The 288,358-nt window shown below is 37.8% G+C and overlaps 3 protein-coding genes across 8 annotated transcripts in view; 2 read left to right on the forward strand and 1 right to left on the reverse strand.

Annotated features, from left to right (window-relative positions):
* The first annotated feature begins 28,709 nt into the window (after positions 1–28,709).
* Positions 28,710–55,973, forward strand: METTL14 (methyltransferase 14, N6-adenosine-methyltransferase subunit). Its single transcript, XM_004748009.3, has 11 exons — positions 28,710–28,840; positions 33,955–34,043; positions 34,923–35,010; positions 36,655–36,735; positions 37,097–37,184; positions 41,079–41,169; positions 42,372–42,513; positions 47,878–47,970; positions 50,314–50,430; positions 51,534–51,744; positions 54,409–55,973. The coding sequence occupies exons 1-11, from the start codon at positions 28,775–28,777 to the stop codon at positions 54,711–54,713; spliced, it is 1,371 nt and encodes a 456-aa protein (XP_004748066.1). The 5' UTR covers positions 28,710–28,774; the 3' UTR covers positions 54,714–55,973.
* A 9,490-nt stretch (positions 55,974–65,463) lies between these two features.
* SEC24D (SEC24 homolog D, COPII coat complex component) lies at positions 65,464–171,392 on the reverse strand. Of its 4 annotated transcripts, none has more exons than XM_004748006.3 (23): positions 171,296–171,392; positions 166,578–166,736; positions 158,184–158,313; positions 151,998–152,146; positions 150,304–150,579; positions 149,729–149,859; positions 140,997–141,108; positions 135,345–135,472; positions 111,100–111,238; positions 107,677–107,792; positions 100,360–100,484; positions 95,258–95,449; positions 94,369–94,462; positions 86,755–86,871; positions 85,789–85,959; positions 84,468–84,564; positions 84,218–84,363; positions 82,824–82,962; positions 81,892–82,010; positions 76,813–76,992; positions 74,362–74,553; positions 71,956–72,045; positions 65,464–66,581 (listed from the first exon to the last, which is right to left on the reverse strand). In XM_004748006.3, exons 2-23 carry the CDS (start codon positions 166,693–166,695, stop codon positions 66,441–66,443), a joined length of 3,102 nt encoding a protein of 1,033 aa, XP_004748063.1. In that variant the 5' UTR covers positions 166,696–166,736; positions 171,296–171,392; the 3' UTR covers positions 65,464–66,440. The 4 variants fall into 4 exon arrangements, with proteins under 4 accessions (XP_004748063.1, XP_004748065.1, XP_004748064.1 ...); XM_004748008.3 differs by lacking the exon at positions 171,296–171,392 and adding an exon at positions 168,924–169,063 and having other exon boundaries at positions 152,004–152,146; XM_004748007.3 differs by lacking the exon at positions 171,296–171,392 and adding an exon at positions 168,924–169,063 and having other exon boundaries at positions 149,729–149,856.
* A 48,667-nt stretch (positions 171,393–220,059) lies between these two features.
* Positions 220,060–288,358, forward strand: part of SYNPO2 (synaptopodin 2) — a 176,651-nt gene continuing 108,352 nt past the window's right edge. The window contains exon 1 of one of the 3 annotated variants that reach the window (XM_013053939.2): positions 220,060–220,348. In XM_013053939.2, the coding sequence (XP_012909393.1) occupies positions 220,244–220,348 (105 nt within the window). In that variant the 5' untranslated portion in view covers positions 220,060–220,243. Of the gene's footprint in view, positions 220,349–267,567; positions 267,812–288,358 lie in introns of those variants that run through there. The other 2 variants (XM_004748000.3, XM_004748002.3) reach the window with 2 other exon arrangements.

Here is a 288,358-nt window from a genome sequence, read left to right on the forward strand (position 1 = left end):
TTTACAGCATTCTCCTTCATTTTGTTCCACCAGTACACAGAGTACTCAATGTTTCATTTGGTGGACTAGTATAAGAGAGGGGGGTTCAAAAGCCACTCTTGCATTTAAAATATTGCTGCCTCAAGGCTATAGACTTCCTTTCATGCCACTGGTGGTGGAATTTGAACAATTACACCAACATTAAAATGGTGTAGAACCTGAAAGAATGATTTCTAGAACCAAACCGAAAAAGAAGCATGCTTCTTTTGGTGGGCTTGCGTCATTGAACTGAAGTGGGACAACTGTAGGCCTTACCTTTGTGGACACAAACAGTAGAACCTACACCATCAGACTGTTGATCTACGTCAAATACAGGCAGACTTCAGAGAGAGACTGGACATCCATCATTTCACCAGAGCTGCTACAGATTATTAGGATTTTCACTCTTTAAACTTCTCTTGAAGTTTCCCAAACTTTCATTCACTGAAGATTGATCGATCAGTTGTGTCATTGCTTTTATTTGTATAATTACATTATCATAGTTTTGGAAGTTTTCAAAGAACTTCCGTTTTTGTGTAGAAAGTCACATTTTGAAATAGCCACCCAGAAAGCAGCCTTTCCCTGTTTTAAATTCCTGTGATGTAGGCACATTCCTATTCTAATTTTACAGAAGGTTGGAGTGGGCCAGTATTCATATCCCATGGTGAGGTGATAAAGACAGGATCTGGCCTAGAAATGGCTCCAGGATCCTTGGAATCTATAATTTGCTGCCTCACTCTAGATGCTTACAACTTTTCACAATATAATCCAGATTGTAATAAAAATCTTTTTAGGGGCATCTGGATGTCTCAGTCGGGTCTGCCTTTGGTACAGGTCATGCTCTTGGGGTCCTGGGGTTAAGCACCACGTCAGGCTCTCTGCTTAGCAAAGAGTTTGCTTTTCCCTCTCCCTCCATGCCTTCTCTTTCTCTCTGTTCTCTCTCACACACTCTCACACTCTCTCTCAAGTAAATAAGTACACTCTTCAAAAAAAAAATCTTAAAAACACAAATATGATTCAGAGGACTCTCTGTGTACAGCCATACTACCCTGAATAAGCCCAATTTCATCAGAGAGCTCTTAATACACACAGAGACAAATCAGTGTAGGGGTTGAAAGCTTGACTTCCAAAGCTTAGCTACCTGCATTTAAAGACTGCCCTGCTATTCACTGGCTGTATGTGCTTAGATGAGCTACTTCATCTCAATAGTCCCCATCTATATGATAAGCTAAAATTAGTACCTAATTCAGGACCATGAGAGAAGCAAAGGAATTAATTCATTTAAATCTTGGCACATTGTTTGTTATTAGCACATTACCAAATTACTCTTGAAACCGTGTATAGGAATTAACACTCCTTAGCAGCAAGTATTTTTATCATATTAAAGCCCCTAAACCTTTGGGTTTGAATTTAGTTCCCTGACTTATATATAACTTCATGGGTGTATACCTAATTCCTGACCCATTTCTGGTTCTCAAATTTCTAATTGTCCCAAAGAGCCCCCTCCTTTTAATGTTTTCAGAGCAAATCACCACCTACCTTTCCAAAACTGCCACCTTCACCACAGCATTTTTTAAGACTTTTTTTTCATTAAATTACTCAATTTATTGTTATTATTTATCTAAATAACTTTATAATAAATCCCCCAACAGACTTTTTTTTTTTAAAGATCTTATTTTATTTATTTGACAGAAAGAGAGAGAGAGAGCACACATGTAGGCAGAGAGGCAGGCAGGGGGGGGGGAGCAGGCTCCCTGCTGAGCAGAGAGCTGGATGCGGGGCTTGATACAAGGACCCTGAGATCATGACCTGAGCTGAAGGCAGAGGCTTGACCCACTGAGCCACCCAGGCGCCCTAGCATTTTTTTTTTTTTAAGATTTTATTCATCTATCTTAAAGAGAGAGAGAGAGGGAGAAAGAGAGAGAAGACCTGAGAGAGAGAGAAAGAGCTTAAGCAGTGGAAGGGAAAGGGACAAGAAAACTCTGAGCTGAGCTCAGAGCCTTATGTGGGTTCTACCCCATGACCCAAGACAAGGACCAGAGCCAAAATCATCAGTTAGATGCCCAATCAACTGAGCCATCCAAGTGCCCCCAACCAAAGCATTCTACTATAATTGTACAGATTGTTTGTACGAAGGAAAAATGATTTGCAAGCTTTGGATCAGTTCCCACCCTCAGAAGACAGCTCAAAGCAGTCCAGGATCTCTTCAGTTTTAGCCTTGTCACAGATAATTCACTGATTTCCCCAAATCAGCAATGCCTTCTGAATGATCCACATGTGACAGCATGTTCCAGGCTTCATTTGGCATTTATCTAGCATGTGCTTACTAAGCACCTTTTGTATGCAGCATTATGCTAAATGTTGGGGATAGAAAATGAGGCAGGTATTGCCCTAGCCTTCCAGAAGTTTGCAGTGCAGACTTCTAATCATGTCCCCAACACTGTCTTAAATTTATCAATTAATTCTAGGAGGGAAGTTGTTTTTGGAGCGCATAACAATGCACTAGGATATTCTGCTCCTTAATGAGTCTCCAAAATGGACCTGAATTCTTTCAAGCCATTCCAGTCTGGAGGTAAAATGGCAGGTTCACAGTATTTTCTGTCCTTAAATGTCAGAAGCCCCTAAACTCTTCTGCACATTCCCAGAGGTCATCTTGTGTGTGCTCAAGAACTTAATCATCACATACCTGGAAACTAATAATACACTATATGTTAACTAATTGAATGTAAATTAAATTAAATTAAAAAGAAAAAATGCTCTATTTCATGAAGAAAAATTTAATCATCACACTGACCATTTCATGCCTTCTACTGTTATTTCTTCCCTGTGTTACAGCCCTAGGAGGCTGTCCCCAAGCCAAATGTAGGGATCCCACTGCATTCACTGCTGAAGTTGTTGAGAATCATTCTGATACCTAGGTCTAAAACAGTAACGAAACTGGGTTTTTATATGCTTTTTTTGTTGGTTGGTTGGTAAGAAAGGTTTTTGATATCTATTTACTGTCCTCGCTCCCTAAAACTCATCTGTGGGTCAGTGGGGCTGGAGGGAACCCCACCTGAGAGTCCCACTTTATGATTCTCTTCCTGGTAGCTTCTGCAGGACCTAGAGATGTGCCCTGACATTTATAAGTTCTGTTGTAAGCACAGTTTACTCTGAAATTGGAAATTTTGCTCTACATGCTTATAAAAACAACTACACATACAAAACTTTACAGGAATAATTATACCACACTCCTTAAGAAGATTAAATTGGGGCAGTGGTATTGTGTATAAAATGTCATTATTTCCAAAATTTTCTAATGGTCCACCATGTAATTATAGAGCTTTTATAATAGGGGGGAAATATATAGCTATACTGAGAAAAGGCATGGTGGTTCTAGAAAAATCATACTCTGGGGGTACCTGGGTGGCTCAATCCGTTAAGTGACTGTCTTTGGCTTGGGTCATGATTCCAGGGTGCTGGGATCAAGTCTCGCATTGGGCTCCCCGCTCAGTGGGGAACTTGCTTCTCCCTTTGCCTTCTGCATCCCCTGTCTGTGCTCTCTCTTGCTCTCTGACAAATAAATAAATAAAATCTTAAGAAAAAAAAAAAGAAATAAAATCATACCCTTGATTGCATAGCTTCGGCTGTCCGGGACATATCTGAATTAGTGTTCTAAGGTTGGTGCTGCCATAGTGTTGTTGATGCAGCCCATCTGTGACAGGTTGAGATTCTGGTTAGAACTGATTATAGTTGGACAAGGAGTGCTAAACAGGAAAAACTGAGGCAGAAGAGCAGTTGTCCAAGTGCCAGGCATGCCAAGTACTGGACCAGTCCTCAAAAGAACTAATCCAAGTCTCATCAGCCAGTGAGGTACATTTCTTGCTTGGTCAGGAATGACTCAGGGCTTGTAAGTGGGGGCTTTCAGTGACCTTAGCCCATAGGCAGAATCAGAGTGGGGAATCTTGAGAAGCTTTGCTTGGCTCCCATCTCAACCTGGTACAGAGAGAGGACACAAGGAAGTTTGGTATTTGCGGAGTTTATCCCTGTCCTCTGAATGTATGCTAAGCCATTCTTTTCATCAATTTCTTTATCAGAAGAATAAGTCTTATTTACTTGGTCTATTTTTTTAAACCTATTTTGATGTCTCTTTATGACACATTAACCTGTACTAGAAATTCAGAAAAGAAGTAGGCTTGTACGAATAATTTGTGCCAAGTGTAATAGGATGACTAGTTAATTTTCCATATTTTAAAATGTGATCCAGAGTTAGGTGTTGTTAGTGTATTCATTAGTTCACTTATGTTGAGGTTGTGCATTATGTAGGTTTATAGCCTTTGTCGTTTATTTGAAAGTTGTATGTGTCATTTTACTTATTTCTTTTCTGTCTGCAACTTTCACAATCTATGGAGATTCTTTGGAAATTCTGAAAAATTAATTATTTTATTATAAAATCAAAATCTGTTTATCAAATAAGTGTAACTTAGGAAGTTAGTACAACGTGAAGAAGACAATTTAAATAATTCACAGTCCTACCACAGGGGATAATTATAGTAATATATTCATACATCTATCAGTTTAGTGGTATTTTTTTATTATTTTTTTAAGATTTTATTTATTTATTTGACAGACAGAGATCACAAGCAGGCAGAGAGAGAGGAGGAAACAGGCTCCCTGCTGAGCAGAGAGCCCGATGTGGGGCTCAATCCCAGGATCATGACCTGACCTGAAGGCAGAGGCTTTAACCCACTGAGCCACCCAGGCGCCCCAATTTAGTGGTATTTTTTAATATCACAATGCAATTACTAAGTTTACTGGATAAGCGAGACTCAGCATGCCTGCTGTGTTTGTAATATCCTTCTAAGTGATTTCTTTCACCTAAATTATTCTGGTGCTACCACGTGACTTTGCCCCCTAGCTAGGTCTTACTGGTCAGAATGGGCACTGCACTGAAGGGTGGTATGCTATGCATAACAAGGCCCCCCTCAAATATGTCCACATCCTAATCTCTGGAACCTGCTGGTACATGTTGCACAGCAAGTGGGAATTAAGGCTGCAGACCGAATTAGGTTTGCAATCAGCTGACTGATTACATTATCCAGATGGGCCAGATTTCATGATTTCAAATATAAATCACACATGCTGCCGCTGCTGCTGCTGCTACTGTTACTGTTACTAGTAAGTTATGCAAAAGTCCCCAGAGCTCTTCCCTGAGTCATCCCTACTCTCTGAAGGGCCATTCTCCTTTAACAATTTTTAAAAAAAAAATTTTTGAGAGGGAAAGGAGCATACACATAATACACATAAATGGGGAAGGGGACAGAGAGAGTGTGTGTGTGAGAGAGAATCTCAAGCTAGTTTCATACCCAGCACAGAGCCTGATTCAGAGCTTCATCCCACAACCCTAAGATCATGAACTAAGCTGAAATCAAGAGTTGGTTGCTTAACTGACTGAGCCACCCAGGTGCCCCCTACTTTACCATCTTTTATTGTTTCTGTATCTTTTATAAAAGAGAAGGTTGCACTATGTTCTAGACCCAATCTTACTCTAGAGTCTAGAAAAGTTCTGTCTTTCAAAAAATTCCCAAGCATTAATTCAGAGCTTCCCAACTGGGTTGCTGGGCATTTAGTTGTCAAAAGTGTGTAGGAGGTAGCACCCTTTTCAGCTGCAGAGTGCTGGGCCAGCTGCCTTTGCTATAGCATTTTCACAGTGTTTTCCCTGGGTGCCTTACAATATTACCACATTTGGGGGCACCTGGGTGGCTCAATTGTTGAGTGGTTACCTTTGGCTCAGGTCCTGGGGTCCTGGGACTGATCCCCACATTGGGCTCCCTGTTCAGCAGGAGGGCTGCTTCTCCCTCTCCGACTTACCCTGCTTGTGTTCCCTCTCTTGCTGTGTCTCTCTCTGTCAAATAAATACATAAAATCTTTAAACAACAACAACAACAGTATTACCATCTTTTATATTGCTAGGACATGAAAAATGTTGGAAAGAAGAACATTAATATTCTCAAAATATTTGTATACTGACCCACTTTTTCATGAGATAGAAATGAACATGTACCTTGAGTAATCACAAAATTCAGAAACAATAAGAAACATATCTACATAACATTTTTAGAAACATTTTTGACAAGCTTTAAGACACATTAGTAGAACTATTTAACTATGATTAAAAAATATTTTTTTAAATATTCAAATTGAAAAAGCATATTATTCCTAAAATATTAATGGGTCATAGAAAAAGGTGATTGAACATTTTCTTTTTAAACCAAGATAACCTTCCATGAAAACTTCTAAATGAGACTGGGCTATTGAAAAGTAATGCCCTTTGAATATTATAGTCCATCGAATTCAATCTCCAGTTGACTATGAAGTTCACATTGCTATAATTTATTAAGTACAGGATGGATGGGAATTACATAATACCTAGGAGACATTATTAAAGAGCCTAAGATTAATACCAAGAACACCAAAGCTATTGAATAATGCAGTATGTAAAGCATGACAGAGGAGCATCTACAAGCTATAATTTGTAGTATATTGTTCATACAAGAATTAATGATGGGGAAAATTTTATTGATGAATAAAAGGTTTAGTCAGAGGGCATGTGCAATGAGGTCATACTGTAAGAACAAAACAAACTGATTTTAAACTACTGCCTGACAGATTACATGAAAACTCAACAAGAGGCAACCTTTTGACAGAATATCTTTATATTTTCCAGATTTACAGAGCAATTCTCTTTGAATATTAAATAACCACATTTTTAAAAAAATATTTTATTTATTTATTTGACACAGAGAGAGAGAGAAAGAGAGAGAGAGATAGATCACAAGTAGGCAGAGACAGGTAGTATGTGTGGGGGGAGGGAAGCAGGCTCCCTGCTGAGCAGAGAAGCCGATGTGGGGCTTGATCCCAGGACCCTGAGATCATGACCTGAGCTGAAGGCAGAGTCTTAACCCACTGAGCCACCCAGGTGCCCCTAAATAACCACATTTTCAAAATTTCCACTCCTTTCTTAGACTGATTACTGGAGGCAAATTTCAAATTAATTTCTAACACTTCTGGTAGAGGAATGTATTTAAAGCAAGAATTTATATTAACCAAATATCCATCTGTCTTCTATAAGGCCATCCAAATCCTGCAGAATCTGTTTTAAAACATGTGCATCCTTTTGCTGGGAACATTAATTATTCTTCCTTCAAATTAGGACAAACATACTAGTTATCCAGGAGTCATATGGCTCTCAGATACACAGATTTCATATTCATTATAAGTCCATACAATGTCCCTTTCATTTTCTTTTAGTATTTCCCCTCTGTCTCATTCTCATTTACATTGTCCTTCCCATCAAAGATGTTCACACTAGCATATTCAATATATGTCCTTAGGCATCTGAAAATACAGTCATGAGAAATAATAGATTGTTTTCTGTGTGTGTTTGAAGGTACATAAATTGTTTTTCCTGATAGAATTCATTCTGTATTTCTAAGATCTACCCACTTTGCTATATATAAAAATGGTTAATTACTTTTAATTGCCTTACTGTATTGCATTGCTTGTCCACACAACACATTCTGATTATCCATTTCTCTAGGGACAGAGAGCAAGGCTTCCTGTAACCTCTCGCTAATATAAATAATGTTCTGATATTATCCTCATAAATACCCCATTAACTACTTGTACATAGTATAAACCCAGATGTGGGAATAACACATATATAGAATATACAGGTAATTAATTTCATTAAAATTAAGAGTTTATTCTCTCACCAATGTACGTGAGGTTTCTCATTTCTTTTTTTTTTTTTTAAAGATTTTACTTATTTATTTGACAGAGAGAGATCACAAGTAGGCAGAGAGGCAGGCAGAGAGAGAGAGAGGAGAGAGAGAGAGAGGGAAGCAGGCTCCCTGCTGAGCAAAGAGCTCGATGCGGGACTTGATCCCAGGACCCTGAGATCATGACCTGAGCCAAAGGCAATGGCTTAACCCATTGAGCCACCCAGGCGCCCAGGTTTCTCATTTCTACTCATTCCACTGAGCACTTGGTATTAGCTTTTTAATTTTTACTAATTCTATGTTAGTTTAATTTGAATTTCTCTGATTTCAAGTGAAGTTAAGCATCTCTTCACATACATATTGGCTATTTAGGATTCCTCTTCCATGAATTGTCTATTTCTTTCCCTTGTCCAATTTTTGTTTCCTTGCAGATTTTAATAGCTCCTAATATATTCTACATGTTAATCATTTTTTAGTTTCACATTTTGAAGACATCTTCTAATTTGCCACCAGTCTTTTAAATCTATCTGTATATCACATATTTTTTATATAGAGGAAATTAATTTGAATATATTTACATCCATTGATCTCCACCACCTACCTTCAATTTTGTATTTTTTTTTTAATTTGACAGCGATCACAAGTAGGCAGAGAGACAGGCAGAGAGAGAGGAGGAAGCAGACTCCCCGCTAAGCAGAGAGCCCGATGTGGGGCTCGATCCCAGGACCCTGGGATCATGAACTGAGCTGAAGGCAGAGGCTTTAACCCATGAGCCACCCAGGCACCCCAATTTTTCACTTTTAAAATCTTGTTTAAACATCCTTTCCCACTTCAAGTTCACAAAGATAGCCTCATATATTTTATTAACTTTATATGTTGCCTTTTATAGTTAGGTTTTTAATCCATTTGTGGTTTATTTTGTATTTGGAGTGATGTAAAAATATACATTTACTTTCCCTATCTACTAAATATCTACCATATACTAAATAATCACTCTTTCACCCTGTGATTTGTGATGCTAATTTCTACTACATTCTACCTGCTCATATATAACATGGGCTTTGTTTATTTTTTTTACTATTGTTGCATCAATTTTTTTATCTGTTCTTTTTATTGCTGTGGTTTTATACAATGTCTTAATATATCCAGTAAGACAAATTCTCTCTCTTTGGTACATTATTCTTCCATGCACATTTTAAAAACTATCTGTCTAGTTCCTCAAAAACAGAAAACTCTGCTGAATTTATAGATTTTATGGAAAATTATATTTTTAGTGTCAATTTTTCCCATCCTTGAACTTGGTACTTTTCTCTTTTTGCCTAGATCTTGTTTTATGACACTTAACACAATCTGAAAAGTTCTTTGCAAAGGTACATTGGGTTATATCCTATGTAATTGGCAGTTCTTGTTGGTATTGTGAGTAAAATCACATTTTCCACTAATTTCTAGGTGGTTACTGCTGACATTGAAGAACGTCTGGACACTTACGTGAAACAAGTGAATATTTATAAAATATAGGATGGAAGAGTCAAGATGGCGGAGGAGTAGCAGGCTGAGATGACATCAGGTAGCAGGAGATCAGCTAGATAGTTTATCAAACCATTCCGAATACCTACAAATCCAACAGGAGATTGAAGAGAAGAGCAGCAATTCTAGAAACAGAAAATCAACCACTTTCTGAAAGTAGGATCTGCAGAGAAGTGAATCCGAAGTAAGGGAAGGTTAGACCTCGGGGGGGAGGGACCCGCTTGTGGCAAGGGGCTGACCAACGGAGCACAAAATGAGAACTTTAAAAAAAAATTGTTTTTTATTAACATATAATGTAGTATTAGCCCCAGGGGTACAGGTCTGTGAATCGCCAGGTTTACACACTTCACAGCACTCACCACAGCACATACCTTCTCCAATGTCCATAATCCTACCGCAGTCTCCCTACACCCCTCCCCCCAGCAACCCTCAGTTTGTTTTGTGAGATTAAGAGTCTTTTATGGTTTGTCACCCTCCTGATCCCATCTTGTTTCATTTATTCTTTTCCTACCCTCCAAACCCCCCACGTTGCATCTTCACTTCCTTATATCAGGGAAATCATACGATAGTTGTCTTTCTCCAATTGACTTATTTCACTAAGCATTAATACCCTCTAGTTCCATCCACATCGTTGCAAACAGCAAGATTTCATTTCTTTTGATGGCTGCATAGTATTCCATTTATATGTATATACAAATGGAATAATATATGTTATACATATAATATATATGTTATATATACACCACATATATATAACCACATGTATGTAACATATATATGTTTTATATATACACACACACACACCACATCTTCTTTATCCATTCATCTGTTGATGGAAATCTAGGTTTTTTCCATAGTTTGGCTATTGTGGACATTGCTGCTATAAACATTTGGGTGCACGTGCCCCTTCGGAGCACCATGTTTGTATCTTTAGGGTAAATACCCAGTAGTGCAATTACTGGGTCGTAGGGTAGCTCTATTTTCAACTTTTTGAGGAAGCTCCCTGCTGTTTTCCGGAGTGGCTGCACCAGCTTGCATTCCCACCAACAGTCCATATCCTTGCCAACATCTTTCATTTCCCGACTTGTTAATTTTAGCCATTCTGACTGGTGTGAGGTGGTATCTCATTGTGGTTTTGATTTGTATTCTTACCAAACAATCTAGCATTCATTTTCCTTGGTGTTTATCCAAAGGAGTTGAAAACTCATATCTAGGGGCGCCTGGGTGGCTCAATGGGTTAAAGCCTCTGCCTTCGGCTCAGATCATGATCCCAGGGTCCCAGGATCGAGCCCCGCATCGGGCTCTCTGCTCAGCGGGGAGCCTGCTTCCCCCTCTCTCTCTGTCTGCCTCTCTGCCTACTTGAGATCATTCTGTCATGTAAATAAAATCTTAAAAAAAAATTTCCATGGTATCAAAGTAGAATTTAAAGTTAAAAATAATTTGTAAATAGTAATATACCAATAAACTAGAATGATACAAATATATTAGCAACAAACAATAAAATCACTCAGTTACTGATCTGGTTCACAGTGAGCAGATGGTGATGGCAACGATTTCTAATCACAGTTTTGCTTAGGGTTGGTCCCTGTGAAATCAGTTCCCACCACCTGGAAAACTATACCTTGGGGAACTTCTTTCAAATTTCCCAGTCACCTTCATCAAAAGAATGTTAAACAGACAACACCGCTACACTACTGAGTCACCCTTAATGGAAAACTTAAGCAGGTCAGAAAGCTAGTCAGATGTGATATATCAACTGGAGTTAATAGGAGACTTGAAATCCAGGTCATATGTCCAACATGGGAAGAATTAGGTAGAAGTACTTTCATCTATGTCAGTAATGTTACCCGTGTACACAGTCTTTCTAATGATATTCTTCAGCAGCTCCAAGGATTCATTATTCCCTAGGATGTTCAGGGGAAAACTCCTTATGCCCCATATTGGTAGCATCTTTCCTTATTCCTCTTGATAACATTCTTTCAATTTTGTTACACCTTGGCTCAAGTGCATGTAGCTTCCTTGAAGTTTACAGCACTGATAGGGAAAAATTATGAAATGCTGCATAGTGAGCTTGTTGTTAGTGAGGCTGATCCTTGATCATACGGAAAACTGGAACTGGCTAGGTAACAACTGAATGGCCAGATTAGTCAGTTATGAGATGGGAGAAGATGCTAGCTTCCTTTTTAGCAGTTTCAGCTTTGACAGTCATGGACATACCTTATCTGACAATTATTCTGTTTAAATTCCTGCCCAGTGCCAATTTGTCATCAGTTAATCTCCTATTCATAACACTGTCTCTTGTTTATCAGGCAGTCCCATAGTTTTACTGATATGTTCAACAGACCTTAAGGCACTTTTCCCCACGTAAACCATTTTTTCCCAGAGTTTGAGGGCCTTATATAAAAGGACTGAGATGCTTCTAGGAGCTCTGAAGAGGGCTTTTCTGACACAGCTCAACCTTAATACTGAGGTTTCTAGAAAGCCTTGACAACAGATACAGTGACAGGGTGTAGGTTCTGGATGCTCAGTAAAGGTACAGAGCAATGCTACAGATAGAAAGTGCTATCCCTTGGGGATACAGAGCTTACCCATGTATCTGAGGAAAAAAAAAAAAAATCTCTTTCAGGAAATATATTTCAGAAATTAATCCAGTCTGAAAATTCCTGTTTTATAAGCTGTGAAATTAACCACTAATTGGATGAAACCACTAACTGAAATTATAGTATTTTGAATCCTTTCTGACACACTTTGAGTTTTGCAATTGCCATATTCTTCCTTTTCTACTTCCCATAAGATAATGCAAATTATCTTCTGCTGATCTGAAAGTTACATGTTATTTTTGTTTTTTTATCTCTTCCTAAAACCCATATGGTTAGACTCAATTTTCTCCATTAATTAATTAAGCTTATCGATAAATATGTCTTGTCCTAAACAAGATAAGGGCCTTAATTAGAATCTGCCTATTTCTTTCTGTTCTGCCTCAGTCCTTCACCTGGCCATGTTGGTGTCATGTGGCATTTTTCTTCAAAACTGATACAAATATATTTTTTATTTTTCTTTCCTGTTCTTTTCCTTGAGTCAATGCTTAATTAATTGCTCACCTTTTAAAAAAATATTTTGATGTTTTTTCTAGGGTTTCTCTCTTGGTTGAATACTTCTCTCAGGAATACTTTCATAAAAGGTTTTAGAGTGATGAACTTTTTATATCCTATTATTGTCAAGTTCTCGCATGTAAATGTACTTTATTTAGATGTAAAAATCTAGGTTACCGGTTATTTTGCTAAAATCTTTTGAAATTAGTACTCCTTGCATCAAGGTCCTGGGCACTACTCTTTCCTGTAGCTGTTTCCTTCAGCTTTAATTATCTGGCCAAAAAGATGGGTGAAGGCAATGGAGGGGAAGAATGAATGCTCAGAGCATGGCCATCTTGCCTGCATTTGTTGTTCTATGCTACCATGTCATTACCCTGACTGGCACTGAGCTGATGCCATTGTTTTTCTGTGCTGCAGAGGCAATGGGATGGGAAATGATGGGCCAGAACAACGTGGGAGAGAGAAGAGGGAAACTCTTGCTCCAACCAAACCTAAATTCCTGATGCTTAGTGCTCTTCATCTGTAGGCTGTCATTACCTGCCTTCCTTACCTCATTCCCTTTCATTTCTTCCTTTCACTCCCTTCTCCCTTCTCCTAGACATACACATAGCTTTTGTATGTCAAAATAGGTATATACAGACTTAGAATAAAACTTCTGTAAATATTCTCAGATGTTTCTGAGACACTGAGAGGTATTTAAATCCTTGGAACATAGATCCAATTTATTTGCTCATGATTGAGAGGCAATAATTGGATAAGAAAATGAAGGAAAGCAGGTATAGGGATATCTGAAGCTGAGGAAGAATAAAATCAAGAGAGAGAGCAAGGCAGACCAAAAATCTGAGTAGGAAGTTTCCCAGAATGAGGTCCAAAGCATGTAGCTGTTGTGCATTCACCACTTACCTTTATTATGAAAGCAGGTGGACTTGCTGGGTCTATTTCCATGAAGAACTGTAAAGTTAATTGGAAGGTCTAGCTACTTTTGATAGCTGTTCCCAGTTCAAGTGTAAGGTCCCTAAATCATCAGAGTACAAGATCCAATCTTTAACCTTTAAAGTAGAGTGTCAGATTGAAAAGAAAATCTCAAAATAAAATGGAGAATGGAACAGAGGCCATTTTGAAGAGTATGTCTGCCCTAATGGCATAGAAAGATGAGGAGCAAGGTGTGTCTTTAATTCTGGAAAGAAAAGACAATGTGAGGTCTGGTGATACAAGATCCAGGAGGTCATTATTTTCAGCAGAGGAGGGTGACTACTAAAAAGGAAGCTAAGAAGACTTAGATGGTTAACAGATCTACAAGGCATCTTGGGTATTTCTTGATCTTGAAAGAAAGATATGGAAGCTGTCCCATAACTATGCTCATAGAATTGAATCAGAACATTATTCTATTATTACTATTACTGTGGCTGCATCTAACCACTGTCATTGCTCTACCCTCTCCCCTCCTCCACCATTCTACTTATGTATTTCAGTTTGGAGATACTTACAGAATTTCAGACTAAACTAATTATATTAGGTATTCATCATTTTACTGTGATATCTATCTATCCAACTATCTACATAGAAATCATATTATTTTTCTAGTCTTGTGAAAACTCACCAAAAATAAATATTTTTAAAGATTTATTTATTTGAGAGAAAGTGAGAGGGAAAGAGACACCGAGTATGTGTGTATGCACATTGGGGAGGGACAGAGGGAAAGGGAGAGAGAGAATCTCAAGCAAACTTCCTTCTGAGTACGGAGCTTGACTTGGGGCTTAATGTCATGACCTTGAGATCATGACCTGAGCCAAAACCAAGAGTTGGACACTTAACCAAACTGAGCCACCCAACTGTCCCAAATATAATTTTTTTAAATAAAAGAATATTCATTGATAAAAAATAGCTAAATAAAGATAAAGGAAAAAAATCTTATCGCAAAACACTGCAGTTGAATATTGAAGGTGGCACAATCTAAGTTGTTTTAAGCCACTCCCCATTTTCTTTAATGTGAAAAATTCATTACTATGGTTTTGGATTTCGCATAGAAGCTAAGCTTTAAGAAATTACAACATGTCAAGTTTCCATGTAATATAAAGAAGAACATCTATAATTATCTCAAAAGAACATTAAGGTTTCAAAGACTTAAATCCCTTTCTAAATATCTGCATGAGGCCAGATTTTCTTCATTTAATTCAACCAAAACAAACATTATTACAGCAAAATGAATACAGAAAAAATATATGAGAATCCAGCCAACCTTTATGCCAGACATAAAGCAGATTTTAAATGTAAACAATGTCACTCTATCCAAAAATTTTTTTTTTGTTGTGGAAAATATAGCTATTTTTAGTAAAATACATTATTTATGCTAACAATAAAATGGGATATAGCTATTTTGGATGAATAGATAACTTAAATTTTTCTAATCTTCTTAATAATGATTGACATAATCCTCACAAACACAAATTGAGCACTTTGAGGTCCCCAGTTTTAAGAATGTAAAGGGGTCCTTGACCAAAAGGTTGAGAAAAACTTAATTATTTCATTGCTTTTGAATTGCAATTCAGGAACCTGTGATACAAAATAGGTAGATGACTTGATCCAAGTCACAGAGCTAGTCATTTTAAATATTTTGGGAATTTTAAATATTTTTTATTTTATATTTTTATTTTGATATTTTTATAACTATTTCATAAAATAAATTACATTTATTTAAGTATAAGGATTTTTTGGTATTTTAAAATCCTTTCAAAAGACCCATATGCTTCACCTTATGAAACTATATATTTTAAGTTCTAATTTCTTTGAGAAAGATTAATAGTATCATCCTTTCAGAATCAGAGTTACACCTTACATAAGTTGGCAATTCTTTTCCCAGTTCTATTATTCTGTTGAGTTCCACAGGATCTCAAGCAAATGAGTACTAATAATATCACAAAGTTTTTTTCATTTCAAAGGAATGTGTCTGCAAAGTTCTATTTATAGATTACTATACACACATAAACTTTATAAGTTTATAAGGTATAGTTCATTGATTTTCTACTAAAGTTTTGAGGCTATCCTGAGATATCTAAGAGTCTTATTCTAGAAACACAATTATAAATTATCTGAGACAATTTTTCAGTCTAGCTAAATTCCAAATTTATCTTTATTTTAACTCTGACACAATCCCCCAAATTAATTTGTCACAAGCAGTATAATCCCTCCAGTATCTCCAAGAATGTGGCATCCTTCATGGCATGAAGTCTTTTGAAACCATAATATAATAAATGTGTGCTCCACACTAATATAGACACAAAAATCACACAGTACTTATAATAAATAGAAACTGTTTAACATAGCATCTTGATGAGGTAAGCTTGTGTTATATTATTTTAATAGAACAAGAAACTAAGCTGTAAGGGCCTGTTCAGACTTGCCTAGGGTTAATCATGAATTACTGGTAAAGCCCAAGGATAGGAATTTCTAGTTTTTGAAGCTTATAACAACACAATACCAGGTATTCTCTCTTAAGCTTAGGATCAAGATATATTTGAGATTTGTTTTGTTCTATGTTATGTCTGAGCATTTTATGCAACTTGAATAAAGGACATACTATGAGGTGGATTGATCAGAAATCATAACTCACTCTTCTTTGTTCTCCTAAATAATTAGCAATAGTATATACAGTCCCTTTTGAGGACATTTTGAATTTACCAGCAGTTGAAAACTCAAAAAGAAATGTACTTTTTGAAAAAGAAATGGAAGCATTCAATAGTTAATAAATATTATCTGAGTGATCCCATGTCCTAGGTATTTGAGATGTGATGGATAGGCAAGGACACTGCTCTGGTAGATTACCTTTGTGTGGGGGCAAATTAAACATGTAACTCCAGCCTGTTGTTACACAGCCTGTAACAAACAGATAATACAACAGAGTGATGACATAAAATGGCACGAGAAAAGCAAGCTTCCTTAAATAGGGCCATCAGTGAAGGCATCTTGTAGCAGTTAACCTCTGAACCGTGGAGTGACCTGAATGAGGAGAAGTTAGGCCTACAAACAGTGGGGGGCAAACACAAGGGCCAAAAGTGTGAAGAAGCTTGCTGTGTTTGAGGGACAAACAGCAGGGGGCATGGCTATAGTTTAGTGCAGCAACATGAGATGAAGAGAGGTCAGGGGTTAGTGCATCTGGGTGAGGTCAGAGAAGCTAGGTAAGTCAGATGTGGCAGGTTCTCACAGGTTGCTGTAGAGTTTAGATTTTGTTCTAAGCCTAATGGAAAACTGCAGGATCTTAAGTTAGAGACAGGTAATATACCTTACAGTTTTAAATTAAGGGGAGGAAGGAGGAGGGAAACCAGTTAAGTGAATGATGATGGTAATTTGAACCGGGGAGATAGCTGTAAAAATGGAGAAAAGTAAACATTTTAAAAATCTGTTTTGAAAGTTTTTTTTTTTTTAAGATTTTTTTATTTATTTACTTGAGAGAGAAAGAGTGAGAGAGAGCATGAACGAGGAGAAGGTCAGAGAGAGAAGCAGACTCCCCATGGAGCTGGGAGCCCGATGCGGGACTCGATCCCGGGACTCCAGGATCATGACCTGAGCCGAAGGCAGTCGTCCAACCAACTGAGCCACCCAGGTGTCCCTGAAAGTTTTTCTCATAGGAACTACTGATGGTTTGGATGTGGGAGGTAAAGGAAAGAGAGGATGCATTTATTTCTACACAGAAAATGTTAGCTACTACTTATATCAAAAGCATAATCCATAAAAATAAAACTTCATCAAAATTAAAACCTTCATTCTGTAAAAGATTCTGGTAAGAGGGGAAAAAAAGGCAAGTATAGATTGGAAAAAAGTATTTGAAAATCACATATCTAACAAAAGACTAATGCCTAGAATATATAAAGAATTCTCAAAACCCAATAATATAAAACAAACAATCCAGTTAATACATGAGTAAGAGACATGAAGAAACATTTCACCAAAAAAGATACAGAGATGGCAAATAAACTCATGAAATGATGTTCAACATCATTATAAGGAAATACAAATAAAAACTACAATGAGATGGTTTTAGTAATTTAGAAAGCTTCTTCATTTCAAAATAAAGAATGTGTCTGTAGTGTTCTATACCTCATCAGGATGCTATATAAGCTGCACACACAATATGTATCAGAATGGGTAAAATAATAAATAGTGACACTGTCAAATGCCAGCAAGTATGTGTGAGAAAGTGAATTACTCATACACTTCTGGTGGGAATATAAAATGATATAGATGCTCTGGCAAACATTTTGGCAGTTTCTGTAAAAACTAAATACGCAACACAGTAATTGTACTCTAGGCATTTATCCCAAAGGAATGAGACTTACATTCACACAAAAACCTCATATGAATGTTTGCAGCAGCTTTAATGCATAGCAACAAAAATGGGAAACAAACTACATGTCCTTCAACAATCATATTGTCAGACATGTTCCTGCACAGGAATGACTATATAAATTATGGTACATCCACATCGTGGAATACTGCTCAGCAATAAAAATGGAATAAACTACTGATAAACAATCTGGATGAATCTCCAGAGAATTATGCTGAATATAAAAAGATAATCTCAAAAGGTCACATACTGTATTATTCCATTTAAATATTCTTGACATGACAAAATTATAGAAATGGAGAACAGATTAGTGGTTTCCAGGGGTTGAGGAGGAGGTGGGAATGGGAGAGAAGTGGGTATTGCTATAAATATAATTTATTAATCCAATATAATTTAATAATCATAATAATTAATAAATTAATATAAATATATAAAAATACAAAGAGGGACCTCATGGAGATGGAAATGCTCTATCAATGTCAACACCCTGGTTGTGATGTTGTATTGTAGTTTTGCAAAATGTTACCACTGGGGGAAATCATTAAAGGATCACTGGATCTCTTTGTATTATTTCCTCCAACTGCACGAGAATCTATAATTATCTCAAAATAAAATGTTTACTATATATATAGAAATTTTAATTTACATACATAAAATGACATTGAAATGTCATGTTAATGTAAAACAGGACTTGTGAAGTTTTGGCTAGGACCCCAAAAGAGTAAATTCAACATTCCAAAGTGAAGATCATAACCATCCTGTAAGGACTTATATGAAAAAGTTGAGGGTAATTGGCTGTCATGCTCTGAACAACTTTAATAACTTTAATAGACTCAAATCATTGAGAATTAGAGATTGGAGGAGAAAGTTTATGGGCATCGTTGTTATGTTGTAATAGCACCCTTCCCCTTGAGGAACAGAAGTAGAGAATAGGCCCTCTTCACCCTAAGTCACAAGAGGAGACTTTAGGAAGACCATTGGGAGAACTTAAGGTCTAGGGAACATGGGAGTCTTTACTTTCCTTTTGGAAAATCCAAAAAGCTCAGAGGGCAGAAGTAAGAAGGGGTAACGTGGCTGTGTAGAGTGGTCACTATGTAACAGGATTTCTGCTTTTCAGAATTCTGGCAGTAAAACACTGCTCCCCAAGTCTCTTGGGGGCAAACAAAATGGTTTTCCCATGAACCAAATGTGAACCACTCACTTAAGAAAGCCAGCATAGGGTATTTTTTTAGGTTATGCCCAAAAGCATGACCAAGACTGGTGAACAGTCCTCTGCAGAAAGAAGCTAACTAACTAAATAAAGCCAAGGACCAGCAGGATGAGATGCATTAGCTCTTATAATGGAACCCATATGGAGAGTGGAGTGGTCTTAGAAAAACCCATGAAAATGCTTACGAGAAAGAGTCCATTTTAAACATCTACCAAGTCCAGAAAGTGCCAATGCTAGATCATGAAGATAGTACTAGTTTAGCCGTAAATTTTCTTGTAAGCCACTTCCATTAAACCCCTCTGTCCCCGCATTCTAACCTTGGGAGGGACCACAGGCCTAACCAAGACAGAGTTGGGAGTATCCTTGTGGAGAAAGAGAGAAGCAGCAGACTGCAGTTTCCTTTCTCTACCTCTTCTCCTGGACTCGTAGCTTTGTCTGCTACGGTCAAGGAGACAAGCCTTTAAACTTGAAAGCCAGATTTAAACTTTGACCTCATATTGTGATGGTTAAACTGAGACTGAAGTTTAAACACATAACTCTTTCTGATATCTATGAATGACCAGAAAAAACATGAAGACTGCTTGAATTTTCACCCAGAAATCAGGGAAGAAGCAGCCTCACAGAAAGGGTAATGGAAAAAAATACTTTGGTGAATTTTACACTACAAATCCTATTTATTCAGTATGCTAAATATAAGGTAATCTTCCTGTATATTTTAAGCAAACTTCTCCAAACTATACTATTGCATATATACATATATACATATATGTATATACACATGTATACAGAACTATGTACTTTTCCCTCCTACTATGAATATCTGCTTTCAGCAAAAACCAATCTAGTCTTAGCTATAGATGTGCGACAGTTGCTTCTTCATAATATGATTTCCAGTTTTTCTGAATTATTTTACTTACTGAGCACGAATATAGTACTACAAATGTGAAATTACAGTTTGGCTTGAGAGAAATGTTTTGCCATATGCAACATTGAGCCTTTAGTAGAATAGCAAAACCATTACAGTTGGAAATTTCAGTTAGAATCTAGCTCCTATCCAGGATGAGAAAGTATCCAGTTTTTTCCCCTGAGTAAAGATTTTCAAATTTGTGTGGCCAATGGCCACAGCTGTTTTCTCTGCTAAATTTCACTGGTATCAACGTGATTTGATTTATTGTATAGAAGACCCATAAGTGAATGGAAGAAAAAAAAGCAATAGAGCTAATTCAAATCAGAAAGAATTCTGAATAACCAATGACTGGTGAGGAACTACTAATTCTGCACATTCCTAAGTCATCTGACATAAATGCCCAGAGGAGAATGCTGGGAATGGAGAATAAAGGGCAACTCCAGTGATTTCTTTTGGATGCACCCAATTATAGTATGAAGCAGATTTAGCATGTTAGCCATAATTTGATTTTAGTATCTTTATTAGGATTGCCTTTTCATATTCACTTGAAATTAATTTTTCGGAATTCAGAAATTTAGGGGCATCTGGGTAGCTCAGTCAGTTAAGTGTCTGCCTTCAGCTCAGGTCATGATCTCAGGGTCTTGGGGTGGAGCCCTTCATTGGGCTCCATGCTTGGTGGGGGGCCTCTCTCTCGGCTCCTTCCCCCTGCTGTATGCTCTCTCTCTCTCTTACTAAAAAGAAAAAAAAAAATGGAATTCAGAAATTTAATTCCAAATATTGTAAAAATTACAATACTTGCATTGGTAGCAAAAATGTCACACGCTTTAAAGAATGTATGCAGCTAAATCAATCTTCATGGTAGTTTGGTATAAAGTTAGAAAAATAATTTTTAGTGTTTTTCTTTTTTTTTTTAAGATTTTATTTATTTATTTGACAGATAGAGATCACAAGTAGGCAGAGGGTCAGGCAGAGAGAGAGGAGGAAGCAGGCTCCCTGCCGAGCAGAGAGCGCAATGCCAGGCTTGATCCCAGGACCCCGGGATCATGACCTGAGCCGAAGGCAGAGGCTTTAACCCACTGAGCCACCCAGGTGCCCCTTTAGTGTTTTTCTTATCCAAATTCTACAATAGTGCCTTTCTTTATGATAATAATTTTTTTAAATAGTATAAAGTTCAGAGGTACTTTGTAAATTCTGAGAACAGATCTTCTACCTTTTATTTTTTTGGTTATAAAATGATATATTTAAAATCCCAAATTTTAAAAAATCATGACTTAATGATGATATTATACCATTAGTCTCTCTTTAAATGTAGGTTTTATTTTATATTCATCACAGAATGCACTTTCTTTCCCTAATTATTTTGACCATTTCAAATTCTGGAGAGAGAGAATATCCAATTACAAAGTAAGAATTAAGTTTTAAAAACAAACACATAAAAAAAACAGCATAAAGCATTGAGGCTATTAGTTTGAATAAGCTACATCCCAAAATTTCATATTCTTTTAAAAACCACAGAATACGCTCCACGAAATGTTTGCTTCAGAAACAATTTCATCTATGTAAGTAATTTTATGGTAATCTTCTTAGAGAGAATCCTACATACTCTTATATATATTTCACTTAGGTAAGTTTTTAACTCAACATTTTCTGTAATACATATAGACACAGTGACTTGCTAAAGAAAATAAATTATAAAAGAGATAAATTAGGGATAAATTACTTTCCTTTCAAAGGGATATTTTACTTAGTAAGTCTTTTATCTCAAAGGTCTTTAAAATAGTTGTAATTTTAGTGTTTTTAAATGGGAGTTGATTTACTGGAAATATGTGAGAAATTGTACAGAAATTATAAAACCTTTTCTAGAGAGTAGTATAATATATGCATTTCCTCCTAATTGTATTTATAAAGCCTCTTTAATGCTTTAAAATGTTTAAAATTTAAGTGCTTTAAAATGTGACAAGCATTTAGAAGAAAAAAAACAAACTACTGCAATACCATGTAGAGTAAATTAAAAAGAATTTCTGGGGTACCTAAGTGGCTCAGTCAGTTAAGCATCAGACTCTTGATCTCAGCCCAGGTCTTGATCTCAAGGTCATGAGTTCAAGTCCCACACTGGGTTTGGAGCCTACTTAAAAAACAAACAGAATTTCCGGGTAGTCCACTTGTTGAAAGTTCATTTCCTGGGGCATCCGGGTGGCTCAGTTATTTAAACGTCTGCCTTCAGCTCAGGTCATGATCCCAGGGACCTGGGATTGAGTCCCACATTGGGCTCTCAGCTCAGTGAGGAGCCTGCTTCTCCCTCTACCTCTGCCTGCTGCTCTACCTGCTTGTGCTCTCTCTCTCTGGCAAATAAATAAATAAAATCAAAAAGAAAGTTCATTTCCCTCCATTTGACCTTTACTTCGGCAGTTATTTTGGTCGCAGTGATAAAGTATAATTGGTTATCAATGGTCTATATACTATGCTGTCAAAACCTTAAATTTTTCCTTTTCTTGTCATCTCTTTTCCATTAATCAATTAAGAAAAAAAGAAATAATTCCCACATTTTATCTTTTGATTTGCCTTTTACTTGCCTATTTTTGTCTTTTCATATATAATGGATACAATTTGTGACTGCCTTCCTTCCCCCTTATTATACTACTTTAGCTTATGCTCTGTAACTCCACGTTGTTATTTTTCGGTTTCCTCTAGATGTCATGGGAAATTACCTTGATGTAATTGTAGCCTCCAAGTACACTACAAGCCAAGCTACCCCAGGGGTCATGGAATAGAAGGTTCATAGATCAGAGATTCTCAAATCACATATCCCTTAAAATCAAGAAGTAAGAGGTAGGGTAAGTTACCACACTTAGGATAGGGTAGAAATGGGAAGGACCACACTCCATGAATCCCAAGTTATGCAATGTTCATATGTGTGCACTCTCTTTCTCACTCTGTGTGTGTCTGCTGCATTAGTCTTCCTCACTGATGACCTTGGGACAGACTGACATTCAGGCAGGGAGGTCAACAGAGAGAAGGTACCTGGGGCCAATGATAGACACACAATTAAAAAGAGAAGCAGTGTCAAATATTCTTTATTTTATTTTATTTTATTTATTTATTTGAGAGAGAGAGAGAGATTACAAGTAGGCAGAGAGGCAGGCAGAGAGTGAGGGGAAAGCAGGCTCCCCACTGAGCAGAAAGCCCGATGTGGGGCTTGATCCCAGGACCCTGAGATCATGACCTGGGCTGAAGGCAGAGTCTTAACCCACTGAGCCACACAGGCGCCCCCAGTGTCAAATATTCTTGGCCATAGCTTTAGTTTGCCAAATAGACAATAGGCAATACCTGTAGTTATTATTAGCAATTCTTAGAGTACATTTGGGTCCAGAATATGACCATGGTGGCCCATGTAAGGGTGACATTGATGAGAGACAGAAGTAGAAAAATCTTCACCTTTGGCCCAGGAGGCTGACCTACAGCCTGCAGTTTCAGTAAGGATCAAATACATGCTATATTATTTAAGGGTCTCATGACTGTCTGTAAATCTTGCCAATAGTTAACACTGAACTGAATTATAAGTACTAGGAAAATCTTGAGGTGTAATTTTACGAGTAGAAATTCGAAGAAGACATTTATGATCTAATATGCCCTGCACATCCCCTCCCTGTTGAACACTAAGCATATAACCACTAGCTTTATACAGCAGAAGCACAGCTCCTTCTGCCCACAGTTCCTGTCCCAGTGCTACTTAAATAAGAGACCGAAGATGTCTCAAGACTTCTTTCTGGATTGTTGTGTTCAACAATTCCACAACAACATGGTTGTCAGCCTAGATGTGGTATGATCATGATTTGGTGTTCCCATCACTTTCTATCTATAAACAACATTCTTTCTTGCTCCATCATAAATTTCACTTAGCCTATCTTGCTTTACATCTTTCAGGTTACTTAGTATCTATTTTTAGCACATCTTATAAGCTCTGCCTACTTCTCACAATCTACTTGCTTTCTCATTATTTGTACTTTACCATATCCTATAGGATTCATCCGTCCCATTCTCTTCTCTCTAGCAGAACTGATTTTCTGTAAGAACACAGCAAATTAGCCATTACTTTAACAAACATTTAAATAGCTTTCTTCGGGTCACCTGGGTGGCTCAGTGGGTTAAAGCCTCTGCTTAGGTCATGATCCCAGAGTCTTGGGATTGGGCCACATCCTGCTCTCTGCTCTGCGGGGAGCCTGCTGCCTCCTCTCTCTCTCTCTGCCTGCCTCTCTGCCTACTTGTGATCTCTGTCTATCAAATAAATAAAATCTTAAAAAAAATAAATAGTTTTCTTCATCTATTCAGTGAAATGTATTAATATTAGGAAATCTGTATTATTTTACTCTTTTCACCTTGCCTTTTCTTACTTTCCTCTCAGTTTTGATCATTTTGAAAAGACAAAAGGGATGTTTAAGCAAATTCCCCAAATAAATCACACTTATTCAATTTTCTATGCATTTCCATTTGATAATGACATATAGGCTATGAAATATATCTCTTCTTATTTTATATTCTAGGAAACCAATGCTTTAAGATATTTTAATGTAATCACAATACCCTTCAAAAAATCTATTGAAAAGTGATAAGAAAAACAATCTTCATCTCTGTTTCTTATGTAGTCCATGTATTTGACACACAGGCTTATTAAATATTCTCTTGTGCCATAGCTATACCACATCTTAGTAACTGAGCGCGCACACACAAAAAATACAGACTGGGAAACTTTCTGCACCTAATAACCATAAATGAATTTCTAACAACAATGTAGATTCAGAATTCTAACTGGCACTCTACTTCTCCCCAACACAGCTACCTACAACCAATCTTTCCAAGAAAGCTCAGATAAATTAGAGAGAGTTAGCCCTAATCAGTAGGTTCACCAATAAACATCTACTGAGTGTGTTCTTTACAAGGCACTGGCAGACAGCAGAAGTTATCAGCAGATTCTGACATTCATTTTACCTTTAGAGCTTTTCTAAAAAGTTCTACTAACCAAATGTATTTTTTAAAAAGTCATTTGGAGCCTTTTCATCTTAGGAGAATTTTTCTCTTACTTAATTATAAATTCATAAATTCATGTACAAGAAAGGAGGCATGTTTGGAGAAAAGAGACAAAAACATCAATATGGGGGTGCCTGGGTGGCTCAGTGGGTTAAAGCCTCTGCCTTCGGCTCAGGTCATGATCCCGGTGTCCTGGGATCGAGCCCCACATTGGGCTCTCTGCTCAGCGGGGAGCCTGCTTCCTCCTCCCTGCCTACTTGTAATCTCCGTCTGTCAAATAAATAAATAAAATCTTTAAAAAACCAACCAAACAGAAAAAAAAAAAACACATCAATATGCCTGGACATATTTATATGTTTATAAAGGAGAGCAGAATGAAGCTGAGCAGGGTGGCAGAGTATTGCTCAGCATATAATGCTAAGTGGTGTAGATTTTTATCCTCTTGAACCTAGTGCTATCCGGTATGGTAGACACTAGCCAAATATGATTAATTAAATTCAATTAACTAAATCAAATAAAAATTCAGTTTCTTGGGCATATCAGCCAGGTTTCAAATCCTCAGTGGATACATAATGGCCAGTGGCAACTATATTGGTTAGTGGAGGAGCACATTTCCATTATTCTAGAAAGTTCTGTTGGATGGTGCTGCCCTATAGACATTGAGGAAATGTAAAAATTTTGAAAAGAGTTGGAAATGATAAAATTATAATTTTCCAAGGATCTCTAAGAAGAAATGAATAAACTGGAAAATGGTAGCACAATTAGGATATGAACCAGAATGCACATCATACTCAGACTGGGGTTGCAGAAATGAAGACTAGTATGTGTGTTTGTGTTACGGTTGGGGTCAGGGAAAGAACTATAGTAACGAAGTAGATATGGAGGGTGAGGGAAATATAGAGTGCTTCTTATTTAGGAAAATGGGTGGGTATTAATCCTATTCTCTGAAATAGGAAAACTGTAAAGGAGTGGAATACATATTTTTGAGAGGACAGGGGTGGATGATAAATCTAGATTATATCCCTGTTAAGTGTGAGATTGTAAAGGGGCATTTTTGTAAGATATACAATAGGCAGTTAGATATATAAATTTTGGTCATTCTCAAGGAGCTTAGGAGGAGAAACATAAAACGTTACATGGATTTCTCATTACTTCCTTAAAATCAGTATCTAGAAGTGAAAAATTTTTTCAAACAGTATGAATTACATGTGGAGGCTTTCCAGATTTCTTCTTACTCCTTTCCCCACAACACACACTCCTGGTGACTCTTACATTGCCATGATGAACAGATGTTATGCACAGGCATGTACATACTCTACTGATGAACTGATGGGGTCTGGTGTTTTATAATGCATTGGTTGGGAGACAGATTTCAGAGTTATAACACTTTCTTTGTAAAAACAACATCCTTCCTCCAGATTCCAATGATTTTGTAAATACTATAAAGTAGAACACATTTGCATCTTTATTAGTTTGGTTGCCAGGCAAGAAAACAGAAATCACTAAAAAAGTTCTAAACAGCATTTGCTATGGGGAAATGTTGACATAGGCGTCGAAGGCTAGAAGAACAAAACAGGAAGGTGAGATTAAATTAGAAATTCCTAATGCTGGAAGTGGCTACCAGTTCCTAGAGCTGGTAGAACAGAGGGTGCGGACGGTATTATCAAAATCTGAGAGCAAACTCACAACTGGGGATGCTACATAAGGATAGGAAAAGGGAAGGCAGGACCACTGGAGGGGCCGCTGCAATTGGCTCTGAGACTTTTAAAGGGCACAGATGTCTCCCTGGATACCAGATGCAGAGAGAGAGAAAAGAACAACAGCTTTCCCGTGTTCCACCTTACGATTTTCTGCTTGTGTTTCTTCCTGGGAGAATCATACAGAAAGCCATTTGAGGGGCGCCTGGGTGGCTCAGTGGGTTAAAGCCTCTGCCTTCGGCTCTGGTCATGATCCCAGGGTCCTGGGATAGAGCCCCACATTGGGCTCTCTGCTCAGCGGGGAGCCTACTTCCCCCTCTCTCTTTGCTTGCCTCTCTGCCTATTGGTGACTTCTGTCTGTCAAATAAATAAATAAAATCTTAAAAAAAAAAAAAGAAAGAAAGCCATTTGACAAGGAAGGCTGAGAAATGTAGTCTATAGACTCTCAGGCCAACTATGATCACAGAGCAGAGTTTAGGAGAGTGTGGGGGTCAAAGACCACAGGCAAATAACCTACACCATGCTTTGTAAACTACAAAAAAACAAAAACAAAAAAAATCTTATTTGGTTTCTAGTCTTTGACAGACTTGATAAACTCTAAGGGTCTATCACAGCATTTATTAAAATGCTCAATAAATATCCATAAATATTTGAATGAACAAATGCCTATCCCTATCCTGATAAATAGTTCAGCTCAGTACACAACTTACATGATTGGCAGGACATGCAATTGATTTTTAATGGAACACCTGAATTCATAAGTACAAGTTAGTATTATCTTTTAAAATATTGGCCCTTTGAAAGTTAGCATACTTCCAAACAGTACTGTCATTACTCAAGGGATATTTAGAACTGCTCTGAAATTGCCTTTCAGAGCTAGTTCTTGAGAAATACATGATAATTAGGAGAATGTATCCCTGCCCACTCCTGGCCTAGTCTGAGTCACCTGGTTTTGATCTGGAAGATTTATTTGGTTTCAAAAATGAAATCCACTCTCAAAGAATAAAGACTTGTTACTAATGTTGGTAAGTACTTGCCACAATTTCCAATTAAACTTGAGGCAACATGATGTCTGAGCCTACTTCTGATACTTTGAATTTGGAATAAGACAACAAATGTGGTGGATAATAATAGTAGTAACTTAAAATTGGTCTTTATTGCCTTTCTATGAAGAGAGGAGAATCATCATTGTGCCCTGCTCACCCACACCCTCCCTAATTTCAGTAAGCTCTTTCCATATCCCAGGGCGATTTCCAGCCAAGACAAATGTATAAGCATAAATGTATAAAAACAAAAAGCGCCGCTAGGCTCTGACGTCTAGGACATGAACCAAGACCACGTTTTACTATCACCCCCTTCCCTAAAGGGAAAAATCCATATACTTTTCCGCTTGCCGCACCCATACCGCATTCTGGTAAAACAGGAAACTTCTCAAGGGTTAGTCAAGTGTGGAGCACAGGCAGATGCAATGTACCCTCCCTGAAGGGAAACGTTAAGTCATAATAAGAATCTCAAAATGCACCTCCATGACACTACGTGCCGGGCTCCGTTTATTCCTGGTCTTCACAGTTCTGTGAGGTAGGCACGTCTAGAACCCCCATTTTACAAATGAGAAACCCGGGGCTCACGGAGGTCATTAACTAGCCAAGACTACTCATTCTTGAAGGACAGTCCAGGGTTCAAACCTGACACTCTGGTTCGCGTTTGTGCTTTCCGTGAAGAACTGCTATCTGGCCAATTTTAAACCGTCAGTACCGGCAACTGGGGAACTAATGGAAAAGGGAATCAACAAAACGGTCCACACCTCGTAAACAGGGCTGATACACCCGAGAAGCCTGATGTCCCAAGGGAGGGCAAACGAGACACCCGGAGGTGGACCCACCCCGGAGCCGCTCTGACAGACGCAGCCGCAGGCGGCAGAAGCGCTTCCGAGACCAATCCGCCGCCACAACATCCTTCATTGGGTCCCTTCCTGATAGCGTCAAATCGCGGGCGTCCAGAAGGAGGTGGGACTTCCGGGCTCGGTGGAGCCAATACCGGCCGCGCCGGAAGTACCTATTGAGGAAAGGGGGAGAGATACCGGGTGGTAGAAGACCCCGTTGAATCTTGTGTTCCACAGACTCCAGAAGAAAAATCGGGTGGTTTTTCATCCGCTAATTGTCAGGCTTTGTGGGCAGTGGGAAGCAGGAGTTGGGACATGGACAGCCGCTTGCAGGAGATCCGGGAGCGGCAGAAGTTACGGCGACAGCTCCTTGCACAGCAGGTCCGCGGCCCAGGGAGGAATCGAGAATGCGCGTGCGCGGTTCCCTTCTCTTCCTCCTCCCCCTCGTTCTTTTCTGTCTTTGCCTACGCGTTGCGGTGCTTACTTCCCTGCTTCCGCAACCCTGATCCCTAGGCCTACCTGCCTTTCTTGCTCTTAAGTGCCGCAGTACCTTGAATATTCTTCATCTGTGCCGCGGCCATTATGTTGCTAAACCGAACGCCACGATTGGTCCTCAGCAGCCATTAGGGAATGCGCGCCGAGTGTCCGGCGCCGGGCTCAAGGATGGGGAGACAAAGCTTTGGTCTTTGTAAATAAATTACCGTCGTTCGCGCCAGGGAAAGTGATTTGTTATCCCTTAAGTTTCTCTAAACTATTTAAATGGTCGTCCGTGTCAGGCCTTTCTTCTTAGTACCTAGTTCTTGAGATTGTGGCTTCCTTGTGAAATAGATTTATAGTGTTTTCTTTGGGATCATATCTAAAGACTGCATTAGAAGTAGCCCGAGTGTAAAATTTTAGTTTGCCCATCTTGTGTGTTGCTAAGTACTGTGTCTTCGTCATCACCCACTGCTAATACTTGAATTCTCTCTCTGTTTAAGCCACAGTAAACATTTGGAGTAGATATCATTGACGTCCCTTACCAAGTAATGAAACAGGCTAGAGAGGTTAGGTAGTTTTTGCCCCGTGTCACTCATCGCTAGGCCAGAAAATTGAATCCAGGTGAGTCTCTCCAAAGCTCGTGTGTGAATTAACACTTGATCAGGAGAGTACACATGCAGAAAATGCAGATGCACACCTTTACTTAGAGTCAGAGTTTGTGTTTCCCATTTCTACCGTTCATATCACTAAAAGTGATGGAGGAAATACTACGAGGTTTTAATGAGGCATCTTACTGTTATTTTTCAGTAATGAATCTTGGTTTTAGTAAATGAAAATTTGAAACTTATACTCTTATGATCTCATGAAAAGGTTTATGGTGTATATATATATGTATTAAATATATATGGTTATGGTGTATATAACCATATATGGTGTATATAACCATATATGGTTACGGTATTTATAGTCATATATGGTTATGGTATATATAGTGTTAAAAATGTGGGAATTGGAATCAGACCTGTTCTGTCCCTCTAGCTTTATGATCTGGGACAAATCAGGTATCTTTTCCAAGCCTTCTTTCTTGTACCTTCTTTTATTGTGTTGGCTTTAGAATATTCAGTAGCTTTGTTACCACCAAGTAAGGTTCTTATTTTTTAGTTTTTTTAGATTTTAGTTTTAGTTTAATTTTCTTTGACTCAAAATGCATTCATAAATGGTTACTTCTGTGTCTTATTATACACGAGGGGATCTAGTAAGCCCCTGGCAATTCAACTATGAATAAAAAATGGTCCATACCCTAAAAGAGCTTGCATAGTGCAAAAAATTTAATGATGGGTGCCTTTATTAAGTACCTTTAATGAATCAAGACTCTGCTAAGTTTTTATATACATTATCTTCAGTCCTGCAAGTCAGATGCTATTTGCATCTTATAGATGAAGAAAATAGAGCTCAAAGAGTTTAAGTTACATGCTGAAGTCCACAAAGTTTATAAAGTTGCAAGCTTGTAGTTTTAGGCTTTTCCATGCTCTTTCCAGTACACTAGTTGCTCCCTAGTCCTCTAGTTGGTTAGGAACTATTTCCACATAAGAAAGAATGTCTGATATAATCAATGACAGACCTCCACTTTTGCAACTAATTTCAGCCTTTCTTTCAATTGTTTTCTCTATTTGAACAACACAGATTACTCTCCAGAATGTGGTTTGTGCAATTTATACAATTTTTTTAAAATTGTACTTCTTTTTTTTTTGCCTTTATCATTTATTTTTTTATTTTTTATTTTTTTAAGATTTTATTTATTTATTTGACAGACAGAGAACACAAGTAGGCAGAGAGGCAGGCAGAGAGAAAGGGGGAAGCAGGCTACCTGCGAAGCAGAGAGCCTGATGCGGGGCTCGGTCCCAGGACCCCAGGATCATGACCTGAGCCCGAAGGCAGAGGCTTTAACCCACTGAGGACCCAGGCGCCCCTTGTTTATTTTTTAAAGAAAATTTATTTTTTTTCAGTGTTCCAAAATTCATTGTTTATGCACCACACTCAGTGCTCCATGCAATACGTGACCTTCATAATATCCACCACCAGGCTAACCCAACCCTCCACCTCTCCCCTCTAAAACCCTCAGTTTGTTTCTCAAGAGTCCACAGTCTCTCGTGGTTTGTCTCCCCCTTCGATTTCTCCCAACTCACTTCTCTCCATCTCCCATGTCCTCCATGTTATTCCTTATGCTCCACAAGTAAGTGAAAACATACGATAATTGACTCTGTCTGACTTATTTCACTCAGCATAATCTCTTCCAGTCTCTTCCATGTTGATACAAAAGTTGGGTATTCATCCTTTTTGATGGAGCCATAATACTCCATTGTATATATGGATCATATCTTCTTTATCCATTGGTCTGTTGAAGGGCATCTTGGTTCTTTCCACAGTTTGGCTGCTGTGGCCGTTGCTGCTATGAACATTGGGATACATATGGCTCTTCTTTTTACTACATCTGTATCTTTGGGGTAAATACCCAGTAGTGCAATTGCAGGGTCATAGGGTAGCTCTATTTTTAATTAAGGAATCTCCACACTGTTTTCCAAAGTGGCTACACCAACTTGCATTCTGTCCTCCTTCCTTTCTGATTTCTGTGCATCTCCTGTAGCACAGCTCAGGTCAGAACATTGTAATGAAAACTGTCTTGATCTCTCTGGCTAAGGGTCTTCTTCCAGCTGGTGTTCGTTGTCCTTACTGTTGAGTACACTACTTAACATTACTTATTGTTACACAGAATATAAATGTCAGCAACTTACACCTACTTTTTACTTAGCTATAGCTATGTTCCCAAAAAAATCGTATATGCTTTTAAATGATACCAAATTGTCGAAATTGTTAAAAGAACATATTTAGTGCTTCCATAACAGAAAATCTGTGATTTACATATTCCAGTCATTCCACAGATTTGTTTTTTGTTTTTGGAGCATGTGAGGACAATTATATATGTTAGCAGAATTTTAACTTAAAGCATTTCTAATGTAATACATTGTATTCTAATGTAGTAGGAAATCTAATTGGTTCATTAAAATATTGAGCATCTACTCTGAGTCAGGCATTATACAAGCTGTGAACATACAGATACCAAGAGGACAGCATTCATCTGCTTAGAGAACTTAGATGTAACTTGTGGAGCAGTAAACAAAAGTAAAGATAAAATAATTTAAGTGTAAAATAATCAGAAGTCATGTTAAAGGCCTTGAAACAATATGAACAGGAAGAAAGCAAAAGTAAGACCTAAAATAATTGAAAGTTGTGTTAAGTACTAAGACCCAAATAAGGAAATAAAAAGGAGAAAAGTGGAAGGAGGCTACCTATTCTATGCACTCCTTAAGGAAATCACTTGTCCTCATCTGAGACCTCAAGAGAGAGGAGTCAGTCATGGGAAGATTAGAAATCATTTTAACTATGGGAAGTAGATGTGTCTTTTAACTAATGAGAATAGGGTTCAGGAAGATTTTATGGGAGAGTTAAAAAGTCAGGAACATTTGATACATAGTAAGAGATCTGTCATTGAGAAACCTTAGGGGAGTCATGAAGTAGGCAGACTAAAAAGGCAGTGGTGATTGCTTAAGATCAAGCAAGGGACTTGTAGCTCTGATATTTTAGTATATTCCCTTTCCTGAGCTAAAGAGACTATTTAATGCAGATTTCCTCATGCCTTGCTTAAGAATATAAAATTGTCCCTTTATATAAAATATAAAATTGTCCCTCATGGCCTCATGTCCCTCAGTTCATTTGGCTTTTATTTAATCATTTATTTATTTATTTAAAAAATTTTTAAGGTTTTTTATTTATTTATTTGACAGACAGAGATTGCAAGTAGGCAGAGAGGCAGACAGAGAGAAAAAGGGAAGCAGGCTCCCTGCCAAGCAGAGAGCCGGATGCGGGGCTTGATCCCAGGACCCTGAGATCATGACCGGAGCCAAAGGCAGAGGCTTTAACCCACTGAGCCACCCATGCGCCCCCTGATTATTTATTTGACAGAGATCACAAGTAGGCAGAAAGATAGGCAGAGAAAGAGGCGGAAGCAGGCTCCTTGCTGAGCAGAGAGGCAGATGTGGGGCTGGATCCCAGGACCCTGAGACCATGACCCAAGTCAAAGGCAGTGGCTTAACCCACTGAGCCACCCAGGTGCCCCTTCATTTGGCTTTTAAAGATGTCCATGAACTGGGTGCCTGGGTTGTTCCGATGGTTAAGCATCTGTCTTTGGCTCAGGTCATGATCCCGGGGTCCTGGGATTGAATACCACATCAGGCTCCCTGCTCAGTGGGGATCCTGCTTCCCCCTCCCCATTTATCTCCCCTTCCTTGTGCTCTTTCTCTCACTCTCAAATAAATAAATAAAATCTTAAAAAAAAAAAAAAGATGTCTATAAACTGATCCCATTTTTTGCAGCCAGCTTATCTCAACTAGTTATTTGTTGTATTTTGCAGAACTTTCCTGACTGCCAAACAATTTGCATTACCATTTTTTAGGTATTATTAAAATTCAGTGTTGTGCCTATAAATCATTGTATAAAGACTTGGCTTGAATAAAACTGGATAAATATTTATTACAGCACAAGATAAATAAGGTATAATATAGGAGCTGATGGATACAAAGTGTTAATGCCTACCACTCTGTATATATGAGTATATATATATATATATATATATATATATGAGCTGCTTTTTTTGTTTTTGCTACTACTACTAAATTGTGTTTTTTTATTTACTTGAAAAGTAGAGGATGGCTAAAATTGTCTTAATTTCAAATACAACTGAAGGTATAAAATGCTTGCTAGCTCTCAGATTTGTTCCTAATTAACATGGTTTTGTTCCAAGGTATTTACTGTTTTTCCTGCAAGGTAATTAATCCACTTGCCTGCTGAAGGAGTTAGAGTTTGTTTGTTTTCAAATACCTGATATATTCAGTGTTGCTACTCAGGCAGGAAAGGCTATCCGGTGCTTTATGATCTAATTTTTGGTTTTTGTCCTTTCTCAGTTGGGAGCAGAAAGTGCCGATAGCATTGGTGCTGTGTTAAATAGCAAAGATGAGCAGAGAGAAATTGCTGAAACAAGAGAAACTTGCAGGTCAGTTGAATTTTTTTTTTTTTTTTTTTTTTTTTTTAGCGACATGTTAATATTGTGAAAGGGTTATTGTTTGCTTTTTAAAAAAATTTTATTAGAGGGCGAGCATTAGTGAGCTGGGGGGCAGAGGGAAAGGGACAAGCAGACTGCCCGCTGAGCAGGGGACCCCCCCCCCCATTATGGGGCTTACTCCCAAAACCCCAGATCATGACCTGAGCCAAAGGCAGACGTTTAACTGGTTGAGCCACCAAGGTGCCCCTGGTTATTGTTTTGACAAACAGATAATCCTAGGTATGAAGTGTGTTATGACAAGCATCAAAGTAAAGATTTCAGAAATACTGATTTTTGGTTTTTAGTATTCATGAACTATGAAACACTTTCTGAATATAGTATGTTCTCATTCATAAAGTATTTAGAATGGAATTTTAGACTAAGAATTAGCTTACACACCATGGATTAAATTGTTATATTTACAAATTCTTATAAAGAAAAACATACTTTACCCTAAAAGTGGTATTCATTTGGTAGTTCATAAAGCACTTCAGAATTTTTCAGGTTATTAATTTGAATATCAATTTTGCTCAAGGCAATTCAGAATGATATATAATATAGAAGTTTCTTTTTGCCATACATCCATTATAAAAGCTTATTTTCCTGTTTGGTTGCTTTCTCATAAAAGTAAAATACAGAATTGACAATCAGGTTGTGTGTTTTTTTTTTTGTTTTTTTTTTAATTTATAAACTAGATGAATGAATAAATACTGTTTAATCAGAAAAAATGTGCCTTGTTCTGTTTTTGTAAACTGTTATTTAATATTATTAATAGCTGCCATTTATACATCTTTCTATATATGTGTGTGACACTTCAGTTTTAATTTTCAGGGCTTCCTATGATACCTCTGCTCCAAATGCAAAACGTAAGTATCAGGATGAAGGAGAGACAGATGAAGACAAAATGGAAGAATATAAGGCAAGTAGAGAACAGGGCAATTTTCTGGTCAAGAAAAATATAAATCCTAACAATAATAGATTCTTTTTCTTTTAAATTTACTTTTATTATTTTTTTAAGATTTTATTTATTTATTTGAAAGAGAGAAAGTGCACAGAGGGAGAGTGCAGACTCCCCGCTGTGCAGGGAGCCCAACATAGGGCTCAATCCCAGGGGGTCATGACCTAAGCCAAAGGCAGACACTGAGCCACCCAGGCGCCCCACAGTAGATTCTTATCCAGGAAAATAAATTTAATGAAAGCTCAATTTTAAGCTTTGTAAAGTAAATGTCAGTAGCCTATGTATACAGGCATACCTTGGAGATACTATAGGTTTGGTTCCAGACCATCACAAAGAAGTGAATATCGCAGTAAAGCAAGTCAAGTGAAATTTTTGGTCTCCCACTGCATATAAAAGTTATGTCTACACTATCTTATAGTCTGTTAAATGTGCCGTAGCATTAACATCTAATAAAGCAAGATATATACCTTAATTTAAAAATACTTTATTGCCGGGATGCCTGCGTGGCTTAGTCAGTTAAGGATCTGCCTTTGGCTCTGTTCATAATCCCAGGGTCCTGGGGTTGAGTGCCACATCAGGTTTCTTGCTCAGCTAGGGGCCTGCTTCTCCTTCTGCGTGCTGCTCCCCCTGCTTGTGTTCTCTCTTTCTCTGACAAATAAATAAAAAAATCTTTTTAAAAAATGCTTTATTGCTAGCCATCTTTTGAGCTTTTCAGTGAGTTTTAATCTTTTTCTTTTTGCTGGTAGAGGGTCTTGCTTCAGGGTTGCTACAGTTTCCACATCAGTGTTTGCTGCTTCACCTTACACTTTTATGTTATGGAGATGGTTTCTTTCCTTAAACCTCATGAACTGACCTTTATTAGCTTCCAGCTTTCCTTCTGTGGCGTCCTTAGCTCTCTCAGGCCTCATAGAATTGAAAAGAGTGAGGGCCTTGCTCTAGATTAGGTTTTGGCCAAAGGGAATGCTATGGCTGGTTTGATTTTCTCTCCAGACCAATAAGCTTTTTCCGTATCAGAAATAAGGCTGTTTACTTTCTTACCATCTGATAAAAATAGTTTCATATGGTTTTTAAGAGAAATAAAATTGTCCCATTGGTGGTCATGTCTTTCATGATTTGAGCTAAATCCCAGTATTTACAGTATAATGAGATAAATAATATTAGACAATTCAGTCAACAAAATCAGTAGTTATAGACAGGTATTCATTGATGAGAATGAAAAGGAAATTTTTATTATAAAAATAACTAGGTAATGAAAAGCATGCAATGACTTCAGTGTTTGACTTTAATGATAATTTGAAAAATTATATCTTAGGGAAATGAAATATTTATATTGAGTCTTGGGGTGCTTGGGTGACTCACTTGGTTAAGCATCTGCCTTTGGCTTAGGTCATGATCTCAGGGTCCTGGGATTGAGCCCCACATCAGGCTCCTTGCTCAGCGGGGAGCCTGTTCCTTCTCCCTCTGCCTGCTGCTCCTCCTGCTGATGTTCTCTATCAAATAAATAAAATCTTAAAAAAAAAAGTTATATTGAGTCTTACTACTCAAGATATCATAAATACATAAAATATTCCTTATATACATAAAATGTCTTTAATCTTTTCCAAGGATGAATTAGAAATGCAACAAGAAGAAGAGAATTTGCCTTATGAAGAAGAGATTTATAAAGATTCTAGTACTTTTCTTAAGGTAAATAAATTTTCATATTATAAGTCTTCACATTTCAGCTCTATGCATGAAAAAATTTTAAATACTATTTTCAATATTTTTCAGTTTTTGAGGAATTATCATTATAAAATAAAAATTTTAAAATTATTCTTGAAATAATCTTCTGATACTTGGCTATTTAGGATGAGATAATGCTAAATCAATGTTTGTAGCCACTAAGGAGTATTACTGTCATTTTAGTTGTGTTTCCAAATATTACTAATTTTTAAAAAATGTATCAACTTCTATTTTATATGGCCTCATAATAAAAAATAAAGTACAGAGTTAGTGTATCTGCCATTAGAGTAAAATGCTCTTAATTTAATTTTGACTTTTTCTTTAGGGAACGCAGAGTTTAAATCCCCATAATGATTACTGCCAACATTTTGTAGACACTGGACATAGACCTCAAAATTTCATCAGGGATGTAGGTATGTTAGATTTGTTGGGAATATGCTATTGCTAATTCTTGATTACATGCATGTACTTTATCCATTTTGTGGATTATTTCTAACAAAATCATTTTTCCTGGCTTGGCTTTTCTAATTCCAGAATTATTTTTCCTGGCTTCCTATTTTCATTCTCCATACTTCTAGTATACCCTCCTTTCCTTCCAGCAGTGTTACTCACTCCCTTCCTTCCTTCCTTCTTCAGTTTGGTTCTGTGACTATCCTTGCATTTTTATTTTACCTTCATTTATTCCCTCTTTGGTGCTTTGCTTTTGTTTGTAGGCCTGATTTTCTCACCTATAATATTTTTTCCCTTGTCTCTAAAGAATTTAACATTTCATGCAAGCCGACTCTGTTGGCAACAAATTTCCTCAAATTTTTTTTTCTAGGAAAGTATTTCTCTTTCACTTTTGAAGAATAATTTCACAGAGGTTAGGATTCTTGGCTGGTGGTTTATTCCTTTCAACACTTTAAATATTTCACTCCAATCTTTTCTTGCTTGCATGTTTCTAAGATACTGGATATAACTGTTGTCTTTTTGTTTATCTTTCTATTTGTTCTTCTGTAGGCATGGTGTTTTTTCCCTCTGGTTTCTTTAGGATTTTTTCTTTATCTTTAACATTCTGTAGTTTGAAAATGATATGCCATAAATTTAGGGTTTTTGGCATTATACTGTTTGATAGACTCTCTGCTTTCTGGATTTGGTTTGTTGTCTGATATTAATTTGGAGAAATTCTCAGTCATTTTTATTTTAGAAATTTCTTCTCTTCTCTCTCTCGTTCTTCTGGTATTTCCCTTACACATATTATATCTTTTGTAATTGTCCCATGGTTCTTGTATTTTCTAGCGCTTTTTTTGTTGCTTTTTTGTTTTTTTCAGATTTTGTTCTCTTTGCTTTTCAATTTTTGAGATATCCTCAAGCTCAGAGGTTCTTTCCTCGGCCCCAGTTTACTAAGTCTCTCAAATGTATTACCCCTGCATTTTTAAAAAGCTTTATTGAGATAATTCATGTACCATATAGGTCACCCATTTTTAAAGGGTATAATTCTGGTTTGTTTTGTTTTGTTTTTAGTAAATCCAGTTTGTGCAGTCACTACCACAATCTAATTTTCATCTCCACTAAAGAAACTCAGTACCCATTACTAGTTAGTTCCCATGACCTCCTCCTCATCTGCCCCCAACCTTAAGTAAACATTAATTAACTTTCTATTTCTAGCCATTTGCCTATTCTAAACATTTCACATAAGTGGAATTGTACAATATGTGGTATTTTGTGACTGACTTCTTTCACTTGGCACAATATTTTCAAGGGTTGTTGATGTTGTGGCATAAACCAGTACTTCATTTATTTTGACTGCCAAATAATATTCCATTGTATGTATATACCACATTTTGTTTATCCATTCATTTGGGTTGTTTCCACTTTTTGACTGTTATAAATTGCTGCATGAATATTCATGTAAAATTCTTGTGTAAACATATGCTTTCATTTCTCCTAGGCATATAGCTAAGAGTAGAATTGTTGGGTCATGTGTTAATTCTCTGTTTAGCTTTTGGGGGAACTGCACAATTACTTTTCAAAGCAACTGTACCATTTGACATTCTTCCCAATAGTTTATCAGGGTTCCAGTTTCTTCCCATTTACTGTTATCTATCTTTTTAATTATAGCCATCCTAGTGGGTATGAAGGGATTTTGACTTGCATTTTCCTAGTGATGACTAATGATGTTCGGCATCTTTTCATATTTGTTGGCTATTTAAATACTTGGGAAAAATATCCAAACTCTTTGCCTATTTTTTAAGTGGTTATTTGCCTTTTTATTATTACATTATAAGAGTTTATATTCTCAATCCAAGTCTCTTTTTAGACATATGATTTGCAGGTATTTTCTCCCATTCTGTGGGTTGCCTTTTTACTTTCTTGATGGCATCATTTGCCATACACAAAAAATTTAATTTTGGTACCATCTGATTTATTATTTCTGTGTTGCTCACAAGCAACTCTTGAAGTAACTCTTGAAGTAGAAACTAATTTTAGTGTTTTCATGAGCAAAATTTAGCTGTAGCATAAAAAGTTATGATACTGTGAAGTGAAATAAGCCAGTCACAGAACAAATATGCAAATACTTAAGTACCTAATAGGGTATATGTAATATAAATACAATAAAGTAGTCAAACTCATGGAATCAGCGAACAGTGATTATCAGGGACTAGAAGAATGGGAAAATAGGGAATTGTTACTGAATTGATAAAAACTTTCAGTTATGCAAGATGAATGAGTTCTAGAGATCTGCTGTGTAGCATTGTGTTTGTAGTCAGCAATGCTGTTGACTGTAGTCAATAAAACTTTAAAAATTTGTTAAGGGTAGATCACATCTTAAGCGTTCTTATCAAACATGCACAGACACACACACACACACACACCCAGAGGAACACAAGAAAACTTCTAGAGGTGATAGATGTGTCTGTTGCCTTGGTTGTGATGATTTCACGGATGGATGCATATGTCTAAATTCATCAAATTGTGTATATTAAATATGTGTGTTTTTCTATGTTGGTTATACTTCAGTAAAGCTGTTTTTTATGATAGCTGTATAACTGAATTTCAGAATCCACCTTTATGTTTTTAAGATACGTATTTCCCCACAGCAAAGATAAAAGTACTTAGGAAACTATTACGGATTGAGAAGAACTTACATTTTCTGTTATAGAAGAGTGAGATCCGATTCTACTGTGATTAAAACCTGATTATAATAAAATCTTTAAACTTGTTTTATTTGCAGTTTGTTTTATAAGCACTGATTGAAGAGGCTTTAGGAAATCTTTCACTTTTACTCTTTGATATTAAGGTTATTAATGTCTGTACTTTTCATTTTTAAATTGAGATGCTTATATGATTTATATTGTTAGGAATATGTTTCTTGGGGTGAGGGGGGAGAAAAACCAAATAAAAGATTTTAGGAATCTTTGATATTCAAAGCCCTACTTATCCCTGTAGTTGCTAAAACAGGCATTATGCTGCTTTACCTAAAATCTCTTCTGAGCTCAAAGATGTAAAACATTTTTGAGGACATGGGAACAGTGAGTCTTGTGTCTTTAAGTACACTTTGTAGGACTTATATATGTTTTTTAAGATCTTAAGCCTCAAAATATATATGGGGATTTGGTTCATAATGACGGGGAGATGTGAAATCTTTAAAATTATAAATATTGATATAAGAAATACTCATAGTGAAAACAAGTTGTCTGGGAGGTGAGAGGTAGTCTACTATTAGGGACTCATTATCTTCTTTACTAGATTTGTTCTAGGGTTGTGTCCATGAGCCATAGCCAGTTAATTTAAGGTCATCGGCTGTGTTTCTCTCATCTCTAACTGTTCTTTGTTTCTTCCTATATGTAATCATAAGAAAGAAAATAAATACTCATTTTCTCTGCCTTTGATAACTACTTAAGAAGCTAAATAAAAACTTCAGTAATCACTAGCTTCTTAAGGAGAAAGAATTCTTTTAGCTAATAGAAAGGGGGAAGACCTGGTAGAAGGCAGTTGTTCTTTTCTTTCCCTTAAAACAGACAGAATGGCTTAACTTAATGCTATGAGCAGATTTAACTTAAATATGAGAGATTAAATGGTTTATTAATTTGGACTGAGCTTTAAAACATCTGGGTTTTTGCTTCCATGTGGGATTAGGGTCATTAGATATTAAATATATATGTGAAATATTTAAAAAATACTCAATTAACTTTTTTAAAAGGACACAAGAATAAAGTGGTGATTGTGTATTTTTGTGTTTTCCTGAGAGGGCTCATAACCTTTGAATTCACTGATACTAATTTCCATCGTATTGAAATTTAGTATTTACTATTTTTTGTCCTCAGGTTTGGCTGACAGATTTGAGGAATATCCCAAACTGAGGGAGCTCATCAGGCTGAAGGATGAGTTAATAGCTAAATCGAACACTCCTCCTATGTAAGTGTTTTTTTTCAGTTTTCATTCCCAACTTGGGCTTAAAATAGCAGTTCTTTTATCTTGTGGCCTTTCTGTTTGAAAAAAACTCAGCACCTATAATGTTAACAAACTTTCCCTGTGTATGGTAAAATAGATTCATTTGACATTCCAGTGCTGAGTACTCTCATTTTATTTTATTTTTTTATTTCCTAGATAATTTCTTTAAAGTGTTTCTAAATGTTTTCTTAGAAAAATAATTCATGTTTGTTGTATCTTGAGTTTCTTAAAATGTTTTTGAATGACTTTTCCTTTCAAAAAGCAGTTTATTTGTTGAAGGAATTTTAGAAAACTTAGATGAAGGAAAAGAAAAAGTAAAGGTTAATTATAACAGCATTCAGGGATACTAGTCTTAACATACTGAATTATGAAAGTTCATTTTAACCTTTACTAAACAGAATAATATTTTCCTCAAAAATGTGTAAAAAGTCTTTGAAATTGGAAAATCTACTTAATTCACATTTAGCTTACTTTGAACATTTTATACATTTAACAATTTGCTAAAATATATTTTTTTAGTGATTAGAAGAACCACAAAGAAGTCCGAGTGTGTGGAGAAAAATATTAGCAGATTCTAACATTCATCCAATTTAAAAACCTGTTAAAGTGTTTTGTATTTAAATTATTTTAACACTATGTATAAAAAAAAAACTTTCAGTAAAGGCTAGTCGTAATTTATACTGTGTGGCCAGAAAAGGCTATTAATATAAACAATTCTACTAACAGATTGATAAAAGCAAATTATACCCATCTTTAGAAACAATTTTTTAGAAGGAGGCTTTTAAAGCTAACAAATAGTTTTTCTAACTTAACAATTAAGAAAAAATAATGTGGTAGTCCTTAGGAGATTCAGATGATAACGAAATGGGGCTCAGAGACTTACACTCATATGGAAGTATAAAAATGAGAGAAGTACACTCTTGATGTACATAAGGGAATTTGATTTTATTTTGTAGTGTGATTGTAGACATCTTGTAGAGAAGAGTGTTGGTAGATGGTTTACTGTCTATACTGAGGAAAGATACTCCTGCATAAAAAAGGTATTCAGTAATTAGTTTATGATTACTTTGTACATAGTGTTTAGTAATATTTAAGAAATTCCTTTCATTCTTATCTGTAAGGTATTTGAAAATCTCTTAGTCACTTTTTATGCCTTAATCAAATAGGTACTTACAAGCAGATATAGAAGCCTTTGACATCAGAGAACTGACACCTAAATTTGATGTGATTCTTCTGGAACCCCCTTTAGAAGAATATTACAGAGAAACTGGCATCACTGCTAATGAAAAATGCTGGACTTGGGATGATGTATGATGAAACTTTCTACATTGTAATTATTTCTTTTTCAATGAATATTTATTTGAGAAGATTATAAATATTCCCCTATTTTTAGGAATCATAAATATATAATATATAATGTGGCAGAAGATCCAGGGTACATTGACAGTTTTACACTATCTTTGGTCTGATTATTCTTTTTGGGGCAGAAGTTGAAGAGGTAGTGAGTAAATAGTCTGTGGAAGACTTACAGTTCCAGTCTTAAGAGTCCTTGGATGTATAAGTAGGAGAGTGTAAAGCCAGAATGACTGGTAATTCTTTCTGCATTTGCTTAGTTTTAGTAAACATTAGAGTATTTTTTATATATATACACACACACAGATACATGTAAAACATGATTTCTTTTTAAGGAACTTACAGTATAATAGATAAAAAAGATACATAATTTCAGTATAATATAATTGTCATAAAATCACATTTTCCTAAATAAAATTAGGCAAGCTGGTAACTTCAGTCAGTTACATAAAGTTATCTGTTTTTACTGATCAATAACAAAAATAAATACTTACTGAGCACTGCTCTGTGCTTGGCAATGTGGTAGGTAACTGGAGATTCAAAGGTGAATAAACCCTGGTTCTTGGACTTAAGGAGAATGTAGTTTAATGGGATAAATATTGACCTAAACAGATAATTGCATTATTATTTTGTTAGTTCTATAACAGAGGACTGCACAAGATGATCTGAAAAAAACTAACCAAGCCTTGGAGGAGAGAGTACATGAACAAAGAGGAGGTGACACATTAACAGTATAAATACTAGTTGTAATTGGCCAGATAAAGAAAGGAATAGGATGGTGATTCCAGATGGAAAGAACAGTAAGAGCAGAAGGGATGGAGACAAAGAATATCTGGTTTGTAGGTTGATGTTAGAACATAGATTGGTCCTTTCTTGAGATGATGTCTTCTTAGAAGCTTAAACTTTTATCCTGAAGAGGGACGCCTGGGTGGCTCAGTGGGTTAAGCCACTGCCTTCGGCTCAGGTCATGATCTCAGGGTCCTGGGATCGAGTCCCGCATTGGGCTCTCTGCTCAGCAGGGAGCCTGCTTCCTCCTCTCTCTCTGCCTGCCTCTCTGCCTACTTGTGATCTCTCTCTGTCAAATAAATAAATAAATCTTTAAAAAAAAAAAAAACTTTTATCCTGAAGACATTAAGGAGTCTTTGAAGGGCTTTAACCGGTTTAGTTCAGTGGTCAGATTAGTGTGTGGAGTATGGACTAGAGGAAAAGTCTGGAAAGGGGAGAGCAGATAGAAGACCGTTGCAGTAGCCTAGTTAGGAGATGAAGGGACCATAAATAGGGGTAATGGTAGTAAGAATAGAAAGGTGATAAATTCAGTAATGTGTAATAGGTACTGTGGTGAGCTCTCATGATTGGAATGAGGGGGGAGAGTTAAGGATGATATGAAGGTTTAAGTCTTGGGATAGGTGGGTTGATTCTTCACCAGTTGAGAAAGAGTGAATTTCAGAAGAGCTGGATTGGAGGGATTAGATCGTATTGAACGTGTTGATTTTGAGGTATATGTGAGACATCGATGTGGAGGTTGTAATAGGAATATATCATTCAAAGGACAGATCTGTGGCTCAAAATATAGATTCAGAAGATGAGTGCATCAAGCCTATGAGAATAGACGAATTTGTCCTAAAATAGTGTCTTAACTAAGATAATATGTGGATTGACAGTAAAGCCTCAGGAAACTTTTACGTTTAAGAGGCACATGTAAGGGCGCCTGGGTGGCTCAGTGGGTTAAGCCGCTGCCTTCGGCTCAGGTCATGATCTCGGAGTCCTGGGATTGAGTCCCGCATCGGGCTCTCTGCTCAGCAGAGAGCCTGCTTCCCTCTCTCTCTCTCTGCCTGCCTCTCCATCTACTTGTGATTTCTCTCTGTCAAATAAATAAATAAAATCTTTAAAAAAAAAGGCACATGTAAAAGAGTATTAATGTCATAGGGGCCATGGGAATAGGGAATTTTAAGGAAAGAGTAGGCAGGAGTGTTGAGCACAGAAGGAAGGTTGGGAAAGGAAAGGACTGACATCTGTCAAGACTGGTGTTTCGTAGGAAACGGTGCTGCATCCTTGCAAGTCCTCCTGGGTTAATGATAGTTAACATCTATTATTTAATCTTCAGGATATACCTATGGTTTTTCCTCCTTGAAGCTTTTCCTTTCATCTCAATCCCTCAGACATTTTTATTTACATATTTATAGATATTACCACTTTGAAAAGGTTTTTCCCACCCTCTGATAATAAATGTAATTTGTACTTACTGAAATTCAGAAAGGTAACAGTATATAGTATTCTAAAGGCGACGCAAAAGACATAATACTCTCGATATTTATTGCTGGGAATTTTCCAGATAGGTTGCACAAATTTACGTTCCTTCCAGTTGTGTTTAAGAAACATCTATGTAGCCATATATTCATCAAAATTGACTAGTAATATAAAAACAATCTTTGTGACCTTAATCAAAGGAAAGAAAATTGAAAAAAAATCTCATTATGTCTGATTATTATAGTTGATCCTTGAACAATGTGGATTTGAACTGCATGATTTCAGTTATACATGGATTTTTTTACAGAAAAGTGTAAATATATTTTCTCTTCCTTAGGATTTTCTTAGTAACATTTTCTTTTCTCTAGCTTACTTTAAGTATAGAGTGTAAATACATATAACATAAAATGTGTTAATTGTTTATGTTATCGGTAGGGCTTCTAGTCAACAGTAGGTGTAAGTAGTTAAGCTTTGGGGAGTCAGAAGTTATAGTCGCATTTTTATGGGGGGTATGACTTGCTGCCACTAACCCCTGCATTGTTCATGCGTCACCTGAAACTAGGCTGAACTTTATTTTCTCTGGCCAGTCTCTAAGGTTTGGTGAGTAAAGGCACAATAGCTTCAATTATTTGTGACAGACTAATAGAGTTTTTGAAATAAAGGAACTCTTTTATATGTATATTCTTGATTTCAGTTTAATTTTACTGAACAGCTCTGGCTGGCATAGTTGAAATGTTTTGTCTGGCCCTTGAGCCCTAAGTTCTTAACCTTTATGTGATAATATACTAAAGAAAGTGCCAATAGTTAAACCAATATATAAAATGTAAATAAGAAAGAGGATTTCACAGGTATTCTCTTTTACATTAGAGAGTCAGTAGTGGTCAGCACATTTTGGCAAAGAACATAAGGACCTATTTAAAATACCAACAATTAGCATTTAGAACTGCAGTGTCAAGAGAATAATTTGCTTAATGTTCTTCACTAATGTGTGACATCACTTATTTTTATCTATTTCATCTATAAACATGTAGGAATATGTGTGTGTGTTACATAATTACTTATTCATATTCTTAATGAGAGTATTAGATGAGAGATTTCAAGATTTTAAAAAGTCAGAATATAAAACTCATTAGGTTTATACATATTGTCACTTATATCCATTATTACTGTCAAATAATATTTTTCTTTTTAGATTAAGTTAGAGATGGTAAGCTTATAACTTAAATGGATCTGTTACTAAAGTTAATATTTTTTAGGGACACCTGGGTGGCTCAGTGGGGTAAAGCCTCTGCCATCAGCTCAGGTCATGATCTCAGGGTCCTGAGATTAAGCCCCACATCAGGCTCTCTGGTTGGTAGGGAGTCTGCTTCCCCTTCTCTCTCTGCCTACCTCTCTGCCTACTTGTGATCTCTGCCTGTCAAATAAATAAATAAATATTAAAAAAAAATAAGTTAAGATTTTTTAAATAAATGAAACATAAATATTTGCTTAAACTATGGTCTCTGAAACTTAACTGTGGCGGAAAACTGGAAGAAAAAGAATATCATATAAAATGGTTGGTTTTACAGTTTTTTATGTGACTGGAAATTTACAGATTTAATTATTTGAACTTTTTTTCAGTGTGACACAAAAGGGAAACACATATACAAGGGAACCACATATAAGGGAACAACACATACAAAGGAAACAACACATACAAAGGAAACAAAATTATACATTAATTTTTGTTGCAAGTTTTTATTTAAATTCCGCTTAGTGTACATATAGTATAATATTAGTTTCAAGTGTAGAATTTAGTGATTCATCATTTACATACAGTACTCAGTGCTCATCACAACAAGTGCCCTCCTTAATGCTCATCATCCATTTAGCTTATCCCCTGCCCACCTCCCGTCGTCAACCCTGTTTGTTCTCTATAGTTGAGTCTATTTTATTTTTGCCTTTGTTTGCCTTTCTCAGTTTTTCCCCTCCTATGTTATTTGTTTTGTTTCCTAAATTCCACATATGAGTAAAATCATATATTTGTCTTTCTCTGACTCATTTTGCTTAGCATATTCTGTAGCTCCATCTGTGTCATTGCAAATGGTAAGATTTCATTCTTCTTTTTAATGGCTGATTAATATTCCATTGTAAATATATCTCACATCCATATCTCTTCATCAGTTGATGGACATTTGGGCTGTTTACATAGTTTGGCTATTGCTGATAATGATGCTAGAAACTTTGGGTGCATGTGTCCCTTCAAATCAGTATTTTTATATCCTTTGGGTAAATACCCAGTAGTGCAATTGCTGGATCGTAGGGTAGGGTAGTTCTAGGTTTAACTTTTTAAGGAAACTCCGTACTGTTTTCCAGAGTGTCTGCACCAGTTTGCACTCTCACCAACAGTTAATAAGGGTTCCCCTTTACCTGCATCCTTGCCAACACCTGTTTCTTCTTCTGTTGTTAATATTAGCCATTCTGACAGGTGTGAGGTGGCATCTTATTGTAGTTTTGATTTGTATTTCCCTGATGATGAGTGACTTTGAGCATCTTTTCATGTGGCTTTTGGCCATCTGTATGTCTTCCTTGGAAAAATTAGACTATTTTTTGGCATTTCAGACTTAATGTATACATTATAATGAGATGTGCATATTGGTTTATTTTATATAGAACTTATGTAAATACTGGAAACCAAATCTTCCCCAAACATTTGTTATATTTCATTTTAATTTTGCTCCTAATTTGGGAGTAATTTAACCTCTTCCTATTTCAGTTCCTTTTTCTATAAATCATGAAGGGCTGCTCTCAAGCTACATCTTATAGAATTCCTTTAGTCTATGAATATGGTCCCCCCCGTAACCTTTTTCTGTAGAAATCGTGTGTGTGTGTGTGTGTGTGTATGTGTGTGTTTGTTTGTTTTCTTAATATAGAATAAGAAAATAGAATAATTTGTAAGGATAAAATTTATTTGCTAATGAAAATTAGTACATTTAAAGAACACATCTGCTTAAAGTCCTGATAAATCTCAATGGTTGTTTTTTCGGATTTAGGATGATTGGGTAAATGTAGTATTGTTTTGGTTTTCCACAGATTATGAAGTTAGAGATTGATGAGATTGCAGCCCCTCGATCATTTATCTTTCTCTGGTGTGGTTCCGGGGAGGGATTGGACCTTGGAAGAGTGGTAAGATGGTTTTCTTTAAATTGGATTTTTAATTCATAAGAAAAAATATAAAAAGTTTGAAGATAGATGTTATTCTGTCCTTTGTTTCTTGAACAGTTGCTAAAATACTCAGAAGGAAAAAATATGTTCAGAAAAGAATGCATGAAAGGCAGTACTCTTCAGTTAATTAGCACTAGGGTTCAATAAGTCCCAATATAATTTGTTACAACTTCAGAACGGTTTAGGCATTTGAAACTGCAGCTCAAAAACAGGGTGCTTAGTATCATTTGCTACTCATTATGAGTAGCTAGAAGGTACTCTTCTGAATAATATTAACTTCTGAATTCCACATAAAAACCAAAACAAATTGGAAAAATAACATGGCATCTGGAACGCATGGTTTGAATGATCAAATGAGAGTGAGAAAGAAGTTACATAACACCTGTATTTATTTTAAGCATCTTGTATTTCCTGTATTTCAGGACTTTATTTTTCTTATTGCACTTATTTTGGATTTCTAAATGGAAATAAAGTAGCATATGCCTTTTTATCTAAGAATCATGGGAGCATGTGGCTACGTATTAGAAGGCTTCATTCAGTTTTAGTCTCAGTTCTGCTGTCTAGCAATGAAACTTTTGGCAAAGAGATTTTTACTGTGGTAGGTTTCAGTTTCTTCACTTGTTACTAGATGACACCTTCCATTTTTAGGATATATTTTGTTAGACAGCAGATAATCTCACTTAAGGCTAGTAATTTTCGGAAGTGTCCATTTGACAGGTGAAGAATTTAAGTAGGATTATTTTGAGATAAATTTATGCTAAAATCCTGAAATTCTGCAGTTACTTTGTATTCTTTATATAAATAACAAGTTTGAGACTGTTAGATACATCCTTGCTTGTGTTGTTTATTAATTCCAATGTAAGACTATAACTGCATTCCAATTCGGTATCTATTTTTTGCTGGCACCTCTCCAAGAAGCTCTGGAAAAACTAAGAAAATAGAAATATACTATATGTTTTTATAGGTATGTTGGTATTTACCTTTTATAGCTGCTAATGTCTGGCTTTGGGCTTGCCTTCCACCTCCCAAATTAGGTTGAAAATGATTGGGAGGTTTTATTGTATTTGTTTATGTCATATTGGTGAAAGCAGATTTTGGCCAAAAATTACTGCAAAAATAATTTAGCATTAGAAATACTTAACAGGCTTTTTGTTAAATTGATTAGGGCATGAGGTTTTAGACCCTTGTGGTTTATAATGAATATCCAGTGCAAAACAAATAATTGGTGACAGGAACAGATACTGATCTTGATATTTGAGATTTTAAAATAAAAATCCAAGTTTCATTTTGAGGTGTTTCTCACTTTACACAGCAAGGGCATTCCTGAAATGACCAGTACCAACAATATTCTACTGCACAGTTTAGTTATTTTCCCCCTACTTTCCTTTTAGATCATTTGGGGAGGGGGTATATCTTATGTTTTTATTCCCACCAGCTATGCAGCACATGTATTGGGTAGTGGGCCCTCATTATGCCACTCTAAGCAGTGTATTAGCAAGTATTTGTTACATATTCTTATATAACAGATTCTAGGACACTAAGGGTCAGATCTCTATTTTCTAGATTGTATAAAGATGAAAGTACAGTTTTATCCAGTAATGAGCTATACACTGAAGCTGAAGTTGTTAATGTTAAATATATAAAGATAACGCAAGACTCTCATTTGAAAAGAGGCTATCAATTAAAATACTTTCCGTAGTTTTTAGCTTTGTCAGAGGATAGAAAATTGAGGTGCTAGGAATCAAATTATCTGTTGAATTTTATGATTAAAGAGGGGGCTGAGTGTTTTATGATTTAAAACCCCCTTTCGGGGCACCTGGGTGGTTCAGTGGGTTAAAGTCTCTGCCTTTGGCTCAGGTCATGATCCCGGGGTCCTGGGATCGAGCCCCACATCGGGCTCTCTGCTCGGCAGGGAGCCTGCTTCCCCCTCTCTCTCTGCCTGCCTCTCTGCCTACTTGTGATCTCTGTCTGTGAAATAAATAAAATCTTAAAAAAAAAAAACCCAAAACCCTTTCTATTGATTCCTGTGGAAGGTAGTATTAAAGAATTGGAATATTAGTAAAATTATGTGTTTTCATATTTAACTTTATATATTATACTAATTTCCAGAATATGTCTATGCATTCTATATATTGGCTGCTTAAAGACTGGTTTTTCATTTTTCTATTTCTGAATTAAAAATTACTGTCACATCTTGGAATTTAGTGTCTCAAACCTCTAGGAAGTTTTTTTAGTGCTGGTTGGTTATTTTAACTTTTGTTTATTTCTTTTAACTAAGGCTTTCTTTTTTTAAATTCTTTCTAGTGTTTACGCAAATGGGGTTACAGAAGATGTGAAGATATTTGTTGGATTAAAACCAATAAAAACAATCCTGGAAAGACTAAGACTTTAGATCCAAAGGCTGTCTTCCAGAGAACAAAGGTATTGCCTTTACTGTTTTGTTATTTTTATTTTCATTATTTTCCTTCAGGCTTTTCCAAATGACTGTATACTATTTAATTTTGGTAGAAAGGTTCTTTTCTTAGATTTGTACAAATGGCATTGAATGTTATAATAGTACATCCAGCTTAATTTTAAAATATTCACCTTGTTATCTCAACCTTCACTGTGTTAGAGAAGGTAATATGTATTCTTGTGTGTTCCAAACTGTTGTAATTCTAAGTCATTATGGACTTTTGGTGCCTCTGACCCCCCCAGATTTTTTCCCTTTCCCTGGGCCCAGAAAAAAGAGATGGCAGCAAGACTCTCACAGCTGGTTGGCTTAGAGGGATATTTTTATCCTCCCAAAAGAATCCTAAGAACCTACACAAGAACCCCTGAGAACATCTGCTCCATAAAACTGCCCTGTTACTTTAAAAGTTTGTCCTCCATTCTTTCACTCTTTAGGGAGCAACTGGTAGGAGAGTCTTACTTATTAAATCTTTCCTAGACTGGAAAGTTCTTTTCAAGGAACCTAAGTTACCCTTGCCATAGTTCATGGAGTCAAGTGAGAGATTAAATTTATTTAACCCATATGCCTGCCATTTAGATTAGAGGAGGTCAAAAAAACAAAAAAGTAAATTGATTTTCTCATTTTTTTATGTTGAGTCATTAGAAGTCTGTATACATAATTAAAGTCCCCTTTCCATATAAAAAGACCCATATCTTATATATCATTTTGATCTTGAATCATATATGAAGCCCATTATAACATCATCTCAAGATTCTAAGGTCAAGTGTCATGCTTCCGTAACTGGAGAAAACAAGTTAATTATTTAGTGTTGCAGAGGAAAAGACTCTGTGGTCATTGACACAGTTCTAAAACATCATGGCCCCCAATTTGATACTGTCATGTCTAGCTTCCCTGGCAGTCTTCTCACATCTGGAAGTCCAGTTTTCCTATTGTGTTTTTGCCGATAGAACTCTTTCCCACAGATTTGGAGAAATGAAGTTTGTTTTGGAATTTGGGACATTGGAAATGTATAATGTTAGGAAATAAGACTGCTGATGAAGAGAATAATTGGTCTGCTCTTGATTTTATTTAGGAACACTGCCTTATGGGGATCAAAGGAACTGTTAAGCGTAGCACAGATGGGGACTTCATTCATGCTAATGTTGACATTGACTTGATTATCACAGAAGAACCTGAAATTGGTAATATAGAAAAGCCTGTTGAAATTTTTCATATAATTGAACATTTTTGCCTTGGTAGAAGACGCCTTCATCTATTTGGAAGAGATAGTACAATTCGACCAGGTAGGACCTTAGAAAATCTTTTAAAAACTTTATCACCCCTGGTGATATAGGTGTCAAGAAATAGTATACAGTGCTGTGTTAAATAAAATTCTTGTGATGTGTTTGATTCCTCTTGCTGTACTTCAGATATGCCAAACTCATTCTTACCTCTTCATGGTCCTCTACTTTCATTCATACACCTGACAACCTTTTCTCACAACTCTTGTCTAAACTGGCCACCTTCCCCTTAGACGCCTCCCCCACAACTTTTCCTCCTTCCAACACGTTCTTTCCCCTTACTCTGTTTTCTTTTTCTTCTTAACACTTATCATTAGATGAACTGCAAGTTCATTTGAGCATATGTTTTAGTCAGTTTCTTCAGCGTACAGTCTCATGGAAGGCAAATAATGTCTTACTTACTTATTTCTACCCAACATTCAGATGATTCAGTAAATAACATGTTGAAGAAATGCGTAAGTGAATAGTTAAATAATCCCACAGAAAATAACCATACATTTGTGAAGTACAGATCTTGGCTTAATTAGAAACTAAAATACCTAAGCTTGTTTGCTTACACGTATAGTGGTGTTGTCTTTTCAAAGTTTTAACTTTTTATGAAACCAATATAATGTGAATTTACTACTTTGAAAAAAAAATGAGTAGAAAATAATTAGACTATTATGGACAAATTTTTTCTTAAAAGGACAGTTTTTATGTACAGAGTGTTATTGAAATATTAGTATATTCTGTTTTATTGATTTCTCAGAAAATATAAAAGTAGCATTGCTTTATTCATAATATATAAAATCAGTCTCTTTGCCTCAGCATGTTAGAAATCCAGTTTAAAGGTGAAAAGAGCCAGAATCTTGTTTTGAATAGCCTACATTTTATAAAAAGTAAAAAGTTAAAGAACTTAGAATAATTGGCCATAAAAGTACCTAAGAATTTAGAAGAAACTCGGATTTTCATTCTAAAAAAAGTAATCCTTGGGGCACCTGGGTGGCTCAGTTGTTAAGCATCTGCCTTCGGCTCAGGTCTTGATTCCAGGGTCCTGGGATCGAGCCCCATATCAAGCCCCACATCGGGCTCCCTGCTCAGCAGGAAGCCTGCTTCTTCCTTTCCCACTCCCCCTGCTTGTGCTCCCTCTCTTGCTATGTCTCTCTCTATCAAATAAAATCTTTTTTTAAAAAAGCTATATCCTTTAAAAATGTTAAAAAAAAATCCTCAAAGTTGCCTTAACTTATGTGTATGACATAATCCATCCCTCTTCTCTCTCCCTGCCCATCAGCTACCTCTGTGTGCTCTGATGAGCAGAGTAACTTGAAGATATTTCAGTTGTAGAAACTCATGGCCTCAACTTTCATGAAATTATGTAAAATAGTAAACAAAGTAAATAGTTGAAAGATCAGTCTTTATTGAACATTTATAGTTAATATGTGGTTTTTCCCATTCCAGATGCAATTTAATCAGAAATCACCCTTCTTATAAGCTAATTTGTATAGCAATGTAGCTGACAAAATTACTTTTGAATACCTATAGAGGTACAACATGTAATGCAAATTCTGAGAAATTGTTTTTATATACTTCATTTAAGATGTATATTTGAATTGATGTTGAACAATGTAATTTTTAGCAGGTTGAAAGGATAGAATGGGCACAGAGGTGGGGTTTTATGTTTTGTTTTCTTTTACATTATGATGTGTTTTGTTATTTTTTAAGATTTTATTTATTATTTGAGAGAGAGAGAATGAGAGGACGAGAGAGGGAGAGGATCCGAGGGAGAAGCAGACTCCCTGCAGAGCAGGGAGCCTGATGCGAGAGAAAGTCCTGGGACTCCAGGGTCATGACCCAAGCTGAAGGCAGTCAGTTGCTCAACCAGCTGAGCTACCCAGGCGCCTCACATTATGATGTGTTTTTATTTATATTTTCAGAGGTGGAGATTTGTATGGAAACAGTTATATCTATAGTGATTTTTTTACTCAAATGAAGTAATGGAAAGCATTAATGAAAAATGTGACTGGAAATTTAGTTCAGGTTTCATCCTAAAAGACATTAGATACCATATATATGAATCTGTGTTTTGTGGAGAGTCCTAAAAGATTAGGCAGAGAAGTGACCTATTTTAGTTTGTTTTAGGCTTTCAGAGGGAGGAGAGGCAGGGAGAGCATTACAAGACTGACATTTGAGGGTGACAGTAGGCATGGAAAATGGAAATGAACAGGAGCAACATGGTAGTGGTTGCGTTTCAGTTACCTGTCAGCTGGATTAGTCTTGTGGTTGGGAAGAGTAGAGGCAAAAGTTGATTCCAGGATTTTAATCAGAAAACAGTGGTATCATTTCACAAGTAGGAAGGTTAATAAAATTTATTAAATTTTCACTGAACCCAAACTCAGTGTAGTGTGTAATTTTTTTTCTAAGTGCTGCTCTCACAGAATGTGAAATGTGGATGGAGATAGTAAGGAAGATATTTTACAGAAGTTAACAGTCATGAAGATGAAATAAGATGAAATCTGTATAATGACTAAATGTTGTGTGTTCTGTTAAAAAAATACTGGATGAGTGATAGGGGCATCTTTATTTTTAATTTTAATGCATTTTTAAAAATGCATTTGAAGATTTGAAGTAGCTCCTAAAGAATTAGTAAGAGAAATGGGAAAAAAAAATCTTTCTTTCCCTCTATTTCAGGCTGGCTTACAGTTGGACCAACTCTTACAAATAGCAACTATAATGCAGAAACCTATGCATCCTACTTTAGTGCTCCTAATTCCTACTTGACTGGATGTACAGAGGAAATTGAGAGACTTCGACCAAAATCACCTCCTCCCAAATCAAAGTCTGATCGGGGAGGCGGAGCTCCCAGGGGTGGAGGAAGAGGTGGAACTTCTGCTGGCCGTGGCCGAGAAAGGAATCGATCTAACTTCCGAGGCGAAAGAGGTGGTTTTAGGGGGGGCCGTGGAGGAGCACACAGAGGTGGCTTTCCACCTCGGTGACTTTTTAAGACACTGATCTGTTAATGCCTCTATATCTTCTTCACTGTAGTTTGATTTCCAACTGGGGGACTTTTTTAGCATTCAGTTCCGGCTTGCACTTTGCTTTAATTTCTCTAAGCTGCAGGAATATCTTAGCCAATCTCCCTCGCAGTTGTTACACATATTGTGTAGTTTTATCCAGGAAAAACAGGTCATCCTGCCTTCAGTCATGTGCATGTAACTTAACAGTGCAACAAACACCTTCCTTTCAGAGACTAATTTATTCTGATAGATTCCAACTAATTACAGAGGCTTTTGCCTTTTAGAAATAGTTTAAGTGAACAGTGAAAAAGACCCAATCTGTAGTGTCATACTAGTGCCAAGAGCAGTTGATAATAGGCATCCTACCACTGCTGTCGTGGCAAATGGAAAGCTGTTTGGGAGCCTTGATAGAACGGAGTTGGAACAGATGGTTAACTTCTGTCAAAGTTTTAACATTTTCCTGATGAAACAAAGACTTTTTTTTTTCTTTTAAAAAAATCTTATACTCAGATATAATTTGAATACTACTGAAAAATTGAGAGAATTTGAACAAAATCAGCTCCTCCTAAATCCAAATCTGATAGGGGAGGTTGGTGCTCCCAGCGGTGGGCAGAGGAAGAGGTAGAATTTAGTAGGCAGACTTAAAAAGAGAGAAAAAGTTCATCATAATTTCAGTTGCAGGTGACTGTTAATCACACTTCTTAAGAGGCGAAGGAGGACAAATATCCAAGTGCTAGAACTTTGGTGTAGACTTGGATTGACCTTCAAAGCAGCTTCATATATTCCTTAGCAAAGTAAAAGAAACAAGGCAACAACAGAGAGAACTGGTTAATCAGGTGTTTTGAGAATAAAGTATTTGGTGATGAGGAAATGACATCTTTAAACTTGTTATGGAGAAAACAGTATTAAAAACCAATTACAGAAGACCCTCAACTTAAAACAGCTTAGAAAATGGAATTGCAGTTGCCTTTTATTAAAACCATATGGTGTGTTGTTTTTAAGAGCCTGGTTTTGCAGATCGGTTGTTGTATAAAGCTTTCTTCTGTCATTTCTCTTCCTATACTGTAACTCATGTTTTAAATGAATTTGATGAATGAAATAACCATTATTGTTCTTGAAAAATATATTTTTTATTTTGTGTATGATTTTTCTAATGAAACTTTAAACCCTTGAAATGTGGGAGTCTGTTTTCTGTAAGTGGATTTGCCTTTGTTACCAAATGAAAAAGGACTGACTTAAGATCAGACTTTTGTTTTGGTCTTTGATGCATTTTAGTAGCCATTCTCAGGTTTTCATTGGCTCATGTTATACCTAAAGTGAGGTTATATTACACACACTAAAGACTCAGTTTGAAGATAAGGGCTGAATTATAGAAATAGGGTTGAGATTCTTAAAAGCCTGGTAAATTGAATGTACTCAACCTGTTGGTACTTTGTATTTGACTAATGCCTTTTCTGATGTAGATACGTAGATGTGAATCACAGTTGGTTAGAATTTTTACTGAAATGATCCTTTATTTTCAACTTCAGTAATTATAAAGTATCTAGGTAGAACTGCATTTGTCAAAGTTGACATGAGAATAAAGAAGATAGATGTTCTAATTGCCCAGTGTGGGTCTTTAGAAATTCCAGTTAGGAAGTGACCCCATCTTATAAACAAGACTCTCTAGTTTGGTTCATACCTGGGCCTAGCCAAGAGAAGGCAGCGTTCTTAGTGCTTACCTGGCCTAGTTACCTGTGAGATGTACATCATATTGTCATCTTACAGAGAATTGGGAATGGCGTTTTCGTAGGTTGAAAGTTAAATATGCCCACCATATTTAGAATACAGCAAATAAGAGAGGAGGAGGTCGTGGGGGAAATGCAAGGCCTAGAATTATCTCTTTGACAATGTAATGTGGAATTTTTATAGCACAGGATGGCATTGACTCACTAGTTTTGCTATCCTTCACTTTCAATAAAGGTTGGGGTTATCATTTCTATGATAATCTGTATTCATTGAGGAAACATTTCCAATGAAAACTCAATAATCTGACCTCTTCTGGCTTTTGATCATCTTTATATTCATTTACATGCTTTCCATTTTTAAAAAATTATCTAGGAATTACCCAAAATAAGTAGTAGTTGTTTCACTTACAGATTCCTTATTGGGTAGAAGCTAGTAATTGTGAAATAACCTTAGATTTTTCAGTCTAAAAGTTCTAAGATCAGCATATCTGTTATACATAATTACAGTCTTAAGTATTCCAGTACAAATGTTGATGTTTATTTTCATTGGTAATAGTTCTTTCCCTGATACGTATTTCCCTTCAAAGGATGGAGATTAGGAGGCCTTAAAGGACTACAGTTCTTTTGTGGAGGAGTTGATGATGTCATGTAGAACAAATTTTGTGGTGGGGAATATCATACCCAAATACAACTGACCCAGATTAGACCAAGGGATTATGGAGATATCAATCCAAGATTAAAATGGCACCATGACACAGCACAATGTGAGAGATGGCAAACTGGGAAGTGGGGATCAAGGGCGGAGAGTCTCGTTATGGCAGCCGGTCACATGTCCAAAGTTGGAATGGATCAGCATGCAGCAGCAGTATACTGTCCTGATGCTCAGGTAAGTCAAAGAGCCACCTGAGTCCTTAGCCCACAAATCTGGAAGCTTAAACTATGTGTCTGTCTCTGTTCTGAAGCTGTGTAAGAGTCATGCCATAGTTTGATTTTAAGTTGATGGAGTTTTAATGGCGAGATGCCTGAGTTGTAGGGTGTTATCCAAAGCTGAGATCCTGTGTCATGGCTGTTAACTAGGAATGATTCCTTTTTATGTCTTACAGAATACTTCCTGCTCATTTTAATTGTTCAATTACAACTTTCTGATTAGTTTCAGCAGCTTATTTTAAAACCTGTGCTGCTTTCATCCTGAATTCAACTACAGAAGATTTGGTCTTTGAAGTATAGTTCCAATTTTTTTTCTGATTTGTTTAATCTTTATTACTTTGACAGAATTATGGCCTAGTGGGACTCATTCGAAATAGTAGTTTTTGATCTTAAAGTGTCTTATATTTTTGTGAGTTATTAAAAACAAATTTTTGCTTGTAAGAAGGGCCTTTCTTAGAACAATCCTTGTGGTCCACATAAGATTTTTAGCATTATTCTGTCTTTGATATTTGGTGATAGGGACTGAACTTTGACTTGGGGCTCATATGGAGTCTGTCAGTTCTAAAGCTGTAAATATAGCACTTCATAGCCATGGAAGACTCCAATTCTGGAAAAGCCACATTATTCCTGCTCACAAGGCCTCTACTCAAATAGAAATAGTGCTAGCTGTAGTTCACAGAGAAAAGTACCTCATTTAATCTAGAAAATTATTTTCCAGCAAACCCTCTTTCCAGTATTAGGCAAAATGTTAAAATGATCAGTTTGTGTGTGTATGTTACACTTCAGGTCTCCGTGACTGGAGGTGCTAATAAAGAGTGAAATTGTTAAGGTAGGTTTTTTCCAAAAATAATTCTAACTGATGGAGAATCTAGAGGTCAACAGTATAAAATGCATACAGGAACCAAGTATATAATACAAATTGGTGAAACAAGCCATGAATTTGTTTTATAGTGGAGTAAGTATCTTTTTTGACATATTTTGTTTGCATATTAAACATGGGAATATTTACTTTCATTTATCTCGCCTGTTTTCCCAGTTCGGTGGGTTTTTTTCGAGTCCTAAGAAAAGCAGAGCAGCACAGAGCACTTAATCTCAGGCCCATGGAGACTAGAGAGAAACGTAGGGGGACGGGAGAGCTCACACCCCGGGTAAGGTGGACATCACCACTCAGCTCCACCTCGTCGTCACCACACAGGGAAGACAGTAAGTTTGAGCTATTCATGTGAAATCTCCCTGATTTTTAGATGTTGGCAATTAAATTTGTGTCCTTTGCTACATTTTGTTTTGTTAAAATTAGTTTCGCTAGCTAAATCCTGCATGCATATTTTAAATTCTGGTCTCTCACCACCAGTGACCAAATTTATTTAAATAGAAGATCAAAAAAGGTTACTCAATTGGAGCAGGAAGCCATCAGCTTTGGAAGCGTGTGATGTAGTTGATGTACTTTGGAACATTCATAGAAGATCGCGGATGTAGACTAATACTTTCAAGTGGCAAAAAGCGGCACCTTGGTGGCTTAGTCGTTAAGCGGCTGCCTTCGGCTCAGATCATGATCCCAGCATCCTGGGATTGAGCCCCACATCAGGTTCCCTGCTCCACAGGAAGCCTGCTTCTCCCTCTCCTGCTACCCCTGCTTGTGTTCCCAAACTCTCTCTCTCTCTCTCTCTCTCTCTCTGTAAAATAAGTAAATAAAATCTTTAAAAAAAAAAAAAGTGGCATACAGTGACGGGACTGCAAGCCATTTGTCCAGTGGGAGAATATGTAGAGGTCTAGGCCTGTGTTGTCACAAGACATACCTCTTATAGAATCCCATAACTATATTTACAGTTAATATCATAAAAGAGTAACTAATTTTTTTTTAATAAGTAAAGCTTTTCTTTTATTTTTTTAAAGATTTTTTTATTTATTTGACAGAGAGATGACAATAGGCAGAGAGGCAGGCAGAGAGAGCTGGGGAAGCAGGCTCCCTGCTGAGCAGACAGACATGCGGGGCTCTATCCCAGGACCTCGATCCCAGGATCATGACCTGAGCTGAAGGCAGAGGCTTTAACCCATTGAGCCACCCAGGTGCCCCAAAGAGTAGCTACATTATTCTGTTTTGTCTTCTTAAAGCAGAGGACAAAAAATCAGTTTTGTTCAGAGATAGTCTAGTAGTTTATGCTGGTTAAGTTACTAAGGTTATTGCCTAAATGTCTTACAGAATTTGCTGTCATTTTACAGTTTAAGGCTTCTCAAGACAACTTCTGGATAGACATATACTTTAATATTTAGTAAAGGAGAGGCTTTTAATGTAAAAATATTGGTTATAATTCATATGAACTACACTGGTGGTTGGATTATTTGGCCTTGTACAAAAAGCTAGGCTTATAAGCATGGGAAATAGGAGTTCCATATTATAGCATACTTTTCTACTGTTATATCTTACTGAAAAAAAATTTTTTAAGCATATAAGTACTCCCTTATCCATGGGGGATATGTCCCAAGACCTCACTGGATGCTGGAAACCAGGGATAGTACCAAACCATATATATATATATATACATATATATATATATATATATATACATATATATATATATATATATATACATACAAAGTTTTTTCCTGTACATACATAAATATGATAAAGTTCAGTTTATAAATTCGTTCTACTAAGAGATGAGCAATAATAATAGAATTGTAATATACTTTAATAAAAGTTACGTGAATGTGATCTTCCTCAAAATGTCTTATTGAACCATACTGCTCCTTTTCGTGATGATGTGAATGTTAAAGTGCCTATGTGATGAGATGAAGTGGGGTGAGGGATACAGGCGTCGTGGTGTAAGTTAGGCTACTCCTGACCTGACAGTATGTCAGAGGAGGATCATCTGCTTCTGGACCATGACTGACCTCAAGTAACTGAAACCATGGAAGGCAAAACCACAGATAAAGGGGGACTGCAGGATCATTATAATTAAGAGTATCCTGTCTATAAAAATTCCAAAGCAAAATTTAAGCAAATATAATCACAAATGTGAGTTTATCAGCCAACTAAGTTCCTGAATCTTAAATCCCATCTCCTCCATGAGATGAGGCTAACAAGATACTGGATCGAGATGGCATTAGAACCTCTTTGGGGAACATTCCTGTTTCTGATTGCTTTCACTTGTCCCAACGCAAGTGTAAGACTGCCGGAGGTACCAGTCTTTGTCTACTCATTTCGTCCTGACTTATAACTCTGCTGCTTGTGCTCTCAGAAATGAGTCTTTGTCATTTATAAAAAGGCAGCGATGTGCTTTCTCAGCTTTTCATGTACAGCACATAGTAAGGGGCTAATAAATAGTCCCTTACTCCTTTGCTTGCTTAGTAATTGGAAAAAATGCCAGAGGATTTTTAATATCCTTCTCTGTCCATTTCTTTTCCCTTCTACTTTCTTGGCTACATAAGAGGACTGCTTTTCTAATAAGGATTTTTTTTCCTCTCAAGAGAACATTATTTTTGAGGCTGAGGCAACAAAGTAATTTCCACTGACTTACCACCTATCAGCAGATTTATAGAATGAATTTTCTTTCATTTGAGTTCAAAGACAGACCTGATTCTTTCCTCAGGTTATAAATTTTCTTTCTACCAAATGTAACCTGTAAAGTAAGGAAAACAGTTTAACTACATCTGTATCACTTTGTTAGTAACAGGTTAAGTATAAAGACTACATCCCTCCTATAAGGAATAATGGACCTAGTAACAGGTTGCTTGAGAGGACAGGGTAGCTGAGGATTGGCTTAGGGGGGCACTTGGGAATTCTGGGACACTGCTGCTGAGTAGTAACACTGTCAGGGAGAGGTGGCCTCATTCAGAAATAGCTGCATGGCTAGGAAAGTGTCCCCAGACATTCATCTATGCTAGGAATGTCCCTAGACATTCATCTCCCACAAGCGCACTGTGGAAGCAGAGAAGCACTGGAATTCAGGAGACTGCAGGTGGGCCTTGACGCTAGTCATCAGTGTAAGCCAAAGAGAGTAGAGTTTCCTTGCCAGTCCTGGGAAATAGACATTCACATTCAATTAGTCTGATTTTTAAATTTTTTTTCCTTTCTCACTAGAGGTTGTACATTCATATCTGCTAAATGTGCTTTGCCCTAATTCATAATGTAATAACCTTTTTCCCAAATAGCATATTGGGCCCTTAAAACATTAATTGAGTAACATTAATCTAAACCCCATGGTATATCCAAAAACTATTTTTCAAACAAGAATAATATATAAAGAGTTTTTCATGACTCAAGAAATAACCTGTTCGAAAAATAGGGACTTAGGAAACTAGTCTTCTATAAAATATCTTAAAATTGAAAATCCTTATTGCAAAAGAGTTTTAGATGTAGGACAGGTAACAATCTTTTAATATTATTAAAAAAAGTACACCCTGAAAGATTTTGCAAAACTCATGTACTCTTGAAACCTATAGTCACTATTGTTGTAATGATTATTTCCTTAACTAGACACTAGTCCTTTTGCTTCCCTAAATTTATTTTGTTCTTTATGTGAGTTAAAACTGGATTTTCAGGGGCACCTAGGTGGCTCCGTCTATTGAGTCTGCCTTCGGCTCAGGTCGTGATCTCGGTCTTGGGATTGATTCCCCTGTTGGGCTCCCTACTCAGAAGGGAGTCTGCTTCTCCCTCTCCGTCTGCCCCTTCCCCTGCTTGTGCTCTCTCTCTCTCTCAAATAAACAAAATCTTACAAAACCCCCTGGATATTGATGTATTAAGTCTGGATAACAGTAGCTCTGGAAATCATGTTTACAAGGACATGCTTTGGGAATTGGAAGGGTTTGGCCTGGAAGGGACACAATAGCAGTATGTGGTAGCTTTAAACTCTGAAAACTGCTATCCAATGAATGAAGACTTCACCTATGGCCTCAAGAGAGAGAGAGTCAGCTGGCAGCAAAAGGGAAACATTTCAGGAAAACAATGTGCTAAATACAATTTTCTCTCAGACAGAACTGTTCTTAAGTGGCTGCTTAGGGAAGGAACAAGCTTCTTATCCGTGTCTCAAGAAGAGGCCAAGAAATAGCCATAAGAGATGATGATGACTAAGGGATTTTTACTGCCTTTTCCCACTGAGATTGTTTTTCTTTTTACCCAGTTTAGTCAGGATTACACCTGTGTTTTCAGCAGTTAAAATTTACAAAGTCAGTTCTCCCCAGAGAATTGCCTTTTCTGAAAGATTGACCAACCATTCTGAAAGGTTTCGGACACTTTAGAGTATAATGCCTCCTAGTGGAGCAGAAGTTCAATTTCATGTATCTTTCCATATTCCAAAACATGATCTGAAAATTTGGTTCTTACTCTTATTGTTTTATTAAGAAGCATGTTCCCATCTGACTGAACATTTAAAAAAAAAATTAACATACCATTCCTAGTTATTCTCAGTCTCCTGTCATTAGGTTAGATTTGTAGAAGTGAAGGTAGAGCCATTTAGTAACTTCCTCAAAGATGTGTATTCTTTTGAGTAAATACTTACTTCTTCATAATGGCTCCTCCAAATGCAAAATATAAATTCTTGTCTTTGGCTTATATTTTACTGGAGTTTTGGTTTTTAACACTTTAAAGTAGTTTAGGCTATAGTTTCCTCATATTGATATATTTATTTTAATATCTGAAACCATCTTTTAATTGGACATTTCTATAGCATTGAAAGATAGCTTGGTTTTGAGGCTATTGGTTAAGATACGGCATAAAAGCAAATACAACTAGGAGCCAGATTAGTCCTAGTTTTCATGATCTTTTGCATGTTTAATAAAAAAAAAACCAATAAAATAACAGCGATGAACACTTAAATAGCACTATGTGTCAGGGACTAGTCTAAGCCCTTTACACTTATTAACCTAATATTTCAAACAAATGAGTAGGAAACCAAGGAACAGAAAGGTTTCTAACTTGCCCCGAAGTTCCATTTCACATGGAGCTGGTATAGAAATCCATCTCAGTGGTTCCATAGCCCATGAGGATCTATTGTTCTCAAGGTTTAGGAAAGGGAATGTACTATTTCCAAACACCGTGGAATAGCACTCACCATTTTTGGTGGAAAGTGGTCCTTCAGGATTCATTGGAGCATTTCCATTATGTATTGGATTTCTTTTCCCATTGAAAGCTAATCTCCATTTGTACTCCGTATTATATTACCTTCTATCTTCCAAGAATCTTACTCTTCCAAATATTTTTTCTCTGTTCAGTTTTCAACATTTTTTTTTTTTGAGTTGATGTAACTACTGCTACTATTTATTCTTCCAATATAATACTGGCTTCTTTCCATCAGTGTTTAAATGTCAAATCCCTGACAGTCTTAAAATAAATCCTATCCTTCCTCTGTGACTCTCTGATCCCCTTCTTGAGTTGCCTCCCCTCTGACTCCTGTTGCTCAACTTATTCCAATCTAGCATTCAAGTTCATTGAGCCTGTAAAAGGGTTGTCACCAAACTCACCCATGACCTTTTTACTAATTCCAACATACCTTTTAGTCTTTAACTTCCTTTTCCCAAAGGGAAAGGCTGTAACTTGGTTGCCCACTCTTTCCATGCCCCCCTCTTACCTTGGTTTTATGATGTCCTATTGCCAGGTTTTCCTTCTTAACCTCTCTGGCCCTTCTCCCAGTCTTCTCAGGTTTCCACTTCATTATCTGTCTCAGGGATTTGCTGCCCTCTCACAACAGAATTGCCCTGGGTTTTTTCATCTATTTTGTACTATTTCTTTTTCTCTGTATGTAGATGACTTGCAAATTTCCAGCCCAGAGCTCACTCCTGAGCCTCAGGCCCATATTTTTAGGTGCTGTAATATATCTCACTTGCATAGTTTACAAGCTACCTTGCAAATTCTTTCAATTACCTGGCTCATGTCTACTAATTCTTTCAAATCTCAGCTTCAGTATAATTAATGGGAAATCTTTATGGACTAGACCTTGCCCCCTAGCTAGACTAGGTCACATATCCCTGACATATAGATATATCAGGAATCTATATATCATATATATATATAATATAATGTTATATAAATTATATATTATATATATAAATATATAAATGTATATATAATACATAAATATTTATAAATGTATACATATAAAATTTATATATACAAAAAAATAAAATGTAATGGCTTGTTACATCATTTATGAAAACCACTTTAACTGTCAAGATGGCAGGGGTTTTGTTTGTGCTGCTCACTGTTTGTCTCTCCAGTAAAGGGCAGAGTGCTTGGCACATAGAAGAAGTATGATATTTAAGTTAGACCATACTACTTTATAGAATGGCACATTCTTTGAGCACCTAATTACTTAGTAGGTTCTTCATTCAACTGAGCTGTACCTTGTCACTTCTTTGTATTGGTTCTGTTTTTCTACTGTAGGCAAATACAGAACAATCCTTAGACTACCTTCAAGTGAATAAAGGAATGTGTTCTGGCCTTCTAGTTTACATAGAGCATGGTACCTTGAACTGAACACGTATGTAGGTGTGGTCTGGTCTCATCTCAGAGGAGGGCCATTGCTATACTCATCTGACAGCCTATCCCTGTAAGAGAGTAACTTGATTACATCTGCTTTTCTCCCACTGTAGATTCATGCTGACAAACTCCCTCAGTTCTTTTTTAAGTACTGTTGTTTCCAAGGAGCATCTGCATGTGCATTTTTTTTTGGACACTGGTTCAGGATTATACATTTCTTCTTAAACTCATCCAAGTCAATATGAAACATCATGCCAGTTGTCTAACGTGGGAATAGAGTTTAATCTTGTTAGTGTATTTGTTGTTCTACTCAATTTCATGACATCTATTAATTTATGAATAAACCTTATTAGCTGCGTAATCGTAGACAGGTCCTGATTTAATCACTTCAAGTCTATTTCTTCACCTGTGAATGGGACTGGTAATAAAAGTGGAGTTACCATGAGGAATAAATGTTTGCAAAACACCCAGTGCGGTTCTTAGGACATTGTAGGTACTCAATATACTTAACTCTTCTTATTTATTCATATCACTGATACCAAAGTTGAACAGGGCAGATACAGTTCAGACGTTTGTGTCAGACCACTCAAAACCACTCTCCTAGGTTTATATATATTCTTTAATAATGGTCTCATATAGGCCATTTCTATTAATCTGTCCACAAGGACATATCAGAGAATTTTTAAAAATGCATTTCTCAAGTACACTGTCTGATATTTCTTAGGTTGATTTATTCACCTAACACTTCCCAACCCTCAAAAAAAAAACTTTAGTTTTCCAAATTTTTTCTTAGTAAGCCATTTAAACAACTTTTCCAAGACATGAATACCACCCTTATTTCTTTTTAAAATCTCAAAAGACCTAAAAAAATCTCTACCTGTTGAGTAAGAGCATATGAAGTGATTTATTGGTACCAGTTAATATCCATTATATACAGGTAGAAACCCTCAAAATTGTACAGAGAACCATTAAGAATATAGATAAAGACAGTTTTATAGACAACAACTGGAAAACAGTTTTAACATACACAACATATAATTATGAAAAAAAAAAAGTAGAACATAAATTGTTCTACCAAATAGATTCCAAGGTTATTAAAAGTCTGCTATGCAAACCTTAAGTTGAAAAACATGTTCAATGGGTGTTACATGGTTTAAAAAAATTAAGTATAATGTAAAAATTGTATTTTTTCCCTCACTGCAAATGGGAGAGCCAAGACAACTTTTTACCTCAAATCTATACATTTTGAAAAATAATTTATATGTCTAGCACAAAGAAAGAAAATTGAGAATGTTTACAGTTCTGTAAACTAAGCCTTTCATGAAATGCAAACTGTATCACTTTTAACAGTTAGAAATTGTGCAATCAGAAATAGACTGTTCCCTTTATAAAGGTACAATTGTACCTTCATTGACTTTTATACCTGAGCACCAAAGCTTAAGTCCTAAATGTCGTCCTGGAAAGCTATTTTGAAAATGAGCAAGAAATCAAAACTAGCCTGTTATCATCTGGAGAATTAGGCACCAAGAAGGAGATTATCTCCTTAGAAATGCAACATCAACAATAGAGAAGATTCAATTAATTAAGCAGCTGGCAGATCTCTTTGTGAACACAACAAAGGAAATCCACATAAGATGATCCTCCATAAAGTCCTTTGTCTTCTACCAGGAACTGTCGAAAAACCATTTCTGGCTGCTCCCGCTGCTTTACTATTGTCAGCTAGGAAAAAAATAATAAGGCTGGTGGTTATAAACATTCTCTGAATGTGGCTCAATTTTATATGCCTATATTTCACCAAAATTATTTAACGTACATTGTGTATGAGGCCTTGGAGGATGATGGGAAAGTGTTCATTATCCAGAGTGGAGGGAGTCACTGACCCCAAAACCATAAAAACCCAAGACATACAACACTAAGTGGCAACGATGAAACATAAGCAAAGCACCATGGGAAAGGCTTCATAGTGGTAATAATGATCACTTGAGCCTTAAAGGATCATGTAAGATTTCCTTAAGGATAGGGGTGGGGTGGGCTTAGAGGGCATTCCATAATGGGGTGCCATGCACCATGTACCAAAGACAGACATGGATAGCAAAATGAATTAATAGTCTTTTTTTTTTTTAAGATATTTTTTATTTATTTGACGGGGGTGGGGGAGGTCACACATAGTCAGAGAGGCAGGCAGAGAGAGGAGGAAGCAGACTCTCTGCTGAGCGGAGAGCCTGATGCGGGGCTCGATCCCAGGAACCTGAGATCATGACCTGAGCCGTAGGCAGAGGCCTTAACCCACTGAGCCACCCAGGTGCCCCATGAATTAATAGTCTTAAAGTCAGAGAAAAGTTAGGGACAAACCACCTCAAGGTTAGGGAAAACTATTTAAATGAGTCTGAGCTTTTGTAGGAATTGTGATCTAGTGAAAGTGCTTCAGGACAAAATGAGTTAACTAGTAGCGCTACGAGATGAGGGAAACTCATCAGGAAGCAGTTGGAGGCACTGAGGTGGGAGGCAATTGGGATTTGAAGTACAGGGCAGTGAAGATGGGAAGGGAAGAGATTTGAGAGGTGCTACATGGGTAGAGAATGTGACCCTTGATCTCAGTGTCCTGAGTTCAAGCCCCACATTAGGCATGGAACCTACTGAAAAAAAAAGGAAGAAAAAGAAACAACTGAGAGGCACTACAGAGGTGGACTGTACAGGGGACCCTTGTTCCCTGCACATAACAATGATCTAGGGCTGTGCAGTCCAGTACTGTAGCCACCAGCAACACGTGATTATCAATCACTTGAAACATGGCTAGTCTGAATTGGGTTGTGTTGTAAATGTAAAATTAACACAATGGATTTCTAAGATTTTGAGAAAAAGAAAACGTAAAACTCACTAACTGCATATCCATATGGAAATGCTATTTTGGATATACTGGGTTAATAATAGATTACTAAAATGACTCTTGTACATTTCTAACATGACTACTAAGAAATGCAGAATTACATATGCAGTTTGCATTATTGGACAATGCTGCCCTAGGGGAAGAGGTGCATGGGAAAAAAGCCCAGAAGGGGGCAGCCTTGGCAGAACACTTGGAGCCCTGGTCCTTACTCACTCACTCACTCCTGTTTTCAGGTAGTCACAGATGACAATCTGAATGGTCAGAATTTGTTATCTACTGAGCTATGAGTGGAGTTAACGGAGCACACACACAAAACAAGGTCTCCCTGCCTGCTTCATGGCATTCCCCTCACTTGCTCTCACCTAGTGAAACCACCAGAAAGGTCTGCAGTTACTGGCTGCAGGGAGGAAGGTACATTGCATTTCGGCCGGGAGGGACTGGCCCTCCCTAGTTTTGCTTTAGTTACCAAGTAGAATGATACTGTCAACACAATTTGCTTTCTTTCCTTTATGCTATTTTGGCCTGGCCCCTAAGCTGATAAGCTTTAAACCACCCCTGGCCTGATAAAAATACAACAGCTGCTGCCACCACTACTGCTCAGCGAACTTATATGGGTACAGAAAAGGTGTGGTGTCTTGGCTTTCAGGTGTCATTGCCAGGCATGGGGATGCTGCACTGGAACAGCAGTGTGGATGGGCGCACCTCCACCCCAACACAGGGAAGCACAACTAACCTTCAACGGAAACTTCTCCAAAGGAGATTAAAACTTGCAGCCTGGTGAGCCTGAAGCCAAGGCCATTTTCTTTTTACTGGTTATGACTGTCCCTGACAGGCAAGAGCAATGTGGGTCTGGCCTCAGTGAAACAGCCCAGGCTGACACTGGGCAGAATGAGACATTGTGAAGGGAAGGATTTGAGACTCTAATCTTTTTAGAATTTAATTTGTCTATGGGAATTAATGGGAGGAAGTCCATATCACTTGGGTTATTTATTTTCCAGTGGTGATCACTGTAAAACCTCCTTCGATGAAGGGTGTCTGGCTATGATCTGAGGTGGAAATAGAATAGGAAATGAATTTCACCTTAGGGAGAAACTTAGCTTTAAGGTAAAAAAACAAATACCCTGATTCAGGACACGTGGGTGGTTCTGTTGCTTAAACATCTGACTTCAACTCAAGTCATGATCTCGGGGTCCTGGGATGGAGCCCCACATTAGGCTCCCCTCCTCAGCAGGGAGTCTGTTTCTGCCTCCCCCTCTACCCTTCCCTCTGCTCATGCTGTTTCTGTCTCTCAAATAAATCAATAAATTCTTAAAAAAAAAAAAAATTCTGGCTCTACCATTTGAGTTTCTATAGACAAAGTTGAACATCCCACTACTAGTTCCAGAATGACACAGAAAGTATGGTGGAAGGTCTCAGGAAGCAGATTCATGGAAGTGGTGGCAAGCCATCTTAGTTGTCTCGACATGCTGGTGATCTTCTTAAGGAGTAAACCATACAACTAAGAGGAAAAAATACTGGGATGCACTGGGGAATCCGTATTTTATCAGCCCCCTTCCTTTACCATGCTATAGGGAGGGAACTAGCCTTGTAGAGTGGGAAGAAGATATGAAAATGATCATTGCTGGTGTCCCTCCCAGCCTCATGTGTACCCTCTTCACGGAAGAACCGACTATCTCGGGTAGTCCCCGTTTATCTTCTTTAGGTCACGGTACCAGGCACCTTAAAGAATCATAGCACTTCAAGAGCCATTCTCATTTCTCATGGCCTGCCTCCTATGAAACAGTATTAAATAATGAGAGTGATTAGGATCACCCCAAAGAACGAGCTGAATGAGAAGAGAGCAGCAGACACAACTCCGGGGAATGCCAACTCTTCTTAAGGGGCAGATAAACGAAAGAATCTAAAGAAAAAGGTCAGTTGAGAAAGAAGCATCATGAGAATATGACATTTTGAAAACTGACAGAAGAGAAAATTGGAGGAAAACGGTAATATTCAATTTTGCAATTGTTGTCAAGGGACTGAGAATCAATTTCTTTAGCTGTTTGGCCATTTCAGATAGCTGGAGACATGGGAATAAGGGAATATATGCAGTTAACAGATAGCTTTTTCAAGAAGCATGGTGATAAAACGCCCGGTACCTTGCTAGTACTTAATACAAGTTTGTAGAATGAAATCAAAGAAAAGGGAAGCAGAATCTTGGAGAATCAGGAGCTTCGATAAAGGGAGATTCGAACGGCTTATAAACTGAAAGGAGCCAATGGGAAGGGACTAATCTAGAAAACACACAGGGAAGAAGAGAATGGCAAACACTGGGAACACAGAGAACTTGGAGCAGGGCAGGACTAGAATTTATCAGTGAGACGTCTCATTTCGGTAGTCTTCCCAGATATCGCGTGATACCAATCTTTCTTTTTGTCCCCCACGAATGCAAGACCACGAAGGCATGATAAGAGGATTGTTTAAAAAGCTAATGAGCATACCCCAGAAGGCAGCAGGGCCTTCTGGATTTGATTTTGCTGTTCTTGACCCTTTCATTCCAGTTTTTTAATTCTCCTCTTCAATCCTGACTCTTTAAAAAAGATCTAAAGACTCTATAAATGTGTTTTTATTTCCTTTGTGTGGTCTATTTTCCAAAAGTGAGGACCAAAGGTATAATGCTATGTGCATTGGACTAAGCACCGGGGGCTAGACTTCATCTGTCCTGATCCAGCTGTGAGACAGAAACCCAGAAACTTCCATATCTGTTAGTTGGTGCTGGAGCATGCTGAAAGGCAGCAGTTAGACCAGGTGTCTTCTAGAGTCCTTTCAACTCTAACCACTACAGATTTTAAATTTTCAAATTTGTAATACAGATAGTACCCTGAAAAGGCCAAAGAAGTCTTATTAACAACAGATATATTTGCAAGTGGCACATAAGAAAATTTGACTTTAGTCAAGCCAAAATTATTTAACATGGAACTGCTTGTATCTTATTCACATGTGTCCAGAGCTTATCCCAGATATTTTTATAATTAAAGCCAACATGACTTATTAAAGCTAACATGCACTATTAGAGCAGGTGGGAGAAAGCAGAGAGACAGGTTTTATTTTCCCTGGAAGGAGAGGCTCCTGAGCACAAGGATGGTCTCCACGTTTAGCCTCTTCTCTGCAAACGGGGCAGGTGGTGGGGATCCCGCTCCCACAACTGGGATGAAGGTCGATGGATCGTCACTGCTCTGCACTCAATACCACTGGTTCTCTTTTTTTGTTTCATGAAACCATAGATTTAATTACATGCCTCCAAGGCCTTCAGAGAGTGTCCTATGAAAAATGTTTTTACTGTGAGCCTTCTCTGCCATGTCTAGGTCCTACCCTAAAACTGAAGCCAAGTAGATGCCATATGGTATGAGAACAGTTCTAGAAATGTTCTGTGTTCACCCAGTCATCCTCGAGATTACAAAGCTCTGCACTAATTTGGTTTACCTCAGTACTGCCTAAAGTTGATGTGTGCATGCATGAATATCTTTCACGGCTAAGGATGTTGATTTACATTAATATCGTGTATATTTCAGGGAAAAATGACCCCTAAGTCCCTGGCTATTGCAGAGGCCTGCCTCCAGGTGAGTGTCCTATACCACTGCAGGGAGTAGTACAGTAATAAACCATCACCATTTGTACATCTCAAACTCCAGGAGACTTTCACCTTGAGCTTGAGAAGGAAGATAGGTGAGTAGCTGGGACTCAGTAACAAGGCATAATCTTCCCGAGTTATAGACAGTTTATATTCTTTTATTAAACTTAAAGGCTTGAAGGGCTTAGAAGGGCTAGGATAACAAACTTCTCAGAGATCACAAATCTAAAGTTGTAAAAATAAAATTTTAAAGGTGTCCTGAATGATAGTTCTATATAACTAAGTAATTTTAAGCCCCGAAGGCAGTCATTTCATAGTCTGTTAATGATATCAGCTGTTACTAAGCCATAAAGAAGTTCTTGATTACTAAGTTAATAATTACTAAAATAACCCATGGGCAACCTGTGGTGATACCTATTTACTTATTATTATTATTATTTTTATGTTTGCATCTGTTGAACAGGTAGATATATTAGAGGTTAGTGTGAGTTTTCTACCAAAGACCATGTTATAAAAATATAGGACATGCATTTACAAAGTCTGTAATGAAATACAAATAAACACTTAAAGAAAGGGAAAAAAAATCTCATTCTTACCTTCATTGAATATGGTCTCTTTTGTTGGATAATACTGATTATCATTCTGAGTGTTTGAGAGTATGGGTTTCCAACTTCAGGCAGTGTTGTCTAAATTTAAGAAAACCAAAGTTAAAGTTTCAATGTAATTGACAGCATTTAGACAGAAGCAGCAATGAAATTATTAGCATGTTGAAGTTAGAAAACACCCTTCTACACCATATCTTTGATTATTAGCTTAGTTCCTTTACCTAAAAACCAAAAATGTGAAAAAAATGCACTAAAAATTATTCATTCTTATTGGGATACATTTCCACCAACTAACTCTCTATTGAAAATAAACTCCCTTCTCTAGAATTTGACACATGTACACCACTGAAATGACACAACAGGTATATACAAAGGATATCTTTGGATCTTTGGATCATTCACCATGATGTTTAATCCCTTTGTAAGATGGCTACTTCAGGGCTTTGTCATGGGAGAAAAGATGAACTTTATTCCTTCAGTGGATCCACTTCAGGACCATGAATTGTTACCATATTTAGAAAATGCCATCCAAATACCACTGTTTCAAAATTAAGACAAACCATCAAATGCTGATTTCTCAAGAGGAATATGGCCCCTGAGATACCCTTGAAATTCGGCTAATGGTCTATAAGAGATAACCATCCCACTGCCCCTGGCCTCTGGGGGACATGAAGGATCTGGACTTCACTTCTTCCAATAAGACAAGAGTAAAATGCTTATGATTACTTATCCAAAAAAAAAAAAAGTATCAAGAGCTAATATATCATCTGTGACTTAGCTACTGAAAAGGCGAGGTAGAACATTTTACCACAAAGTCACAAGTCTCAGGAAAAGATTAGGGCCAATATTTTTCACAGAAGTTTTGGGAAAAAAAAAAAGGCAGAAAATTCATTATTTATATTCACGTTTTTGGTGGGTATTTTTTGACACTAAGACAGATCTTTTTCTGTAACAAATAACATATACACTTCACATACATGTTTTGAAGTGCCAACTGTCTCTAAAATGAAAGTGACATTTGGTTTTTTCTTTATCTTTTTTGAAGAAGGCTTAGAGGAGGCACATGATATAAGCACAAACCTACCACTGTGCTGCTCTGTGGCGATTTCATATGTAACATTCAATTCAGCAAATATGCATTTAACATTTACTCCAACAATATACTGTGACAGATGAGGAGGCTTCCTTAAATTTTATATAAACATTCTTGAGATTCATAGCTCTTTCCCTACTGAATTTTCATTTTTTTTATTTTTAAAAATTAATTCTAATTTTTAAATTTTATTTCTATTTTTTTATTTTTAATTGTAATTTTCTAATCATGCCCTAATTTTAACCTGTGCAAACATCTTGCTATTTCTGAATCTTCATCTTAAAACTATTTTCTTAATGGGGTATGGACACCTTTAATTCTTTTAAAAATATTTTCTTAACATTCATAATGGATATGCATCTCTCTAAACTGATCACCTACCTAGGCTGGAATTTTGACCCTGTCCCTTCTTCCAAGATATTACGTCTCTACCTTCATAACAGAAATTGGGGAATTCATCTTACCATCATACAAGTGAGGTCTTGGGGAAAAAACTATCTGCTGAGTTCTACATGTGCATTCATACGAAATCCACCACCAAGCAGAGTAAGACAATAACCATCATAGTAATGATGCTCATGCAAAAATGGTCTATAATTAATTTGCAATTAATGTTGATTTTTAAACAAATGATAATTGCTGGTTTTTCCTAAAGTACTTTAAAAATAAAATCATTTGTATTCATTTTATATCAAATCCACATCTCTTTTGTAATGAGGAGAGTATATAACTTATTTATAACAGAGGCGTATATAACCTGTTTTCGTAAGATTATTACTTTGCAACCCATTAATCTGACACAGTCTTGGACTACAGCTGAACATGTAGGGAAGATTTCTGCATTCCTTTGAATATGCAGTTCCACACCAGGAAGAGCAGTACAGAGTATGAGAACTGGATTCACTTTCCATCTCTGCTACTGACTACCCGAAAGAACTTGTCTCCAAACCTCAATTGATTCATCTATACAATGTTGACAATAATATCCGTCTCATTGATTTGTTGTGACAGTTAAATGGGATGATGTGTTTAAAGTATTTAGAGCACAGTGATTAACACACAGTAAATGCTTTGGAAGTGCTGGGCAATCTCTTTTTAAAGTCTATGTTTTGGTTGTTTCATAATACTTTATACAAATAACTTTATACCAGCTAATTGTTATTCATTAACACATACAATTCTCTTTCTTATAAAGAACTATATCCTTATTGTTTTTTCTACTTTGTAATATGTGGTTGCACATGAACACAAAACATTTATGAATTTGTACATTACCACAAAAACAATGAAAAAAAAATACTCACCATATCTGTGTTGATATGCGCAAAAGATGGCACATTAAATATTCCTTGGATCAGTTCTGGTGGGCTACTAACTCCTAACCATAAGAACATGTTGAGACCATTAGCCAATAAGAATATTCCTTCTTCTGAAAGACGGGACTCAGAGCAACGAATAGCGGTGGGTAGGGCTGTACTTTTGACATCTAACGTGTGCTGTGCAGGCAAAGGCAGGAGAGTTGGTAAGTTTGCCATCCTTCCTGTCCCTTCTTCCTCCCTCCTCCCTTCTTTCCTTCTAATGAATATTTAATGAGTGGCCACTATGTGCCAGGCATTCTTCTAGTCATTAGACAGTAACTATTCAAGCACACTAACCATTTTTTGGAAGGAATAAGAGGCAACAAATAAAATAAGTAAAATACATTGAATTTTAAATGGTGTCAGTGCTATGAAGAAAAGCAGCAGGAAAGTGGGATAGGGCATGTCAGTGCTGGTAGTACAACTTCAAATAGCCTAGTCTAAGAAGGCTAGTTGGGAAGGTAATTTTGCCCAAAGAGATGAGAGACAGGGCCATGGGGATATCTGTGGAAGAGCATTCAGGATGGAGGGAATAGTTGGTGCAAAGATCCTAAGGCAAGAGTCTGTCTCAGATGTTTCAGGATCAGCAAGGAGGCCGGGGTGCCTGGGGTAGAGTGAGGAAGTTGACGAGGTCCGACAGAAAAGGAGAGAGGTTAGTATAGATGGCACTGGGCCAAGGCAGTAAAAAGTTTGGTGTTTCCTGAAATGGGAAATCCTAGAGTGTTCTGAGTAGTGTAAGGACATGAGCTCATAATTTTAACAGGACTACTCTAACTTTTATGCCGAACACAGACCAGAGAGGCGAATGTGCAAGCTTCAAGGGTTGTTAAGAGGGCTCTGCCATAGTCCACGGGAGAGATGATTATGCTCAAATCTGAGCTGTGACAGATGAGGAGAGAAAGTGGTCAGAACCCAGATATTCTTGGAAAGGAGAGCTGGGATGTTTACTGGTGGATGAGATGTGATGGTTAAGAGAGCAAGCTTTGGCCTAAAGAACTGGCAAGGGAGAGCAGAGGTAAATGGGGACAGAGAAGACTGTAGGAGAGCAGGTGTGGAGACGAGCTCAGGGCTTGGTTTAAGGTGCCCAGTACACATCCACAGAGAGATGCTCAGGAGGCTACAGGATAGACACATCTAGAGCTCTGCACAGTGGTCCGGCTGGAGATACAAACATGGTAATCAGTACATAAATGGATCTGAAAAGAGAGATAAGCCCTCAGCAGGGTTGAGCGCAGATAGACAAGAGAAGCTTCCCAAGGACTGAGCCCCAGGGGTACTCTGACAGGAAGAAGAGGATAAGCTAGCAAAGGCAGTAGGAGAAGTGGCCAGGGAAGCAGAGAAACTAGAAGTCAAGTGAAGAAGGTGCTCCAGAGGGAGAAATAAACTGTGTCAGATGCTGGTGATGGTAAGAGGAGGACCAAGAACTGCCCTTTGCATTCAGCAGCATGCTGGCCACTGGTGACCTTGGCAAGAGGATTTTAGTGGAGTGGTGATGCTCTTATCCGTTAGAGTTCTAGTTTGTCTGGCATATAGATTCTTGCTAATTCATTTTTATCTGAAAATCAATCATTTCATAAGAATTCTAGTGTTCATAGTGATTGAAAGAATTGATAGCTTTTAATTTCCAACCTAATTTAACTCTAATACTGACTGAACTGTTCCTGAGAGCCGGAGTATGACTTTCAATATAGGGACTAGAAATAAGTCACCAGCCTTCCCCTCTTTTATCCCTCAATTGTAACTTGAACTTGTTAGGTCTCAGGGGAAAAGAGCTTAGTTGCAGAGCACAGGGGCATACAAGACATTAAGGACTGACTTCAAATAAATGAAATACATGCAAAGTAAATTCTCCAAGGCAAGGGCAAGTGAAGTTGGCCTCTTGTACAGTGTAGACGGCCTCAAATATATCTGATTTGTAAATCCTTGATTGTATTTAGTCAAGGGAATCATAGTTAAATGCGGTGACTTTTAGACATTCATACATTGTACAGAAACAAATACATGTGTGCACATAAGATCCCATACACATATATATCAGTTGCCTTTGATGCTATAAGGTAGATTTCTTAAGCAACTGAAGGTTGGCTGGCTCCAACTTGATAACTAACTCTTCAATCTGCCAATTTGGGCATGAGGAAAGAAAAGCAATTATCTGAGCAATTCCCTGGAATAGGAACATCCCAAACTCCCACCATCAACATCACCACACTGAACACTTGTTGATGCAAAATACTTGCTTAAAGAGCCTCTGCTGTTGGTCCCACATGACACACTCAAAAGTCATTGGTGCCTTTAAATTTCTTAAGAACAAAATGTTCCAGATAGAACATATGGAAAAGGACAAAATAGATTCCCTTCCAGACTCGTCTAGAAAATGCACCACTGCCTTGTACTCACTATTGGCAGAAGCTGTGGGTAGAAGAAAAGCTGAGAGTCGGCCACACCCATGGTCATGACCAGCTGTCTCTGGTACGCCCGCTCATCTGTTGAGATCTCTGGTCTGCTAAGCAGCACACAGTTTTTTAACAAACAATTCATGTACACTGGTAATACTTTCATGGAATCTGGTAATATAAGCTGAAAGGAGAAAGACATTTGTTTCATATGCTTGACCTTTATGAGAAAGAACCCCTGAGCTTTACCTCTAAGACAAAAACATCATTTGTTTTTGAGGTAATTGTGAAGATTAAATGATAACACACACAAGCACACAGAGTACAGAAATTGACACCCATGAGGTATTCAAACAACGGCAGTTGGGTTTCTCTAGGTGCTTCGGCAGAACCCGATTCCGTCTGCCTCTTAACAGGTGTGTGGCCTTGGGCAAACCATTCTCTCTTGTCCTACATTTTCTCATTTAAAACTGGAACAGCCCATCTCCTGCATGATTATGAAATTGTTAGGAGGATTAAATGATTATTAATCTGTGAAGCACTTACAAGGGTACCTAGCACACAGTATTACAAAAGTTTATTAATAAATGATTTCCTGGGGCACCTGGGATGCTCAGTTGTTAAGCATCTGCCTTTGGTTCGGGTCATGATCCCAGGGTCCTGGGATCAAGCCCCACATCAGCCTCCCTGCTCAGCGGGAGGCTGGCTTCTCTCTCTCACACTCCCCCTGTTTGTGTTCCCTCTCTCACTAACTTGTCAAATAAATAAAATCTTTCACAAGATTTTTAATCTTTAAAGAGATCCTAATCTGTGTCACCAATCTCTACCTCTTGAGTTCAAGAAGAGTGTCTTTTTCAACTGTCCATGAGGTATCTCTTCCTTTACGTGCTTCATGTACCTCAAACTCACACAGTTAGCCAAAAACTCATCAAACATGTATTAAATGCCACCGTGTCATGGGTTCTGTGCAAACTGTCAATGATAGGTCAGGGGAATAAGGGACAGTCGATGTCCCAAGATGCCAAAGTCCATCAGAGATGGCAGACACATCACTCAATAAAACATAATAAGGAGGTTGTGACACTATAAACTAAAAAAGGAAATACTTCCTGGATTTAGGTGTGTCACTACCTAATGGTAGTCACTACCAAATGGTAACAGGCAAAATCAAACTCCTACAGTTCCAAAAACATATTGTATTATCATGCTGCAAATAACAACAGAATGCAGCACTTCTGGATATCTGGTCTACAAATTCACGTTTGCTTTCTTAGTGTTCCCACTTAATGAGGAAAAAGAATATATACTTATTAGAATCCACACTGAAAAGAAACTTTCCCTCAAGGATCTTTAGGATTTATTCCTCCATTTAAATCCTTACATATTGCAAGTTTCTTCTCATGGTCTACTAAGTAAAGAATGTGTAAGACAGTTTTCTAACTGGTTCAGGCAAACATATTTCAGGACAATTCTATTTTGTGGTTTATTTCCTCTCTCCTTCTATAATCCCCTTTCAGAGAATCAAAGACCGTCAAATGCATGTATCCTCATCAGAGTAGAATACTCTTCTTTTTTTCCTCTAGCATAAAACCTTTTTATTTGACAACATATGCTACTGCATTACTTTTTCAACCAAGGAAAAATATGATCAAAAGATGTAAGAACCATATCATAATCCGATTCCAGAGCCATGTGGTCTTAAAGCTGTTTCTGGACCAGTTACCAGTTAGGAGTCTTACAAATTATGAATGAAGAATATTCTTAGATTCTCATACTGAAGCATGTACACACAGTTTTTCAAATATTATCTTGTAATTTCACTGGTTGCTTCTCATTAATCAGGTTACATTAAGACAGTTTAGAAATATGTCCTAAAAGCCACCAAGGGGTGAGCCTCCTGACCTACAATGACCCTACAAGACTAAAAGCCCAATCAGAGGAGACTGGATGAGCGGCGGCAGACAGAAGAAAACAGAGGAGGTAAATAAGGAGGAAAACTGACGACGAAGAAGAAAAATGGAGTTAGGGTGAAAAGAACCAAGGAGACATTCTTTGCCCATGTTTTTGTGGTGGGGAAGAAAATGTGGCAACAGATGGACCCTATAAACCTTTCCCCACATCCTTGGATCTCCTCCATGAGTAACAGTCATTCTTGGGGATAAAAGGTACAGGTGAGGAAGGTGTATAAATTCACATGAGTCAAGTTTGATTGAATTTAGAGAATTTTTCTCTGAGTTTTGAAATGACAGATTGACAATGACTTAAAAAAAACAATTACTTTGCAGTTAAGGGCATTTGACTTGCCTTTTGAAGTCATTGTACTCCCATACGATGTAATGCATTTAAGTTCGGAAGAGTGAGTTACTAGATTCAATAAAAAAAAAATCTACCTTGCTCATGTAAGCTTAACAAATTGATTTCATGTTGTTTGCAGTTTTAGGTCTTAACCCGGCATTAAAATATGACCTCCACAATAGATGCCTCCTTAAATTTTGCATCCTAAATGCCTCGCTTGCTTCAAGCTAGTCCTGGCCCTGGGAGTCAATAAAAGTAGATCTTCTGAGGTCCAGTGTCATATAATCCAAGTATACAGCAACTTAAGTCCTACTTAGATCAAGGAAACTTTGGGCTCTACAGTAAAAGAGGGAATTCCGTTAGGAATTATGGTATTGTTTCTTAAAAGTGAACGATGAGGGGCGCCTGGGTGGCTCAGTGGGTTAAGCCGCTGCCTTCGGCTCAGGTCATGATCTCAGGGTCCTGGGATCGAGTCCCGCATCGGGCTCTCTGCTCAGCAGGGAGCCTGCTTCCTCCTCTCTCTCTCTGCCTCTCTGCCCACTTGTGATTTCTCTCTGTCAAATAAATAAATAAAAAATCTTTAAAAAAAAAAAAAAAAAAAAAAAAAAAAAAAAAAAAAAGTGAACGATGAGGGGCGCCTGGGTTGCTTAGTAGGTTAAAGCCTCTGCCTTCAGCTCAGGTCATGATCTCAGGGTCCTGGCATCAAGCCCTGCATCAGGCTCTCTGCTTGGTGGGGAGCCTGCTTCCCCCTGTCTCTGTCTGCCTCTCTGCCTACTTGTGATCTCTGTCAAATAAATAAATAAAATCTTAAAAAAAAAAGTGAACGATGAGAGGGCAGCACATCTGAAGTTATATTCTCTGAAGACAACCCCAGGTTCAGCCATTTCACGTGTCTAAGTAATGGTGTATTTTAATATACTACTGTCACTAAGTCTTATGAGCCCTACATTTTCCCCACTCCATGCTGGATAATCACAAGGTATCTAAATTATGTCATTTCTTAAAGCGCATCAATAGTTGAAATGCACACTTGAAATGTGTTCATGGAGAAAGTAAAATCTCATCATAAGAACAGGAATAATCTCTATCAACTTTTTCAGAGAAAATGTGGATCATCATGTTTTTCCTCCAGAAATAATTAAACTGCATAACCAGATGATCTAGTAGTAGAGACAAAGCTTTTAACTTTTAAACCAGAAGGAACGAACAGATTTGATTTCTTTCCTTAAATAGGCAACAGATTTGTTTTTAACTTAAGGTCTTTGAATCCAATTGCTTTAACATTAGCAAATAAACTTTCTGAGAGGACACTAACCGTACCTGCTCTCCTTCAACCTCCTTCTGAAATATGAGATACTCCAGAGACAGAATAATGTTTCCAGAGCTTTAAAACAAACAGTAAAACTGGGGTATAAAATGCTCATGGTTGGACTTGATCCAGGTGCACCTGATAGGCTTTGTAGAAATTAAAGAAATACACTGTGAAATCATACTTATATTGGAATTCAGTTACTGAAGTGTCACATCTTCTGGCTAATAAAGAGGACAGACACTTACACAGAGATTCAAGAGCTGCTTATGTGATTGTCAACACAGGAGACAGAAGAATTGGTGGCTAATTTAATCAGAACAGCAGAGAAAGGAATTTTTGTGAAAAGTCCAAGCTAATAACTGTATTTCATTTTCCTTTACCCAGATTATGAAATTTGGTCCCCTGATTTTATCTGCATTATCTCTGCTGCTAAAGGCTTTTTAAAAAAAGATTTTATTTATTTGAGAGACAGAAAGCTCAAGCAAGTGTATGTGCAGGGTGGGGAGGCAGAGGGAGAGGGAGAAGCCACCTCCCTGCTGAGCAGGGAGTCCAATGCAGGGCTTGATCCTAGGACCCTGAAGTCATGACTTGAGCCAAAGTTAGGCGCAAAGGTTCAACCAAGTGAACCACCCAGGTACCCAAGGCTTATTTCTGAGTGAGGTTTCAGACATCCTCACAGCACCCACTAACTTTTGACAATGAATTAACTAGAAAAATTTCCCATCTGTTGCTGTTTTCCCTTTCAATCCAAATTCTATATTCAGATATTCAACACAAAACTACAAAAAGTTGCATCTAGCTTTGACTGACATAGGGAAAAATGTGAATAAGAGAACAGATATAAAAATAAATGTGAACATGAGGTTCTACTTTTTCTTTTACCCGAGAGAGTCTAAATGAGATTTATTTAAAGGATCTAAAATTTTCATCTTAGTAGATGATACACAGAAACATTTCCTTCAAAATCCCTTATACCTATTAACTTCTAAATATAAAGAATTCCAATATTTAGAAATTATATTTATGTTTATAAAATATAAAGAAATCATTCTTGCCATTGGTGCTTTTATCAACTGTGATTATTGATGTGCCTGAAAAGATATTTAAGCACACACAATTTTCAACCACATACTCATCTTTATAAGCAAAAGAGAATCCCATTTATATTATGACATTTCTTACATATAACATTCTGTTATTTATACATAATGTATACATAATGTAGTGACTGCCAACCCAATGTGCACACACATTTTTTTGGTTCAAGCATCTTGTAACGCCACTAAGTTTTTTAATGTTGGCTGTAAAAAGACCATAGCCTCCCCAAATGGCATTCTCAGTCTTGGTTGTATAGCTTATTATGCACAGCATCTAAGTGATTGGAACATCATGAGCCTTCCATAGCCAAATGCTGAAAGAATGCACATTTAGTATCACTTGTAACGCTTTAGGATCTAACTAGAGTAGGTGGCTCACCTGGCTTGCTGCAGATGGACTTGCGCAATTCTTTCGGTAACATGCCAACATATGGGCAGTCTGATTAACCAGGATTTCCCGGATGACCTTCAAGGGCTGGTGAAGAACTGCTTTAAATGCTAGTTGCACAAAACAGTGAAAATTGCATCAAAGCCTTAGCTCAGGAATCAATCTCTTCAAATGATAATAGTAATAAACAACAAACTGCTATTATCTTCAGACCACCCAGCAAGGAGTAACAGTGTTAAAATGTTACAGTCATTTTTTAATGTTCTCCATTTTACTAAGTATGCCAACATACCCAACGGAAACAACGGCCTACTCTAACAAAAGACAGGTAATTGGTCCAGATTTTTCCACAGAATATTATAAACAGACTCTACACACAGAGAAAGGAAAGACCAATTTGCCATCTTCTGGTGTTCTGAATTCCTATGGGCTGGATTACTCTTTCCTCTAAACCTCCGTATAGAATCTCAAATGGAGGTTGTGGAGGGGAGAAGGAACCAAAGAAAATTCCAACTCTGGCCCCTCCCATTTCATAATTATCATGGTATGGATAGGCAAGTTCAGCCCAACATTAGGGAGAGTCCCTTTCCATTATCCCCAGGTGCTAGAGGACATCCTCGCATACCATAATGACAATCTAAGTATTACCTTCCTAAATTTCAACTCAGAGCCCACCCCCACCCCACGAAAGAAACTTTGAATAAAACTGTATAGAGTGGGCCTGAATTAAGTTATTTCATTCTTAATCTGGAATTAGAGATGCTGACTATTGTCCCTGGCACTCTGCTTTTATAAATTCTGAATCTGCCCACCAAAAGGCTGTGCTACCACAGTAGTTGTCAGTTACTAATTCAATTAACCAACAAGTCTTGACTGACTTACTAGGCAAGACACACAGCACTACAGGATTAGCAGAGTGTTACCTGACTTGGCGAAGAAGTTGATAAGAGCATCTGTCTCACAGCTCTTATAGAGATCAGCCAACTGGGAGCTGCAGTTCAAGCTCAGATTATGAATCCGAAGTCTTCTCTGACCTCCAATGGTCGTGTAAAGCACAGCACACTGCAGAGGCAATACCAAGGACACATGTTTTCCTGATCAACATGTCCACCCAATCTAGCCTAATCTTATTTACACTTAGAGAACAGTGTGTACATCTCAGGGACCTCTAAATTCTTCCACGGATCTTTTTTTATTATTGTTAATGGCTGAACAGTAACAAATAAGGGAGGTATAATAACAATTCATACATTGGGTTTCTATGTAACTCTCCACTGGGTTAAATTTAAATTTTATCCGGGCTTTCACACATAAGTACCTATTTGCATCTACTGCTATTCTACTTTCACTTATCTCAGATTTCAGTACCAGGGATTCAGGTCCAGAAACAAGACTTTCATGTTGATGATTATAGCCCGATTCAAGCTTCACTGCCCTTAAAAACATGCGGCTAACTTTGATGATATACTTAAGTTTCACACTAATGATATATGCATTTCAAGAATGAAAATAAGTATACACTTTTTCAAATATCTGTGATCAAAAAATAAACATTAGAGTTCTTCCTCAACTTAACTGTCAACACCCCTCTCCATTCTTTTTTTTTTTTTTAAAGATTTTATTTTATTTTATTTATTTATTTATTTATTTATTTGTCAGAGAGATAGAGTACAGGCAGGCAGAGTGGCAGGTAGAGGCAGAGGGAGAAGCAGATTCCCTGCAGAGCAAGGAGCCCGATGTGGGACTCGATCCCAAGACCTGAATGGAAGGCAGCCGCTTAACGGACTGAGCCACCCAGGCATCCCCACCCCTCTCCATTCTTTAAGGATGATGCTAGTATCTGAAAACTATGCCCATTAGATATAATTGTTCTTATTTTAATTCAAGACCTCCATGGTGTCTATGTAAATTTATTTACTACAAAACCAAATTCTATTTATATTTGCATGTAACATAATAATGCACTTAACATGGTATCTACCATATTGTAGAAATGCAACAAATGAATGAATGGGTGCTAAAGCCTAAAAGAATTGAATATGGCTGGCAGCCAGGTTGCTAATGCCTACCACACTGGTCACAGTTTGCTGGGTTCTCACGTCATGACATATGATTGTGACTTCATACAAATAGCATGCGTAAATGAGGGTGTAGAGACTACACAACTGAGTGCTGTAATCTAATGATTTTTGCTTTCGGAAAAACAGAGCTGAATTTCTTTACAGAGAGATGACTCAGTTGATGGTATTTTAGTCTCCCCACTGACTGTTGTCAGTAACAAACTAAAACACCGAAAAGGGAATATGTTTTGAATCACCTGGATTAAGGCTCCACTGTCTTCAGCAAGTTTGTCATCATGCTTGAACTCCACAGTCACTGCCTTGTCACAATCAATGGCCGCCATTTCTACATCAGTGGTGTTGTTCATAAAAATTCCACCAAAGAAATCAGTGGCTCTGAAACCTAATGATGAGGAAAAAGGGAAATTTTGTTCCTGGTCCGTTATTACTTTGAAAAGAAAACAATCACACAGCAGAGACATGAAAAACAGTATAACTGAAAATTACCTGTGCTGGTACGAATCCTCATAATAGCATCGAATCCTATTTTCTTTTCAATATCATTTCTGAGATCATTCAAAAATTGTTGGCTATCCATGTGCATCTAAAAAATAAAGTAGGATCAGTGTCCACCAGATGGCAGTAAAATACTTAAAATAATAATTCTTATTTTTTAAAATCTTGATTAAAACCCACTTTATCCAGACATCTTAGAAAGGATTCTTAAAGCTTTTTCAATTTTACTTCATTTGCTATCTTTGGTTTTACCAAATCCCTTAAGTAGTTTGCAATATAAATATGTAGCTAGGTGATTAAAAATAATTTTACTGATACTAAATAAAAATAGATGATTAACATTTGTCATTTATGTGGGAAAACACTCATTCGCACTCCATGTTGCCATGTATAGATATGTAAGTCAGAGGCACTCCCCTAACGCCTTCCTCTCAGGTGAGAGCAGGTGACGTATCTGGTTAGTAAGTCTGAGTAAAGGAATTGTGCAGGCCTAGCTTACTCTATTTTGGACCTTCTTTCTGGGGAGGCAGCCTGCCTGTAGGAGGCACACATTTCTTGCCCCTCAATATGTTAAGTTTTAAAGGTATAGTTGTCCACAAGGAAGCTTGTAACTGTGCCTACCCTGGGCCTTGCTTTAATTAAGTTACACCGAAAGGTAAAGCATTAGCAAGCCCACTTGCCCACAGACCTGAGTCTGTGTGCTCCTCACATTTTTACTATCTCGTGACTCTGTCTCTTAATTGAGGCTTGGAAGAGAGCGGCATCATGAATTGATCCCCCAAATCCCAACAATTTAAAACAAATACATAGTCACTTTTAAAAACAGTATCTTAAATATATTTAAAATACTAAAATTTTATAAAGAATATACTTTTCCCCATCAAGGAAGGTTACTTTGAAACTCACCTCTGAGGATAAATGAGCTCAATCTGTTGTCAAACACTAAGGGAGTGGAAAAGCAATTGCTTTATCACATATACACCATAGAAAGTACAAAATACTTTCTTGTTTAGCCTACAGAACACTCTTTCAGGACCAAGTGAATCCCATGATGCAGAAGTAAATAGAAGTCTGAGAATCGTGGTGCAACAGAAGCTCCTCTTTGAAAACTTTAGTAAACATAGATTATACCAAACATGGTATTTCAAGGAAGAATGCACAAGAATGTAGCAGTGCTAGGGCGCCTGGGTGGCTCAGTGGGTTACATTTGTCAGTTGCCCACAAGGGGGCATAGGTTTCTTAACCAATGATTGAAGCACCTAAAGTCAAACAGCAGTAGAAAACCTGAGGTGAACAAGTTGCTGTTTTTTACCTGGAAATTGTTGTATTTGTAAAGGGTTCCTCCGGTGAGCTGAGGCACGAGACCCAAAGAGGCCACATCCACATACTGGCTGGGAAAAAGGAAGAGGGTCACACAGCACCCGTGAGCCACACAGTCTTTGGCCAGAGAGTCGTAGACATTGGTTTGGGGCTGGAAAAGTATCTGAAGGAAAAGATGCACAAAGGGAAAAAGAAAACCACAAAATGTTTTTGGTTTCAATTTTTAATTTCTGTTGAATTCTTTTAAAATGAAAGAGAAATTGTTTCCAGTTAAGTGAACTGGCCTGAAGGAATGAATTCTGGTCATCATTAGAGCAGCAGCCATTCACTGAGCACTCACAGTGTGCTGGGCTCCTGCTGTATGAAACGTGTGTGCAGGCAATGTTATCTGATCCTCCAACAATGCGAATGAGACGGACACTCCTGTCTTACCTTTAGAGACCTACATGGGGCAACTTGTCTGGTGTCATGTGGTTAGTATGCCTACATCATGGTCTTAACCTTCCCACTGACCTAAACCCCCCAGCAATGGCTATACTTCAGAGGATTTGAGCAAAGCACACTCTGAGCACTGGGTACCTCTACTTCCTATCTCAGCGATGTTGTTATATGGTGCAGTCTACATTTTCCTTTTACCTTTATCATCTTCCTGCATCTCCTCCCATTTCTCACATTTCTATAATGGTCTTATCAACTAGTCTCTTACACAGATTACACATGAAAAAAGTTTGAGGCCTTATTTTATTTTAGGAATATTTCAGAAATCAGCCTTTCTAAGAATATAAATTTTCTTTAATTATGTGCAATTCAAAATATTCCTATAATATACAATGTCCTGGATTTATGCATTACATTTAGCTACTCTCCCTTTCTTACACAAAGGAAACCTTCACTCTTTCTTTACTCCCCTTTAAAAACTGACACAGAGATACTTCAAAGGGCCATTGTTTACAAATACCTTCTCTTTGTCTGTATTAATCAGCTTTTTGTCATCTCTGTTTTTGAGCTTCCCTGGTGCTTCTGCAGTCGGCAAGGAGGAATGGAAGATGAACAGCTTCCCCGGACAGTCTGCTGCCTGAAAGAAAAAAAAAAAATGATAGAAAATATCTTGGGTGGGGAAGTTTTATTTTAAGGGAATCAGAAAAGAAATCAAATTAATTTTATTAATATTAATACTTAATAAATATTAATATTTAATAAATTAAAATATAGGTATTTTCTATGAGCCAAGCAGTATAATTTAATCCTCTTAATAACTTTTGTGTCCTTGGGCAAGTACTATTCTCTCCATTTTATAGACTGGGAAACTGAGGCTTAGATTTGTCCAAAGTCATACAAGTTGTAAATGAAATAGTCAATATTTGAACGTAGGTCCCTATACCACAATGCTTTGAAAAACTAGTAAGAGGATGTATTACAGGGAAAATACTTTCTTGTTTAGCCTACAGAAAGAACACTCTTTCAAGACCAAGTGAATCCCATGATGCAGAAGTAAATAGAAGTCTGAGAATCGTGGTGCAACAGAAGCTCCTCTTTGAAAACTTTAGTAAACATAGATTATACCAAACATGGTATTTCAAGGAAGAATGCACAAGAATGTAGCAGTGCTAGGGCGCCTGGGTGGCTCAGTGGGTTAAGCCTCTGCCTTCAGCTCGGGTCATGATCTCAGGTCCTGGGATCAAGCCCTGCATTGGGCTCCTTGCTCAGCGGGAAGCCTGCTTCCCCCCTCTCTGCCCATCTCTTTGCCTACTTGTGATCTCTGTCTGTCAAATAAATAAACAGAATCTTAAAAAAAAAATAAAAGAAAAGAATGTAGCAGTGTTGTGGAGACAATAGACACACGACGCCAGTTATCAGGCAAGATGACAAAAGGAAAAATACATGATCAAGATTATATATCTGTAGACCCTGGGAAGCAATAAAAAGATGACTTAGGCTCCACAAAAGTCTATTCAGCATTAAAAATATTTAAAATCGTATTTAAGGACCTAAGAAGTAATCTACTAAGCAACATTTACTGAAATTAAATGATTCAGTATATTGAGCCCCGCAATCCCGTCTTTCTCCAAACGATGCCGGCTACTGCTGCCAGAGCACTCCCTTCACTAAAGGTAACTGCTTGGATCCTGCACGGGGCATTTCTCCTGAAGGATCCTGGAGACTTTCTACTACACGATAAAGTCTGTATTCCTTTACCTTGTGGGAGCAGTGAGGGTAACAATGTGATGAGTTGCTGCCAACAGTCGCTGTGTGCAGCTCCCTGCCGGGTCCTTCACACACATGACTTATTTAATACAACCTCATGGAGAAGATAATGTTGTCTGCATTTTAAGGTTCGGAAAACTGAGGCTCATCCAGTTTGCCTCAAGTCATAGAGTCAGTGACCCTCTGGTCCTTCAAGGCCCTCTGCAGTTCGACGACTATCTTTCCAGTCGAATCTCCACCATTTCCTAACCCCTGCCATCCTTTGTATTGGAAGTTTCCACCCTACAAGCTTTGCTTTCCTAGAATACACCACGTATTTCACACACCTATATCTTTATACATTTTGTTCCTTTACCCTGGAATCCGTTTCTCCCTCTTCTTGGTCTGGAGCTGTCGTTCGCGAAGACTGGGTTAGTGGCACACTTTGGTATGCCCAGGTCAGCTGGTAAGAGGCGTTTAAAATTATCTGCTACGACTATTAAGGTACGTGGGTTTGTGAATAACACTAAAGAGCAAATGGAGAGGCGTGCCTGGGTGGCTCAGTCCTTAAGCGTCTCCCTTTGGCTCAGGTCATGATCCCAGGGTCCTGGGATTGAGCCCTGTGTCAGGCTCCCTGCTCAGCGGAAACCCTGCTTCTACCTCTCCCACTCCCCCTGCTTGTATTCCCTCTCTCATTATCTCTCTGTCAAATAGATAAATAAATAAATAAAATCTAAAAAAGAAAAAACCAAACACAAATGGAGAGAATTCCGGTTAGCCTTGTCCTAATGTGTCTCCCTAAATGACACTGGGGAGGGGTGCATAACCTGTGTCCTGTCTCATCTTTGTTGTGGTCAGCAGTGAGCAGTGATCTTACTGCTGCACTAGCCTCCCACCCAAAATTATTGATATAGCCTAAGTAAGAAAGAAGGCAAGGATGAGTGAAGAAGCACAGGTACACAAACACTGCACAGGAAAAAGACACTGTCAACACTTGGGCCAATTAAGACACACGAGTTCCTATGATTAAATCTGAGTAAAATTTATAGTAATACTGATAATGACATGTTAATAATTTTGAAATTCTATGACTGACTTTTTATTTCTATCACTTTCATCGTTATAAAAGTACTTTTTGTTTATTTTAATTCGAGTAGCAGAAAAGGTATGAAACCTTTTTTAGAGGTCCATCTTCTCCCCAACTTTTCTTGCCTGGCCTACCCAGTTCCCCTAAATAATTCACTGTCAATATTCATTCACCTCCATCCACCTAGATTCTCTGCTCATTCAAGTACAGTTATTGTATACCACAGTACGTAAGAGCATGGGTCCCAATTCCTATCTGCATGGATAAGAGTCCAAGCCATTTCTTAGCTGAGTGATACTGGGCAAATTATTTAACTTCTCTAAGCTTTAGTTACCTAATACGTGATACAGGAAAAACAGCAGCTACATGAAAATATTGTTGAGAGAATTCAATGAACCAGTATATGGTGTTAATCATAAACAAACATACACGATTGCCTTGTTACTATTACCCATAGAGCAAAGCTCTAAAGGAAAAAATCAGGACCTATTGGAAAAATAAAGTTCACTATTGAGAAAAACAAAATAGTCATATTTCTTTCTAATTCATTAGCAATTAAAATGGCACAATTTTAGATTTATAATTTCATTAGGCATATACTTATAAAATCTTTTGTAAGAAGCAATAAAAGAAAAAGCTCCTAGGGCATTCTATGCTCTAAATCCTGATAAATCTCTGATGTTTTTACCAAAACCTGACTGTGTCCACATTAATGTACCATATAGAATTGATAAATGACAATGACATACGTCATTTTTATTATGATGGAAAACAGGTTGAGAAAGGCTGGCCTAGAGAACCCATTACCCAAAATTTAATTCCAATGTCTATTCCTCTGAGATACATGTTAATTTCACCCTTGACAGCACTGGTTGCCTTCCACCTCCCTCTATCTCCATTCTACTTTGCAGATCAAATTTAATGATAATGAATCACAATTTTATATATCCTATGGTCTTCTACAGGTTGCAGGCTTATGAAGAAAGAAGGTCCCTGATTTCTCTACAGTGTGTTTCTCTAAGCCCTACTGGGTCTAGACAGTGCTTTCACTCTATAGGTGCTCCATAAATTTTAGAAGGAATGTTGTAATGTATCACACCTTGAAATCAAATGTAGAAATACATTAAGATAACTTAAAGATAAATTTCCCCAACTTGTGATATGTTTGAAGCATAACCATTAAAGACCACTTCTTTCTAATTTGTTGCCTAATTCTGCTTATCTAGTTTTCTGGTGGAAGTTAATAGCTAACTCAGAAAACTATTGTTCAGCCAAGTTAATACAACACCAGAAATTCACATGCAGTTGAGTTATGAGTGTCAGATTTTGAGAAGAGATGCAGACTTTGAAAGACTACATGGAAAAAAAGGCACTAAGAGAACAAGAAAAGTGTACTGAAGCCTGCAGTTGAATAGTTCAGAGACTTTTAAGAAAATATGTATAAGAACTTTCCAAACTTTCCCTTCTTTATCTTTGTGACAAATTAGCACGTGTTGTTAGTTTTTGTTGTCTCTCTGTGCTTCAAGAGGTTTATTACAACTAATTATACACAGATTTTCCTTGGCGTCTAGCTATAAAGCTATAATTCAAATGGAGGAGTCCAGTTTTCAAATGTCTTCACGTGGATACACAAAAAACACTGCACTTCGATGTTCTTTCAGTTTTTAGGCCCTGTCCACAGAAGATGAGACTCTCATCTCTGGCCTCTTGTCATAATCCCCTGAGCACTCCAGCTGGCCAGCCACAGTCCTGGTCTTTCCAAAGTTACTCTTTGCTCTCCCCCACTCCTCCTCTTTTGGGCAATACAAGCAATAAATATGCCTTGTATTACAGAGTTAATGTTTTTTCTACCACATTGTAAGCAACTTAGAACTAGAAACAGTAGTCTTCACATTGCCTAACAAAACATTGAATAGATCTTTCTTGATTGAAAGAACAAGAGAATGAATGATGTGGTCTCGGTATTTAGGTACTATCCTGCAAATTCTCAAAAATGTTAGCTCTTTGCCTAATAATGACTTCAGGCAAGCAGCGTAGGGCCCGTGTATGCAAGTTACCCACATGTAAGCCTGACTGCTTTTTAGCCACAGGAGGCCTGAAGAGATGATGAGATACTCTCAGTGTGAGAGGCAGAGAACACACACACACACACATTTTTATCCTATTTGGAAAAATTGTTTTCTTCATTGAAACCTAATCAGGTTTCTCTAAGGCAGAAAGCATAAACTGCACATGAGTTCCAACTGTACTACAGTGGTCTCTGCTCTCATACAGTGAATTATAACCACCCAGAATCTTTCTGGAAAATGAAGGAGAAGCTTCTCATTAAGTTGGGTTTTTTTTTTTTTTGGTATCAACTACCTACTTATAAATACGTTGGGAAGAAATTGACAGCTAAAGATATACATACAAAAGAATCACCAAGGTAAATGTAAAGAACTAGAAAATAGCAAGAAGGTCATGGAAAGGAAGTAATTAAAATGGAAAATCTACCCCAAGTATTATTGGTATCTTTCTTGGTAGTTAAGGCTAGAAGGAATATTAGGAGTTATAATGCTTGTAAAAACTGACTCTAGGGAACTAGCTAGTAAATCTTTCTACACGTAAGAAATTGATTAATATGCAATAAAATCTTCATTTAATGTTGCACACAAGAAAGAAACTTTCCTCACAGTGTTTTCTCTTAATCTAATCGCTAATGAAAAGCTTAGGGCAAGATTTTAATCATGGTTAAGTGAAAGCATTCCTAGTGCAAAAGTAACATGCGAAGTCGTACAGGTCAGGTACTGAATTTCCTGGTGAGATACCATAATGTAAGGCTGTTCTCAGGGATTGCACAATGAATAATAATTGCTTTTGCTGGTGGTTCCCAAATATGGGTGATCAAATGGGGAGCTGTCCAGCTGTCCAGGACACTGTCCAGCAGTGTCACTTGATAAAAGGCAGTTCCCTATCTTTGTTAAAAGACAATTCTTCCCCTTCTATAAAGGTAGTTCTTTTACTTTTAAAATATTTTATTTTTAAGGAATCTCCACACTCAACTTGGTGCTCAAACTCAAAATCCTGAGATCAAGGGTCACATGTTCCACCAACCAAGCCAGCCAGGCAACCTGACAGTTCTTAACATTTTGTAAGAATTCCACAATTTACTAACTTTGATATTTGTGAAGTTATTCTGAGTTGTTATATTTAGATATTGGTTCTCATTTTTAAACTTCAGTATGAAAGAGTACATTAATTACTCTAAAAATAAAATTGCAAATATAACAAAAAATAATATGCAAAAGATACAAAAATACACTGGATGAAATGAACTGGCCTCTGGTAAATGAGCACAGAGGATGCTGACTGCTCTAGCTATTAGTGCATGAGTAACTATGAAGAGCATTACAGTTATTACCAAACACAGTGGTTTCCCAGTAATGTATCCTAGGTAACACCACATTTCAGACACATGGAATGCATGTGGACAAATCTCATTTATCGATTTTGTCTTTCAAAGCTGCTAAAAAGCCTCTAGATCTCTCGTGGACTGGCAGTAGGAACCCATCATTGCTCCCTTTCAGAAATGAAATTAGGTGGGGCACCTGGGTGGCTCAGTGGGTTAAGCCGCTGCCTTCGGCTCAGGTCATGATCTCAGAGTCCTGGGATCGAGTCCCGCATCGGGCTCTCTGCTCAGCAGAGAGCCTGCTTCCCTCTCTCTCTCTCTGCCTGCCTCTCCATCTACTTGTGATTTCTCTCTGTCAAATAAATAAATAAAATCTTAATAAAAAAAAAAAAAAGAAATGAAATTAGGGCTGGGCTGGGATGCTGTAGAAACCATGCCCGCACTCCTCTTACCACTCTACTGTCTTAACTGATGATGTGCTGGCTTACGAATATCCACTCATCTTTCTTCTCAGGCAAGAGCACATGAATACAGTCCTATACCCAATACTAATTTCTTATAGTAGAAAGACTCATAGATTCATATATTGATGGCCATATATCAGGAAATTTACCTAGCATTTCTAGACACCTTACTGGAAGAGAGAACAATAATATAACTCTTCCAAATAGAAATGGAAAATATTTTTTTCTTCAATGTGGAATAAAATAGGAATTTCCATGTCGTTCTGTAGCCCAACCAATGATTAGTATTGGTTTCCACTAGATGGACCCTAACTTGTCCATATCACTTTATGATGTAAAATTTATTTTTAATTTTATGTTAAATTGACAGTATTCTGAAGATTTTTAAGGGACATCTGTAATTTTTTATTCAGTGAGTACTCTGAAGATCAGAAAACCCAAGCAAGACTCACTGTACTAAAACCAAACTACAGGGGCACCTGGGTGGCTCAGTCGATTAAGCATCTGCCTTTGGCTTAGGTCATGATCCCAGGTTCCTGGGATCAGGCCCCACATGGGGCTCCCTCCTCAGCAGGGGAGTCTGATTCTCCCTCTGCCCCTCCCTCTGTCAAATAAATAAATGAAATCCTGAAACAAAACAAAATTACAATGTTTAGACACAAAATTTCTGTAGAATATTTCATAAATTTGGTTCTTTAGCAATATTCTTGCTGTTTGTTATTATCACTACTGTTATTGTTATTATTACCAGTCATTTTATTTTAAAAGTTAATTTCAATTTAACTTTAATAATCAAACTTGAAAATCAATTTTTTAGGCACTAAGCTGTGCAGGTCGAAGTGGTTTGACTCTTGGTGCTAAGGTAACAATGATCAACAGTCAGAACTTTTCAATCATTTTGTCTTTTTCAGAGTTCTGTCTTTATTACTATGAAAATGACCGGAGTCATTAGGGCTCAGCTTCCCAACTGAAGCCATGGCCAACCTTGCATCTGCTCTGGGCATTCAGCAAGGCCCTGTGTGGCATGCACATCTGTCACTGCCTGTCACAGGCCTTGCCCTTGAATGTTTGAAAACCCCAAGGAAGGAGAGGGTGATATGGGTATTGTTCCCTCCCTATCTGGTTTGGATATTGTTGAAGTAATTTAAAAATAGATCATATAAAGTTCATATAAAAGCCAAAGGGAGGAGTTAAACTGGAAACCCTGACAAAATCAGTTGTTCAGATGCTAATAGTTCTGGAATGTAAACGCTGGGAGCAATCCATGATTTAGGCCATTTCCTTCTAAGATTTGTAGGGAAGTTTGGAACAACCTCTAGCAAACTACATGTTTTAAAGAAGGCTGTATTTTCTTTCATAGATGAAACTTCCTGTGTGTGCGTATGCGTGTGTGTGTGTGTGTGTGTGTTTTAAAATTTATTTACTAGCAATTAAAAAAAGACTTCTCACCTTTAGTGCTTCCATGCCAGCCTGGATGACAGGAGCAAAGACAGTCTCATTTTCATTAGAGTCTGCAAACATCTCTGGAATCTGGTCCAATAAACTATAAGACATGAATGAGTAAAAGTTTTTAAATGTTTGGCATATTTGTAATAAACTTCAAAAAATAAATCACTAGCATTGCAAGCCTAAACACATCTGGTATTTATTTCACACTAAACACCTATGGGTGACTTTCATAGGCTATTCCATAGGGAATGATATCCTGGCATGTTTTGGAACCAAAATTTATGATTTGTTTGGAACATTTACAAAAGCGTACCTTTTGTAAATATTTTTTCACCATTTACATTTTTTATTTCTTCAACTATAAATTCTTGGAACAGTGGCTATACCTTCAGTTATTACCATCATCATTGAATACACTCATTTATATGCAGGAAATATCTCTCTCCAGCAAAGAGAAGGGACCAGTCTGGTTGAGTATGAGTATTGGAAAAAAAAAAAAAAAAAGTCCTCCTTGGGGCACCTGGGGGGCTTAGTTAGTTAAGTATCTGACTTTTGATTTCGGCTCAAGTCATGATCTCAGGGTCATGAGATCAAGCCCCACACTGGGCTCCATGCTGGGCATGGAGCCTGCTTAAGACTCTCTCTCTCCCACTCTGCCCCTCCCCATTGCTGTCTCTCTCTCTCTCTCTCTCTAAAAAACAAAACAAAACAGAACAAAACGCCTACTTTTAGATATTGGTATACATTTAAAATAGAACATAAACAATGGAGTTTTATAACCCATGTGTTAAAAGCCCCTTGTCAATGACAAAACAAAACAATGCTTGAGTCAAAACAATTAAAAACGATACCTCATTCGTATCTAAATTATAAAACACTTGATATTTACTTGTGAATCACAGATTGGGATTCTTGATAGTTGACAAGGAAACCATCCAACAGAGGAACAAAGACTTCTCCAACGTCAGTTACCACCATCATCTGAGGCTGGGCCAAGTTACTCTTTACATTAAAGAAATGCAGCACTTTGTTATATGTGATAAAACCAACTCGGATTGCAGAAGTTTCTTCTTGCTCTTCCCTATGAGGAAAATACCATGTTTGAAGTTCTTTCACATATTTATGAGAGATTTCTATCAGAAATTCAGTAAGTATACCTTCTATTAAATATATGAAAGACATGTTAAAAGTTTTGCTCTTAATTATTGTTTACTGGTATAAAAAATACTGAGTCACAGTAAGTGATAGGGAATATTACAAAAATAAGGAGGTTGATAAAAAATTATCAAAATTCTAGGTTAAAAAAGTCAAACAGATGTAAAAATATATTTCTTTAATATATGTATTCTCAGTCCACAGCAATTACAAGGTATGGTTTTTCTTTTCCCAAAAAAGGTAGGCATATTATATTCTTTATAAACAAAGCTCTCTCAGAAGTCACCAGAAGGTCAGAAGAACAAATGGAACATCTGAACCAAGACAAAGGCACACTCAGATTACAGACAGCTATTTTTATCAAGAAAGGACTTGCTCCTTCTGTGTGATCCTTTTCTTACAGAGTCTAGAGAATCTCAATGGAAATTGAGAGATTTTTGAAAGCCATACACTATATAAATACATAAAATAAACCATATATACGAATTGATGATGTAATTCTTATTAGATAGTCATTGGTGAGGTCATGGCAAGACAATAAAAGTAATAAAAGCTCTAAAACCATGACAAAAAATAAATTTTTTTTGAGAAATCCAAGATAAGGCCTTAATCTTCCTGAAAGGAGTAAAGGCATAAATGCTCTTATTCAAGTATATGTATATGAAGTATACTCAGAGTTGAATGGTCTAAATCCCAGTTAATATTGACCCAAGTTTCTCTCTCTCGGTCTCCCTTTCTCTCCCCTCTCCCTCCTAAAATACTACTGAAGCTCTTACTAATTTTCATTAGTGGATAGAACAGTGCTCAATGGTTACATGACAGCCACAAAAGATTTTTGCCATTTTCTTTGATCCTTAGATGGCAGTAAAACTTACTTTGCTTAGGAACAACTTTTTAAAAAAGGAACCTAGTATGCTCAGTTTCTAAACTTTGCACATAGCATAACAAGTTACTTGAGTACAAAAGAAAGGAAAATAAAATATATAGATGAACGTATCCTAAGTTCAAATTGTTGATCCCACTGCAGACTTCCCAATTTCTTTGATGTTTCAGCAGAGTACAGGCTGACAAACTACTGACTTTAAGCTCTATTTCTTCTTTATTTCCTTTGCTAATTGAGGATATTTATTCTTCACTGTGGCCTTCACAAATGGGTGGGCAAGTTTAAATAGATCCTCACAATCCCTTCCAAAAGCACTTGGTAAATGTTTATATTCTGGACTCTTGCAAAAATTTTAAGAAATGGTATCCTTATTCTTTCTACTGCACATACACTTAACCCCCCCCACACATCCCCCCTCAATATCCTAAACTGTATGATTTTATGCAACTAACCTTTATACTATACTGTACCCATGTTCTCCTTCCCCTCACCCCCAACCCACTATTTATTAGAATTTTACTCTTTAAGACCAAGCACTCTTCCTCTCTCAAAGCCCCTGGATGCTACCAACGAGACGTCATTTCTTCTTCTAAATTCCTATAAATCATTCTCATAAGGCTCTTAGTATATAGTGCCTTATAGTTAATGTATCATGAATCCTTGACTATAAACCAATAAAGACCCAAAGTTTATGCCCTCTGCTCTTGACAGGGTCCAGTCTAACATAGGGAGGTAGAGGTATATTCAGGAGGATTATCATGATGGTGAAAGGCTGTATTTAGGATGAATGGCAAGCTAGAGCCCAAATTGAGTAACTGATTGTATCCATCTCTTCTAAAGTCCTGTTTAGCGATGTCGCCTTCCTAGTTTAAAATCGGACTGGCTGTAAGTATTTTACACCACAGGAATGAGAAAACATTACAATTAAGGCTTTATTTATTTGAGATGCAGTTTACCAACACACCACTGGCTAAGTTCCCATTTCCGAGTAAATCTTTTATTACATAAGGTGATAAATGTCTGGCAAACCCTGAGAGCATTTATTCTCTTTTTAAGAGTTAATTTAGAGTCAATTAAGGAAAAAGACACAAAAGAAAAATTGCAGACAAGAATCTAGATTGCTATTCCCCATTGGATTTGGACATTTTCAAGAGATAGGAAAGGCATATCCTGGGATTCACAGGGTTCACTTAAAATCTAAATTAGCATTTTAAAAAACATCTAATCAGAACATCTCACATTATTGCAAAATATTAGTATATGTTTTCATAGGAACATATGTTTTTTGAAAATTTGTTTGAGAAACAAAGAAATATCTTAACATTTTCTTGTTCAACAGTATAACTGCTTTGTTAAATCATAGCCAGAAGGAAATGCAATCTCAACCTTTCCTTCATATTAATTCCATATAAATTTAATAAAGTTACATAAGGGATATCACACAGAACAATATGTCTTTCTTCTTCTGCTTTTCAATTACCACTTCCCTCAACACATATCCCTATTATTTTAATGGAATGAATCTGACAGAGCAAAACTGAAGATATTAGTAACTAGATGAATCAGGGTATTCCACAATAAAGCATTTTGAACATTTTAGCTACAGCAGCATTAAAAACAACCAGAAAAAACTCAACTGCTTGATCTGAACAACAGATGAAATATTTCAAATCTTTTCTTTCCTGTTCCAGAGAAACCAGACAGAAATGTCATCTAGCAAAATCAAAGATGTAAATTCAAAGTTAAATGGTAAAGAACGGGGCCTTTACTTTTCAAAAGATTAGCGAAGAGATGAACATACCTTAGACATTAATCAAGACAACATATTCTGTGCTTAAAAAGGGCTATTTGGCATATTACCTGGTTCAAAGAAGTAAATCAGACTGTTGGCAATCTTAATAAAAATATAAAGTTACACACATACAGAGCCCAAAACAAACTTCAGGGAAGAAGAAAAAGAGCAACTGGATTTGCTTTAAAATATAAAAGAAGAAAAGGCATTTTGGCTTCAATTAAAACTTTTCAGGTGCGCCTGGGTGGCTCAGTGGGTTAAGCCGCTGCCTTCGGCTCAGGTCATGATCTCAGAGTCCTGGGATCGAGCCCCGCATCGGGCTCTCTGCTCAGCAGGGAGCCTGCTTCCCTCTCTCTCTCTCTGCCTGCCTCTCCATCTACTTGTGATTTCTCTCTGTCAAATAAATAAATAAAATCTTTAAAAAAAAAAAAACTTTTCAGATAGATACTTAAATAGTAGCAGGGAATAACTAGCAGCATCCTTTTTTTTCTCCTATCTTTTGCTAAAGTCACAATCTGCTCCAATGGGATATAAAAGTCATGATGACATCTAAGGAAGGAGTGTGGTTTCATGACTTATATCAACAGGCTATACACTTCATATCACCGCTGTGCTGGAAAGGAACATGGGGTTGGTGAAGTAACTATGAGAAGAGGAGAGCCTAATCTAACCAGTCTGAGAGAAGGTAAAAGAGAGAGACATTACTTCCAGAAATTAGAGTAGTTTTCTTTCATATTATTCAAGCTCCAAGTTCAGATTTAGAATTAAAACAGCCCTGTGAGAGAAGTCTACAAGATATATGATACTCAGGGACACATGGGTGGCTCATCGGTTAAGCGCCTGCCTTTGGCCATGATCCCAGGATCCTGGGATGGAGCCCATCAGGCTCTTTGCTCAGCGTGGAGCCTGCTTCTCCCTCTGCCCCATCCCCCACCCATGCTCACACACACTCTCTCTCTCTGACTAATAAATAAAGAACATCTTAAAAAAAAAAAGATGACTCCTTTAAAAAAGAAAAAAAAGATACACGATATTCATCAGAAAGTCCACACTTCTCAAGTATTGCTAAGAATGAGGTAACAGAAGCTATAGTCACAGTTAGCAGGCATCACATGCCTTTCTTATGCCCCATCCTTGAATTGCTCCCATTTCATTCTTCATTTTAGAATTCAGTTTGAAATCACCTCAATGTTTTTTAAACATCCCCATGGCTTTTCCAAACCATCCTTGAGAATATTATGACTTGGGCTTCGTAGATACAAACAAAGCGACTCCTGGGAGGTCCAGAGTTCATTCTTTGAGGCTCACATGCACCAATGCAGCAGCCACATGCAGCATGAATATAGAGGAATGGGCGCCCGAGGGCTCAGGAAGCCCTAAGGGATACAGACAACCCATCCCTCAAAGCATCGCTTTCCAGAACAGAGATTGCTTGTGTTCGGGAGACAGGGAGGGGTGGGAGATGTTGAGCCTGGTGCAGACACTAGGTTTCTGACACTATTCCTTAGCCTTTTTCTTAACCACATTTCCTCTCATAAAGGACCTTCTTACTAGATGTTACTTCCCACCCTAAACAACTAGTTTGCACACTATACAAAGTAGCCATGTTTGCTAAAATACCTTTCCACCTTTCCTTTTGTGCATTGCCCCCTGCAGTGGCAAGGAAAGTGATTTGCCTTGTGCTAGTAACTGGAGGCAGTAAAGCGGCAAAGGGGGTCTGACAGTGTAGAAGGGCAAAGGGACTGTGGCTAAAAAGCACCATCTCTGCCCTAAGACAATAGTTCCATCTCCTGGCATCCCTTAGAACTCTACCACAACCCACAGTTTCCACTGGAAAATCAACCTCTTTGAAAGTGAATACCAGATTTCCAAAGGTCTTTCCCATAGCAGTGTTGGGATCCTCCTTATAACTTAGAATGCATTTTGAATATTGTTCACCATAGCGTTAATTTTTATCAGTTTGTTTCTTTTGCTTTGTACAAAAGATAACTATGGACTTTTTAAGGACGCAAGAAAAAAATAGTGCTGTTTGATTTATAAATAATTGTTCGATGTCCTCATTAGCAAAAGATACCCATGGGTCATTCAGCACTTGTTTTCTGGCCAGTAAACTAAGTCAGTAATACTGTACAAATTCTGGAAATAATGGGAGTTCCCTTACTTTGGAAGGTTTTCCAGCACAGTCTTCAGTTCTTCACATATGAGCTTCACGAGTCCATTCTTGATGTTACTATATGAAACATCAATCATGAAGATAAAAGCTGGTGGGTTGGGAGGCTTATTCTTCTACAGGGAAGCAAACAGATCACACAAATGTAATTATAAAGTATATGCACTACATAATCAAGTCAAAACATTCAGAAACTCCTGAAGATCATCAAACTTTTCGTTTAATATTTTAGGATATAACATCTGTGGAATTAAATCATTTTCTAGAACACAGCCTCTAACGCTATAAAAAAGATAAAAGCTGTTTGCTTTCCAGGCTATGACCTATGGCACACTCATGAGTTAGACAGGATTATGATAGCTATCGGAGAAGCTGCACTTTTGTAGCACTCCAAAGACCTTATCACTACAATTATCCAAGTGTGAGTATGGTCTGGTGGCCAGCCTTGCTTATAACCTTCTGTCTTCTTGGAAGAAATGTGTCTGGTACCCTTGACAAATTCTGCCCCCAAGGAGTACATACAATAATTAGCATTTGCCTTGAAACTAGTAAAGCTGCATTAACTTGATAACACTATTTTCAGATCTTTTCCTTTATAAGTTCTTTCAGTTTTAAAGATATGAAATTATATACTAAAATATAATTATAGTGTTGCCTGGGTGGCTCAGTCAGTTAAACACCCGACTTTGGCTCAGGTCATTTTTCTCAGGGACCTAGGATCAAGCCCCAGTCAGGCTCCCCGCTCAGGAGGGAATCTGCTTGTCCCTCTGCTCCTCCCCCTGTTGATGCGCTCTCTCACTCTCTCTCAAATAAATAAAATATTTTAAAAAATAGTAAAATATAATTGTATACCTTAAAATTATACTGTATTGTCAAATACTTACCTATACCTTACATATTTATGGTTAAAAATGGAATATTGTATCTTTTCTCTGTTTAAAAAAATCACCATAACATAAGGCAGCTGTTATATAAATGTTTTGTATCTGTTGGTCCCTTCACTGGCTGGGGTTCAAAGAGCTCTTAGGAAGTGAATCTTCAGTTGGGTCTTACAAAATATTTAGAAAAAAGAACCTCAGGCAAACTCAGTGACTCAAACTAAAACAAGAGTTCAGGTTAATTCAATTTTTAACTTCACGATTAATCACAAAAATATTCTAGAATAAAATTGTATTTTATTTACAAAATTAGATGATAATGTCTCCAAATTATCTTACTAATTCATTCTATATCCACTATAAGGCTAGATATACACTGTTCTAAAAAAGTCTGTCATTTGAAATAAAAGAACTGCAGGACTTAAAAATCTTCAACGTAAATGCTTCATTGCTTTGCTACATTCAAGATCAGACCAACAGAGAAAAGAAGGAACTCTACTGCCGTCCATCTAGCTTCATCTTCTTCTTCTTCTTTTTTTTCCTTTTTTTTGCAAATCATTCCTGATTCCCACCTAATTTATAACATAGACTTGCATTGATTTATAGCAAATAAAAATAACTATCATTTTCATTAGTTAAGCCAAAGCCTCTTTTTGACCAACCCAAATGTGCCTTATTATTCTTGTGTTCTCTCTCAAGTTCAGCATTACCAGTTCCCCCAGTGAATAGTTTCCATAAATCCAACACGCACATCTCCATGGAATGCTTCCTTCACTGTAACTAGTTTCCTATGCACAGAAACCAATTCCTCATTCCTCTAAATGACATTCTCTTCCAACATCCCTATCAATAACATCACTACACACCAACTCAAAGGCTTAAAAACATGAAATTAGATCTGACTATTCCTTTTCTTTCTATCACTGAGTCCCATTGATTATCCTTTTGAAATGATTCTTTCACATGTTTTATCTGGTTCCTATTCTTAACCATCCAGAAGTTTGTCATCTCATGCCTAGAAGAATCTAATGACTTCATTACTGGCTGCTTGAATTAATTACTCCACTCTTTCAACCCAACTTGCTTTGTCCAGCCAAGCCTAACAGGTATGAATTTTACGAAAACCTGGTTTTCCATGACACCTTACCAAAACCACTCTGTTAAGGGTCACAGACCTCCTGACTGCAAATGAGGGACTTTAAGTAAAATCCAGCCCTCATCCTAAATCTTTTTTATCTCTCCAATTTTAGGCATGGCAGACCACCTTCACTTTTTTAGTTGTCAAGGCACTGTGGTGTCATTTCCTCTCCCACTTTTCTGACTGCTGCTTCTGTTTTCATTTTCTTATCTTTCTCCAAAGGACATCCTCTTCTCTTTTCTTACCACATGGTCCATCACAGAAACCTCATTTACACATTTTTAACCAGTGCCTCTTTAGAGGTGACTCCTCACATTCTTTCTCATCCTGGTGTCTTTTCTGAGCTCCCGACCAGCATTCTATTTAACTATAGCACACCTCCACATAAAGGGCCTGCCAGGATCTTCACTCCAAATTTTAGCAGATAAGACAAGATTTATCCCACTGTACTGGCCTTCTCTATAAGGAACTTAGAGAAAGCATGATCCTCAAAAATAATCTGAGTTTCAAATCTCATTTTCTCCATGGAATTGTCCACCTTTCTTAACCATCCACCAGCAGTTAACTGTGAAGCCCTTATGGTTCCAGCACCCAAATTTAGAAACTCATTTCCAAAATCATTTCTAACTGTGGTAAAATAGACATAAAACTTAACACCTTAACTATTTTTAAGTGCATAGTTCAGTGGTATTAAGTACATTCACACTGTTGGGCAACCATCACCAATATCCATCTCCAGAACACCTTCTCTTTTAAGACTGAAAATTTGGGGGTGCCTGGGTGACTCAGTGGGTTAAGCCTCTGCCTTTGGCTCAGGTCATGGTCTCAGGGTCCTGGGATCAAGCCCCGCATCCGGATCTCTGCTTAGCAGGGAGCCTGCTTCCCCCCCTCTCTCTGGCTGCCTCTCTGCCTACTTGTGATCTCCCTGTGACAAATAAATAAATAAAATCTTTAAATGTGACAAATAGATAAATAAAATCTTTAAAAAGAAAGAAAGAAAGAAAGAAAGAAAGAAAGAAAGAAAAGAAAAGACTGAAACTTTGTGACCATTAAACAATGACTTGCCATTCCTCTCTTTCTCCCGAGTCTGGCAACCACCATTCCCCATTTCTACATTCTTATCTCCATGAATTCGACAACTCTAGGTACTTCAGAAAAGTAGAATCATTGTATTTGTCTTTTATGCGACTGGCTTATTTCACTTAGCATAAGTTCTATCATGTTTAACATTGTCTAAATTTCTTTCCTCTTAAGGCTGAATAATATTCCACGTATGTATATACCACATTTTGTTTATCCATTTATCCATGTGTGGACTCTTGTGTTACTTCCACCTTTTGGCTATTTTGAATAACGCTGCTATGAACATGAGTGTGCAAATACCTCTCTGAGACTCTGCTTTGAATTATTTTGGGTATATTTATTTTGGGTCATTCTATTTCTAAATTTTTGAGGAATTGCTATACTCCCTTCAGTTTCTCTTGTTGGACTAGTGCATTAACTTCTAATATCCCCCTGCCTCCAACCTCTTTCTTCTCATTACACAGACTGCTGTCAGAATAAACGGTCCAAAGACACAATACAGATCACAATGCTAATGCTGCTGAAGACAGAATGTTTACTGAGAGTCCTCAGAGTCAAGCACAGAGTGCTCAGTTCTGCTGACACAAAAGAGTGCTCAGTTCTGCTGACTGAGTGAATAAATGTGTGGTTGGATGGATGACTGGATTAAGGAAACAACTCCCTCTTTACCTTTAATGGTCCTCATCACCTACTGAATTAACAAATTCCTCAATGGCCTGGCATTTACAACTCCCCATAATACTCATTTAACAAACATGTATAAAAACCAGGGGATCAAAGGTATGATGCCAAATCCAGTGGTTAGTCTATATCTCAAGACAATTTCCCAGCTTTAGTTCCCATTATTCCCCAATACACATTCCTTCAACTAATTTAAATGTTTGCCATTTTCAAAACATTTCCTACCCAGAAGTCACAGTTTAGTGGGCCTGGGCCAAGAATTTGGCCAGAAAAGTATTTTGTTTGGCACAGTGTTTTTTAAAAAATATTTGAATATGAATGTGTTTGGGGGGGAAGGGAATATCCTCTCCAATTATCCTAATTCCTATACTTACTCCATATATGTCACTCATCTACTATACCCGCCTAGTCCCTAAAGAAAGCAAAGTTGCAAATCCTCTGCTTCTACTCACTGTTTTGTTTTCCTTTCCCTTTCCACATGTCCAAACTCTGTTCATAGTATGACCAGCTCAAAAGTCACTTACTCTTTGAAGCCTTTCCTGATCCTCCAAACCATACATCATCATTTGTCGATTTCCTTATGGCACTAGGATTATTGGACTTATATGGCATTTATCATATTTGGGTTTATATCATAATTATATACTTATTGGGTCTGGACATAGGAATTACCTTGAAATCAAGATCATTATCTTGCTAGTTTTGATATCCCTCACAGCATATAACCAAGTGTCTTGGGCATTTTAGGTATCCATTAAATGTCACAGTGAATTAAAATTAAGTGGAGAGATGATATTTTTATTTAGAAAAAAAAAAAAGGCTGGCTTGGAATGGGGTTTTACATTTCAGGTACACTTTGAGTGTAGGTATAGTCTGTAAACTTCTAAGTGAAAAACTCTCTGTTATATGACAGAGTTGGGGTATTTTTTTCCAGGGGAACCCCATGGTGATTTTCTAAATAATTGCCTACATATCCACAGTATATTGATAAAGAATAGGGGTTCTATGGTCACGCCAACTCAGTCTGGCTCCAGCACTTCCTAGGTGTGTGATTTGAGGGTGGCACTTAAGCTCTCTGGGCCTCAGTTTCCCCATGTAATGGTGGTATTGACCACATGGGTTCACTTGAGAACTAAATGATACAACACATAAAAAGCTCTTAGCATAGAGCATCACACATAGTAAATATTGATGTTAATTTTATTATATAAAATTGGTATCGAGACAAACTAAAATGAGTAGGAGAAAATGTAATTTTGTATTTCTAAATTTGCATGGTGTTAAAAACACATGTACAAATTAAATAAGCTCTTTTTCATTGTCCAAATCCCTAAGGCAACTCATTATTATACTTTATTTACATTTTGAATTATAATTAAAAATGAAGATACTTAAACCATCTTTTATTTCAAATCTTACTTGGAAAAATAAAAGGCAGATTAAGCTTACAAAAAAATCTTTAAAATGTACTTTTTTTTCTTTGTCTATTTGGTTTGTTGCCTGTTGTGTGAAATTTCCCATCAATTAGACATCTGGAACATTTCCAGATAACAGAGTTTGAAGATACTGAAACTTTTGTTCCCAGAAATAGACTTGACTCTCTGCCTGAGTTTCTACTAAAAAAACATAAGATCAAGATAATATGGCCTTTTTGGCAGAGAACTAGAAACTGAGAGCATAGTTATATTTATACTATGGTTGTAAAGATCAATCAATAAATTTTCCATCACTAGTTATAATGGCTTTATTATATTTAATTAGAACTTGAATATTTATGGTCTACTTAGACCCTCACTTCCAAATTCACCTTCAGCCAAGAGCAATAAAGAACAAATTAACTGCCTAAAAGTAGTTGGTACTTCAGGAATTTTTCATTTGATATAAAGCATTTACACCAAAAATGTTCTTATGTTTCTCAAAATATATTTAAATGTAACATTTTGAATTAATAAAGTATTAAATTTCCTTTAATAACTAACTCTATGTAATGTGGTAGAAAAATCATACAAAACACTAAAATAAATGTAAAAGTTACATTAACTAAAAAAAAATTAAATCCAATCAATTGAAAAAAACCTTCTACTTAGGAAACATGTTCTTTGTAATTTATACTCAATAATGTGGACTGGTCCCCTTGCAAACATCTGTTATAGAATTCTGTGGGTCGGAGGCTGCTTTCTGAGTACTGGGCATCAGTAAGCATTTGTATTTGGAAGAGGAAGTAAGAAAAGCAGTCAGAATGACTCTGTTCCTTCAGGTCTACCTGTGATACTTCAGATATAAGCTGAAATCTGAACTGATACCCAAGAAAACATTTCCAAATCACCAAAGAATTTTAAAGCCCTGTGAGTTGCCCATAATGATGTCACTCTCACTGTGACATTGAAAAGGGACATAGCCAGTCCTGGAAATAGTAACAGACCTGCCAATTCATTCATTCATTCATTCATTTACTGATTAACTGTCTTCCCTGTACTAGACACTGTGGTGGATGCCATAAAGAAAGCCAGGACAAGATTCTTATCACCAAGGATATCAAAATCTATGAAGAGGGAAAACACTTAACAAGATGTAAGTTTCATGGGGATAATTGCTAAAACAAATATGCAGACCAAATTCTATGTGAAAAAAACAAACAGGAGATTTAGTAAATATTCACTATGATGAAGCCAAAGAAAGTTGTTCATGTGCACACTTGCACATACACTCACATAAAATAAAATTTCAGCCAGGTGTTACAGAACATACATTACATAGAGATGTAGCGGGAGAATGCAAAGATAGTCTGGTCAAACCAACTTACCTAAAAGCATGGAGTTCTAAGAAGGAGTGGTGAGTTCAGAGTATGTGGTGAGTGTTTTGTACAATGGAAAAGATGGCTGAGGTGATAGGATAGAGGCCAACAGTTAATGGTCTTATAAGGAAAGCTACCCTTCTTAATTTTTTAGATTAAGGTTATGGGGAGGAGTCTCATGCTTATATTTTAAAGCAAGGAAACCAGAGACCAGAACCCCAGGCTCCCACATAGTCCAAGGAGAATTCTAAGAGCTTTAAATCATTATGGTGACAACTGATGTGCAGAAAGGAGGTAGAGAAACCTGTCCTAGTCCTATTGACCATACTGGCTGAGCATCTGCCCTGGAAGAGAAAATTTCCTGAGATTGCTGACAAAACAAATAAGGTTGAGGCACTATATGGAACTGTTGCTTTAAGAATTCTGAATATTTTATCTGATAGGGAAATAAAAACTAATTATATTATATTATTATAAAATAAAAATTAAATTATTGTTTTCTATTTCTGGCACCACTTTTTAGTTTTAAAAATAATCACTGCTCTGAATAGCTTGGCAATTTAATCATGTTAACAGCCTAGAAGCCCTGATCTGTGTCTAAGGCATTTCTATATCCCCATGACACCACCAAAATGCTTTGTTTGTGAATCAAGATTCAGTTCTTTACATATGAAAGTTATTCACTTGAATTTGACATCAACGTATAAACACTTGGAAGTCCTGGGAACACTTACTCTGCAGTAATCCAAAGTAGCAACATATTCATAAGATCCTAGAGATAGCTCTGGCTTCTCATAGTGGTCCAGCCTTCTCCCGATGTGGTCCAGATGTTGGAAATAGAATGGTGGAACTAATAAAAACAAAATAAGAAAGGAAACCTTTTGTTTTCGTAACACAGACAACTTAATAAGTTCTTAAAATTTATTATGGGAGGAAAAGAAGTAGTTGAGGGGGAAAAAGTATTTTAAAGCTAGAAGGCAGTATATTCTAAGTATCCACTATTTAAAAAGCATGTGTGGAAAGTACAAAGGTTTTCTAAAAATCCTCTTGACTCTCCTGCAAGTTACTGATGACATATAACATTTATGGTTTAGACCATTGTGAAGAAACGAGATAAAAGTGCTCGTGTTTTTAAATTATCACAAAGAAAATGCAATTCTATTTAATTACCTCCTTTAAAAGGAATTCTGACTTTACTAACTACCTAAATTTTCAATATACGTAACAGAAATAATCATTGGTTATTTGGACTCTACTATTAACTACAATATTTATTATCCTTTAGATGTCTTCAGCCACGGAAAGTTTGCATGGTAATCTTTTAATGTTTGGACTTCAGAGTGGAGAGGATTACTGTATTAGGGAAAGACTATATCACTAAGATCTCAGCTGAGAACTCTTAATTTGATTCAAATGTCTAAGGAGGTTAGTTCTGGCAACGACCTGGAAGTCATCCAACAGCACAGGAACACTTATGAGTCACACACTGAACACTTGGACAAATATGGCCTGGTATCTCTGTGAAAACAAACTTCTGTTGCCTTGAGATTAATAGGGCTGGCTATTAAACCACTGACAACAGAAGCACTTAGAATAACCAGCAATGCTCTGGTTTTCAGCATTTTATAAAGAGCAACATCTTCATTTGTAAAACCACAGAAGTAATGCATTCTCTTTGAAAACCAACAACTCAGTATTCTTTCTTTTTAGTTGGGAACCAACACGAATTACAAGACCTTTTTTTTGTAGGCGGGACTTAAAAACAATCACCAAGAATTGATTTTTCTGTTTTCTTACTATAACATGGCCATGTCTTTTACAACATATTTTATAACATTCATATGTACGTATGGATCTCTGAATTCAGAAAATTCAATGTCTTTAAAGATTATGGTAGTGGGAAATTGACAGTCTCAGCAAAGATAAGTGAACTATGGGGGCCTAAACCTGCAATTTTGTTACTTTTAGTCGAGGCAGGTGATGTTATGTTGGCTATTTAGGATATAGGTGTGGTAATCTCTACATAGTATCAACTATAATTCATTTTCATTCACATATCTACATGTAACATGTGAAATTTTTCCCTTTAAAATTAATTTCACATCCATTAGCATTTAATATCTTTCATGTTTATAAGACAAAATTCAAGGCACATGGTAAATAATGCACTGCCAAATGACACTTGTCTTCTTTCATGCCTTTTGATCTCACATGCTTCCCACTGCGCAATCTCTGGACATTGTGAAGGGAAATAGAGTGAAACCATGTGACCAAGCTTGCTGGGTTCCGACTTCCATAAACCTCTGTCTTCTTTAAAATTAAATGAAGAATGCAGGTATCAGTGTAAATCTATAGGAGTCTGGCTCCTTTTAGGAACAAATATTTGAGCCTAGTATGAATAACCTTATTGGAAAGTGAACATGGAAGCCTCCTAGGAATGAATACCCAAGGGAAGGGAATTTATTGTGTAGAGATATAAGAATTCTGAATGGTTTTTTCCTACCAGGAAGTAACTGGGCTCTGAGCTGACACTTCAAGTGTGACGCCAGAATGTCACACCAACCTGAAGGTCCTGGATCTAAAAGCTACATAAATTTCTGATCATCTTCCTAAGAAAGGTGAGAGCTTGGCTAAAGACACTGAGGAGCTGGTGACCTTGGTGGTCTCTGCCTCACAAAACTAAAGTATAGGGAAATGAGTTGTAAAAGGGCTGCTAAAATCCAGGTGCCAAGACTGAGTGCTGGCTAATGACTTGGTTGCAGATTTCATCCAGGGTGCAGGAAGGAATAAGATCTTCCTTAGAAAGACATGTATGGGTGGAGAACCAACAGAATCTGATCTCACAGGGATACCCAATTTGCACTGAGTTGATGCCACAGCTGTAACAAGGAGAGAGACATTCCAAGATAACCAAAGTTTTTGAGATGAGGCTACAAACCAATGATTCCATTCAACAGCAAGGCATTTTTAAGAACTGACCAAAATTTTGGTGAGAAAGACTCACAATACTAGTGTCCGGCACTCTACGTTGGACAACACCATGGACTATATAATAAGGAGGTAGGGAAACAAGGAGCTCTCCCACCAGAGAACACTCACAGAGTTGCCATGAATGCAATGACAATGACAGAGGCAGAAAGCTGTGCCTTAGCTCCCTTGTCAGTAGGGAGTACCCAGCAGCCATAGGAAACATGGCTCCTGGGCAGACAGAGTGCTATACATTCTTCAGATTTAACGACCTGCAGAGAAGCATGTCTATGAAGATAAGGAACAGAGGAAAACATGTAGAAAGTTCATGCTCTCATAATTATCACATGGTTCTAGAAAAGCTCTAGAAATGTAAATGAATGTGGGAATGTTTTAGGCTGAGTATATGCTTTATTGAGCACCAAAAAGTAAAAACACAGATGTGTTATGAATATAATGACTGTAAGTTGCTTTGAACGAGTTTGCAGTATTTTTCAACATCAGTCAATTCACATTGGAATCAAAGTGAAAATATAAAGAATCTGGAAAAGTCCTTCAGAATATTTTTTTCCTTCTTAAACATTCCAACATTCATACCTGAGGGGCAAAATGATATATACATATGTTAAAGCCCTTAGTTACACTAGAGCTTCCTAAATACTGTTGAGCTCACATTCAGTAATAACTCAGAGAAATAAAAACAGAGAGAAAAAAAAAAAAACTCATCATCTGTAAACACAGATAAAATAAAAGTTCTTCTTTACAAAATCTGTGGAAGGAAACCAACCAGAACATTCTCTGTTTGGGACCTCCACGCCCCTCTCAGCCTCATATAAATGCATAAAGTCATGCATACCACTTCCTACACAGAAGATGCTGTGTTTCTTATAAAATTCCAAAGTAGGCAAGTAGTTTTGTTTCTCAATCCCCTTCCACAAAGGCTCATTTGGAGGCAAAATAAAGTTTTATCTCCCATGTTTACAGATGATAAAACTGAGTTTTTGTTTTGTTTCTTTGTGCTATTCCTCTGAGTTATTCTTGAATGTGTATCAGTATTTAGGAAAAGCTAAGGTATAACTAAGAGCTTTAATATATATATATATATATATATATTTTCCCCTAAGCTAAGAAATACAATATATTTCAACTAATAAAGAGCTTTACTAAGAGCATTTATTGGCACCACTTACCGTCGTTCACACAGTTGCAAAATCCACACTGATACCTCCTTCCTCCTTCAATGAACTGCATAAATGGGCACATGTAGGCTTTGCACCTGTTGCATCTGACTGGTCCATTCTCTCCATGATTTACCAAATAAAGGGGAGTCTATGAGAAGCAAGTAAAATGATGAGATAGGTGGGTATAAGATTTCAAGGTACTTCAGAAATACTGTGCAATAATTGTAATTTGGAAAGTCTTCTAATGGCATTCATTAAGGAACTCAACTCTTGGTGTTAGTCAGGAGTGTAAAGATGACTCTCTTGCTACCTTCTGAATTCAAAGAAATACCCAAACAAAGAATTTTTATCTCATTAATAAGGACACAAGTATATATGTATATTTTTGTATATGTCCATATATAGATTTATTTGTATGTGAAGACAGAGAGGAAAATATAACAATGCCAATAATATTTAATAAAGCACATGTTAAAAATGTCCTGGACACCTTATATCACATATTTTGCTAAGTTTGTAATATTATTGGTAAAAAATAAAGGAAGTGTGGGGCGCCTGGGTGGCTCAGTTGGTTAAGTGACTGCCTTCAGCTCAGGTCATGATCATGGAGTCCTGGGATCGAGTTTTGCATGGGGCTCCATGCTCAGCAGGAAGTCTGTTTCTCCCTCTGACCCTCTCCTTCTCGTGCTCTCTCTCTCTCTTCTCTCTCTCCCCCTCATTCTCTCTCAAATAAATAAATAAAATCTTAAAAAAAAAAAAAAGAGTGAATTGAGTCTCATTTTAAAAGCTCTAGTCTGGATAGAGCTCTAGTTTGTTTAGATAGTCCCATCAAAAAATACAAAATGTTTCTTCAAAAATGCAACTCTATGAAGAAATATACAATAATGTTCACTTTTCTGCCTTTTCTCGTTCTTTATCCTATGACAAGATGTATTCTCAAAGTCACTGGTCATGCTTTGCCAGAACTGAAAAAATAAATGTTTCAATTGCTTCTTCCTCATAAACATATACAGAAACCATTTTATAGCTTGAAATTGAAAAAGCTCAGCATTAGTCTGCCTTGTTTCTCAATTCTTTTGGCTTTCAGAATAAAACCACAAAGATTCTTCTTGCTTATATAAATCTCCCTTAAAGATAACATTTCTAGAAAAGCTTGAGAATTACAGGGTTTGGCATATTAACAAAGTTTTTCTTTAAAAAAAAGGATGTAAATGAACCAGACTGCTTTTTAATGGAGACCTGCAGAGGAGGAAGGCGGCGGATGAGCCAGGGTCAGAAGGCCATTTTCTACTCAACTTAGAAAACTGAGATTTACTATTTGTCCCTGTCCAGATGTTCAGTGTGAAAACTAATGCACACTGAGGTTTCAGAAATGAGTTGTGAGGTTTCACAGCAGAAAAAATAAGAACAACAACAGGTTTGGTATAGGAACACCGGGGTGGCTCAGTTGGTGAAGGGTCTGCCTTTGGATCAGGTCATGATCCTTGGACCCTGGGATCTAGCCCCGTCAGGCTCTCTGCTCCTCCGGGAGCCTGCTTCTCCCTCACCTGCTCCTGCTTGTGTTCTCTCTCTCTCTCTGTCAAATAAGTAAGATCTTAAAAACAGAAACCAGGTCTAGTATAATGTATAAAAGAATCGGGAAACGTTAAAAAAAATTTTTTTCAGGACTACACCCTACCATTTCTGCACTGCCCTCTCCCTTACACTGTCCTCTCCCCGTCCTCTTGCCTCAAGGATGCCAGAAAATGAATTGGATTTCTCATATAGGGTCTCTTCTGATTCCTAATATAGGCATAGCTCTGGTGCCCCACTGGTAGGATTGCGACAGGGATTAAATGAGAGATTCATGTATGGTACCGAGCCCTGTGCCTGGCACAAAATTATTGAATAAAAGGTAATGGTTGCTGTCATACCTATACAGAACCACCTTTCCTCTCTCAAAATCACTGAGCTCAGGAGAGAGTATATTTAATGACAGAGTTATAGTTTTAGGTTATAGTTATAGGCTTGAGTTTCTAAAGGCATTTGTTTATATAAACATTTTGATTAGCTGACTCGTTTCCATAAACTACCACTATTAAAATGATCTAGAAGGAAGGAAATCTACCTTCCAGGAAATTCTGATATAATCCAATGGATATAATCTAATGGTTAAAGCTGAGAGCCACAGAAGATTTTAAAAACCCTCCCGACAAGTTTGACTTAAATGTACACATACTGAAATATGGACACATACAATACTTCTTAATACGAACTGTGTGTTTGAGAGGCAAAAAATGACAAGTGACTGATTGTCCTCTTTAGCTGGTAATAATAATAATTAATCTGAAGGGACAAAAGGAAAGCAAACAAAAAGATGCATGTCCCAATCAGAAATTCTCAGGACGGAGAATGGAGAATTAGAGTAAGAAGTGAAAGATAACAAAAATGTAATAATGAGATGGCTTTTTCTAGATCAAAACTCCAATTATCTATCATGCTTTTGTTGTTCTGTTCTACAGCTTTACCTCTGAGATCAGAAGATGCTTTCAAGAATTAAACCAGGAATAAAGTCTTCAATTTGTCTGCACTCCAGCCAACTTTACTATTCTCATCCTTTTGAGAGTTCAAAGACTAGAATCAATTCCCTGGGAGACTTTAGAAATATGATGCCATTATTTTCCAGACAAAGCAGAGGTAATAGGAGGAAAATTAACCTTATTTTTACTGATATGACTTACCCAAAGGCAGACCCAGCCTAAAATTACCATGAAACTGTCGGCAACTAACACCTGAGCATTCCAGTCCTGGCAGATTCAAACTTGCAGAACCAAAAATGGATGTGTAGTAATAAACTGGACTCCAATAGTGACTGTATCTAGGCCGTTAAATACATTTTTTTCTATTTTCAGTCTTTTCGAAACTGGATGATGGATAGGTAAGTAAGGTCTTCAGACAATTGAGGTGACAGTAAAGAATGTTAAAAGCTTTTTAACTGTTTACATTTCTTTTGGGGCAACAGGACAAGGGTTTCTAAATTACACTGCCTTATTTCATCTCTCTCAGGCCATGCCGAAAACTATCCGAGAATTTCTTTGCTCTCTCCAGATGTCTGCTTATCTGCTCTACAGTAGTCTGCATGAGCTCATAAATAGCTAATCTCACTTTCCTTCTGAGTTCAACTTTAGTGTATACAGCTTTTTTAAAAAAATCAAATTACTTCCCCCAAAACTCCAAGTTTTTTTTTCTCACCAAGTATATTATATATTTACTTCACTAACATTTTTCAGATTTTATAATTTTGTTTATAAATGTGCTTTAATCTTTTTGCCTCTAGTATATTCCTGCCTGCTCTTTCTTTTCTGTTCTTCTCTTAAACGAAAAAAGTGAAGGGTGGAGAGACTGGCTCTAAAAGCTTCATCTGGCTATTCTTAGTACTGGTCCTGTGTGGCATGAGTTTATACAACATAGAAGTGATGAGGAAGCTAAGCAAGGAAGAGGAAGGATAATATTTGAATCTTTTACTTGTAGTTTTGAATTACCGGGGGTATACTTGTCCTTTATTGGTACTAATTTTAATTAAGATGCTTTAACTGAATGAAATATCTCTCTTTTTTGTGCATGTATAATACCATGCTCCACACAGGTCCACAGGAAAGAATATAACTCACTGAGAAATGAGGTGCAGTGTTAAAATGATATCAGTGATTTAAAAACAAAACAAAAAACTTCTGGGTTATTTTTCCAAGTAAAAGGAGTAGACAACAAGATGTATCAATCAATAACTCCTTCATACTACTACTACAATTTTTAAAATTTTCTTATATCAATATATTATCAGTTTTCCAAGTATTCCTGCCATTCTCTCAGGTAACTGTAACATCTGTACAATAGGTGCTGAGTATATATTATGCACCTTGGTGGGGCATTCAGTCTGTCAGGATAGAAAAGACATTAAATAAACAGGCATGCAAATATGCAATTAAAAGAGTAAGGCAGGAATAGAAGGAAAAGATATATGATAATCATTAATAAAAGTTCTCTTTAGCATAAAAGGCAATTGGATTGTATCCCCAAAGCAAAAATAGATACTCAAAGAAAATGAAGTACAATGTAGATAGATCCCTAGTGAAGAACTGTTATGATTTGTAGCGTGTGTGCTTTGTTTTGGCATCTGTATAACTAAGAAAAGTTTGAATACACAGGTCTTGCTAGATAGTCTCTCTTTTAAATTAAAGATGAGTATCAGAAAGCACCTCAATATTAAAAGTTGATTATAACCAAACCACCACAACTGAAGAAAATATGACTGTTTTTGTACACAGATCCAGTAGATGGCGCTGTGCAACTAAAAATTAGAACTATATAATTTACTCAGCAGGTAATAATTATGTCACATTCATTTTCTGTAACTCTACTAACATTTAACTAAACTTATGCCAGCTATTACTGTCACAAAATTAATAAACCTATACTTTGCTTGAAAAAAAATTAATGGTTAAAAATATCCTGGATGTGCTTCTTCCTCTCTCTCTGCCTACTTGTGATCTCTGTCAAATAAATAAATAAAATCTTTAAAAAAAAAAAAAAAAAAAAAAAAAAGGGCGCCTGGGTGGCTCAGTGGGTTAAGCCGCTGCCTTCGGCTCAGGTCATGATCTCAGGGTCCTAGGATCGAGTCCAGCATCGGGCTCTCTGCTCAGGAGGAAGCCTGCTTCCTCCTCTCTCTCTCTCTCTCTCTGCCAAATAAATAAATGAAATCTTTTAAAAAAAATATCCTGGATGAAACAAAAATTAAACAACATGAAATACAGGCTACTTTAAGCATAAATTTAGAAATTACAGAATTTGGGGTGTCTGCGTGGCTCAAAGCCTCTGCCTTCAGCTCGGGTCATGATCCCAGGGTCCTGGGACCGAGCCCCACATAGGGCTCTTTGCTCTGCAGGGAGCCTGCTTACCCCCCACTCCGCCCCGCCCCCCCCCCGCCTGCCTCTTTGCCTACTTGTGATCTCTATCTGTCAAATAAATAAATAAAATCTTAAAAAAAAATTACAGAATTTGTCAAAATTACTGAATATGATAGCCAAGAAAAAGTTACTCTAAATTTCTAATCCCTACCAATTTTCCCTTGACGTGGGAAAATATGTAACTCCAAAGTGCAGCTGGCAACATAAAGATGACCTGGTAAGAGGGGCCAGAGTCCACTTGCTACTTGCCACATTCACTCAAAGGCCAAAATAACAAAGCAAAGTCAGTGAAGCTTGCCTCATGGTGCTCAGCAGTACACTGTGATGGAGAAATTCTTTCTTTTTCTTTTTTTTTAAATTTAAACTTTTATTTATTTGAGAGAGAGAGAGAGAGAGGGAGAGTGCACACATCTGAGTGTGGCCGTGGAAGGGAGAAGGAAAGAGAGATTCCTAAGCAGATTCCTCACTAAGCATGGCCAACTTGGCCAACTTGGGGCTCAATCTCCTGACCATGAGATCACGACCTGAGCTGAAACCAAGTGTTGGACACTTAATCAACTGCACTATCCAAGCTCCCCAAGAAATTATTTTCCAAAGCAAACATCCACCTTCCTGTTAGAACATCAAATCACGAATTGTGGTGTGGATGAAGGGAGGAACAGGACAGAGAGGCCAAATCCAAGACTTCAGGAACACCTTGACTTAGGAAGGTTACACTGGCCCATATCCAGGATATTGCTGGGTGAAAACTGTCTCACATTGCCCCATACCTGCCTCCTTATTTTTCAGCATCAGAATTCTATATAAGATTTCTAGAAGTTCTAATACACGCACACAAATTCTGTAACTACCTACTTTCCCCTGTCTTTCAATATTTGTTTACTAATTTTGAAAAAGAAAAAAACAAACGTATTTTCCTTTTAAAAATAGAATTCTCCTCCCTTTTTTCTCCCTTTATATCCTTCAATAGAAAGGTCAAATTAAGTAATCAGTCTCCTGGGCTAGACAGTTGTCCCAACATGACCAACAGTCTACTTCACTTAGTGCCTGAAGGAAATACCTGAGCTAAATAGTTACAGGAAAGGGGAGAGGAAATTTTTGCTCATGTGGGTCCTAAATCAGATCAAAAGTTTCAATGTAAGATGATCTGTGGAAATGTAACAAACACGGTCCTCCAGCTTGATAAAGGGTCATATTCTACATCAATTATATTCTCTTATAAATCACTAATAAATAGGTATCTCTAGCAGCAATAGTTTCATACTGTCAAATGCATTTTGTCATGCAGCTACTTCTTGGGATTGGAGTACTGCTCATTTTTTTTTTTTTTTTTGGCTCTATATCAAAAAGAGGTCAGTTGATAACTTGGATTAATTGGGGGGATGTAAGTAGAAGCACAGAAATGGTATATGAAAAGATAATCCAGAACCTGTGATGAACAACTACCCTTTAAAAATGTTAAACATTCAGACTATTAGGCATGCTGGAAAGCAAGCAGGGCTAGATTCCAGAGGATTATGCCCAGAAGTTAGAATGAAAAAGAGAGTCTGTATCAAGTGCACTTGTTAAAGACATTTCCATAGGAAAGAGAAATAAGAAGCAGCTTGTATGTGTTTTCTATCTTTAGCCTTGCCATATATGACATTCAGTCAGCCTCCATGGAAAGAAAGGGAACAGGGCAATAGGCTACTTACTGTACACAGATTTTCTAAACAGCAGTAGTGTTGTGTTTGACTTTTTAAAATAACAAAAATAGCATGAAAGAATATTTTTGAATGCCTTTAAAAAATGTTTTATGCATCTTTTGAAAAGAAACAGAACCTGTTAATAAAAACATCCAATGCATTGTAATAATTCTAAGCATATACTTATACTTTCTAAGGATGTTTTTAGTTGATCTTTGTACATCTAAACCTTTGTGTTTTCATATTCCCAGAAAAGCATCCTCTTGTTAGAGTACACTTCAAAGATTATTTTCAGCTTTTTTCTCTTCAACATCATTGGTAGCCTATTTATTCTTACAGCTGGCTTAGAGCTTACATTGGATTTGAAGATCTTTTTCATTTGGGTGTGGGTTTTTTTTTTTTCCATGGGGGGGTGTTTTTGTATCATTTTATACATTCAGCCCAGAAAATTCTGAAAAATGTTACTGATTCTAACATATAGTAAGATCATAACTATTACCTAGTATTATTTGTAGTTTAAAATGCTTTTAAATACATGAAAATACCATTTTGATGTTGAGATACTAACAAACTTGGGAGTGGGAATTATCATCCGTGGGTTCAGAAAGAATGGAAGGTCAGTGATGAAAAGTGACTTTTCCAGTAAAACTGCAGGTTGCCTCTTGAATTCTTCATTTACTCCACCTATTGGCCTCCTCTGCACTATAGGTACCAAAACTCCTTTGCAGATTGCTCCTATAGAAAAGCCTATGATTTCAATGAAAGGCGTCATTATTCATGGCCTATGATTTGAACCAAGCCCTCACTGCTCCCTGATAACTATTAAATGTCTCCTGTCATCTCTCTTCCTCTCTCTATAGGAGCTATAGCGAGCTCCTCCAAATAAGCTCTCTTTCCATTTCCTTAGCAGATCATTTTGTCTTCCTGTTCAAAACTAGACGACCTCAGAGAGGAACTCTTTGACTTTCTTCCACTAATTTGCTAGCATCTACTTAATATTTTCCTTTCTCTCCCTCTCCTATCACAAGGGAAGGCGTGTCTCTTTAACCACTGATTTGGCAGAGACCTTGTCTAAACTGGAAGCAAGTCTCAAACTGGCCCCTGAGGACTGGCTTTGACATGTCAGCTGTATGTTCCCTTATTATCTTGTGACTGACAACAGTCACCATTCTGCTTTACTTTTCAGTATCACTAGTAGATTCTCATATCCATGACTCACAAGTCTAACATGTTTATTGTTGTATTTCCTAGAGCACAATGTCTGAGAGAGTGGGCAGTCAACAGTTTTTGAATGAATGAACGAAATACCTATCAGGTACTCACAAATACACTATTGTAATCTCATGGCCGCTCATGATAGGTGCTGAAGCAAAAGGCACTAATGAAAGAGGAAATCACTTATGGTCAACAGGGTGGGGTGGTCAATAAAAGCTATTTTCAAGGAAGAGATGAGCAATTATGAGGAGTTATATTTTCATGGACTGACAGAAAAAAAATTCTAATCAGTAAGAATAGTGTAACACAAGAGAAAAAGCTTAGGTATGTTGGTAGCTAGTAGGCAAGCAGCCTAAATCAGCTGATAAGAAGGGAGATAAAGAAGAAAACTGGACTGGTGGTGAGCCTTCAAAGCCAGGTACGTCCCAAATGGCCACGTTTAACACACACACAAACACACAACCACACACACCTCAAATCAGTTGTTATACTACATGGTAACAATTCTGACAGAAGATAGTTAAGAGATTTCGCCATTCAGTAAATAAATGATGTCTTTAAAAAAACAGTACATCTGGCATAGGTTTTGAAACCTACTTCTAAATTAGTGAATTCTAACATGTTTTACAATTAATCTGAGAGATTTCTAGAATTTGTTTCATCTCCTATATTTTATCCAGTTCATAAAACTCTAAAAAATAAACTCAAAAGATGTTTGAATATTTTAGTTCTAATTTTTAAAGTAAATTTTTTAGGGTGGGGGAAAGAGTGAGAGGGTGAGACAGAAAATACCAAGCAGGCTCCACGCCCAGCACACAGCCCAATGTGGAGCTCAGTCTTAAGACCCTGAGATCACGACTTGAACCAAAATGAAGAGCTAGACACTTAAATGAGCCATCCAGGCGTCCAAAAGTAAATTTCTAACTTAAAAAAAAAAAAAAAAAAAAAACCTCACGGGATGCCTGGGTGGCTCAGTCAGTTAAGCATCTGTCTTTGGCTCAGGTCATGATCACTGGGATCCTGAGATTGAGTCCCATGTCAGGCTCCTCACTCAGCAGGGAGCCTGCTTCTCCCTCTGCCCCTCCCCCTGCATGTTCTCTCTCCCTCTCTCAAGCACACACACTCGTGCTCTCTCTCAAATAAATAAATCTTTAAAAAAAATTAACTCCTTATTACCATATGTAAACTTTAGGTTCACCACTGATCCCCAAGGCCTTCATTACAGAGTAAATTCTCAAAAAATAGTTGTTTCATGACTGACAAGGAGGGAGAGACAGAAGAAAAAAACTGGTTCGAAAGAAGTCTGAATAACAACAAAATAAAAAATGAAGGGAGTCATGTTTAAACTTGAGGATATGTGCCAGTATTTCTATCACAAAAGATTACGTCTGGTTGTGATAAACCCTAATATGCTAAGTTCATCCCAAAATATGCACAAATAGGAGACTCTTTTCCTGCAATGGCCAAATGTGTCTTAAAGCAAACACAGCTGTAACCCTTCTACCCATGGCCTCTAATGCCAGAAGGGCTTTTTAGTGGAAAGGTCAAGTTAGACCATATGCTAAAGTCTAAAGAAGGGCTCCCTCTGGTTAGAGGGCATCCACAGTTTCAAAAGAGAAAATAAGTATCAGAGAAGAGCCCGTCATAATACCAGTTTTCCTGAACGGCAGTCCTAGTTCATGACTAGATTATAAATGGTAGGTAATGGTTCTAGACCAAAAAAGGTCAGTTTAGACTGGGCATGCTGACACAGTCTTTCAAGGTACAGGTACACGTGCAAAGATGAGCATCACTTTACTTGCTGGAACAGATACTGGAAACTTGTGAGTAAGACACTTCTTCTGAGGGGAGAAATTCTAGAGTTGAGAGATATTTTCCCACATTTCTTTTAAACCTTGACCTATTATAGTTTATCTTTTATCCCTAAGGGAGAATTATATTTTGTTGTCTAATTATAGGCCACTTGCAGAAGACATATTTGCTCTAAGAATGCACAGAGAATGAAAATATATTTTAGACTTAAAAGCCCTATGAATTGTTTTTTTCTTCCATAACAAAATAATTGGCAGTTTTCTGTTCCTCAAAGGAAAGTTGTAAAATACTACACTTTAAAGACGAAAGTATTAAAAATAAGAAGCCTAGAGGCACACTCCCTTTGTCTCTCTGGCAGAATTGTAAGTTAACCAGAGTCTTCGCTCCATTTATCTCACTTCTTTATATGGCCATGAAAACACCCTCAAAACATTTTCCTCTATGCATGAGTCAATTCTTCCTTTCTTTATTTTTCTTTAATTCAAGTTATTTAACATACAGTGTGGTATTGGTTTCAGGAGTAGAATTTGTGATTGATCATGTACATTCAACATCCAGTGCTCATCCCAATGAGTGCTCTCCTTAATACCCACCACCCATTTAACCCATCCACCCACCAATCTCCCTCCAGTAACCCTCAGTTTGTTCTCCATAGTTAAGAGCCTCTTACAGTATGCCTCCCTCTCTGTTTTTATCTCATTTTATTTTTCCTTCCCTTCCCCATGTTCATCTGTTTTGTTTCTTAAATTCCACATATGAGTGAAGTCATGTATTTATCTTTCTCTGACTGACATATTTCACTTAGCATAATACATTCTCATGTTGTTGCAAATGGCAAGATTTCATTCTTTTTGATCGCCTGAGTTTCATTATATGAAATTTCATTTCATATCTCATTGTACATATATATATACCTCATCTTTATCCATTCATCAATCAACATTTGGGCTCTTTCCATAATCTGGATATTATTGATATCAAACATATGCCCCTTCAAATCAAATACCTAGTAGTGCAATTGCTGAGTCCTAGGGTAGTTGTATTTTTAACTTTTCTTTGACAAAGCAGGAAAGAATATCCAATGGGAAAAATGTCTCAAGAAATGGTGTTGGGAAAACTGGATGGTGACATGCAGAAGAATGAAACTGGGTCATTTTTTACACCATACACAAAAGTACATTCAAAAATGGATAAAAGACCTAAATACAAGACAGGACACCATCAAAATCCTGGTGAAGAGCACAGACAGCAACCTCTTTGACCTTGGCCACAGCAACTTCTTGTTAGATATGTCTTCTGACATATCTAACAAGGGAAACAAAAGCAAAAATGAACTATTGGGACCTCATCAAGGTAAAAAGCTTCTGCAAAAAGAAGGAAACAACCAACAAAACCAAAAGGCAGCTGATGGAGTGGAAGAAGATATTTGCAAATGATGTATCAGATAAAGGGTTGGCATCCAAAATCTATAAAGAACTGATCAAACTCAACACCCCCCCCCCAAAAAAACAAATAATCCACTGAAGAAATGGGTAGAAGATATGAACACTTTTCCAAAGACATCCAGATGAATAATAGACACATGAAAAGAGATTCAACATCACTCAGCATCAGGGAAATACAAATCAAAACTACAGTGAGATACCATCTCATACCTATCAGAATGGCTAAAATTAACATCACAGGAAAAAATAGGTAGTGGCGAGGCATGGAGAAAGGGGAACTCCCTTACACCACTGATGGGAATGCAAGCTGGAGTAGTCATTCTGGAAAACAGTATGGAGGTTCCTCAAAAAGTTTTTCATTTCCAAAGAAGACAGACAGATGGCCAACAGACATGTGAAAAGATGCTCAACATCACTCATCATTAGGGAACATAAGTCAAAACCACAATAAGATAACCACCTCACACCTGTCCGAAGGGCTAAAATCAGCTACACGAGAAACAACAGATGCTGGTGAGGATGTGGAGAAAAGGGAACCCTTTTGCACTGTCAGTGGGAATGCAAACTGGTATAGCCACTCTGGAAAACAGAATGGAGGTTTCTCAAAAAGTTTAAAAAAAAAAAAAAAGATTCAAGCCTTCATTTAACTGACATCTTCCATCAGGCTGATTGGACTATCCTACTTAATCTGAAACCTGCCATCTACCGCTCTTCCCAGGCAGCCTTCATCTCCCTAACACTGCTCTGTTTTCTCCTTCTTCCACATATTACCTCATTTACTCAGTCTGAGGTCTATTGTCTTGTCTCTCACCATTAAAATGTAAGCTCCAAGAGGGCAGGCAGAGATCTTTATCTGTTTTGTTCACTGACATATCTGAGGTACCAAGAAAGAACAGTAAGTGGCACATTTTGAGTGAACAATAAATATCTGATGAATTAAATCCTTATTGGAATAAGTTAGAATGAATGAATGAATAAATAAATATTCATTCATCCAGTCCAATCTGCTGTCAATGTAAATATTGCTTAGGTACCCCACATATAAGTGTTCCTGGAGACTGTCCTGCTCCTTGTAGGACCTTTCTCCTTGGAGAATTTATCATTTTTAAGACAGTGGCACTGAAGTCTCCAAGGAACACAGAAGACCTCATCAGTGACTGGAAAATGAAGCAATGAAACAATGCTGTAAGTGGAATGTTTCTCCCATGTGACAATAACCAGCCCCCTCTTCAACTCAGAAAGAGTGTCTAGACAGCTCGCCCACCAGTACCCACTGCCGCTCCTCTAGGAAACTGGTCTCCTTGGACATCTTCCAACACCCTCCAGGAAGCCAAGGCTCTGTGTGTGTATGTGGCTTTTAAAATATATATTTATCTTTTAATTGTGATAAAATATATATGACAAAATTCACATTTTAAAATGTATAGTTCAGTGACATTAAGCACCTTCATTAAGCACAACATTAAGCATCTTCACACTGTTGTGCAAACATCACCACCATCCATCTAAAGAACTCCTTTCATTTTGCAAAACTGAAATCCTGTACCACTTCCTAAACCACTTCCATGGGATATGGCAAATCACCAATTGTGAGTTAACTTGATTTGGGCAAATAGCCAAAAGCCATTTGGCGGAAAGACTTGAAAATAGGGTTAAAAAAAAAAGTTGAAAAAGATTTTCACTTAAAAATGCATGTGACCAATTCAAAAGCATCTGGAGGAAAAAATACATCTATATACTTATTATACCATCATTAATAAACTGCAGGGAGAGGAAACATGGCTTGATTTATCATATAAACAAAAAAAATTGATGAATATGAGCTAATATGCATTTTCTATCACTTTAAGGAGAAATGTAAAAAAAAAAAAAAAAAGGAGAAATGTAGACAAAATTATGTTTGGAGTATTTAGATAAGACTTTTTCAAAATTTTTAAAACTATACCAGAAAGGGAGTATGGTACATAGTAAACCAAAGAAACTTAGATCTCATTCCCATGTTCAAATACTTCAATTTACCTCAGTAGTTCAGTTTCGGATTAAGAAAAGTGACTTCTGGTGGATGAGCTCCATGATAGATATACACACCAGATTTTACAATTTTGGCTCTTCTGTTTTACCTGCATTTTGCAGAAATATTTTTCCTGAAAGTCAATGATGCTCTTATTTTCCCAAACAATGAATAACATTTTAAAGATTTTAATCTTCTCTTTACATGTCTCAGATATCCCCCCTCTTTCCACTCTCTCATAAATATATACACACACCAACACAGTATATATCTTCATATTTACAGTGAGATAATTTTGAAAGCAACAAACATTTGGGGTGGGGGGTGTGGATAAAACTGAAACCTAAGCTAAACTTAGGAAGAATTTAATTGTCCTGGAAATCCTTTAGGCAACTGTTATCCTAGTCAGCACAGGTGTTTTTGTTTGCCAGCAATACTAAAAGCAAGGATAATTTCCAGTAAGTATACAAATGGTGATTTTTCATAACATATGTGTAAGAAAGGAAATATTTTCTTTGATATAGAACACGGAAATGCAAGTAAATGTCAGATGCCTGGATAGAGAGGACACCAAAATGCCCGTCCAGCTTTACCTTGGTTTCTAGATGGTCATTTCCTCTTTTATTTACTTTGTAATTCATTCAGCTACAAAAACAACATTTACACACAAAGTAGATGCTCAATAAATGTTAAAGCATATAGATCTCTATTCTGAAACTTTCATCAAACTATTTGTTTCCAAAATTCTAAATTACTTCCACATATAAATGATTCTGAGTAATGAAAATATTGTATTAAATATTTATTCAGTACAAAAACGTTCCAGGGACTGTTTTAGGTCTTGAGAGTGCAATAGTAAGGAAAAATCAGATGGGATCCCTACTCTCATGGAACTTAACTGGAAGAAAGACATCCAACAAGTACACAAATAAAAAACTGCAAATTGTGACACATGATACGAGAGGAGCTACAAGGAGTTTAAACATGGGATATCCTGGGAGGCTCCCCTGAGGAGGTGACTTCGAAATGAAATCTAAAAGTTGAATAGAAATTAATTAGGCTAAAAAGACAGGATAGTGTGTGAGAGATTAAGGGGAAATTATTCCAGCAAAGGTCCATGAAGAAGCTTATGAAAAACCAAAAGCTATAACTGTTTATGCAACTACTTGAACAATACAGATAGAAAATTATGATATACTACCAAAAAACAGGTACCATGTAACATTTCTTTTTAAAAACGTAAATGAGCAGCTAACTCTTTCCACTTACATATGAATATAAATGTGAAGGTTATGTCAATTTCCTCCTTCTTAGGTAAGATGTACAGCTAGAATCACTGAAGGTATATGATAACATTCCTCTTAAATGTATACATTTCAAGTAAACTTAAGTTACTATAGTTCATATTTCTCCTCGTTGTATACAGCACATTCTCCAAATCAATGATTGCTGAGTTAAAGTTTTCCATGGAGGAATTTAACACTGTATTTGTGTTTATTTGTATTTTGTATTTTTTAATTTGTATTTTGCAAATAATCATACTAATAATGACAAAGATGATAACAAGAGTAACTATCATTCCTTATATCAGCTTACTATTTTTAAGCAGATATCAGGTAACTAGAGTTATCATAATTTTATTTAAGAAATGAGGCCCTAAAAGTTAAGTACTTTCAAGGTCCCACTACCAGAAGTGGCGCAGTTAATCTGTACACCCAACTGCATCTGACTCCAAAACATTTGCTTGCTTTACTCATAATTATGCCCAACTCCTGACAAAGAATCACTTCAAAAATCACTTGTGCTTCAGAGAAACTTGGGTGTCATATTCGGACATGAAAGGTTTGCACGTTTTCTTTTCCCTCTCCTTCCCTCCTGCTCTCCTTCCTTTCTTCTCAAAATAGGATTTTGTTTAAAAAATTTTTTTTGGCTTTTTATCAGTGGGATGCCTAGTAAACTTTTAAATATAAAATTTTAAATTTTTTGTTCTCTCATACTTGATCACTAAGATGATATCAACTGCATAAATTATAAGCCCTTGTATTATCTAAATATCCATAAATCTGGAGTAAAGTTAGAACCATGAACCAAAGCATAGTGTATTTTCACTGATTCTAAAATCTCATCAATTTTAAGAGATATAAGAACTTCCAACTGAACAGGACACAATGCCAAGAAGTCACGGTTAATAAGAGATACTCCTAGGGGCGCCTGGGTGGCTCAGGGGGTTAAGCCTCTGCCTTCGGCTCAGGTCATGATCTCAGAGTCCTGGGATCGAGCCCCATATCAGGCTCTCTGCTCAGTGGGAAGCCTGCCTCCCCCTCTCTCTCTGCCTGCCTGCTTACTTGTGATCTCTCTCTCTCTCTGTCAAATAAAGAAACAAAATCTTAAAAAAAAAAAAAAAAAGATATTCCTATTTCAGAAACGTCCAAAATGTGGGCCTTAGAATTGATGAAAATGGTAGCAAGAGGCTCTAAAATATTTCCTCTCCAGGGTGGGTATTGTATGTCCAGTGAGACTGGTCCTGGGTCCCACGTTATGGATGCCACACACTCAGTCACCAGGCATGGAAAGTCATAAAACTCACAGTCCCTGAAAATTAAATCAAAGCAGAATATTTTCTTCTTTATTCTTATTTCTCTGGAAGGTATTCTCCATTCAGTAAAAAATGAAGATTTCCGTGAATAATTTGGTGATTGAGAAATAAGCTTGGTGCATTTATCGTCTACACTGTAAGTTAAAATAGAATTCTAATAACCTTTGCCCTGACAAATGTGACTCCCCCTGTATGTCTGCTGTAACCCCATTCTAAAAAGGGACAACATTCTGTTCTTCAGCTGCCAAACTTTTTCATAGCACTATATAAACAGTGACCAAAATTGTTAAGGGGTAAGATTCAATTTCTAAAGTAATTTTATAAATCAAAGTATTTTAAATGTTATATTCATAGTTCTATTTCTATTTGAGTACATGTATTTTATTTTTCCAAGTTTTTATGTTAATACCCTCTAAAATATTGCATTAAAGCAGACAACCTCAGATTATAATGCACATATTAAAAATAGATCAGGCTCTTGAAGCTTTCATTTCAGAATAACTTAAGTTATAAGTATTCTTAAAGTTTTTTAAAGGACACAATATTGTCATAATCGATTCCATTTCAGGACACGTTTTTCACTAAAGCTGGCTATAATTGGGCCAATTTTACCTATGTAAAATACAATTTATATATATAAAAGTATATATATATATATCATATATATAAAATACAATTTATAAATTTTTACAATTTATCTATGTAAAAAATGCATAGTCTTACAATCTTCATGTGCTTTTTAAATGAATAATATACTCCAGATTTCTTTTATTAAAAATATGATATAGACAAAACCACTTTGGGATGGGTTGTGCAATTTGTTCACAAGAATTTCTAATAACATATAGGATGTATGATAAATTCATGGTAATCCACGCTGAACACACAATAGAGTGGACAAAAAGGGTAGACACTAGCGGCTTTCTAGACCTACAGGACATCAGAGCCAGACTGCTCCTTCTTGGGAATAAAGGCCCAAGGTCACAATACAAGCCACAGCAGAGACCTAAAGTCATTTCCTGGCTTCAAACCCAGTGTTCCACCATTTGGTTACTTTGGAGAAAATAGCCAATTTTTATTGGTTCCTGAAATATTGTTATTATGATCAAAATTTCTTCCTACTTGTTTCACTGTTCTGCTCTTCATGATGAAATATAACCTCCTTAATATATGATTGAATACACTGAAATGCGTATTCATTAGTATGTGCTAGAATACATCTACAATCTCTCAAACGATTTTTTTCGTTACAGAGTTTGCTAGAGGGGTGAATGGGTTTAGAAGGGAAATCTGCAGTCACTCAAAAGTACAAAATAAAATAGGATAGCCAAAGTAAGATTAAAGACTTTACATTAAGTGACATATTTGCCAACAAGGAACTTAATAATTAAGACATACTGTGCGAGGGGCACCTGGATGGCTCAGGTGGTTAAACGTCTGCCTTAGGCTCAGGTCACAATCCTAGGTTCCCTCTCCCTCTGACCAACACCACCCCCAACTGCTCACGCTTGCTTACTCTCTCAAATAAATAAACTCTTAAAAAAAAAAAAAAAGACTTAATGTGCTAGAAAAATATTAATTTAGAAGCCTAAATATCTAAAATTCAATCACTGTTCTGTAGTTTGGTTTATCTCTGTCTTCTAAACCTCTATCCAACCCCGAGAGTGCATTTCTTCAACTGGGACCTTTAGGGCATGCCCAGCCCAAGGCCGGATTTTGGATGGTCTTTGCCTTTAAGGAATAGTAAGCTGTAGCTTAAAGTCACAAGACTTCAAGAAAAGAGGTTAAGACAGACACTTCAAGATAACTCTCCAGCTTAAAGGAGCAAGAAGCCCATTACTTAAACTATTGCCAGCAAGAAAAAGCTATTCTATGTGTTTAATGAAATAAAACCTCAAACAAGATCATTAAAGGCAGATGTAGCCAAAGAAGCTAGATTTTGAAATTTCAAGTTCTAGCAGCATTTCTCCCAGCTCTACAACTTAATAGCCTCAGAACCTGTATAGCTTCTACATCTACAAAACTGGGATAAAACCTACTTCACAAGCTGCTATGTGAAAGATAACATACAGACATAATACTAGAGTAAGACCATTTTTCCCCGTGATGCATTAAGCCACAGTGTAAACTCCGCTGAGACTGTCAATTCACACCAGCAAGACTGGTTGAAAAGTCAGATGCATGACGACCAAGCAATCACTCCTGCAGTTGATACATATAAAATCCACCCATGACATAATGTGTTCGTATTGGGTTTGACCTCTGACCGTCTTTTCCTTTTTTCTTAACCCCCTTTGTCAGTTTTTTGACATCCATTCCTTTTTCTCTCCAATGGCTTCTTCCTATCTACTCAATCTATCAGAATATGACTCCTCAATAAGAAAAAATAATTTAAACAGTTTTTAATAATAGGACAAGCTTCTTCAAGTCATAAGTAGGATAAAACTTACCTGAACCCTAAACTCCATAGAACGAAGATGTCCCCATCAGAGTTTTTTCCACACTGCCCCAAAAATTAACTGGGTACTTGCAAATTTTCTGTAAGTCATAGACACAAGTAACTGGTCTTGTTTTTTCCCCCATATCCCTAAAGTTCACCTTAGTTCCTAGCACAGAGTAATTAGGGGATTATAAATCAAGTGAATTGTAAAGGGTTGAATAAAATTTTATCTGCACTACATTAATTCAACAAGAAAGGAAATTACTTTGACTATTATATCCATTTATAATATAAAAAAACATAAACAGATATTTCTGAATCTAGTCACAGATGCAGGAAAAGCTTCTGCCATCTGGTTTATAGGTGAAATAACTTAATGTCAAGTATAATCAGATGTATGCACTTGTCAAAAATATAAAGATTTCCTATTTTGAAGAAAATGCAAAATTAAATATAATCTTTAATCCTTTTGCATTGGAAGTCTATTTCATGTCTACCTTCATTCTTAAAATACAGCATCAAAAAAAAAAATCACAGATTACTCAACAGAAGAGCTTACAAGATAACCAATTACTTCTCCTGAATAAATTCCTCATAGTTAACTTCACTGAATGTGGCAATGGGTTTCACTTGAAACACACACACACAAAATTAAAATTTACAGTAAGGAACATCAAATCTTAACAATGATGACATATATATGCATACAACTCCAAAGCAAATAAATGCTCGCAGGGCACATTCTCTAATCATAACTGCTTGGATTAGGTTTATTTTTTATAGGCCGTTGCTAACACAATGGCATGCTTTAAAAGGTTCTGTCAAAGAGAACCAACTAAAAAAAACCAACTGTATTAAATCCTTTTAAAAAATCCTGCCTCATCCAGCTCACCACCACAGGGTAGCAGTGACAGTCCCCAGGGCCAGCGGCTCACCTCACTGAGGCCCAGTTAATCCCCAAAGAGGAGACAAGTCTTCTGAGAGCACAACCTTTAGGAACTTCTTCCTGATGCTTTAACATCTCTTTCATATTTCTTATTTTTTTGTACCTGTAAGCTTATTTCAACAAATAAAAAGAAATGTATTTTTTTCTTTCTTTTTTTTTTTTAAGATTTTTATTTATTTATTTGACAGAGATCACAAGTAGGCAGAGAGGCAGGCAGAGAGAAAAAGAAACAGGCTCCTGGCTGAGCAGAGAGCTTGATATGGGGCTTGATCCCAGGACCCTGGAATCATGACCTGAGCCGAAGGCAGAGGCTTTACCCCACTGAGCCACCCAGGCACCCCAAAAGTAAATGCATTTCTTTAACCAGAGAATATCTCCATCCAACTCAGAAGACACTGCTACATAAGAGACACTCATCCTTCTTAAATATAGTATATTCACTAAATATTATACAATTTCATTTGTCAATTATACCTCTCTCTCTCTCTATATATATATATATATACACACACACACACACACACACATTATTCTCTCTCTATATATGAGAGAATAAAATATATGTGTATATTATATTCAGGGTAATCCTGTTCTTAAAGGTCTAAGGAAAACGGAAGAGCTTCTTCTGTAGAGAGAGCTGTTATAGGAAAAAACAGTACTGTCAAAATACATTTACCAGCGTGCAGAGTCTCTTGCAATATGATAAGAATAAAGGACAAGGGGTGATGGAGAGGAGAAGGGAGTTGAGGAAAATTGGAAGGGGAGGTGAACCATGAAAGACTATGGACTCTGAAAAACAATCTGAGGGTTTTGAAGAGGCGGGGGGGTGGGGTGGGAGGTTGGGGAAACCAGGTGATGGGTATTAGAGAGGGCACAGATTGCAAGGAGCACTGGGTGTGGTGCAAAAACAATGAATACTGTTACGCTGAAAAGAAATAAAAAATTAAAAAAAAAAAAAGAATAAAGAATGTTATTTTCTCAAGTAGAGCTTCTCCCTAAGTCAGATTCCAAAAATAAGTCACCACTCTGAACTCACACATTTATTACTTTGGGAAGCACAAAGACTAAAATGCATCCTAAGTTTTCACCAAAGGGGGAAAAACTTGCTGGTTGGGAGATGGTGTTTGGTTAGATTAAACAACTTTGTTAAATAGAAAACATACACATTTAGTCTGTGTATGAAATGTATAAATGCATAGAGGGGGTGGGGGTGGGCTTGAACTAACATCTGAAAGCTTTTCTCAATATTTTTATTTTCAGGAACATGTTACCGAAAAATTTCACTGTTAATAGTAAGTGGTGATAACAAGAAGGTGGTTTTCATAGCCTTTGAGATGTCCACTCATTCTCCTTATAGTGTGGCAGAATGCTGCCTTTATAGATTCTTGTTTGGGGTATGAATAACTGCTGAATTTTGTTTTGTTCATTGGTGGTTGGTCCCCCAGGCAGCTGTCTCATGGGGAGGAGCAGGGAGGAGAGGTTTCTGCTAGTGTCCAGTTGAAAACTGTGCAAATTCATTGAGGTGAACAAGGTCCACTCAAGCTAACACTGCCTAGGGGCAGAAATCCCATGTATCCCATACTGATACAGAGTAAAGTTGCTACCTGGCTTTCTTTCAAGGTAGAAGTGTTACCTTCTGCTTATAAAAGTAACAGATGACTGTAAAATGATTCAGATAGCATAGGAATGAGTAAGGTAGAGAGTGTATGTACATCTGCAGCAATCCCATCCTCTCCGAGATGTGTCAAGGGTTTGCTATAACCTTCTCTCAGGCACACTCATGTTATTATATTTCCTTCAATTTTAGGATTCATATTTTAAATTTTCACATCTCTGGAATCTTACACATCATAAAGGGGATACACACAGTTACAATAGTGTTTGTCTTACTAATAATCATGCCACACAGCTGTTGGAAAGAATAAGGCAGCCCTGTAGGTAGTGACATGGTAGGAGTGCCAGACAAGTTAATGGAAAGGAGAGAGCATATGCTATACTACCATTTATAGATTGATTTTTAAAAGATGTACACTTATATGCTAGTATATGCATTTTCCATTTCTAGAAAGAATCACAAAGAATAGGTAAAATTTGTCTATAAGGGAGAGGGTAGAAGGGGAGGAAGGGATCTTTCTTTTCATTGTATACCGCTTTCATCGAAGTTTGTATTTTACTTGTTTAAAATTAATTGAGTCATCAAAAAGCAAAATGATACTACATATTACTATGGGTTCATGAGCATGAAGTCAATATATAAAGTCACATACAGGGAGCATGCATACCAAATTCGTTACAGTGTCTGCCCCTAAGAGGGAGGGAGGGAGAGGAGTGGCCTGATAAAGGAGATCATATGTAGCTATGAAGTTTTAATCCTCATAAAATTTTTTAAGCAAATATGACAGTATGTTAACATTTGTTAGTGATGGGTGGTCTGTATGTGAGTGTGATATTATTCACTGGTACTTCTTTAAATTTTGTTCAAAGTATAAAAATTGAAATAAAATCACATCTCATGGATACTACTCCAGAGCCATCAGAACTTCTAAAATTAGGGGTGCCTGGGTGGTTTTCTTAGCTAGCATTATCCTTCAGCTCAGATGATGATCCCAGAGTCCCAGGAGTCCTAGGCTCCCCACTAATGTGTGCACTCTATCTCAAATAAATAAATAAAATCTTAAAAAAAAACTTCTAACATTATAAAAAACAACAATGCCAAACAGAGGAGATAACGAGCGACTGGCTCTCTAAATACAATGTTAGAAGGACTATGAAGCTGTATAACCATTTAAGAAAATGGTCTGGCAGTTTCTTATAAAACTAAAAAGAAACATGTATTTCATGAGTCAGAAAATTAATCACAGTTATTAACCTAAGAGAAGTGAATGTATGTCCACAGAAAGACTTGTACAAGAATATTTATGGAAGCTTTATTCATAAGAGCCAAAAATTGGAAAGAGCCCAGATGTCCATCAGTAAAAGAACAGATAAACAAACTAGTATGTCCATATAATCAAATACCATTCAGCAATAATAGGAAGAAATAATAGGAGCAATAGTAGGGAGGAAACTACTAATACATGCAATTCCATGTTGATGGCACTCTAAAACATGATGCTGATGATAGAAACCTTACACAGAAAAGTGCATACTCTGGAAATCAATTTTATGAGGACCTACAACAAGCAAAACAAATCTAGGGTGGAAAAAAAACCCAGAACAATGGTTGCCAGGGAAAGAAGGATGTTAGAAGAGGTGGGAGGCTGATAGAAAGGGATGAAATACTTCTAAGGCTGACAGTAATGTTTTTCATCTTGAGAGAGATTAGGGTTGCCCAGGTGTATCCATTTGTCAAAATTCAGTGAGTGGCTACTTAAGATATATGCACTTTATTGTAAATCAATTTTGCCTCAAAAGGAAAAATAATCTGTAAGAAAATAGTGAACTCTCATGAATGATATGCATGCTGGAATATTTAGTGGGCAGTATTCCTAATTACTGCCCGCAATTTACTTTGAAATGCATAAAGAAAAAGATGGATTGATGAACAGATGAAATAAAAGGTGATAAAAACAAGTATAGTTAAATGTTAATGATAGAATCTAGGTGTTCACTATAAAATTCTTTTAAATTTTCTGTATGCTTGAAAATTTTCATAATAAAATTGTTGAAAAATAGTTAAAAATTACTTCTAGCTATTATTGAAAACACACATACACATTATTTTTAGCATGGATCTCTGTCATTACACATCAGTTTACCTTATCTTTATTAAGCCCAGAAATTTTAAAGAGGATTTTATGGACATTAATATTAAATTTCTCGGACCATCCTATAAGAGACCATACTTAAAATAAGTAAATACTGAGCACACTTCTTGACTTACAAATATGAGACTATACTGCATATAAGACTGGCTTCTAGGAACAGCCTCTTCTCTGCTCCACTCTACCCCCAAAGAGAATGCAGCATTCTGCCACACTATAAGGACAATGAGTGGACATCTCAAAGGGTATGAAAACCACTCTCCATATGCACACTGTCTCTCTTCTGTTTCCTCCTTCCCTGAGGTGATGTAAAGCAGACCCCTTCGTCCCCTCCCCCAGGCCATTGTACCGCTTGTATCAGCTGATGGCCAGCCCATGAAAGGGGACAAATCTGCTCTCTGGTGCAGATGCTCTGCCTTCAGTTCAGGTGCTGTTAAGTATTCATTAGGTCAGCCAACCTCAAAGGGTCATTATAGCCAAGCTGATGTTCTTAGGAAGTTGGGAAGCTGGGAGGAGAATCTGGGTGGAGCAAAAGGAATCCAGGGTTCAGTACAATTTACTGGAATACTGCAATGGGATTATGCTCAAAGTTCCAGCTAGAATTCAAGCTTTTCTTCACCTATTTGACTAGCTCTACTATAGTACCTTGTGTCTCTGCGTGTATGTGGTATCCACCATTCAGGACATGAAGTGAAGGAATGACAGCTGTGTTGGGGGGATGTCTCAATCACAACATCCATTAACACCATCCACAAATTTTAAATAAACATCACTTCTTATCTTTTTTTCCCAATGAATCATATATTGAGTACCTCCTTCCAAGTCAAAACAAATGCTTTCTAATCAAACAGACTTAAGGTTAGGGTTAACCCTAACCCTTTGCCCCTATTAAAGCAGCTTAGTAAGACCACAGATCTCAGGCTCTATTAGCTTCCTTCACCAGAACATCTGGATGCTGAATGTTGAAGCCTGAAACTAGGTATAAAGGTGACATGATAAGTCTTAGTATTTGTCACTATGTGACATTCCATATTTCCTGAATCTACAGATTGTTACAACAGACCCCAAAGTGACCCTTTTCTTCACTGTTTGTTATATGGGTTGTCAAAAAACACAGCTTGTCAGATTTGGGTTTTCCTAGTAAATTGAATGACTAGATGTTTCTGCATTATATAAATAGTCTCCAGTTTTCTGTTTATAATAATAATGTATAAGAAAACAATAATAAAAGAAGAATTGTAGAACTGCTAAATTACTGAGTTGCTATTTCCTTTAAGATTTTCAGTAATCTCTACACCCAACGTGGGACTCAAACTCATAACCCCGAGATCAAGTCACATGTTCCACCAACTGAGCCAGCCAGGTGCCCCTTGAATTGCTGTTTTTATCATTCTTACCTCATTTGAAGGAATTGTGGCAAAGGGTTTGATGACAGCAGCTAATGGAATCTGAGCTTGCTTGGCCATATCTGACGTGCATGGGAAACAGTATGTTGTGCAACGAATGTATCGAGGACTAGCATTGCCTGAAATGTGTAAAGGAACACACTTAAAATTTGCTGAGAAGTAAAATCTGCCCTGAAGTATTTAAATATTTATAATTCTAGATAACACATTGCCTTATTTGTATAACTTTCTTCATGATTTCTAAAAATAGTATTATGCAATGCTACAACCTATGTATATATTTATATTTATTGAATGTCTACTAAGTTTTAGACACTGTCCTAATTGCTTCCTTGTAGAGCTTATGTTCTTACAGAAGATACAGACAATAACTATTAAACCCAATGAATGAGTAAATTGCACAGGTCATTACAAGGTGAAAGTGCTATGAAAAAAGCATATCTGGTTAAGGGGTAGGAGGAGGCTGACTGCAACTTTAAACAGTTACAGAGTGGGCCTTATTTAAAAGGTAACATTTGAGTAGACTCCCAGGAAGCAAGACACTCAGGCAGGTGGCTGGGGGCAGGGCATGTCCGACCTGGTGGAGCAGTCACGAGAGGCCTGTGTGGCTAGAATGGAGCACATGCTGGGTACAGCAGCCAGTGAAGAGTTCAGAGAAGTAACAAACATTATGCAGTAACCAGAGGAGAAATGGTGGTGGCAGGGACCAGGGACCAATAACCAGAGTTACTGACAAGTGGCCATATCCTGGACATAATTCGGAAGTACACTGATTGTTGATGGGAGTGATGTATGGGGTGTGAAGATGGGAGGTGGGAAAGAAAGAGAAGATCGAGAATGGCTCCAAGGTTTTTGGCCTGAGATACCAGAAGCATGACGTTGCCACTAATTGACAAGAGAAAAGCTGCAAGAAGGGAAGAGGTGTGTTAATGGGATTGTGGGCAGAGATCAGGAATCTGGCTTTGGACATGTCCACCTTGGGAACTCTGTAACAACTAGATACGTGAGTCTAGGCACTGGGCTGAAGATACACATTTGGGAATTTTCTATAAAGAGCAAACTAAAGCCGTGAAACTACCTTAAAACCACCAACGAAGTAACTGTGACCAGAGAGGATGGCCAAGAACTAAGTGCTGGGTCCTCTAACATAAAGAAGACAGAGGAAAAGAAGAAACCAGTTAAAGGACTGAGAAGGTTAAAACAAGGAGCATCTGGTGTCCGGGAGGTGAAGAAAGTACACAAAAGCATGTCCTCTGTGCTGTACTGCTAGATCAGCAAGACCACAGGATGTACGTGCCATTTACAGTGACATAGATGGAGCTAGCGAGCCATTACACTAAGCAAAATAAATCAACCAGACAAAGACAAACACTGATTTCAGTCAAATGTGGGAGTTAAGAAACAAAATAAATGAGTAAAGGGAAAAGAGAGAGAGGGGCAAACCAAGACAGACTTTTAACTATAGAGAACGACCTGAGGGTTGCCAGAGGAGAGGTTGGGGGGACAGCGGGTGAAATAGGTGATCGGGATTAAGGAGGGTCCTTGTCATGATGAGCACCGGGTGTTGAATGGAAGTGTTGAATCACGATATTGTACACCTGAAACTAATATTACACTGTATGTTAACTGGGCTTTAAATAAAAATGTAAAAAAAAAAAAAAAGCCACCATTGGAGTTAACAATATGGAGGTTGCTAGAGACCCAGAGGACAGAGTTTTGGTGGAATAGGGCCTGGGGTGGGAAGCCTGCCTACAGTGAGTTTGAGAGAAAAAGAATTGGCAATAAGCCTTTCAAGTTGTGTTGCATTGGGGAGCAAAGAAAAGAAGGCTAGCTGTAAGGAAAACAGGTCAAAAAAAATTTTTTTTTATTATTTAAGATAGGAGAGTATAAAGAGAGATAATGATGACATAAGAGAAAGAGGGAAGGCTTATTGTAGCAACAGACTAGAGCAGGGCACAGCAGGAGAGGCTGGCTTCTGACTGGAGCACAGATCATTCCTTTATGGCCAAAAGCAGAAAGGCAGAGCACAGGTGCACATTAGGGCAGGGGCTGATAGAAGGGTGAGAATCTGTGGAAGCTCTCTTCTGACTGCACAATTTTCTTAGAAAGGAGGACATAAGAGCAGTTAAAAGAAAGGTTGGGAGAGGTTGCAGGTTTCAGGAGGAATGTGAAACAGTTCCTAAGGAGAGAGGAAAAGTGAAAGGACTCGGGGAAGTACAGTGTGCTGGGAAGCACGTGGTCCTGCGTTTACGGGGTGGGCAGCAGGCCGGGCTAGGAGCCTTCCTCAGGCCAGGTTTTGCCGCATGGGTGGGCCGAGAATGAGAGGAAAGCTGGACCTCAGAAAGCTCAGTTTCTTCTGTTCAGCTTTAACCTATTACTGCCAGATTCTACTTTTTAAGACCAGCTAGAAATCTGCATTTTTACATAAGATATTCCAATTTTATATAATGGCAACTACTTCAAATAGAAACAAAACAAAATATTGTGCACGACAAATTGACATGAATATAGGCTGAATCCAGTTGTTGTTGGTACCATGTTTCTGCCGTTGTCTCTCGGAGCCTCTGCAGCAGAGCCCAAAACTGGATTCATAATGATGACAGTAATTGCCAGCATATTAGGCATCATTTTAAGAGATTACATGTGAACTCACTTTAGTCTCACAATTGCCCTATGAGACTGATACCCTTAAGACCACATTTTACAGAGGAGAAAACTGAGACATCAGGAGGTTAAGTGACATGCCAAAGCTTAAGGGGTGTAGAGTAAATGACAAAAGTGGTATTAGAACCCATTATAATTCTTTGCTATATCCCAGATAAGTTGGGTCCAGGTTCTGAAGGATGAGGAGTTAAGATCAAGCCTTCTGCCGATGGGTAATGAAGGGACATCTATTTTTTAGCAAGGGCAATACAATCACATAAACACTTGAAAAAACTAAACTACCAGACACTGACAGCATCTGGGGTCAGGAAAACATTAGAGACAGGTAGACTGGTCATCACAGAGTCCAGGTAAATACTAACATGGGGTAAAACAAGAGTCTTGGCAGCACAAATAAAAGAAAAACAAATATTAGGCAATAAATGTAAATACGCTTGAACCCCTGTTATTGTTAAACATTTCACATAACTTAGACAAAAAAAAACTTAGACAAGATCTTCCTCATTAAATCACACAAGACTATAAAATAAGAACTTTACACAGACTGTGAAATAAGAATTTTTGAATATTTTAAAGTGTATTTTAATTTTTCTTTGTACTCAATTTTTACTAGCCAAAATTACTGACAATATATTGAAACTGAGTGTTTGTTCTTTAAAGGGTTTTTAGCTCTTGACAGTGAAATATGCATATGGATGAGCTCATAAGGGACAAAACAAACTTCGTTTCAAGAAGATAATACACACAAAGATAAGATTTCTTAAAAGCCATTGAGAATTTGTTTGGGACACCCGACTAGCTCAACCAGCTAAGTGTCTGACTTTTGATTTCAGCTCAGATCATGATCTCAGGGTCCTGGGATCAAGCCCCAAGTTGGGTTCCACACTCAATGTGGAGTCTACTTGTCCCTCTCCCTCCCCCAACTCATGCTCTCTCTCTCCCTCTGTCTCAAATAAATAAATGCATACATACATAAAGTCTTTTTTTAAAAAGGCACTGAGAATTTGTTTTTATAAACAGGAATGCAAAAGTGGGGCATGAAAGATATGGCTACAGTAGATAACTTAGCAATCTCAGTAATTAAGAATCAAAACTCATTGCAATAAAGAGTTTTAATAAAGAGTTTTATGGGAAATCTGACTGGAAAACATTCAATGAATTAATCATCCAGCAAATATCTAGGAAGCTAAGCCCCTGCTAGAGGCTTAGGGACAGAGGCAAGTGAAGCCTCAGGCTTCAAAATCTGGTAGGAGAAAGTGATAATAAAAGCAGATAACTGGAAAATGGCATGGTAAGTATCACAGAGAGCAAATTCACTAAGTAGCCCAGGGAGGCAATGAGTCAGCCACATGAATCAGAGGTGACTATGCAAAATATATGGTACTTGAACAGGGTCTTGCAGGATAGGTAGAAGTACAGAATCAAGGGACGAACTGAGTCTCAAATTAGATTCTGTAGCCAAAGAAATAATATATATATATGTATATATATATATATAATTTTTGTAGGCAACAAAAACATTATTTTTTAAGTAGGTGTTTTCTTATTGGAGTCACTCCTAACTAGCTGTGTAGTTTTGGGCAAGTCACTTAAGTTCCTTGGGCCTTAGGGCCCTCACATCTTTAAAGTGGGAGAGATAAACCAATGAAGGCCAAGGTACCTTCTGCCTCTGTGTTCTACTTATGTCTGTGAATTTCTGCACATGTATGAGATTTAGGCTGCATCTGGAAATTTCACTAGTAAGTATCAGCTGATTAGCCAGGCCAGACAAAGGGGCTTCACAGCACAGGGCCAATTTCAGGGCTCCATGGCAGGCAGCTCTCTCTCCTTGCCAAGGGTTGAACTGCGGGAGAAATGATGATGATCTGGACCTTGCCACTCCACTGATCCTTCCTTTCTCTTCCTGAGCCTTCCATGCTCTTTCTTTACATCGGCCCAATGATCCAGTAATTCCACTTCTAGGGATACACCCAAAAGAACTGAAAGCAGGGACTCAAACAGATGCATGTACACCAGTGTTCACAGCAGCCACGTGGCTGCTATGGCTACTCAAAGTAGCAAAATATCCTTCAACAGATGAATGGATAAACACAATGTCTATATATGTAAAAGCGAATATTATTCAGCCTAAAAGAAGAATGAAATTTTGATACATTCTATACCATAGATGAACCTTGAAAATATTATGGCAGGTGAAATAAGCCAGACACAAAAAGATGAATATTGTATGATTCCACTTACATGACCTAGAATAGGCAACTTCAGAGACAGAAAATAGAATAGAGGATACAGGGGCTGTGGGGAGTGAAGGAAGAGGGAGTTATTGTTTAGTGGGCACAGAGTTTCAGTATAGGATGATATAAAGTTCAGGAAATAAGTAATAATGATTTCATCATGTATGATTTGGCTTGCCATAAAGAATGGAATAATTATATATTCCTGGAAAGAACAAACCTGCACAAGAACAGAGGATAGCACACAGAGGATAGCTAGTAGAAATAAAGCTCAGCCTTTCCTCATCCCAGTTCAAAATTGGAAAAACAGAACCCACATGTTAAAGAATCTGCTGAAAAAAAAATAATAACTGGGGTTAGAACCAGGTATGCCAATTTTCTCAAGTGTTCAATCCACTACTGCTCTACTCATGCTATCTTGGCTAGGTTTCTAATGTAGTAAATAAGGTAAACCAAAGTAGGGTATGTACTAATTTAACCCCATAAACTAAAATAATTTTCTTAAACTGATATATTGAGCTCTACCTCACCAGAAACTCTCTAGACTGCTGCAAGTAGAAAATAGAATGCAGTTGATAATACATTCTCAGTTCTTGAGTGATAGATGGCAAATTGATTCCCATTATCACTTTTGGAGAGGTTCCCCATCAAGGATAGCATTACTGAAGGGTGTCAGTGTATTTACTTTTAAAAAATGGTGAAGACTTTCAAAACCTCAGTGAAAAATACTATTGACAATAAATACCTTGGTCTTGTATCACACAATCTGTAGTGACCAGGGGAGGGACCTGGCCTCTGGAATTGGTGGCATAGACTTGTCCTCCTCTGGTGGCTCTGTCATTCTCGATCACCTGTATCTGATATAAGATATCAAGAACAAGTTAAAATAAGTTAAGACTCTTCCAAACATCCCCTCCCTCCCCCTCTTTCATTATTCACATACACACAAATAGGCATTTTCTAAATCCTTTTAGTTCATTTCAGACCAAATTCTCACTGAGAACCTACTTTTGAAACATACAATTTTAGAGCAGCAGCTGCTAAATTCTCTTCTGTAATACTCTGAGTTCTGACCCTTCAGAGAACTTCATTTTTATTCATTTTTTTTTATTGGAACCATAGATAAGCATTAAAAAAAAAGATTCTGGTAGAAAAAGAAATTAAAAATAGCTTTTAAAGAAAACACCTTTTATAGTTAAAGGAAAATATACAAAGCTAAAAATCATTAAATTCAGAAGAAATGATTTACTATACAGCCTAAAACACCTTAACTTTTTTCTTTAAATCCCTCTTGACCCTCAATTTGCCTTTCAGGTTCTTCCACCTCACCCCTGCTCCATGAGACAGTAAAAAAAACAAACAATACAGTGTTCCCACAGGGAACTTGACTATTGTATAGATATAAGAAAAAAGTCCCTAAGGGTTTTGTCATCTAATTTGGAAACACTTCATATGTAAAGATAACAATTTGTCTTAAAAAAAAAAAGATAAAAATTTGTCTTTTGTTGTAGTTGCCTAGGGATGAAAATAATAAAATCCAGTAGCATGGAGTTAGGAAGAAAATAATAAGGCAACCTAATAATTATCTTCCTCTTTCCCTTTATCTCCTCCTTGCTCTCACTTCTCTGTCACCAAAAAGAAAAGATCAGAGGCAAGGGGTTAAAAAAAAATAATAAGAAGAAAGTAAAAAGAGAAAAAAGAAAGAGAGATAAATGAGCAGGTGCCCAGAATACACTACCCAGCTTTGGAGGATATGTCATTTTCTATATTCCTAAAGAAACTAGTAATATGAAAATTGTCTTCCCCCAAACTCTGAAATGTTACCTTCTCCATTTTGCCCTCCCATCTCATCCAATCCAGGCCTAACTGGCACTGATATCATTGGTTTTTTGGTATATCAGAGGTAGATTTAACATGCCTTTATATCCACACATTTCTGTTATTTCTAATTTCATAGGATTTGAATTTATTAAATTAAAATATACAGAATATGCTCCAACCATAACTATAAGATGCAGATGAGACCAAAAGCTACCATGGACACAGACAAGACACAAACAGAAAAATCAAAACACTATTATTATATCCTATATTTTTATCCTAAGCTTTATCTGGTTCCTTCAAAATTGGAGAACTTTTTATAAAATCAACATTTAGGGTAATCATCTCAACCAATGAAGTGTCAAACATGAAACCAAATTAAAAGCCATAATAATCTGCATATTGAACATAGTTTCCAGACTTCAAATAGATTATATTTCCTAAAAATTTATTTTTAAATTAGTTGTTTCCAACTTAAAAGCACAGCCTCCAAAGAAACAATGTTGTATGTGGTAATTATATTTCTAAACTAGTTCACATCTTGGCTGTAATACTATAAAGAGAGTAAGAAATATTAAAACACTTCCAGTAATTTTTTTAAAATATAGGTTATTAAGTTTTTAAAATTTACCTCAAATGGATGTTCTCAAAAACAGGCTTGGAGATTTAACAATACACAGAAATTTCAATAGAGATTTTTACAATGACTCAGTACATACAGGATTTTGATTTGATGGCAGTGACTCTTGATAATGCCAAAGCTACCTCAGAACATATAGATTATTTTTCCTTCAGAAGACGTGCAACTAGAGTTACTTTTGTGCTTGTCTGCTAGGAAGAGTATTATGGAATCATAAAATAAAATCAGGAAAGAAAAAAAAGATTCTCTTGAGATAAAGGAACAAGAAAAGTAAGGGAGGAGCAAGGTCAGGAGAAGTGTGCACACATCTGCTTTAAGACAGGTTGCTTAAAGCAGAATTATCTGAGCTTCAGGTGAGACTGGGGGGACAGGAAGAGCTCCATTTCTGAATGGTCCTCCTGCAGATACAGAAAGACAATGACGGAGGCGCCTGGTGGCTCAGTGGGTTAAAGCCTCTGCCTTCAGCTCAGGTCATGATCCCAGGGTCCTGGGATTGAGCCCCGCATTGGGCTCTCTGCTCAGCGGGAAGCCTGCTTCCTCCTCTCTCTCTCTGCCTACTTGTGATTTCTGTCTGTCACATAAATAAAATCTTCAAAAAAAAAAAAAAAGAAAAAAGGAAGTGAGGAAGAGTTTCAATGGTGATACCAGTTTTATCATTCTTAAAATATGGATAATACCACCACCTGAAAGGGTTGGAGTGAGCACTTAACTCAGGACTGGCATGTAACAGGAATTCAATAAACATGATTTTACAGCTTTCTTTCCAGAAGGAAGAAATTATTTAGTCAGTTAAAGCATGTCACTTTGATAGAACATAAACAGGCTCCATCTGGCATGGCTATTTAATTACTTTTATTATAAAAATAACACTGGACTGAATCTGTATATATGCATTTTAAGGGTCTTGGATGAATCACATCAATACTGCTTGTTGGTTTTGTTGTTAACCCTCACTCATTCATTCATTCAACAAATATATGAATGTATACTATGTACCAGGCTGTGTTGTAGCTCTTGGAGACACAGTAGTGAACAAAACCAAATTCTTGACCTCAAGAAGCTGACATTATAGTATGAAAGACAGGCAATCAATAAATGTATAAATAAGATACATCTATGTCAAGTACTACTAAGTACTGTGGATACAGAGTGATATGTATAAGGGTACCAGGGAGACTGGGATGAATGAGGACAGGAAGGAAATGAGGACATGAGCCATGCACTGCATATATCAGGCAGAGGAAATATCAAGTGGAAAGGTCTTGAGGCAAGAGTACACTTAGCATGTTTAAGGAATAATAAGGAGGCTGGTGTGGCTGAAGCAAAGTGATGAAGAACAAGTCAGACAGCTTGTATGTGTGTGTGTGTGTGAATGATGAAAGGCATGGCAGAGCCGGGGTGACAAATAATGTAGGCTCTAACAGGCCACTGTAAGAACTGGTGTTTAACTAGAGGAATACTGGAGAGTTTTGTTCTGAGTTGTAGCATGAGCTGGCTTCTAATTTGAATGGATCATCCTTGCTGCTGGGTGCAGGCTGGAAGATGAGGGAGACAGGAGACTCTTACAATAATCAAGGTGGACAGATGGCTGTGGCTTGGACCAGGATGAGCACAGAAGGCAGGACCGGAACCAAAAGAATTAGCTAAAGGACACTGTGCAAGAAAGAAACAAGGATGACTCCAGGATTTGGGGCCTGAGGAACTGGAAGGATGGGGTTGGAATCTAGATTTCAGGGAAACATCTTGAATAGGAATATCTGCATCTTCATTTAAAGCCATGAGAATGGATGGGATCACCTATAGTAGCGTCTCTTAGTGTGCCTATGAATCACCTGGAGAGTTTGTTAAAACACAGTTTCCATGGCCCCTCCCCTAAAGATTCTGAGTCTGTACATCTGGGTGGAGCCTGCAAACACGAATTGCTAGGGAGCTCCCAGCTGATGCTGATGGTACCATCCTAGGAGCAGCGCACTTTGTGGAGTGTTGATCTACAGAGTAAATGTCAACAGAGAAAGGGACAGATCCAAAGACTTACACTTTGGGATGCTTCTAACACCAGGAGGTCAGAGAGAAGAGGTGAAACCACCAAAGTTAGTAAGAAAGAGATAAGCAAAGATGTAAATAAGTGGTGGCATCCCAGAAGCCAAATGAAAAAGTGTTTCAAGGAGGATGGAAGGAGCAGATGTATCAAAGTGCTGCTGATCTGTTGAGCTACATGAGATCTGAGAACTGACCATTAGATTTGGTAAAGAGAGGTCACTGGTCACCTCGACAAACATAGTGTTGGTGGGATTGTGCTGATGAGATCTAAACTGGGATACGTACAGCAGAGGAGTGGAGGGGATAAACTGAAGACATCGAGTACAAGGAACTCTGCTGGAGATTTTTTTTTTTTTTACTATAAAAGAGCGAATAAATGAGAGGAAACTGGACAGAGAATTGGGGAAGGGCCAGAGGAGACCTCTTTTAAATTCATGAGGAAAGTTATTACAGGATGTTTCTAGTCTGCTGAAAATGATCTAGACAGTGAAAAAGTGAAGGTTATCTTCAAGCAAGTATAGATGATGCAGGAGAGAGGCGATATGATGGCCAATTAAAATATGTCAACGTGGCTAGGCTGTGGTACTCGGTTTTTGGTCAAACACCAGTCTCGATGTTGCTGGGAAAGTATTCTCTTAAGTGTCTGACATTTAATCAGTAGACTCTGAGTAAAGTAGACCCTCCATAATGTGAATGGAACTCATCCAATTGTTTGAAGTCCTTCAGAGAAAAAGACTGAGGGATCCCGAGGAAGAGGGAATTTTGTGTCCGGATGCCTTCAGACTTGGGCTGAAAAATCAACTCTTCTCTATGTCTCCAGCTTGCTGGCCTGCCCTGCAGATTTCAGATTTGCCAACCATCACAACAGAGTGAGTGAATTCTTTTTTTAAATTTTTTTTTTAAGACTTTATTTTTTTGACAGAGAGCATGAGAGAGCACTAGCAGGGGAAGCAGCAGAGGGAAAGGGGAAGCAGGCACCCTGCTGAGCAGGGAGGCCCATGTAGGGCTTGATCCCAGGACCCTGAGATCATGACCTGAGCCGAAGGCAGAGGCTTAACTCACTGAGCCATCTGGGCACCGTAAGATAACTCTTTTGATAGAAAGACAGATTGAGGGTAGGGAAGGAAAAAATGAAACAAGATGGGATTGGGAGGGAGACAAACCATAAGAGACTCTTAATCTCACAAAACAAACAGGGTTTCTTGGGGGAAGGGGGGCTAGGGATAGGGTTGTTGGGTAATGGACATTGGAGAGGGTATGTGCTATGGTGAGTGCTGTGAAATGTGGAAGCCTGATGATTCACAGACCTGTACCCCTGGGGCAAATGATATATTATATGTTAATAAAAATATTTTTTAAAAAAAGAAAGATAGATGATAGAGATATATACACATATATCCTGTTGGTTCTGTTTTTGTTTTTGTTTTGTTTTTTGCAGAACTTGACTACTTTAATACAGGGGATATTTGCTGAAGGGTTGCCCTTGAGAGGCCATAAGGGATCTACGAGGTGATGGCCTTGGTTGGGAGTATGAAGCAGTTCATCCACAGTTAACAGAAGGGAAGGGGGATGAATGGGCATAAATGCAGGGATATGTGATGGTACAGCATGCAGAGGTTCTCTTTGGATTGCTTCTATTCTCTCCATGAAATAAGAAGCATAATTATCATTAGAGAGTCAGAAAGGGGAAGGCAGTGAGAGGAGTTTGAAGAAAGAAGAAATAATAGTCACCAGGAAAATGGGAGAGACAGTGGAGCTGGGTGATGGCTTTCAAACTTGCTACACATTAGACTTAGCAGGGAAGTTTTGAAAAATCCCAATGTCCAGTCCATATCCCAGCCTAATTAAATGAAACTGGCTGGTGGGAGCAGGCACCAATATCTGTATAGCTTCAGCAGTGATTCTTTTGTGCAGATGGGTTTTAGAATCACACAACTATAGGTTCACCTTAGTTTAGTGTCATGAATTAAAAGTGAGATCAGTATGCATGGTGTAATTGTTCTCAAGTCACAGGTGGCATCTGGGGTATAGGCACGGAGCAGCTAGAGTACTGGTTTAACAACAAATGGGATTTTTCTTTTCTTTTATTTTTTTTTAAAGATTTTTTTTATTTATTTGACTGAGAGAGAGAGATCACAAGTAGGCAGAGAGGCAGGTAGGGAGAGGGGGGGAAACAGGCTCCCCGCTGAGCAGAAAGCCTGATGTGGGGTTCAATCCCAGGCTCCTGAAATCGTGATCTGAGTCGAAGGCAGAGGTTTAACCCACTGAGCCACCCTGGCACTCCCCAAATGGGATTTTTCTAAGTGAATTCAGTGGAGGGAGTGGGGCAAAGGAATTGGGAATAGAGGTTGTAAGGGATAGATTTATTATCATGGATCAAATAATCAAAGCTGCATAAGAGAAGTGAGAAAGATGAAGGCAATATAAGAGATAAAGTAGTTAAGTTATAAGTCCTGGTGGGTGAATCATAATCATCTTTGAGTCCTAAAAGGAATGAGCTAAAAAGATAGGAGGCAGTGGTTGGAAAATGAGATGCTTTCAACTGAGAGTCTGAAGTGTTCAATAATTGGTAATCTCAGGATCTATGGTAAGACTACGGATAACTGAGGTGGGTTGGATAAAAAGAACACTGAGGACAAAAAGATCAAGAACTGAAAAAGCAGGGAAATGAAAGCTTCTAAAATAGTACAAAAATAGTACTGGAGAAATTAATGGTGAACCTGGAGTTAAAAACTTCAGAGAATGAAGTGGAATGACCCAGAGGGTCTATAGATGTTACAGAGAGGAAAGAAACAAATGAAAATGATGGATTCAATGTAAAAATATTATATTCCTTTAACTAGAATAATGACATAATATTAAACTATAAAAGTAAAGGCTGGTAATATAATTATCAATAAAGGCACTAAGAGTTAATCAAACTTAATTTCTAACATGTTATAAGAAGCTCTATGAGAAACCTTCAAGTTTATATTCAAATAAATATAGAATAAGTGGGTAGATCACAAAAATAACTAAAATCCTCTATGCTCTCTGTGCTTTTTTCAAGGACTTTACAACTCCTCCCATCCAGAGCAAGAGTCTTATCTTTCTACTCCTGGACTCTGGGGAGATCTTGTAACTTGCCTTGGCTCAGAGAATGTCACGGAATCGGCAACGTTTTAGTTCCAAGCCATGGCTCAAGAGGCCTTCCAGATTCCTACTTTCTGTCTTAGATCTCTGCCACAGCTGAGTGAACGAACCCAGGCTAGCCTGCTCAGTGACATGGCCCAATCAGTCCCAGCTATCAGATGGGTAACCAAATAGCAGTCATGAATTATACCATCTGTACTTGGCTTGGTACCCAGCCCCCTACCCAACCAAAGGTATATCCACGTTCTAATCCTTGCAATCTGTGACTATTACCTTACGTAGTAAGAAAACTAATTAAATTAAATGTCTTGAAAGAAGGCCCTCAGTCTGGATTATCTGGGTGGGCCCTGAATGGAATCATGTATAACTTCATAATAGAAAGACAGAAGGAGTTTTGAGATGGACGCCCAGAGGAGAAGATACAGAGAAGCGGAAAAGGCAATGTGATGACACAGGCAGAGATTAGTCATACAGCCACAAGCCAGAGAGTGCCTGTAGCCACCAGAAGCTGGAAGAGACAAGGAATGGATTCCACTAGAGAGCCTTTCAAGGGAGCACAGCTTCAGACTTTTCGGCCCCCAGAACCATAAGAGAATAAACTCCTATTGTTATAAGTCACCCAGTTTGTGGTAGATTTGGCACAGTAGCCACAGAGAATTAATATAACATCCTAGACCATTCAGGCTCCAGGCAAATGTCCAGATGACCCCAGATGTACAAGCAAACCCAAACCAAATCCATCAAGCCTGGCACAGATTAGCAGAACTGCGCAGAGAACCCGCTAACTAATGAGGATTAATAAATAGCAGCTATAAATTACTAAGTTTGGTGGTGGTTTGTTACATAGCAAAAGTTAGCAAAAACAGTAGCTCTTTGGGCTATCTCTAACTCTTTGTACTCACGTTCATAGAACCACTTTAAAGACCTAGGTTATCGATTTCATTATTATTCCAAAAGGACTATAGATCTCTGCTCATTGCTAAAGACTTGCAGCTTTTCCTGAAGCAGGGCTATATATTCCTACCCGAACGACCCAGGGCTTTATCATGACCTGCTTTGGCAGAAGGCATGTGAGTCGTTGTGACCACAACCACTCAGATGTATCACATCTGAGTGAAAACCTTAAGAGCTATCGCACCTTTTGGTCAGCTCTCTTTTCTCCCTTTCTCATGATAACAACATGTCCCAAGTACAGGCTGCCCCTTCATGCTGGCTTCTGGAATGATAAGGGCACACACAGCAGCACCTAAAGACAAGTGGCAGCTGCTACAGCCTTCCTGTAATCTAAGGGATTATGGTTGTAAGCAAACTGGGGATTGTGCATTATGCAGAATAACATAATAAAAAGCTGACTGATAGAGTTACTAAAGAGTAATCTTCCAAAGAAAATAACTTGAATGGAGAATTAAGTTATAGCTCTAATTTATATGAAACAGTTTCTTTTATTGGCAAAATGTAAAATACTTGTTTTCACTTTCAGTGGGTATCTTATTCTTATTGAAAAGCATCCTTTATTTATCTAAACTAGTATGTTTGTATGCTCTACTACTTACTCATTGAACAATCAATAAATACTGCTAATATAGGCTAATATAAATGTCAATAGTATTGCCAAGTTTACGTACTAAAAAAAAATCTCCATAGGCTTTCTGTCATGGAGACCCCCACTATGCCATAACGTAGCCTCCCTTCCCCAGACACAGAAAGAAGGAAGCCTCTATGTGATGGGTATAGTGCTCCAGCAATAAAGGACAGGAAAATGCTAACAAACTGAAGTTTCTGAGACAGTGAATGAAGAATGGTCCTTTGTGAGGGGGACGATGGGAGTGAGAGAGAGCACTTACTGGGCTGGGGATTGAGTCAGGATCCAGCTTCTTCTGGAGTTGTGGTGGACCAGCCAACTGCGCAGGACCTCCAGGGAAGCCTCCCGGGTAGGAGAGCTGCCCACCTGCCATCTGGGGACCATAGCTGCCTGCTTGGGAAAAAAGTTTAAAAAGAAAACTATGAGAGACTGTGAACTCTGAGAAACAAACAGGGTTTTGGAGGGGAGGGGGATGGGGGGTTGGGTGAGCCTGGTGGTGGGTACTAAGGAGGGCAAGTATTGCATGGAGCACTGGGTGTGGTACATAAACAATGAATCCTGGAACATTGAAAAAAAAATTTTAATTTAATTAAAAAAAAAAAAAAAGAAATGACTAGGACCCAAGGTCTTAGATTTAGGGCTCACTGACAATATTTCTTCTTATTTATGTAAGGCAGAGAGTTAAGTGTGAATATCTATGATTCCCCTTTTCTTTGCACTTGCCATGCTATTCTAAAACTAGCTTTCCTTAAGAGTAAGTGATAGATGCCTTGTAACATAGAACAAAGCTGATTTTCTAGGTAACCCAAGACCTTCCCCGAGCCTGGCCTGCCTTACCCTGCTGTGGCGAATATCCCGTGCCCAGCGTCTGTCCTGGAAGAGGCGGGGGCTGGTACTGGGCATTCAGAGGAGCAGGCCCAGGGAGCCCGTCCTGCCTGTGTGTTGATGGAGGCAAGGGCGAGGCACCAGGGCCATTTAGTGCAGTGGGTGGTGGTGGGAGAACCTGAGATCCAGGCTGCATAATGGATGGCTGCGGAGGTCGGGGAAGACCCTGGAACAAAGGCGCTGATGGAGGGCCAGGGGGCCCCTGGCCAGGGGGAGCCATGCCTGAACCTGTGCAAGAAAGAAGACCAGACCAATAAATGTTGCACTTCTATGAAGTACACACAGGGACACTTTTTCTCCTGACATAAAACAAGAAGGCATCCCTACAAATCAATTTTTTTTTCCCACAAGATGAATCTTCATTCAGAAAGTTACCCAAATGCTATTTGGGGCATTTTATAAAACTAAAGAATTTTTAAAGGGTAAAAGCAATATTTATAATTTTGGTGAGAAAATTAATAGGATAAATTTTAACTCCGTTGCATTAACTTTACATGATACATGTCACTAGTTAAGAAATTATATGTGATACAAAATCTAGAAAATCATATAGAGGAAAATGTTCTGTAACAAGCATTATTCACATAACTTATACATTCAATAAATAAATATTTTGTGTCCTGTGCTTGACTTGATCAACTAGATCTCAGAGCTAGGTAGAAATAACAAGGGTCACTAACGTGCTTTCTAATCATATGGAAAATAGTTATAAATCCAGATTATTCTAACTCTGATTATGTGAAATTTATTTGCTTCCTGGAGACTTAACCATCTTGAAATCAGTAAAAGACAGAAAATAGAGGGTTGGTTTTTTTTAGAGATGTATCTAAAAAAACCACTTAAAGTAATGGAAACATTCTTCATCAAGATAAATGACTGACTATGCTGTTATTACAGTGAAGGTTCCTTTGACCCTTAGAATATACAGCATTGATACAAATCTCAGTACTGTAACTGTTTTCTCTCCTATTATTCTCTTTTCTGCCTCAAACATCTAAGCTTCCATTCTTTTCATGATGTAAATACAGAATCAAAGCACACTGTGAAACAATGAGTACTATATTTTTTTATTTTAGGGCTCCATTTTAAACAACACAAAGTTAAAACTATCCTCCACGTTTCTCAAAATAATTTCACTGTTCTAATGCTTATTTGTGAAGTCAGCATTCTTTTGTTTTTGTTTTTGTTTTTGTTTTTTTATCATTCTAATGTTAAATGTTAGCTACACTGAGGGTCTTTCAATTATTCTGAAATAAATGGCAGTATAACCAGGAAAAAAATTAATTATAGCCATACATAATACAGATGATTTATTTAAAAGTGTCTAAAAAACCACTTCAATATGGTGTGCTGGAATTATGCCTATTTTTTTGAGTTATGTCTATTTTATTTTATTTATTTCACAGACAGAGATAGGCAGAGAGGCAGGCAGAGAGAGAGGGAGGCAGGCTCCCTGCCGAGCAGAGAGCCTGATGCGGGGCTTGATCCCAAGAACCTGGGATCATGACCTGAGCCGAAGGCAGAGGCTTTAACCCACTAAGCCACCCAAGCGCCCCTATGTCTATTTTAAAAATGGAAAAAAACCACCTTTATTAAAAATACTCCTGAAACACGTGGTCAGTGAACACTAATAATGAAACTGTTACCATAACTGTTAATGTGCATAGCATTGAGCTGACTGGCCATTTGGGTGACGGATGCAGTGGATGCAGGACTCGGATAAGATGATTGTGTAGATGGTGAATATGGTGCGTAGGAGGGTGCCACACTGTTGACAGGTGGAGGACCTGGAAATCTAAGAGGGAAAAAGGGATGTTAAACAGTGTCATAGTTTCATGTACAAATGATAAACAACAAATGTTAATAACCTGCTAAATTAATCCCATCTAGTGGGCACCAGGAAAATGATATTTTAACTTGTCTTTATTATTAATGTGAGCTCAAAATGAACCATGTAGCATCATCACATAACTATGCTCACAAGCTCAACATATCAAGATACTTAGTAAAAAATTCCTAGTGTAAGCACAGAACCAGCTTTGGAAATCAAGTTTGAAAAGCAGAGTCCACCACAGCCTTATCTATACCAGGGTGAATGATTAATAGAACAGAACCAAGAAAAATAAAATGCTGTGTGGCTCTATCTTTATGATCATTCTCTCTTTTCTTACCCAGCTTTTAAAATAAAACATCACCTGCACTATAATTTCAGTGCCCTGCAAATGGTATTTGAAAGTGAACAACTCAACAAAAAGTTTTGAAATCGTTCATTTTAATCTAAAAATTTCATCATGCTTTACCTTTAATTTATCTTGAACTTATTGTATATTTCTTTTTCCTTATTTTGAATGAAACAGTGGCCACCATAGAACAGAATAGAAACAGTGTTCCTATTGTAATTAATCTGCAGAATGAAGTTAAAGCTTTGCCTTCTAGTTACATTATGACTTCTTACTAATAAAAAATGAAATTTTCCAAGATGGTATACTCTGAATTCAATTTCTCCATGAACTGGAAACTATGTCCCTAGTGGTGCACACTCTTGCCTTCCATCTTTCACTGCCACTTGAGAGATTAGGAGCAGAGCCTGAGAAAGGCCAGTGGCTGGCTTGAAGTCCCACAACTTATGTGTGACAAAACCAGGACTATCCTCTTCCCAAGTCTTAACTGAGCACACTTTCTAAAACATTTTCTCTTGTCATTTTTCTCAATGTATCTGAAATTGAATGATTACTGCAAAAAAAAAAAAAAAACCCTTAAAATTAACCTTCATACTGTTATGCTGTAGTATGGTATTTAAGCATATTTCAGAATGATGATATCCCACACTTTAAGTTAAATGGATGAATGATCAAATGTTTTTTCTTTGTAAAATAACAAGCTATCCTATAGTAGATACTTGGTTATAAAGGGTTATAAAGTTAGAATGAATAACATTTTAACCCAAAGAATACTGCTTAGCAAAGCTGTTGATTTCCTCTCCTGTCAAAAATTGAAACAAGACCAACACAGTTACACTAAACATCTTTTGATTTAAATAATGTTTGGAATAATTTTTGGAACAAAACTGAATAAAAAGAGAAAATATAAAAGTTAACTTTCACAGAAGTTTTGTTTATATCTCTAATTTATTAATGATACTAGGAAAAAGAAGGGCAAGGCAAAATATAACTCTAGCCTTAATTGACAAGTTTAAAATATTGTTGCTCACTTAGAAATGAGTTCAAGAATTATGTCCATATGTTTTGTCAATTCATTGTTTCATAAAAACATCATTTCTTTTTTCAAGAAATGATGCTTTTGCCTTTTCAAAAAAAAAAAAAGATTTTATTTATTTATTTGAGAGAGAGAGAGAATGAGCATGAGAGGGGAGAGTGGTTTCCAGGAAGCAGACTCCCTACTGAGCAGGAAGCCCGATGCGGGACTCAATCCCAGGACTCCAGGACCATGACCTGAGCTGAAAGCAGTCGCACAACCAACTGAGCCACCCAGGCGCCCTGCTTTTGCCTTTTTAAAAAGTCACGAGAGATAGATACATGCAATAATCGCACACAGGCAGAAGGTACATGCTCTATAAGAATACATTAGTGGGTGTAGCATATGGTATTGTTATAGGGTTTGGATCTAATAAGCAGGAACTGGGAACCAGCAGTTAAATTGGGGGAAGGAGAGATTATTCAATTGTTTAAGAAAAAAATTCTCTAAAACATACAGATATTTCACAAATGTTAATAATATTTTTAAAATATAAAATTGTATGAATAATTTATTATATACCACAAATAGGATGAAATATATATCAAATGCAAGTTATGACATAAGATGCCTCCAGTATTTTTTTAAACTTAACAAAAGGTTAATTATTTAAAATACAGAATATGAAAATATACAACCATTAGGCCATTACTTTTTGACCCATAAATGCTTACTTATCCTTCATTGCTTAATATATGTCCTAGAAATTGGGCTTTAGAAAGTCACAATTTTTTTCCCTAACCAACGTAAATGTTGCAGATCTTAAACATATTTGAATTTTAAAAGCAATTTTATTAAGAATAAAGTAGTAGTAAAGAGTTAACAAAAACTTTCATTTAGATAAAAGAGATTAACAGAACATTTTAAACTTGGAAAGTGACTTAAAATTTTTCAACTTCATTACGCTACTAAATTAGTTAATCCGAGGTTACACAGCATGTAGGTATCAGAGTTTAGATATGAATCCGGGTCTAAAGGCTCCCGGCCTGGAGACCCTGGTGTGTAACTATGGACAAACCACTTAATCTCCATAGTTCTCAGCTTTCAAATGAAAAAATGAGCAGACAGAATGGAACAATCCCTTTCTGTGCTATTTATACAATGGTTAAAATAAAGAATCAAATGATTTAAATATTTCCCTGTTGATTCCTTCACTTAACAGGTTTCTGGGCAGAGAAAAGATTCAATTTTATGTTTTAATTTATTGTTTCACTGAATGTCAGAAAAGGGCAGATCTGCCATAAAACACAATAGTCTATAAAGAATTAATACCACAGGATTAATAAAACATGAAAATTTAGCTTCATTTTAGTCCTAAACCTCTGGAGAGTTGACTCAATCGTCTGTGGCCTGCTCAACCTCAAATATTTCTTATTTCTTTTTTTTTTTTTTTTTTAAAGATTTTATTTATTTATTTGACAGAGAGAAATCACAAGTACACTGAGAGGCAGGCAGAGAGAGAGAGAGAGAGAGAGAAGGAAGCAGGCTCCCTGCTGAGCAGAGAGCCCGATGCGGGACTCGATCCCAGGACCCTGAGATCATGACCTGAGTCGAAGGCAGCGGCTTTACCCACTGAGCCACCCAGGCGCCCCAAATATTTCTTATTTCTAAGTTTATAACAAATTGGTCAAGTAGTGAGCTGTATGGTGAAGTTTGCTGGAATGCGGAGATATGGTACCAAATTAGTCAAGATCGGACTGAAGTAAAATCTGGATTTTAAATAGTCCATGGAGTAGAGAAAACAAAACGTCTACCTAATATCATTGCTCTCCACAAAAATAAATAAATGAATAAATAATCAAAACAAAAAAATAAAGAGAAAACAACTATTCCAACTATTCCTCTTATTTTTCTTTTCTTTTCTTTCTTTCTTTTTAAAAATACCTCTTATTTTTCTTATTCCCTCTTTTTCTTTGCTACTAAGTTCTTAGCAGATTTCACCCCATCAACTTCAATTTGGGAAGATGAATCTCCTCTTTCCACTCTCTTTCCCACCACTTCATCATTTCCTGATTAAAACAGATAATTTATATAACTTTAAGTTACAGCTTTTATTTACTAAATTAATCCCATCCAGCAATAACACTTTATAGATAACTTCAGAACCATCTACAAGTTTAAGACATTCCACTTCAGCCAAGATCAAAGAGACTAATGGCTAGGTATGATTTTTAAATTTTATGAAACGGTGCCTGGGAAGGAGCAATATTTTAAAAATAAAAATGATAAATTTTACAATTTCAATCAACATAATGACTCTGAATTATATCTTGTTTTCATTCAACAGTTTAGATATATTGTAAAAGTTAAGAGATTTTTTGATGGGTTCTCTAAGTATAAACAGCACCAATGAAGTGCTATAATCATCAAAGAAATTTCATGAGCCACCTATGCTCTCTGAAAACCCGTCATCAGACTGTGTGATTCACCTGCACAATCACTGTGCCCTTTGCCCTGGCACTGAACTATATACACAGAAATATGTCCCATGACAGCAAAGTAGTGGGGTAACCATGGACGCTTAGCATGAATACTAGATTTCTCCTTGATGTTTTAATTTTTAAATCCATTTCCAACCTTTAATTCATAGTTCAAGTTGAAGAAAGTCAATAGTAGGGGAGATGGGGCAGAATCTGTCAGGGTTTCCCCGGGAATTAGAATGAAAGCAGATTTCTAGGTTGAGCTGTTGTGAGTAGCTAGACTGAACCAGTAGGGAAGACAAGCTACAGACAATAGACTCTCTACACGCCCTCAAAATGGTACCGACATCTGCTAACACGTATTTCATGGGCATTCTTTCTTTCATGGGCATTATGCTGTATGCAAAATTCTCGGCATGCAGTAGCCAACAAAATCCTCACAACTACATTACTATGGTTAAAATTGTGATGAGAGAACTAAGGAACAGAGAAGTGAAGTAACAGCTGCCTGAGCCAAGAGTAGTAAACATGACTCTACGGTCTACAATCTTCAGACTTTGTGCTGAGCTCACTCACAACCACACAGCCAGAGTCTATCTGATGATAAAGTCCATGGTTTACTTATTTCTAAGGAACCTAAGTGAAGGGAAAGAAAGGGAAAGAAGCAAAAATTAACACAATCTAGGCTAACACCAGTGACCAAAAGCTTCCTTAACTTCAAACCAGCTGTTTAATTTTAGCATTTCTTCTTAAAAAAAAAAATCTAAAATGCTTGGCAGTTCACAACAATGAACTTTTCCAGATTTTCTCCCCTGTGCTCTGGACAGAAAGTTCTATTTCCTCATTTTACAAGTGAGCAAAATGAGGAGGCCTAGAGGCCCAGGAACTCCACCAGCACCACATAGTTAATTTTTGAGCCAGAAGAGGCATCTTGGTTTTCAGTCTTTCTACTCTAATCCTTGTACCCCACCGCCAGGCTAATGACACTAGGGAGGGGTCATCAGGTCAGGTCCCCAGTCAGGCCCTTTCTTTGACTTTGTGCCCCTTGTTCGAACCAAAACCACATGCAAACCCGATTACTTAGACTCACTCATCCTCTGTTTCCTTCACTCTGTCTCTCACAGCAACCCTGTCAATGGTAAATGTTACCCTGACAAACAAGAGCCAGGAAGTGTCAACTTCACAAATATCCTATAGGAGCGTTAACTTGATGACATTTAAAAGTCCAGAGAGTTTTCCCACTAACAGGGACTACTCACAGGTCCCTTGAAAGGACAGCTGAATGGCTTCAGCAACAGCAGGTCCAGATTTCACACTGAGGGGCAAATCCTCCCTTCACCAACCCTACAGCCTAACAGCCTGGAAAAGGAACCTAGGAAATGAAGCCTCCAGGTATTCCTTGGGGAAATTCCAAAGTAAACACTATAAACAGCTTTGGCACTGGGATTCTCAATGGCAGTAGCTCACCGGAAAAACAATAATGGGACTTCCAGCAGGGCAGGTGTGATGTTGACTCCCTTCCCAGGGGATAGTCCCCAGCGGGACACAGAGCTCTACACATCTCATACAGCTCATACATTGGCTTCTGCAGGCCTGCCTCCAACTTCTCCCTTTCTTAATTTATTATAAACACAAACAGAGGATTTATTTCCTGTGTTGTTTTTACTATCGACCAACCTTTCAAAAATCCCTCAGTGGCATCTGTGTACCTTTCACATCAAATCCAGTTTTTACCATTAGCCACAACCTGATTTAATTTTTAAAATACTTATTGAGCACCTACTGGCACTGAGCTCAGTCCTGCGAAGGATTCAACATGATAGATGATTTAAAATGTACTAGGGCATACAGAGCATAGACATCTGAAGAAATCAGAGATTCATAACGGAACTCTAAAATGAGATGGATATAATCTAAAATTAAAATGTATGGTATTGACACAAGTATTTTTTTATATATTTTTAAATATGTACTGGTCTTGTTTTTTTCCCTCCTAACTTTTCTAAATGTTTGTTTCCTAGGACAATCTAGCAAGTCCTTTTACAAGGGTGTGGGCAGTATCAAGAGGTCAAATCAATAAACATGCTAGTTTAGAAGGCACTTGTGAGACAATTTTAGTAGAATATACAAATGCGGTTTGGAATCTACCTAGCTCACCTTTGGGGAGGATGCCCTTGGGCATGAGCTCCATTCTGGCCAAACTGTTGGGGTCCAGGAGGTGAAGGACCCTGAGGCAACATGCCCCCAGGGGCAGCAGCCCCCAAAGGCCCTGCTGGCTTCATCATACCTGCAACAGAAGGGCATGAATTTAGAAGAGTATGAATGTGCAAAGAGAGAGGATGCGATGCCCTTAGGTTGAAAATGAAAACTAGCAGGAGTGGGAGGGTAAAAAAAGGGTTAAGACAAATTCTCCTTTAAATTTGCATTAATCACCACAGACCTATCAATGCCAGGCTCCAGCACAGTTATTTGACCATCATATTGATAGGAGAACAGAAAAGGAAAGAACCATTTCAATATCAAACAGAATTAAAACAGAAGAAACGACCTTGCGTTTGGTAAAAGCACCTGATAGAACATACTATCACACAAAACAAGCTAGAATACACAGTGGAAAATGCCATTCTGGATATCAGAAAATAACTGGGAAAAAACAGTAGGAACCATCATCAAGATCCTAACTGTAACTATGGAGAGGAAAAAAGAAACCCTCTGAAAATGTCTTTGATTACAGCATGAGGAAACAAGTGGAAAATAGCATCTGTTTTTCCAACAAATGCAAAGCAAGTTTCAGAGTTAATAATTCTTCCAAGATTCCAAATAATTGAGTGATAAACAATCAAGGGACTCCTACACTCATCATATTCACTCATATAAAATGTGGAATCATGGGGTGCCTGGGTGGCTCAGTGGGTTAAGCCTCTGCTTTTGACTCAGGCCATGATCTCAGGGTCCTGGGATGGAGTCCCGCATCGGGCTCTCTGCTCAGCGGGGAGCCTGCTTCCCCTCTCTCTCTCTGCCTGGCTCTTTGCCTACTTGTGATCTCTGTCTGTCAAATAAATAAAATCTTTTTTAAAAAATGTGGAATTATGTGATTAGGAGATGCTCCTGGCAATAACTGTTTTCCTTTACAATAGTTCTTTCTCAAAAGATATTTCAAGGTCTCTCTTTAGAACTGTTCGCAGACATCTTTCTCTTCTGGAGAAACTGCGGTATAGAAGAAAAGTCACTGAACATGGGTCAAAGGAGTTCAAGGCCCCACCTGGCCATTTACTAGCAGAGAGAGGTATGGCGTTAGGCGAGAAGTTTATATTCAAATACCTCAGTTTCCTTCACCTTGTTGCAAAAGGAAAGGCTTGGACTAGATCACTTGTGACACCACTTCTAGTCTTTTAAAAGAAAAAAAAAAGTCTTCTATTTGCTCTCTCTCCACTTCTAATCTGCTTATTTTGTTCCAGCTCATTCAACTTACTTTTGACCCCACCCTCCTCTCTGGCACCATCATCAATGACCTCCTAGTGCCTTGTGTGCACTCCTCCAATTGACCTCATAGTGATATTTCACACCCAACATCTGTTTTCTTCTTATGTCTTCCTCTAGAGAGTTTATTCTCTCAGGTAACAAGAGATTGACTGGATGACCTTGCAGTTGCCAAACAAAAGTTTCTTATATTATCATCATCCTCATACGACTGAGAGCATGCTTTCAGATGCTTGTGTAATATAGAATGTAATACAACCAGGGAAATGGCTGTATTCATGAATAATACTAAAACTAATCACAAAGGTGTTTTTTTTTTTCTTAAAATGGGATGCCTCAAACTTAAGAAAAAATTTATATTAACTTTACAGTCACAGTCTTATTTAGCAATTTCTCATATAATAAGAAAAAAAAAACAAATATTTTTCTTACAACACTACATTTTTATATGATGTTCTAAACTCCAAAGCCAGCACGTTAGAAAAACATGAGACTTGTAGTCACACAGACTTGGGTTTGAATTCTTTCTCCACCATTTAACAACTATGACTCTGACAAGGATACTTATATCTTCTGAAAACTTGACTTTTAACACTGTGTCATAGAAGTAATGTTCCCTATCTCTGAGAACAGTTCTGAGAATTAAGGCAATAGATATGAGAGCATACCGAAATGTCTGATATATAAAGCAATCAATCAACAAATCTTGGCTTCCTCTCGACCATATCTCCTGCCCTCCTTTTTTCAAGGATTTATATTCTAACAGTACATATACACAATAATTATATGAAAACTTGTATTTTCATTTTTGAAACATTATTTTGGACAAGAATAGAAAATCCACAATACAAGTGCTAAAATAATAATTATACATACTATAAGAAACCAAAGATGTTTTAAATTTCTTAGATAAGTAAATGCCAATTTCATCAACAACCCTCAAATCAAAAAACAGTTTCCAGAATTACTCTTGTCTGGGTATTCCCAAGTGTATCCATGGGATGCAAGTTTATAAATGTCCCTATTTTCAAAAACAAAATGGAAAAAACAAACAGTTTATATATACTCAAGCAGAACTGTTATACACCAATTTCACTAAAATGTTCTTTACCTTTTATTTTTGAAAATCAACTCTATGGCAACATTTCAAACTCATTCTTGTCCAAGGTACATTCAATGTGCCTTTGAGACACTGAGAGCTCTTACAGAAGTCACAACCATGTAAACAAACAATGCCAGTGCCTTGTGATCAGTACTGCAATATGCAGATGGACAAGCTCTCTCTCCCTTGAGGAATCAAGAAAAAGTTCAAAGAGGAAGGACTGCTTGAGCTGAGTGTAGAAACAGGATAGAGGATTTCAGGCAGAAGGGAAAACTTGTACCAAGATATAAGAAGAGGGCATAACATGATGAGAGACTGGTAGAAGGTGCAGGGCAGAGAGGTTATGGGGAAAAGGGGCTGGAACAGAAGTTATCGTGGTTGGTCGGGTCAGGCTGCAAAGTCCTGTGTGCCATTTGGACTCTATCCTCAGGGCAAAGAGAAATTGATATCACTGTTATCTGCAAAGTCATAGTCTTCTCCTCATTACACATATTTTCAAAAGTGATCAGAGATAAAAAGAAATTGGGTTCTTTATAGTATGAGATTTTAATAGGAAAGGAAAATCAGAGCATGAGAAAGAACTAACTATATTTATGCCAAAAAAAAAAAAAATCTCTAAAATCACAAACTGGTCTTCAACACCGTGGCAGATATTATAAACCAGCTTACTTAATAGTAATTCCATTTCCCTTCTGACTTACCTTTCTGTGGTTCTGAGCTGGAAAGATGGAATCTCCACTGCATAAATTCTCTTACAAATCAGGGTTGCCACGTTCTCTAAATTCATAGGGGGCAGAGATGGTAGTTCTGGGGTAGAAAGGCACTGGCTACTGAAGGAATAGTCCTGTGTGGGGTCTGCATTTCCATGGACCATGGAGTCCCAAGCTTGGTTCTAGCTTTCTCTAGCACTCTCTTGGCTACTTGATACCCTCTAACAAATTGCTTTCTGCTACAGTGGTTTCTGTGATCTACAAAAACACCCTGCTGAAAACAACATCACAGAAAAGCATTATCTTGGATTTGGCCCTGGATCTGACAAACTAAAACTAGAATTAAAAATCATTTGTGGAAAAAAGAAGTTTATCTAAAATAAATAAAGATGCCTTTTACTGCTTTAACTTGTCTAATTATTGTGGCTAGGACTTCCCCTATTACATTGAATAAAAGCGGTGAGAATGGACATCTTTGTCTTATTCCTCACCTTAGGGGAAAAGCTCTGTTTTTCACCATTGAGTATGATATTAGCTGTGGGTTTTTCATATAAGGCCTTCATTAGGTTGAGGTATATTCTCTCTAGACCTCCTTTGCAGAGAGTTTTTTTTTTTTTTAATCATGAGTGGATGTTATACTTTGTCAAATGCTTTCTCTGCATCTATTGAAATGATCATACGGTTTTTATCCTTTCTTCTGTTGATGAGATGTATTATACTGATTGTTCTGCGAACACTGCACCACATTTTTGTCCCAAGAATAAATCCTACTTGATCATGGATGTATGATTTTTTAATGTATTGTTGAATTCAGTTTCCTAATATGTTGCTAAGGATTTTTGCATCTATATTCATGAGAAATATTGGCCTACAGTTTTTTGTGCTGTCTTTTTTGGCTTTGGTATCAGGGTAATGCTGGCCTCACAGAATGAATTTGGAAGTTTTCCTTCCTCTTCTATTTTTTTGGTATAGTTTAAGAAGGCATTAAGTCTAGCAAAACAACTCAGTCAGGGAAAGCCAAATGCCGTATGATCTTTTCATATCGAATTTAAGAAAGAAAACAAATGAGCAAAGGGAGGTGGGGAGAGAGAGGCAAACCAAGAAACACACTCTTAACTATAGAAAACAAACCGATGATTACCAGAGGGGAGGTGGGTGGGAGGATGGGTGAAATAGGTGATGGAGATAATAAATGCACTTATCATGACTCCATAAATTAAATAAAATAAAGACAAGTTCCCTATCATATGGACACAATCATAATGACCACTGTTCCTAAGGCACTGTGCCTGGTGGTGTACCTATATAAGCTGCTATTTATTATGAGCCTCACCTCTTCCACAGCCATACCCTAGTTCAAGAACATCAACAGTTCTTGCCTCTTAGCTTCCATACCAGTGGTCCTCAATCAGGGCTTATCTTGCCCCTGAAGGGACATTTGGCGATGTCTAAGGTTACTGGTTGCCACAGCCTGGGAATGGCGGGCATGGGCCAGGTAGGTATAGTATGGTTTGTACTCCACTGTGTAGGGGCGAAGAATGCTATTAAACACCCTATACCACACAGCACAGCCTCCCACAAAAAGAATTAACTGGCCCCAAATGTCACCAGTGCTGAGGATGAGAAACCCTGTTCCAGAAACCAGTGTGTCCAGGTCTGATGCCTTCTCTATACTTTTTAACGTGGAGTGTAACTCTTTCTAAAATATACATGGGATCATGACCCTTCCCAGTTTAAAATGCTTTAGTGGTACCCTATTGCCCTTAAAGCCTAAATAAAGTCTTAAGATGATTCCACTTTCCATTCCAGGCATACCTCTCAGTGCTGGCACTCTGTGTTAGCCAGGTGAAGCTCTTGCAGGTGGCTCCAAAGTGCCACCCCATCCCCCACCCCAGCAAGCTGCCTCTCTATGTGGCCAACTTTTACTCATCTTCCAGGTCATTTCTTCCAGTAAGATTCCCTTGATCCATAAGTCTTCGTTATGTGCCCTGCCATGTGCTACCATGGCACCTTCTACCTCCTTTATCTTGGTACTACCCCCGTATTGTCACTGTCAATTAACTTGACAGTGACAATACAGAAGGGCTGAGATTAGATTTATATCATTCATTGTTAATTGGCACAAGTACTTTGCTCACTCAATAAATCTGTAAAATTTGTTACTACATAGCACTAGCACCACATGATAGGCACAAACGGAGGTATGGTATGTGAGAAACGCAAAACAAGAGTTAGCACTGCCCAGATCTATATAAGAATAGATACTTCAAGGAATCACAGCCAGACTGCCTGTGCCCATCACAAAAACAACAAAAGGATCATCAAAAGACTAGAAAAGAAGGCAGAGAAGATTAGGAAACCTAGGGTCACTCAGCACAGAAAAATAAAGGCTAGGGTAATGTAGTGACAGCCTTAAATAATTAAACAAAACACCATATTTTATAGAAAGGTATATTTACAGAGTCTAATAGCCTGGTATCCATCTAAGAATTAAATAAGGAGAAAGAGGTTTAAATTAAAGTGTGAAGGATTTAGTACAACAGAGTTTCCTTGTTGTTTTAATATCAGTAAATACCAGAGTGTTGTTGATGAATGAAGCAGCTTGTCATTCACACACTCATTTATGGAGTAATTTCTCTGCTTTAGGCCCATCCATTAAAATACAGTGTAGTAAATAGTAGAGAGGCCTTCACAGGTGTTAGGAGAACACAAAAAGAAGAAAGTATTTATAGATAGGCTTGAGAGAGAACAGTGGTCAGAAAGGCCTGCAGGCACAACACTTGAACTAAATCTGAAGAAGTGTGGACATAAACCCTACCAGGATGACAATGTGAAGGCATGGATAGGCCTTCTAGTAGTGCGGGGCGCAAATCAGAGCACAAACCAGCCTCCCAGTGACTAATGGCTTAGTGCCACTGTTGGAACAGGCATGTTAACATGGCAGACAAGCTGAAAAAAGAAAATGAGGGAATCAATGAAGGTCTAATGAGCTTAAAATATAATCGGTGGCTGTGGGAAGCCATAAAGGATTTTAAGCAAAAGAAGTAAAAAATTAGATTTGCATGCCACAAAAATCCCTCCAGCACAGAACTGGATGTTTGGAGAATGGCAGTACTGGAAAGAGAGAGAGAATGGGTAAGAGATCACTTTAGTAATCCAAGTGAAAGATGAACGGCTTGAACAAGAAGAGTGACAAGAGGATAGAGGGGAGGAAGCAGGTAGGAAAGAGGTTTATAATCACCCTGAAAGAATTTGGGAGGACAACTGCATTGAAGAAGGTAAAAGGAAGAGATTGTTTTTAATAGTGTAAGTTTCTAATTTGAATAACTGAGTGAATGATGATAACATTGGGTGAGATATGGAATGCCAAAAAAATAGTTTTCATGAAAAAAATTCTGAATTATTTTGGACATGATGAGTTTAATGTGCCCATGTAAACAGGTGGGCAATTGAAAATACGAGTCTGGAGCTTAGGAGAGACATATGGGCTAGAGAAATAGATCTGAGAGACTAGATGTCATACAGAATGTTACAGCCTAGGGGGAAAAAAATCTATAGAGAGGAAAAGAGGGGTAATGATAGAACAATGAAGAAGAAAGAGCAATGCCTAGGGTCATTGAGAATGGGTAGGGAGCTCCTTAGAAAAAAAGCCCTCAAGAAAAGTAACACAAGATAGTGTGGAACCAAAGGAGAAGAGCATTTTGTACAAACAAGAGCTGTAAACAGTGTCAAATTCAAAAGAGAACAGGATGACGTCTACTGCATCTCGTAATAAGGCCACTGTGACCTTGGTGTGGGAAGGGTGGAAGGGGACCAAGCTATGGAGCAGAGAGGCAAGGATGGAGGGTCACTGAAGGCAGTGAGTACTTGCTTAAGAAGACAGCTGTGCAGAGAGGAAGGAAGAGCAAAGAATACTGAATATTCTACTTAGGTGTGTATTAGAGTTTGTTGTTTATTTTCTTGAGGGACTTTGGTATGAACCCTGGGACAATGAATAAGTCACAGTACACTAGTCAGTTTTCTTAGCTGCAAAATAGAGCTAATAATCTATTGCACAGCATTGTGTGAAGATTAAAGAAGATAATGCATGTACAGATTTCAGGACCAGTTTTTGATACATGGGAAGCACTCAAAAAGAACAATTTATAATTTTCACCATATACAAATGCAGAGGAGGAATGTGCCACCAGATAGAAACTGGAAAAACATTGTTCTTACAGGATCCAGATCTTTAAGTATTGTGGGGAAGACTGGTTTTTGACAAAAGGAGGATGCTTCATCTGAAGGTTTTTTGAATTAGCAGCCTACTAAATCACAAGGCTGATTTAGTCTTAGGACTACAGGAAATTAGTCCCAGTCTTAGAGCATCCTCTGCAACAAACTGTGTGTGTGGTTGCTACAACCAACCTCACCACAGGGCTTTCCTTGCCCCTCAGTGGCTCTGCACTCCATACATGCTATCTGGCAGAGCCCAGATCCTACATATCTGAGTCAGTCCTCATAAGCCCCCCAAAATACTAATTTATATACAGCCAATTTCCACCAATGATTTGAGTTGAATTCCTCAGCATTCTCTCAGAATTCCCAAGAACTATCTTACACAAATATTTTTAGGAAATTTGGGACCATTAGACCTGAAACAAGCTCTTATTTGCTTCCCTCCAACCTTGAAATGCGGTCCCTCCGAGCAGCCCCTTGATAAATGTGGTCTTATGGCGCCAACAGCAATGGAGTGGTAGTCCTATAATATCGTTCAATAATGATTTCAAGGTAAGGCCATGTTTTTCTTGTTATCATCATGGAGGAATCTTTGGTACATGAATCGAATCGTATTTTTCCAATTTCAAACCTGATTTTTTAATCTTATTGCCAAAACATATAAAATACACACACATATATATGTGTATACATATAATGTATAGTATATATATTTATATACATTTAATTTAGTTTCTTATTACATTTTCAAATAAACTTGCACCACTGACTAGTAGCAAGAACGAGTCTAATGGTAAAAACAAAACACTCAGGAAGCTTCTTTTTTTTAATCTATATTTAAAAACCAAACTAGTCATATTCCAAGCAATAGCCAAACTTATGATGTAGGCATCTTCCATAAGAGACTTCTCCAATAAGCCTATACACTCAAACCACAGCATCACATAATGAACATTCAACACTTCTAAAGCTGCTCTTTCAGAATATGTCTCTGAGCCTGAGAATCAATAATCACATGCAAGTCAAAATAATGCACTTTACCTGGTGGAGAACCTGCATGAGATGGGTCCCCATAGTGTCCGTAATGGGGTGGAGAAAGGCCTATTCCAGGCTGGGACTGAGAATAGGGGGGTGTAGCCACATATCCTTGTTGACTCATTATGAAAATATCATTCCAAGGGATAGCTTTACAAAAGAACTCTGCAACAGAAGGAAAAAAAAATGTCAACAAGAGAGTTTGAGTTACTTAATGCTATTCAAAATATGAACACTGCTAATAAATATTTATAATGGTTTGAGAAAAATATCAGGTGTGAGAGACATCTTCATATCATACAACATACCATATTATCTTCTAAAAAGGCTCTAATCATAGCTCTATGGAACTCAGTAACTCAATTCTATAGGCAAGTTCTCAGGCACAAAATTTAAATAACAACTGCCAATCACTTTTCCACTGAAAGAATGAACTATTTCCCAGATAGTCTCTCATAATGTATCCACTATTTTTGTGCCTTTGGTTTCCATGGCCCCGTTTCAGAACAAGCATGCCAATAGCAATAATCACAAGTCATTCAATTGACTGACCAGCAAAGCTGCCAGTAGTCTGCAATCAGATGTTTCAGGACTTGGGTCATTCCAGTGCTATCCTAATTAGTAATTTTAGTCAGGCAGCTAGGATAAAGAGAAAATCAAAAGTCCAACAAATACAGCAGAAGATAAAGAAGTTGGTAATGGACTTATTTTATGAGTCACAAAATGTCTAAGCCAGGTTGCAGCCTGCAAACATTTGAGAATTATCAGTGTTTTCTCATTCAAAGATGACAGACTCTCTTTCTAATTTAAATATCACATCTCTAAGAACATATACACATATATTTAAGGAAAGAAGGGGAAAAAAGCAATTTCATATATGTTCAGGCATGCGCACACACCTCACAGTACAACATACCCATCTTGACTCTACTCAGAAGCAAAACATTGATTTGTTTTAAATTTACCATTTCTCCAGGTTTCACAAAATAAGACACATTTCATAAAATTATGCTCAAAGAATTTTTATAATGAAAAAAAAAAAAAAAAGCTCTGAATCCTGGTAAAGGAAGTAGTTTTTCACTACAAATCTACCAACATCTAGCTGTCTGACATGGAATAAGGTGAAGAACCTCTTTGGGCCTCAGTTCCCTCTTACAAAATGAAGCTTCTAAAGGCTTTGCAGACATAAAACACTGATCCTACAGTTTCTCTCCAGTTTCTTCATCCGGCATAGGAATATCTTCCTTTTGTTGTTTTAGGATGCTACCTTTTAAGGTAAAAGTTGGGGGATACCTGCTAAGACTTGAAACAGATCTATATTCAGGAAATCTCATTCTTCATTTGGTTTCATTTTCCTATTAAACGCTTAAGTTTCCAAAATTAAAAGGAAATGTTATAAGGTTATCTTCTTCTTGGAAGGAGAGAACTAAAGAGAGGAGAGATAGGCAAAAGCCTGCCGGTCCACTTTGTTCCTGACAACAATTTTACCCTCCTCCCACTTCAGCAGAGAGAGACGTGGCAGCCCGAGCTTTGGTCAAGCTCATCCAACCAGGCAGACACATTTAGGAAGTCAGCAGGAGCACACACCTACGTAGCAGCCTGTTGCTGAGTGACGGAGAGGAAAGGCAGGGATGTTCACTCCAAGCAGCAGGAAGCAAGCAGTCGGGTCCCTCTTAACTGGTCCTGACAGGAATTTGCTTCCTCATGCAACCCAGTTTGCCACGTCAAACTTCCTCACACAGCACCAAGTTACAGAAACCTGACTCAGCTTCAAGCGGCGACATGGCACAAAGCCACTTGGCAAGAGCAGGCCTAGCTAGGATCCAAATCTGGGGAGCTTCCATCACAGAACAAGCCCCAGGCCACTGTCACTGGACAAGGAAAGCCAAGGTGTGCTTCTCACCCTGGACCAAGTTCGGATCCGGACAAATTGGTTTCGCTATCGGATAGGATGTCCCGAAGCTTGAAGATACAGTTGCCATTTCTACTCTATTTCCAATATTGCCTACCTCCGAAGAGGAAATTAAGTTGATACAGAGACAAGAAAACCGCTGGCCGTGCCACTGGAATATTGTGGCTGCTGAGGACCCTAACCACGCAGTTCCAGCATCCCAAGACAAAAAGATGGGGGCGGGGGCGGGTAAAAGAATGCCCACGCCCACCCACCCCACCCCCATTATTAAACTGCACGAAAAGGCTAAAGGAGCAAAGTATGAGGTCTCCTCCGCCGACCTGCCACAGGTGAGCATCCAGCCTCTCGCCCACGCCCATCCTAGGCCCGGCACTGCACCCCACTCTAGCTGTGGCTGGGGAGGGGCTGTCCCGCCAGAGCCCGGCAGGGTGAGGCATTACCTGGTCGGCTCCCGCACGCCGCTGGACTTCCGAGAGCCTGCGCTCAGCTCCTAGCGCCGGGTGCCCCCGCTGACCCAGCTCCCGCTGCGGCCGCTCGTCCCACCGCGCCTTTCCCCAGGCCCGGTGTCCCCACAGTCTGGTCTCGCTCACAGAGTTGCAGCCGGGCTGGGAACTGCCACGTCAAACACTCTCCCGGCTGCGCGCCCCCAGCGCCGGGGCTCAGACCAGCTGCCGCGCTCCCGCCGGCGCACGCGCACAGACCCGACCGGGCGGGGCGGGGCGGGGCGGGGCCGGACAGGGGGCGGGGCCGGGCCCGGAGCGCGGCGAGCGTATTGGCCGCCCATCCTTCCCTTCCCCCCGCCCCATTCGCTTCTTCCCGTCTGTTCTGTTTATTTTCCTACAACAGGTCAAAAATGTTTAACGCTGTTGTTAAATCAGAGCAGTTTTCACAGTGGATCCCCGCAGGAAGGGGGGAGTGCTTAATGAGGGTTCATTCATTCTTTCATTCAACAGGTTGCGGCTTCAGCTATTCATTCATTACATATTACATAACTGTGATATTCCAGGTGTTGCTTGCGGATACGGGAAGGTACATGATTCAAGACCCCGAGGGGATTAGCATTTAAAGGCGAATCTGGAACTTAAAGGCGAATCTGGCACGTGTACACGAACAATTTGATGACGTATGTGTACAATGCTCTACAGAGGAAGGAACGCCCAAGGCCCCCTAGCAACGTGTAAAATAGGAAGGAAAAGATGTCCCAACTGAAAAGTATGGGAAGGAATGTCTTCACTGAATCTGAAATTGCTAGACGTCTGTGTATTCCTTATAGGAATGCCTACAGATTGATTGTGAAGGAGGATGACTCAACCCATCCCAAACAGGGGTCAATACGTGTATAGAGACCCAGTGTTTAGCTCACTGTATTGTGAGGAACCACTGAGAAAGGCAGCATGTGTGACAGCTGGAACTTTACTACTTTTCTCTATCTAGCCTTAAAAACTAGGACCATCTGGCTGGTTTCTCACAATGCCCCACTCCTGGATAGATAGACCTTCAACCAACTCTAGGTTTGGCATAGCTACCACTTTGCTCCAACTTACAAAAGCAAAACCAGGTCAGTGTTTTGTTTTCAAAATACACTTTCTTCTGGAACTCCTGGGTGGTTCAGTCAGTTAAGTGTCTGCCATGGGCTCAGGTCATGATCCTAGGGTGCTGGGATCAAGTTTCACATCAGTCAGTCTCCTTACTCAGCGCAGAGTCTGCTTTCCCCTCTCCGTCAGCCTGCTTCTCCTCCTGTTTGTGCTCGCTCCCTCTCTGTGTGTGTGTCAAATAAAATATTTTAAAATACATACATATATATGTATATACATACATATATATGTATATATATATACTTTCTTCTGGGACACAAGAAGATTTAAAAAATACTTGACAAATCCCTTTACTGACAAAATCCCTGGGCAAAAATTGCATGGGGATGATACTATGGCTGAAATGCTACAGTAGTTTTGCAGGTATTTTAAGTTATTCCAGCATGGTGAAGACCTAATGGTCACCTTTCCCCCTTCTCCTTTTTTACAGTTTTAAGGTGTGGTGCCTGGCCTACATCCAGCTTCAGCACTGGTCAGATTTGAGAATCCACAGTGAAAAAATTGTTTTAAATTTGTTTCTTCTTTCTCAGTATAATGAAAATGTTTGATGGAGTTTAAGAAGCTCTGGTCTGTGTTAAAGCAGCACAGCTTGTAAGAGCAAAAAAAAAAAAAAAGTTGTTATAGTACAGTTATGTCACAATGTAGGAGAGAGTAGTCACTTGGAGATAGGAACACTATGCAATTAGCTAGTTAGCTTGTTGTCTCTATAAAACCACAGAGTTTGAGTTTGTAAATTCTTTCTTACCTCTTGTTCAGGGGCACCAGGACAAATAATTTGTAATCTCAGTTCTAAGACAGTGTTGAATTCCTAAATATTTAAAGTTGGAAGGGATTGGAACTATAGATAACTCAATATTCAGTGAGGATGGAATTCAACTTTATAGATTAAAAAGACGAATTTCAAAATAATGAAAATAACTAGTCTTTTAGTTGGAAGTCATGCCTTCTGATTTTAATTTCAAAGCATTTTTACCTCATTTTTCTTCCTCTTAATATGACTCTGATTAACTCTAGTAAATTATTTTGCCTTTCTCTCCTATATCTGCCTTATATTTAAGCTTTCAAATAAATACAATATTAATAGACCATACAGCTCCACAAGTAATTAGAGTTAGTAATCACAAATTTCATTGTCTTATAAAATAGACTTCTAGTTTCAGTCCTGCTTCCCTTCTTGTGACCTTAAGTAAAAAACCCTTTAGTGACTAATTTCTGACCTTATTCTTGCGGTAGGGTTGCTGAGTCTTAGCAGACAGGTAGGTTAGCCTGGATTCCCAACCTTCCTTGGTCCGACCTATCCCACTGCCACCTTATGCCAGCCTCTGATGTTCCATGTATAATTAACACTATGTGGTCACCTTGGTAACCATAAACTAATTGAAAGGTGAAGTCACAGGGAATGTCCATGTGCTGGGGTTCTGTGCTCTTTATGGTCTTTCTGTTCCGACTTTATGTTTATTTTATGTTTTAAGTAATCTCTGTGGCCAATGTGGAGCTTGAACTCACAGCCCTGAGATTAAGAGTCACATACTCCACTAACTGAGCCAGCCAGGCCCCGCTCTGTTTTAATTTTGAAAGGAAATGAAAGAAGAGAACAACTGCACAAGACTGCCATTTAAGCAGAAAGAAAATGAATTTCCAGACAATACTCAGGGTTCTTTCTGATATGTATGTTTTGGAAGAAAAGAACTATGATGCTCTAAGCATTTATTTTTCAATTTTTAAAATCATTTATATATTTGAGAGAGAGAGAGCAGAGTGGTGGGGGTGACAGAGGAAGGGGAAGAGAAAGAATCTTATAGACTCCCATTGAGTGTGGATCCCAATGCTGGGCTAGTTCCATCAACCCTGAGATCAAGACCTGAGCCAAAACCAGGAGTTGGACACCCAACGAACTGAGTCACCCGGCACCTTTCTCTCTGATTATTTATGTAACTTATGTTTGGTTCAAAAGCTACATTTTGAAGAGGGTTTATTTTTTTTTAAGATTTTATTTATTTATTTATTTTCATTTTTCATTTTTTATTTTTTATAAACATATATTTTTATCCCCAGGGGTACAGGTCTGTGAATCACCAGGTTTACACACTTCACAGCACTCACCAAAGCACATACCCTCCCCAATGTCCATAATCCCACCCCCTTCTCCCAAACCCCCTCCCCCCAGCAACCCTCAGTTTGTTTTGTGAGATTAAGAGTCACTTATGGTTTGTCTCCCTCCGAATCCCATCTTGTTTCATTGATTCTTCTCCTACCCACTTAAGCCCCAAAGAACAAATAATCCAATCAAGAAATGGGCAGAGGACATGAACAGACATTTCTGCAAAAAAGACATCCAGATGGCCAACAGACACATGAAAAAGTGCTCCATATCACTCGGCATCAGGGAAATACAAATCAAAACCACAATGAGGTATCACCTCACACCAGTCAGAATGGCTAAAATCAACAAGTCAGGAAATGACAGATGCTGGCGAGGATGCAGAGAAAGGGGAACCCTCCTACACTGTTGGTGGGAATGCAAGCTGATGCATGGAGGTTCCTCAAAATGTTGAAAATAGAACTGCCCTATGACCCAGCAATTGCACTATTGGGTATTTACCCTAAAGATACAAACGTAGTGATCCAAAGGGGCACGTGCACCCGAATGTTTGTAGCAGCAATGTCCACAATAGCCAAACTATGGAAAGAACCTAGATGTCCATCAACAGATGAATGGATCAAGAAGATGTGGTATATATACACAATGGAATACTATGCAGCCATCAAAAGAAATGAAATCTTGCCATTTGCAACAACATGGATGGAACTAGAGCGTATCATGCTTAGCGAAATAAGTCAAGCAGAGAAAGACAACTATCATATGATCTCCCTGATATGAGATTTTATTTATTTATTTGACAGACAGAGATCACAAGTAGGCAGAGAGGCAGGCAGAGAGAGAGAGGGAAGCAGGCCCCTCACTGAGCAGAGAGCCCAATGCGGGGCTTGATCCCAGGACCATGAGATCGTGATCTGAACTGAAAGCAGAGGCTTTAACCCACTGAGCCACCCAGGTGCCCCAAGAGGGTTTATATTTTAAATAATTGAAATATCCGGGGCGCCTGGGTGGCTCAGTGGGTTAAAGCTTCTGCCTTCGGCTCAGGTCATGATCCCAGGGTCCTGGGATCAAGCCCCACGTTGGGAATCTCTGCTCAGCGGGGAGCCTGCTTCCCTTCCTTTCTCTCTGCCTGCCTCTCTGCCTACCTGTGATCTCTGTCAATAAATGAATAAAATCTTTTTAAAAAATTGAAATAACCAAGACTTGGACTATGTTAAATATCTGAAAGCACAGTAAATAAGACCAAGTTAAATGGTGGTGGGGAAAAGGGTATATGGTAGACTAAGTTGAGCAAAAAACAATAACAGTAATAATACAGTTCAAGTGTTCAACAAGCCTCTACACCAAGGTGTACAAGGCCCTACACAAGGTGTTTCTGGAATTACTTTTTTCTCTCTCTTTTTTTTTTTAAATAGCAGCTTTATTGAGACATGATTAATAAATTCATCCATTTAAAGTATATGATCCACTGATTTTTAGTATGTTTGCAGAGCTATATAGCCATCACCACAATCAATTTTAGAATATGTTCATCCCTCCCGGGATAGATCCTGCCCATTAGGAATCACTCCCCTTTCTCCCCTACTCTCCCATCCTACAGCCCTAGGCAACCTAGTAGACCTGGGTCTACTCTTTATCTGTACAGGTTTCCTATTCTGGATACTTTATTTAAATGGAATCCTACAAAATGTAATCCTTTGTGATTATCCTTTCACTTAACATAATATTTTCAAGGTTCACCCATGATGCAGTATGTATCAGTACTTCTTATTGCCAAACAATAATCATTGTAGGGATATAGCACATTTCATTATCCATTCATCATTTGATGGGCAGTTAGGTTGCTTCCCCTTTTGAGCCATTATGAACAATGTTGCCATGAACATTCATGTTCAAATTCTTGTTTAGATATATGTTGTTATTTTTCTTGGGAATTTCAAATAAGCAATGTGATGTCAAAAAAAAAAAAAAAACAGTGTGGTTACAAAGACTGTGCTTTTAGCAATTAGGCAATGTTGCCACTCTGTATGAGATTTTATTTTTAAAATAAAATAGGCAATGTTACCTACCCCCAAAAGACAACAACAAACTAACTAAAACTGAAATCTCTGGTGACAGCGTAACTTACCAAAACCAATTCTAGGAGAAATTTTTTAAAGTTAAATATAAAGTTACAACACCACGCTTTAATATTTAAATTAAAAATATTTAAGTATAGAAAATATTTAAATTTTTAAATATAAAAATATTAATAAAGTAATAAATTACTCTTTTAAGTATTTTGAATATTTTGCTCTGACTGTAGTATATCACTTATGGTTTTAGCCACAGATTGAGCAGTGTGATATCACACGCCAGGTGAAGTTGACTCAGGTTGGAATCCTGACACTCTCACTCACTACTAGGTATATGAGTTTTACTATTTAACAGGTGTTTATTAAAGACTCACTATAAGCTGGGTGATGTACTAGGCACTGTGGACATATAGTTGGAGGAGACACTTCTGTGGCTGTAGAGAGTTCATGGAAGAGTACAGGGATTGGCAAACTGCAAAATCTGACTCACCTGCCCGTTTTTGTAGATCCTACAAGCTGAGAATGGTTTTTATATTTTTGGATGGTGGGAAAATCAAAAGAAGAATAATGTTTCATGACGCATAAAAATTCTATAAGATTCAAATTTCAGTGTCCATAAGTAAAGTTTTATTGCAACACAGCCATGCTCTTCATTATCATACTCTCTGTGGTAGCTTCTGCACTACACCAGCACAGCTGAGTAGTCGTGACATTGGCCATGAGGCTCAAAAAACCTCAAACATATACTACCTGGCCCTTTACAGAAAAAGTTTGCCAACACTTGGTCTGGTAGGAGCTTCAAGTACAGTCCAGTGGATTAACATTTGGTGAGAAGACCAGGTTGCCATGGGAAAATCTAAGAAGAGACATTGGACCCTAACTTGGAAAGTGGGAGAGATATCCCTGGTGGAGGGGGCATCTGAACTGAGTCCCCGAAGATAATAAGTTGGGCAAAAAAAGGAGTGAGGGATAGCAATAATAGCAGGAGTGGAAGAGGGAAGACAAGGAATCTGAGGCATTCAGATGTGAGGTGGTCCCATACAGCTCAAAGGTGGAGTTCCAGAGGAGTGAGGAGAGGAATGAGACCAGGCTAGTGGCTAAGCTAGCTCTTGGGGTCTCTCAAAGGCACTGGAGAGGCAATGAAAACTTTAAAGCAAAGTATTGAATTGATTATTTTTTCCCCCCAGAACTCAGTCTGGCAGACAGAGATAGGGCTCTGCAGTCAGACCAAGTCATGATTTCTGTTTCTGTCACTTAACAGGCTGTTTGTTCCCTCTCTACCCTTCAATTATCCTCACCAATAAAAATGGCAGTAATTAAAATCGTAATCACAAAAATTTGTGGGGATTAAATAAAATAATGCAGGTAAGGTACTTTGTACAGTTTGGCACATAATAAATGCTCAACAATGTTGTTATGGTGCCATCATCATAATTATTATTAACAGCATTATCTTGACAATGGAATTAAGGAGATAAAGGACGAAACCCCAGGGAATTCTGCAATGAGGACACATTCTAAGCTTACTAACCTTGGCTTAGTATTTTACTAAAATACTTGTAAATTTTACTTATCAGAGTAAATCTACCATAGCCAACAAGAAGAACAGCATATAGACTAGAATAACAAAAGGACTAGAAATAAGAATGATTTAACCACTGAGGAGCAAGCAGGTAGATAGTTTAGCAATTCTTTTGTTTTAATGGAACTTCACATTAAAAACTTACCCTCATGGGTAGGGTGGAATTTTCTTTTGAAAGGAACCAATGTTTCTATTGTTCACCAAAATGAATAGGGTTTCACTAGCCAAGAACTAAGGTGACTTTTTGGACGTTCTCCTTCCTAGATCTAAGAGTTGTTTCTAAACTTAGAGAGAACTCTACAAATATGCTAATTGATCTGGGAATAGGTCTAAAGAGCTCATCCTGACCTCACAAAGGTTCTGGGCTGATGGCAACAGTGAGAGTGAATCTATTTCCTCTGGAGCACTCTTCACCCTCCCACGAGGCCTTCTGACTTCTGTCTCCACAAACAGGAGCCAAGAGCCATTGTTTAGAAGTGAGGAGGCAGGGTTCTTTTTCACTTTAGATCTGAAGAGTGGAGGCAACAAGACCCAGTCAGAGTGGAAGACTCTGAGGACTGAGTTCAGAAGCTCATGGAATATCATCACCATGAGGAGACTTCAGGAACATCTGCAACACCCTGAATGGGGACTGAATTTAGTGAACTGGTGTCTCACCCCATAATAAATTGGGTTTTTTTTTTAAGTATAACTTTATATTGTAATCACAGGCTTCTAAGATTTTTATATACACATATATAATTACATTGGAGAAGGTCATCCAGAGGACGTGACGGCCAGTTGACCCTGGGGCTGGAATATGGGCAATGGGAAGTTCCCCATTCCCACCCCCATCCTTACATATACGTTCTGTCCACCATTACAACCATGGGATCAATTTTCAAGAACGCAGCCTTGCAAGAGGCTGTTGTTGAACTATCTGGATGGTATATGTGACTAAACCCCATGAAGGTCTCTATATAACCTTTAAAGATTCTGTCAGTGAATGCAGAGATCTATTCTTCTAGCTGCCGCTGAAGATAAGCTTTGAAAGTAAGTTCCCTTGCTTATTAAACCCACCACTTCCCAATTTGGACTGGCCACTCTTTCTTCAGTCTCTCCTTGCCCTCTGTGTACTCTACCAGGAATGAACCAACAACTTATGTGTTTATTTCACTAACAAGTAATATTGCCTCCTAGGCAAACACCTTCTTTTAAGACTAAGGTTTTCAAGACTTATTTATAACTTGAGAGTTTTTTCACCTGGTATAACTGTAGAATGATATGGGGGTTGTGAATTGCCTCAGAAATTGGGAAAAGTGGCATTGATTTTAAATGGCTAAAAATGCTGAAGTAATGTCTTTGCTGAAGAACTAATATGAGGGCATTATTTTATGCTCATTATTTTAACAGACATCATAAAGGAACATAATAATTACCTATAATCTTTCTTTGGAACTACTATCTATCTGCTGCGGATTTATAGGTAACTCATTTGAGCAATAGTACACTTTACTGAAATGGGGAAAACTATGTGGGGGGCGATGAGGGTAGGGAATTGGGTTTAGGTTGGGACAAGTTATATTTGAGTACATATGAGATATCAAATAATAGGTATATCAAAATAATAGGTATCAAAAAATAGGTATAAGTTGGAACATTTCAGAGGTGAAGTCTGGTCTATTCCCAAACTGTGGGAATAATCATCTTGAATAGAAAGTTCTGCCTGTAATATTTAACAAATCTAGTTTAGGATCATGGGATATCTAGTTTATATCACACTGAAGTGACTAGATACACAGATCTGGAGTTTAGGAAAGAATCGAGCAGTTGATAAAGAATGCATCCCTGGGTATGCCAACATTTAAGAGTGATGTCAAAGCAGAGTCAGCTGAGTAGATGCATAAAAGTTGTTCTAAGACAGTATCATTTCGGTAAAGCAAAAGCAAAAGTTGTTTTCTGAAGGCAGAAAATTAGACTTGTTTTGCATTTTTTTTTTTTTTTACTTCTTGGCTTTTAAAGTGCACTTGTATTGAATTTTTATTAAAAATTGATATTAATTAATTAAATGGCTAATTTAAAATGTTACTATTTGAAGAGTATTTTGAGGTGAAATAAAATGCATGCATCTTAGCTTAAACTGAATAAAGGTTTAGGCTTTAATTCAGAGTACAATAGTGAATTGTTCATAGTTGAAATAATTCATTCAATGGTTCATTTTTTAACTGGTTATAATTTTAGATATACTATATGAATATTAGGGATGAAAACAAATTTATAACTTTGTAATATTTTGGGTCTTTTATTTCATGTCAGAAAGCCAATTTTAATGAATGCTTTCATATAAAAATGCCATTGTTCAGAGAATAAAGTTTTGACTAAATTAATGTTTTCTGGAATTGAAACAACACCTAAAGGATAACTTATAAGATAATGAATATTAAATTCACGTTGCCAGTATTGAACTTTAGATGTAGCACCTGTATTAATTTTTAACATTTTTGTTGACATATAATTGGCATACAACGAGCTACACATACTTCAAGTGTTTGGTTTGATGTTTTTTTTTCTTTTTTTTTGAAGATTTTATTTATTTATTTGACAGACAAAGATTACAAGTAGGCAGAGAGGCAGTCAGAGAGAGGAGGAAGCAGGCTCCCTGCTGAGCCGAGAGCCCAATGCGGGGCTCGATCCCAGGACCTTGGGATCATGACCTGAGCTGAAGGCAGAGGCTTTAACCCGCTGAGCCACCCAGGCACCCCACAAAGAAACTTTTAGATGTGGTGGATTTTTTTTAATCATGATGATTTCATGGGTGAATATATGTCAAAAACATCAAACCTTGGGCGCCTGGGTGGCTCAGTGGGTTAAAGCCTCTGCCTTCAGCTCAGGTCATGATCCCAGGGTCCTGGGATCGAGCCCCGCATCGGTCTCTCTGCTCAGCAGGGAGCCTGCTTCTTCATCTCTCTCTGCCTGCCTCTCTGCCTACTTCTGATCTCTGTCTGCCAAATAAATAAATAAAATCTTTTAAAAAATAAATAAATAAAAAATAAAAGTTTTCTTGTGCTCCTTTGTAGTCACTTCGTCTTTCCTCTTCCTACTCTTCCACTCCCAAGTAATCACTGATCTGCTTTCTGTCAAAGATTCGCTTGCATTGTCTAGAATTTTATAGAAGTGGAATCATATTGGGGTGCCTGGGTGGCTCAGTGGGTTAAGCCTCTGCCTTCGGCTAAGGTCATGGTCGAAGGGTCCTGGGATTGAGCCCCAAATTGGGCTCTCTGCTCAGCAGGGAGCCTGCCTCCCCATCTCTCTGTGCCTGACTCTCTGCCTACTTGTGATCTCTCTCTCTCTGTCAAATAAATAAATAAAATCTTAAAAAAAAATAAAAGAAGTGGAATCATATTGCGTGTACTGTTTTGGGGGAAGGAGTCTGGCTTTCTTAATTATTCAGAGATTCATCTATTTTGTGTGTGTGCACTGGTATTTCACTCCTCTTTATTGTTGAGTAGTTTTCCATTGAATGGATATATCAAAATTTGGTTATCAATCATCAACTGATGGACTTTGGATTATCCGATTTGAGACTTTTACAAATAAAGCTAATATAACCATTTATGTACACATCTTTCTATGGACATATCATTTCATTTGTTTCAGACAAATACCTAGGAGTGGAATGGTTGGGTCACATGGTGGATGTATATTTAATTTTTTAAGATATTACCAGATTCTTTTCCAAAACAAAGTACCATTTCACTTTACCACCAACAGTGAATGAGAATTATAGTTGCTCCATATCCTCTCCAGCACTTGATATGGTGAGTGTTTTTGATTATAGAGTCTCATAATTGTGTAGTAGTATTTCAAGGTAGTGTTAATTTGCATTTGTCCAATGGCTAAGGTCGTCAAGCATCTTTTCATATGTTTATTTGTCATCTACCTGTATATCCTACTTGATAAAGTATCTGTTCAAATATTTTGCCTATCTTTATTGAGTTGTTTGATTTCTTATTTCTGAGTTTTGAGGATTTCTTCACATATTTCTTCACAAATCCTTTATCAGATATGCAGTTTGCAAATATTTTTCCTTAGACAGTGACTTGGATTTTTTATTCTTTGTGTCTTTTGAAGAGAAGTTCTTAATGCAGATAAAATTCAGTTTACTTATTTTTCTTTTATAAATCAAGGTTTTGGATTGTATCTAAGAAATCTTTATCTAATTCAAGATTGCCAAGACATTTCCTATGTTTTTCTTCTATAAGTCTTATAATTTTAGGTTTTTCATTTGTCTGTGATCCATTTAAAGTTAATTTATGAAGATAGATTATTCTGGGCCATGAAATAAATCCCAATAAATTTAAAATGATTTATGTCATACAAAATTTATTCTCTGATCTTAATTGAATTTAATTAGAAAAAAATTACAATCTGGGACAATCCCAGATATTTAAAAACTAAATATTATATTTCTACATACCCATGAGTCAGTAAGAACTCAAGAGGGAAATTAAAAATTATTTCCAATAATGAAAAACTAAATGAAAATGTGACATGTCTAACTTTGTGGGATGAGGCAAAAGCATTATTTAGAGGGGAAAGAATCTATAGCACTAAAATGCTGTATTAAAAAAGAAGAAAGATCACTGCATTAATGACACCAGCTTTACATCACAAGGTACTAAAAAAAAGAACAAATGAGACCCAAAATAAACTGAAAAAGGAAATAATAAATATCAGAGTAGCGAATCTGGTCAGATGGAAAACAGAAAATAATTGATAAAATCATTGAAAATCCAAAGACAGTTTTTTGAGACAATAAAGTTGATAATCCTCAGACCAGGAAGGAAAGAAAGATAGAGGAGGAGAGGAAATGGGGGAAAGAGAGAAAACACAAATTACCATATCATGAATGAGAGGTAAGTCACTACAAATTCTACCAATATTTAAATAGAGAGAACATATTACGAATGACTTTATGCCCAATGAATTTATAGCTTAAATAGCAAAGTTTACTGAAGAAGAAATGGATAACCTGAATAGTCCTACATCTAGTAAGTTGAAATTGAAATTTAAAACTTCCTGGCAGATATATTCTAGGCTCAGATGTCCTCATTAGTAAATTCTACCAAACATTTAAGGAAGAAAAAAACTGAATTCTATAAAAATTATTCAAAAAAATTGAAGAGGATGGAATAATTCCCAAGTAATTCTACAATTAGCATTACCTGGTACCAAAACCAGATAAAGTCATTAAAAGGGAAAAATATATAAATCAGTATTGCTCATAAGTATAGATACAAAGATTAACAAAATATTAGCAAATGAAATGAAAAAAAAATGTGTAAAAGGATAATATATTTTGACCAAGTGGGGTTTATTCCAGGAATGCCAGAAATTTGAATTTAGCATTCAAAAATCAATGTATTTCACCATATAAAGAGATTAGAAAGAAAAACCATATGATTATCTGAGCAAACACAGTAAAAGACCTGTGACAAAAATCCAACATCCATACTGACTTAAATTCTCAGTGAACTAGGAATTAAAATGAACTTCTTTGCCCTGATAATAGACATTTTCAAAAAGCTTACAGCTAACATCATATTTAATGATGAAAAATTGAATTACTTTCTCCAGAAATGAGAAACGATAAAAGAATATTGGCTCATATTATCTCTAATCAACATTGTACTAGAGGTTCTAGCTTGGACAATAAGGCAAGGGGAAAAAAAGTCATTCTTGTTTGGAAGGAAGAAATAAAAACCCTTATTTGAATGTCACATAATAGTTTATGTAAAAAAATTCAATGGAGTCTATTAAAAAAAAAAAGCTACTGGAACTAATACACAAATTTAGCCAGGTTGAAGATTACATGATCAATATTTGAAAATCAATGGTATTTCTATATAGCAGCAACAAACAATTAGAAATTGAAATTATAATAAATTTTAATACAGCAATGCCATTTATGTTAGAATCAAAATATGAATTTCAGAGAAAAGTCTGACAGAGTATGTGCAAGCCTTATATCCAGAAAACCTCAAAACAGTGCTGAGAGAAACTATAGGAGATTCAAAATTAGTTAATAATTTAAATAAGTGAGATATACTGTATGGATACATAGGCAGGCTTAGTATTTTCACTGCTTTCCAAATTGATTTATAAATTCCATGAAACTCCAGTCAATATACCAGCAAGGTTTTTTTTTTTTGAGACAATGACTAGCTATTCAAAAATAAATATGGAGGGACGCCTGGGTGGCTCAGTTGGTTAAGCTGCTGTCTTCGGCTCAGGTCATGATCCCAGGGTCCTGGGATTGAGTCCCGCATTGGGCTCCTTGTTTGTCAGGGAGCCTGCTTCTCTCTTTGCCTCTGCCTGCCACTCTGCCTGCTTGTGCGCTCTCTCTCTCTGATAAATAAATAAATAAAATCTTTAAAAAGAAATAAACATGGAAATACAAAAAACCTATATGAATCAAAACAACTTTGAAAAAGAACAAAGTTGAGTCTTACACTACTGGACTTTAAGATTGATTGCAAAGTGACAATAATCAGATCAGTATGATATCAGCATCAAAATAGACAAAACCACTAAGGAAACAAATTGGAGATTTCAAAAATAAATTTAAAGATATATAGTCAATTGATTTTCAACACATGTGCAAAAAAAGGACTGACTTTATTGTCTTTTCAACAAATGGTGCTGAAACAATTAGATACCCATATGCAAAAAATGAACTTCAGTGCCGCCTGGCCGGCTCAGTCAGTTAAGCATCTACCTTCGGCTCAGGTCATGATCTCAGGGTCCTGGGATCAAGTCCTGCATTGGTCTTCTTGCTTAGTGGGGAGCCTGCCTCTCCCTCAGCCTGCTGTCCCCCACTGCTTGTGCTCTCTCTCTCTCTCTCTCTCTCTCTGACAAATAAATAAATAATTTTTAAAAATGAACTTCAATTCCTACCACTTATCTCATATCATATAAGAGAATTCAAGATAGCATATACCCCTAAATAAAAAATCCAAAACTTTAAAATCAAGTTCACATAGATTTTTCTCCTGTTTTCTTCTGATGACTTTCAATTTCCAAAAACAGAACACGTCCATACAAAGTCTCATACACAAATGTTCCTGACAGCTTTGTTTGTAAAAGCTCAAAACTGAAATTAACCCAGATTTCTATGAACAGGTGAAAAGATAAATAAATTATAGTATATCTATGCAATAGATGAATTTCAAAATAATTATGTTGAGTGAGGGAAGCCAAACAAAAAGGAGAATGCATTATAAGTTTCCATTTATATAAATATTGAGAAAATGCAAACTAATCCCTAGTAACAGAAAGGAGATCAGTAAGTGCCTGGAAAAGGGAGGGCAGGACTACAAAGAGGCAAGAGGATATTACTGATAGTGATGGATATGTTGATTATCAAGATAATTGTACTAATAGGTTTATAGGTATATGGCCATGTGTATGCATTTCGAGTTGCATATTTAAATATGGACAGTTTATTGTATTTCAATTACACCTCAATAAAGCCTGTTAAATTTTTTTCATTGAATTTACTACTTTTTCTAGAGACTTGATTTTTTGTGGTATTAAAATTTTCTAACCCAGAACATGCTTTGTTATTTGTTTTGCCTTTGGGCCATTAATAAGTTAGTATAGATTTGGGGGGGATTGGGTTTTTTTTAACATTTTAGTTCTGTATTTTCCTGTTTAACTTAATTCTCTTCTTTTATCTGTTTTATGTGTGTATACTTTTTTCCATTTGCATGTCTATTTATGACCAATAAAGAAAAAGCTATAGATTTTCAAATATATATCTATCTGAGTAACTGATCTAATTATCAAACTATTTGTTTTTATTTTATTACTTTAAAGCTGCAATTTGGGAGGGAGTTAAATGTACAACTGTACCATCAGCCTTACATTTTTTCTATTCCAGTGGTGTTATAAGTAATCATTTAACTTTTTAATTGCCTTCAGTGGAGCTTCCAAAATAATATTGATTAATAAACCTGGTGTGAATGTTTCTGTCTGTTTGTGCTCTTAGAGGAAATGTCTTTAGCATATGTGTTTAGGTTGGTGTTTTAGGTAAAGGCAATAAACATGGCAAATATAGACGCACCTGTTTTGGTTTATTTTCCTTTACCATAAAGGTTGGAAAGCTAAAACCACATTTTCCAGAATTTTGTGCATTAAAACTTTTTTCATTCTTTAACATTTTCCAAGTTTTCCACAATAAACACATAATTAACTTCCCCAAGTACACATTGCCAGTAAGTGATCAAGCCAAGTAAATACACACCACCAGATCTGACATAATACTGTTCTATTGTTTGCTTCTCATTAGGTTTATTACTATGTTATAATTGCATTATTTGATATCTAAGGTTTATTTGCATTATCTATTTCATCTGAAAGATTTAATAAGAGCAGAGTTGCATATATGTTGGTATTTGTCTTTTGGTGACCTTAGGTGTGTGTGCTTTGGCTTTGCTTCTTTCATCCCTGCTCACTTGTAAAAAACACTACGTGGGGATATTAATGTGAACCTTCTTGTTCCTACTTTGTTACAAAACAAGCTACTCATTTGTTGAGGAGGCAATTTCAATATTTCAGAAGTTGGTTTTGTCCCTTCCTGCTCTCACCCTTTGGGTAAGCCTCTACCAGATGTTAACATCCTATACAAAAGATGGCTCTCTGCTTAACCCAGACTTCACAGAATAATCAAATATAAGAGTTGGAAGAAGACTTAGAGGCCATTCAAGTCCAATTCTTTCATTCCCCAGAGGTGAAACCTGAGGTTCAGATAGTCAAGCTAACGGTCACGTGGATTTTGGAAAGCTGGGACAAGAACCCAGATCTTTTGACCTGCACTCCAGTGCCTTTTCCACGATTGCAAACTCTCTCCACATTTGCTGTACGTTCATTATAAATCCTATTTTAAGAGTTAAGCAAACTGAATTATAACTACATTTCAAGAGGATACTTAGAAGCAAACTTTTAAAAAAAGGAATCAGCTCCTAAAATATGTAAGTGCATTAAGATATCTGTGTGCATGCAGACACATGCTCCCCATTCCCACCTCCACACATAAAACGGAGAGAGGAGGGAGGAGAGGGAGATGGGGGGTGGTGGGGAGAGGAGAGTCTTCCATTTATGGCTCCCTTTAACCCAACACTGTACACAGTCCTTGATTTCCTGGAATTTGGCTCTTAGCCTCCTTCTTTCTAGGCGCTATGCCTCTTTTCCATGGCTTGCGCCGACAGTTTCCAAGCCATCCAAAAGAAGGTGTAAATCCGCTTTTGTAGCATGATGTTTTAACTATAAAGCCAGTTCTTCTGCCTCCAAATTTCAGCTTTAAGATGTCATCTTTACATAAAGCAGGCACGACGTGTCTCTAACGGGGGAGCAGAAGGTTGAAACTAAAAATCTCTTCAGAACAGTCTTGCATCTATTCTCTCAGAGAAATGGGACAGCCTCCTCCCTTTGTTTCTGAAGCGAAGAGCTTTCTGTCCTGTTTAAAAGTACACTTGTACCCCCCCCCCATCTACATTGAGCTTTCCACAATTGCAGTTACCCACAGCTACCCACAGTCAACCACAGTCCCAAAGCGAAAGATGCTCCTGCTGACAAATGGTCAGACAGTAGCAGCCTGACTCTACCTCACGATGTCTGTGTCATTCACTTCATATCATCACATAGGCATTTTATCATCTCACATCACAGGAAGAAGGCTGAGTACAGTTTAGTAAGATATTGTGAGATAGAGAAACCACTTTCATACAACTTTTACTATAGTATGTTGCTATCATTGTTCTATTTTATTATGATTTATTGTTGTTAATCTCTTGCTGTGCTTAATTTATAAATTAGAATTTATCACAGATAGGTATGTATAGGAGAAAAACATAGTTTTAAAAATTTTTTTTAAATTTATTTTCAGCGTAACAGTATTCATTGTTTTTGCACCACACCCAGTGCTCCATGCAATCCGTGCCCTCTCCAAGACCCACCACCTGGTTTTCCCAACCTCCCATGCCCCGCCCCTTCAAAACCCTCAGATTGTTTTTCAGAGTCCATAGTCTTTCATGGTTCACTTCCCCTTCCAATTTCCCTCAACTCCCTTCTCTCTAACTCCCCTTGTCCTCCATGATATTTGTTATGCTCCACAAATAAGTGAAACCGTATGATCATTGACTCTCTCTGCTTGACTTATTTCACTCAGAATAATCTCTTCCAGTCCCATCCATGTTGCTACAAAAGTTGGGTATTTGTCCTTTCTGATGGAGGCATAATACTCCACAGCGTGTATGGACCACATCTTCCTTATCCATTTGTTCGTAAAAACATAGTTTTTATAGGGTTCAGCACTCAGGCATCTACCAGGAGTCTGGAACGTGTCCTTTGTGGATAAGGGGGGAACTACTGTATTACCATTGCCATTTGCTCCCCCATCCCTAGCATAGTCTCCAAATGTGTTACCCACCTAAACTGACCACACAGCTTCAATGAAAGGAAATCTTTTAAACAGAAAAATCAATGGGGAAAAATCTGATTTGTCAAAGATCTCATTACTCTGTCATAAACTTTTGCTTCATTAATTCTTGATTATTCTCGTTCTCAGCATTAGGGACCCTAACTTCTATATTCCTATATTCCTTCCACAAATGCTGGATAATTTCTTAGGTGGTTTTCACATCTGCTTTATTCTTTTTTAATTCTAGCTTTCTCGAATCCATCACTTATTTCTTGTCCTCCTCTTTAAGTCCTTAAAAAAAAAAAAAAAAAAACCAAAAAACTACCATCTTGCTTTCATGCATTATGTACCAAGAAGGCACTGAAAAGCATCGCCAGCATTGTAAACCTATGAAAAATCTCATGTCAGTGAATCACCGAATAGCAAATAAGTGATGTGTCCCCTGCCCTTAGGGTGATTATTTCTGCTCTTAAAACGAATGTGGTCGACCCAGAAGTCTATACTGGTAAGTAAATGTGAGACGTGAGACATGTCATTTCTGTAACTGGGGTAATTTCTTCTTGACATAATTAAGTATAAAAGCTGTGTACATTCTGCATCTCCTGAGATAATTTTATATATATACATATATATATATATGTATATATGTATGTGTATATATATATATATATATTTCCATCCAAATTTATTTTGTTAAAAACAGGACAACACACTCAAAATGGAGTTGCTCATGCTAAACCCCATGTCACCAGACATAATTTAGTTTTAAGTTTCTCAAAAACAAAATCTTCAACCAGTCAGCCAGAAGTTACCTGATCAGCGTTAGTCAGGTAATATGCCTGATAGATCCCTACCATCCCCTAAAGGAAAATATTCTTGCAATAATCAAACCAGTTTTGGCCTAGTATAACTTCCTTGTTTCTCTTCTTTTCTGTCTATGAAAGTCTTTCATTTTGTTCAGCTCTTCAGGGCTCCTTTCTATCTGCTAGATTGGAGGCTGCCTGACTCATGAATCACTGAAGAAAGCCAATAAGATCTTTAACATTTACTCAGTTGAATTTTGTTTTTTAAAATCCTTAACAAGTTATTTCTAGCTCTGTGTTTAGGCAATTTTTAAATTACGCCTAGTCCCTAGGAATCTTATTAAGAGTATTGTGCCAACATTCTGCCTTCAAGACCAAAAAAGCAAAGCACAACAAGGATGTAAGAACAAGATCCTTGCTGGTATCACTTATTATCAGTTGCCTTTGATAAAATTCTTACTATTAGATAATTTTTTAGTGGTAGAATTGGAAATGTCTTAATGAAGTTCAAAATTTCGGATAATTAGCAGTTCATACGCTGTGTTAGATGTAGCTGAACCATTCAACTGAAGACACTGTGTAAAACTAAGCATGTTTCATTTTTTTCAAATTGACTTCATGAAACACCCTTTCAAGTTTTTGATTTTTCACAGAAAGCTACAAGGGCGCACTGATTTGGGGGACTTGAGCCCAATGACGAACCAAGTCTCTGGCAGGCTTATCTGTACCTCTAATATCACTTAAATTCAGGGGATGGCAAATACAGCTATCATGTTGCTGCTTAAGAATTTTAATCCTTTTTAAAGTGAACTGTGAATGAATAGCTGTGTTAATATGAAAGACTAGAAATTTAGCTCTGCTTAAGGAAAAAAAACTTCTCAAAACAAAATATCTTCTGGATATAGAAGAACGTCAAATCTATCAAAAGTTAAATTTGCATATTCAAGGAATTCACAAAATGATTTTCACAAAATCATTTGTGAAACACGCTTTTAAGGGACACAATATATATTTGGATATTGGACGTGTGTTTTATAAATTTTAGCTCTTTGTTTGTCAGTTTATATGTTGGAATGTTAGAAAAAAAGGCCTACTTGGCTTCTTTCCACTAAATATTGAAATTTTCTTTGCTTCTTATGTAAAACAACATGAGCTTATGCAAAGTGTTTCATACAGTGGTAGTTTTTTGCTGTAGAGAGGGAAAGTCAAGTAAGAGTAATTTCAAAAACATTTTAAATTCTAACAATCATTTAAAGAATGTTATTATTAAAAGAGAGACTAAATAAAATTATTTAACCCAATGTAAAGAGAACAATTCTTAAAAGAAATCATGAGAACAATAATAAAAGGTGAATTGCTAGTCTTTGTTGGTGGAGCAGGGAAGGTCATTCTTGGAAGAGAAAGTATATGGCAAAGCAAAACAACCTGGATAGATTTGCAGAACTGCAAGCTCTTCGATATGGCAGGAGCAAAGAATAAGTTAGGAAGGAATATGTTGGTAAGGAGAATCCTTGCCAAGCATTAAGGATGGAAAAGTAATCAAGGGTGAGATAATGGTTGGCATTTTATGTTCCACCAAGATGCTAAGAGTTCCTGGAGGGGCCACAAAAAGACTTAAAAAAAAAAAAAGGAAACAACAAGAGTGTATTATATGTGTTCCTATATGTGTATTACAAGAGTGTATTATATTTTGGCAAAAATTTGGAGGGTGGAATGAAAGACCGAAAGACTAGTGACAGAACTAAGAAAATAACCAAAAGGTACAAACGTCTAGTTATAAAATAAATAAGTCATGGGTGTAATGCACGGTGTGGTAACTGTATTTAACAATTCTGTATTTGAGAGTTGCTAAGAGAGTAGATCTTAAACGTTCTCATCACTAAGAAAAAGATTTGTGATTGTGTGTAGTGATGGATGTTAACTAGAGTTATAGTGGTGGTCATTTTACAATATATGCAAATATCAAATCACTACGTTATACACCTGAATTAATATAATGCATGTCCTTAATATCTTAACATAAAAAGGAGAAGGAAAATAGTGCAATCAGATAAAAAGAAAAAGGTGAGATGGTGGGATGGAATTGAATGAATATGGGGGAGGAAGGTGAGAGTGGAGACTAGGGGCATTCTACTCTTTTGACCTCAGCTACTCCTGAATGAAATATGCCAAGAAAGGGGATGTGGAAGAGTCAGTGGATTTTCAAGGAAGACATTTATTCTGTATGAGTTCTGTTGCCTTGAAGATGTCCAGAATGTATAGCTCTGGAGCTCGGGAGGAAAGGTGAGATGAGTATCTGGTATTTGAAGCCAAGAAGTTAAGTTCCAGTCTTGAGAATCGGTATGATTGGTGAGAGACACAGAGTGAGAAGAGAGATCCAAGGACAAGACCATTGGAAGTTCAATATTTATGGAATGAGAAGGAAGAAAAGATGAAAAAGAGACAAAAGCAAAGGTTAGAGATATAAAAAGAGAAGCTAGAAGGAATGGTGTATTCCTTATATTTTAGCAAATAGAGCTCACAACTCATTATTACCTGAGGCTATCAAGTGCTTTTCTGTTTCTACACCTTTACTTATGACCTTTCACTCTTTTAAAAATACTTCCTATTAAAATCCAAGCCACTTCTCAGAGTCTACCTGGAATACCAAGTCTTTTGTGAAAAACTTTCCCCATCTTTACTGCTATAATTTTCCCCATTTTCTCAAAAAGCCTCAGTGTTAGGAAATTGAATCCAATTGTATTATTTAAGGCAATCTTTATTTATTAATTTCTTTAAAAACAGAAATAATACATGTCAATGTAAATAACATTTTAATGAAAAAAATTCTAAAATAGAGCAATTTGTGAGAAAAGTGACATTGGCTCACATTTTTGCAAATCTTCTTAATGCCTGATTTAAGAGAAGACAGCTGGATTATCATAACCTGTTTTGTGCTCATTCTGTTGTGTTTAGTTATTTTGGGTAAAGTACAGCAAGAAAATCCAGCCTTACGCAGATACATAGTTGGAAAAAGAAGGGCACGTTGTGGTAATCTTTTCAGAAGACTCTGGATAGTCTTTATTTTTTGTATACTAAACCACAAATTAGCATGGTGTTGTTATTAAAGATTAGTTGTAATATGGAATTAGAAACCTTATCAATAAAATGTTCAAACTGTTATATTAAAATCCATTGGTCTGATTTGCAATGTGAAAGGCCATGCATGATTTTGTAGCATTGCTTACACATTTGTCATTTGGAAAATAATGATTCACTGAGTTATGCAGTTATTTGGAATGCTGACATATTTTATGATCACCATCAATCTCATCAGAAAAGCCCTAAAATATTGGGAAACTGTCAAACGTACAGTAGTGAATAACAACTTTCCCAATTCTCATTTTGACTTAAAATCTCAAGTTTTATCATTGGAAATAAATACCATCAGTTATTTTCTTCAATGTAGGAGTCTCGCTTCCATAATTTTCCGGAAAATGTCATACCATTCTACTCTGATATAAATTCTTTGCATATATGTCCTTTCTAAAGGTAAGAGGAAGGAATTGGCTTAATTCCTATTTGTATTTCCTTTCAGCTGATAGCAAAGGTTCTTGGGGTTAGTAGGTCATCAACAAGTACCTTTTGAACTGAATTTATTTTCACCATGAATTTGAACTGCTGTATGATTTCCATATAGCCCACTTTGCTTTGAAGCAATCCCCATTTGGATTTTTTTTTTATTTAAACAAGTAGTATTAAGTATTGTATTAGAGTAAGTTATAATCAATATAATGGGCCTTTATTTTGTGCTTGCAGTTTCTACTATAGTTTCATGTAGAAGTGTGAGACTAGTATGCAGGAAAAAGAATTCTCACCTTAACACATATAAAAACAATGAGAGAGAACCTTATCTTTCTCCTCCAAAATCTTTTAAAATGCAAAATAATAATAGCTGTTCAGAACAGTAAAGTTTTATTTTAAAGGGTCAAAAATAAACATTGCACATACACACAAGAGAAAATCCATTGATATTTATGTTCTCCAAGGCACACCTTCAATACATGGCACCTTCATCTTCTTTATTTAGAAAATAAACTGTTACTGGTCCATAACTGGTCTGTACAGTCTCTGTGATTCTAGCAAATAACCAGGAGCCAAGTCCATATAATAAGGTTGGAATACCCAGGTTGACGACCTTGAGTGCCGTGAAGAACCGATCCTGCCCGGCCAGGTCCTGCCAGGGGGCCTTGGATAACTGATAAAATGACATGCACTTGGACTCAAGTGGCTACAACAGTTAAACAGTTTTGGGGGTGAGGAATAAGTATCCAACACAGCTGCACCTGCAGTCTCTTTGGTATTCTCACCAATTACACCATGGCCCATGCTGCAGTTTCCAAGATGTAATAAATTTCCAGGTTGCTAATCAGAGGATCTTTAATTACAGTTTAGATGTCTATGAGATACATGCAAGAAATAGAAGCTCGTTACCATTATGTAAGAGTATTGTGATGATTGAATACTCTTGCTCCCAGAGTTTTGTTGGTATCCTATGGCATAAATCTTCAAAATTCTGTTAATTTTATTATCAATGCTTTTAAAGAAAATCACAATAAATTTTTTTGGCCATAATGAGCTAAAAGCCCAGACCATTTTATGAAAAACTATTGAGTTTCTGTTTCTCAAGTTCAACATTGAGATAAAATCAGTTGTTTTATAGAGGAACAAAATGAATTCAAATTGTGATGAGAGCCTTGTAAAAACATGATAAAAATAATGTTCCACCAAATTAGGAAATATACATTGAATAAATATGCCTTTTGTATTGGTTGTGGTACCTATGAAATTCATAAATGCATCTTAAGAGGGCTATGATGGAGGCAAACCATAAATGACTCTTAATCTCATAAAACAAACTGAGGGGGAGGGGGGTTGGGAGAAGGGGGTGGGATTACGGACATTGGGGAGGGTATGTGCTATGGTGAGTGATGTGAAGTGTGTAAACCTGGCGATTCACAGACCTGTATCCCTGGGGATAAAAATATATTATATGTTTATAAAAAATTAAAAAATTTTTTAAAAAGGGCTACGATGATCAAATAACTGAAATGGAAGCCACAGTTGTCAAATTTTATAAATATTTTATACATACATGCAGTTAGAGTAACTGAGCCATATGTACATATATATTTTATATTTTACAGCTTATTGTTGAAATGAAAAATAATTCAGATTCAATGTAGAAGTAGGTGCTTTTTCTCTTTGCCACTCATCAAAGTTTAGAAATGTTTGAACTGTTAAAGAAGTTCTTTGTAAACCAAAGTGCAATACGATAATATTGAACTCACTTGTAAGTGTTCAAAATTACTCGGAAATATGAAAACAAAGTAATCAATAAATAGAGTCCCCAGAAGTACACCTTTTGAAGTGTTTAGCAAATTGCAGTTATTAAAAACAAAGTTGAGACTTGAGCAACAGGGGTTTGAACAGCATGGGTCTACTTACATGCAGATTCTTTTCAATAAATACAGAACAGCACTGTGAATGTATTTTCTCTTCCTCATTTTCTTTTTCTTTTTTTTTTTTAGTTTGACAGACAGATCACAAGTAGGCAGAGAGGCAGGCAGAGAGAGGAGGAAGCAGGCTCCCCACTGAGCAGAGCGCCCGATGCGGGGTTTGATTCCAGGACCCTGGGATCATAACCTGAGCTGAAGGCAGAGGCTTTAACCCACTGAGCCACCCAGGTGCCCCCCTCATTTTCTTAATAACGTTTTCTTTTCTCCAGCTTACTTTTATTGTGTGAATATGGTATGTAATATAAACAACCTATAAAATATGTGTTAATTGACTATTTAGGTTATCAGTAAGGCTTCTGGTCAATAGCAGACTAATAGCAGTTAATTTTGGGGGTAGTTGAAGTGCCTGGGTGGCTACGTCAGTTAAGTGTCGGCCGTTGGCTCAGGTCATGATCCCATGGTCCTGAGATTGAGTCCCTTATTAAGCTCCTTGTTCAGCGGTAAGCCCGCTTCTCCCTCTGCCTGCAGCTTCCTCTGCTATCTCTCTTTCTCTCTGACAAATAAATAAAGTCTTTAAAAAAAAAAAGAGAGATTTTTGACTGTGCAGGGGTGTTGGCACACTTAACCCCTGCATTGTCCAATGATCTGTTATACTTGTAGGCAGATGACTTTGCAATTTATTTTTACTAAAACAAAAGAATTAAACATATTAAATAAAAGCTCAAATGATGTACAAGAGTTTATTTTTAAAAATTTTTTTAAATTTTTTTTTATTTACTTGACAGAGAGAGAGATTACAAGTAGGCAGAGAGGCAGACAGAGGGAGAGGGGGAAGCAGGCTCCCTGCTGAGCAGAGAGACTGATGTGGAGCTTGATTCCAGGACCCTGAGATCATGACCTGAGCCCAAGGCAGAAGCCTAACCCACTGAGCCACCCAGGCGACCCGAGTTGATTTTCAAATGAAATAATAGATCTTTGGAATATCTTGAAGGGTTGTTTTGTTTTGTTGTTTTTTGTTTGTTTTTGTATTAGGAGAAAATAATTATTTCTGTTGAAATAGAAAGAAATTTAAAAGAATTTAAATTTGGCAAAACATTCAAAAGAATAACAGAGAGAGAAAACTTGATGAACTTTGTTTTGGTAAAACATTTATTGAAAAAATATACTCTGCAAGGAGACAAAAGACATTGAGATTGTTTCCAGTAACTGTGCTTATAATCCTAATAGTTTGTACATTCATTTGGATATTTTACATACATAATTATTTACCTGCAAATAATGACTACTTTACTTTTTTTTCCAAAAAAAGTATTTTCACTTTTTCTTCGACCTTTTGTTTCTTTTATTCTTCTTGCCTTATAGCACTGACTGGTACCTCCAGTACAAATGTAGAACAGAAGTGGTGATAGTGATCATTCCTGTTTTAATTCCAACTCAAGAAGCAAATATTCAAACTTCACTATTAAGTAAAATGTAGTTGCTGATTTTTTAAAAAAGATCCTCTTGATGAAGTTAAGGTAACTCTTGAGATGCCTGAATGGCTCAATCAGTTAAGTGTCTGCCTTCAGTTCAGGTCAAGAGCCCAAGGTGCTGGGATCGAGTCCCACATGGGGCTTCTTGTTCAGCCGGGAGCCCGCCTCTCCTTCTGCCTACTGCTCCCCCTGCTTGTGCTTGCTTTCTCTCTTTTTCAAACTCTGACAAATAAATAAATAAAATCTTAAAAAATAAAAAAAGAAATTAAGGTAATTCTTGGGGCTTCTGGGTAGTTCAGTCAGTTAAACTTCTGCCTTCAACTTAAGTCATGACCCTGGGGTCCTGGGATTGAGTCCTGAATGGGGCTCCCTGATCAGCAGGGAGTCTGCTTCTCCCTCTGCCTGCCATGTCCCCTGCTTGTGTTCTATTTCTCATAAATAAATAAATAAATAAATAAATGTTTTTTTTAAAAAAGGTAGTTCTTTTCCTGCAGTTGATCCTTTAACAACATGGGTTTGAACTACATGAATCCATCTATACACAGATTCTTTTATAACTACAGTACAGTATTATAAATATATTTTCTCTTTCTTTTTTTCTTAATCACATTTTCTTTTCTCTAGCTTGCTTTATTGTAAGAATACAAAATATAATATATATAATACACAAAATGGTACTAATAAACTGTACGTTTTTGGTAAAGCTTCTGGTTAACTGTAGGCTATTAGTAGTTAAGTATATGGTAAATCAAAGGTTATATGAGGATTTCTGAATACACAGGAGGTTGGGTCCCCTAACCTCTGCACTGTTCAAAGGTCCACTTTAGTTTGTTGAGAGATTTTTTTTTTCTTGATCGTACCCACGTCTTTTGAGATAACTATATGTTCTTTTCTAGTGGACTGCAATGACTGAATTTTAAATGTTAAACAGTCTTACATTTCCAGAATAAACCTCAGTTGGTCTTGATATATTATCCTTTTTATGTGTCCTGTATTAAATTTGCTCATATATTATACAGGACCTTTTGCATCTATGCCCATAGAGATAATAATCTATAATTTTTTGGTTATAATTGTGTTTAATAATATTTAAATGTTCAGATATCAATACAAAAATTTTAAAATTTCTTTTAATCTATTAATACATATTGTTTTTTTCTAGGAAAATATTTGAAAATAGTTTTGGAATAAAACACTTTTGGTCGAGGTGCCTGGGTGGCTCAGTGAGTTAAAGCCTCTGCCTTCCGGCTCAGGTCATGATCTCAGGGTCCTGGGATCAAGCCCCACATCAGGCTCTCTGCTCAGCAGGGAGCCTGCTTCCTCCTCTCTCTCTGCCTGCCTTTCTGCCTACTTGTGATCTCTGTCTGTCAAATAAATAAATAAATAAATTCTTAAAAAAAAAAACCACTTTTGGTCAATACATAAATACGTTAAGTATTAAAAATATATTAAAATAAATATTAATGAATTTGATTATCATCATTTTTACTGTTCTTTTAGTTCTTAGAGGTGTCACAGATGGGTGATAAATTTTAGCCATCCTTTTTTTTTTTTAAAGATTTAAAAATTTTTTTTTATTATGTTATGTTAGTTGTCATACAGTATATCATTAGTTTTTTTTCTTTTTCCTAAGACATTCTTGTCAGATTTTTTTTTTTAAGATTTTATTTATTTGACAGACAGAGATCACAAGTAGGCAGAGAGTCAGGCAGAGAGAGGAGGAAGCAGGCTACCCACTGAGCAGAAAGCCTGATGTGGGGCTCGATCCCAGGACCCTGGGATCATGACCTGAGCTGAAGGCAGAGTCTTTAACCCACTGAGCCACCCAGGCTCCCCTCATTAGTTTTTTTTTTTTTTTTTTTTTTTAAGATTTTATTTATTTATTTGACAGACAGAGATCACAAGTAGGCAGAGAGGCAGGCAGAGAGAGAGGGGGAAGCAGGCTCCCCACTGAGCAGAGATCCCAATGTGGGGCTTGATCCCAACCTGGGACCACAACCGGAGCCGAAGGTAGAGGCTTTAACCCGTTGAGCCATCCAGGCGCCCCCCTGCCCCATTAGTTTTTGATGGTAGTGTTCCATGATTCACTGTTTGCCCAGAACACCTAGTGCTCCATGCAATATGTCCCTTAAAGATTTCATTTGAGAGAGAGAGAGAGATAGTGCATCTGAGTAGGGGTGAGGGGTAGAGAGGGAGGGAGCAGCAGACTCCCTGCTGAGCAGGAAGCCAGTCGTGCAGCTTGGTTCTAGGACCTGGAGATATGACCTGAGCCAAAAGCAGAAACTTAATGAACTGAGCCACCCAGGTGCCCCATTTAGTGGTTCTTTATTAATATGTAGGGAAACTGTTGAGTTAAGGGCAAGGTTGGTTCTTGATTGCTTTTAGGCCCTCAGATAAAGAAAAATAACTTTTTCTTTCTGTTGAAACATGACCCTCTGAACCTTTTGCTAGAAACTGAACATATATCCTTTCTGAGCCTCTGCTCTTGCTATCCCCTCCACCTAGAGTTCCCTCTGAATTCTTGTAGTCTTTGCCTTTTGGCATTTTTCCTGCACTTTGCATTTCAAATTAAATGCTCTCTTCTTCCTCCATTCCAATAGTAAGAGATTTATTTCTTCTCTGAACAGATGATATTAATAATCATGAACACATGAACAATCACTACATGCCAGGTACTATTTATTCTAAGTACTTTAAATATGTTAACACATTTAATGCTCCTAACAACCTTAGGTAGATATTATTTTTATTACCTTTATACAGATAAAGAAACTGAATTGTAGAGAACTCAAGGAACTAGCAAAAATTTATGCCATCAATAACCGGAAGTCAAGGAATCCAATCTAAGCTGCTTGTCCCAGTGTTTGCCACCACATTACATCACCTCTCGAGGCAATAGCTGACAATTATTTTCCATTTTCTACTGTCACTGATGTAATTTAAATCCTCTCTGGACAGTTACTTTTCAATATCTGACTCATTGCTATTGATAGAAGAGGCGCTATAGAACATACTCTACCTCTCACACTACTCCCAAGGTAACTTCTTAAGACATGCATATAAACAGCACCATCCCAAACATGACAAAACACAATAGCCACACACACACACACACAAAAACACCCCATCAATTTCTTACTTATTTGTTTAGAAACATTTGTTAGCTCTTAATGGCTTTAAAATAAAGTTCAAAGTCCCCCATGGCATCAAGAACCATTTAATCTGATCCCAGTCAACTCTTCCAACCTAGGCACTAGCATTGGGGACAGCACTCACTGTTCCAACCTTTATTCTCCAGTTGCGTCACTTGGTGAGTCCTTAAACATTCGTACCCACTTGTGTCTCCATCCTTGTTAGGATTTTGTTCTGCCAGCAGGCTTCCTTGCTCTCTTTTTGTTTTTCAAGCTCTCTGCTTCCCTCCTGGCCCACCTCCTTACATTCTACCTCACTTCTACTTGCTCTTTTTCTCTCCACGTCCCCTCCCTTCCCATCTCTTTGTGTCTACAAAATTCCAGCTCAGTTTTTCTCTTGGCAGTGTCCCATAAGACCCTTTCATCACCAGCAAAATTATTTTATTTTCTTCTGAGATACCATAACATAGTAAACCTCTACTGTAGCATATGTCATATCGTATATTGTGATTTGCATTTCTACCTAGTTCCCCAGCTAACTAGTGAGTTGTTTGTGTGTAGGGGCCATGTTTTACGCATCTTTATGTCCAGCACCTAGCACTTTGTGCAAGATACACAGTAGGCACTCAAAAAATGTCCTGTGAAATGATTTCTCTATTTATTGGGCCATCTAATAGGGTCAAACACATTGATGGCTCTCCATAAGTAATTTTTGAAATGAGTAATCTGTATTTTCTTGTTCTTTGGCATTAGTATAGCTCTAATTCTGAGATGCCTATGGATTTATTATGGAGGATTATAAAACCTACCAAAGGATAATCAAGGCCTTCTCTATAGCAAAGCTTCGTATTAAGCCACAGTTTATATTGAGATGCAGAGAAATCATTCCAGATCATGCAGTATTTCAAATATATATAGTACATTTATATATTTACATAAAATAGTGTTTTGTTGGCTTCAAAATAATTAATAAATAAATATAATTAAGCTATTTCTATGATTCTATTGCATTAAACTGTGGCAATCTTTATAGAACTTGTCTTCATTCTTTTTTAAACATTAATGGAACAAAATACAGATAAGTATTTCTTTGACTTTCTCCATTAAAGGCACTGGGGTAATTTAACAAAGCAGTGCAAAAGAAATACTAAATGTGAGAAAATACTTCCTTTCAAGGAATTACTCATAAGAAGGCATAAGTAAGAGCCAGATAGAGGAGCCCAATTCCCCAGGAAACTCAAATGATAATCATATTAAGCACAGAGCATGATGAAATATGATAGGTGTGCATGGTGCATAATAAATAAGAAAATGATAACTCCAAAGGCCAGCCAAAACACAATAAATTAATAGCAGTTTGGATTTCATTTGTCAGCAGAAAGACTTTGATGGAAAATTTCTGGATTTGCCAATAGAAAACTGCACAGAGCATATGGTTCATCGAAACAGGATACTTTTATTTTTTTAAAGATTTTATTTATTTATTTGACAGACAGAGATCACAAGTAGGTGGAGAGGCAGGCAGAGAGAGAGAAGGGGAAGCAGACTCCCCGCTGAGCAGAGAGCCTGATGTGGGCCTCGATTCCAGGACCCTGGGATCAAAACCTGAGCCGAAGGCAGAGGCTTTAATCCACTGAGCCACCCAGGTGCCCAAAACAGGATACTTTATATTTTTGTGAAAAATCAAATCCTAGGGCACCTGGGTGGCTCAGTCAGTTGGGCGTATGCCTTCAGCTCAGGTTATGGTCCCAGGGTGCTAGGATTGAGCCGTGCATCGGGCTCCCCCGCTCAGCGGGGAATCTGCTTCTCCCTCTGCCTCTCCTATCCCTCAACCCCTCTTCCTTTGCTCTCTCTTTCTCAAATAAATTCTTAAAAAAAAATAAAAAGAAGGAAAAATCAAATGCCTTAAATAATCTGTGAAATTACTAAAATTTTGAATTTCTTCAAATTCAGCATGAAAATTACTTTTAAAAAATCTCTGAAGAGCCAGTGTAAAGTTTAAGATTGTATTTAATTTCCAGTTGAGTAGAATGCTTTTATACTAACAGTCACACAGATTTTTCTAAAATCATTTATTTGTATAATATTGATCTTTATATCATAACTATGATACATTTAGAGTATTTTTATTTTTTACAAAGACTTTTTTTGAGTGTCTTGACTTATACCTTGACTGTAATCTTGAGAAAACACAATAATGTAGTACAACTGTAGGAATCAAGTAGTGGCATTTCTCATTTACCTTCATTTCTCTTGCTTTCTTCCAAGTTTATACTTCAGCATAATTGAAAACCATAGGGGTTCCAGACCATTAATTTCTCCAGGTCAGTTCTTGATGCTAGGTTATTTTCCTTGTGCTCATTTCTTTCCTGCTATACAGACCCAAGGGCATCAGCCTTATCCACAATTCATTAGCATCTTCTCTAGTCTTCGCTGGCTCTGTAATGAGGATATCACCTTTCCACTTCCTACTTCCCTAAAAACAAGCATAGGGACACTTTTCAGTTAAGAATTTTACTGTTATTCACTGTGGGACAGTGCATCTTGATAAAAATAATGGGACTAAAAATCACAACATTTAAGAAAACTTAACAATGGCATGACGCCTGGGTGGCTCAGTGGGTTAAAGCCTCTGCCTTTGGCTCAGGTCATGATCCCAGGGTCCTGGGATCAAGCCCCATGTTGGGCTCTCTGCTCGGTGGGGAGCTGCTTCTCTTTCTCTGTCTCTGCCTGCCTCTCTGCCTACTTGTGATCTGTTTGTCAAATAAATAAAATTCAAAAAAAAAAAAAAAAGATTCTCTCTTTCCCTTGCCCTCTGCCTGCCCCTCTCCCTGCTTTCAAGCCCTTTCTAAAAAAAAAAAAAAAGAAAACTTACGACATTTTTTAAAATGACTTTATTGTTTTTTAGAGCTGTTTCACACAAGGAAGGCTCAGAGAGTTCCCATATAAGCCGTGCCACCAAACTTATAACATTTTAATGCATACTATCTCCTCAAAACTTCCTGATATGGGGAGGCCTAGAAACTCTCGGGACTCTTGTCCTACTCTGTTATTTTTGCTGCAAAGTATTATGTATTTCCTGTTTCCAAGCCCAAAGATCCCTTTCTCTATAAAGGCCTGTATTTCCAGTTACATAAGCTTGCAGGTGCAAACGATAGGTATATGTCCGAGTTACTTTGGGGTATACATTTCAGGGCCTTTCAGCCTTGACTCGCTTCTCGGTGGCCTCACAAGTCAACTTAAAGCATGCTGTCCTATGATGTTACCACATCGACAACCTTTCTTCGAAGAGTAATGCTTCTTGGGTGTTTTGGGGATGATACAATAAATAATCCTGCATGCCTGGATCTTCAGTCTCAATAGCCCTTATTGCCTGATGCATCATGAAGCCTGTGTTACCCATGTCCTTAGCTTAGCCCAAGGGTTCTCATTTCATCAAGGTTTATGTATGTTGCCAAGAACCCCCACCCCCACCCCTGCCCTTCCTCAGTGTTTCTAATTTCCAGTTTCAGGTCTATCTTTTGCCTGCACTATCACCACCCTCATCCCATAACAAGTTATGGAGGCCTGGTCTGGAGGTTCAATGAAAGGGTGACCTTGGCCATGAGTTAAGCCCTAGAGGCCAAACTTTTTCCTGTGATTAATATCAATTTCAATGAACATCAAAATTTTATATCTCCTTCCTCTCAGGAGAAAAGTAAACTCAAAGTGTTCTAACATAAAAGTGTGTTACATTGGGGCACCTGGGTGGCTCAGTGGGTTAAGCCGCTGCCTTCGGCTCAGGTCATGATCTCAGGGTCCTGGGATCAAGTCCCGCATCGGGCTCTCTGCTCAGCAGGGAGCCTGCTTCCCTCTCTCTCTCTCTCTGCCTGCCTCTCCATCTACTTGTGATTTCTCTCTGTCAAATTAATAAATAAAATCTTTAAAAAAAAAAAAGTGTGTTACATTACCACCCTGATGAATAAACAAGATGATGATGGCTATAATAGCGACTATTCCATGGGTTACTGGCTCTAGTATTAACTGAAAAGGCACGTAAGAACACCAGGGTATTATGCCTGTAGCAATGGTAAGAGGCAGTTCTGCCCCGGCCGCGCGGGATAGGTCTAAGGGAATAAAGGGAAGAAACTGGAATTACTAAAACATGAAGTTTGAAGGTAGAACTTCGTGGGGCCGGCCTAGACCTCTGAGGAGGGGTTGCTGCTTGTCTGGTGCTGTTGGAATAGCTACTAACTGGAATCAAGGGCGGCGCGGGAACTGACTGAGGTCGGAGTTGGAAACCGATCAGGTCGGAAGCGGCTTCTGCCTTCTCCGGCGTTGCGCGCTCCCTCCACCGCCCCCTATTGGCAGGCTTAGTAAGGAGCGGCCGGCAAAGCCGAAAGAATTTGAGAGTCCAGCTCAAGTTCAAGCGTCAGCCGTCGGAATGTGGAAGGGTGAATTTGAAGCCCAGAGGCACAGTATAATAACTGACATATACTGAGCGCGCGGGCGTGAGGGCGTATTTAGTGGATGGGGTGGTGAAAGGAAAAAAAGATGATAGAAGGAGAATCAGCTTGGTGAATGTCAGAGAAGGAGATAAGAGGCTTTTAGCAGTTTTAAGTATTGTGGCTGAAGGAAGACCACTGGTTTCACAACTGTAATTTGGTTAAGAAGCTATGTGTGGAGTCACTGAAACAGGCACTAGATTATAATAAAGTGGACACAATATATGTTGACTCCTTTTTCAATAACTACAAAAGGAAGGAGGTAGAATAGCATAAAAAAATAGAAATAACTTATTAAAGAATGAAGACAATTCAGAACACTTCATGTGTGGCATTTAATAGGGGCAGGAATAGTCCAGATCTGAGATTGTAAGAATCAGGCACAGTGATTTCTAGAAAATCTCTAACCAAATCAGGATTAAGAATTATATACAGTTGGAGTGAGTGTGTGTGTGTAAGTTTCCAAACCCTCCCTTTTGTTTCTGTAGCCCAGGGTTCTTCAAATTAGGTGTTATTGACATTTGGAGCTAGAAAATTTTCATTGGGAATGGGGGTTGTCATGTGCTTTATAAGGTGTTCAGTGGCATCCCTCATTGCTACAAACTGGATGCCCAAAGCAAACCATCCCCTCCCCAACATCATGACAATCAAGAACTGTCTTCAGACACTGTCAGATATCTGTTGGAGGCAAGTTACCCCTGAGAACCACTGCACTGCTCCAAGAGATCAACAAAGCCTCTGCTGATTTGTTGGCTTCTGGTTTCAGTGCACGCTTGGCAAAATGTATATTCTCAGCTTCTTGTCCTTCTCTGGAATCTTGATTATCTCCTAATTCTGGTTGGTTCAGCACTTCTGATGTCTTTTTTAAAAAAAATTATTTAATTTATTTATTCATGAGAAACAGAGAGAGAGACACACACAGAGGCAGAGGGAAAAGCAGGCTCCCCACAGAGCAGGGAGCTTGATGCGGAACTTGATCCCAGAATCTAAGCTGAAGGCAGATGTTTAACCGACTGATTAACCCCGGCACCACTGATGTCTTTTTTTTTTTTTAACTAATTAATTTATTTTGAGAGAGAGAGAGAGAGCAAGCACGTGCGTGCGCACATGTTGGGAGAGAGGCAGAAGGAGAGGGAGAGAATGTCCGGCAAACTCCACCCTGAGGACTGAGCTTGACGTGGGGTTCTGTCTCAGGACCCTGAGGTCATGACCTGAGTCGAAATCAAGAGTCGAACACTCAACTGACTGAGATGCCCAGGCATCCCACTTTTGATGTGTTTAAATAGATGTCTTAAAAAATATGTTTGGCTTTACTAGCAGTCTCTGTGGCCATTTTGTTCTGCTGAAGGATATCACCTAATATTCAGAAACACAGCTCCAAGGAATTATCTTTTAATGTTATGATATTGTTGGTTAATATATTGTTTTTCCTTTATTCTAACCACTGATCAACAAGCTTTGGCTCACAGGCCAGATCTGCTCTGGCCTGTTTTAGAAGTAAAGTTTTATTACAACATAGTCACACTATCAGTTCCAGATTGTCTCTGGCTCATTTTGCACTAAGACCGAAGACTGGGGGGTGCCTGAGTGGCTCAGTTAGTTAAGCGACTGCCTTTGGCTTGGGTCATGATCCTGGAGTCCTGGAACTGAGTCCCACATTGGGCTCCCTGCTTAGCGGGGAGTCTACTTCTCCTTCTGACCCTCTCCCCTCTCATGCTCTCTCACTCTCTCTTTCTTTCAAGTAAATAAATAAAATCTTTAAAAAAAAAAAAGAAAAAAAGAAAAAAAAGAATGCAGAGTGGTTGTCCCAGAGAGGTAAGACACTCATTTCACAGTTTGCCAAGCCCTGCTCTAGATCTTGGATACCATGAAGGTAGGAGCCAAGAGTTTGTATCTCCAGTGTCTAATATATTATAGCTGAATGACTGCGTATATTAATTTTCTTAAGTTTATCCAAAAATATACATTGAACTCAATCACTTTCTTTTAAACATCCAAAGGCAACAAAAGATATTAGTGTATTTGCCTACATTATTATGTGTAAATTAGGTTAAATGGCATCATTGGTTAAAGAACAATGACAAAATGTTTATTTGTTTATTTTTGTGGAGAGGGTTAGAGGGAGAGGGAGAGAGAATTTTAAGCATGCTCCATGCCCAGCGCAGGTTCTGAGGTGGGGCTTGATCTTAACACCCTGAGATCATTACCTGAGCTGAAATCAAGAGTCTGCCACTTAACAGACTGAGCCACCCTGACGCCCCACCAAAGGTTTATTTTAAGAGTAGAGAGCAGAGATTCCTGATTGTACCTGTTGCTTTTTTTTTTCAGTCATAAATTATCTGTGTTGCAACTGTGTTGCAAAAAATATATATTATTTGTTACAGGGAAAATAGGCAAAGCAAATGCTTCAGTATAAGTCAGTCATTCCTACAGATTTTTTAAAAAAGACTTATTTATTTTTTAGAGAGAGTAAGTGGGGGAGGGGCAGAGGGAGAGAAAGAGAAATTCTCAAGCCAACTCCACGTTGAATGTAGAGCCTGACCCGAGGCTTGATCCCAGGACTCTGAGATCATGACCTGAGCTAAAACCAAGAGTTAGCAGCTTTACCGACAGAGCCATACAGGCGCTGCTACAGATTTTTTTTAAAAAGTACATTTATTAAAGGTGGTCATTTACTTCATCTTTCTGTTACTAGAATAGTTCCCCATATGTATTTATATAATTCATTGTACATGTTTTCCTTGAAGTTTATCTGAAAATTATAATTTATATTTGATATATTTGATAATGTATTATTGAATAAGAATGCCGTCCATGTAGTTTCCCTCAAGAGCAGATAGCCTTTGAAACAGTTACATTTTTCAGTTCTTTCACAAACAAATGAAGCAGAGGTAAGTAGCTCACAAATGGACTCATAAACCAAAGAAAGGAAATGATTTACAGGCTCAAAGTTTTTTGTTTTGTTTTTTTAAGATTTTATTTATTTATTTGACAGAGAGAGAGAGAGAGAGAGAGAGATCACAAATAGGCAAAGAGGCCGGCAAAGAGAGAGGGGGAAGCAGGCACCCTGCTGGCAGAGAGCCCAATGTGGGGCTTGATTCCAGGACCCTGAGATCATGCCCTAAGTCGAGGGCAGAGGCTTAACCCTCCGAGCAACCCAGCTGCCCCTAGCTCAAGGTTTTTGAGATTAGACCAAAATAATATTTGTGTTGTTGTATGGATAGTTGTGACCTGAATGCTTCTCCTTTAAAATCTTATAATTCTTATTAAAGATTTGTTCTACTAATCTTTAATGATGAATATTGTTAGTTGGATGTTATCCTGAATTCTTTTTGCATCTTGAATATTAACATCTGTGTGTTTGTCATTCCATTAATTCAGTGACCAAAGCAAGTTTACCATACTATAAATCTTATCAGTCTTTGGACAAAAGTGGCTTAAAACTCTGAGACAGTTATCTTATGACTTTGGGGTATACCTGGATAGTATTTATGATTTATTTACTCATCTCTTGAAGGCTATTGGTAACCCTTAATGATTTACATCCCAGGGTTTCCTTAGCCAAAACAGTTTTGGTAAGAAACTAAAGGGTTTGTTTTTTAAATGAATGGTGATACTAACTGGGAAGCATGCCTCTGTTTCACAGGGCTTAAAACAAAGTATCTTGCATCATTCTGACATCTGGATTTCATTTATTGCTAAAGCAGGATAAGATGGATTTGGAAAGAATGAAGTGAAATCAGTTTTAATGATCATTATCTTAATTTTGGGCTGAAAATTTCCCTGCAAGTCAGGCTCTGTCATTTTTAACTTTGAATGTACACTTCACAGGAATAAATGTTGCAGTGACCTAATCCACCCCTATTCTCCCTCAGACTTCAAAAAACTACTTAATGAAAATTTTTAAAGTAAAAGACATAATCTTACTTGAAATATCTGTGCAATGGCTCTGTTAGAGCTCACATATATTTTTTTTAATTGCCTGCATTTGTTAAAAAACTTAATTCCTCCAAAAGTACAGTATACTTACTCTGGATTTTACAGCTTTTCAAAATGATTATCTAAATTTGGGTGATTCTTGGATTTTCAAAATGCATTAAAAAATGAGATACATAAGAAAAAATGTGTTTGAAGTATCTTATGTGTGCATTGAATTTTCCTATAATGATAACATAACTTTTTAATTGTTAATCTATGCAAATGTTCATGCATATTTATGTGTGCCTTTCAAAAAACTTCTCTTACATTTTCTTGAAATTCTGCATATACTTGGCAGATGATGTTCTCAAATATGACTTTAAAGTTTTGACTTTAAAACTACTTTAAAAAAGTTTTTTTATACCTTATATTGAAGATATTAAGCTTAGGTTTTAAGTTCTTCAACACATTTAAAGATTTATTTATTTATTTTAGAGAGAGGGAGAGAGTGTGTGTGTGGGCACATGCAAATTAGGGGAGGAGCAGAGGGAGATAATCTTCAAAAGCAAACTCTCCACTGAGGGTGGAGCCCAACATGGGGTTTGATCTCATGATTCATGAGATCATGACCTGAGCTGAAACTGAGAGTCGGATGCTTAACTGACTGAGCCACACTGGTGCCCCTAAAAACTATTTTTGAATTAAAGATGGAAAGAAAGATTTTCAAAGACGTTTAAAATTCTTGCAGAGAAATAATTTTCATATATGCTGATCTTATTCTCAATAATCCAAATCATCACTAGTATCAGCACTAGAAAGGAAGCAAAAGATAATAATAGGAAGAATAGAACTAGAAATATGAAAAGAGAGCTGGACGTTATATTTCAAATAACAAATTTTTCCTGGAAATCAGAGCTCTTGGCCGCTGGCATAATTACCAAGTTGAAAAGAAGAAAAATGGAAGGAAGTGCTATTATTAGAGATATTTAAGGCCAGATCTGGCAAAGCGCTAATAAACAAAATTCAGGAAAACCCCCAGAATGTGTTCTCAGGGCAATGGCCTAAGTGACTTCCATGTAACTTTTTTCTGTGTACCACTGATGTGGGAAGAGGGCTCTGGAGCTTGGTTTGCTCTCACTGATTCCAGTGTGATCTAAAGCAATTTACTTGATTTGACTGCCAGGTTTCCCTCTCTCTAAGAAGTTTCGAGAGTGATGCTTACTAGATGGGCCCCTTAATGTTTGTATCCACTTCAGGATTTCAAAGAGAATTTTATCATGATGGAAAAAATATAATTGATGAAGGATAGTTAGAAGAAAAGTAGAGTTGAATTCAAGGGGTCCCCACCCTAAGAGGAAACCACCCTTAAAAGGATTTTATACCACCCTGGAAGGAGCCCTTCACCTTATCCCATGTGATTTATAGATGACAAAAACCTGGTTGGATAACAGGCTCAGGGAGAGTTAATCAGATTAAAACCCCTAGACTTAGAAGCTCTGGTGGCAACCCTCTTGGGTCCTTTTCCTCTTTGTGGGAACTTTGTACTATCACTTGGCTATCACTCAATAAAATTTGCTTCATTTCCCACCACTCTTGGTTTGGTCTACCTCTTCATTCTTCCAAGCAGCATGATCAAGAACTGGGGGCACTACAGGAGAAGAAATCCTGTAACATTATTCTTTGTCACTCTACTTGCTAATTCACAAAAGTTGAAACCTGGAATTGAAGTCCAAACCAAGTTAAATATGTTAGTTTGACTACATTTACAATGTTTCCATTGCATTCAGCGTGAGTCTATGCAATTTTATTCCATGTGTATTTGCTGAGAAGCTACTATTGCCTTCAGAAAACTCAAAATCTTGGACCCATAGAACTTGATTCATTGAACATGTTGGAAGGCCAAGGGGTTCTCTTGCTTGCAGAGCAGAAAAAGAATCTCCCAAAGCCCTATCTAGTTTAGCAATTTCATTAAATCTGGATGTGATGCACAGTGGAAGAGCGTATAGTCAATCCATCATATATGCTACCAGATATACAACCCATCGAATATACTATTTGAGATGCTAGGGAATTACGAGAACTGCAGTGGAATCCCAGTCATACATGAAACCAGTTGCTTTCTCAAGGGCTCAGTTCACAGTTCTGCTGAAGGATCTAGTAATATTTCTAATACTTCTACTACATGGTCTTCTGAGAAACCTGCAAGATAGTGAATTGGGAAAGTGTCCTGAGTCCAAAATTAATAAATCACTACTAATTACAACAACAACCAAAAAAAACCCCAAGTGCCTCCTACATTCCAGCACAGTGCTGAGCATCAATTAACCTCATCAATTCCTTACAATAGCTCTTCCTTTTCCACACATGAGGAAACTGAGGCATAGGAGCCCCAGTAACCAGCTAGTGGGGTGGAGGTGGGGGGCAGAGCCAGGACACAAACCCAGGTCTGTCTAATTCCAAAGAGGTGTGAAGAGTAACAAATTCTGGTCCACTGTACGTATGCTCCTTGGACACGGTCGGGGGTGGGGATTTTTACTTTCTCTTTGCTCAGTTATTGCTGGCTGCCTTGCAAGGGATTAGCAGTTTTCTAGGAAATTCCTCACTTTTGTGGGAAGCCTGTTGCACCGACCTGCAATGAAAAAGTATTTCCTTCCAAAAACTCTCCATTAATGCCAGGAAGATCCATTTTAGATAAGATAGCAAAGGGAGAAGTTAAAGGGAAGATTTATGAAGCAGTTGCTACATGCCAGGCACTTGTTTAAAAAATATTTTAAAATATTTCACTTATTGCTTAGAGCAACTTCAAAAGAGAATATTGAGGTTCTGAGAAGACAATTGATGCACTCAAGGCCGTGTGGAAAATAGCAGCAAAATGGGGGGTGGTTTGAATTCACATCAAGCCCCTGACTCTTCCCATTACCTGTGCCGCCTCTGAAAAGGATACACTTACAGTGTCTTGTTTGGCCAAAATATTTTTATGAGTTTATGATTTTTTTTTTAGGATTTTATTAATTTGACACACAGAGAGAGTGCATAAGCAGGTGCAACAGCAGGCAGAGGAAGAGGGAGAAGCAGGCTTCCTGCTAAGCAGGGAGCCTGATGTGGGACTTGATCCCAGGACTCTGGGATCATGAGTTGGGCTGAAGGCAGACCTTAAAATGAAGCCACCCAGGTGCCCCTGATTTTATTATTTAAATCAACAGTGGTAACTACCATCATTTCATCACTTCAACAGCATGGACTAGGTTTCTATTCAAACATCACCTCCTCCTACTAGAAGCTTTGCCACCGTCTGACAAAATACAGAGTTATCTTCATTGCCTTCCCCACCTACAGGAATATGAGACTCCAGGGGAAATAAGCCTTTGTCTGACTTGTTAATTTCCATGTCCCTCATGCCTAAAACAGTGACTGAAATAAATAATAAACACTGGTTACATGAATGAATAAATTAAGGCAGGTTTTTAAAACCCAGGATGGATAGCAAGCATGACACAGGGTAGTAGAGGATGGTTTAGTCTGGAAAAGATTACTCTGATACAAGAAAATGCAGCAATCTGAATCGTATTTTTGCTTAATAGGTTAAAAGTGATTCCTGACTTAAACAGCTACCCATATCTAGAATTTGACTCCAATATAAACTTTCACTTAGCAACCTCATCAGCATTATTTATTTTATTTGTTAGGTACTTTTAACAGTACTATTGCAACTTTTAGACATTTTGACATTATAAATTTAAATGTATCTATTTAAAAAAAAAAGATTTCATTTATTTATTTGTCAGAGAGAGAGAGAGTGAGAGAGCGCACAGAAACAGACAAAGGCAGAGAGAGAAGCAGGCTCCCTGCGGAGCAAGGAGCCTGATGCTGGACTCAATCCCAGGACCCTGAGATCATGACCTGAGCCAAAGGCAGAGGCTTTAACCCACTGAGCCACCCAGGCACCCCTACTTTCCTCTTTCTTTCCACAACCAACCAGTGTAACATGGCTATGCGTTTGTGCCTATAAAGTAAGAATTCCAGTACATTTTATTTTTTATAATAGCCATTAAGAATGTATGGTGCATTTGTGAGTATGTGCTACATTTTCTGGCATATTCCTGAAGGGAGGCACCTTTGCATTTTTGACTAGGCATCAATAAGAAACAAATTCTTCACAGGTGGTTTTTGTATTTTGCCATTAGAAGAATAGTCCACAGACTGGTCTGTGGTGCCTCACATTTCAAACTCTGCTGTCCTCTCTTACACAAATACGTACAGCGTCAGCACCTCAGAATGGGTTGATGCTATGATAGGACCTCTGGCCCTGCCCTTTAATGTTTTTGCACGAGGCAAATGGACACAACACATGGGAAGCGTCTGCCTGGAAGCTCTTCATTCCTGTGCTGGGCAGCTGGCAACAACGGTTCATGAATGCGGTTGTGAACCACAGGAGCATATTTCGTGAAACCCAAGCTGAACAAATCCCTACCTCGTCCTCCCCTTGGCTGGATTCCAGAAAGCCTCGTGGGTACTCCACCATCACTTGCAGGGGAAGCTGGATGAAAAAGACAACCATCTTAACCAAATTCGGTTGAAGTATTTTACTTCTGCAGATTTTACAACAACGGCATATGCACATGTAAACACACTGTTGGTGTTCCTTCCAGAGCCTTGTAGGGGATCCCAGAAGGAAGGGTCCTGAGCTTTAGCTTCACTAACTTCCTATTAGATTCTCCAGGAAGGGGAGAATCTAATCTACTACACTTCAGAGACCCTAACCTTCATATCTTTTCTGTATTGACAAAGCATATTTTGCTATTCTTCCTGCCTTTCAAATCAAATCATTATAATTTGTGTCTCACCTCAGGGAAGTTTTTCTGATCTCCTGTGTGTATCAGTCCCATTACTCCCTGCGGGATCACCCTGTTCCTCTCTCTTTTTAGCCCCCATTGTGTGCATACTTATTGTCTTCCTTTTCTGGTAAAATTCAGGCTCCATGAGAGCAGGAATGCTGCCTAGGACACTCACACAAAATTATTTTTTTGAAAAAGATTTTATTTGTTTGAGAGAGAGAGAGAGAGAGAACAAGTGCACATAAGTAGGGGGGAGGGGTAGAGGGAGAAAGAGAAGCAGACTCCCTGCTGAGAAGAGAACCCAATGTGAGGTTCAATCCCAGGACCCCGGGATTATGACTTGAGCTGAAGGCAGATGCTTGACTGATTGAGCCACCTAAGCACCCCCCAAAAATCATTTGAATGAGTGAATGAATGAACTATAAGCTTAAATGTAAGTATCTTTTTAATTAGCTCAAGAATATTATTTTATAATTTTAATAAGTTTACTCCAACTCAAGTCCCCCATCTCATTGGATCTGGATTGGTGGGACTGCCAGTCTCAGGTATCCTTAGAGCTACTTCCTGTACAGGACTTGTGAAGTTGTTGGGAGTCAGCAGAGCAGCAGGTCCTCACTCATCTGCCTTCACTGGTCGCTGAACCTCCACCGTCTTGACCAGCAGCCAGGTTCCCAACGGCAGCCTCTGTGATATGCATGTGGCTGAAGAGTGTTGGCAAAGGTTGGGAGCCCTGCTTTTGGTGTCTGGCCTCCCTCCAGATACCCGGTAGCTGTTTCCATCTTACCATTATTTCTCTGGCAGCAGCATGGTGGTCGGCACTACTTGGGAGACCCCCAGATGGCCAGACACTCCTAGTTAGGGCTAAGTCCCTCTCTTGCTTTTCTCAAGGGCACTTTTCTTGCTTTTCTCTGCACTTGGGACACCTTGCAAAATCATTTCATGGAATTTAGACCTTACAAAACTGGGAATCACTATTACCACCTTTCATTCTTGCTCAGCAGAAGTCCCTGAGTTAAGGAAGTGAGGAGGTCTACTTCCTTGGAAGAGGAAGAAGGCAGAAATCTGAAGAGTGAACAAAATTATCAAAATCTCAAAAATTATCCTGTCACATACCTTTTATATATTTTTGTATATTGAAAAGGAAACCAACTGGTACTTTGGCTGTCTCTATGCTCTGTCTCTCTATTACGGGCTGAAATTTATCCCCCAAATTACATGTTGAAGTCTTACTCTGCAGTATCTCAGAACGTAACTGTATTTGGAGATAAGGTCTTTCAAGGGCATTAAGTTAAAATGAGGTCATCAGAGGCGGGCCTTAATCCAGTATTACAGGTGTCATTATAAAAAGAGGAGGTTGGAGAGACAGGTGCAGAGAGAAGATGATGTGAAGGCACTTGGAGAAGAAGACAGCCATCTACAGGCCAAGGAAGTAGGCCTCAAGACAACTTGACCTCAGGTTTCCAGCCTTAAGAATTGTGAGACAACAAGTGTCTCTTCTTTAAGCTACCCTGTCTATGGTGTGCTGGGATGCCCAGCAAATTAATATGCTCCCTCATGCTGTGATGCTGGGCAGGACAGCCCCTCTGGGCTTTGGGTAAAAGTAAGAGTCGCTGGCCTGCATCTCCTTTGCTCTGCAAGCCCCAATGATGGGATTTTAAACCACCACCAGCAACTGTGGTAGTTTCTCCCCAAACTACATACAGCCTCAGAGCAAGAGAGAGCACGCGGATGAGCAGGAAAAATGTTAGGGAAACCTAACAGACGGTTGCAGGGTGTCTTCTTTCACGCTGCCCCTTCTCTCTTGCCCTGGAATGCGCCAGAACACATCACCACCTGCTCGGAGGGCATTTCACGCACATGCATTCCAGGAAACAGCTCAAATACTCGAGTCACAACAGGCCCTCATGGGGTCAGCAGATACTAAATGACTGATTCTCCAATAGTCAGAGAGTTGCCTCACTGTTTAACATGAGTTCACAAATGTTTATCCATCGTGTGGATTATCTATGTATTTTTTTAACACTTAGGATGAAGTTCTCTTATCTGTAATTAATTCCAGCCAGATGTTAAGAACAATCATTTAAAAAGATCTTGTCTTTGTCTGAGATATTAATTTCTTTCCATAGGCGCAATTTTATGTCTACTTGTCAGTCCTTTTTTTGCAGAAAGAAAAATTAAAACAAACAGTAATAAAAAATACATTGTCTTAAAGCTCTAAATTTTGACCCTGATTTGGGAAGGTATAATTTAGTGACAGTTCCAAATAATGATTGTAGCCCATGGAAAAAGTGCTCTTGTGCATTTAAAAATACAGATGCTATCATTTAGATCTTTAATAATTCATTGGTATTACCTTACATATTTCCTTAAAAATTATTTTTACTCCTTCTGATCTTTCAAGTAATACTATCTGAAATACAAAACATGCAATATTTAATAATAAAAAAGTAGCAAAATGATATTGTCAGGAGACATCATGAATCATGGTTTCAGTTTATTTTTTGACATACAGACAAATGCCTTCCAGCCTTTTGGAGAAAATGCCTAAACCTATTTTTTCTAACAAGTTTACTTAATTCCATTTTCATTGTCCTAAAATGTATACACACACACACACACACCCCTCTACTTTTATAAAATATGCTTTTTGAAACTGAAACTTTTAATGTGTGTGTATCCTATGGGGACTTTAATCCCTGTGGTTTCATTTGGTGATTCATTCAAATTTAGCTCACATAAATATATTAGCTAATGTTGTAAGATGCCTGCTAGGTTTCTGTTTCTGGGTGTGTGTGTGTGTGTATGTGTGTGTGTGTTTAGAGCTTTTTGGTAGAGATGCCTGGGTGGCTCAGTCAGTTAAGTGTCTGCCTTCAGCTCAGGTCAGGATCTCAGGGTCCTGGGATTGAGTTTACATCGGGCTCTTTTCTCAGCGGGGAGCCTGCTTCTCTTTGTCTACTGCTCCCCCAGCTTGTGTTCCCTCTCTCTGTCTCGATGACAAAAAAAAATAAATAAATAATACATATAAAAATAATTTTTTAAAGGCCTTTTGAGAAGGGGCACATGCACCCCAATCTTCATAACAGCAATGTCCATAATAGCCAAATTGTGGAAGGAATCCAGATGGATAAAGAAGATGGGGTTCATCTACATAACAGAATCTTATTCACCCACCAGAAAGGATGGATACCTACCATTTGCATCAACATGGATGGAACTGGAGGGGATTATGCTAAGTGAAATGTCAAGCAAACAAAGAAAATTATCATATAGTTTCATATGTGAACTATAAGAAATAGCACCGAGGATTATAGGGGAAGGGAGGGAAAACTGAATGGGAAGAAATAAGAGAGGGGGACAAACCATGAGAGACTGCTGACTCTGGAAAACAAACTGAGGGTTACAGAAGGTGAGGGGGTTGCAGGATGGGGTTACTGGGGTATATATGGGTATTAAGGAAGGCACATGATGTGATGAGTACTTGGTGATATATACACCTAATGAATCCTTGACCACTATGTCAGAAACTAATGATGGCTAATTAAATTTAAATTAAATTGAGTGCAAGATGACCACTCTGGACCAGCCCCCTCCCCCCCCAAAAAAAGACATTTGATAAGCATCAAGATTTAGTTGTCCAAAAGGAAGGATATAGATACTGAAATCATGGTGTATTATTACAATTTTGGTTTTTCTAAATTTCAATAATGTTGTGAGATAGTAGAAAGTGTATATTGGTCTGTGACCCCAGTTCCTGGCACACTAGGAGCCTCTCTTGTTTTAATGTTGGTCTTTGACTTTTTGTTCCTGATACAGAACTCCTGAAATCCTTGTGATTTTCTGGATGGTGGGAGTGTCTTTTTTTTTCCTTATGAGGTGATTCTGGGTAGGCTTTTGGATGAGGGCTGGCTATTGGAAAGACCAAGCCAAGATCAGAAGCTTGAAATTTTCAGCTTTGCCACTCATATTGTTGAGAAGAGTAATGGAGCCATCATGCTTATATGATTAGCGTCTATACAATTCCAAAAGTACAGGGTTTGTAGAGTTTCTTTATTGGTGAATGCGTAGTGCTGGGAGAGTGGTGTGTCTGGAGAGGGTATGGAAATTCGTCATCTTTTCCCATATTCCTTGCCCTACCTTCCAGCTGGATGTTCTCTGTATCTTTTACCATGTCTTTTAATAAACAGTTAAACAGTTAACCCACTGAGCCACCCAGGCGCCCCAACAGTTAAACAGTTAAATGCAAGTAAGTATTTCCTTGAGTCCTCTAGCAAATTAATCAAATTCAGGGAGGGAATCTTTGGAACCTCTGATCTATAGCCAGTTGGTCAAAAGCCCAGGTGAGAACCTGGACTTGTGACTGGGATCTGAAGTATATGTATGTGTGTTGCGGGGGAGGAGGTACATTTTGTGGGACTAAGCTCTTACTTATGGGATCTAATGCTATCTCTAGGCAGAGAGTGTCAAAATTGAGTTGAATTTTTGGATATCCTCCTCATATCCTGAGAATTGCTTGTTGATGGTGTAGGATACACTCTCCACTCCCACTCTCACTTATTTTTTAGTAAAAAATTGAATTAGAAAAATAACAAAGAAGCATGATCCAGCATAGGTGGCTAATGTGAAATTATTGTAGAATAAGTAATTCCTACAGGAATATTTTTGTTTTATAATGTGGTTTCCCAATTCATGTTAGGCTCAGAAATCTTACTGTGCTGTCAAAATTGGGAAGGATAATATAGGTATTATTTCCAGAATGATCAAGTGAATGAATGGATGGATGGTATTATAAAACAGAACATCTGGTACATTGTTATATCCTTTAAATGACTTAGAAGTAGAGATAGTTTAAGAACATCATTTTTTTTTAAATTGAGGTATAGTTGACATTCTTGCATTATGTCAGGTGTACAATGTTAAGGTTAGTTTCAGGTATACGACACAGTGATTTGACAAGTGTGCATGTTATGCTATGCTCACCACAAGTGTAGCTACCATCAAAGAGGTCATTTTCAAAACCACTCAAATCACTTTTTTTCTTTAAGAAAGTGAATTTTTATTCTTGTCTTAATTCTCAAATTCCAAATAAAGAGCAGGCTGTGTGCTGTTTGCACAGGGCTCTGGTTCCATTTCTCTACTTGTGTCTCAGTTTCATTTTGTTGGGTCTGATACTTGATTTCACCCTCCTTGCAAGCTATTAAGTTAGCTTGCTCCTGTTTCACGGAAGCTGGGAGAAGACACGAGATTCTTTGGTCAGAGACAAAGAACTTTCTTATACAAGGTACAGCAAGCAGCATGTATATCAGCACATTTACATGTTTATCTAGCCTCAAACTCCATTGGGTTTACAAGATGTTACCCAGATGGATGCTACATACGTAGTGGATGTCCGTAACAGCTAAGGGACCCTAAGTCTAGTGAATCCATTACTTTTAGTTCATTTTTATTTTTTGCTTGCAATCAGCTAGCAAACTTACTCTTTTCCCCACATTGAGATATTACCATATCCATCAAGGTTGCCTGCTATAAACTCAAGCCTGAGAAACAGCTCAGGAAAAAAAGCATTATGACCTTGAATTCTGACACATCCAGAAAGACACCTAGGAGCACTAGAGACCCACGGAGGACTCTCTCCCCCAATATACCTTGTGGTGGTGTCACCTTCACCCTGGCTTCCCCTATTGGCTGTTATCAATATCCATGGGGCAAACAATATTGTCCCTGACAGCTCTCTGGAAGAGTCTCAAGATGTCCTGGTTGGACCATATATGAATTAATCACTGGAGCTGGGGTAATGTCCTTGACTTAGGCCTAGTCATTCCTGAACTAATCTCTCTGTTAAGGAGGAAATATTACTCTTACTGTCTTAGATCAACCAACTTATCCATGCTGTTGGGGTGGGAGGATTAATTTGTACCTAACCCAGTAGTTCCTGCCCAATAGGGAAGGGGCAAAGTATTAGGGAGACTTTCACTAAATATTCCACATGGTCTTTAAGTGATATAACTGAAGAACTTTGCTTTATTGCAGATTTTCCCAAGTCAAATGAAGTGAGAAAAAGAAAAGAAATTAGAACTCTTTGGCTCTCTTTTCTATACTTTTATTCGGGAAAGCTTATCTAGTCTTTCATTCTACTCATATTAATTGAGCACCCATTAGTGGTCAAGAATTCTATTAGACCTGGGAATACAAGTTCAAATAAATTGAAAACATCTGCTAATCTCACAGGGCTAATCATCTAGTGTTGGATTCAGACAATTTAAGAGACCATTTGAATGAGAGAGACACGGCAAGGTGATGGCAGCACATGGAAGGAACACCTGACTTGGACACAGGGGCAGGGCAGGATGGTTAGGAAGGGCTTCCTGGAGAATATGACGTGTAATCTGAGACCAGAAGGATGAGTAGGAATTATCAGGTGATCTATGTGTGAGGAGGATGAGATCGCTTGGAAGATGGTGCAGCAAAGCAGGTTAAAGAAACTAAAAGCAGCTTTGTGTGATGAATCATAAAATTCAAGGTGGGATGAGGTTGGAGAAAAAATGAGAGTGAGAGGCAGAACATATTCTCTAAGTAAAGGGGTTTTGATAATTCTGAAAGCCCTTAAAGACTTGAAACAGAGGGAAACATTAGTAAGATAATGATTTCATTTTAGAAATTTCACCCTGGCTGTAGAGTCAAAAATGAGGGTAGAAACAAAGCTGGGAGAGATGAGTTGGGAGCTTGTTGAAATCCAGGCCAGAGATAGAATTAATCACACTTGTGGAATAGAGTGAAGGGGCAGATTTGTGATCTGTTTAGAAGTTAGATCCATACATCTTTTTCTTTTTTTTTAAAGGTTTTATTTATCTATTTGAGAGAGAGAGAGACAATGAGAGCAGGAGCAGGAGGGAGAGGCAGAGAAGGAGAAGTAGGGAACCCAACATGGGGCTCAATCCCAAGACCCTGGGATCATGACCTGAGCCGAAGGCATATGCTTAACTAGCTGAGCCGCCCCAGTGCTTCTGGATCTATACCTCTTAATGAGTAACTGGACACAGGAGAACTGCACTAGGGAGTGCATAAGTCCTGGAGACAGGATGGCAATGATATGAACAGATATATTACATTCAGGCAGGCAAACATTCAAATTTCTACCACTTAGAATCTAAGGCTGAGCTAATTACCAGTAAAAGGCAGACACTAATAACTAAGTACCTAGCATGGCTACTTTGAGGATAAATAAAATACTATAAATCTTCAGTAAATTAAGCAGTATTTGAGTCCCTGGTGCTCTGGAGGAACTGTTTGGTTGGAGTAGCAATTCCTTGAGTATAGCAGATGGAAGTGTGTTGCTGTAAGTAAAATAAACTGGACTGACAGCAGTTTAAGCGAATATGGGATTTAAGTGAATATGGGTTATTTTTCTTGCACAATAAGGAGACTGGAGGTGGAAAGCTATTGGCAATAATTCAATCAGAACAGGAGTCTTTGTTGTGATCTTTGTCTTTATCTCATGGTCACAATTTGACTACCCCAGTTTCAGCCTCCAGCATCATATTTACATTTAAGGCAGGACTGAGGAGAACCAGGCACAAGAAAAAGGCCATACGTTTGTCAATTATCCTGAGATGGGAAACACAGGAGTAGAAGCAGAAGTTGGAGGAAATATAATGAACTTGATTTTGAATATACTGAATTTCAAGTTTTATATGTGTTCACATAGAAACAGGTTTAATAAGCAGTTGAATATATTGGCCTGGAGTTAAGGAATGATATTTGAGATTGAGGAGGAAGGTTAAATTCTGTGGGATGAATGAGAGAACCCATAGAAAGGGTATAAGGTGAGAAAAGTAAGTAGACCAGGACATAGCCCTGGAGGAGAACACACACATATAAAGAACGAGTAGAAGCTCAGGACTGCCAAAGGCGAGAGAAGAGTGGCTAGAAAGAAAAGAGGAGAGAGCATGTTTTGTATCCTAGAATCGAAGCCTTGGAGAGAAGGCAATCGAAGGAGGACATGGTCAATAATCTTAAGTGCTCACAAAAGCAAGGAGGTAATAAATTACCTTGTAGAGTGCTTTTCCCACTGTGGGGATGAAAGCTAGACTCCACCGGGTTGAAAAGCACAAAAATAGGCGGGAGTGGAAAGAACAAATGTAAAAAGTTTTTTTTTCTTATTTTATTTTAAGGTTTTCTTTATTTATTTGTCAGAGAGAGCACAAGCAGGGGGAGTGGCAGGCAGAGGAAGAAGCAGACTCCCCACAAAGCAGGGTGCCCCTTGTGAGACTCAATTCCAGGACCCTGAGATCATGACCAGAGCCAAAGTCAGATACTTAACTGATTGAGCCACCCAGGGGTCCCTGAAGTTCTTTTTCTTTTTTTCTGAGTTCATACTTTAAGTTGTTACTTATAAAATTCTTTTTTTTTTTTTTTTTCCCCTCAAAGAAAGATTTGGGAGGTAAATGCAATTCACTTATCAGGAGAGAACCAAACTTGAGATGCATGTTTCATCTTCATGCCCATCAAAGGATCTCTCTGAGTTCTGCTGGTATCTGAGTGACCGTCTCTTACCTCAGTGAGAAGGCACAAACAAAATCACTCGACACCTTTGGCTTCTGGGCAGCGAGGCTGTGTGAAGGTTCACTGCAGAGAGCTTCCTAGTACTGAAACGGGCAGAGTGTCTAGAAGTTTTATCTGGTACCACATGTAACACGAATTAACTTTCCCAAACTTTTCTTTATTTGGTATGTTTTTATATGGATGAATGTCATGGAAAATAAAAATATTATGGGAAAATAAAAATGTTCCATTTGCACAATTTGTGATAGATTGTATTCAGATTTAAAACATTAAAATATTTTCTACCACATATAAAGTCGACTTTTATTTTGGACCACCCAGACTCAGAACACTGTGATGAGGGACTATAAAAATAAGAAACTTGTAGATGACATTGTATGTAGTTGGCTGACTATTTTGGTTTAAGAAGTTTCTTTCCAGCTAAGGAAAGCAGAAAATGAAACACTTATTTAAATTTAAAATACTCCAAACCATGCAAGAGACATAGTTAAAAGAAAGTAGTTTCCAGGAGGGAAATTCTTTTCTTCTCCTCTTCCTTCTCCCTCTTCTCCCCGTCCTCAACTCTAAAATACATACACCTATTTCATAGTTCAAAAAAAGTATCTTTCAGAGTAGGAGGTTAAAAAAACAACAACAAATGGTTTGCTTTCTTTTATTTCCTCTTATGTAATTAGACAGTAGACTCTTAGAAAAAATGGTAATAATTTCACCCTCTTGATCTCCCTTTGGTCTGTTTCAATCATCACTGTGGTCATTCTCAAAACATTTATTTGAGAGAATCAAATTGTCTAGTGGTTGAGTTCTCGGGGCTCGTATATTAGGATGTCACTCGCGGCCCAAAGATTAAAACCTTTACGTGTTCTCCGCCAGTCACAGGATTATTAAACGGAAGTTTTTCAATCATTCTTTCTTTTAAGTGCTGGCATTTAAATCCGTTAGCGCTAGAGAACTTTCGCTTCCCCGCTCCCATCTGGCCCCAAATGCGGACCTTCTCCCAAGAGGAGTCTCTTTTCTTTGCCTGAAGTGGGCGGAGCAAAGGAGCGTGACGCAAAAGTGGGCGGTGTCTTTGATGCTGGGAGCGCCTCGGCCTCCTAGTGAACGCGGCCAACGGCCGCAGCAGCTGCTGAGGCTCTCGGTTCCCCAGTCGTGCCTCCTGGGCAGGCGCCGCGAGTTCAGTACACATCTCAGCCGCACTGAAGCCTCCTCTGCCTTTTCAAGCTCTACATGCTACCCAACTAAAAGAAGAAAATGGGCACGGGGGATTTTATCTGCATTTCTATGACCGGAGGGGCGCCCTGGGGGTTCAGACTGCAAGGTGGCAAGGAGCAGAAGCAGCCCTTACAAGTGGCTAAGGTAGGACCACCGAAGAGGTGCTATCACCGCTCTGTACTGGGAGGGAATGAGAGCAACCTGTTGATGGTTTTTTTCAAGTTGTGTTTCAGGACTTCATGTTATTAGTTTGATTTTGGCGCCGATGTTAAATTTTTCTAGGATGCGGGTTTGTTCGTGTTTCGAAAAGAATAATTACCAGTAATTGATAGGGAAAAAAAAAGAGTGCCGTGTTTATCAACTGAAGAAAAGGCTAGTTAATCAGCTTTTCTGACAACCAGCAAACACCTGGGAACTTTCTTCCAGGCAGTATGAGAATACGCAGTTACTGTTTCACGTTATGTTTCTCCACAGAGAAATGCTCAGCCCAGCTTAACCAATTGGCATGGCTTTTGGGGACTTTTGTAAGGCCTTGGTAGTGACATTTACAACGCAGCATTTATGAAAAGTCCAATTTTGGGCAATACTTTTAGATATATGATGAAAATGTCAGAAAATCTATTTGAAACAATATTCTTTTAAGGATTTGACAAATAAATGCAAAAATCTACTCCATTCCATCATGTGTACTCATCTAGTTAAGTGCTCAAAATAAAATTCGAAGACACTGGAAATACATTCTTAAGTAGCTTATAAGAAACTTTGAAATGCACCTAATAATGACTTTAAATGCTTTCGATGATTTTGTTTCCATTGTATTGCTTGTTTCTTGCTACCAGTTTGCTAGAGGGGATCTGATATGATCTAAATTGAGATTCAGCTAAAATATATTCTAAAATGCATGAAATTTAAGCAGACTCTTACCTGAATTGGATACTAAATTGTAGTATTGTAGAGAGGAACATGTTTGATTAATTTCCACTTTTATATTAAAAGTGGATTTAGATCCTTATGAAGTATGTGGACTTCTGGGCTTTATAGTTATTTTTTCTCTTGGCTTTGGCTTTAAAAATTTTTTTTTATATTTAATGTTCACTGTGAGGAAGGAGTTTCTTTGAAATTTCCTGCAACTAGGCTTCCATAGGAAAATCCTTTCATAATGCGATGGTGGAATCCTGCCACCTAGTGAAAATTTCAAACATCAAAAACGAAGCATAAAACAGAAGGTTAAAGCAAAATTTTTAGAACTGGAAAGTTTCTGAGACCTCTGGTTCAACCTGTGGATTTTAGATGAGGAAAGAGCCCAGAGAGTTTAAGTAACTTTCCTCTGCTCCAAACTAGCAGTGATCGAAGAATCTGAAAAGGTGGTTTCATTGTGTTGCTTTAGGAATCCGTGGCCGGAAACATCAGACAGAACAGTGATGCCTAATTCGGAGTACGCACAATTCATGAGGCTGAACTGGATTTGTTCTGGGTCTAGAATAGCAGTTGGCTGGCTCCAGTTACTGAGATTTGGGTTCTAATTCCAGCTCTGATCTAACTTGTAGCCAGGCATGAGACAAATCTCTCACCCTTTCTGAGTCATCTGTTGTGAGGTGGTGTGTGTGTGTGTGTGTGTGTGTGTGTAGAGAGAGAGAGAGAGAGAGAGAAAGAGACAAACATTTTGAGTGAGAAAGGAAAGGAGAAAGTAAATTGGAAATTGTATTCTACCATTAGTGAGATTCTATATTGCTAGAGTATTTTACTGTCCTATTAGTATACAACTTTAGAAACATTGCCTACCATTTAGAATGTGGGGACAAAGGTGGCTGGATGGTGTTATTCCCTGTTAGTTCTTTTGTGGCCAGACCTTAAGAATAGGGTAGGTATTGAGTTTCTCCTGAGTCCTCAATGTGCTTACTGCAAAGCAGAACTATTATGTGGTGATTTTTTTTTAAAGAATTAAGCTAATAGCTAGTGAAGGGTGCTTTGGGAGCATTTCTCTGCTGATTACATCTCTATCAACAGGATTCAGAGAGGCTATTGTGTATGTGAGTGTCAAAAAATTCAATCCAGCTCTTCCCCCAAAATCAGATTTCTTAAAATACCCTGGAAATATATTTGTGATTTTTAAAAGACATTATTAAAGTATTTGGATGTTTGTTTTAATTTTCTAGTTTATGATAGTATAATTTATTATTAATTCTAAAATATCATTATGAAGGCATCTGGATGTTTGTCTTAATTTGTGTGTGTGTGTGGGGGGGGTACACTACAGTTTACAGTCTAGTTTCCCCATATATAAAAAGTAACTAGAGAGCCTTCTAAAGAAGATAAAATTTATAAGTTAGTATGGCAATGGCTACTTTTGTTGGTCTATTTTTTCCCCCTTAATTCAAACTTAAATTTAATTTCTGATACTAGCATTATTTGTTCTAGAAAACCCTTGGAGCAAAGTGCTTGTCACTTTCTATGTGCCATGGCCTCACTGGGATCACTGTTTTTCATTTAAAACATCAAGTCAACTCAATTCTAGTAATGGTCCCTCAGCTCGAGGTGAAGTGAACATTGCATAGCCTAGACTTCCTCCTCTTTCAAGGTGATGCTTATAGGGGCCAAGTTAACCCCAAAAAGGAAGATGGAGAGGAACAGGGCAGAGAGCCTGGGTAGGGATGTTGCTAGCAAACACAATGCTCACGGTTTTGAAGAACATGGAGGACGAATTTGGGAATTAAAGAAAATATATACTAACAAAGAAAAGGAAATTTTAGACAGTGCTTGAATCATGCCCCCTTAAAAGGGAAACACTAGAGCAGTTCTGTAGATAACAACAATTTTTTGCCTTGTTATAAAATATCTCGTGTTCAGGTTTTTCATAATTCTGTGTAGAATGAAAATTGAGGGGTCCCTGGGTGGCTCAGTTGGTTAAGTTGCTGCCTTCAGCTCAGGTCATGATCCTGGAGTCTTGGGATGGAGTCCCATATTGAGCTCCCTGCTCAGCAGGGAGTCTGCTTCTCCCTCTGACCCTCTCCCCTCTCATGCTCTCTCTCTCACCCAAGTAAATAAATAAAATCTTAAAAAAAGAAAAAAGAAAATTGAACAAGCTGAAATAAACAGGGGGACCCCCAGCCTTATGTTATTAACGATGATTGGAAATTTAATAGCTTTATAATTTTAGTAAATATCCTTCTAGTGGCACATTTAGTCACTTTTGAGAGATGTTCAAGCATTTTTAGTATTTGGCTGGTCCAGCTTTTAAAGATCACTAACAGAAATATTAATAATCAAATTTTCATTGATATTGAAGCTCAAGGCCACAAAATTCAGTTTTGTTTTCAAGAATAAATTGAATTTTTAAAAGAGTCAAATAATCAGTAACGGTTGTCTGGTTTTTGAATGCTTATATATCTTTTAATTTATGTTCTAATACATGTGATGGAAGGCAAACGTTTCTAATACAAAGTCATAAGTATATTTCCAGGAGACATTCATAGAAACAAATTTATTGAGGCATATTTACAACATAAAATGCCATTGTATGTGTGCAAATATTCTTAGAAAAACTGTGTTAGCACTTTTAATCTACAGAATTCCTCTTTCGAATATGGACTTACATGGCTATGCCTCTGGACAGATAACTATGGAAAATCTTCATTTAAAAAAGTGGGGAGAAATTTTGTTTTACAAACAAATCTTATGAAAAATTGAGTAATAACTCACATTTTGAAAATAATGAGCAAAGAATGTTCACACTGTATCCTTATATGTTGAATGTTTAGAACTTTAAGCTTTCTTCAAAATATATAGACCACCACGGTATTTATTATTCTCTTATTGAATTTCTTTTATTTTTTTTTCAAGGTGATGCTTATGGGGGCCAAATTTTTTTTTAAAGAGGGAGAGAGGAAGAGGGGTTGGGGGAAAGGCAGAGAAAAAGGAGAGGGAATCTTAAGCAGGCTCTATACTCAGTGTGGAGCCTGATGCAGGGCTTGATTTCATGACCTTGAGATCGTGAGCTGAGCCAAAATCAAGAGCTTGTCATTTAATCTGTTGAGCCATCCAGGTGCCCCTGAATTTCAGTTCAAAGTTTCAAGTAACTTTTATTAAAATTGACATAACAAATTACAATCATGTATTTTATGAGGCAGAAGTGGATTTAATGGTTCTGTATGTCCTCTCTTCAAAATTTTAAATAAAGATATGTTAGTCAAGCACAATCAGATAACAGTCTTATCCATTAGTGCCATCAGTGAGGTCTCTAAAATGTTTCAAATAAAGTAATTCCAGAAACATAGCTATTTCTAAATGGAAAAAAAAAAAGAAATATTTTAAATGTGTTTGAATATGTGTATTTGAGGATAAATACTCCTTACTACATATGGAAAGCTACTAACATCTTTATTAGAAAATATGATTGATGACTTCATGTTTTATTGAGTTTTTGAGGGCTTTCCAGAAATTCTAAAAACAGATATGCTTATAGAATTCTAAAAACAAGTATGCTTACACACTAGGCAAACCTATTAAGCATATGTTATTTAAAATCTTTGTTTTGGAATTGTGTGTTTTAAGACAGATCTTGGTTTGTTGAAAGACAAGCTAAGATAGTGACTTTTTAAAATTTTTTTTAATTTTTATTTTTTATAAACATATAATGTATTTTTAGCCCCAGGGGTACAGGTCTGTGAATCGCCAGGTTTATACACTTCACAGCACTCACCATAGCACATACCCTCCCCAATGTCCATAACCTCACCACCCTCTCCCGACCCCTCTCCCCCTAGCAGCCCTCAGTTTGCTTTGTGAGATTAAGAGTCTCTGATGGTTTGTCTCCCTCCCGATCCCATCTTGTTTCATTTATTCTTTTCCTACCCCCCAAGTCCCCTACGTTGCATAAGATAATGACTTTTATCAAGCTCTTTTCAGAAAAATATTCCTTGCAGTATTTTCTTTGAAGGTGTTTTTTCTTTAAATGATCCCCTGTAACCTAAGAAGTACTTTGAAAAATATGCTTACTTTAGAGATGAAGAAATTCAGGCACAGAAAGTCTAAGTTACTTTCCAAAGGTTAAGCTATAAAAAATGGTGGGATTTGTTTGCAAATCTAAATTTTCCTTCTGAACTGGTAGAAACAGGTGACTGATAGAATAAAGGGAAGCTAAGGTGGTCCCTAAAAGGAAGCTTGTAAAAAATAACGTGCTCTTTATTGAAATGTGATTTAATTGGCCAAGGGATCCCCAAGTTGAGGCCAGATATGTTGCCACGGGGCTTCCTGAAGGGTTGTGTGACATGTTCTGGCACATCCCCTCTGCCCCTTTCCCAGCTGATATAAGAAGAGGAACAGAGAGATGCAAGAATTATGGGGGTCCTTAACATTGGGATGAAGTCATCATTAGTAGTGGGAGAGTTTCCCCTTTCTGAAGCCAAGATCTCTGCATTGCTGGGAGGCAAGGAGGTGCTGGGAAGCTTAAAAATGCTCATTGTAAGGATTGGAGGTACCTGCAAGAGGGGCACCTGACAATATATTCCCTAGCAGGATGTCTTCTTTGTCAATAGAATCGCTGGCCTGCCTAGTGCCTAGGTAAATGGGGAGATAAGAGGTCAGAGAGAGATAATTATCGTATGATCTTACTGATCTGTGGAAGTTGAGAAACAAGGCAGAGAATCATAGGGGAAGAGAGGAAAAAATGAAACCAGTTGAAACCAGAGAGGAAGAAAAACCATAAGAGTCTTAATCTTGGGAAACGAACTGAGGGTTGCTGGAGGGGAGAGGGATGGGGGGTTGGGGGGCTGGGTGATGGACATTGGGGAGGGTATGTGTTGTGGTGAGCTCTGTGTATTGTGTAAGTCTGCTGAGTTACACACCTGGACCCCTGAAACAAATAATACATTACATGTTAATTAACTGAATTTAAATTATTTAAAAAGGGTAGGGAGGGATGGGTGGGGGAATAAAACCAGAGAAAGATGTAAGAGGAGGGAGAGAAAAAGAGATGAGACAGAGAGAGAGAATGAGAGATGAGTAGGAACTTAACTATTTGATAAGGCAAGGAAGGATCCTTGCATTTATTTCCCAGTGGTGAATGACTGGCACAGAAAGTGGAGGGATTTGAACTACCTTGCCGGTACCCTGCCCAGATAGGCGTGCTCTTAGCTAGAGACCACCAGGCACAAGCTGGCATCCTGAGGAACTATTGGGGGTTTGGAAGGAGCTGGGCAGGAGCCCTATTTCCATGCTAAGGAACCGTGCTGTGGTAAAGCTCTCTAGGGCTCCTTGAAGAAACCATACAAGTGCCCTAGCATCTGGACACTGGCTAAAAAGAGGACAGAGATGGCCACTTAGCATTAACCAGAGAAGAGCAGCAACCAGAGAGAAATACCACCTCATTCAGTTATGAGTACATATAACTACCATCCCTGCTCCTTCCCCAGTCTTCCTGCCTTCAACCTAGGAGGAGCTAGAGGGAGGTAGGAAGAGAGCAGACAACATCCACCTAGGGGAACCAAGACCCAGAGCCACAAGCCCACCACAGTGCTTAGGGAGAGAGCCAAGGGACAGATATTAGATTGAAGCTGTAATTGGACTAGACTATTTTAATAACTGAAATCCAACAGAAATGCATGGGATCTGACCAAAGCATTATTAAGGGAGGGATCTGGCTTTCCCATACTTGAAAGCAGTTGCTGGAAGAAAGTTCCATGTTTATAATTGAAGGAGTTGACTCTCCTCAAAAATAGTTCCAACAAGCAGGTTTATACTATTAATCACATGTATTTGATGTATGTTAGCTTGAAAACTTACCACCAACTCATACGACTTCCAGAGATGATCATGTTGAAGCTATTTTATCTAGGTTGAATGAATGAAAATCTGGCTTTGGCCTAAACAAGAAATGTAAGTTACTTCTTTTCTCTTTTCTTTTTCTTTTTTTGAATATGAAACAGCACTTTAATAATCTGGTATGCTTTTTGCTATTAGATGGGCACATACTTTCAGTTAGTTTAAAAAAGTGTTTCTAGAGCATTACTATCAGGGTCCAGAACTTTTCATTTAGAAATAAGTACTCTGAATTTTTATCTAAGGTGCCTTAATCTAAGGTGACTGTTGTTTTTAAAGATTGCAGATTCCAAAAGTTAGTATGTAATATCATTGTGACACACATATTATATCTAACTGAATAATATTTGTGTATTTCTCATGGTAGTGGCTTCCAAAATAATTTAACCTTCCTCTGTCAGTTAATAAGTGTCCAGAAATATAAGCTAATTTATATATTTAGCTAAAATACTTTACATGAGTATATCTTAACAATTGTCCAGGTATGTTAACATATGTTATCTCATTTGATACCAGTTGAGTAGATAGTTTTATTATTCTCAGTTTATAGATGAAAAAACTGATTCTGAAAAAAAAATTATTTGCAAAAAGTTTATATAAAGAAGTCCAAAATCAAATATAATTCTTTCCCCTATGGCAGGGACATCACACATCTCTCTACATCAGTTTCAATAAAGAGAACAGTCTGTCATTTAGTAATGCTGAAAACTGCCATAACTTTGATTTAGAGTTTGTATGAAATAGTAAGTCACCATCTAAGATTTAATAGTTAAAAACATTTATAACAATTTCTTCTTTCAGTGAGATCAAGAAAAAGGATTATGGGAAATGCATCTCCAAGGTCATATGCAATGAGAGACAAGACTGGAAAGTGAACCAGTTAACTTATAAATAAACCTAAAAAATACATGGATTTCAAGAATTTTACTGTATCTATGCTAATAAATTCATGATGAATGCCATAAGACTTTTGTAAAAGGAAATGGAGAATTCCTGCCTCAGCTTCATTAAACAGTCCTTAAACTGGATGGGTCAGTTGGTTGGGCGTCTGACTCTTGGTTTCTGCTGGGATCATGATCTTGGGGTGGTGGGATGAAACCCTGTGCCTGGCTCCCCGTTCAGTGGGAATCTGCTTGAAGATTCTTTCCCTCTCCCTCCCCCATTAATGCATGTACACTCAATCTTTTAAGAGCAAACAACTTCATGAAGCAAAAAGCCTTATATGAGAAGCAAAATATTATTTGTGGTTTGGTGGATATTTCATTGTTTGACCACCTCAATGAGAACATATTTATAGTATTGAATTACCTTAGGTATTTTTTAAAGTATTTACTATTTTAAAAAATCATTATAAAGGAGTATAGTTGGCCAGGTTTTAACAAATTGTCTTCCACGTCTTTGTGAATCCATTGGTATGTGGGAAATAATGGAAATAGTAGTTATAGTTTGGTGTTATGATTGTCTGGATTTTGTTTTCCTTACCTGGCCTTTAAATCTAGTGTGTTTCAGATAAATATACTAAAAAATACAGTGGATTTGCCATTTGAAACATTGTGTAAAATCTCCTGTCACTTGATTATGAAACAATAGTTTTCCTAACCTTGGTCTTGGATTTTTATAATCCTGCTCATCCATGGCTATCTTTTCCACTTTTATTTGGAAACAATGTGGGTACCAGATTGATAAAACAATGGGGTGGATGAATTTTCCTGTAAAGAACTACAGGTTTATGATCTAATTTTGCCTAGGCAGTATGCCTTTCTTACTGCTCTTCCTTCAGTCCCTTTATTAAAATTTACCTGGCTTGAATTTCACCATTTTAAGATAAGATTATTTTTTCCCTAAGGAATTTATAATAACAGCCAATGTCATTTTCCCCAAACATCCTACTGCCTTTAGCAGTATTTTGTGGAGATTAACTTTATTTAAGAAACTCATGTATAATGTTTCCTGAATGCCAGGCACTTCTTTAAACCACTTTTTAAATATTTTGAGAAAAGTCTGTGAGGTTATCATTGTTTGAGATCCCTATTACAGAAGCACACAGAGGTTAAGTGATGCCCAGGTCATATAGGTAGTTAGGGTTAGACCTGCGGTTCATACCTAGAGAGTTTGGCTCCAGGGTTTGTATTCTACCCACACAACTCTTGTGGGTCTAATGTGGTTTTCTTCATTCATTTTCACAAAAGCATATAAAGACAATGAATTTAGATGGTAACTGGGTACTGACTTACTACCTCCTCTAGCTCTTAGTCTGTTTCTTGCCCTGGGTGCTTTCGCTTAGGTCTTCAGCCCAGGCCCTTACTCTTTGTCTTTTAGATAACTATAAGCCTTTTAACTGTCTCCCATGTTGAGGTTTCACATTCCTAAGATTTGTGCTACAGAGAGCTGCCAGAGAGATTTTTCTAAATCACCTGTTATGTCATTGCTTAAAATACTTCAAAGTCTCCCCATCGTAGTCATCAAAAGAACCATAACATTAAAAAAATCTTATAACGTACAATCAAGTACTTAATGAATTACATCATACACAACAGCTTTACTTTATCTATCTATCTATCTATTTATTTATTTATTTTATTTGTGGATGAGGAGGCTGAGAGTTAGAGAAGTTAACTAAATAATTTAAGATCACACAGCTGGTAAATGGCAGGTCCAGGACCAAGTCCAGTTTAATGTCAAAGCCCATAGTCTGAGCTGCTGCCTGCACCATGCCTTGTTCACTGGCTGTAACTCCATGTTATGGAGGCACCCATAACCCTCCACGATCCCATCTCTGCTATAATTTCCAGCCCCATCACCTGGGACTCCCCTCAAGGTACACTTAGCTGTTTGAAAATATGGCAGTTCTCTCAAAACACTCTGCCTTTCCTGCCACCAAGATTCATCTCTGTTGTGTGTACCCCTTCCTCTGACACCTACCCTAATACACTTGGAGAAATTTTACTCACTTTGGGCAACTCAGTTCACAGTCAGTTCTCTTGGAGATCTGACTCAATTTTCTGGTCAGAGGTAGGTAAACATTTGCTCTGTGGTGGTCCCTTTATCACATAAAGGTTTCACCTCATGCTTTTGTACACTTTGCTGCCTGTAGCAATTTTTGTTCACATGTTTGTTTCTCCTATGAGAGCAGTGGCATTCAAAATGTTTTGATTATATCTCCTTAAGTAAAACAGTTTTGAGGGTAGCCCATTTGTACCTCATATACATATAAATGATGTGTGTGTATATATGGGCTATATAAGCAAGATATATATATATATATATATACATATGTAATACTATGCCAATATTTTATGTACAGTGTATAATATATCAAAAAAATTTTAAAGAATAAAATGATAAAATCAGCAATATTTTTTAAACTAATTTTTATTTAACTGTAATAGCACAATAAGTCTTCTCACTATCACTGACCAGAAGTTATTTTTTTTTTTTAGTGAGAATGATGTGTTTGATGGACTCTCTGATTTTGAAAACTTATGTGACCCCATGAGGTATAGTTAAGAGATCTAGTGAAATTTTAATTCATTTCAGTACTTGATTCTGAAGATTATCATGGCTGAAAAAGATAGCCCCTTAATACAGGTAGATCCATATTGAAGAAATGAAGCACTAACTGGAAATTATTTTTCATTCTCAACTCATAATGCAAATGTTTTTGTTGTAATTTGATGGGTAGATTTCCATCTTCCTTGATAACCATACTTTGTTCTTACAAACTAATGAGAATAGGCTATATTTTAATATTTTAGTGTTAAAATCTCACTCACTGGCACTTTTTACTTGGAAGATTGAAAACCTGTTAGAAATTATTTTTTTTTAAGATGTTATTTATTTATTTGTCAGAGAGAGAGCACAAGCAGGGAGAGCAGCAGGCAGAGGGAGAAGCAGGCTCCCCACTGAGCAAGGAGCCTGATGTGATACAGGACTTGATCTATGGACTCTGGGATCATGACCTAAGCTGAAGACAGACACTTAACCAACTAAGCCACCCAGGCATCCCAGAAATTCCTTTTTTCTAGTTAAGGGTGCAGATAAGACATTTTAAAGAATAACACACTTAAATAATTTTCAACTAGAAAAATTGCATAATCATAGGAACATTTTTAAGTACTCTTCAAAACCTTCTCTGTTTCATCTACTTACGTTTTTGAAAAGTTTTTCTCAAAGCAATTGATTGTTAGGGAACATATTATATTTATTTATCTAAAATATAGGCCAGGTAACCAATAACTAAGAGCCCTTATTCCAGAAGAGGTTAACAAAGTTGAAATATTAATTTATCTGTTAAATAAAACTATGAAACATCCTTAGGTTCTGCAACTCTTAGAAAGATTTGCAAGAGATACCACCGAACCGCAGTGATACAAATTTCTGTGACATAAAAACTTTTGTGGTCACTCCCTACATCACTGCAACAGATTTTAAAGATTCTGGTATATTTTAAGTGTGAGCTTTTATAAAGTTAGAACTATTGATGACATCTGTAGCACTTTTGCACTCTGTCTTCAACTTACCCAAACATGAATTTGCCTTCAAATTATGCACTGAATGAATTTTATGGGAGACACCTTCATAACCTTACCATAGAATATTTTCTTTATTAATCCCTGTTCAAGCAGCTACTTTCTCAGTGGTTTTATGTACATTTTTTCCCATGAAACATTGACTTTTTAAAAAAAGATTTTATTTACTTATTTGAGATAAAGCACATGAGAGAGAGAGAGAGAGAGAGAGTGCTTATGCACAAGCAGAGGGCAGGGCAGCGGGAGAAGGGGAAGCAGACTCCCCTCTGAACAGGGAGCCTGAGCCTGGCCTGGGCTTCCATTCCAGAACCTTGAGATCATGACCTGAGCCGAAGGCAGAGGCTTAACTGACTGAGCCACCCAAAACATTGACTTTTTAAAAATTAAATTATTAATTTACTTTTGAGAACTTATCTCCATGATCTTCCTTATTGGTTATTCAAAGGAATAGTTCATCTATGAAAATATCAAAATTGAATCTTGAAGGTACCATATGTTGGGACATACCAGAAACATATTCTTTTATTTAATTTTACAACAGGCCTCCTCCAACACTACTTTGTACTAATATTATTTCTACCAATTTCTTGTGGGAGGAGGTTGCATCTTCAACAATATTTGATAACAAAAAATACATCTTAGTTTGTTGCCAATTATGCCATGTTAGCCATTTTTAATTGCATCCATGAAGAATTTTCTAAACTATCATTTGGTTTAAATTGTGTAGTTTAAAACTGAGTATTGCCTGACTTGAACCATTGTTGGAAAAATAAGCCTAGAATTTTTTTGTGTTCTGGACACTTTGTTATTAAATATCTTCTTAACTGATTACTTCACTCTAACAGTGGCTAATATCATTCAGCATAATAATGTAAAAGTTCCTTTCTAACAACAGTGAATATGAATTCATATTCCAGATAGTCTTTTTGGGAATTTGGGATGTTTTGTCTACCTGTTTGGGATGTTTTGTCTACCTAATCATATGATTAGGCAGTAATGGTTTTTAACCTCACAATATGGCTGATTAAGACTTCTTTAGGATTATAGAGAAGGGTTAACTGTGCCATATTTTTTTTTTTTTTTTAAAAGATTTTTTAAAAACTTATTTATTTGACACAGAGAGAGAGAGCGCACAAGTAGGCAGAGCGGCAGGCAGAGAGAGAGGGAGAAGCAGGCTGTCTGCTGAGCAGGGAGCCTGATGTGGGGCTTGATTCCAAGGCCCTGGGATCATGATCTGAGCCAAAGGGAGACACCAACCGAATGAGCCACCCAAGCATCCCAGCTCTGCCATATTCTTGTTCTTTTGTGCTTAAAATGTATTCCTTATCTTTATTTAATAGCTTCCTTTCAGGAATATTTTAAAACTTCTGTCGTTTTGTGGGAGTTAAAACTTGACAATAACATGGAAATTAACTTAATGAAGCACTGTAAAACATGATATATTGCAATATGCTGAGAGAGAATGAACATGTGAAGAAGCGTGTTTCCCTTCTGCTATGTTGGGTTGACCTCAGTTCAGTGGGATCACCTTATATACTGTATGAAATTCTTAACTGCTTAGGTCAGACTGGCCCAGGGTACCTATGTTAGCCTTTATGTTAATGTAGGTTAAACATTACTTGGTACTTAATGTCCTTCTCATTTCTTTTTTCATTTCTTTTTTTAAAGATTTTATTTAATTATTTGTCAGAGAGAGAGAGAGCTCGCACAAGCAGGGGGAGAGGCAGAGGGAGAAGCAGGCTCCCCGCTGAGCAAGGGGCCTGATGTGGGACTTGACCCTATGACCCTGGATCGTGACCTGAGCCAAAGGCAGACGCTTAATGACTATGCCACTTGGGATCCCTTCTTCTCATTTCTTGAATGAAAATAAGTGTCCTTAGGCGTTCCAACTAGCTTAGCCGATTATTGGTGGGTAGGTCTTTCAGGCACAGTACACTACAGTATAAAAGGGCCCTGGGACAGAATCACCCTTGGCAAGTTCAAGGAAACCTAAAGATGCCAGTGTAGCTGGCACGTATTTCCATGAGAAATTGCTGTAGAAGTCCAGTCTTCACAGTGATAAAAATGAAAAACTCTCTCCTGGGAATCCTGAGCATGTGGTTATTTTCCCATCACTAAGTGATTAACATACTGACCCTACTAAAACAACTCTGAACTGTCCTCTTCGTATTTCCTCGTCATCCATTTCAGCTTTTCATAATGGAGCGCCTACCGACCAGTGTCTGGAACACTTTATTTAAATGAATAATTGCCACTGCCTCTTATGTAGAAGTTTGGTTAGAAATTATATTAAACTAATCTTTCTCTTCCTCTGAAATTGATTCTCCCAGTGAGAGAAGAAGAATTTAAGGAGTGTCAAGGAGAATTTGATACATAGATCCTGTTTATTTTGACCTTGGTGTCAGACTGAGGGTAAAGAAGAGTTTTATATTTTCTAGTGTGTCTTCATTTTCTTTCTCCTTCAAAAAAGAGATAATCCTATTTAGATATTTCTTGGGAACTGACCCTTGAAAGGACAAAAGCATTTTAAAGCTGGCTACCATTTCTATGTGACTTTAAACACATTTTTTTTTCTGAACTTGTTTACTCATCTGTAAAATGGAGTGCTGTGTAATGAAATTGCTATTTTTGTAGATTAAAAAGTGGAACCAGTTTGACACGTGAATCTGAGCTTACTATACTTTGTAAGTATTGTGTATTCAAATATCACCTGACACATAGTAATCATGTCATCATCATCATTATTCTAATTAGAAGAAGTAACTATCTTCTATACAAGTTTCTTTTTCTTCAGAAATTAAGAAAGCACTAAACCAATTCCTTGTACTCCTGATATACAAATGGAAGTTAAGAGCACGAAAGGAAAATAGAACATGTGATATTTCTTTCTCCCAGTGTCAGTTTTCATTTTTTATTAAATGCAACTTTTCACAAAATGTTTGCAGTATCAAGGACTAACCAAGATTTCGTTGTTATGTTGTTTAATTAGTTTAAGGCAATGGATTCTAACGCTATGCATTATACAAGGCCAAATAAAGTTAAATGATTTTCTTAAAAATAGTACAGATTTAAAAAAAATATTTTATTTATGTATTTTAGATAGATGGAGAGGGAGAGAGAGAGCATGCACGTATAATGTAGGAAGGAACAGAGGGAGAGAATCTTCAAGCAGACTTCACGCTGAGCGTGGAGCTTGAGGCAGAGTTTGAACCCATGACTCATGAGATCATGACCTGAGCCAAAACCAAGAGTTGGTCCCCCAACTGACTGAGCCACCTAGGCATCCCCAGATTTTTTTTTTTTAAAGGAAAACACTTTAAGCTATAAAGAATTAATTGCAATCATTATGCTGAGCTCTGTTTAGAGTGAGTGGATGCTGACTCTTTCAGTCATATTAGTCTTTGTGCCTCAGTTTCCTCAATTGTAAAATGAAGATAGTGTTAGAACTTACCTCTAAGGATCATTTTCAGGGTTAAAAATTATAAATATAAGTCACTTAGCACATAGGAAACATTCAATGGTTTAAAAAAAATTACGAGTAGCACCTTTCTGGTTACTTTACTTTTATTTAACCAACTTTCATGAAATTGAAGGGATATCTGCTGTCTTCCACACAATGCCTTTTGAGATCCAGATCTCAATGTCACTGGAAGGGCCCCTGCTGTCCTTGGGATCCCTCCCTGTGAGATGGCATTTAATGGTTTCAGAATGTGGCCGTACATTCACTGAGTAAGCCATGCCCCTTTCCTTGGAAACAGCATATGGAAATCATCACAAAGAAAAGGAATCATTTCAAGGGCTTTGAAAATATAAAAGAAAATAAATTGTCCCTGGTAAGTAAATATAGGACACTGATCTCTGTAGTTAGGAAAACTCTATGCCAGGGCCTTTGGCGAAGGGCTAATGAGCATTTCATTCCCTCCTCCACCGACACCCCCGCACTCTTGTCTTCTAAATTAGAAGAAGTTATTACTATATAAGGCTGCTTTTTCTAAGTAATGATGATACATTAAGCTCTTGGTGTTTCCAACTTTCCAAACAGTGGTGAGTTATTTTCATCAGTCAAGATCGAGCTAAAATGAGAAACAAAATTTGTGAAAGGCTCAGGCCTTGAGAGTTGGATACGGCCATAGAACTCACCTTTATTTTATTTCTTTTGTGGAAAAACAACATTTCTCCCGGATGGTGCTTAGCATGACTGATACTAGATTGAGTTGTGTGAATATTATATTACGTTTATTGGCTGTCCAAATGCAGTGATCCATTTTGGGGTCTCCAGTCTTCTGGCTGCCTGCCTGCCAGATGGGGAAATGTTGATCAGAAGGATTTCATCCTGAGGTGGAGCTGCGATCAGGAGAGGAAGCACATGGCTGTATGCTTCCTCTCTGCCCAGATGACCCTGGGGCTTCATGCTGAGTGAGTTACCAGGGTTCCTTCAGGGCTGAGAGGAGACATGAATTCAATTAAAGATCCCATTATGATATTTATTCCATTCTGTTCTTTATTACCTTCACTAGCCTGATCCTTTGCTTCTCTTTCTTATTTGAGAAATTCCTGCTTCTCCATCTTCATTGCCCCGGTGCTCTTCACTCGCGTCCTTTATCTCATTCTTTTTGTCTCTTATTTCCCAGAGAGCTTTCTAAGCAAATTTCTAAGCAAAGTAATCTGACATTTTATCTGCAGAGGAAAGAGGAGAGGTACTGTGTGTGTGCGTGTGTGTGTGTGTGTGTGTGTGTGTGAGAGAGAGAGAGAGAGAGAGAGAGAGATTGAGAGAGACAGAGACAGAGAGAGAGACAGACAGAGAGGGAGAGAGAGGGAGAGAGGTAGAATAAACAGGAAGTTCTGCATAAGTCTCTTAACTGATTTTCATGGGAAGGTAGCAACATACTGGATTTTTTTGATTCAGGCATGAAATGAACAATAATGGAGAGTTATGTTGTCTTTATAAGCATTTTCCAGGCATGTGTTTTCCAAAGTTCAGCATTTCACTCATAGAGACTCCTTTTTAAGGTTTTTTTAAAGGCCCTTCACCTCCTTTCTTGGCTTCTGGTTGAGCTGCCTGCTTCTTCCTGTTCTCATTTTCTCCCAACATGACACCTGTATTCTTCCCACAGTCCTCTGTAACTGCCCATGATCTTTTTTGAAAGATCCTGTTTATTTCTCCCAAGCACCCAGTAGGTATGTAATAAGGACCGTTACTTTTTAACTGATTGGTTCATCCAGACTCCTTTTTGTAAATTACCAAGTGATAAAAACTGCATTCAGTCAAAAATAAATACTTACTATGTGGGGAAGTTTATAAACTTCATCAGAACCTTTAAGGATGAAAACCTGAGTTGAAGTTCACAGTCTGCCTCAAAGGCAAGTGGGAGCGTGAAGACAGCTATGCTTTGGGACTGAAGAAAAGGACGGAGGGCTGGGACAGACGAAAGGCACAGGGATGGCAGGGACTAAGGTTTGTGATGCAATGTGAAACAAGGAGATCCTTGCTTTCGGTGTTCATAATACAGCTAGACTAGAACCCTTACTCCGAGCCCAGTGTCCTGGAGCCAAGGTGGCAAAGAGTGGTGTTGGTGTATGGTACACCTTCCCGTTTTGCCCTTAAACAAGCAAATATTACTGTTTTGCTGTAGATGTTTCTCATTAGTATTTCTAGTTAAAAGATTTGCATTTTCCTACACTTCTGTTGGCACCTTGGCTCTTTGAAAGCAAGACCATAGGTATTGGCATCTTCTAAAATAGTGCTCTTCAGGGGCGATGATATACATGTGTGTTACATATATGTGTAACTAACTACATGCTTAAGGCACACTTCTCTACTTATTGAAATAAGTTGAATAAATAAATGAGTAACTGGATGGACATCTGTTATTCTTTAGCATGAGAATGGCAACCACTAAAAAGCCTGATGTCGCTAAAGCTTTATCTGATGCTTTTTTAAATGAGCAATGTATTTAGAGAAATTAGAATAATACTGTATATGTTTCATGTGTGTGTGTTCAGACATATTTTTATTTGAGATTTTGTAGTAACAAGACACCAATCCAAAGGGTGCAGTGAAAGTACTGAACTGAACTAGGGGTCAGGAAGCCTGAATTTTGGGCATGGTTCTAACTTGACTTTACTCTGTGGCCTTTAACTGAGATGTTACGAAAACTATTTGGCTCCCAATCTCTCTATTTATAAAATGAAAGTTTCAGAATAGATGATTTTAAAGTTCCTTGCAGCTAGAGTCTGTTTTGAATCAATAATATAATAGGTGAAACAAAATGTCCGTGAATGGTCATATTTTCTCTTGTTAACTTGAAAAATACAGTAGTATTTTTTGGAAAGGACAATTATTATTAATTTTTTAAGATTTATTTATTTATCTGGGGGGGAGGCTGAGGGAAAGGAAGTGCAAGAATTTCCAGCAGCTCTCCACTGAGCAAGGAGCCCGATGTGGAGCTTGATCCCAGGACCCTGAGATCATGACCTGAGCTGAAGTCAAAAGTCTGTTGCTTAACCGACTAAGCCACCCAGGCTTTCAGAAATGACAATTTTTTATGTAGCATTTTATGGGAATTTGATTTGCCTTTCTCCAAATTATAATTTATAAGACATATTTGTTTAAAAAAACAAAATAATTCTCAAAATGGTATCAATTTAATGTATTCTCTTACAGAATTTTCCTTTTTTATGCTTAAAATTGTATTACAGTGAATTACCACTGCATTTTCTTTTGCTTTTTTTGGTAAATACTTGATTCCTTTTCTTTATATTTTTCTGAATAATTAGTTCCCTAGCATATGCTAATGTAACCAATGTGTTTTTAAAATATCATTAAGAATTTGTGGATTTAAACATAATTGATGTTTTTAGAAATCTAACTTCTTCACTCAGATTCTGGATCTGACATAATTTATACTTTTAAGTTTTGTTCTCCTTACTTTACTAGAAACCCCAGAGAGATAGTGGGTATGGACCATCTCATCAAGTAAAACCAATCATTCTGACCTAGCTGTTCACTTCTATGAGGTATTCTAATTAGATGGAGAAGAGGGAATATATTTAATATTCATCATCTATTCCTTAAACCTCTCTCATTTGGGAAAAATGTGTCCAAAAAAAGGAGAGAATTTTTAGCTTACTTGGGCTTGATTAGTTTAGTTCCTCATATTAAAGTGCAGGATTTTTTTTTTTTTAAGATTTCATTTATTTATTTGTCAGAGAGAGAGAGAGAGAGAGCACAGCAGGGGAGCAGAAGGCTCCCTGCTGAACAAGGAACCATATGCAGGACTTGATCCCAGGCCCCTGGCAATGTGACCTGAGCTGAAGGCAGATGCTTAATGGACTAAGCCACCCAGGCTTACCAAAGTGCAGGATTTTTAATCAAATCATGTCTCTATCCCACAAATGGATTGCTCACAGTTTTGTTTTTGTTTTTTTTTAAAGAAAATAGCTAGAATTGAAGATAGCTTTTATTTTTGGATTATAAAAGATGACACATTGTTCTTACAAAAAAAGATTCAAACATTACAGAAAAGGATAAAAATAAAGTAAAAATCATACAACCCAGAAATGACACATTATTAACATTTCAGTGAACAAGTTGTTAAACCCCTCTCCCGGCAAATGTGCTAACTTACAATCACACTTGCATTCAGTTTTATGTCAAATGAATGGTACTAAATATACTTCCTTATTAAGTAACACAGCATGAACACCATCCCGTGTCAGTGAATACTGATGTACATTGTAATTTTTAATGGATTCATATTATCGAATTGTGTGGACTTGCCACAATTTATATAACCCATCGGCCTCTTGAACATGTAAGTTATTTCTACTGTTTCAACATTAAAAATAGTGCTGAGATGAATACTTCTGTATATAAAATACATTTGTGCACTGGTCTGATCATACCTGTAGAATAAATCTCTAAAACTAGAATTACAAGTTTGAGGGCATGCTACATATATATATATATATATATATATATATATATATATATATATATATATATTTGTTGGAAATGAAGACTATCTGAATAAATTCAAGGGCAACTATTATAAAGAGACATTTTCTTATTATGCATGCATTACTCATTATTACACTAGCAAGTATAATTGTTTTTAGCTGATGAAATAAGTAAATAGAAACTCAAATAAGCTATGTAGCATACTTTCATCTCTAAACATTTAAAAATATTGGTACTGATTTGTAACTTAAATATCTTGGAAGAAAAAAGTTTTTGAGAGGGGGAAAAATTCCCACTTGTTTCAGTTCTATTAAATTTTCAGATTGTTTGGGGATAAAAATTTTGCAAGATGATTAGTGTCTTAAAAGTAATGGACAAAGGTATTAATGCCTATATCAATGATACCTAGATAAGGCTATTTAAAAGACAGAAGAAAAAAAAAAAAGAAGAAGAAGGAGAAGGAGGAAGGGGGGGAGAAGGAGGGAGAAGTTCAAACAAGATAATTTATTGGCAGTCTGTATCACCGCACCTCCCTGCCTGCTGTTCCCATTGGAGGGCACTCTGTAATACAGTATTTTTCCAGGAAAAGCCTGGATTTTCTCTAAAGACATTGAAAATATGTGTGGGGAACATGAAGGCATTTTGTGTGGAAAATAGTACCCAAGAATGAAACCCTTCTCACAGGAGGAAATGGGTTGTCTAAAGCCTGACACTGGACTCTTCCCCACACCACACAGAGAGTTCTTAGTCAAAAACTGTTCAAAAGAATATGAAGAGCGTTAGCAAGATATAAGGGAAAGAACAAAATACACAAGTAGAAAACATGACCCTAGGGGAAACAGACAATTTAGAGACTAGAAACTTTAAAAAAAGACAAGATGCCTAATATAGCCAACAAGATTCAACAAGACTTATAACCATAAAACAAAAAGAATGATTTAAATTGGTAAATTAAACACAAATAACATGAAGGAATAGAAAATATGGAAAGCAAAGTTGAGATAGTCTTCTGGAATACAGATAAAAAGACAAAACCTTATACAGAAACCACCCAGAAGATGCAGTATCTAATAGAAGCCCCAAAAGAAGAGAACAGAGAACATGGATGGGAGAAAATAAAATAAATACCGGAAGGTACTTAGAGCGGACGGGTTTGAGTTTCAAGATTGAAGTGCTCTACTTTCCGGCCTACAGAGATCCTGTACCTTGACAGTCTTATGAAAAATAAGCAGAATATCCTAAGTGTCTTCAGAAGTACAAAAATAAATCTGTCCATGAAATATGGGAATGAAAAATAAATACTGTTTCTCAGGATTACCTTAAAAACACAAAACAAGGGGCACCTGGGTGGCTCAGTGGGTTAAGCCTCTGCCTTCGGCTCAGGTCATGATCCCAGGGTCCTGGGATAGAGCCCCACATTGGGCTCTCTGCACAGCGGGGAGCCTGCTTCCTCCTCTCTCTCTCTCTGCCTGCCTCTCTGCCTACTTGTGATCTCTGTCTGTCAAATAATAAATAAAATCTTAAAAAAAAAACCCACACAAAACAAAACAAGGCAAATCAGTATATATTTTGAAAGAATGTATAGAAATAAGGTAGTTATATATTTAAAAAAACAGTATTAATACCCAGGGAATCAGGGTTAGCAGCTTTCCATGGAATTATCAAGAAAGGATAATCAGATAAATCAGATTTTTAAAAAGAACTCTTGTAGGGGTGCCTGGGTGGCTCAGTTGGTTAGGTGTCCAACTCTTGATCTAGGCTTAGGACATGATTTCAGGGTCGTGGGATGGAGCCTCATGTTGGGCTTGGCACTGGGCTTGGAGCCTCTTTTAATATTCTGTCCATACTTCTGCCTCCCCTCTCCCCTCTCTAAACAATAACAACAACCCCAAAACAACAAATAACATCCCAACCTGTCCTAAAGAAATAATTAAACTCTGATCTTTCTCTTTCTTTTTTATCCAGAGCAAAATGGCGGTTTTATTAAAGGGTGAGGACAGAACTTGTGGGCAGAAAGAGCTGTCTGTGGTCACTGCTCCTTGCTGCTCTGGGATTATGAGGAGTGCGTGATTATATACCTTGGGGTTGGCAGAAGTAAAGATAAGGGAAGTTCCAGAAGGATGATATTTCTCTTTTGAGAAAGATATGAAAATAAGTTGTATATATGATAAAGCCATATATAAAAAGTATTGTAATAAATGTCATTGCAGTATTGTTTTCCTAAAGTTACGGAGGCAGTTTCAAGGGAAATATTTCTGTATAAGAAACACCATCATTGAAATTTAGGCCTTGGAATTCATTTTTTGTTTTAATTTATAAAAGTATTGCAAAACCTCTGTTTAGTTTTTCATACAGTTTATATAATTTTGCCTTAATAGGGTTTAAAGATTTCTAATATGTGTGGTTCTTAGAAAAAGAGAATTTATTTTGTAGAAGATTGGGCCTGCATAATGTAAAGCATGGAGGAATGACCATCTCTGGTCCCCTGTTCAATTCCCTGTAACAGCCGAGGGGCCCCTAGACAGGCCCAGCAACCTGGCCTGGAGCCCAGGTCCCCAGGAATGACTTCGCGCTGAGAGATGAGAACAAAACTCATGTGTTCTCTCGAACATCCTTCAGACCTTAACAAACAGTACCAGTGATGGTAAATTCACAGTATGAAAGATAAATCTCCTTTCTTGGAAACATCGATAGAATGGGAACTTACGTACATGCAGACCATCTATTCTGTTTACATGTTTAGTTTAATTTTTTTTCTCCCTTAGCTTAATGACAGAGTGCCAGAGTGGTTCTGAGTCAGCCCAAGCCAAAAATGTGCTGGTGAGGGTCTTGACCTACAGGAGTTGATGTGTTTGGGTGCATGGGAGGGGAGGAGAGCTTGTGGGAAAGGGAAAGGCTTGTTCCCCAGCCTTCCCCAGGGACAACCTCATTCCAGTAGAGAGAGATTAGGTGGAAGCAAAGGAACTATTTTCTGTGAAATTCTGGGTCTTGGCTGTGCCAGCGTCCAGATGACGGCGTGTGACACAGCACTGTGGAGCGGGGTGTTCTGGCCATTTCTTTCTTCTCATGCGTGGTGAGGTTGGGACAGACGGAGGAGATGGCAAGGGCTGAAGACATTGCAGTTTATCTTCTTGAGGGCTTTGCAGCTTTCTACACAGGAACCACAACTCTTCTAGCAGAAAGGTGCTTTGTCATGGAGGCTTCTAGAAAGAGTGGTTGGTAGAGGTAGCCATGGATGGATGGAGTACCATACCCATCTGTGGGAAGGTGGGAGCAGAAGGATGTGAGTGAACTCTACCTGAGGACAGAGGAGGAGCTAGTAAACTTCCAATTATTAGTGTCCCTGAGGGCATGGTGATTGCACTTAGATCTGTGTGATTCCCAGAGTACATACAGATGGCCTGGGTTCACATCTCTGACTCTTCCCAGAAGTTGGTATCCACATACCAAAAGGTATGTTGGTATCCACATGCCATCTGTAAGCTAAAATAATTAGAAATGAGATGACACAGCAATTGCATAATGCCATGTACAGATCACTCTCAGTATGTTCTTGGTCTCTCCCTGTGTTGAAAACAGACAAACTGAGCATGATACCCCCCCTCCCAGTTTTTTTTTTCCATTATCAGAGTGTGTGTTCTGCAGTGACCCCAAAATCATTAATCTAGCTACAGTATTGAAGGCTCAGCAATCCCTTCTGTGTTGCTGCTTTTAATCTTCGATTCTGTCTTTACAGCAAACATGTTGTTACTAAAGGTTGCTCTGCACACAGAGAGAGACCTGGACATGGTATCCTCAAAAGTTTTTCCTTGGAACCCGTCCCTTCTTGGAATAGGAGGGCGCTTTGAAACAGGATGTCAGTGGAGAATGCAGACAAAAACGCTGACTTCGCCTTTTCTGTGTTGGGACTTTGTTTTGCCCTCTGTCCCTTCATTTGCTTTTGACCTTGCAGAACATGCCTATACTCGTATCTAAAAGAGGAGCACTGCCCCGGGGATTTCCAGTTTCACAGCATCCAGAATCAATCTTCATGAGCACAAATGCTTAGAAATGACTTGTTTAACTTGGTGTTTGCTCATGTGTTTATGGGAAATAAATATGGGTTTTTAAAGAATTGCCCTTTTTAACTCATTGATAAGATAGAGAGGAACACTGGTGCATTGATCTCCAAAAAAAGGGAAGAGTGGCTTCAGGGACTTAGTGGCTGTAGGGGACTTTGGCCCACTACCTGTAAACATTTCATAAATCAGCTACATTGTTTAAAGCTTGGTGTGTGGGTGGATGCTTGTGGGGGTGGGGAGACTCCAATCTAATAGTTTATTTTAAGATACATTAAAGGAACACGGCAAGAACAAATCTTTCTTTCTTATTTTATGCAGCCATCCCCGCCCCCCATAATCTTTTAAAGTTTAGTTTCGCCCAGTTGTTTTAGTGAATCCTTCCAAACAAAATAAGAGTACTTTTTTGCTAAAACCATCAATGCTGTATCTTGTCAAAGCCTGTGCATTTGGTGCTTGATCATATACTGTTAATTTATTTGATTTTTCACAAGTGTGTGGTTTCCCATCTCCCTACCCCCAACGCTAAGTCCTTTAAAAGCAGGGAGTATATTTTACATTTCTTTTTTCTCATGGTTTCTTACACATAAGAAACCTCAATAAATATCCAAAAGATCTATTCTGGATTTTTCTATTCATCATCTAATCTTTAGTTCCTTTATTGCTGGGTACCATTTTTACTGTCATATGGATAAAGATAAGAAAATATTTTGACTTAAGAAAATGGATATGTGGGTAGAATTTTGAAGTAAATTTATCTTTGAATTATTGAGATTGAAATCATCTTCAGCTATCCTTAGTTCCAATATCATGGATAGATAATTGGGAACTGCATGTGTTATACCTACATGAACTTTCTTGTGTATCCATTAGTATGCATCAGTCACGCAGACTTCTCTGCTTCTCTCTTATAAATTCCAGATGTATGTCTGAGATTAATTCGATCTTTGTTTTCCCCCCATCACCATTTGTTTTTTTACTGAAGATAGTCACCTTTCAAGCAGCTGGAATGGAAATATCATTATGTTCTCGGATGCCTAATCCTTTGTTCTTTCTTTTATTGTTTTATTTTCTTTGTGCATGCATAAAAGTTTTTTTGGGCATGCTCCACTGATAACATTAAAAACTCTGCACTTTATATAGTTTGCATGACATTTCTGTGTGAAAGCCCAAGGAAAGCTTTTTGCATGAGAGGTCATAATGATGGTCTTGCCATTTCACCATCATGGAAGACTTAAGAAATACTAACATTTAGAAGCTCTTGTGATCATTATTTCTGGGAGTTGAGATGAGACATGTACTAAAAATGATTTTGTTTACAAGTCTCATTTTTATCCAGAGATCTTTTTTCTCCCTTTATAATAGATTATATACAATGAGAACACAGACTTATTTTACAAAGAGAAATTTTCCTTGAGGCACAGACATGAATTAACAGGTTATACCAATTGACAGGAACAAGTTTACATACAAAAGGAGATCAGTTGCAGAATGGCAACAACTGAAAAATATGGAAAGTATTAATGGGATCATGAAACCTTAGAGTTGAAAGAGACCTCTTATTTGATACAGCTTGCCTCTTGATGGAGGACTTCTTTTTAAACCACCACTGATAAACAACCAGCCTTTAAAAAAATAGTTCTGATGATGGGACCAATGAAATCTAAATTATTGTGGTCACCATTACTCAAAGAAAAATTTTCTTTATTTTATGATGAAATCTTCCTTGTGACTCTTGCTCATTGATTCTAACTCTGCCTTCAGTGCAATATAGACTACGTCCACTCCTTCCTACGACAGCTGTTCAAATAAAGACTTCCAGAAACGTCAATCATTCCTTCCCTGTTATTTATCCTTGTAATGGAACATATCTACCTCACAGCTTTAGCTGTACCATGGTTTTTTGTTTTTGTTTTTGTTTTTACTTTTTTTGGTTGGCTAAGCTCACTATTAATTAACACTGAGATTCCACAGTTGTAAAATAGTCTCAGGCATCAATAATGAAGAAAATGTTGAGCTAAACGCATGGTTATTATTTATGTTTATAGCTTCAGCTTTGTAGTATTTTTTTCATGTAATGTTCTAAGTTGCATCTATAATCATTAGTAGGGTTGCTATTTCAGGGTAAATCAACTACATTTTCCAGATTTATAGATTCCATCTAATTTTTACCTTTTGCTTTGGCTGTTTGTCTTAATTCAACAAGCATTTTCACCACTTGCTTTATGAAAAGTACTGTTCCAATGTTGTTTTTCCAATATCAAGAAACATTTCTCCATGTCTCAGCAGACACTGTGTGTCCTACAGATTTGACTCAATTCTGATCCTGTCTACCTGGAGATAGAATCAGATCCCATAGGCTGAGGGCTCAGTCCTACAAGACTGTCATGTCTTCAGGCTCCAGTCACATGCAGATTGTTTTCGGTGCTTCTGACCAACTGGCTGTAAATAGGAGACTCCTCCTTGGGTTGGGTTAATATGTAGGGGGGCCTCCTTTGAGAGAAACATTTACTTACACTTACTAGTTTATCATAAAAGCTATTGTAAAAGATAGATATGAGCAGCCAGATGAAAGGTACACAAAGCAAGGTCAAGAAGGGTCCTGCATGCAGCAGCTTCGGTCCCCGTGGAATGGGGACATACAACTCTGTTGGCAAGTGGATGCATTTACCAGCCTGGAAGCTCATCAAATCTTGTTATACATGCGTTTTTCTAGAGCTTAATCTGCAGTGCCCCCTTCTACCCAGAGCTTGGTGGATGGGGCTGAAAGCTGCCATCCTCCAATCCTTCAGTCTTTCTGGTGACTGCCCCATTCCAAGCCTATTCAGGGATCCCAGTCTAAGTTGCTTCATTAAATAAACTCAGGTATGTTCACAAAGACTCCTTATGAGTAACTAAAAACATTCCTATCACTCAGGAAATTCCAAGTATTCAGGAGCTTCATGCCAGGTAGCAAGGACAAAAGCTAACTATATTTCTGATTATACCACAACTATGCTCGATTCTTAGGTGAATAAGACATTGTCCTTGCTCTTAAGAAACTTCAACTTCCATGGAAGAGGCAGATTTATAATTACTATACAGGGTGATAAGTCTTTAAAGAGAAATAAATAATATAAAATAAAAACCACGAATAACCTCTTTCTGTATGGTAGCATCAGGGAGCACTGCCGAGGAGTCACCAGTCCAACTGGACTCTGTCTTGGACAATGACATTCCTGGCCTTGGGAGCCATTCAACAAGGACATAAGAGCCGGTAAGAGTAGGGCCTGTTCAGTGAATGACAAGCAGCTGCAGAGACCAGAACTGAGATATTATGCAGTTCTGGGGCTGTGGTGATCTCTTTTATGAGTATTGGATAAATCTTGATGAATTATGTATAATAGAATGCAACTAGATAGGATTCAAAATGTTCCTCTCTGATGCCTGAGCCTTCTTTCCTTTATTGTTTTATTTCCTTTGTGCATGCATAAAAGCTCACTGGGATGTTCTTATGGTAACGTTCAAAAGTCTATACTCATTTTCCATAGTTTGCCTGAAATCTTTGTGTCACAATCAACAGAGAACTCTTCATGAGGAAAGCCATAATGGAGATCTTGTCAGCTCACCATCATGGAAAGAGTTAAAAGATACTAAATTTAGAACCTCTTATAATTTGTTATCTCAGAAGTTGAGAAGAACCGGGGATTAAAAGTCACTGTCTTCTTCCTTTCTTTCTTCTCTCTCTCTCTCTCTCTTTTTTTTTTTTTTAAAGATTTTATTTATTTATTTGACAGAGAGATCACAAGTAGGCAGAGAGGCAGGCAGAGAGAGAGAGGAGGAAGCAGGCTCCCTGCTGAGCAGAGAGCCCGATGCGGGACTCGATCCCAGGACCCTGAGATCATGACCTGAGCCGAAGGCAGCGGCTTAACCCACTGAGCCACCCAGGCGCCCTCTTTCTTTTCTCTTTTTAAAAAGATTTTATTTATTTGTTTGACAGAGACAGAGATCACAAGTAGGCAGAGAGGCAGGCAGGGGGGTGGGGAAGCAGGCTCCCTGCTGAGCAGAGACCCTGATGTGGGACTCAATCCTGGGACCCCGAGATCATGACCTGAGCCAAAGGCAGTGGCTCAACCCACTGAGCCAGCCAGGCACCCCTGTCTTCTTCCTTTCAACTCATCATCTTATTCACTACAAACTCTCTCAAATTCTCATTAAATATTTTTAATCAGGGGTATCATAAGATCTGGTGTGTGCTCAGAAAGATGACTTAATGGCGGGGTATTGCTGGATATTGAAGGACAGAGCTTGGAGGATGGAGATCGGTGAGGCAGAGACTATAATACTCCAGTGACAGATAATGAGACTAGATTTGGCTAAAGCACTGGGTTGGAAAAGAAGCAGCAGACCTATCGGAAAGATGCAGAATGTGATTAGCAAGAATATGGGAAAAGCGGGCAATAAATTGGAGGATGGATGTGGCATTTATTGAAATGTGTAGGAGGGACAGTTATGGGGGAAGAGGAGGAGGAGTTATGGGGAAAAGAAAATCAATTTAATTTTGAATAAATTGAATTTGAGTTCTCTGTGGGACAAACAGAAGGCATTATAGCATGAAGAACTAAGAGATTCAGTCTGGGCTCAGGAGAGTGGCCAGTGCTAGAGGAAATCTGGGGTTAACAGTTGAAACAGGAAGTGAGAAGCAGCTAACAGAGGGCAGGGATATGGAAACACTAATATATAAAGTATGAACAGCAAAAGAGGAGACAGTGAGAGAAGTTAAAAGAGGTCTCTGGAGAGGTAGAACAGAAGTATTTCTGGTAAGTTAAGAAAGACTTTCAAGGAATGGGTTATCAGTGACAAGTATTTCAGGGCTCAAGGAAGAGGACTATAGGACCATGCAGACCTTTGATACCTGGGAGGTTTTTGGTGATTGTCTCTCACTAGAATGGTGGGGATGGAAGCCACACTGAAGCTGGCTGGGGATTGAACAGGAATTCGAGGAGGGCATGTGGAGATAATGAGCATGGACGTTGTATTTAAAGTATTTAAAGCAGTGAAGGAAAGATAGCAAGTAGTGTGTGGAAATAATGAGCATAGACGTTGCATAGCAAATAGTATGTGGAGATCATGAGCATAGACGTTGTATTTAAAGTATTTAAAGCAGTGAAGGAAAGATAGCAAATAGGATGTGAGCAAGTAGGTGAGAAAACAGGAGTGCAGATGCCATCTATTGAAGGGAAAAGATGGTCCAGGAAAGCGTTTTTCAGAACACTGAAACCAAAAAGAGAGAAAAAGAATATAAGACAAGTAGTTACTCTTATGGCAAGATCAGAGGAGCTGGAAGGTATTAAATCCATTGAACTTAGTGCTAAATATGTTGAAATTTTATTTATTTCATTTTAAAAGTTGGAAGTGTTTTGTATATAATAAGAAATATTAAATGTTAAGAAGTCCTATAAAAGAAAAGAAAAATAAGTAACATCTTTATCTGAAATCTTTCTAGAGTGTCTGAGTCATGGACTCAACTTTTACTTTTTTAACTTATATGAATTTTATTTATTTATTTAAATTAAACTTTTTTTTATACTTTGTACAACATGAGCCCAGAATTAGAATAAGTATACTGTCTGCTTAGTTCATAGCAATTTTCTTGAGTTGTTTCTAATAATATCATAAGCACATGTGACAGCCCCCCCCCTAGTTTTTGTTTAGAAAAACAAAAACTAGAACAATAGGGGCACCTGGGTGGCTCAGTTGGTTAAGCAACTGCCTTTGGTTCAGGTCATGATCTCTGAGTCCTGGGGTCGAGTCCTGTTTTGCACTCCTAGCTCCACAGGACTCTGCTTCTCCCTCTGACCTTCTCCCCTTTCATGCTCTCTCACACTGTCTCTCTCTCAAATAAATAAGTAAAATCTTAAAAAAAAAACCCCACAAAAACCAAACTAGAACAATAGCCTGCATCTAACATCATGTGCCCCCCTCCTCCGCAAATCACTCTGCCTCTCCCCACCTGAGGTAATCATCATCCTGAGTTCTGTATTCATCATTACTTGTTTTTCTTTTTATATGGTTTTATTGAATATTTATGCATACTTAAGAAGTCGGTATTTTTACTTGAGCTGTTTAATAAAAGGGTATCATGTTTTATGTAGCCTTGGAGCCTTTTTTTTTTTCCACTTAAGACATCATCACTAGGATATATTCATATGGCTGCAATTCTGGTTCATTTGTTTTGCCTGATGTATAACTCCATTGTGTGAATAATCCATAGTTTCCAAACTCACCACTTTTTGTCTATGGGTATGTGGGTTGCTCCATGTTTTTGCTATTGTGAATGATGCTAATGAATATGTCTCCTGTTGCACACAAGCAAATCCATTTTTAGTTATATATCCGGGAGTGGAATTACTGGGCTGTACTTGTGCGTGATCAGGTTTAGAAAATGCCACTCTTTTTCAAATGAGGCATGATTTTATATTTTCATCCATGATGTATAAGGCTTTCTGTGGCTATACATCTTCTCCAATATTTGATATAATCAGAGTTTTTAATTTTGTTCTTCTTCTGGTTGTGAAATGGTATCTTATTATGGTCCTGATTTGTATTTCTTTCACCATCAGGCAGATTGACTATCTCTTCATTTGCTTATTGGCTATATCTTTTTTCTTTTCTGTTAATTGCCTGTTCATATCTTTAGAATATTTCTTAACAGGTTATTTGTGCTTTTCATTTGGCTGCTGTAAGTACTTTACACCTTCTTCACATTAAACCTTGTCAGTTTTATGTATGGTGAATAACCTCCAACGTTATAACCTGTCTTTTCATGTTATTTAAGGTTTCTCTTGATGATTAAAAATTTTAATATAATCAAACATAAATGATTTTCTTTTGCAATTAATATTTTTGGGGTCTTGTTAGAAAAATCTTTTACCTCTTCCATGGTCTAGGAAACATACACTTATATTTTCTATAAGATCTTAAGTTTTTAAACTATTATTTTAGAATGTGTTTTTCATGATGTTTTACCAGATATTTTATTTATTTATTTATTTATTTATATAAAGAGAGTGTGCACCCAAGGAGGGGAAAGTGGAGAGGGGTAGAGGGAGAGGGATTGAGAGAATCTTGAGCAGGCTCTAAACAGGAGGCTAGATCCCCTGCCCTGAGATCATGACCTGAGCTGAAATCAAGAGTCAGACACTTAACCGACTGAACCACCCAAGCGTCCCTGCCAGATATGTTTTTAAAAATAACTTTTTATTTCTCTTAGATAATGCTGTTCTTTAAATTAAAGAGCCTTTTGTTGCTTTCAAAAGTTTTAATCATTTTGGAGGTTAAAAGTAATTTGGTTAAAAACAACAACAAAAATACTTCTTAGATTCAGACAATTCAGCCCTTATAAATCCCTGACTGAATAATGGTATCAGGATATTGTGACTTAGTAGATGGAAATCAAGTATTTTATATTTTTTTTAACTTTTTTATTTTTTTAAAAGATTTTTATTTATTTATTTATTTGACAGACAGATCACAAGTAGGCAGAGAGGCAGGCAGAGAGAGAGGAGGAAGCAGGCTCCCCGCTGAGCAGAGAGCCCGATGAGGGACTTGATCCCAGGACCCTGAGATCATGACCTGAACCGAAGGCAGAGGCTTTAACCCACTGAACCACCCAGGCATCCGGAAATCAAGTATTTTAATTTTTGAATTCTTTTCAGCTGTGGCTTAGTTGTTCAGCTAACAGTAGAAAGAATTTAGTTTAAAAAAATCCCAGTTTTATATTACGTAGCTATGTGTACATACATGTAGATGTATATTCCTTATTATATATGACTTCCAGGTGATGAAACTAATAAAATATTTAAATCTGTAGGAATGATTTTGTGTTACTGGATAAACATTAATTACTCTTATTTTTAATTTTTTTTATTTTTTAAAGATTTTATTTACTTATTTGACAGAAAGACACAGTGAGAGAGGGAAGAGGAACAGGGGGAGTGGGAGAGGGAGAAGCAGACTCCCACTGAGCAGGGAACCCGATGTGGGGCTTGATCCCAGGACCCTGGGATCATGACCTGAGCCAAAGACAGACACTTGACAACTGAGCCACCCAGGTGCCTCAACATTAATTACTTTTAAAAGAAGAATTTCATTATGCCAGGAGTCATTTTCTAGTCTATTTTAAGACACTGGCAAAAAAAAGATTGGTGTTAGAAATACTTTGGGGGTGCTAGGTGGCTCAGCTTGTTAAGCAACTGCCAGGTCATGATCCTGGAGTCCTGGGATCAAGTCCCGCATCAGGCTCCCTGTTTAGCAGGGAATCTGCTTCTCCCTCTGACCCTCTCCCCTCTTATGCTCTCTTTCTCACTTTCTCTCTCTCACATAAATAAACAAAATCTTAAAAAAAAATACTTTGGTATAATGTAAAGAGAATAAAATAATTGCAAAAGTTTGGAAACATATCTAAAGATCTAGCCACCATTTACTTCAATTTTATATTCTCTCAATTCATGTTCAGAGAATGAGAGGAGTTACGGGGAAGTCCAAACTGAAGTGACAGTTAATTAGTTAAAGAGGAGGTTAGTTAAATGGTGCCTGCTGCACAAAGCCTTTTTTTTTTTTTTTTTTTTTTTTTTTTTTAAGACTTTTATAATTTTATTTGAGAGAGATAGCACAAGCAGGAGGCAGAGGGAGAGGGAGAAGCAGACTCCCCACTGAGCAGGCAGCCTGATGTGGGACTCAGTCCCAGGACCCTGAGATCATGACCTGAGCCAAAGGCAGATGGTTAACCTACTGAGACACCCAGGTGCCCCCATGAAGCATTTTTTTTTTTTTTTTTTTTTTTTTTTTTTTTGGTCAGAGAGAGTGAGCACAGGCAGACAGAGTGGCAGGCAGAAGCAGAGGGAGAAGCAGGCTCCCTGCTGAGCAAGGAGCCTGATGTGGGACTTGATCCCAAGATGCTGGGATCATGGTTTGAGCCAAAGGCAGCCGCTTAACCAACTGAGTCACCCAGGCGTCCCGAAGCCTTCTTTTAACAATATTTCCCATTTAGCTTTCTATGCAAACTCTTCACCATACAAATGCCTTTGTAAATTTCCTAGAAACTGGGAGTTCTCTTTTTTCACTTTGAAAAACAAATTTCTTTAGGGCGCCTGGGTGGCTCAGTGGGTTAAGCCGCTGCCTTCAGCTCAGGTCATGATCTCAGGGTCCTGGGATCGAGTCCCGCATCGGGCTCTCTGCTCAGCAGGGAGCCTGCTTCCTCCCCTCTCCTCTGCCTGCCTCTCTGCCTGCCTCTCTGCCTACTTGTAATCTCTCTCTGTCAAATAAATAAATAAAATCTAAAAAAAAAAAAAAAAGAAAAACAAATTTCTTTAAAAGAGTAGCCAAACTATAATTCCAAACTGCAACCAGGTGTCTTAATATTTAGAGAAACAAAAATGTCCTTTTATTTTACCATCTCATGTATGCCCAGGTGCCTTTCTTTATGTAACGTGTTTATGTAATAGATTATGGAATGGGACGAGCATTAAACAAACCTACAGATGTATTTGGCCAGGCGGCTCCTCCAGTAGTTCATGTATTTTGTAGGATTCTTGTTCTCCGTTGTTGAGACTATGTTCAAATAGAAACAGAAAGAGGTTTATCTCTAGAAACAGGTTTGATTTCCATAAAAGGCAGTTGTTTCTTTTTTCCTTTGCTTCTCTGGAGAATTGGCTACAAACTGGGAATAGTGATCCTCTGACTCATTTGCAGAGCAGTGCTAAGGCATATAGAGTTCAGATGAAATTATAATGAAACAGACCCTAATTAGACTGTACAGAACAAGACAATAATTTTCAAAAAGAAACCTTAGGGATTGCATTTTCTTAAATGTACTTTGTAGGTAGAATAAATTGTTCCTTTTTTTAATGACTTAATCTAAACATTGGAATAAAATTTTCATTTGCCTTTTTAACTCAATAGATCTAGTTTTCGTATTTGACAAAAGTCATGCTGCATAGTTATATTAGTTAGTGATAATTTAATTCCTAAATAATTCAGAGGTAATGCAATGACTATTTTAGATTTATAAATCCATCGAGTTACATAAAAAGATTGTACCAACCAGATTACACAGGCCAAGATTAAGGCTATTATAAAATTAAATATACATTTAAGAGTTCGATAGCAGTATCAAACAGCAGTATCGAATAGCCAGTTTTAGTGGTGTTCCCAGTGTGATACATGCATAGAACATAGAACTGCTTTCCTCACTTGCACAAAGTGAGATCTTTAAAAATGTTTACTGAATACTTATTTAAAAAGACCTGCTTGTTGAACATTTGCATTAAGTGAAAGGGAGCAAATATAAGGCACAAATATGATGGAAAGTGCTAATAGATCATTATACTCATTCCTCAGTGCCTCAGTTGGACCTCTCTGTCCCTCAGATTTGTGCTTTACCAGCCATTTGCAGTTGATTAGAGTTGGACTTTGAGCCAAAACCTCTTTGCAATCACCATACTTAGCCCTCTCCCCCTCATATTTTGGCTATTTTTATGTACCAAAGTAATTCAATTAAAAGAGAAGAATGTGGGGCTTCTGGGTGCTCAGTCAGTTAAGCACCTGACTGTGGATCTCACCTCAGGTTGTGATCTCAGGGTCATGAGTTCCAGTCCTCCCCTGGGCTCTACGCTTGAGTGTAAAGCCCACTTAAAAGAGAGAGAGAGAGAGAGAGAAGAATGCATTCATGTAAATATCAATTTTTCAACACTGTTTTGATGTATTTATTCATGTCCATAAACATCAACTCCTCACCCTGAGTCAAACTCTTTCCCAGGAACACAAGGATGAATTCTGTAAGGTTCATGTCTTCAGAAAGCTTGCACTATAGTAGTGGGAGTCAAATATGTGATACAATCAGTGTAATAAGATTTTGTAAGTGTTGTAGAAGGTGGAATCGGGAACAGTGGAGGCAGGAAGGGGGATAGAGAGAGATGATCAGAACATTAGAAGATGGAATACACAAGCTTTAGCTTGAAATTCAAGATGTCTATCAGGATGGAGCAGAGGGTGGTCACACAAAGTATTCTAAGAACAGCCATGAGGCATAAACCAGCATGGCCTGGTAAGAGTCTATGAGTGCTGGAGCTGGTGACAGCCGGGGGCTTCTGTGTGTAACTAACTCTGTAGGGTAGGCTGGGAGAAGAGATCAGCCTACAAAAGATTTAGTTGGGGAATTAGGCAAGAGGCATATCATGGAGGGATTCGTGGCCCCAAAAGGCAATGGGAATCCCATTAAAAACGTTTTATGCATTTAAGGAATGATATGGTTGACCCCTGGAGAGAGGATTGGTTGGATCAAAGACTGAAAGCTAGTTGAGCAGTTATAAGATTATTGTCCTACTAATATGGGACAAAAGATGAAGGGTAGAAAAGAGGAGATGGTTATCACTGATCAAAATAATTCGATTCTGTGAGATAAGGTGGTTGAAGGGACGTGGAAAACAGTGAAGGAGAAAGGAAACTGGTATGACTTGGGTGACTGAGCAAATGTTAGCATCATTCTTGGAGATAGTAACTATAGGAGAAAGAACAGGTATACAAGAAGATGAGTTTACTTTTATGCATTTGAAATCTGAGGTTCCTGGAAACCATCCACAGTGCCTTGTCAGTAATTATGGATAAGGATCCAGAGCTCAGGAGAAAGGGAAGGATTTGGAATTCATCTGTGTACAGCTGGCGGTTGAAGTCATTGGAGTGGGTGAGATCACCCACGTCATGAAAAACAACTTTTATCTAAGTGCTCCAGCTTCACACATATTAAAGTAGATACAGCAATACTTGGCACCCACAGTGGGCACACCACCAGGTACTTGTTCTGTCTTGGACCCTGGGCTCTAAGAACAAAATATTCCAGCATGGAACAAAGGAAAAGGAATCACTTCCTTAGGCATTCTCTTTCAAAACTGAGAAGAAATTTAAGTATCAAAAAAATTCTTGTAGTATTAATTTGCTATAATAAGAAATATATATTTCATATTCCAACTGTATTCTGACTGCATACTGGAACAATTTTGCTGAGGGTGAAATAAATCTTAAATCAAATGAACATTTTCATAATACACATATGAAACCATTTCTTTTTTGGACACCAGTCTAATCATGAAATAACCAGGTCAAAGGTGGGCACGCTGGCCTGATCAAAAATAATCTCTTCTGGCCAAGGGAGATTGTTATTAAGATTCCCTTAAGTTCCTTACCTAGCCTTTATTTATTTATTTTTTTTATTATGTTATGTTAGTCACCATACAGTACATCATTAATTTTTGAGGTAGTGTTCCATGATTCATTGTTTGCATATAACACCAGTGCTCCATGCAGTACGTGTCCTTGTTAATACCCATCATTAGCCTAACCCGTCCCATCTCTAAAACCCTCAGTTTGTTTCCTGGAGTCTATAGTCTCTCATGGTTTGTCTCCTACTCCAATTTCCCCTCCTTAATTTCCCCCTTCTTTCTCTTAATGTCCTCCATGCTATTCCCTATGTTCCACAAGTAAGTGAAACCATATGGTAATTGACTTTCTCTGCTTGACTTATTTCACTTAATATAATATCCTCCAGTCCCATCCATGTGGGTACAAAATTTGGGTATTCATCCTTTCTGAAGGCTGAGTAATATTCCATTATGTATGTGGACCACATCTTCTTTATCCATTCATCAGTTGAAGGGCATCTCTGCTCTTTCCACAATTTGGCTGTTATGGACATTGCTGCTATGAACATTGGGGTGCACATGGCCCTTCTTTTCACTACATCTGTATCTTTGGGGTAAATACCCAGTAGTGAAATTGCAGGGTCATAGGGAAGCTCTATTTTTAATTTTTTGAGGAACTTCCACACTGTTTTCCAAAGTGGCTGCACCAACTTGCGTTCCCACTGACAGTGTAAGAGGGTTCCCTTTCTCCACAACTTCTCCAATGTTTGTTGTTTCTTGCCTTGTCAATTTTTGCCATTCTAACTGGTGTAAGGTGGTATCTCACTGTGGTTTTGATTCGAATTTCTCTGATGGCCAATGATGATGAACATTTTTCCATGTGTCTGTTAGCCATTTGTATGTCTTCTTTGGAGATGTCTGTTTATGTCTTCTGCCCATTGTTTGACTTGATTATTTGTTTTTTGGATGTTGAGTTTGAGAAGTTCTTTATAGATCTTGGATATCAGCCCTTTGTCTATAGTGTCATTTACAAATATCTTCTCCCGTTCTGTGGGTTGCCTCTTTGTTTTGGTGACTGTTTCCTTTGCTGTGCACAAGCTTTTGATCTTGATGAAGTCCCAAACAGAAGAATGGAACTAGACCATTCTCTTAAACCATACACAAAGATAAACTCAAAATGGATGAAAGACCTCAATGTGAGACAGGAATCCGTTAAAATTCTAGAGAACATAGGCAGGAACCACTTTGCATCGGCCACAACAGCTTCTTCAAAACATGCCTCCAAAGGCAAGGGAAACAAAAATGAAAATGAAATTTTGGGACTTATCTAGCCTTTAAAGGTTGGGTTTTTGTAAGGCTTTGTGGTCAGCCTCCAGCCTTCTCACTGTGTGCACTATGCCTTGCATGCTAATACCATTCTCAGAGGTTCTACTGTCATCATCATGTTTATGGCTACATTGCTATCTCTAGCAGAGATCTTACCTTCCAGTCTGTCGTCTACACAACTGCCAGGCTAATGTCTGAAACACATGGCCCATGTCCTTTTCTGATTAAAACTCTTACCAAAAAATGAAACAAGATGGGATCAGGAGGGAGACAAACCATAAGAGACTCTTAATCTCACAAAATAAACTGAGGGTTGCCGGTGGGGGGGTGGTGGGATTAGGGAAAGGGTGGTTGGGTTATGGACATTGGGGAGAGTATGTGATATGGTGAGTGCTGTGAAGTGTGTAAGCCTGATGATTCACATACCTGTACCCCTGGGGCAAATAATACATTATATATTAATAAAAATAATCAAGAAAAAAACCCTCTTCCCTTCCAAGCTAAAGCCAAAGCTCTTCAATTTGGGAAGGCAAGATCTTTTGTTAATGATGTTCTAATGCTCCAGCCTTATATCTTTTCAAACTACTTGAGCTATAAACTCAAGCAATACCAACAGCTTATAGTTATTTTTCATAGGAATTTGTTTATTTATGTATAATATACTTATTTTGCTATCCTGTCTTCATTCTTTTCCTTCAATATGCAGTTCTCTGTCCTTTACCTAACTTCTGTTACTTCCCCACCATAGCCTGGCTTGGCCTTGAATTAATTACCTCATCTCAGTGTCTTCATAATATTCTGTGCATGTTGTTGTCACTTAACACATGTTTCACAATTATCTGTTTCTATGATTTTTTCCCTCACTACTCTGGGAGCACCCTGTGGGTAGATACTGTATCTTATTCATCTTGTATGTTTGGTGTCTACTGTGTGCTTGTAGAATGGTAAAATAAATGAGGAAGGAGTGAAGGTCAAAGTCAAACTCACATGGAAGATGGGTCTTTGTATTTCAGTATATTGTCTTAGCTACTGACTAATTCCAGTTAACTGTGTACAGATTTGTTTACTGTCAAATGTTTTTTTGTCACCAGTTCTAATAATTGGGTTCCCATTAGATATTGCCTGAAGTACACATACGTCTGTCTCACGGGCAAAGCTGTTTCATTCTCTCAAGAAATTGTTCCATGTTAGAGAAAAAAGATTGGCTCTCTGTTCCAAGACCCATATGTAAACGGTCTCCTCTAGAAGTAAAAACGTGCTATATTTGTGGTGCTCCTGATTTTATCCTCTAAAGAATTCCCTGAAGAAACTCCAGTCCTGATTGACAGGATGGTCAGTCAATTTTGCTCTTAACTCTCTTTGACATATAGATGCATGGGACGTACATATTTTCTAACTGTATATTCTACTGGAACCTACATGTTCATACAGAGAGACACATACCATATTTATTTATGAAATCTAACAGCCTTTTCTGTGTATATTAACTCCTGGCATTTTAAAATTTCTGTCAGGTGTGAATATGAGACTATTATAATAGGATAGAAAGACATACTGCTAGCTCACATTTTAAATTCCAAGGAAAAGTGTTCTGCAGGAATCTCAGTATATTTAGAGATCTCAGACAGCTAATAAGCTCAGTCTGTCAAGAAGAAATAAGTGTTTGTTTGTTTGTTTGTTTTACCAGAAGTATCATCCCCATAGTATAGTTTAGTCATATTTGGATTGGCTGGTCTTTGCTATGCATATATCTTTTTTTTTTCAAGATTTTATTTATTTGACACAGAGAGAGAGATAGATCACAAGCAGGCATAGAGGCAGGCAGAAGGGGAAGCAGGCTCTCCGCTCAGCAGAGAGCCGGATTCGGGGCTCGATCCCAGGACCCTGAGATCATGACCTGGGCCGAAGGCAGAGGCTTAGCCTGCTGAGCCACCCAGGCTCCCCTGCTATGTATATATCTTTAATTATATACCTGTGCTAATAACAGCACCAGGTAAATCTTTTAAATAACATGAGAAATTCCCTGGATATGCATTAAAGAAACTGGGACATCTGGGTTCCTTGTATATATTTTGGGGAAAAAAGTTTTCTCTGCCATACATACAGTATGGTGGCCACTTCGGAATATTGGTGTTTTAGCTAAATTTCACACATAATGTGTAGTCTGAGAAAATCCAAATACTGACCTTGGAGGTTGCTTCCTAGCTCTGAGTACAAACATGATGGTTAACTGACCTATGTCATCCCTCGCGGCGCGCAGACGTGGACTGTTGAGTGCAGCCCAGGAAACACCACACACGGCACCCAGTTGGAGAGAATGCTGCCTCTTCACAGTACGGTAAACTTGTGCTCCTCCATAACACAGTGGCTTCTCCTCAGCATCTTGAACCATTCCTGTTGGAAAAATCCTTGCATGAGGAAGGACAGCGTCCCAACAGGGAGCACTAAAACAATAACAACAACACAACTGAGTTCATGTGGCCACAAGTTTTTCCAGAAAGCCTTGAGGGGATTGTTATACTAAGTTTCAGTTAATGCTGATCTCAGCTGGAATAGTCTGCACTTCTGGGTTGTTTGTGTTTCGGTACACATGTAGTTGACAGGAGCTGTCTAGATATGTCAGATTCTACACATCTGTCAGTGAATCAAAGCCTTAAATGTGAGAGGTAGTACCCAGGGGCTTTGTGTGGGTGTGCAGCATTCCCCAGGGGATGAAGGACCAACAGATCATCAAGAGTTAGAGACATATCAAAACCATCCCTTCTGGTGCAGGTATTCCCATACTCCAGGACCATACAGGTCTGCAGGAAATCTTTGCCGCTGCCTATTCTTCTTCTTTCTCTTTTTAAAGATTTTATTTATTTATTTGAGAGAGAGAGAGGGAGGAAATGTGTGGGGTATGGGGCGAGGGTCAGAGGGAGAGGGACAGGCTGACTTCCTGCTGAGCAGAAAGCCCACCGTGGGGCTCTATCCCAGGGCCCCAGGATCATGACCTGAGCTGAAGGCAGGTGCTTAACCAATTAGCCACCCAGGCGCTGCTCCTTCTGCTCCTCTCCCTTCTTTTTCTTCCCCTTCCTACTTCTTTTCCTATTCTTCTTGATTGGAAATTGGCAGGAAAGGATCTTGTGGCATGACTAATGAGAAATAGAACATCTTTGAATTTGGCATTGCTTTTTGGTGCTATCATTTGGAATGGAACAAAGCCATGAACATTCTGAGTTAACTGTTCATAATAACATGGCCCCTAAGAGAGTAGAAATAGGGGTGGGATGTGTAATTATACTTCTCTGCCCAAGTAGGCTGATCGGGAATTGGTGCTCCGAAAGCTCATGTGCCAATTTCCAAGATATTTTAAAAAGGTCTAAGAAGTGCCAAGCTTTTTGCTAGGTACTGGGAAAAACAAAGATAAATTAGGCACAGATCCTGCACACAGTCCAGTCTGGGAGAAGCTAGCAGATTTTTACCAGGCAGATGAGGGAAAATACAACTGGAGCAGACGGGACAATATTTTCAGTGGCAAGGAGGCATGGCATGGTGTGCTGTGTTTCCACCCATGTGAATGCAAAACAGAGCTGGGGATCATAGGAAGTAAACTGGGGAGGTAGGTGGGGGCCAGATTAGAAAAGCCTTTGTAAACTGTTGTGTGGATTTGGGGTTTTGTCCTTTGAGTGTGTGATAGGGCGCTATTAGCAAGAGTGAAATTTACTCACATAATTCTCAGGTTCTCATGGAGACGAAATAATCTTTTGCTTTTTGATATACACATGGAGCTGTTGGGAAGCTATTGCAACCATGGACTATGGTGAGGACATGAACTGTGGCGGCATTAGGGGTGGGGGGTGCACTGAGGAGAACGGGACACAGTTAAGAAATGTTTAGGTAATGCAGTGGAAAGGTCTTGATGATCAGTTGGAAGTAAGAGGAAAGAATAATAAGGGTGATTAAAGGAATATTTCTTTCTGCCTTGATTAAATGGTGTTGGCAAACCTGTATGATGTGGAGAACCCTGACAGCCAGGCTGCAGTTGGGGCCCCAAAGTCTCTAGAAATTAAAGAGAAAATTATAGCTAGTTAAAGAGTCACAATAGCAAAAGGTGTAATAAAAGAAAAATGCAGAAGTGCTATAAGGCATAAGTGTAATGAATGTAAATTACTACTGTTGTAGTTAAAAATGCTTTAGGCTGTAGAGGAGCCAGGGTTCTGTCCCCCAGCTCTCCTAAGTCTGGCAGAGCCCGGGGGGTTCCATAAAGAGAGCATGCTCTCCGCCCCCCAGAGTCCTGGCTCTGTGAGCCCATGCAGAAGCAGCACTGATGCTCCCTTTTTCCGCCCCTGCCAGGACTGTCCCCGTCCATAGATCGAGGCATCCTTAGGGACACACCAGCTGTCCTCCATCATGTTTGCTCTCACTCTCTGGAGTCTTCTGTCCCTTTTCCCTTTAGCAAAAAACAAGACCTGCACTCTCACATGCGAATGAACTCCTCTTGGTCCTGTCTCACCAATTTGCCAGACATTCCTAGTCTTGCCTGGACCCTAGCAACTGACGGGTGCAGAAGCAAGTTGAAATTCCTGCCATGGGTATTTTCTGCGTTAAAAAAAAAATCTGAAATTCGACATTATTCAGATATTTGCTCTCATTTTCCTAACTCATAGTGACTGCCAGATTCTCTTGATTTTACGTTATTAACAAGACATAAAATGTTGGAATCAGGAAGGACCGTGAAGAGTACGTTGACCAACGCTATCATCCTTTTACAGATGAGGAAAATGAGGCCCGTGATTGTAAAGTAAATTGTGAGTTGACTAAACTCTACAACCAGGTAGTGTCTGGGCCAAGTCTAGACCTAAGCACAGTCATTCTCAAACATTACCTTTCTGCTTCCCAGAGCTTTTTTTTGAAATTGCATTGGGGAGAGAGAGAAAGGGAGTTGGAGAGGTAGAATGAAAGAGAGGCAGAGAGAGAAAACAAGTGAGAGGAAGAGAGGAAAAGGGAAAGAGGTGTGTCTCCTAGGTTTAAAGACATTAGCCCTCCCTGCCGGGCTGGAAAAGTAGAATTTTCAAAAAATGGCATTTGAATTGTATAGTCCAGTAGCGTAGCTTTAAGATAGCATTACATTATGCCTCTTTTTTTTTTTTTTTTAAGATTTTATTTATTTATTTTGAGAGAGAGAGAGAGATACAGATAGTGAAAGAGGGACCAGGAGCAGGGGCAGAGGGAGAAGCAGGCTTCCCGCTGAGCAGGGAGCCCGACGTAGGGCCCGATCCCAGGACCCTAGGATCATGATCTGAGCCGAAGGCAGACGCTCAACCGACTGAGCTACCCAGGCCCCTACATTATGCCTCTTGTGAATGTAGGAACTTGTACCTGCTTTTTGATATGTAGTGGTGACTACATTTGTTATGTAGGGTTGCATTTAATGATGCTATTCTAGACCTTTTTTTTTTTTCCTAAAAGTGATTGAGGATTTACAGCTATAAGAGAACTTTGGGGATGATGGATGTTTACCAGCCTGTGGATGAATGCAGAATTTGTGAGGGCTGTTGCTGCTCTTGGTACTTAGTAGTTGTTACTGGCTTTATGTATATACTCTATTGGTATACTTGGATTTTTGGAAACTTTAAGCTGTGCTGTCATTCTTGGGGAAAAAAGCATTCTGCTTGTATATGGTATTGTATAGAAATTGGTCAGGAGACTGTGTTGATCTAGAAATACTAAACTTCTCTCCCCCATTTCACCTTTATAACGTTCTTTATTAAATATGTACATGGGTTGATGGCAGACATGAATATTCTCTTTAAAAAAAAAAAAAGCATTTGTGAATACTTATTGCACTACATCCTGGGAGGAAGAGGGTGTCTGCAGCTGGAGATCTGAGAGGCTGGGCTGCCTGGCTCCCATGATGGGAGGTTTGCTAGGCAACCAGAGCAGGTTTTCAAACCAGCTTAGATATTCCTGCCTGGCCTGCTGCCATCCTCTAGGAAGGCAAGTAGACGCTGTAAATTAGAACGGACCATAGTGGCTGACGTGTTACCCTTTAAGAAGTGTTGATATTTTATAGCAACAGGTTTGTTTGTGCAGAACTAATCAGTCCATGTAGGGGTTTATTAGCTAATTGGTCAGGATCAAAACTTATAAAAAGCGTTTGGAAAACAGTCTTCTGTGATTACACTGTAGGAAAAAACCCTTCTGATGAAGTCAGAAGTGTTGATCTTTGAGAAAGTTTGCCAACCTGCATATAAATTTGTGTGGGAAGAAATATATTTAAAATATGTCCTTCTATAGTAAACTTTAAAAAAGCTTCTCTGAGCAAAGGAAAAAGAAAAAAAACAGATGGCATAGGTCTTATTAGGTCATAACTGATACTCTGAGACTTGAAAATCCAGACCAGTTCCAGCAATGTCCAAAAATGTTTGCAGTGACATTTCTTTAGCAAGATTAGACATTACTCAGAAAGTCTCAGATCATTAAGAAAAGAGGTTTTCAAGAAAGCCTCCATTATTTGTTCCTTTATTTTATACATGTCTGGTGAAGGGGATTAGCCCACTTATTAGAGGGAACCACAATGCCTACACCTAGTTACCCCGGGATACTGTCAGCAAAGTTTGACTATGTTGTATTTTGGTGTTTATATACTTGCATATAAATACATAGTAAGATGTAAAGCAACTTCAAAAACCCTGGGTAATGACTTGTTTCTTGTTCTTGTTCGTGAACTAAGCCACATTCCACAGCAATGTGCTCTTGTCCTCCACTCTACTTCCCTGATGATAGCATTTATCATGTTGTCATAAACAATACCTGTTTAATTAACCGTTTTCCATAGAAGATTGTAAGCTCTGTGAGGGAGGAATTGTTTTATTCTGTTTCTTTGCCAGAACTTAGCAAAGTTTCTGGTCTGTGGTCACACAGAGAAAAAAGCAGAGGTAAGAAAGAGAAAGGAAAGAAACGGAAAGAAAGAAAGAGAGAGAGAGAGAGAGGAAGGAAGGAAGAAAAAGAAAGGGAGAGAAGGAGGGAGGCCTGGAAGGAGAGAAAGAGGAAGGAGAAAGGGTTCGAAGAAAGGAGAACAGAAACAAAAATAAAGCTAGCTGAGGTGCACCTCGGTGGCTCCGTCAGTTAAGCATGTGAATCTTGATTTCAGCTCAGGTCATGATTTCAGGGTCAGGGGATCAAACCCCAAGTCTACTTGTCCTTCTCCCTCTGCTCCTCTGCCCCCCTTCCTAAAATAAACAAGCAAACAAATAAATAAAATTTAAAGATAATAAAGCTAGCTGAGTGGCTCTTTTTCTTTTCTTTTTTAAAAAGATTTATTTCTTTATTTATTTGACAGAAAGAGAGAGAGAGAGAGATCACAAGTAGGTAGAGAGGCAGGCAGAGAGAGATGGGGAAGCAGGCTCCCCTGCTAAGCAGGGAGCCCGATGCGGGGCTCGAACCGAGGACCCTGAGATCATGACCTGAGCTGGAGGCAGAGGCTTAACCCACTGAGCCACCCAGGTGCCCCTGTTTCATATTCACAGTTAAAATAAGGAACTGGCCAATTCTTTGGACCTTTAAAAAATTCAGATGACGGGCACCTCGGTGGCTCAGTGGGTTAAAGCCTCTGCCTTCAGCTCAGGTCATGATCCCACGGTCCTGGGATTGAGCCCTGCATCGGGCTCTCTGCTCGGCGGGGAACCTGCTTCCTCCTTTCTCTCTGCCTGCTTCTCTGCCTACTTGTGATCTCTGTCAAATGAATAAATAAAATATTTTCTAAAAAAAATTCAGATGAATGTTTTCTTCTGAATGTTTGTTATCAGAAACTGAGTTATTTATATCTTAAAATTTATATCAACATAAAGACTTCAGTATGTCCTTTGAGAAAATCAGGTACCCTCTCAAAGTTTTAAAAATCAAGAGGTTTATAATCTTGTTTCAGCTAATTTTTTAAAAAAAGATTCTATTTATTTATTTGACAGAGAGAGACACAGTGATCTGAGGCTCAATCCCTGGATTCTGGGATCATGATCTGAGCCAGAGGCAGACACCCAAGCCCAAGGACTGAGCCACCCAGGCATCCTTTGTTTTCGCTAATTACACAGAAAAAAAAAAAATACATTTGGTTGCATTTTCCCAAGTAGAGAATAACTGGCTTTTAATTTTTAATAAAATAATTTATACTTTATTTCTTGTTCAGTTGAATCCTATCCCTCACTTTAGCCTAATGATTTCTTTTAATCCTCATTTTTTGTTGTTATTTACACAAATAGAGTCCTTCAAGATCTCCCAAGACCCTGCAAAACTGAAAAATTTTCAGTAGGTTAACTCTGATGGAATGTTCCTGAAAGTACATGTGTACTTTGTAAAACAAAAATATATAGTGATTATTGTAACTTGTAGCTAGATTGATATAGATTAAGTAAAATTCCATTAATTAGAACCCTCAGTCAACTGATTTATCATGGGTGTGTATATTTTGTTTTCGATTTATTTATTTTCTACATTCTGCATTTAAAAGAAAAAGGTAAAGAACTAAGAAAACAAGTAGATAGCATTAGTTTAGTAAACAAAAACTGTATATTCAATAGTATATTGTTGGAATAGATGCTTACGATGATAATCCTTTAGATTAGCATTCAAACTGACCTATAAGAATGTGACTAAGAATTTACAGGGGTGTCTGGGTGGCTCAGTTGGTTGGGCAACTGCCTTCAGCTCAGTTCATGATCCTGGAGTCCTGGGATCAAGTCCCTCATCGGGCTCCCTGCTTGGTGGGGAGTCTGATTTTCCTTTTAACCCTCCCCCTCTCATGCTCTATCTCTCTCTCTTTCTCATGCTCTCTCTCAAATAAATAAATAAAATTTTAGAAAAAAAATTTATAGAGAGCCCGTTATGTGTGTAACATTGCATTAGGTACTCAGGCAGAAGCGTGTATGTGCTAACAACTGAACATTTATTAAGGATGTGTTATGTGCCAGGTGTAATGCTAAAGCTTTATCTGTGTTGCCTCATTTAATCCACACAAATGTCACAGGAGGAAGATAATATTTTTTTTCCAGTATTACACATCCAGCAAGTAATGAAACAAGTAACTTGGAGGAGATTGCCTAGCTAGGATTTTAACACAAACTTGGTCCTGGATTTTTCTCTGTTGCTCTGGTTATGTTATTTTAGAACTTTCTTACCATCTTCCCCATTATTTCCTTCCCACCCCTGCTCTTGATCTATGTTGTGCATACTTTTGGTATCGCATTCATTTATTTTTTAAAAAGATTTATTTATTTATTAGAGAGAGAGAGAGAGCGTGAGCATGCGCGCAGATGTGGAGGAGGAGCAGAGGGAGAAAGAGGGAGAGAATCCCAAGCAGATCCCCACTGAGCACAGAACCCGTCATGTGGTCCCACCCCAGGACCCCCAGATCATAAAATCAAGAGTTGAGCCAAAATCAAGAGTTGGCGGCTCAACTAACTGAGTCAATCAGGTGCCCCTGTTACCATATTTATTATGTATTATATGGACAGAGTTTGCATCTTAAAAAAAAATACTTTGTCTTGGGATGCTTGGGTGGCTCAGTCAGTTATAAGCCTCTGCCTTTGGCTCCAATCATGATCTCAGGGTCTTAGGATCAGACTCCACATCAGGCTCCCTGAGCAAGGAGCTTGCTTCTCCCTCTGCCTGCTGTTCCCCCTGCTTGTAAATCCTCTCTCTCTGACATGAATAAATAAAACCTTTAAAACAAACAAAAAACCAACCCCCCCCCAATTTGTTTTTCTCATTAGAACACTAGTTCTTTGAAGTCATGGTATAGGTCTTTTTCATATTGGTAGGAAAGAGCCTCCTAGCATAGCACCTGCCATTTAATAAGAATTTCATAAATATTTGGCAAGAAATGAGCAGTTGTATTTGGGTTTATCTCCTTCATTAGATCAGGACTACCTCAAGGATAAAGATGTATCTGACTTATAAATTCCTTACCCATGGTGATGACTCAAATGAATAGTTACTGAGTTAAATAAGGTTTAAAATGAGTGTTATTATGTTGTATTAACTAAGATATGAGAATACTGCCACATCTTATGCAGATTTTCAAAAGGGTACCTGTAATACCTTCCAATTTAAAAAGAAGGTATTACAAGACCTTCCAATTTAAAAAGAACATTGTTGTGTTCTCAGAATAAACTTGAGAAATTAGAAACTCAGAGGTAAGGAACATGGACCCTCGTAGAATTTGTCTTGTCGGCATTCACAGACCTGTAAGTGGCAGAGCTGGAATGAGAATATAGGTCTTCTGACTCCTAGTTTGAGTCCTTGCCATGATAAGTAAAATATTTCACAGCTGACATTTCCATTTATGAGCACACTTAATACCACCATATCCAAGGTGATTAGGCTATTCTTTTTTTTTTTTTTTTTAATACTTGTCGCCCTCGACCCACAAGGACGACAAGAAGCCTGATTCGGTGTTAATGCTTCATTCCTTTGTTTAATGCTTCATACCCCCTTTATTTCGTCAACTTCCTTAGTTTATATGCAGCAGGGTGACCAATAAGGGGCCAAGCAATGGGGAGAGCCAATGAGAGTCCTGTTACTATGCTGATTAAATTTGAAACAGCCAATGACTATGTCCTCCTTTAGGTGGGCTTCACCAGAACGTTTGTTGTTTACTTGCAGCGTATTTTGCTGGCAGTGAGCCAGGCACCATCTTGTAATGGCAGGGACTTTCCTGGCCGGAGGCAGTCCCCCGACAATACTTATTGAACATTCACAAAATGGTAGGTTCCATTGTGAAAAATTTTATACATCTGTCCTGTACTCCCAAGAAATTTGACGCTCCCTAAAAGGGGGAAAAGAAAAAGCAATTCTATATGAATCCATATATCCATATATCCATACCACTTGTTTTCTCTGTGCTAAACTGTGCAATGATCTAGCTCTGCTGCACAGATCAGAAATAGTCCAGAGTAAGTGAGGGATAGAAAATGATCTAAGCAAATCAGTGGGATCGCAGATTCTCCAGAACCAGGTCTACACCCAGTCTATAACTACTCACCTGGATACAGTAGTCTCTTTCCATTCCTGTGGTTCAGTGCATCTTGGATTGGGATTCCCAATGCATGCCCCAGACGTTTATAGAATGCCTACTATAGGACCAGTCTTACACATCATTAAAAAAAAAAAATCAGCAAATAGTTGTTTATATTTTGGGGTAAAAACTCCTTACTCTATCAGTCATTAATTTCAATTTATTGAGGTACAGGGGCTCTTTATCCCCCCCTTGAATTAAACACTTCTCTGTTCAACATGTCTATAGGTCCCCATTTTAGAAGGTGAATCTTGCATAGTAGAACGTTAAGTAAGTGTGCCAGGGGCTAACCATCACTTGATTTTGTGGTTACCCACAGCCTTGTAATCTTTTCCCTCTGTGGGTTATCTTTTTTCCTGACCCAAATGGCTTCCAAGCAGACTTCTAATAATATGCTTCCAACTATTTATAAGACTTTTCACTTCCAAGACCTCAGAATGTTCAAAAATAGATGAGAGTAGTTTTTTTTTTTTTTTTTTCTTTTTGACATATCTGTATTCAGAGATAGAGGCAGCATTGACCCCTGAGGGATAAGGTAGCATTTAGAGTGAGATTCAAAGAAGATTCTGGCTTAGGAGAAGAAGTGCTCTCAAAAGCTTCTCATATTTGCTGTCAAAAATATAGAGCCAAGAGTTCTGAAGTTGTAAATATACTTGTTTATATGTGATAGGTTTTTTTAAAAATTTTATTTATTTGAGAGATAGAGTGTGTGTGTGTGTGTGTGTGTGTGACAGAGAGAGACAGAGAGAGAGAGAATGAGCGGGGAGGAGGGGCAGAGGGAGAGGGAGAAGCAGGCTCCCCACTGAGCAGGGAACCCAATGCCAGGCTTGATCCCAGGACCCTGAGATCATGCCCTGAGCCAAAGCAGACAGATGCCTAACTGACTGAACCACCCAGGTGTCACTGTGATGGGTTATTGTTAATTTAAAAAAAATCATCTATAAAAGTGAGCATTTTGAAGTAATTTATCTCCTACTACTTATAAAATTTCAATTCCTTTGAATGATTCTTGCTTACTGTAGCCAACAATATCTAGATTTCATGCACTACAGATAATTTTATTCTGGCTGAATAAGAAACTTTCATGGGAATTGGGCACAGAACCTATTTAAGGCTGGGATTTACCCCAAAATGGTGCTTTCTGTGTGAACATGAGGTTGAAAGGTAAGAACTTCTTTTCTGCGATTTAAAACCAGAAATATTAAATAACCATTGTTAATGAAATTGATAGACAAATGCTTGACAGTACATAGGCATTATCATATCAGAACAAGAACCCACCTTTCTAGAGTGTTTCTTACACATTTTCCAAGCACCCTGTTGGGTGGTCTCTGCAACATTTCCCATTCCTCTGTGTCTGGCTGTAGGAGTCTTCTGCAAACAGCAATCATGTGAAGAAATGTACTAGAACATGCTCTACCCTGAAAAGCTACAATTTTATTTTTAAGCCAGAACTTGCTGAAATCCATTTTTCTAAGAGGAGAACTGAGTAAAAGGACATAAAAATAAATTTTAAGGGAAAGGAACAAGTGAAACTATTTTATCTTGGCACTGAAAAAGAAAAGTTTTGAATTGTCTTGAATTCTTTGAATTCAACTGAAAGGAAAGCCTTACTTGGTTTTAGGGATATTCTGGCAAAACAATATTTATCACAGGTTTCTAGAGCTGGAATCTATGAGATTCACTAAAATAAGAACCAGGTATAACCTTTAAGTAATGTTACATAGGGTAGCACATCCTAGAATTTTTGTTGCGATGTTACACGGAGAAAATGAAAATATTTCTGTTGCATTTTGGGTAACAGATAAGCTGCTCCTGGCCAGATACTCCTGATATATGGTCTTGGTCTACCTGGAGCCCTACCCAACTCTCCTGAGGACTGAAAAAAAAAAAAATTTTTTTTTTCAACATACTCATGGGCCACAAGCCAGCAGGCAAAATTAATGCTAATATTTGGTTTTAGTATAAGTCTTTGAATTTCACTATTTATTTTAAAATTTATATATAGGCATAGATGAGTAAAGACTAGTAAAATTTGAACCTGGATGTGGGTCAAAAACCATTCTATAGAATCAAAATATGAAATATTGAGATGTAGCATGCAAAGTAATTTATGGTTCTTATAGTTTTAGTGTTGAGAAGTTATAAAAACTTTAAACAAATTGAGAAATTATATAAGCATTTAATATAGTCAACTCACAAAGGCATTAACACTGCAGGATTTATGAATTGATTATAGCTGCTTTTTTTTCTTCCGTTGACAGTAGCCCTGCGGGGGATGGAGGGAGACGAATTGAGTTTGTGCATGTGGAATGAAAAGTTTTCTATAAAACTGCTTGAATCTGTTTTAAATGCTTAGTAATTTTTTAGTTGAAATTTCGGCAAACATGCTTTATTCTGAAAGAGATACTAATGGTCCTGAGACCCAAATGGAGATTTTTATGATTCTCAGGGACCAATATTAGAGAAATCTCTTGGTTGCTAAGTGGATCTCTTGATGCACCATGTAACTGGTTTCCTTTTCACTTTCTTTCTGAGAATGGGTCACTTTACACATATTTGGGTAAGAATCAGAGTTAGGAATCCATTGTTTTCATGTGTGGAAAACACAAACGGCTTAAGAGACTTCACTGGGTCATGTAATGGAAAAGGCCATTGGGAGAACTGGCTTTAGGCAGGGCTTGATCTGCTGGTGTCCATGACATGAAAGGTCCAGGTCTTTGCCTGTTGTCTTTGTTCACCTCATTCCTGTGTGGTCCCAAGATGTCTACCAATTATTACGGCTTCTCTATCTCTTTTCCCTGTGGTGGAAATAAAACATATCTGTCCCACATTCCTAAGAAATCAGATTGGATTAAATCACATGGTCACCCCTAAACCAATCATCATGGCCAGAGAAATGGAATGCACTAATTACTTAGTCTAACCGCTCCCCCACAATTTCCAATGTGATGCCGGTGAACTACACAAGTCTTTATGACTGTTAGAGTTATGTGTAAGAAGAATGAATGCTAGAGAAAATCATTACATGGTGAATTTTAGAAATAGAAGGAGAGTTTAGAATCTTTAGCTAAATGCCTTTCTGATTGATCAATCTTTACAAAAAAAGTAAAATGGTCATTTAGTCTCTGTGGGTATCACTAATGACAGTGAGTCACTCTAGCTTGTTTGATTTTTGAACAGTTGTATTAGGAAAGGCTTTCTTTACCTTGAGCAAAAGCCCCTTGTCCTTCATCAGTTGGACCCCGTTTTGCTATTTGTGGCCACAAAAAGTAAATTCAATTCTTCTTCAATGTAGACTTTTTGTATAAATTGAAGATAGTTAAGATAGTCATCCTTATTCTTTCCTCTCCAGGCTCAACATCCCCATGATCTCATCTGTTATTGATGTTGAAAGGTTTAAAATAGCCTCACTCTTTTGGCCTCTCTTCTATTTGTGAATTCTGGCTAATTAATTCCAAACTCAGACACACTCTTCCATATACTGAAAGAAAGACTCCCAATGTGGCTATTGAAAAGTGGTTTATTGCCATATGTGTGAGCAGAAAGATATTGAGGAAAAGGAGGCTAAATTTCTTGAAACAATTTTTTAAAAAGATTTTATTTATTTATGAGAGAGAGTGAGAGAGAGCAAGAGAGTGAGAAAGAGAAAATGAGTAGTGGGGGAGGGGCAGAGGGAGAAGCAGACTCTTCATCAAGCAATCCCAGAACCCTGGGACAAAGATATGACCCAAAGGCAGATGCTTAACTGATTGAGCCACCTAGGTACTCCAAGGAGGCCAAATCTCATGGAGAATAACTTGAACAGCAATCTATAGAAGAAGCCAGTCTCAGGACTAGTTACTTAAATTAAATTATCTGTAGCTAGAATGTGTTCAGAAAATATGTTTTGGGATATGATTCCTCAAATCTTTAACCATTAACATTGGGTTTAATTACTGATTTTTTTTTGTTGGAGTTTTGATATATAATTTGTAAAACATTATGAATTATTAGTATTTTGATAAATAAGTACCTAATATATATGATATCTATATATAATAATATATAGATATTTGTGTATATATTGTATATATAATGTATATATATTCAAATATAAATATATATATATTCTATTTTGTTTTTTTAAATAATTCTCTTTATTTTGTCTTATAAAAATGAAATAGGAAGTAGTACATCAAGATGTGTGGTCATTTGTCATGAGAGAACTCTCAGTTCTCTTCTTCATGTAAACGTTCTCCAGCACAGTGACAGCCTCCCAGGAGCCACAACTTGAAGCACTTGAGTATCATGAAAAATTTATAGTGGTATTAATTCTAAAAAAGGACTGGTCCCACTCAGACACAGGAAAGTGGGAAGGAGTTGAGCACTGATTTAAGGAACATCTCTGATGAGGTTTTGGCATGCCTTCTTTTTCATCTGGTCTGCCACCAGCTCCTGTAACCTTACTTATACAATACACTGTGGGCATGCTCTCTCTCTTCCAGCTTCACTGCCACCACTAGCCCAAGCATCATCCCAACCATTTGGGACTCCTGCCATGGCCTCCAGCCTAGTCTCTTCCCATCCTCCAGTCCATTGTCCAAACAGTAGCCAGACAAATTTAAAATGCAAATAGTATCATGTCTCTCTTTACTCATAGAAAGGTCTTGAGTTGCTTTTCATTGTACTTGGGATGATAGAAAATCCTTCACCAGTCTTTGAGGTTCTGCCTACTCGTCCAAGCGCATTTCTCTCCATTCTCTCAGTTGTTCAGTACATTTCAGATATACTTACTTTCTTTTAGTTCCATTACTGAAATAAACTCTTTTCTGCCTCAGGGCTCTTGCATATGCCCTCTTTGCTGCTTAGAACACTCCCCAATTCTTTGCCTCTCTACATCCTACTAATCATTAGCTCTTACCCCAAGGGTTCTTAACTCTCCTTTCTTCCCTGACAGCCCCACTTCAGACCCTGTGTTTTATTCTCTAACAATATCCTCTACCTATCTTTCAGAGCACCTATGTATGTATTGTTTGAATGTCTGAAGTTCATCTCAGCTAGTAGACCACAGGTTGCAGGAGGAGTAGGTTGGCTCACTATTGGATTTCCAAGATGTGGTCGAGCTACATGGGTTTGAATCCTTGTGCCCTCACATGGCAACTCTACCATGAATACTCAGCCTCAGTTTCTTCACCTGTGCAATAGAAAATATAATAATATATTTTTTACAGGAGTATTGCAAGGATCAAACTACAAATTCCATGTAAAGTGCTATATAGAGTACCTGGCACGTAATAGGTATTCAGTCTATATTGGTTATTACTATATTATTGCTTTTAGGATATATTATTGTCAGCAAAAGCTGCTAGGAAATTGTTTTAGTTTCTTGAATAATTTTAAAAAGTTTCTTGAATAATTTTAAAAATTAAATAAATAGTTTAATAATTCTACAAGTTAGAATAGCTAACTTTGTTAGCTAATGTTGTTTTTTTTTTAAGATTTTGTTTATTTGACAGAGAGAAAGAGAGCACAAGCAGGCAGAGAGACAGGGAAGCAGGCTACCTGCTAAGCAGAGAGCCCAATGCGGGGCTCGATCCCAGGACCCTGGGACCATGACCCGAGCTGAAGGCAGAGGCTTAAACTACTGAGCAACCCAGGTGCCCCAAAATACATGTTTTTTAACTTATAGCTTCCCTGTTCATTTATAATTGTCTAATATTTCAGCTTAGCAATACTAAAACATAATTTAACCTGTTTCAGAGGTTTTCAAATATGTTGGGTTTTTTTAATGTGCAGATTATATAACACTTATTTTCAGATGCTTAGAAAAATAATCCATTGCTACTTTTTATTTTTCCATTGAGATTTCTTAGTTTAGCAGAAAAAAGAATTAATTAAAAAGAATTAATTAATTAATTAATTTAGAGTGTGAGTGGGTCTGGGGGATGGGTGGGAAGGGGCAGAGGGAGAGGGAGAGAGAGAATGTCAAGTGGACTCTGGACTGAGCACAGAGGCCAATATAGGGCTTGATCCCAAGACCCCGAGATCATGACCTGAGCAGAAATCAAGAGTTAGACACTTAGCCCACTGAGCCACCCCAGGTGCCCCAGTTCAGTAGGTTTTAAATGCAGGGGAAACTGGTTGGGCCTCTTGACAAAGAAATGTTTTGTTTTTAAAAACTTCAGCTTTTGGAGAATAATGGCAATTTATCCTTTGTTTCTTTCCTTCTCTTCATCATGGGATTTTCATGGGGGAGACTTTTGTACCTTTGGTGAGATCTATAGAGGAAAAATACCAGTTAGTGTAAAAGGATTATGACAGTGTATAGATTTTCTCTGTCAGACACCTTTCTTTGGGTAAATATTTGTATGAAATGAGGCACAGAATTTAAAATAGCCCTAAAGAAGCCGCATACTCTCCTTGACAACAACAACAACAAAAAAGTTTGTGTATTAACAGTTGGTTTAACAGTGTCTGGCAGAGAGAAATAAAGACAAAAATATACTTTGGTCCCATAATATTTATAGCATTGCCAGTTTAATCATTGTGCCCTATTTAGGAATATTTTTTGAGTGAGCTTCATTTTAATGTCCAAGAACACAGTCGTAAGTTGGTGGCAGGGAAGCTCAGTCTCTGCAAAAGTCAAGAGAATACATTTCTGTGCTCGTCCATGAAGGACTGAGAAGGCCCTCGCATTGTAAAACTCGTGCATTCTTGTACATCTTGACATAGAAGACATCAGTAACGATGGGACAGCCACTTGGAAATGTTGTGTTCTGTTTAATATGCTTTTGTAATAAACACTGTCTTCATGAGTTTATAAGTGAGAAAGGCAAGAGATTCCATTCTGTAGTTCTGAGGAATGCATATCCACATATGGCAGCAGCTTGTTTGTATGGGACGCCCATTGTTAGAGAACGAGCTGCTCCCCAGAATGCACATATTCCAGATAGCCAGAAGTTCAGCTGAAATGCATAATTACTTTACATTTTGAATCTTTCTAACATTTATATAACCTTTGCTGTAAAAGCTAAAAACCAAAAATAATTTCCGTTGTACTATAAATCTATCAAAAATGTCCACATATTCTCTTGGCTTACTGAGAGTTCTATCTGTTTTAATTTAGCCTCCTTGTAGACTCCATGTTCTCACAGGGACATCACTTTCTGATTTGTACTGTGTTAAAGTTTGTGAACATGTCGGCACTTACACCGAGGGACACTAGACTGCCATATACAAAGCTTTTTAGCTTCTTCTCTTTCATTTTAAGTTCTCTGTGAGAGTATGTGTGCCTCTAGTTCCATCTCCCGTCTGTTTTTTAACCACTGGTGGGTTAGAAAATGTATTAGAATTATTTCCAAAACAAGAGTAAATTGGCTTCAAGTGATTGCATAAGGACCACTCTATGCATCAAGCATGATAACTTACTTTTCTTCTTTGATTCAACAAAGACAAATTGAATGTCTACTTTGTGCTCATTATTGGACTGGGGACACTGTGGTGAGAATGGTGTCTGCCATCTGGGGGACATGCATCTGCCGAGACTCATGCTGTAACAGAGGAGGGACACTTATTCCTACCTGGGGATTGTCAAAGAAAGCACTACAAAAGAGACAGTGGTTCAAAGTGAGTTTTCAGCAAAGAAGCCTGACAGAATAGTTTTTCAGATGAATAAGGTAGTGATGGGGGGTGCGGGGAGGTGGAAGGAGATGGAGAAGTGAGAATTCCAGGCAAAAGTTTGCCCTCCTACCTCTCCTGTCACTCCGTCTCAGTCTTCCCTGATGGCTCCTCTTCTTCTTGTTGATTAATGTGGATGTTTCTCTTGCTTCTGACTGAACTCTTTTCCTGTCATTCAACTCATTTTTCCAGCATCATTCATAGCTACCATTTCCATTTCTTGGAGGTGATTTTTCAATTGTTTAGACATTATTTTTAAGTGTTCTATCTCTAGAGCATCATCTCTCTTCTCGTTCCAGACCATCATATCCAAATGAATTCCGGACATCTATTTTTTTTTAAGATTATTTATTTATTTATTTGACAGACAGAGATCACAAGTAGGCAGAGAGAGAGGAGGAAGCAGGCCCCCTGTGGAGCAGAGAGCCCGATGTGGGGCTCGATCCCCGGACCCCAAGATCATGACCTGAGCTGAAGGCAGAGGCTTAACCTCTGAGCCACCCAGGTGCTCCCCGGACATCTATTTTTATGTCTGATAGACATCTCAAGTTCAAAACCCCCCTAAATCTGAATCTCCCCCTGGGTCATTTACCTCACTGAAAGGACTACTAGACCCATCTAACCAGTTCTTTAAGTCAGAAATCTTGGCTTCTTCCTTGCTCCTTTCTTTTAATTCAGCAATGCTGTTCGGGTCTTCATCTTGAACATCTTTTTAATTTATCAACTTCTGTTCATTCCCAATCACCAGTTTCACTCAGGAAACTATCAATCTTCTCCTACATTGCTTTTAAAACCTAGGGGCGCCTGGGTGGCTCAGTGGGTTAAAGCCTCTGCCTTCGGCTCAGGTCATGATCTCAGGGTCCTGGGATCGAGCCCCGCATTGGGCTCTCTGCTCTGCAGGGAGCCTGCTTCCTCCTCTTTCTCTGCCTGCCTCTCTACCTACTTGTGATCTCTCTCTGTCAAATAAATAAATAAAATCTTTAAAAAAAATAAAAAATAAAAAAAAATAAAACCTACTACCTGGAGGCACCTGGGTGGCTCAGTCAGTTAAGCATCTGCCTTCAGCTCAGGTCATGATTCTGGAGTCCTGGGATCAAACCCCGTCAGGTTCCTTGCTCTGTGGGGAGCTTGCTTCTCCCTCTTCCTCTGTCTGCTGCCCTCCCTGCTTGTGCTCTCTCTCTCCCTCTCTCTGTTGAATAAGTAAATAAAATCTTTAAAAAAAATTATATATATATATATATATATGACTTTAAGTTCATTTAGAGCTTGTAACTCCAAAATTGTTCTCTTTATATTGGAGTTGTCTTCTCAAGACTACATGCTGCTCTTGATCAAAGACATGATGTCACACCATTTCAGAACTGTCTTCAGAGCTTGTGTCATGTTCTTTTGAATAACATCAGGAGTTGCAAACATTGTCGTCTAAAGCAGGTAGCTTGATTTTAGGGGGAAAAGAATCAAGTGATTTGAAACTGCATACAGCAAATAAGGAAAATAATCCTTGTTCCTAAAGCCATGTTCATAAAAATTGAGGATGGGCTATAAATTCAATAAATCTGACTCTAAAGGCAATTCCAAAAGGAGTTTAGAAATGTTTTGGGCTATGTCAACATCACTGGAGTGAGTTTTGAGGAGAAATGCTTACATTGCGATGTGCATGTCTCGAAGCATTACTTCATGGTCATGTGGCTTTCAGTACCACAGATGTGTGGCAGTAGCACCAAGTTTGTGTATGACTGGATTTCTGATAGAGCAAGAATGTTTAGGATGGGTCTTATTGCACTTTTTATGTGTTAAAGTTTAATTTTTAAGCTTTGATCCCACATTTCAAAATTGGAATTTCTACTATAGGCAAGAAGGTTATTTATCTTTGAAGTTTTTTCCTCAGATGTTAGCTTTACTTTGGACATTTAGGCCTGATCTAGAACAGCTTTTCAGTGTCAAATCAAGAGCATGTTTAGGGTAATTGAGGATAGATTGGTGTTGTAGTGGACGAATTGATGAAATTACAAGTCTGCTCCTAATACTGATGCATCACCGTTAGCCTAAGACTGTCCAGATTTTAAACCTGAAAGTTTTCTGGGAAACCTGTCAGTCCTGGGCAAATCAAGACAGTTACCCACTGCCATTGTCTTAGCTAGCTCCTCCATTCTTTTTGGACTATTTGCAGTGAAAACAAAACAATGACTCAATCGTAAACAAAGGACAGGGCACATACATCTTGGAGTTCGCACAGCAACTGAACTCAAACAGCAGCATAGCTTAGCTGAAAGTAGGTTGGGCTAATCACTAACTTTTATGCTGATTCAACTGAAGTCAAGTTCTACTTCAATAACAGCAACAATACAGAGATAGTAATACAATTTTACCTATCATGCTTACTGTATTTGTTGTGGTTCTTGAGTGGAGATATTTTGACAAGTTATATCGTTGGGCAAGGAAATAATTGGCTTATTTGGTTCTTCAAAGTCTTTGTAAGTAGATCTAACAATTATCCATGATGTGTGAAAAATAAATTATAGTGGAGTTTGAGTTAACATTAAAGATATACATTATTGAGGGAGAATTTAGGGCTCTACAGATAGGAGATAGAGCACTGAAGTCAGGAGGAGCTGCTTTTGTATTTTGCCTTGCCATTGACCAGTGTGTAACTTTGAATTTGTTACTCTAAACTTCAGGTTCCTCGTAAAACAAACAATAGGGACAATTATGGTACCGGTCTCCTGGAATTGCTGTTTATTAAATGATAATGAATATGTAATACTTAAGGTGTGCCCAGCACATAGAAGGTATTCAAGAAATAGGAGCCATTATTATTGGCACCTATCAGAAGTTTTGTGAGTAGTATTCTGACTATATTCTAGAGTCATGCTGTGTCTTTAATTTCTAATTTCCTATCCATTGCTCTGCAGAAGGATCATGTTTTTAAAATACACAAAGAGCACAGAGAATTCTGATAAAAAATGTCTTACTACTTATCAGTCTAGGTTCCAAAATCAGAGTAGTGTTACTATAGGAGAATATTAATAGAAATAAATCACCCATGACGTAAAACTCTTTGCAGTCTCCAAAACAAGATGAGTTAAAGAAAAAAAAGAAATTCTAAAAACTAAACCTGCACAATTAAAAGGAAAAAAAAAGACTTGAACTACTCTCATGTATACCTTACAGTGACTTTATGTATATCTTTAGTTTATCTTTCATGGCAGACTACATCAAAACTTATGTTACTTGGGACAAGAAAATAAAGATCTGTTATTCATATCTATTAAGCTAAAGATGTTAGAAACCAAGACATGACATTCCAAGGTAGTTGCTACACAGGTTATTTGATTTAATTCTATTTGATTTAATTCTATTTTATTTATTTATTTGAGAGAGCATGCAAGCAGGGGGAGGGGCAGAGGGAGAAGAAGAATCAGGCTCCCCACTGAGCAAGGAGCCTGATATGGGGCTTGATTCTAGGACCCTGGGATCGTAACCTGAGCCAGAGGCAGATGTTTAACCAACTGAACCACCCACGTGCCCGACTACACTGGTTTTAAAAAGTAAGATGATCTGTCCAAAATTCTCCTATTTAGCTATTTTCCAAAGTTCCTTGATAATATTGAGTTCAAAATTAGAGTGTTACATATATGGAATCAAAATAATCCACAATTTTTCTCTCCCAGGTTTCTCTTATAGCTAGTTTGAAAGTGGCTACTTGAATAGTTTAAATACTAATGGGGAAATCCCCGGAGAAAGCAAGATGTGTCTGTTGTAGGGCATTGTAAATAAAGGTAGGTTGAGATCATGTAGTCATCTACCAAGATAATCAGAGGCAGACTGAAGGGAAAGGAAAGGGAAGAATGGGGCCCCAGTCAGTTAAGGGGCCATGGCCACCTTTGGCTCAGGTCATGATTCCAGGGTCCTGGATTCAAGCCCCACATCAAGCCCCATATTGGGCTTCCTGTTCAATGGGGAGCCTGCCTCTCCTTCTCTCTCTCTCCCTCTGCCTCTCTGCCTGCTTGTGCTCTCTGTCTGTCAAATTAAATAAAATCTTTTTAAAAAAAAAAGAAAAGGAAAAGGAAGGGTAGGCACACAAAGCAACTTCCATCCAGAACGTTCCCTACATAAAATACCATAAGTAGGTCCAGATGCCATAAACTTAAAAATATGTGTTCTGCTGCAGTGTATATGGGTTTTATTTTCTGTGTGAGACCTGACATTAGAAAGAAAGGTAAGACATCAAGCAGAAACAACACTTTCTCACCAAGTGAGTGAGTGGTCAAGATGTGCTATTTGGTAAATTCCAATGCTATTTTGAAAACAGCTGACAGATGATTAAGAGAGGTCACTGACTTTCTCATTCTTTTTGTGACCCAGTTTTAGACAACTGCCACCCAAAAAGAAGAGAACAGCTATCAAAGACTGTCACAGTCTGGCAATCAGGTCCCAGCTTAGGCTCTGCCTTCCTCTGTGAGCCCTATATATCATTGCTCACTCTCTGTTGCATTCTAACTACAAAATTAAAATAGTAATTGGTACCTCCTTTTATATTCTTTAAACTTTATTTGAATTGCTACAGTGCATTGTATGTCTTCATTAATGTTGTTGTAGATTGCAAAATCCTAGAAAATTACACTAAAATATGTTAGTCTCCTAATTTCACTCTAATGTTGCACATGCATTATGATACAATTTAGCATGTTCTCATTTCTAAATCATTTATATAAAGTATAGAGAGAATTCTCTGGGTATTTCTTTTTTTTAAAGATTTTATTTGTTTGACAGACAGAGATCACAAGTAAGCAGAGAGGCAGGCAAAGAGAGAGGAAGGGAAGCAGGCTTTCTGCTGAGCAGCAAGCCCAATGAGGGGCTCAATTCTAGGACCCTGGCATCATGACCTGAGCCGAAGGCAGAGGCCTTAACCCACTGAGCCATCCAGGCACCCTATCTATGAGTATTTCAAGAATAAAATCAATGAAAGTCTTTAATGTTTCTGTGAAAATCAGTATAATTAAAGGAAATCCATTTAGGCTAGGACTTTTGGGTCAAGTACTTCAAGCTGACCAATTTTTTTTACTGAATTGATTGTCTTGCTCTTGTGTAAGTAAAAAGTTTGAACAAATACACTTCTACCATCTCTTCTATCAAGATGATTTTTTTTTTTCTGTTTAAAACTTTGTGTTTCAGGTTAAAAAAAAAAAAATCACGTATGTACTAGGCTTCCAGTCAGTGTAATTCATCTTTAAGCAGATTGACTTAATTCTATGAACTTCAGAGTCTCTGGTGATAAACTCCATCATCTCTGTATTTTGTCTTTTACAACCTGATGGGTTTACATCAAGCACAATGTATATTTGAACAATAAGGTCACAAGCGGAGTTGTATTACCTTTTATGGTCAGGGAGACAATGTGTTGCAGCCTTCTCTTTTAAGCTACATAGCAAATCTGACCACAGCACTTTGTTTTTATGCCTGGATTCCCATATGATCTTAGTTTCTAAGCTCATTCACGTCAACAACCTGAGCCTTATTTTTGCAGCATTTCCTCTTGAAGTACAGAGAGGAGGATGGCTTTCAGTCCCAGTTCTCATAAGTTTGATTAAAGCCACCTGAAATAAGTTTATTGTCTCTCATTCTGCTTTTTATCCTCTGTGGTCTTCAGCATTCTCTCCCCTGTAAGGACTGAACCAGTTTATATTAATAAGTCCCTTCCCTGAAGGAGTAATCATCACACCTCTGATTTCAAAGTTATTCCTGTGTTAGAGGGCAATTTTGAACTCTCTATAAAATTAAAACAATAATGAAAACAGCTTAAGGGGATGGAAAAGTTTACTTCTAGCATGTGGGATATATTTTAAGTTCTAGAAGGAAGTGCTACCATAGCATTGTGTGTGTGTGTGTGTGTGTGTGTGTGTGTGTGTGTGTATAGCTTTAGAAGGACAATGTAGGTTAGGAATTGGCATGATTAAATAATACCAAGAGACAGGATACCATTATCACCATAGTCCAAATTTCTTTTTGTTTGATGTCACCCTGGTTTTGGGGATCTGATTAATATTTGGTATTTCTAGCAAAACATAAAGAATTTTACATGTCTATAATGGTCCAAAGGAAACTTCTTTGGTTAGTTAACCCTATAAGCAAAAGCAAAAAAACAAACAAGCAAACAAACAAACAAAAAACCTCTTTTCTCCCCTTCTTCCCTGTAGAATTTGTTTAAAGAGAGATTCAAAATGGTTGGTTTAGAGCTCTGTCTGGTTTAATATAACCAACTGTGGTTTACAAAGGATAGAACTTTTAAAGTTAGTTGAGGGTACTAATATGATCCAGGTTGTTAAGATCCTTGTTCACAAGAATTAAGAACAAATTAATGAAGCACAGGATAAAAATTAGCAGTAGTAATGAAAGGTCAATTTTCTTGAGAAGAAAAGCAGTGGTTGGGAGGTAGGGGGTTCCAGGTGGCTTAGTTGGTTAAGTGTTAGACTCTTGATTTAGGCTCAGGTCATGATCCTAGTGTCCTGGGTGGAGCTCCAAGTCTGGCTCTACACTCAGCGGGGAGTCTACTTGTCCCTCTCTGTCTGCTCCTTCCCCTGCCCCAGATCTCTTTCTCTCTTTCAAATAAATAAATAAATCTTAAAAAAAAAAAAAAAAGCAGTTGGGACATGTGCTTGAGAGTCAGGTTTTATCACAGTGATTCTCAAATTCCAGAGTGTGTTGCAATGACCTGGTAGGCTTCTTAAACCACAGATCCCCATACCCACCCAAATTTCTGATTCACTAGCTCTGGGGTAAGGTCTGATAATTGGCATTTCTAATAAGTTCAAGGTCTACACTTCGAAAACTACTGTTCTACCCTAATAGGCCCTCCTGGGGTTGGAAGGCAAACAATTCTCTCCTGCCAGTTCTCTTAGGCCCAGTGCTGACCCTGTGCTGACCCCAAAATGGAAGGGGGGAGATTTTCTCCTTTGAACACCATGTTCTTTTTTTTTTTTTAATTAATTTATTTATTTTCAGAAAAACAGTATTCATTATTTTCTCACCACACCCAGTGCTCCATGCAATCCGTGCCCTCTATAATACCCACCACCTGGTACACCAGCCTCCCACCCCTCCGCCATTTCAAACCCCTCAGATTGTTTTTCAGAGTCCATAGTCTCTCATGATTTACCTCCCCTTCCAATTTACCCCAACTCCCTTCTCCTCTCTAACACCCCTTGTTCTCCATGCTATTTGTTATGCTCCACAAATAAGTGAAACCATATGATAATTGACTCTCTCTGCTTGACTTATTTCACTCAGCATAATCTCTTCCAGTCCTGTCCATGTTGCTACAAAAGTTGGGTATTCGTCCTTTCTGATGGAGGCATAATACTCCATAGTGTATATGGACCTCGAATGCCATGTTCTTTGAATTGTGATCATGGGTCACCTCCTCTTTTCATTCCAGAAGTATTTTCTCCATTATATCCTTTTCCTGACTGTACATGGGGAATCCATAAGAAATATACAAGTTTTTTTTATTACAGTGTGAAATATTTAATACATGTACATTTATAATCAAGGTAGATCATAAACATACCATGTCCTCAGTTAGCTTGTCACAGCTTAACACATGGAGTGAGTGCTCAGGCTTGTCCTCTCTGCTTAGCAGTTGAAGGATCTTTTTGATCCACCCTGTCTCCCAGAAAGCTTTAAAATAACAAAGCCTGGGTCCCATCTCAGACATATAATCATATGATGTAAAAATCGCTAAGTGGGGGCTTGGCAATTAAAAGCATTTGGGATAGTTCTTATGTGCAGCCAGGGTTCAGACCAGTGGTAACCTGACCATGCCTTCTCACTGGTTATCAGTGGGGTGATCACCCTCACAGGGGTAAAAATTAGCTCTTTGCGGGGAGGGGTACAAAAATATATCTTAGGTATTATAATGGTTTGTGGACCCCCAAAGGGCCACAGTGTAACACAGGTGTATAGTAGATCTGTAGTATTAGCGTTTCATGGGGATGGAACAAAGTAGGAGAAGATTCTTTAGGAAGTGATCATGAAAACAGGTTGAGAAATACTGCCCTAACCCTGAAAGACTGCTGTGAGTTTTTGGTAATGTATCTGACTTCTGAAATGCAACATGAATCTGGTTGAGTGCTCTTGCAGACACACTGGTACGAAAAAAAAGTTTTTTTTAATTCTATTACCTGCTGATCATCTAGTGAGGTACGTTTACATATATTATTGAGTTAATCCTCATTGCCCTGTATTTTTCCTGTAGAATATACATCAAATTATATTAAGTTTTGCTTGATTCTGGCTTCACTCCATTTTCAAAGTATTTTATAATGAAAATAACTACTGTCTTCGTGAGGCTTAGCGAAATGTTCCATTGGAAGCTGGGAGGCAACCAGGTGGCTTCAGATTGCTTTCACTCTAAACAATGACCAAATATGTTTAATCCCTTTTGGAAAACATAACATTCCATTAGAAGAAATGGCAAAAGCAAGGAATCCCCATACCCTCATCTCAATAGTGTTATTTTTCTAAAGAAGTCTAGAAAATTGTCACTTCATTAATTTGTACTACTATGGTTGTTTTTAGAGTATAACTTGCCATAAAATAGGCAAACATTTAAAATACCTGTGGTTGCATATGCTCTTTTGCTATTTGCAAGGGTACAAGATTGTTTTAAAAGGTACCCAAGATTTTGTTATTTGGGTGGGATGAGGCCAAAAATCAGGAGATGATCACCATAACAGTGACAACAGTTACAGTTGCCATAACTGTAAAAATAATTCCCAAGAGGAGGGGAGTAGCTGAGCCATGAAGGGCCACAGGGGAAGAAGGGGGGTTGGTCAGGAGGTAGAAGGAGACAGGGGAGGGCATGGGTAAAAGCCTTAGGTGTGGTTTCTCAGGTTAGGAATGGGCAAGGTGAGCAGGTTTAGAGTTGGGTAGTTTGAATAATCTGTGTGCTGTGGACTGTGGTGGGAGGGGAAGAGGAGTGGTCCCTGTTGTCTGGTACTTGGCCTCAAGATGATTAGAGCAAAAGAATGTTCCTTCCTGGAGTGCTAGATAGAGGAGGAAGAGGATTTTTGGACTCTGGATTGGTTGGTTTGTACATCAAAGGGCTGCTCAAAGGCAGAGCAAGTTGTTGACACTGTCTGGGAATTAGCTAACCTGGGAAAGGCAGCCTATGCTAGTTGGTAAAACCTCAGATGTCAGAGTGTCAGGAAAACAGAAAATTTAAAAATATAGTTAATGTAGTTAAATATAGTTACTACAAAGTTGTCTCCAGAAACTCAAAGCTATAAACTAACTTGGTTGTGGAAAAGGAGGAAGACATTTGAATGTTGAAAAAATAATGTACCCAGATGCTATTAAGTCTTCTGGTCTATTTCTGTACAAGAGAAAGCTTTAACCAAGAATGCAGATGTTCAAATCTTCCTGATATTGTATACATAAATCAAGTTGGCAGGAGGAAGCAGATGGCAGGCGGAGTTGACTGGCATTGTGGCCTGGATATCTCTATGGCCTGTCTTATTCCCTGTGTGCTTGGCTTGTGCCGACACAGTGTATACTGATGGAAGCTCAGAGAAGATGCTGTCTGTTACCAGACAGTAGCAATACATGAAGAGACAGCAAGTTTGTTGGGACCCAACTGTGAAAATCCACAGGCTAGGCTCAGGATTTTCATTATTGCTGTAAGTAGGTAGTGGTTCTCTTTACCGTTCAACAGGAAGAAGGCTGCACTGGGTCCTGAAAAGAAACTGTGCTGTGTAGTGAAGTTAAGCCAGCACTTAAATTCTAAGTCAACTCTTCACTAGCTGCATAATCTTGGACTACAGATGTTACTTTTCTGGAATTGGGTTCTCTTCTCTTTTCTTCTTTTCTTTTCAAGATTTTATTTATTTATATGTTTGTTTGAGTGAGAGACAGAGAGACACCATGAGCAGGGAGAGGGACAGAGGGAGCAGGAGAGAGACAAGCAGACTCCCTGCTGAGTGGGAAGCCCAATGTGGGACTCGATCCCAGGACCTGAGATCATGGCCTGAGCTGAAGTCAGACCTGAGCCAACCAAGTGCCCCATGGACTTGGGTTTTTTTCATCCCAAAATGCAAATTATATCTGTTCTTGAGATTGGAAACAACCGAGAAACAAAACATAGGAAACAGAAGAAGATGTAAATATAACCAAACAAACTAGAGTAAGGTGAATCTGAGGATATGGCTAAGATGTGCAGCCATAATGAGCTTGTTTAGTATTTCACCCCAGAATTAAACTTCCCCACCCAGTCTCATGCAAAGCTGGAGAGAGCCCATTCTTTCAAACTTATCCAAGGACTAACTAAAGAATGCATCCTGAGGAAGGGTTCTGGGGTGGGAATAGCCAGAGGAGGCTGATTTCTTGTAGGCTTGTTCAGTACCTCCTCCCAGTCTCAAGAATCAGGGAGGGCAGGCGCACATGTCCCCGCTTGAAGAACAAGTGAGGAGGAGTGAGAGAGGAGACAGTAGGTCCCCACGTCTCTGCTCTGGAAAAAGTACAAGTGGGGGCTGGAAATCCCCCTTCACTACTTCGAGGATTATTATGAAGATAGATTATAGATAAAATATGCAAGATGCCTAGCCAGAAAGTAAGCATGTTAAGTGGAAAGTTGAAATTCAGTGAAATGACTGTCATTTTTGGTCTTTTTTTTTTTTTCTTTCATGATACCCAAGAGTAAGTTTTTTAATTCATGAGAAAAGGGGATGTACTGTCTGAATCCAATTTACTTGTAATTATGTACTCTGAATTACCTTATATGATTCTCAAATTCCATTCCAGTAAGACCGCAGATTGGTGAAAATGCCAGAAATAATGTAATAGCAATCCGTAAACATGAGTATTAAATTGTACCATTCCATTATTCTTGTTAGTATTTTAATTGCTCACTTTGGATGGTAGGTGTTTAATTCATCTTTCCTCATAGAACAAATTAGCACGTTCTTCATTATTACATGTACAGGCCACCAGCAAATGAGAACTTTTCCAACAAGGATACTAAGACAGACTGTTTATTAAGTGCTTTGTCTGCCAGGCCTTGTGCCAGATGCTTTATAAAGCTTTATTCCTAATTGTTTACCCACTCTAGAAGGAATTATTATTATCCCAATCCTATAAAGGAGAAAACTGAAGGTCAAAGAGATCAAGTAACTTCCCCAAAGTTCTACAGATTGAAAGTTGTAAAGTCAGAATCATAACTCAGAATCCAACAAAGCCCACATTCTCCCCTTTAAGTATATCCTTGGCCTCCCCTGGGAAAAAAATCTCATGTGAAAAGAGAGAAAATAATGTTGTGGTTCCATTAGTGTAACTAACAGAAGTGACCTTGGAACTTCACTTAGTGGAAGTATAACGAGGGATTGGAAGACAGCCTTTTTAAACCCTCACATATTATTTTAAACACATTATTTATTTTCAGCTAAGATGTTTGGTTGGTTATCCAAACTGTGTTGAAAGTTTAGGGAAATTTGAAACAAGGGTTTTTTTGTTTGTTTGTTTGCATTGATTTTAATTTGAAGCTTTTAATGGGCACACCATTGATTTAAGGTTCTATAGTATCTTGTACTTCGCTATTCTTATGGCTTCATCACACTTGGAACAGGGTAGGTGCTCATTAAATATTCACAGACTATTTGGGTGTGCTAATTAATGATTAAAGGCATAGGGTTCTTAGAAATGAGTGGTAGAGGTATCAAATTCAGGCAAAAAAAGGAGAGACTCTGCAGGACCCAACCTTCCTCCAATGACAGATGTTCCTTTTGAAAATTAAAAATTGCTCATATTAGTACGTTTCATGAGGCTTTCAACACTTTGTACCATATAGAATGTTATTATGTTTCCACAGTTTCATGTATAACTGCAAAACCACCATGCTTATTATAGATTCCTGGGTATTAATAGAAAGTGCCAAGGGTCACCAAAGTAAAGATCATAAGCAAGCCTGAGGTTGAGTGCTGATGAGCTCCACAGAGAATCAGGGAAACTGACCTCCCTTGGTCCTTTCCAGTGAATTGTCCTCTAACAAAACTGGATGCCTCTGGGCTTGGTGAGGAATGGATCAGAGTGTGACAAGGTAGAGTGGAATCCTCTCACTGGCCTGCTTTCCCCCTCACTCCTCCCAGAAAGCCAGGATTCCTACCAGGTGCTCGTCCCTCCTGACACACAGCCTGTGTCTGTCTTCACACAGACTGCTGCTCTCTTTAGATCCTGTACCTGCCTTCTCTTCGGCGTTACCAATTATGTATGCTCTTCTCATACAGGCTTTATTTGCTAGTAAAATCACAGTTTTATTTACTTTTTAAAAATATTTAAATATATGGATCTTCATGTAACCATATCCTATAGTCTGTACATATCTTTTTTTTTTAAATAAAGATTTTATTTATTTATTTATTTGAGAGTGAGAGAGAGACAGAGCATGAGAGGGAAGAAGGTCAGAGGGAGAAGCACAGTGCTCACGGAGCTGGGAGCCTGATGAGGGACTCGATGCAGGGATTCTGGGATCATAACTTGAACTGAAGGCATTTGCTTAACCAACTAAGTCACCCAGGTGTCCATGTAC

The sequence above is a fragment of the Mustela putorius genome, unplaced genomic scaffold (assembly GCF_011764305.1).
Source record: "Mustela putorius furo isolate JIRA1106 unplaced genomic scaffold, ASM1176430v1.1 tig00001215_pilon_pilon_pilon, whole genome shotgun sequence".
NCBI classification, from domain to species: Eukaryota; Metazoa; Chordata; class Mammalia; order Carnivora; family Mustelidae; genus Mustela; species Mustela putorius.

Bases quoted from the DNA above. Each gene is read 5' to 3' on its own strand.
- METTL14 (XM_004748009.3), top strand. From the start codon at position 28,775: ATGGACAGCCGCTTGCAGGAGATCCGGGAGCGGCAGAAGTTACGGCGA. The intron at 37,185-41,078 runs GTATGTTAGATT...TTTTGTCCTCAG, and splicing joins AAATTTCATCAGGGATGTAG to GTTTGGCTGACAGATTTGAG. The intron at 51,745-54,408 runs GTAGGACCTTAG...CCTCTATTTCAG, and splicing joins AGATAGTACAATTCGACCAG to GCTGGCTTACAGTTGGACCA.
- SEC24D (XM_004748006.3), bottom strand. From the start codon at position 166,695: ATGAGTCAACAAGGATATGTGGCTACACCCCCCTATTCTCAGTCCCAG. The intron at 86,872-94,368 runs GTGAGAAGTCTT...TTTTTCTTTCAG, and splicing joins CTGGCATGGAAGCACTAAAG to GCAGCAGACTGTCCGGGGAA. The intron at 84,364-84,467 runs GTAATTTTCAGT...CCTCATCATTAG, and splicing joins GAGGATTCGTACCAGCACAG to GTTTCAGAGCCACTGATTTC.